This window comes from Aquarana catesbeiana, linkage group LG03, assembly GCF_042186555.1.
Source record: "Aquarana catesbeiana isolate 2022-GZ linkage group LG03, ASM4218655v1, whole genome shotgun sequence".
Taxonomy (NCBI): domain Eukaryota; kingdom Metazoa; phylum Chordata; class Amphibia; order Anura; family Ranidae; genus Aquarana; species Aquarana catesbeiana.
The window spans coordinates 501,100,996-501,389,353 of NC_133326.1; the positions used below are offsets into that span (position 1 = coordinate 501,100,996).

At 43.5% G+C, this 288,358-nt stretch overlaps 1 protein-coding gene across 2 annotated transcripts; it reads right to left on the minus strand.

Annotated features, from left to right (window-relative positions):
- Positions 1-35,946: 35,946 nt before the first annotated feature.
- NDST1 (N-deacetylase and N-sulfotransferase 1) lies at positions 35,947-236,961 on the minus strand. 2 transcript variants are annotated; one of them, XM_073621097.1, is made up of 16 exons: positions 236,808-236,949; positions 235,729-235,831; positions 144,769-145,592; positions 121,147-121,629; positions 120,953-121,040; positions 117,457-117,611; positions 109,979-110,164; positions 100,217-100,345; positions 87,754-87,936; positions 78,199-78,295; positions 64,724-64,847; positions 63,838-64,012; positions 59,372-59,542; positions 39,501-39,610; positions 38,989-39,091; positions 35,947-37,638 (listed from the first exon to the last, which is right to left on the minus strand). In XM_073621097.1, exons 3-16 carry the CDS (start codon positions 145,279-145,281, stop codon positions 37,519-37,521), a joined length of 2,637 nt encoding a protein of 878 aa, XP_073477198.1. In that variant the 5' UTR covers positions 145,282-145,592; positions 235,729-235,831; positions 236,808-236,949; the 3' UTR covers positions 35,947-37,518. The 2 variants fall into 2 exon arrangements, with proteins under 2 accessions (XP_073477198.1, XP_073477197.1); XM_073621096.1 differs by lacking the exon at positions 235,729-235,831 and having other exon boundaries at positions 236,808-236,961.
- Positions 236,962-288,358: the final 51,397 nt, after the last annotated feature.

Sequence of the window (288,358 nt, forward strand, 5' to 3'; positions counted from 1 at the left end):
AGAGGTGTTCTGAGGTAAAATGTCAGAGAGAGGTGTTCTGAGGTAAAAGACTGTCAAACTTAGGGTTAGCCATCTTGTCCTGCTCAGAAGTGTGACGCAGTTACTTTTATTTTATAAAGTACAATTTATCCTATGGGCATCCCATGTCCCTTTTCCCGAACCAAGTTCAATGCCCTAATAAAAATAACAAAAACAAGCAAAAGACTGTTCATTGACTGAAAAGTGTGTCTAATGGAGGTCTGGGAGCAGGGTGAAATGTGTTTGATGCTGTAACACGTAGCAACCCCGCGGGGTCATCGCTACATGTGAATGAGGCCTAAATAATTTCAGTGATTGGACTTGCAATACTGTGAATGGGCCTCTAGCAATTCTGTCACTGGAGAGTTGCTATCAGCCACATAATTGTTAGTATGATATAGCTCTAAGCTATAGGAAAGCTTGGAAGATAACTTAGTAGCTAGTCCCCTTACCAGATGGGAGATGCTGTGCAGCAGGAAGTGGGAGCCGGAGTACAGAGCTGGGCGGGGGCGGAGCTGATCCTGAAGCAGCTTGCACATTGGTAGTTTCTGTGTAATGCACAGCACGTCATTAGGTCCTAGCAACTAATAACTGACAGGAAGAGTAAAGTGGGCGGGGGGGTTGGGGAGAGAAGCAGACGGCGCAAGCATGCCGGAATCCTCAGTGGGCATAGTACGTGTGAGAGAAGACTTTGCATTCACTGAGCATACTCCCACTGAGTGAAGCCCACTGCTGCTCCGGGACTTCAGCCCTGATCCACGGGACCCCGGGAGTTACTTGAAGTTGCGTGATGGTTCCCCGGACTTCGGGACAGTTGGGGGGGTATAGTATATGTGCACAATTTCATCAGGATTTCGACCAGGTCATTTGCTGATAATACCTGTTTGTACATTGGATGTATATACGTTTATTAATCTCTTCTTATATAATGCTTGTATTATTACTATATTGGTGTACATCTACAGTAGGGATAGAAAAGAATCACCCCCTTTAAAATAATCACATTTTGTTGCTTTGCAGCCTGAAATGAAGACAGACACAGTTTTTGTTTTATCCAGCTGTATTCACACTTATAACATCCAAGTGAAAGATATAACATCAGCACGTCAGAAAAAAATAAAAATAAAATAAAAAACAGAATCACTGAGTTGGAAAAGGATCACCCCCTTGTGTCTGTATTTTGTTGAACCACTTTTTGCTTTATTACAGCCTTTAGTCTGTTGGGGTATGTCTCTACTAGTTTTGCACATATAGACTGCAATATTTGCCCAATCTTATTTGCAGAACTGCTGAAGATCAGTTAAATTTGATGATGACTGTTTGTGGGCTGCAGTCTGCAAGGACATTCACCTTTTTCTCCTTCAACCACTGTGTGGTCATTTTTGCTGTGTGCTTTGAGTCGTTGTCATGTTGGAAGGTAAACCTTCTTCCCATTGACAACTTGGGTATTGACAGAGGGCAGCAGATTTTCCTCAAGAATTTGACGGTATTTTGCCCCATCCATCGTCCTTCTATCCTGACAAGTTCTCCAGTCCCTGCTGCAGAGAAGCACCCCATACCAGGATCTTACCACCTCCATGCTTTACTGAAGAACAATGTTATTTGGATGGTGAGCTGTATTGGATTTCCGCCAGACGTATTGTTTGGTGTTGAGGCCAAACAATTCAAATTAGTCTCATATGACCATAACACCTTTCTCCTTCTGGTCTCAGAATCTTCAAGGTGTGTTTTGGCAAAGCTCAGTTGTGACTGCATATGGCCTTTCTGGAGGAGTGGCTTTTTTTCTGCAACCCTCTCATACAAGCCACATTATTGGAGAATTTGTGATATTGTTGTCTCATGCACATGACCACTTTTTGTCATAAAATCCTACAACTGCTCAGGGCTGGACTGGGATAAAAATGTGGCCCTGGACTTCATCCAGACCGGCCCAGGGCACAACACATCAGGGTACAGTGTACATCAGGGCACGGTACAGAGCCCGGCACATCAGGGCACAGAGCACGGCACATCAGGGCACAGTGTACATTAGGGCACGGTACAGAGCCCGGCACATCAGGGCACAGGGCACGGCACATCAGGGCACAGCACATCAGCATACAGGGCACAAGACACTGAGGCACAGCACACCAGGGCACAGGACACAGGGCACATAGCACATCAGGGCATATAGGGGCACATAGCACATCAGGGAATCTTGGGGCACATTAAAGCACATCAGGGCACATCGCACATAAGGGTATAGTGGGGCACATCAGGGCACATTGCACATCAGGGTATAGTGGGGCATATCAGGGCACATTGGGGCACATCAGGGCACATAAGGGTACATTGCACATTAGGGTATAGTGGGGCACATTAAAGCACATTGGGGCACATCAGGGCACATTGCACATCAGGGCACATCAGGGCATTTTGAGGCACATCAGAGCGCATCAGGGCATATCAGGGTACATAGCACATCAGGGTATAGTGGGGCACATCAGGGCACATCGGGGCAATATTGGAGCACATTGGGGCAATATTGGAGCACATTGGGGCACATTAGGGCACTATTGGGGCACATTTTGGCACATCAGGGCAATATTGGAGCACATTGGGGCACATCAGGGCAATATTGGAGCACATTGGGGCACATCAGGGCAATATTGGAGCACATCAGGGCAATATTGGAGCACATCAGGGCAATATTGGAGCACATTGGGGCACATCAGGGCATATTGGAGCACATTGGGGCACTATTGGAGCACATTGGGGCACATTAGGGCACTATTGGGGCACATCAGGGCAATATTGGAGCACATTGGGGCACATCAGGGCAATATTGGAGCACATTGGGGCACATCAGGGCAATATTGGAGCACATCAGGGCAATATTGGAGCACATCAGGGCAATATTGGAGCACATTAGGGCAATATTGGAGCACATTGGGGCACATCAGGGCATATTGGAGCACATTGGGGCACTATTGGAGCACATTGGGGCACATTGGGGCACATTGGGGCACATTAGGGCACTATTGGGGCACATTAGGGCACATTAGGGCACTATTGGGGCACATCAGGGCAATATTGGAGCACATTGGGGCACATCAGGGCAATATTGGAGCACATTGGGGCACATCAGGGCAATATTGGAGCACATTGGGGCACATCAGGGCATATTGGGGCACATCAGGGCACATTAAGGAACATCAGGACACATTTGGGAACATCAGCGCACAGCGTTTACCAGCCAGCATGCAGAGTAGCACAGGAAGCATCTGTAATATGTACTCTCTCATGTCACGCTGCTCCCCGACAGCCCCTCCTCTCTTCTTGTCCATCCCAGATGATGTCATAAGCAAATGGGGATAGACGAGAAGAGAGGAAGGGCAGCCGGGGAGCAGCGGAGAGAGAACTTAGTACACACGCTTCCTGCGCTACTCTGCATGCATCTCGATCTACCCGTCAGGCACCAGCTGTCAGCGATTGACAGGTACAGGCAAATTAGGCGGCCGCTGAAACCGGCTCACTGAGCCATCGGCCCACCGGGAAACTCCCGGTAGTCCCGATGGCCAGTCCATGCCTGCAACTGCTTCAGAGTTGCTGTAGTTTCCTCCTGGCTCTTTCATCCAGTTTGGAGCAACATCTCGATCCAGGGAGGGTCTGTGTTGTACCAAATACAGTGCCTTGAAAAAGTATACCCTTTGAAATTTTCCACATTTTGTCAACCAAAAACGTAAATATATTTTATTGGGATTTTTTGTGATAGACCAACACAAAGTGGCACATAATTGTAACGTGGAAGGAAAATGATAAATGGTTTTCAACATTTTTGCCCTGCCCTGTTTTTGATTTTTTTTCTGACATGTTGGTGTTATCTTTTATTTGGATGTTATAAGCTGCACTGAGTAAATACAGCTGGATAAAACAAAAACTGTGTTTTTTATGCAGGCTGCAAAACAACAAAATGTGATTATTTTAAAGGAGATTATTCTTTTCTATACCACTGTATATGATTATAGTTAATGTTGTGTGCTGGTTTTGCAGTGGCTCTTCTGCTCCCAATTACTTTTTTTAGGTTGGAAAAGAAGGAACAGCTGCACACCCACGAAAATGATCCAATGTGATTTTATTGTTCCAACATGAGTCACACACAACAGCCACCAAGACAAAGACACAGGACCCAGGAGGTGATGCGTTTCACACTGTCATTAGTGCTTCTTCAAACATGACAGTGTGAAACACGTCCCCTCCTGGGTCTTGTGTCTTTGTCTTGGTGGCTGTTGTGTGTGACTCATGTTAGAATAATAAAATCACATTGTATCGTTTTCGTTGGTTTGCAGCCGTTCCTTCTTTTCCAATTGTTTGTGGCGAGCCGTGGCTAGCACCTGGCGCATCCAGATTACACTGATTTGCTCACCTGGAGCGGCGCTCTTTCTTCTTGAACTTTTGTTTAGTTTACTGGGGGGCCTTGTCCTGGGTGGAGGCACTTCCAACTTTAATATCAAACCCATTCTTGCACTTCAGGTTCTGGTTCTTATTTACACACAGGTTTAGCAAAATACCAGTTTGAGGAGGGCCATTTCTCATAACCCCCCTACAGAGCGCTACATTTGGATGAACTACTGAGCTTGAAGTAGGATTGACAGTAGTAAGGAGGAGCAATATAATCCAGAACAGTGTCATCAACATGCCCCTCGATGCATACATACACTTACCATGTACTTTCCTGCCAGTTAATGTAAAAAAAAGAACCCGTATTGCCTAGCTATTCTCACAGAATGAATAATGAACTCCCTAGTGACAATGCAAGTGGTACTTATATGTTTGAAGTAAGAATGGATAATAATCCTTTGACATACAGTATGTCCTGACCACAGCCAAACTGGATGCCACAGGACATTGCTGGCTGGCTGCCCTATCCAATTATCAATTCACTCTAAAGTACAAACCTGGCCCAAAGAACATTGGAGCTGATGCTCTATTCAGATGTCTAGAATTGGCTTCTGTTATTGAAGACAGTGAATGGGAAGATCTCCCTGGTCTCCACATTGGGGCACTGTGTGCTATGGCTGCAATAGTTGAATATCAAGTGGCCTTTTCATAAAATTCAGCTAATAAACTCCATGAAAGGTGGACCAGAAGCTTTGCCAGACATGTTTGCCTACCCTGTGTCACTGGAGTTATTTGAGAACTGCTCTATTTCTCCACAGCAGATGATCAGGAGTCAAACGGATGAGCCCCTAATTGATCCTCTCTATAGGGCCGTGAGTGCCAAAGTGAGAAAGGTTCACCTATCAAGTGTGGTCAGTTCCTAAAAGACTGGGAGGAATTTAAGACAAAAGACTGTTCTATTGTGTGGTGTTGTATCATGATCACCCTGGGAGATAACAACTGGTTCTCTAATATTGTTTTCAAAAAATGGTCTTCTGAAGTCTGCATGATCACAATGATGACCTGGGACCTGAGAAAACTCATAGCCTAATTCAAGGCAGCTGATAAGGCAGTACAGACAAGCCCTCTGATGAGCATTAGGGCCGGCTGCACTGCCTTATTGCTGATACCTGTGACTCTTGTGGATCCCCCTGCAGTGCTGCTGGGTTCTACCCTTCTTTCTCCCTCCGGCTGCGCTGCAGGGGGATCGGTTCTTGGATCTGTGCCCCTTTCCACCTGCTGTCCAGCACCTTCTGTGTGCCCCCCTTCCCTGAAGTGCTGCCAGCTTCCCTCCTCTCCAGTTGGCAGCTCCAGGCACGCAGGGGATTGGTTTCAGTGGGGAGTGTGGAGGGGGCACTTCCCATTCATTCACTGTCCAGTGCAGCTGAGGCTGCAGAGAAAGGACTGATGAACCTGTCCTCCATTTCTCAAATGTGAGACATCAAGGGTCTGTTTAGACCCACATTTCACCAGAGGCTCCCCAAAAGTGCAGTTAAATCTAGAAAAAAATAATAAATAAAATTCTAAAAAAAAAAAAAAAAAAATTCTAAAAAATCATTTGACAGGCAGCGAGGAGGCATATTTCCTCTTCACTGCCTGCTTTAACCCCACACTAGCGCAACCTCATTACAGAGAAGTGCTATTCAGTTAAATGGGTCCTGTTTGATGGAGGTTTAACTTCTGCTATGGCTGAGAAGCATAGCATCGTGGCCATGGTATTTTTAGTGAAAATATATTTTGATATTTTCAGAGGGGGGCCCTGCCAGGTATGCTGTACAGGTCCCCATGATTTCTAACAGCAACCCTGGTCTAGTTCAAAACCATTTCTATTGGTCTAATATGAGAGATACCATGACTAGCATATGTACACATGGCCTCAGCCCTGCCAGTTCAAGCTGCTCCAGTGGGGCACTTACAGAGTTCAGGCCCTATGGAGTCTGTATAGATTTTCTCTGGATTGAAAATACTGGTGTTAACTGACCACTTTGCTCAATACACCCAAGCTTTTCCTACCAAAGATCAAAGGGCAGTTACAGTCACAAGGTTGCTTTGGGAGGAGTATTTCATCTCTTACAGCTGACCCCACAGGTTACACTGAGATCAGGGCAGAGATTTTGAGAGCAAGATAATTAACCGTTTGCCGACCAGCTTACAACGATATATGTCGGCAGAATGGCCCATACGTCAATCTGCAAAAGCAGGATAGTGGGCGTGCCCGCCCGCCATGGGAGTGATGTCCACCGGTGGCCCGCGATTGCAACAAGGAGAGGCAGAACGGGGACAAGAGACTGGTGACGCAGGACGCGGTTGGACGGTGACACGACGGCCATCTTTGTGGTTAGAAGTGCTGGACGCTTCACACTGCTCTGTACCTTCTTACGAAATGTGAGTGGCTTTTACTTTTCATACAATAAATTATCCTTTTTGATGGAATTTGCACAATTAGCGTTTTCTCTTTACTCCCTATATACCACGATTCTTGGGCGCATATACCCACTGGCCTATACCTGGTTCTTTATCCTGTCACAAGGAGGAGACCTAAAGCCTTCCATTTAGTTTAGAGGGAAAGGAATATGTTTATGCTACTCCACTGGAGGATCGTTGGTCTATCCCAGGAAGATTGCCTCTCGCTATCTGTTTTCTGCACACGTGTATAACCCATACACTGATTGTAAGGGTCAGTTTGTTTGGGTGTTGGTGATGGTGTTTACATCTCCCTTCTGAGTGTCCTTTCATTATGGATCCCGCTAAACAGAGTGTCACCACTTCCTTGACTTTGTTCAGCTATTGTTATTTATTTTTACCTTTATGGGGACATTTAGACTTATTTTCTAGCGCTGCACCACTCCTCCTAATAGAATGGCAAAGTGCCTATGTAAACAAGGCATTTCCCTGTTCTGTCTAGTGACATGACAGGGATCTACTGCTCCGTGTCATCAGGAGCAGTGATCTCTGTCATGTCAGTGGTAGCCCATCCCCTAGTTAGAACATATTGAGGGGACACACTTAACCCCTTGATTGCCTCCTAGTGTTTAACCCCTTCCCTTCCAGTGACATTTACAAAGTAATCAGTGGCTATTTTTAGCTCTGATCACTGTATAAATGTCAGTGGTCCCAAAATAGTGTCAAAAGTATCCGATCAATGTCGCAGTCCCACTAAAAATCGCAGATCACCGCCATTACTAATAAAAAAAAAAATTTATAATAAAAATGCCATAAATCTTTCCCCTATTTTGTAGACGCTATAACTTTTGCACAAACCAATCAATATATGCTTATTGTAGAAGAATACATATCGGCCTAAACTGAGGAAGAAATTTGTTTTTTTTATATATTTTCGGGGATATTTATTATAGCAAAAAGTAAAAGATATTGCTTTTTTTTCAAAATTGTAGGTCTTTTTTTGTTTATAGTGCAAAAAATAAAAAGCACAGTGGTGATCAAATACCACCAAAAGAAAGCTCTATTTGTGAGAAAAAAAGGACGTCAATTTTGTATGGTTACAGTGTCGCATGACCGCGCAATTGTCAGTTAAAGGGAAGCAGTGCCGTATCGCAAAAAATGCTCTGGTCGTTAAGGGGGTAAAATCTTCTGGGGCTGAAGTGGTTAAAGAGTTACTTCAGCTGTTGAACATTAGCAAAAATCAAACCACTCCAAATCACCCTGAAGGCAATGCTCTCACTGAAAGATTCAACAGGACCCTGCTTGCTGACAACAAGCTTGGTACCCCACTTACCAACGACAATCATACCTGGAGCCGCAGGGTTGAAGCCATGGTCCATGCTTAGAATAGCACCAGGCATGAGAGTACAGGATTCTTCCCCTACTTCCTGATGTTCTAGATCTAGAAGGAGCCTAGGTTGCCCTGCTAGGAGTCTCCACCAGTGGTATTAGTCATCAAAGTCATAATATGTGGCTTGTCTGAAATATACCATCAAGTCTGTTTATAGTTTAGCTGAAAAAAATGCAGCCAAAATATATGAAGGGATCAAAAGAAGGTTTGATCTCTGTGTAAGATACAGAGATTTCAGAGATTTGAAACCAGGTGACCAAGTTTTTCTGCAGAGCTTGGGAATATCTGGTAAGCATAAACTCACTGACAGATTGCAGAAACAGACTTTTTCAGTGGTGAACAAAATGCCCAGTTTACCACTATGCAAGGTAAAGGGTCCCGTAGGTAGGATCAAGGCCTGGCATAGAACTAATTTGCTGCCTATTCGTTAAGTCAGTAATGACGATAGTTCAAATGACACTTCAGAGTGTGACTCACCTCAGCTTCAGGCCTCTCATGTGATATTCCTGATACCCATGAAGGTGATTGTACTGTAGTTGGAGGCTTCTAGCTCAACACCCTCTCTTCCTAAAGAGCCACTAAACCCTGAATCTCCAGAGTTTGTGACTGAAATAGTGAGCCTGCCTAGTCAGGGACCCAGTCTTCGCAGATCCTCCTAAATATTTATCTTTAATCCAGTCACACCTTCTGGGTCAGTATCGGAGGGATTGGCTAGGGTTGGAAAAACTATTCATAATCCAGTGATTGACTCTCCCTTGCTATCTCTGGAACATTCTTCCAGCAGCAGACTGGAACAATCAACCACCACGTTTAGGGAAAGCCTGAACAAACCTGAAAAATGAATTGCAGTTCAACTGGTTACAGCAAAAACATATACTAAATTTAGCCAGACCAGGACAGGAGCACTGCATATGGATGTAGTGGTGTTGTCAGGGGCTTGCATCCAGGGGTATCCTGTTGTGTGTCCAAGTCCTAAGCCTGTAACAATCAACTACAAAGGACCAGACTGCTAATTATTGAGTCTAGGAAAGTCCAGCAGCAAAGAAAGCCAGGGCCATCTTACTGAGCGGGCACCCCTGGACACTGCCCGGGGGCCCCAGGTTCACCTGGGGCCCCATCAGAGCCAGACAAATAGCACTAGCAGTGGGACACGGGATTGGGCTGAGCGGGCACAGGCAGTCCAGCGGGCGGCGGCATCTTTGGTTCCTTGAGTGACAGTGTCGTTGGCAGCTCCGCCTCCACCTGCTGCCTAGCAGGCCCAATCCTGGGCGGGTGCACTGCGCGATAAGGCGGGGGGGGGGCGCCGAAGCTCAAGTGCCACGGATCCCCCTCCCATTTGCCCTTCCCACCTGCAGGCAAATAATATTAGCACTGACGGTGAGCCGGTCCGAGGAGAAGAAACTGTACTGCCACCCCCCTCTCCCTCCTTCTGTCAGCAGTGGGGAGAGCAGCTGTGTTTCTGTCTGGAGAGAGCAGCTTTGGGCTTTTCTTCCCCCCTCCCTCTCCTCCTCCTGTTGCTGTACTCAGGAGCAGAGCCCTCTTCTTGCCAGGTAAAATAAATAAAAAATGGGCACAAAGGAGGATCATGGGACATGTAGTCCCGGGGACTGGCAAGCCCCAGCAATCCTAATAGAGAAACTGCAGCCCCCAGCATGCCCAGCTGAAGAGGAGGGGGAGAAAACCAGGCTATGGGTGGCAAGTGACACGCTGAATCTGGTGGCAGGGGACCGGTGGAAAGTGACATGATGAATCTGGTGGCAGGGGACCGGTGGCAAGTGACACGCTGAATCTGGTGGCAGGTGACATGCTGAATCTGGTGGCAGGGGACCGGTGGCAAGTGACACGCTGAATCTGGTGGCAGGGGACCGGTGGCAAGTGACACGCTGAATCTGGTGGCAGGGGACCGGTGGCAAGTGACATTCTGAATTTGGTGGCAGGGGACCAGTGGCAAGTGAGATGCTGAATCTGGTGGCAAGGGATGGGTGGCAAGTGACACGCTGAATCTGCTGGCAGGGGACCGGTGGAAAGTGACATGCTGAATCTGGTGGCAGGGGACTGGTGGCAAGTGACACGCTGAATCTGGTGGCAGGGGACCGTGGCAAGTGACACGCTGAATCTGGTGGCAGGGGACCGGTGGGAGGTGACACTCTGAATCTGGTGGCAGGGGACCGGTGGCAAGTGACATGCTGAATTTGGTTGCAGGGGACCTTGGCAAGTGAGATGCTGAATCTGGTGGCAAGGGATGGGTGGCAAGTGACACGCTGAATCTGATGACAAGGGACCAGTAGCAAGTGACACGCTGAATCTGGTGGCAGGAGCCCGGTGGCAAGTGACACGCTGAATCTGGTGGCAGGGAACCAGTGGCAAGTGACACGCTGAATCTGGTGGCAGGGGACCTGTGACCTTTGAGAAAGTCACGTGACATGTGATGATACGCGTGGGGAGAAGGAGTCAGTGACGTCTTCGCATAGTAATCTACAAACACAGCGATAGCTGTATGAGCGGTGAAGCTGTCTGACCATTATAACAAAAGCGATTCAGCTACTACAAATGTGTGAGTGGATTACATTGTTTGCCCAGTCTTGTAGCATTTAAAAACACTGCACAATGATCGTTTTTCTTTTATCTTTATGTGAATCATCATCTTGCAAATGTAATTCATTATGCAACTGTGATCTGTGAGAATTGAAATACAACCAAGTTCATCAAAGGCAATTGATTGGACATTCAGACCTGGATTAACACAAACAGACACTATTTATTGCTGTTTTTTTTTTTTATCTACATATATCTAGGGATGTGAGTTCCCTTATATGTTCTTTGATACATCTATTTGCATTTATTCACTTTATTGATTGCTAGATTTATTTGCACCTATTCACTTTACTGATGGTGATATCAGGGTATATGTTTTTTGATGCATGTTTTTGCATTTATTCACTTTGTTGATTGATTATTTATTTGCACTTATTCACTTTACTGATTATGATATCAGGGTATTTTTATGGTTTAGGATTTTATATATAAGCACCACTCCAACAGATGGGGATAGTTTGATAAGCGCACCAACGTGTTTTATATTGACCCGTGGCAAGTGACACGCTGAATCTGGTGACAAGGGACTGCTGGCAAGTGACACACTGAATCTGGTTACAGGGGACTGGTGGCAAGTGACACGCTGAATCTGGTGACAGGGAACCGGTGGCACGCTGAATCTGGTGACAAGGGACCGGTGGCAAGTAACACACTGAATCTGGAGGCAGGGGACATGGCAAGTGACACGCTGCATCTGGTGGCAGGGGATGGGTGGCAAGTAACATGCTGAATCTGGAGGCAGGGGACGGGTGGCAAGTGACACGCTGCATCTGGTGGCAGGGGATGGGTAGCAAGTGACATGCTGCATCTGGTCACAGGGGACAGGCAGCAAGTAACACGCTGAATCTTGTGGCAGGGGACAGTAGTAGGTGACACGCTGCAAAGTCCTCAGGAAGGATGTACTGGAAATGGAGCGAGTACAAAGAAGGGCAACAAAGTTAATAAAGGGTCTGAAGATATTAGTTATGAGTAGGGTTGTCCCGATACCACTTTTTTAGGACCGAGTACAAGTACCGATACTTTTTTTCAAGTACTCGCCGATACCGATTACCGATACTTTTTTTTTAATGTCACGTGACAGTTTTATTTTTGCTATTTTTTTTTTTTTTGGGGGGGGGGGGGGGTGAACGTTGTATGTGTGTGTGTTTTTTTTGTTTTTTTTTTTACAATTTTTATTTTTTACAATAATATTTTTTTATTCTTTATTGTTTTTTTTTTTTTTTTTTTTTTTTAATCAGCCCTTTTGGGGGGCTTTGGTGAGATATCAGGGGTCTTAACAGACCTCTGATATCTCCCCCTTGAGACAGAGAAAGAGACAGAGGATAGAGATTCCCCAGTCCCTTTCTCTGCAGCGTCAGCTGCACTGAGAATGAATGGAGAGAAGACAGCGGCTTCTCTCCATTCATAAACTGACACATTGTAAATCACAAGAGATTACAATGTTTCAGTTATGTGAATGGACAGAGTCAGCTGACTCTCTCCATACACAAAGGAAGGAGGGGGAGGACGGAGGAACGGAGGGGGAGAACGGAGGGGACAGATAAGGAGAGAAGAACAAAGGGGGAGTACAGAGGGGGACAGATAAGAAGAGAGGAATGCAGAGGACAGCGGAGAGGCACAGAGGAACGGAGGGGGCACGGAGGAGGATGCAGTGACAGTCAGCGGTGACCGATCACCGCTGTATGTCACTAAAGCTGGTGAAAGCCGCTGGGGGAGAAGCTTGTAACTCCCCCACGCGCCGATCACAGCTGACAGTCCAGGTATCGGCGGAAGCATCGGGAGCATTTGCCCGAGTACAAGTACTTGGGCAAATGCTCGGTATCGGTGCCGATACCGATACTAGTATCGGTATCGGGACAACCCTAGTTATGAGGAAAGGTTGCGAGCACTGAGCTTATTCTCTCTGGAGAAGAGACGCTTGAGAGGGGATATGATTTCAATATACAAATACCATACTGGTGACCCCACGATAGGGATAAAACTTTTTTGTGGGAGTTTAACGAGACTCGTGACCACTCATTAAAATTTGTAGAAAAGAGGTTTAACCTTAAACTGCGTAGAGGGTTCTTTACTAAAAGAGGGCAAGGATGTGGAATTCCCTTCCACAGGCGGTGGTCTCAGCAGTGGGGGGGGGGGGGGGGCTGAAGGTTTAAAAAAATTATTAGATAAGCACCTGAATGACCGCAACTTACAGGGATATACAATGTAATATTGACATATAATCACACACATAGGTTGGACTTGATGGACTTGTGTCTTTTTTTCAACCTCACCTACTATGTAACTATGTAGGTGGAAAATATTGTACTTTAATTCTTGAGAGTAAGTGTGTAAATTGGGGCAGGTTTGTAGGGGCCCCATAGCATTACTTTGCCCAGGGTCCCATGATGCTATTAAGATGGCCCTGCAGAAAGCTGTCATATTTTGTGACCCTATATTGTATTTGTGGGCTGTTCAACCTTTATTGTCAGGACAGTACTACTAATTTCGTGCCTTAAACTAAAGGCTTGGAAGCATAAAGAAAAAGTTGGTACTGATAACATATGGCAGTCCTGTCTACTATTACATTTACGTTTTAACATTGCAATTAGAGATGACCTTGGGGATTCTCCAAACTCATCTCTAACCCCAATTCCAAACTCTCACTTTTTAAAATTCCTGTAATGAACACCAACTATAAGCTAGCATACAGAAACAGGCCAAAATTCTCAGGGTGGAGTTGTTGTCCTAGTAAAGAGCAGGGTATGTTTGCATCTGCACCTGCCCTCCCGCCTTCCACGTCTCTGGTTGCTAGGATGCTGTTAGAAGCTGTTATTGGTTGCTAAGATGCTGTCAGTTGCACATCGACTTAGAAACCACTGATTATATGCATTTGACAGAGTCCTGGCGGGCTAGAGGCTGAACATGCACTGAGGATTGAGTGTGATATAAACACTCTGGTTTTTGTACTGCCCACACATGGCTGCTCGTGACAAATTCATGTTCTGACAGATACATAAATCTGTCACTAAGTGCAGCATTTGTTGCACTAACATTTGACATTTTTCTTATGACTGTCTACAACACTCTTTTTTATGAATTCCAGAAAATGTGTCCCCAACTGCAAGTGCCCCCTGGTGCATGCTCTTGTAGACTCCATTTAAGGGGTAATTCTAGTATTAGGAAATGTGAACATGTATTTTTTAAACTTCAGGAGGATCCAATACATTTTTGCGAACATAGTAAAAACCTGATTGATATTTTAGCACTTTGTGAACTGTAAATAGGGGAGGTCCCCAGCTGTGTTTAATTGTGTGTAATGGCTTCTGACTTCTAAAGGGCATACCTATAATAAAAACTTCTGGGTCTGTATTTATTCATTAATATATTGTTGTCTGATATTTTTTGTTTTGCCTGGGGTTCTCATTTCGATGCAAGCAAAGGGGAAAGAAAGTTCAGCCTATATTTAAACAAATACATGGCAGAGCACTGAATCCCAGGAGAATATATTCACTGCAGTTTGCATAGCTTTATAATGACAGTATTGATTTTACCATGGGTATAATGGAAAGCTGATGACAATCTGAGGTTAATGAGATTGCATAGGAAAGACAAATAAAATGACCTTAGATGTTCTGTACTGGTAGATATTGTGCAAAATCCTCCCTTGTGGAAGACTATTATGTACTGATCCATACCTGTTTTCATATTCTACAATGACTCATTTGGGAGTTTTTCTCAGGTATTTTTGTGTCACTTCCAAACTGCTAATTTTCATATTTGTAAGTCAAAATTGCCCCATTGTTCCCAGCTCCATTCCTGGCCACCCTGATGCCTCACATCTTCTTTTAGACTGTATTCACACTACAGCAGTTTGAATCGCGGGCAGATTTTGCGCGGATCTGCCCACAATTTGACAGCGCTGAGGTGTGAATGACAAAACGCGGGACTCACATTCGAGATCCGGATTTGAATGACACCTCAAATTGCGGTGCAGGTCTGCGCGATAAAACATGCTGCAATCACGGGATGCACCAGAGTATCCATATGGGAAGTACTTTTGTTTTATGGTTATTTAAATAAAAGCATTTTTATTCAACATACTACACTATGGAGTGTTATCTCTTCATATGAGGACTCATCTCTGGAGATCCCTTTCCTGGATATGGTGACAGAGGCTGTGATGCACAGATGATCGATCTGGATGTCCTGGGATAGTGGAAGCAGGAGCCATTGCTAAAGGGAGCACAGGGAACCATCTGGAGACTTCCTATGATATTCCATATTGCCTGTCACCCCTGTAGGGGTATAAGGAGCTGGTGAGTGGGGAGCCATAGGGGGAGCACAGAAGTCACCGGTTTATTTCTTGGCAGAAGAGTCACCAGACTGTTTGGAACTTTTTGCAACATATTCTGTTTTGCTAAACCAATTTTTTGGAGTATTGCAGACTTTTTCACTTCTTTTTTGCATAAACGTTTTTTTTATTTTTTTGCACAGACTGCACAATAGCTTAGCACTGCAGATCACATTAGTATACATGCTGGCGTCATGTATTATTTATTGATGGTTCCATTAATCACCCTATTTTTAACTGCTTTATTGTATTTTTATTGTTGATTTTTTCCACTGAATTAGTTTGAACCAGTTATATTTTTATAGGGGGCTATTTATATTATGTGTTTATCATCACAGTAGTATTGGTGTTGTACATTTAGTTCACATACCCCCTTAAAAGGGAGCGCCATTCACCCCATCCTTTATTAATCACGGGATGCACGTCGTCCAAAAATAGTTCAAGAGCTACTTTGGGGAGACATGCAATTCAAAACGCTGTAGTGTGAATGCTGCCTTAAAATACAACCCCTGGCAAAAATGATGGAATCACCAGTCCCTGAGGATGTTCCTTCAGTTGTTTATTGTTGTAGAAAAAAAGCAGATCACATACATGGCCAAAAACTAAAGGCATTTCAAATGGCAACTTTCTGGCTTTAAGAAACACTAAAAGAAATCAAGAAAAATAATTGTGGTGGCCAGTAACAGTTAGATTTATAGAGCAAGCACAGGGAATAAATTATGGAATCACTCAATTCTGAGGAAAAAATTATGGAATCACCCTGTAAATTTTCATTACAAACACTAACACCTGCATCAGATTAAATCTGCTTGTTAGTATGTAGGTAAAGAGGGTAAATCATCACGTAGTGTTTTACAAGATGTTGGTTGTTCACATTCGGCTGTGTCTAAAACATGGACCAAATACAAACAACATGGGAAGGTGGTTAAAGGCAAGCATACTGGTAGACCAAGGAAGACATCAAAGCGTCAGAAAACTTAAAGCAATATACCCTGAAAACAGAAAATGTACAACAAAACAAATGAGGAACAAATGGGAGGAAACTGGAGTCAACATCTGTGACCGAACTGTAAGAAACTGCCTAAAGGAAATGGGATTTACATACAGAAAAGCTAAAAGAAAGCCATCTCTAACACCTAAACACAAAAAAAACAAGGTTACAATGGGCTAAGGAAAGGCAATCGTGGACTGTGGATGATTGGATGAAAGTCATATTCAGTGATGAATCTCAAATCTACACTGGGCAAGGTGATGATGCTGGAACTTTTGTTTGGTGCCGTTCCAATGAGATTTATGCAGACGACTGTCTGAAGAAAACATGCAAATTTCCACATTATGATATGGGGCTGCATGTCAGGTAAAAGCACTGGGGAGATGGCTGTCATTAAATCTTTAATAAATGCACAGGTTTACATTGAAATTTTGGACACTTTTCTTATCCCATCTATTGAAAGGATGTTTGGGGATGATGAAATCATTTATCAAGATGATAATGCATCTTGCCATAGAGCAAAAACTGTGAAAAAATTAGTTGAAGAAAGACACATAAGGTCAATGTCATGGCCTGCAAACAGTCCGGATCTCAATCCAATTGAAAATCGGTGGTGGAAGTTACATAAAATGGTCCATGACAAGGCTCCAACCTGCAAAGATGATTTGGCAACAGCAATCAGAGAAGGCTGGAGCCAGATTGATGAAGAGTATTGTTTATCACTCATTAAGTCAATGCCTCAGAGACTGCAAGCAGTTATAAAAGCCAGAGGTGGTGCAACAAAGTACTAGTGATGTGTTGGAGTGTTATTTTGTTTGTTTGTTTTTCATGATTCCATAATTATTTCCTCAGAATTGAGTGATTCCATAATTTATTCCCTGTGCTTGTTCTATAAATCTAACTGTTACTGGCCACCACAATTATTTTTCTTGATTTCTTTTAGTGTTTCTTAAAGCCAGAAAGTTGCCATTTGAAATGCCTTTAGTTTTTGGCCATGTCTGTGATCTGCTTTTTTTCTACAACAATAAACAACTGAAGGAACATCCTCAGGGACTGGTGATTCCATAATTTTTGCCAGGGGTTGTAGTGGTAGTCTCCATTCTTCTAATGCGTTCTTAAAGAACGCACATCGCCTATTCACACTTGTCAGGTTTCCTGCAGTAAAACACGTGAGTATTTACTACATTCTGCATAGGGAACCTCTCATTGGAGAAGGATTTCTGATATGGCCCTAACTGCTAATATTTAGTTTGCTTGAGCTTTATAAGGCCTCATTCACACGGCTGTAAAAATGTCACTGATGTTATAACACGTGTTTTCTAAGTTCCTGCATAATGATCAGCAAAATAGTTGCATATAAATCCATTTTAACGGGTAAAGACATGTATGTGTACTTTTTTTGTGATCATTTTTTTTCCCCTTTGTTTAGACTTAATTTGTGCACTTACGTGTTTGTATACATATGCATATGTTTATATGCGGAAACACATAAAGCGCATGTTCTTAGACGCACATTTTTGGATTCTGTTACAGATCTAAACGCAGTGCATGGTTATGCACCTGTGGCAATGGCTCCATTGAAAGCAATGCAGCTACTTTCAGATCCATAGTTAACAGCTTGTATATGCTTTTTTATGGCTGTGTGAATGAGGCCTAAATTATAAACAAGATAAAAGTACAAAGTAAATATTGTTAATAAGACATTAGTTTCAACTTTATTTTTTATTATTCTTTTTGCATTTCTGTGTTACTAATCTCTTGCAGCAATGTCATGTGTACAAAGAGCACAGTGATAGCTGCCAGTGTTAATTTAGTTGACGAAAACATGTTGAACTTTTCGGCAGCGGCCTTTTTACAGTGACAAAAAAAATGAAACTAAAAGAACACCACGTTTTTCGTCCACTGACGAAATTCAATTCAGTTTTTGTCAATGAATGTGAGGGAGGGATGGTTACCCATGTGAACTTGCATGCTTAGCAGTTAGCACTGTGCATCATTACAGCCCTCCTCAAATGACCGTCCAGAGCATTACACACCTCCCAACGAGGGTCCTGACTCACGACCATCCAGAGCAGAGCACTGTGTGTGTACATTACAGGCCTCCCCTCAGACCACCATCCAGAGCACTGTGTGTGTACATTACAGGCCTCCCCTCAGACCACCATCCAGAGCACTGTGTGCATTACAGGCCCCCTCAGACCACCGTCCAGAGCACTGTGTGCATTACAGGCCCCCTCAGACCACCGTTCAGAGCTCTGTGTGCATTACAGGCCCCCACAGACCACCGTCCAGAGCACTATGTGCATTACAGGCCTCCTCAGACCACTGTCCAGAGCACTGTGTACATTACAGGCCCCCTCAGACCACCGTCCAGAGCACTGTGTACATTACAGGCCTCCTCAGACCACCATCCAGAGCACTGTGTGCATTACAGGCCTCCTCAGACCACCATCCAGAGCACTGTGTGCATTACAGGCCTCCTCAGACCACCATCCAGAGCACTCTGTGCATTACAGGCCTCCTCAGACCACCATCCAGAGCACTGTGTGCATTACAGGCCTCCTCAGACCACCCTCCAGAGCACTGTACAGCATTACAGGCCTCCTCAAACCATCCAGAATGGGTAAATCTGTATCTGTGAGTTTGTTCAAACCTTAATACCATAAATATTAACATTAGATTTTTTTTTTTTTTTTTTTACTCCAGAAGTATACGAGTTCGGAAAATCTAGAGAAATGTTTAAATAATGCATTACAATTGAACTAAACCAATTAGATTTTAGTTGACTAAAATTTACTGCAGATTTTCGTCAACTAAAACAATTGCAGCTGACTAAAATGGCAGATTAGTCAAAATACTGACTAAAACTAAATCGAAATTTGATGCCAAAATTAACACTGATAGCTGCATGGCTTTTCTTAAACTGCTTTCACACTGAGGCACTTTACAGGCGCTATAGCGCTAAAAATATCGCCTGCATAGCGCCTGTAAAAAGCCTCTCCTCTCACTCCAGTGTGAGAGCCCAAATGCTTTCACACTGGAGCGGTGCGCTGGCAGAACGCCAAAAAAAAGTCCAGCAAGCCGCATCTTTGAGGCGCTGTAGGAGCGGTGAATACACCACTCCTAAAGCACTCCTGCCCATTGAAATCAATGGGCAGTGTTGCCGAACCGCCAGCATAGCACCACTGCAGCGGTGCTTTGCGGATGGTTTTAACCCTTTTTCGGGCACTAGCGGGGGTTAAAAGGGCAGTAAAGCGCCACTAAAAATAGCTACGATCTGGTGCAGCTGTGCATGGTATCCAATCTAACTTCAGCTTGTTTAATTAAGCTTTGACAGAAAACCTGGAAGCGGATTGGTTTCTATGCAAAACTGCACCAGATTTTGCACTCTCCAGTTTTAGTAAATCAACCTCTATGTGACAGAGTGACAACCAAAGGTCATAAGTGTTTTTACCCTCTAAACAAAGCCTTTCTCAACCACCTTTACAACAGAGAGGAACCCTTGAAATAACTTTCTGGTCTCAGGGAACCCCTGCTAAAAATGACTATAGCTACAACTCATGCTACATTAGGGTGATGGTCAGTGGGAAGAATGTCCCTTACACTTGCGGTCATTGGGAAGAATTGACTCCTTACAGATAGCTAAAAAGATCAATGATACCAGCAGTATAAGCAGTGGGAACTTATCAGAGAGGCAGAAATTGCTCCTTGCTCAAGGAACCCCTAGCAAACTTTGGAGGAACCCTGGTTGAGAAACCCTGCTCCAACATCTCAGGATGTTATCTGAGATAGTTAGAGGTAAAATAGTGCCTAGTGAAGGTCTTGAAGGCCATGGCAGAAATGTACATAATGTGTTGCTGTACTGCAGTGCCATTCATTGTAAACGGCACCCCAAAAGCACATGCGGTGCCATGGGGCACAGCACAACTTACATTCTCCTGCAACCAATACGTTCACACATTGAGAACAAATCATAGGAGGAGAGAGTAGATGGATGACTTCATACATATGATGCGCATTGTCCAGTTACAGACTGCGGGAGGTGTAACTAATGTCACTGATCATGTGGGCAAGTACCTTTGTCATGCTTTCAGAGTCCAAGGTTGTACAAGGAGGAGCTTGCAGCTAGAAGAGTAAGATGGAACATGTATATAAGATTTTTGCTTGGGTTATGCTTTGACCTCCATACCTCTTCATAAGTTAATATTTCCATAATATTCATTACATATTCTTAACCGGTACTTTAGCAAGTCTTCTGATGAATGTCTGAAAATGCTCTTTAGCGTACATTCACATGGATGTTTGCAGACACAAGGGAGCTCTAGCATAAACTCCTATCATTTTCTCACACCAGGGAAGCTACATACAGCCGGTCATATAAGTGCATGGCTGTACACACATGTACGCATGTACACAATGATGTTCTTTCTTTATCGTACATCACGGGACACAGAGCACCATAATAATGACTAATTGGGTTATACGCTACCTTTAGGTGATTGGACACTGGCAACCAATAGTAAGACGGTTCCTCCCATATAACCCCCTCCTATACAGGAAATACCTCAGTTTTTTCGCCAGTGTCTTGAAGGGGATGGCCATGGCTGTTGAAGCTCTTCAAAATTCTTCAAATAATGTCCCAGTGAGGATGTTATAATCGGATCCATTCGGATGGCATAAGAAAGCTAAAGTGGATGGTACCCGAGCCTCGGTTCAAGAGCGAGGTTTTGCTTGTAATGTGTCCTATATGGCGCTGGACCCTTGTTAAGTTGATATTCCTGCTCATAACTTGCCCAAAGTAAACCAGAAGGGTGCCTTACAGGTCCAACGGTGTGGCCCCCAAAGAATGGGGGACACGGTCCTTGAAGGTCCTCAGAGGCGCTACCCGCCGTGATGGGGGAAGATTGGGCCTGGTAAAACAGGCCCTGCTGCTTGGGATGGTGAGTACTCCCTTTGGGAATTTTTTATATATATATTCCCTCTGTTCCACTGAAAAACCTTTGCTTATGTCTGGAAAAAACAGATTACAGGTGTGTGCGCCGCCATTGTGCGCGTGCGCATCACAGATGTGCGCATTACAGATGTGCGGCATGCGTCTGGGCACGGCAGATGCGCCGTGCATGCCGCTGGTCGCGCTGGAACGCTCATGCGCTCAGTCCACTGCCAGGTTAGGCTTTATAAGGAGCTGGAGCTCCTGGCGTGTGCTGGGACAACACAGGGCGATACTTGGGCACGTGAGTCTGGAGGTTTTTGGACACAGTTGCAATAGGTTAAACGCTGGTTTCAGCTTGTGGGGAGTACTTTTTCCTCGTATGTAAGCAATGTCTTCCAGAAAACGAGGTACAGGGAGCAGGGCAAGCACAGGGGTAAGAGTACCTTCCTTGAAAACAGGAGACCAGCCCCATGCTGATGCAGCCTCAGTTTCCCCTGAAAGACCTGCGGCATCTGGCCTGGCTGAGCCATTGCATTTGTCAGGCATAGTGGCCACTACCAATATTCCTGCCTCGGCTAATGTTACAAAGGATGATTTGGCATCTGCATTAGCAGGCCTTGAGGGCAAAATAGCTGGCATGATTGCTTCTGTAACACAGGGAGGGAAGAAGCATAATAGATCTCCCTCCCCTGAGCCCGGGCCAAGTGGAGAATCACTAGAGCACCAGGACTCTTATAGCTAGATGGGTCCAGGTGATCTGGAACCAGAGTGGGCAGAGGATTTGGAGCAGGTGGCCATAAAAGACCGGGAAGAAGGAGAGGCTGAAGAATCCTCAGCTGAGGACTCAGGTTCAGAGGAGCCAATTTCAGCCTCCCATTCCCAGAAATTGTTTATCCAATCTCTGACTGAGATGGTACAAGTTGGGTTTAAGTTACCCTCGGTTCAGGAGTCTGGACTCTCCTGTTCTACTTTGGGATCCTTGCGACCTCAGCAAGGTTCCCAAGCGTTCCCTTTGTATCCATTATTGGAGCAGGTGATCTACGCAGACCGGGCTCATTCTGACAGGATATACTTGCCTCCAAAAAGGTTTTCTATCTTATATCCTATGGAGGAATAGTTCAGGAAGAGATGGGGTACACCTTTGGTGGACACCGCCATTTCTTCAGTGAATAAGAGTTTAACCTGCCCAGTGGATAATGCCCAGGTATTAAAGGATCCGGCCGATAAAAAGCTAGAGTCCTTATTAAAAGTCTCCTTTGCGGTGGCTGGTGCAGCAGTCCAGCCAGCAGTTGCAGCTATTGGGATTTGCCAATCCCTAAAAGACCGTTTTAAAAGGTTAATAAAAAACCTGCCTTGTCAGGAGGAACCTCCCGAGGAATTGTCGGAGCTTCCTCATGCTTTATGTTTTGCAGTGGACACATTGAAAGACTCAATCCAGCAGATGTCTCGTTTTGCGTTACTGTCCGTACATACGCGCAGGGTTTTGTGGCTAAAGAACTGGTCTGCTGAGACGCCATGCAAGAGGCTACTTGCAGCTTTTCCATTCCATGGAGAACGCTTGTTTGGCGAAGATCTGGATAAATATATCCAAAAGATCTCTGGAGGAAAGAGTGCCCTCCTACCTACTAAAAGGTGAGGTAAGCAACCCTCTTATAAAATTCCCAATGCTCCAGGACCTAGTGCTTCTTCCCCCAAGTGGTATCGACGGCCTCAGCCGTCTGGTTTTTAAAAAACCTCAGGCTCAGAGGAAGCCCTGGAACCAAAAGCCAGCCAAGTCCAACTCCAAGTCAACCTTGTGAAGGGATGCCCCCGCTCTCATGGGTGGGGGGCAGGCTTCGGCTGTTTTTGAATGCATGGGAAGATCTGGTCCAAGACAGATGGGTTATTTCCACTATAACACAGGGTTACAGAATAGAGTTCCGGGAAATCTCTCCAAACCGTTTTCTGTACTCAAGGGTCCCGTCGGATCCAGAGAAAAAGAAATGCCCATTCCTAGCCTTGCAGCATCTGCTGAAGCAGGGGGTAATTGTCAAGGTTCCGCACGAAGAAAGATTCAAGGGGTTTTACTCAAACCTTTTTACCATTTACCAAATGGGGAAGTAAGGCCCATTTTGGACCTCAAGGCTCTCAACCTCTTTGTAAACGTCCGGTCCTTCTGTATGGAGTCGGTTCGTTCAATAATAAAATCTCTAAGAAAAGAAGATTATTTAGCATCCATAGATATCAAGGATGCATACCTTCATGTACCGATCTTTGGTCCACATCAAAGGTTTCTGCGTTTCGCAGTAGAGGGCTGTCATTTTCAATTCATGGCACTGCCATTCGGTCTAGCCATGGCCCCCAGGGTTTTCACAAAAATTCTGGCCCCAGTATTGGCATCCCTAAGTTCCCAGAAGATCTCTGTGGTAGGTTATCTGGACGATCTTCTCCTGAGGGATTGCTCTTGCCCCATCCTGATCCAAAACGTGTGAAGAACAGTGCGGGTTTTACAACGCCTAGGTTGGATTCTAAATGTGGACAAGTCAACCCTTTGTCCAACCCAAGCCTTGGTATATCTGGGTCTGGTCTTGGACACCGCCCAAGAAAGGGTGTTTTTACCCCCCTTAAAGGTCATTTCCATAGTGGAACTCGTCCAGAAGGTGAAAAAAGAACCAAGGCTTTCTATTCGGCTGTGCATGAGGTTGCTGGGCAAAACGGTGACATCCTTCAACGCAATTCCATATGCACAGTTCCACTCCAGGGTGTTCCAGAACAGCATTCTGGAAGCCTGGGACAGGTCTGCTCGAACCTTAGATCATCCTATGGTTCTATCCCCACAGGAACAATGGAGCCTCTCTTGGTGGTTAAAAACCAGCAATTTGAGAAAAGGAAAACCTTTTCCACCAACAGCCTGGAGAGTAGTAACTACAGACGCCAGTTGTCTCGGCTGGGGAGCAGTCCTGGAGGAGGCGCCTGTCCAGGGAATATGGTCCCAGGCAGAAAGGACCTTGCCCATCAATCTATTAGAGATTCGGGCAGCTCGTCTGGCTCTGCGCTTCTGGACGTCCAGGTTACGGGGTCTCCCTGTCCGAGTCCAGTCCGACAACTCCACGGTAGTGGCATATATCAACCACGAGGGAGGTACCAGGAGTCGGGCAGCCCAAAGAGAAGTAAATTACATATTGACTGGCAGAAAAGCATGTGCCGTTTCTTTCGGCAGTGTTTATACCGGGGGTGGACAATTGGCTGGCAGACTTCCTAAGTCGCCAGAAATTGTTGCCAGGGGAATGGTCCCTGCATCCCGAGGTTTTTCTACAGATCTGTCAACACTGGGGGACCCCAGATGTGGATCTGCTGCCATCCAGATTCAATGCCAAGCTGGACAGGTTTGTATCCAGGACCAAAGATCCGCTTGCTGTCGGGATAGACGCATTAGTAGTTCCTTGGGATCAGTATTCTCGGATATATGCCTTCCCTCCGATCCAAATTCTGCCGCACTTACTACGCAGAATACAGGAGGAACGAAAGCCAGTGACCCTAGTGGCCCCAGCGTGGCCTTGGAGATCCTGGTACTCGGAGATTGTGAAGTTGGCAGTGGGGGACCCATTGGTCCTTCCGTGCCGTCCAGACCTGTTGTCTCAAGGACCGATATTCCATCCTTCTTTACGGTTGCTGAATTTGATGGCATGGCTATTGAGCCCAGAATATTGAAAGACCGTGGTATTATGAGTTCAGTCTTGTCTACTCTGATAAACGCTAGAAAGTCAGTTTCTTGAGCTATCTATTATAGAGTTTGGAAGTCATACATTTCTTGGTGTGAGGAAAGGAAGTGGAACCCTCGTAGGTATACGATTGGAAGAGTTCTGGCCTTTCTTCAAGCAGGCGTAGACTTGAAGCTGGCTTTAGGGACAGTTAAAGGACAGATTTCGGCCTTATCGGTAATTTTCCAAAGACCAATTGCATCCCATTCTTTGGTATGAACCTTTGTCAAGGGAGTAACGCACCTGAGGCCGCCTTTATGTCCCTGGGCCCTAAATTTGGTGCTGTCAGCCTTACAGAGTCAACCGTTTGAACCTATTGGACATATTCCGTTTGTCCGATTAGCCAGGAAATTGTTTTTTTTTGGTGGCTATAACATCGGCTAGAAGGGTGTCAAAATTGGCTGCCCTTTCTTGCAAAGAACCTTTTTGATTCTTCATCAGGACAGAGTGGTCATGCGCCCTCGTCCAGATTTTTTACCAAAGGTAGTTTCCAGATTTCATTTGAATCAGGATATCATTCTACCTTCCTTTTTTCCAAACCCTAAAACTAGGGAGGAAAGGTTGCTTCACTCGCTTGATGTGGTGAGGGCGATCAAAGTTTACTTAAAGATGTCAGCTTCTTTTCAGAAGACTGACTGCCTTTTTGTCCTGCCGGAAGGTCCTAGAAAAGGACAGCCGGCAACAAGTTCAACTATATCTAGGTGGATTCGCCAGACTATTGTCAAGGGGTATGGATTAAGACGCAAGGTTCCACTTTGGGATTTAAAAGCACACTCCACTAGAGGGGTTAGTGCATCAAGTGCAGTACACCAACAGGTGTCTATGGCTCAGGTTTGCAAAGCGGCCGCTTGGTCTTCGGTTCATACGTTCGCCAGGTGGATGTTAGATCTCAAAAAGAGATCTAATATTTTGGCCACAGTGTGTTGCAGGCAGCTTTATAGTCTCTGGCCCGTTTGGGCTTAGGGATATTGTGTTTGCCCGCCCCCCCCTCAGGTGCATTGCTTTAGGACATCCCAATTAGTCATTATTATGGTGCTCTGTGTCCCGTGATGTACGATAAAGAAAAATGGATTTTTAATACAGCTTAGCTGTAAAATCCTTTTCTGGAAGTACATCACGGGACACAGAGGTCCCTCTCCTCTTTTCTTGGATCGTCATTGCTTGCTACAAAACTGAGGTATTTCCTGTGTAGGAGGGGTTATATGGGAGGAACCGTCTTACTATTGGTTGCCAGTGTCCAATCACCTAAAGGTAGCGTATAACCCAATTAGTCATTATTATGGTGCTCTGTGTCCCGTGATGTACTTCAAGAAAAGGATTTTACAGGTAAGCTGTATTATAAATCAAGTTTTTGCATTGGGTTTTACCCATGCATATGTGTATGATAAATTTCCCAAAAGCAGAAGTTTCACATTTTTCTAATACATCATAAAAGTATTGGTGTTTAAAAGTGCATAAACTGTGCATCTCTATGGTTAGCTATACATGGCACCTGCGGCTCTCCAGGCGTAGGAAAACATCAGGAGTTTTACGCTAAAGCTTGCCCGTGCCTGCGTATGTCCATGTATACTTCCAATATACAGTATGTTTTGGTTTCATGCTTGCAACTGAGAATGTCATTTTTCACTGTGTGCAGTGCTTGTTCTATCAGACATATTTATTTTTATGTGCAGTTACTTTAGAACAGTGGTCGCCAACCTTTTGGGCCACTAAACCAATAATTTTGAATCCCACGGAGCACTAACATGAATTTTACATGTCTTATAAACACACACTGCATTAGCCAGTATCCAATGGTGCCTTATACAGATTCATCATTGGATCTCACCTCCTTATCCAGGCATGTGCTCCATTCCATAGTCTGTGATGAACACTACCATTGGAAGTCCCCTCCTTCTTCCCCTCAGCTCTCTGCACTACTCCCAATGCCTCGCTGAGTTAATGGGAGCTGGAACTACAGAGGAAGAATCGGTAGTATCAATGTGCACTGACAGTATTGACAGCATGCATGGAGAACAACACTGGGCAGTATACACCCACCACAATGTTGATTTGCGGCAGGACCACTGGCTGGCGACCACTGCTTGAGAGGATGTTTTTTCACTGTGTGCAGTTTGGTCTACGCATGGGCAGTAAGGGCTGCTACTCATACCACACTTAGGTACTTTTTCGGCCAAGACGTGTAGTGCGGGCAGGGCACAAGTAGTGCCCTCTTGAATCTCTGCTATGCTAAGGGCATGCTCCAACTAGTAGTTTGTGGAAACACGGATTAGAGGTACACAAGAAAAATAAATCATAGTAACCAAAAAAGGTAATAATATACACCTTTTATATAAAAAAAAAAATGCACATATATTTACAGGTAAAAAAATGTGCATGCATTATTTTTTTGCTTAAAGCGGAGTTCCACACAAAAATGGAACTTCCGCTTTTCGGAACCCTCCCCCCCTCCGGTGTCACATTTGGCACCTTTCAGGGGGGAGGGGGGTGCAGATACCTGTCTAAGACAGGTATTTGCACCCACTTCCGGCATAGACTCCCATGGGAGTCTACGCCACTTCCCGTCCCCACCGCGCTGTCTGCTGGGAACACACAGCTCCCAGGAGAGAGCGGGGACCACTTGGGACGCGCAGCGCGACTCGTGCATGCGCAGTAGGGAACCGGGAAGTGAAGCCGCAACGCTTCACTTTCTGATTCCCTCAGCTAGGATGGCGGCGGCAGCTGCCGAGAACCGAGCGGGTTCTCGGCGTCCCCTGCCGACATCGCTGGACCCTGGAACAGGTAAGTGGCCATGTATTAAAAGTCAGCAGCTGCAGTATTTGTAGCTGCTGGCTTTTAATATTTTTTTTTTTTGGCGGTGTGGGTGGACCCCCGCTTTAAGAGTCTGCAAAGCATTGCACCTGTGATCAGTGGATTATGGGTGCAATACCAGGCTTCTGCAGACTCTTCCTCCAGCTTTATGTACGGGCTTCTAGCTGGAGGAAATGTCAAATGACGAGTGCAGGGATTACCACAATTGCATTCCATTGAGAACTACAAATCTGTATGGCAGATGGGACCTTTAGTTCAATTATTCACAGCTGAAGCCCCGCACAGTAGTGCATATTTCAAAAGTGACAATGGCTGTGGTAGTGGTGGTTTGGGGATGAGGAGCCCTGTTTGCACCATGTTACATCCTAAATACAGGTGCAACATGGAGCAAAATATGGAGTTAACCCTTAATGTAAACAGCACTATTGCACCGAGGCCTTAAATCCACCTGGAATTTAAAGCTGACCTCAGGGCAAGTTAGGGATCACAATCTCCGCAGGAGGCCACTCACCTGTCCCACTATCCAGCAGTGTACTCACCCCAGCTGTTTTCTCCGAGTTCTCCCTTGGTGGCACCAGCATCTTTACTATGTGCACCCGGCTGTGACAGCTTGCGGCTTCACAGCCGATCCCCCCTGCGCATACGCGAGCAGCTCTGTGACTGTCCCAAAGTCTTCTGGGACCTGTCATGTGTCCCACAAGACTTTGGGAGGGAGAGGGGAAGGAGAACTTTCACTTCCGATTGCCTTAGTGGGGGCGAGTACCTGTAAAAATCGGGTACCCGCTCCCCCCCTCCTCCCCAAAAGCTCCATTTCACAAAAAGAAGCTGGGGAGGAGGCCTTAAAGCAGAACGTGTTTTAGGTCAGACTTAGAATGTAGAAAAAAATTACAGGGTCAGAATTACAGCCAAATACAATTATTAAAAGAAAAATAAAAAAGCCAAAAAACAAAAAGCTAACATTTAGGATCCTTTTACACGGGTAGTCCACCCGGCAGACTCCGCTTTGCTCAGCGGGGGATCTGATTCCCGCTGAGCAGGCGGATGACAGGTCCGTCTCCGCTCACTGTTCTGAAATGGACCTGTAAAAGCCTCGCTCTTCTCTAGGGGGAGATCGGATGAAAACGGACAGGCGGTCCGTTTTCATCCGCCAGACGGATGGAAAAAAGGGTCACCATCTGTCTGGATTTCATGGACAGGACCGGATAGCAGTGGGTGGCTCTAATCAGGTCCGCCTAAAAAACTAACAGGTGCACCTGATCGGAAAGCCCATGTGAAAGTGGGCTTAGAAATATTCCAAGCAAATATTACAAGTGTAAAAATCAAAGGTCATAAGAAGTACTGCAAGGATAAAAAGGTAACGGCCCAACTCCAGCTCCCCAAAAAATTTTTGTAGTCTTGTATAGAGAAGAGAAGAATAAGGCCTAACTCACCCAGGTGTACTGATGTGTACCATCCGTGTAAAGGGTTGTCTTTGCCCATGGAATGCATAGGTGTTCCGTGTATCTGCATGCAGGCAGTTCATTCATGTCAATTGGGACACAGCGGCTGCAAGGAAACAGCCACTGGTCCCAATTTGAAAGCCTTGCAGGTGCATGTCCCTGAACACGCACTGTCTGAAGGGGGCCACGCATCTGCATGGCTAGCAAATTGAGACCAGTGGCTGTGTCCATGCACCCGCTGCGTCCCAATTCACATGAATGGGAATGCCTGCACACAGATGCACAAACACCTCTGCATCCCCTGCAGGCAAAGATTGCCCTTCACATGAAGTACACCTGTGTGAATGAGTAAGAATCTTTGTGAAGTGTTTTCCGCTGTCTGTGTTCCTGCAGGAGACATTTACTTGTGCTTTTCTGTGTCCATGTGACCAGTCTCAGAGAAGATAGTCATGGGGACAAAGACTGCAACTAAAGCACATTTAATAGATTGGGGATTGGTTAGAACCTCTCTCGGGTTGTGTATTTCTGTGCTGATGACATCTGCACCCTCTGCGTGTGGTTCCCCCATAGATCTCATTGATTCTTCCCGTTATGTTAAAGTGGTTGTTAACTCACTTCTAATAAATTGTCTTATCCCCTCTGTACCATTATAACATGTGTCCCTGTGCCTGTGTAATGTAAAAAATCCGCTGATCTGTACCGATATAAGCTCCACTCCGGCGCTCAGCTGATTCCTCTCTTCAGCTCACAGCTGCAGTGTGCGGGGCCGAGCCCTCCCGCTGACGTCAGTCGGGGAGGAGAGAGAGAGAGAGAGAGCGCACCGACAATCAGCTGAGCGCCCAGAGTGGAGCTTATACAGGTACAGATTGTCAAATATTTTACATCACACAGACACAGGGGCACGTTATAATGGTACAGAGAGGATAAGACAATTTATTAGAGGATATAAGAGCAGCAGGAGTGGGTGGGGCTCGGAGGCAGACGCTGGTATGAGCAGGGAGAGGAGGATAGAGGAGACAGACACGAGAGAGCTGCAGAGAGCAGGCTGCAGATGACGGAATCACGCGAACTGACCATGGTGTCAGGGCTCAGCAGCCATGATTATCATGGTTAGTTTGCAGAGAGGAGGGTATAGCCAGGCAGGATCAGCCAGGTTTTTTAGGGCATACAGAGGGCCAAATGACACATCACAAGCACTGTGCTGTATAACATGCTTTAAGGGAACAGGATCTGTTTTTTTTTTTTTTTTCTTTTGGGGTTCACTTACGCTTTAACCTTACCCCTCTCTCCTGCAGTGACGTGAGTGATGGCGGAAAGAACCAGTAAGATATGTGGGAATCCATGGAGGTCGACATCCCCAAAAACGTTGGGTAACCAGTTCTAGTGCTCAGAGCAGAGTTTGCTAGTGGGAGCTTACTTGTGCAGGTAAGAGGAATTATATTAAAAAATACAAAAAAGGAAAGAAAGCAGGATTACTTAAAAAGTCCTGTTGATACACACATGATTTAGATCATTGAGAATTAGCTGGACAGAGGATGCAGGTGAATACAGAAGCTGCAAACAGATGAGATGACACATGTTACAACAAAAGGCATGCACCAGAAGAACCGTGTCAGCTGTCAGTCCAGGGGTTTAATTGCTTTTAAAAGGTGCAGTTCCACTGAGATGGAGAACAGAAAGACAGGACAAATCACACCAAGGGCAACTGAATTTCATACATTGCAAAGCCATTATTCCCACAAGCATGATTACAGAAACAGGAGGGGTAGAAGTTAAAACATTTCCACCATTTTAAGTTAAAAAGATCGTTATTTACATAGATGAGGCATTATCTGTTGCATTCTTTGACATTCATCATTATACAATCTAAGGCCTTTAAAGTGAAATTTCACCTTTCTAAAAAAAATGAAAAGATAAGGCAGGTTAGTGAAATCATCAGCTTTGTAAATACCTTACCTGTCTTGTTTGGAAAAGCCTGCAAAAACGCTTAGGGGTCTATTTATGAAAAAATTTGCATAGCTATTTGTCCAGCAAATCAGCATGTACATTTATTCAGAACAAATGTTCTGAAGAAAACATTCTAGAGAATGTAAGAGGGAATTAGCAAATAAATTAAACCTATAGTTACACTTATTTGCACATTTTTGTGTGTTCTCAAGAATTGTTACATTGTATCTGTTGTTACAAAGGCGTATCCATTTCCTTTGTTCCTCAGCTCAATCTAGTAGCTATAATGCAGATTTTAAGGCTGTGTTCACACTGCCGTGCGGAGCGGCTCATAGCAGGGGTTCAGTGCGGCTCACAGCAGGGGTCCGGTGCGTTCCTGTTCGCTGTTTTAGGTCCGATTTCGGTCCAAATTTTTGGCTGAATTCGGATCTGAACACGGACCAGAAGACGCACAGGACCCCTGTGCAATCCGCTCTGCAGCCACCACAGAGATGTGTGAGCTGGCTCCACTGAGAGCTGGTCAGTGTCTGCTGATATGCGAACTGGATGCCGAAAAACACACATCCAATTCCCAAGAGTGTGAACCCAGCCTTAAAGCGGTAGTAAAGCCCGCTTTGTCATTTTACCTACAGGTAAGCCTATAATAAGGCTTACCTGTAGGTAAAATGAAAATCTCCTAAACGAGGACCGCTTAGGAGATTCACCCTGAGTGCAGCCAGTGACATCACCGATGCATGTGCTCTGAAGGGACCTTCAGAGCTTTGTGCTGAAACTGAGGGCTCCTGCGCGCATGCCAATCACACAGCCCGAGTGCACGAACCTGGAAGAAAGACAAGGGGAAGAGGTCAGCCCTCTTAGTGGTGACAGCATTGAGCTGGTGGGCTTCGTTCTAAGGTAAGTATTTCATAATGTGCTAGTTAGTGATGCATACTAGCACATTATGCCATTGTCTTACAATTTTTTATTTTTTTTACTGCCTATAATAAAACATTAATTCAGTAGAAAAAATAGCTTAAAGAGCATTTGTTTTTGCCCAAGTTATACAGAATGAACGTACATACAGAGTCGCTGGACAAATGGCTTTGCAAATCTTTTCATTAATAGACCCCTTTATAGTATACATCACGTCCCATGGGAAATGTTTTCAATTTTCAAACTGCCAGAAATTTAGATAAGATTTACTGTATGTGTGGCTGTTTACATTATGTCCAGATGGAAACCACGTTTAAAAAGGGAGGAATTTAACTAGGTGCACTGTTAATTACATGACTATGCACTGTGAAATAAGCTTGGTATTTATTCCTTGCTTCCCTTATCAGCCGTAAATTGGAGGTCCGGGAAAGTTGCACAACAACCATATTACCAAGCCTGCAATATTTATTCAAGTGTATCTAGTCCAGATTACTTACTATAAACCATATATGTTGCTATACAGGTTTCTGTAATATTGGGTAACTTGGCTACAATTCTATTACTTATTTGTAGATCTAAAATCATTTTTATATATTTAAGGAAAAAAAGGGCTATTTGGTATATCTTTTAATAGAAACCCTGCTCTGTTTTGCACTGTGACAAATGCACAAAAATAAAAGTTTTTACTGTTTTAACTTTTTTTAATACTGTAATTGTATCTGACAATTATTAAACAGAGGCATATTACCAACAGTAGGTTAATTTTTGAATAAAGCCTCCAGCCTGCACATGATCACAGCTGACATAGTGATCACATGATTGGGGAAACACTCACCTTTTTTCTTTCAGATCGTTTGTGGGGACGGGAGCTGCAACAGCCCAGTCTGATGGCTATCAGTTGTGCAGAGTGTCAGCTGATACTTATCAAATGGGAGACTTAGTTTAAAGCATAATTTCACCTTTTATATAAACATTTTTTTTTTTTTACACTGGAGCCTGTAAAGCACTGCACCCGTGATCAGCAGATCGCGGATGCAAAGCCAGGATCCTGTACACGATCAGTATCTTGTCTGCCCGTAGCTGCTCTACGGGCAAGGCAGTTACTGAATTGCAAAAATCAATGAACTACAAGAGCGCTCACCAACGCCTTCGCAGTTCATTGACGAGTACAAGCCGTCAGCTGCAGTGGCCGACAGTACTTGTACTGGTGTGAAGCAGAGCCCCTCACACAGTTTTTAAATTTTGTGGACGGGGGGATCCTCTACCTGCACCCGCTGTCAGTCACAGGAAGGGGAGGGGTAGAGGAGGCAGGAGCTGGAATATGCTACATGTTACACCCCACAGTGCCTTGAAAAAGTATTCATACCCCTTGAAATTTTCCACATTTTGTCATGTTACACCCAAAAACGTAAATGTATTTTATGTGATAGACCAACACAAAGTGGCACATAATTGTGACATCGAAGGAAAATGATAAATGGTTTTCCAAATTTTTTTTACAAATATGTGAAAAGTGTGGGGTGCATTTGTATTCAGCCCCCCCTGAATCAATACTTTGTAGAACCACCTTTCACTGCAATTACAGCTGCAAGTCTTTTTGGGGATGTCTCTACCAGCTTTGCACATCTAGAGAGTGACATTTTTGACCTTTCTTCTGCGCAAAACAGCTCAAGCTCTGTCAGATCGGATGGAGAGCATCTGTGAACAGAAGTTTTCAAGTCTTGCCACAGATTCTCAATTGGCTTTAGGTCTGAACTTTGACTGGGCCATTTTAACACATGAATATGCTTTGACCTAAATCATTCCACTGTAGCTCTGGCTGTATGTTTAGGGTCGTGGTCCTACTGGAAGGTGAACCTCTGCCCCAGTCTCAAGCAGATTCTAACAGGTTTTCTTCTAGGATTGACCTGTATTTGGCTCCATCCATCTTACCATCAACTTTGACCAGCTTCCCTGTCCCAGCTGAAAAAAAAACAACCCCACATGATGCTGCCATCACCATCCTTCATGGTGGGGATGGTTTGTTCAGGGTAACGTGAAGTGTTAGTTTTCCACCACACATAGTGTTTTGCTTTTAGCCCAAAAAGTTTTGGTCTCATCTGACCAGAGCACCTTCTTCCCCATGTTTGCTGTGTCCCCCACATGGCTTCTCATAAACTGCAAACTGGGCTTCTTATGGCTTTACTTCAACAATGGCTTTCTTCTGGACACTCTTCCACAAAAGGCCAAATTTGTGGAGTGCACGACTAATAGTTGTCCTGTGGACAGATTCTCCCACCTGAGCTGTGGATCTCTGCAGCTCCTCCAGAGTTACCATGGGCCTCTTGGCTGCTTTTCTGATGAATGCTCTCCTCGCTCAGCCTGTGAGTTTAGGTGGACGGCCATGTCTTGGTAGGAGTTGTGCCATACTCTTTCCATTTTCAGATGGATTGAACAGTGCTCTGTGAGATGTTCAAAGCTTGGGATATTTTTTAATATCCTAACCCTGCTTTAAACGTCTCTACAACTTTATCCCTGACCGGTCTGGTGTGTTCCTTGGCCTTCATTATGAGGTTTGTTCAGTAAGGTTCTCTAACAAACCTCTAAAGGCTTCACAGAACAGCTATATTTATACTGAGATTAAATTACACACAGGTGGACTCCATTTACTAATTAGGTGACTTCTGAAGGTAACTGGTTCCACTAGATTTTAGTTAGGGGTATCAGAGAAAAGGGGGCTGAATACAAATGCACACCACACTTTTCAGATATTTATTTGTAAAAAATTTGTAAAACCATTTATCATTTTCCTTCTACTTCACAATTATGTGCCACTTCGTGTTGGTCTATCACATAAAATACATTTGTGTTTTTGGTTGTAACATGACAAAATGTGGAAAATTTCAAGGAGGTATGAATACTTTTTCAAGGCACTGTAAATATGGGTGGAACATGTAACATGTTCCTAAGGTGAATTTAGCCTTTAACATGCCCTCAGCATGGGGTATTGTGCAGGGGGGAAAGTTAATCTAACGAATTTCAGTCTGGAAAAGGTTTTTTGTTTTTTTTTGTTTTTGATGTCAATTTAGTCCTGATGTTCCTACTAACAAGGTTTATCCATTTCTTTTCCTAGAGTGACACTACTTACTCAAATTGCGGTGTTCTCACCCTTTCCTGCATGCTTCTGGTTTGGACTATAAACAGCCATGCCACACACACACACACACACACACACACACACACACACACACGGGAATTTACTAAAACTAAAGAAGACAAAATATGGACCAGCTGGCAACCAATTAGCCTTTAGCTTAAAGTGGTTGTAAAACCTTACATATAGCCAGTAAAATGACTGGACTTAGATGGTACACAAAGATAAAACAGATCCTCCTAAATAAGTTGAACCTGTTTAGCTGCAGTCTTCTCTTCTTTACACCCAATTAAGTCCAGAATTCATAAAGCTTGTCTGAGTTGTCAGTAAAAAGGGGAGGATAAATCAAATTACACTCATAGCAGAGCTCAGCAAGGTGAGCTCTGAGAGCTAATTGGAAGGGACACCCCCCGCCCCCTTCAAACAGCACACAGGAACAGAGCTGAGGCTGTCAATCTGCAGGAGGTCCTTCCTCGTCAACATTTTTCTTATCAGAAGTGATTCATGCGGATAGAGAAACAAAGCAGCATATAGAAATGACACTTAGTGGTCTTAATTAAGACAAGTACACACTATAGAAGGATATGTTTAGCTCATATTTCATGTCTGAGGTTTACCACCACTTTAACTGAAGAAGCTGAAGTTGGATTCCGATTGGTATGCACAGCTGCTCCAGAATTTGTCTGCCTTAGCTTCAGCAAAGTCCCCCTACAGCGCACTGGCAGCGCTGTAACCACCATAGTAAAACTGACATTTAGAAACCACTGAAGAATGCACACATTGAAAAGAAACTCATACAAGATGTCTACAGCATGTGCACAGTGCAGGAATAGAACGCATGAACAAGGTAATGGGAAAACTATTAAAAAAATTAAAATAAAATAAAAAACAACCCCATTTTATTTACAGTGCTCTTCAAAACAAAATATTTTTTTGTTTTACTTTCACTTGAAGCATGTGGACATACAAGACCTGTTTTCAGTTGGTACAGTGCTGTGTCTGACCACTAGAGGGATTTTAGAAACGTAGCTGCAAGCTAGCTGTAAATTTCCAAGTTTAGAGACAAAACAGTCCATGGCTGCTTCATACTGTCCGTCTGTTAGACACATAAATTACGTATTTTCTCCCATGACAGAAAAATCTGGACATTTCCCACTGGGCGTAATGGATACCCTGAGGACCAATAACAGCAAAAATGGGGTAAAATATGTAATGGGTGCCATTAAAGTCAGGGTAAGAGTGGAGTTTTCCTACAAATTCAGTACATACAGTGACATGGGACTGCACCTTAAAAACATTAGCATGTCTTGTTAGTGTTTGGTTGGTTAAAAGGAATGGCATATGTACAGATAAGCCAATAATACTGGGGTTCACAGGACTCTTACAGGCAGTACTGTACAGCAGGTTTAGGCAAATGTGATCCCTGGCTAGATCAGCATAGCATGCTGGGAATGTTAACACCACAGCTAAGGTCACATGATTACCCTTCCTGTCTTAGCGGTTTGCAAACTCCAATGTAAAGTAACATAGCATCCAAAAATCCCTGAAGGTTTATTGCTACAACATACTCATAGTCAGAATCCCATAAAGGCAAAGTCACAGAATTGTTCGCCTGGCTCTTACGCCTCCCAATAGTAGAGCTAAAAGGGCAAATACTTCCAAATAATCTGTCTTAACCTGTAAAGACCCCAAAAGCTCTTTTTTTTTTTTTTTTTTTTTTTTAAAGGGTGAAAAAAAAAAAAACTAAGAGCTTTCGTACCGGCATCGATACCAGTGCCACAGAAGGCAAATTAATTGGTAAATAATTCAGTACACTGCTAGCACCAAACTGTACACTAAATACACAGATTCTGGGGTTTCCTCCCAGCCAATCATTTGTGTTGTTCATTCTTTATTCTCCGGATTCCAGGACAGAACACTAAGAACATGGAAACTTCTGCAGTCTCTTCTCAGGAAGACCAGGAATTATTTGTGAAATACATGGTATTTCTTAGCATTGTGGCACTTCCGTCTATAGATGGACAGGCTAGGAGATCTATCACCAGTCCACATTGTCAGAGTTTGTTTTGTTCATTGAAGTTGTTTTGGACTTTACTTAACGCCTATTCAAGATTCACAAGTAGCCCATGTTTTCCAATCATTGGGGCTTACTACATAATAAGTGGTTGAGTCCATGTACAACAGTCAAAAGTGGAACCCTTACAAGCAGGGATCCTACACAGAATAAACAAGGCCTCTAAAACAGGCCCTGCGGGATGAGATTCAGTGGCTGTGCAGTGCCTTTAGGAGTCGAGGGCCTTGGATGTTCATCTCAACAGAAGTCTTTCTGTTTTAAAGTGACCGAGCCTCACCCATCAAGTGGACAGACTATAGATCCTGGTCGATGTCTTTGCTTGGCCATCCCTGGAGAAACTTGTAAGACCATACTCTTGTCCCAAAAGCAGCAGGCAACAGCTACCTCGTGTTCTGCAGCTCCTCCCGTAGCCAAGTGGGCAAAGTCTGGCCCATCTTGTAGAGCAGCTTGGACAGCTCGACGTTATGGTCCCTATAATAGTCTGTCAGGAAAGCGTGAGACTGCAAAGAAGGAAGGGGAAAAAAATAAGGTACTTAGAAGTCACTGAAGTTTATTTGCAGCTTGTGCACAGTGGAGACAAATCTTCATAAGAATGCAGCAATCAAGAAAGTTAACGGTAACAATAGTATGGTTTTGGATAGCTTTATTATGATCAGTCTTCGAGGGCAGGAAATGGCTGTGTGATGCTGACTGTCACACAGCCAGAAATTTGAATAAATACTGAGAGCCTAGGGAAAGCTTTATAGGATTGCTGAATCCATTACATGAAGATCTCATCCAAAAATGAGTCACTGAAGTAACTACACCCCGTGCTAGCCTAGCTAGGTATTGAATGTGAAACTGCAGTATAATATAAATATATAAAATATTTAATTTTAATAGTTCTGCTTATATTTAGCCAGCATATGCTGCTCTCAGCTCCTTTCAAAATGGTTTGCAGACTCTACTTAGCACTGTTTTAAAAAGCCTGTGTGCATAGCTCAGTAGCTCAATCTGAAATTCACACAAAATGAGTCACAGCTGTAATTCCTTCCACTTGCTGCTGTATGCAGACAGCTCTATACTAGGTTTTAATAGACACAGATTACCTGACGGCCAACAGCTTGTGCTATGTTATCTCTGGAATTTCCTGAGCATGCGGATGATCCAGCACAGACTTATTGCTATAACTGGGAACGTTCAGACTTTTTTATATATCTGCATGAATCTATGTTTTTTCACTGAGTATGTCACAGATTTGATCAGTCGGATGTACTAGCGCTGCACATAATTTCATGCATAAACAGAAATAAGGTGCTGACAGTTATAGCAGTGCCTGCCTACACTAGCAGCACCTTTCAGTATTTTGCATGAATGCTAGGCTATTCTGATCAGGTGAAGTGTGGAAGCACTTCCTGGTAGTGTAGCTTGCCCCCCAACTTCCTACACATACATATTGATCAGTAAGGTAGCCCATCACAATGACTGGCCAAAAGGAATTCAAGGAGAATGAGAAAGCTCCAACGCTACCATATAGTGACTAAACTTTTCTCCATCTGGCCAGTCTGGTATTCTAGCAGAGTGGGGGCACTAATAGCTTCTGCATGTATGTGCAGTCAGCAATTGTTTTTTGCTGTGAAAGTGACATTTATTTTAACCCACTGACCTCAAGGATTTTGAGTATCTGCTATCTGAACTAAAACTACGGCTTAAAAATTTGCAGTGGAACTAAACAACTAATCAGGTACTAAAGTGGTTGCTCAGTGGTCTATTTACATTAATCTGTGGCTTGCTGCTAATTCGGCAAGTGGAAATATACTGCAAAAGTGTGCAACACTGAAAGACTGCTGCAGTTTTTATAGGAAACTTACATCTGAATCCATATCTGGGTATTTCCTGCCCTTACTCTTCCCCAGGCATTTGGTTTTCCCACCATCCAGAAGTTGGCACCAAAATCCCTTCTTGGAGTCAAACCTGGAAAAAAAAAAAGGACACCAAAGCTAGTATTATGGATTTTACATAATAGTCCTAATGATAGACTTGTCTTGCCAAGTGAAAAACATGCAGATTGGAAAAAGTATGCTGCTCTTTAACATGTATATAAGATCAATTTTAGATTTTATAAGAGCAATAAAACGCAGTTTTACAAGGGGAACTCACAGCTACAGTCTCATATTCTCCACTACTCTTGTTATATGAATGTGATCATTATTTGTGTTTTTACAGGAAAGTACTGTCTGCTTCATATGCAGATCTTCCACAGGACCATGCAAGAGGCGGTAGAGAGAAAAAAAAAATGACTTAATGTACTTGAACTGCAAAAAGACCTGAGATCCTTCTCAGCACCCCAGTAGAAACCAGGTAAGAAAGCATAGGTACTTACGCCAGTGTTTTGTGATAGTCCACAACATTCGTAACTCCTAAGAATTTCTGCACAGATTCCATTACAGAGGCAGGCTCAGTACGTAGCAACTTGCCATCTAAAACCAGTATCTGGAAGATAAGATACAGTAAGGATTCCTATCATTCAATCAACTTTTAGAAAGGCAGTTTAAACGCAGTTCAGACAACTCTACTTCAGCTCCAGTCATTTTAAAATCATCTTTGTACCGTGCCATACTGCCCTGCCCATGGACGCCTTTTCCCTTTTATGCTAGTTTCAAACCGATTGGATCGGCTTCCATTATAAAAATCAAGAACTTCATTACTGTACTCATCACTTCTGAATGCCTCCAATGCCCTAACTCCTTTCTATTGCTCATGCTGGAAGGCAGACTTTGGTTCCCCACAACTCCCTGAAGATTGGTCCAAGATGTGGGAGGCTCTATCATGGAAAGTTGTAGCATTGGAGAACTCGTTTAAGGTCATGTTCAGATGGTATTATACCCCAGTGAGAATTGCAAAAGTACCTCCTTACATATCTAGCTCATTGCTTTCGGGGATGCTCCAACCCAGGTAATATGAAGCATATATGGAGAACATACCCTAAGATTAAATGTTTGTGGATTCGAGTTTATGCCCTGGTCAATACGATTTTGAAATCAAACATATGCAAAGATTCTTGGAAAGTTGTGTTTTTGGACTTTTATCATGCTCAGCTGCATTATCTGCAGACTCCCTAGAGGCGGGGGGGGGGGGGGGGGGGGGTTTGTCCCATCTCTTCAACTTCCTTACCCTCCTCTCCTTCCTCTTGCTTAGATTTCCTTTTCTTCTAATGCCACACTTTACTCCATATCATCAGTTGCCCTCATGCTGGGCCACTAATTGAGCACTGACTTTTACACAGGACGGTTCTCACGATAGCCTAATCGAATCATAGCTTGGCCTTTAGGGATCTATCATATACATGTCCACCCCAGGTGCTGTCTAGATCACTATTTTTGCGGTTTTAAAACTTTTGTTTTTTTTTTTTTGCAATACCTATTTTTGCAATATTTGTTTACAATTGTATCTCTTCTCATTTCCTTAGAAGAGCGTGCTGTTATATCGGCATCTCACTTTTGCTAATGTCGGTTCATTATGGTCTATAATAGGCCCATTTTGTCAGTGCTGTGGACAGCCTAGTCTTATGACCACTGTTAATTCTTATCTTGATGTAGGTTACTTGCTTTCTTTGTATGCACATTTTTTTTTCTTAATAAAATTATTCTGAAAGAAAAATCAGGCAAACGCATTCAGGGAATTTATTTTTTTCATCCCTCATAACTAAAGCATCCACATATAAAGTAGTTTGTTATTTTGGAAAAACCAAATGAATAAATCCCAGGGGTCGAGAGCACAGAAATATCAGATTTCTAGCAGCAAATGGTCAAATCGCCATGGATTACAGTGGGAAATCCGAGGATGCCAAATTCAAAGGAACTTATCGTGGGAGTCAGTCAATATTGCTGGCAGTTTTTAAGTGACCATGTTATTGTTCATATGGTGTTTCACCACTTCAAAGCTAAGAAAGGGAGACTTCCATGCTCTGGCAATAGTAAGCTTGGTTGCTGTCAAAAAGGTGAGCATCGAGTTGTCCAGCAGGAAAGGATGTTTCTTTTTTTGTCATCAATTAAAGGATGTCCAAAGGCAGTCTAACTGAGTGGGCAACACAGCAAACACCATCAGGCTTGAGGAAAAAAAAAAGAACTGAGGACTGCCTTAAAAAATTGCCTAAAGCACCTTACGCCTGACATGAAATGAGGTCACAATGTCCACCTGGTAGAACTTACAGAACATGTAAATCGAAGACCAGGTGACAACCTTGAAAACTGAGAAACAGTTCCTTGATCCTGAAACTCAAAGCACTTAGACACACTTGCACATCTAGCTGAGAGTGCCTTAACAGGAAAGAGTGGATCCTTGAGATTATTAGCTTGAATGATGGTGGAACAAAAAGCCTGTGCACCCTTACAGTGTCAATTCAGGATTGCAAAAAGGGAATTAGTCCTCCTGAAAGAAGACGTTGCTAAGTGATAAAGCCTCACAGTCTAAAGCCCCATACACACTATCAGATTTTCTGCTGATTTTTTCCTTCAGATTTACCAAAACCATATAATAGGAGGTCAAACATTAGGGGTTTCAATTTGTATGCAATCAGGCAGGCCCTTGCACTACATGGTTTTGGTAAATCTGAAGACAAAAATCAGCAGAAAATCTGATAGTGTGTATGGGGCTTTAACCTTACCCAGACAACAGTGAACAATGCAAAACAAGAGGAAGTTCCTTGCAAGACAAGGCTGCCAAGTTCAGACACTCACCTTGTAAAGGTGATGGCTACAAAAAAACACTTTTGTGGCTGGGATAGAGGAATTAATTTCTTTAAGGGGTTTAGGAACTAAAGCAGAGAGAACCAGATTCATATCCACAAAGGAAACACCCGGTATAAAGGTGTTCAAACAGTGAAAAGCCAACGGTATCTGTAAGAGGACAGAAACCTGAAGCCAAACACTGGTCTATACACAGTTGCAGGAAGGAGCGTATTTGCTTCATGGAGTAACTCCTGGAGTAAGCCCGAGACACACATCAAGTGAAGTATCATATCCCATTGGGGAGTTTATTGAATTTTTAAATAATCAATAAATTAAACATTTTTTCTATTTATCCCAAAATTGTATGCTGCGTCACTCATTTGGTCCTCTGGTTGCTCACTGTCTTGGTAGGGACATAACCCCTTCTTTTGATATGTATCAAGTGAAGTATGCCTTTCATGTCTGACGATGGACCTTGTGATCAGTAGACCTTTCTACCCTTTAGCACCTTGGGAGTACAGACTTATATATGCCCCTCTCCCACAGAACCTGGTCTTCAACACTCATGCCGTTAAAACCAGCAACAGGGAAGTGAATGGCAAATCAGTCCTTGGGACAAAAGATCCTGACAATGTGGCAGAGCCCATGGAGCATTTGCAGGAATCTTACCAGGTTGAAGTACCACATCCTTTTGGGCTAGTCTGGAGCAATGAGAATCACTGGAGTGTCCTCGCTCTCGTTTCTGCAAAGCAGATGATGAAGTAGTTTTAAGGGAGGAAAGGCAAAGTTCAGAGGATCCTTGTACCTGGAGACAAAATTGTGCAGTTTGCTGTTAAAACTGGAGGCCAAGAGATCCACATCTGGCCTCTACAACCTGCAACACAGGTCTTAGAACACCTCTGAGTGTAGGAAAACATTCCTCGGTCCAGGCACTGTTGACGCAGGAAGTCTGCCTTCAATTGTGTATGCCTGTAACGTAAATTGCTGACAAGGCTGGAATGTAAAGTTATGCCCAGGAAAGGATCTGATTGACCTCTGGTTCCTTCCCAACGGTTGGTACAACACTGCTGTGACATTATCTGACTAAATCTGAATCAGATGACCCTTTAGTAGGATCCAGTGCTGTAGAGAAAGCCAAACTGCCCAAAGTTCTAAATTGTCGATTGGAAAACAAGACCAAGTCCCGTGAACAAAAAGGGTGCCCAGGACTCCTCCCCATCCCAAAAGGCTGGTGTTCATTGCATGGATCCTCCAAAAGACAGGAAGGAAATACTTCCCTGATTCCTGAGCCACAAGGCCAGGGACAACCTGGTTTTTGTTTGTTTGTTTGACTTACCCCAGGATGACAAAATGTTGTAGTTTTGAAGTTTGGAGTAAAACTGGACAAATGTGATAGCCTTCCTACTATCAGACCCAGGACTCTTATGCAAAGAGTCAAATAGCTTCCGAACTGGAGAGTTCAAATCTGAGACTAGAGTGTCTATAGTTTCTCCTGTGGAAGGAACAATCTGGCCTGAGCTGTGTCCCAGACTAGACCCAGATATTCCAAATGATGAGTCAGTTCCATCGACAATTTCAGATGTTTCTGGATACATCCAAATTGCTGTAACATCTGTATAGTGAACATCGTCCAACAGGGTTGTTTTCCTTAACAAGGGGTATTCTAAGTATGGGGATGCCACAAAAGCACAGCAGGGCTAGAACTGGGGCCAGCAGCTTAATGAATACCCAAGGTGCAGCCAAAAGGCAAGGCCATGAAACAGTGCAGCGGCCCTACAGCAAACTGCAGGAACCGCTGATGCGCTAGAAAAATGGGGACATATAGGCGATGACAGATTTGCTAGACTCCATGCAGAAGCTTTGGACTAGAGAACCCTAGTCCTTTGAGCTAGGGAATGGTGAACAGTTTGCAAAAACACCTGGAACCTTTCTGCCACAGGTACTGGAGATATGATACCATGATCAGGAAGAATTGGGAGAGCTCGACAGGGATTTGCTAATCTGTGTGGAGAAACAGGAAGGCTTTAGGTGAGAAACAGAGGAGGGGCCAGGGAGAAAAATTGATCGAGTTTAAAAAAAAAAAAACTAAGAGGAAAAAAGGTACTGGCAAATTTTTTTAAATAAAAAATGGAGGCATCTCTGTAATGGTCATCTCACTGCTGCTGATCTCCTCCAACCTCTTTCAGCCACTTTCTGTCTACTGGTATCTGCTCCAGTGTTGGCTGACTAAAGTGGACTGTGTCAGCACGGCTGCCTGCAGGCCCCACCAAAGGTGCCTGTAACAGGGTGACAAAATCACTAGCATAAATGGGGTATAGTTATTATCCAATAACTGGAAGTTCCAGCACAAGGACCTCCATATAGGATCATCTGGAAATAATTTATTCAAAGCTATATACAAAAGATGTAAACTTATATAAGATTTTGGTGCTTGGGTTAAGATATACTTTATTAATCCATCAACATGTCAAAGCAAGAGAGTCTACTATGGGGGGCTGTAGGCAAATATGATGAGCTTAGATTGTAAGCTCTGATGTGAATGTTCAATGTATATGTAATGCACTGCGTACATTTACAGCGCTATACAAGTGCCTAAAATAAATAAGCAGTTACATTGCATTGACTGTAAGCAACATCTAGATAACAAGTGAAATCCTTGGGCTTTGCATCCTGCATGAATTTGAAAGTGTTACTAAACCTAGTAAACTGCATTCACTATATCTGGTCTCCCACAGTATACGGAACATGGAAACACAATTATTTTAGTAAATATAAACTGCTAAATATCTTTTCTTACCAGTACAGGTGCATTCAGTAATTCAATTAAAAAACTGAAACTCATATTATATAGATTCATTATACACAGAGTGATAGATTTCAAGCATTTCTCTCTTTTAATTTTGATGATTATGGCTTACAGCTAGTGAAAACCCAAAATTCAGCTTCTCAGAAAATTTGAATATTGTGAAAACTTCAATATTGTAGACTTATGGTGTCACACTCTACTTAGCTAATTAACTCAAAAAACCTGTAAAGGTTTCCTGCACCTTTAAATGGTCTATTAGTCAGGTCCCATGATCATTAAACATGGTGCAGTAAAACCTTGGTTTAAGAGACTTTGCAAGATAAGCAAAATGTTTTGATAACATCTTGACTTGATATACAAGTAGCGTCATGTCACAAATGAGTATAAAAAAGAGACAAGAGGCGCCGTAGCAATAAGGTTACATTTAAGGAAGGTACAACATTTAGCAACTTACATGGTTGATGATTAAAACAGGCATGTCAAAGTATGCCGACATCCGGGGTAAAGCTATCCACATAGACCATCCTCCGCACCACCATCATCCCTTCCACGCTGTGCTACACGAGCGCTTCAAGCCTGGCTTTCAGATAGCTCTACTGCAGGGTAGTCTTCTTGGTCACGATTGCAGACTGATAGTGGTGAGAGCTGGCGGTGTGGCTGATGGTCTATGTGGACAGCTTTAGCCCGGATACCTGCATACTTATATGTGCCTGTTTTAATCATCAACCATGTGAGTTGCTAAATGTTGTACCTTCATTAACCACTTGCCGACCATCGCACGCCGATGTACGTCCAAACTTTTGCGGCGGATATCATTGTTATGGCAGCAGCTAGCCGCCATAACCCCGGTATCCCCGTTTTCGTGCAGTGGTCGGCTTTCAGATAAAAGTGGTCTCTGTGGCGGATTCGCCGCAAGATCACTTATCGGTGGCGGGAGAGGGCCCCCCCCTCCTGCCGCGATCCGGTGCCCTCCGCCGCTTACCGGAGCCGCGGTAGCGGAGGAAGCGAACGCGTCCATCTCCCTTCTGTGCCTGGAGACGAGTGAGGCTAAGATGGCGTCCACTCGTCTCCATGACACTGCTGGGCGGAAGCGACGTCAAAACGTCACTTCCGCCCATACGTCTTAAAGGCACATTTTTTTCAATGTCATTTTTTTAAATGTGTAAGTGTAAATATAATAATAATAATATAATATATAATATAATAATATGAGATCTGAGGTCTTTTTGACCCCAGATCTCATATTTAAGAGGTCCTGTCATGCTTTTTCTATTAGGGATGTTTACATTCCTTGTAATAGGAATAAAAGTGACACCATTTTTTTTTTTTTAAACAGTGTAAAAATAAATAAAATCATGTAAAATAAATAATAATAATAAAAAAAAAAAACCCCTGTCCTGACGAGCTCGCGCGCAGAAGCAAACGCATACGTGAGTAGCGCCCACATATGAAAACGTTGTTCAAACCACACAAGTGAGGTATCGCCGCGACCAGTAGAGCGAGAGCAATAATTCTAGCCCTAGACCTCCTCTGTAACGCAAAACATGCAACCTGTGGAATTTTTTAAACGTCGCCTATGGAGATTTTTGAGGGTAAAAGTTTGACGCCATTCCACGAGCGGGTGCAATTTTGAAGTGTGACATGTTGGGTATCAATAACATAATATTTCACAATATAAAAAAAAATTGTGCTAACTTTACTGTTGACTTATTTTTTTATTCAAAAAAGTGAATTTTTTCCAAAGAAACTGCGCTTATAAGACCGCTGCGCAAATACGGTGCAAAAAAAAGTATTGCATTGACTGCCATTTTATTCTCTAGGGTGTTAGAAAAAAACAATATATAATGTTTGGGGGTCCTAAGTAATTTTCTAGCAAAAAAACCTGTTTAAAACATGTAAACACCTAAAATCCAAACGAGGCTGGTCCTTAAGTGGTTAACCGCTTCAACCCTGGAAGATTTTACCCCCTTCCTGACCAGAGCACTTTTTGCGATTTAGCACTGCGTCGCTTTAACTGACAATTGCGCGGTCGTGCGACGTGGCTCTCAAACAAAATTGACATCCTTTTTTTCCCACAAATAGAGCTTTCTTTTGGTGGTATTTGATCACTTCTGCGATTTTTATTTTTTGTGGTATAAACAAAATAAGAGCGACAATTTTGAAAAAAAACGCATTATTTTTTACATTTTGCTATAATAAATATCCCCCAAAAATATATATATAAAAAAAATCCCTCAGTTTAGGCCGATCGTATTCTTCTACATATTTTTGGTAAAAAAAAAAAAAAAAAATCGCAATAAGCGTTTGATTGGTCTGCGCAAAAGTAATAGCGTTTACAAAATAGGGGATAGTTTTATGGCGTTTTTATTAATCTTTTTTTTTTTTTACTAGTAATGGCGGTGATCAGCGATTTTTATTGTGACTGCGACGTTATGGCGGACATGTCAGACATTTTTGACACATTTTTGGGACCATTGTCATTTATACAGCGATCAGTGCGATTAAAAATGCACTGATTACTGTGTAAATGACACTGGCAGTGAAGGGGTTAACCCCTGATTGTCTGATTGTCATTTAGAGTCAAAATAAATGAATCCAAGGATTCCATGCTACCTCTCCATAGGAGGAGGATGTCGTCTATGTACCTCACCCACAGAACTAACTCTGGGGGGTTTAAAGCATAGACTCTAAGTGACAATCAGGTGGGGATCCATTTGACTCATGAAGCAAGTCGGTCTAAAATCCATTTTTTGGATTTAGAGATTACATCCAATAATGGCTATCTGGATACAAAAACCCATTTTAAAATAACGGACCGTAATGTCTATATTCCGACAGATAGCTGCCATCATGAGGCATGGCTAAAATCTGTCCCCAAGAGTCAACTAGTGAGAATAAGGAGAAACTGCTCCCATCTTTCGGATTACTTCCAACAGGCTGAAATGTTGAAATCACGCTTTTGTGAAAAAGGGTATGACGGTTCTCAAATTACCGAGGAAATTCGACAAGTTGCCCTGATAGATTGTGCTTCTTTGCTGACAGTACAATCTGAAAAAAATAAAAAAACTGCTGACCCTAAACACAAGTGGTCCTTTTTGACGAGTTTCTCTACTCAATACAAACAAATCAAAGATATCATTAGGAAACATTGGAGAATATTAAAAAGTGACTCTGTTTTGGGTCCTTTGCTACCCGAGCAGGCGGCTACTGTCTTTGGGGTGCTCCGCCAATCAAAGGACAGATTGCACCAAATGTAATTGACCCTCCGGGTACAATATCATTTTTCCATAATATGAAGGGTTTTTTTCCCTGTCGAAAATGCAGAGTTTGTAAATGGAATGCCTGTCAAGCACGTAAAATGGAAACATTTAATTCTACGACTACAGGTAAAGAATATAGGATGAAACAATTTGCTACATGTAAAACCAAATATATTGTATATCTCATCACCTGTCCTTGTAAGCAGCAATATATTGGCCGGACAATACGTAATTTCACCACAAGGGTGAAAGAACACATTACAGCAATCAAAAAGGGTCGAACCAACCATAGCGTGTCCAAACACTACGCATTGTATCATGACCGCAACCCAGTGGGCACTACCTTCCAGATTATAGATAGGTTTATACCACACTGGAGAGGGGAATCAAGTATAAGAGGTGTATCTAGACTTGAAACGTGGTGGATACACCAAATAAAATGTTATACGCCCCATGGTTTAAACATCGAGTGGGACATTAATGCGTTTATAAATAAGTCATAGATGTCCTGCTCATACCCCTCTGTATTAAGCTCCTTATAGAGATGCTGCTTTGGGGGGGGGGGGCTTGATCAAGTACTGCTAACCTCCAATACGCATCTCCATCACAACCCCCACTGTATTATTTTTATGGCTTTATTTATATTTTATTCAATACATTTTTTAATATTATTTTGTTCAGTTTTTTCTCATAGTTCCTGATTCACTCGAGATGAATGCCCGAGTTGTTAGATAGGAACGATATGTGCCCCTAGTTTTGGGCAAGGTATAGTCTAGACGGATTTTTGGGTAAGACACAGACTAGAGGGATTTCTACTCTGGGCGTGTCACCTGTTCTTTGTTGTTTTTTGTTTTTATATTTTATTTTTTATATATTTTATATGTATTTTTTATGTCTGCAATCATTTGGATATTTCTCGATTACAAATTTTTGCCAAATAGTTGTAAACATAGGGGAACATGTGTGTCATGATAACCATAGCCCTACATTGAGCGATCAAACACGTCTTCAGTGATTTAATAGTCCGCACATCTATGCCATGTTTGTGTCCCAATGATTGAACTCTCTCTATTAGTGTTTATAGCACTGCTTTGACAACTGATAAATACTCCGATCATGTGATCCTGTCAAATATAGAGAGCAATATGAGTGGCCGGCATGATAGAAGGCGTGCTCTCAGATGATGCGTACTGCATCGTGATGGCCTGACGTGCTGAGAGTTGATGGGTGTCGGATTCACGTCGCTGCGCTTGCGCGATGTGGTACGCCGCCCGTTGGACGGCTTGGATAATGAGAAGGCGTGATCAACTAATTGCGTCATCACGCTTAAACGTGATGACGCATAAACAAGGAAGTATCCGATTAACATGGAGGATTGGTGACGTTGGGATCCGCGTCATCACACCCTGACGCGTTAATCACATGACCATGTTATCTGGGTATCATTGGCAGATTAGGATTACCAGGCTGAGGCTTGGTCCCAGGGGTGGTTCCGCACTGCTGATAGGCCCAATTGATAGTCAGCTGACTAAATCCCGGAAGTCACGCCGCACAGGTGTCCCCGATGGAATTTCTAGCAGTTTTAAATAAATAGCGCAGCAGATGAGAGGTTAGCTTTACCCCAGTCGAAGTCTTGGTAGACGAAACGCGTCGGGTGTGTGACGCTACCACAGCCATCTGATTACTGCGCTAAACTTACCATTTGGTTCATATGAACTTTGCTTTTAAACCCAATTTTTTTATTGGAATTTTTTAATCAATGCAATAAAACTTCCTGGTTACCCGGATTTTATGCTATGTGGAGCCTTTCTTTTCCCTTTATCTCATCTGGATGAGATCAAGAGATCATTGGAAGAGGAACCCATGGTACTGCTCGTGATCGGGGATCCATCCAAGACCCTCCACTACGGACCAAGAGTAGCCGTAACCTTACCGTTAAAACGGTGTAAGCCTATACGACTCACCGCCAACGGCCTGTGAGTCCACCACGTCCGGTAAGGGCATTTTATACTATTTTCTGCCTTGTTGAATATATGAAAAGTCTACTGGGGATACGTTTGGATACCACTGTGAGATTTATATCTATGCTCCAGGATGCATTCGTCTGATTGAACGAACTGGTCAATACTCCAGAGACTCGCTACCCAATTCCACCCCAATTTGCTTGCTTTTGGTGGAAGTTTTGGGATCATTTTACTGTGTATATACAGTCTGTATTAATGTTTATTACATAGTAGGTTATTACAATGTATTTTGTATACCACTAAATTTTTACATATATGGTGATAATATATTATTTTATCATTTTTGCATGATTAGCAGGACCTAATATAGATGTACACACGGGTGTTTTCACACAAAGGTTGTTATAACAAATTTTTTTTTTTTTTTATATATACCACTAGATTTTTATTTATATGGTGTTATTACATTACTTTATTTAATTATTCCTGCAGGACTAGCAGGACCGAGTATAGATGTATACACGGGCGTTTCACACAAAGGTTCACATTGATGTCCACATTAATGTCCATTAGTATAATATAGCGCTACACTTTTTCTTTTTCACATTTACTTACACAATTAGTCTAATTGGTGGTGTTGGCTGCTTGATATATTGTGTGGGCGCAGCAGTTTTTCCCCCATTTTCTGTATTCCTTAACAAATGTAGGTGTAACAGTAAAAGCAACAATATGTTAACAAGAACATTGCAGAAGATATTATCCCCCCCCCCCCCCCCTCTTGCCCCCCCTCCTTTTCCTTAAAAAGAAAAAAGAAAAAAAAGGGGAGGGAATATAACAAGCACACTCAACAAGGCACCCATCCCGGGTGGGGGTATAAGGGGTCTCATTGATTGCCTTTAGTTCATACATTTTAATCCCACATTCTCAAAGAGAGATACAGAAATGTACTGGTGGGGGAGAATTTATATTAGGTACAGTGGGCAGTGGCCCGTAAGCCTCAGTCAATAGTTAGATGTTTTGCCTTCACCCATGCTGCCCAAATCTTCCCAAATTTTTTAGGGCAGACACTTGTCACTAGGCAGAACGGGGAGATGTTGTTTACATCTCCCCGTTCATCCTCTCCTTGAGGCGATCGCGGGAATCCCGGCGGCGATTGAGTCTGTGGGACCCGCGTCCTGACTCACGGAGCTCCCGGCCGGCGTGCATGCGGCGCCGCGTATGCAGTGGCACGGCGGGGAATTCAAATGGACGTACCTGTAAGTCCATTTGCCCAGCCGTGCCATTCTGCCGACGTACATCGGCGTGCGCCAGTCGGGAAGTGGTTAAATGTAACCATATTGCTACACTTAGAGGCGCCTCTCTTCTTTTATACTCTGTAGCTCCTTCTGGATTTTGCTTCTAATCCCTGGCCTATAGTAAGGCTGCCATTTGTGGACGGACATGTTATGGTTACACAACCTATCACATTGCGATAATCTTTTTATATATAAACAAAAAAGTCAGTGCTACTACCCATACATCACATAGAAAGCAGAGATCCCGGGTGCTCGATCCACAGTCACTGGCTGAGTAGGGAAATGAAGAAAAAATTATCCACACTCCGGTGATTGCTCTTAAAAAGTGTAATATTTATTGACAAGCCACAGTGACCAAACGCAAATGAGAACAGTGGATGCATTTCAGCCTATAAGGCCTTAGTCATCTTTTTATATGGACTATAAACGGAAAGTCCCATGAATAAATGGTTGTGGAACGAATCTACTTATATACAAGTGCTTTGAAATACAAGCATGTTTCCTGAATGAATTATCCAAGGTATTTCTGTATTGGTAATTTTGGTAGTGTGGGCGGGTGCCAAGTCCTAGGGGAAAATAAATTAGCATCTCCATAAAGATGGTCAGCAGAGGGAAGCATGAAGTGTTCTAGAATTTCCTGGTAGAGAGCTGCACTGACTTTGGACTTGATAAAACACAGTGGACCAACACAAGCAGACATGGCTCTCCAAATCATAACTGACTGTGGAAACTTCACACTGGACCTCATGCAACTTGGATTCTGTGCTTCTCCACTCTTCCTCCAGACTCTGGGATATTGATTTCCAAATGAAATGCAAAATTTACTTTCATCTGAAAAAAAGGACCACCGAGCAACATTCCAGTCCTTTTTCTCTTTAGCCCAGGTATGATGCTTCTGATGTTGTCTCTGGTTCAGGAGTGGCTTGACACAAAGTATGCAACAGTTGTATCCCATATCCTGGATACGTCTGTGGTGGCTCTTGCAACACCGACACCACCCGTAGTCCACCACTTGTGAACCTACCCCAAATTCTTGAATGGGCCTTTGCTTCACAATCCTTTCAAGGCTGCAGTTACCCCTGTTCTGTTGTGTGCGCACCTTTTTCTATGCTTGGATACAACACTCTGAACAGCCAGCTTTCTTTAGCAATAACCTTTTTGTGACTTACCCTCCTTGTGGAGGGTGTCAATGACTATCTTCTGAACCACTGTCAAGTCAGCAGTCTTCCCCATGATTGTGTAACCTACTGGACCAGACTGAGAGACCATTAATAGGCGCAGGAAACCTTTACAGGTGTTTTGAGTTAATTAGCCAATTAGAATGCGACACCATGAGTCTACAATTTTAAAGTTTTCACAATATTCTAATTTTCCGAGACGCTGAATTTTGGGTTTTCACTAGCTGTAAGCCATAATTATCAAAAATAAGTGAAAATAATGCTTGAAATATATCACTTTGTGTTTAACAAATCTATATAAAATAGGAATTTCACTTTTTGAATTGAATTACTGAAATAAATTCGCTTTTTCACGTTCTAATCTTTTTAGATGCACCTGTATATAGCAGTCGCGTGACTTCCACCAGTGTCCAGCAGAGCACTGGGTAACGCTTGTAGGAAGAGTTTTCATTCTCCCCTGATCGTTCTATGAGGCTGTATGACCCCTGACCCTCTGTCTGGACAGTGCTGATTGTTCCTGTGCTGATCACACGCACACTTCCAAGAAAAAAAAACAACGCTCTAGCAATATGCACCAAACTGAGCATGTGCTGCTTGCCCCCAAGGCTCTGTTCTATGAGCAAATGGGTTGGGGACAGTTAAAGAAGGAGAGGATTAGAGAAGACAGGATCAAACAGCCTTTTTACACAATGTAGAGCAGGGATATGCAATTAGCGGACCTCCAGCTGTTGTAAAACTACATGTCCCATCATGCCTCTGCATCTGGGTGTCATGCTTGTGGCTGTAAGTGTCTTGCTATGCCTCATGGTACTTGTAGTTCTGCAACAGCTGGAGTTCCGCTAATTGCATATCCCTGATGTAGAGGATTAACCCATTAGGCTCCACAGTGCCTATAACAACCATGCTTTACTGCACATACAGTGATTTTACTGTTTTGGTTTTAGAAAATAGGATTTTTATAACATCTTACCTGTAAAATCCTTTTCTTGGAGTACATCATGGGACACAGAGGCTTAAGTAATTACTTAATGGGTTATAAGCTACCTTCAGGTGTTGACACTGGTAAACCCAATCAAGGAAGTTTACTCCCTATATAACCCCTCCTCCTTCCAGGAGCACATCAGTTTTTGTAGCAAAGCAATATACTTAAATCACAAAAAAGAGGGGAGGGACCTCTGTGTCCCATGATGTACTCCAAGAAAAGGATTTTACAGGTAAGCTGCTATAAAAATCCTATTTTCTTTATCGTACATCATGGGACACAGAGCCCTAAGTAATTACTTAATGGGACGTCCCATAGCAATGCTACTTGAGGGGAGGGAGACACAACCCGCAGGGTACCCCCAGACTCGAGGATCTATACTGCCGCCTGCAGCACACTGCGCCCGAAGGCGATATCCTCATACCTCCTTACATCCACCTGATAAAATCTTGTGAATGTATGCACTGAAGACCAAGTTGCGCCTTGCAGATCTGCGTCATGGAGGCCTGGTGACATGCTGCCCAAGAAGCACTAACCGACCTGGTAGAGTGCGCCTTAACTTGAAACGGGGAAATCTTACCCCTTAAATCATAAGTTTGAATTATCCACTTAGCAACAGTGTATTTCGACGATGCCTGTCCCTTCTTAGGACCCTCTGGCAGAATAAATAAGACATCAGTCTTACGAATCTGAGCAGGTGCCTTTAAATAGATTTTCACTGTTCTCACCACATCAAGACAATGTAGTGACTTTTCTTCCCTGGAACATGGTTTTGGAAAAAATGATGGCAGGACAATATCTTTGTTCAGGTGAAAACCTGAGACCACTTTTGGCAAAAAGCCTGGACGAGGGTGTAACACCACTCTGTCCTCATGAAAAATCAAATATGGCTCTTTAGAAGAAAGAATAGCCAATTCCAAAACCCTCCTTGCTGAGGATATAGCAACCAAAAATACCGACTTTCTTGTCAAAAAGGACTAAGGGAATATGTTGTATCGGTTCAAATGACAGTTTTTGTAACACAGACAAAACTAAGTTTAAGTCCCAAGGGTACAAGGGAGGTTTGATGGGCGGATTAAGCCGCGTTACCCCTTGTATAAAACCCCGGACTAAAGAATGAGTAGCAAGTGGTCTTTGAAATAAGACTGATAAAGCTGAGACTTATCCTTTAATAGTACTCGAGGCCAATTTAATTTCTACCCCTAATTGTATATCATAGGCAAGAATTCTGCCTATGATATATCTCCGAGGGTGCCAACCCTTGGATTCACACCAGGGAAAATAAGCCTTCCAGACTCTATAATATATAGTTCTGGAAGCTGGCTTCCTTGCAATAATCAGGGTAGAGATAACTGACCTGGAAAGCGCACGTTTCTTCAGAATGTGGGTTTCAAATGCCAAGCCGTTAAATTTAGAGACCGTAAGGAAGGATGGAATATCGGTCCCTGAGAGAGCAGATCTGGCCATAGTGGGAGGTACCATGGGCCCTCTACTGCCATCTTTAAGATACCATGACATGACCTTCTGGGCCATGCTGGTGCCAACAGAATTACCGGCTTTCTTTCCAGCTTGATCCTGCAAAGAAGATGAGGCAACTGAATAGGGGGGAATGCATAGATCAGTGAGAACTGATCCCATGGGGTCACCAGCGCATCAGTTCCGCAAGTGAGTGGATCCCTTGCTCTGGCCAAAGTTGACTTCATGTTGAACCTGGATGCTAGAAGATTTACGTCCGGAGTCCCCCATCTTTGGCAAACAGCCGAAATATGTCCGGGTGAAGAGACCATTCCCCTGGGAATAACTGCTGGCGACTTAAGTAGTCCGCCTGCCAATCCTCTACTCCCGGGATAAAGACTGCCGAAAGGCATGGAACATTCCTTTCTGCCCAAGTTAGAATATGGTTCACCTCTCTCTGCGCTGAGATACTTTTGGTGCCCCCTTGGTGATTGATATAGGCCACAGCTGTGGCATTGTCGGATTGAATCCTGACAGGACAATCCCGTAACCTGAAAGTCCAGGCCTTTAGAGCCAGACGTACTGCCCGAATCTCTAGGATACTGATGGGCAAGGTTCTTTCGGTTCTTGACCACTGTCCCTGGACAGTTGTCTTTTCTAGTACTGCTCCCTGGCCTGAAAGGCTGGCATCCGTCGTTACCACTTTCCAGATGACTGGTCTGAAGGATCTTCCTTTCAGTAGATTCTGGGTTAGTAACCACCAAGTGAGGCTTTGGGACACTCTTGGGGACAGCAGTATTGGTAAGTCTAAAGCTTGAATTGTTTTGTTCCAAGCCGACAGGATACTGTTTTGCAAAAGTCTTGAATGAAACTGGGTACAGAGAACTACTTTGAATGAAGCTACCATGGTTCCTAGTAACCTCATGCAAAGGCGAATGGAGGGGTTGCCATTTGACCTGACCATCCGCACCAGTTCCTTTATGGAGTTGATCTTTACCTGAGGCAAGAACACCCTTTCCTGGGCTGTGTCTATGATCAGACCCAAGTACTCCAGTCTCCTTAGTGGTATTAAGGAAGATTTCTTGAGAAGCCAACCCAAACTTTTCAGATAGTTGGTTGTGGTGCATAAGCTTTGCTCCAAACGAGCCACCGACTGATCTATTAGCAAGAGATAGTCTAGGTACGCTACGACTGTTATGCCCCGTGCCCTTAACCTGGCTAGAGGTGGGGCCAGCACTTTGGTGAACACCGGGGGTGCTGTGGCTAGCCCGAAGGGCAGGGCTACAAATTGAAAATGCTGCTGTTCTAACTCGAACTGCAGAAACTTTTGATGAGCGGGAAATATAGGGACATGCAGATATGCATTCCTGATGTTGACTTATACCAGAAGTTCTCCTCCTAGAAGGATAGAAACTACTGACCTGATCGTCTCCATGCGAAAGAAGCAGATCTTCAGCAATTGATTTAGATCTCTTAGATCTAGAATGGGTCTGACGTCTCCATTTGGTTTTGGTACCATGAAAAGATTTGAATAAAATCCCAGACCTTGCTCTTTTGTGGGGATCTGTAAAATCACCCTTTGAGATATTAGTTGGTCTAGTGCCTGAAACAGAGATGGTCTCTTTTCTGGATCTTTGGGAATGCTTGACCTCAGGAAACGAGACAGTGGAAAGTCCCAAAATTCCAGCTTGTACCCCAGCGTTACCGTGGAGATAACCCATCTGTCCTGAATCTCCTTTTTCCAGACTTCTGAAAACTGCAGAAGTCTTCCCCCTACCTCGGTGAGGGGGGTTGCCTCTTCATGATAAGGCTTTAAGATTCTGTTTTGCAGGTTTCCGACCCCAGGACTTCTTTTGAGCCTGGGTCTGACCCTGAAGTTTTCCTCTAGAGTCTGACGGCGGAGGTCGTCGCCACTGCCTAGAGGTGGAAGCCCCTGGTGCGGGGGTAAGAGCCTGTTTAAATGAAGGGCGTTTATACTTTCTTTTGACTAGCAAAAGAGTACTTTTCCCACTAGAAATTGTTTGGATATATTTATCCAAGTCTTCTCCAAATAATCGCTCCCCATGAAAGGGGAACCCGGTTAGGCGGTTTTTACATGGTGCTTCAGCTGCCCAATTTTTAACCACAGAATTCTACGCATATGCACAAGCATAAGCGTAAGGCACACCTGGTGAATAGAATCTTTAATGGCATCTATGGCAAAGCATAATGCCTTTGGTAGTTTAGCGAAATCCCAAGCTTGTTGTGCAGGAAGCTCTCTAAGGACCTGTTTAAATTGGCCCTTTAGGGATTGGCAGACGCCTATCACAGCGACTGCAGGCTGAGTAACGGCACCTGCCAAGGAAATGGCAAACTTTAGCAGGGATTCCAACTTTTTATCTGTTGGATCCTTAAGCATCTGTGCATTCTGTGACATCGCAGCGTCAATTGCTGGTACTTAACATCTTTTGGAAAATTTCTCCTCCAGAGGATTGAGGATTGAAAATCTCTTAGGAGGGAGAAAATGCTTATCCGGGTGATCCCTTTCAGCAAAAATAAGATTTCTAGTAACGCATGTGCAGGAAACGCATGCAAAGGATGAGAAGGTTTTAAGGAACTCAAGGAAGAAGCTGAGCTTTCAAGAGACTCTGTTAGGGGTAGCATGAAAGTAGAACGAACCATCTCCATAAGAGTTTGTATCAGCAATTTCTCAGATTGAGGGGCTGAAAAAGGTTCATCTACTGTTGTTTCCTCCACAGAGGAATCATCGGTTTGCTTTTCCACCTGATCGACTGAGGGTAACACCTCATCCTGTGCAAACTGTTCCCCTTGCAAAGGTTCTGAAGTGGGGGAAGGGGATCTAGCACGCTTCCTATTTGAATAGAGGATGCGATTAAAGTAGTTAATCTTCCTTCCAGACCCTGCAAGGAGGAGGAAAGGACATCTTCAGTCATGTATACATGGACTGAGATGTGAGAAGCAGCTGCACCATCAATTTGTTCCAATGGCTCACCCTGGCTTGCCATAACTGGCAATTCAGGCGAGGATGACAGCGTGGAAATGCGACTCGAGATCCTAATGCCTGGGGGTGAAACCTTTAGAATCTTTTTGGTTTTTGTGGTGTCTTTTTTTGGCAGGCATAGTCCTAAGTACAAAAACAGAGGCACTATACAAAATTGCTGAAAATATTCATGACTTTTAAAAACGCTATAAAGTTCAGCCTAGTGCTGGAAAAAGTGTCGTTCTTGTATTAGGAATGCCAGTTTTGCAACCCATACGTGTCCCACAGCTCATGTCCTTGTGTTGCAGGCTGCTTGTCTCTTCCTCATCAGCTGAGGAAAGACTGTCACAGCTGTGGTATTTATCTTTTAGCTTGCCGTGCGTCCTCGTGGACGCTCACGGCACCGTGTTTAAGCCCCGCCCCTCCAAGAAAAAATTCCGTGGCGGCCATCTTAGTGGTTTGAAACGCTGGACTTTTCTACATGCCTGTTTTACCTACATTAAATGTGAGTGGATCCATTTTTATCTTCAATAAATTGGTTTGTATCGATCATTGCGCAATGAGCGTTCCTTTCTATTTCTATATAAATATGTGGATGCTGGAGCTTGCCTGCAATAGGTCTTTTCTGGATGTGGAGTGATTCCCTTATCCTTAATGGTCTTACATTAGGTGGAGCAGCTTTAACCGAATGTGGAGTGGTGTAGGAAGGATCGATGGTGCCGCTATTCAGTATATTTAAAATGTGTGCCCCATACACTGATGGTAAGAGTCAGTACTATTGGGTGATGGTCTATCTTTCCTTCCATATATGAAGACACCTTAAAGGGACTTTATGCTGATTGAGCAAACGTTTTTTGATGAATTTTATTATTGATTTTTGTTTTTAAGCGCTACACTTCCTTTTCCATAGATATTTTTAATACCAATAAATAAAGTTTCTTCCCTTACCTTATCTTTGCTGCAGGATTTTCTGAATTAACAAACAATCCAACCTTCACCCATCACGGCAGGCTGCGTAGCAAACCTTCAGAGACTGGGTCCCTAAAATGGGGTTCCAACTGCCCTGGACCTGTAAAGCGCCCCATCAGGAAGTTTAGGTAATGTAACAAGACCTAAGCCATGGGTTCCTGGGGTCCAGCCCTACAAAGAGAGGCGTTACAGGTAAAACCTTGTGCTTCGGATACGAGGCCCCAGGTACCATCCTTTTAGGCCTCAGTGGCACTTTGGATAGATCTGGTGTATGGAGGCTATTTAAAACCAGCATGGATCCCTCCTAGAGCTCCTCAGAGCACATCTTCACTCGTGACCAACACCTTTAGACACTGGCAAAAAAAACGATGTGCTCCTGGAAGGAGGAGGGGTTATATAGGGAGTAAACTTCCTTGATTGTGTTTACCAGTGTCAACACCTGAAGTTAGCTTATAACCCATTAAGTAATTACTTAAGGCTCTGTGTCCCATGATGTACGATAAAGAAACATTTTTTTAATGATTTTTTTGGCTGGGGTGCACCTTTAATTTTCTAAACAGAGAACATTACTTCTTTTGTGAAATATTGCTTACAAAAAGGACATGTTAACTGTAATGGACAACAGCATTAGTTACCTGGTTAGCATGAAAGTGGTTTAGCCAGCGTTCAATATGAGTGGAGTACCATCCTGGGACCAGGCACCTGTTCTGTAGAGCTCGTAACTTTGAAGGAGTGTCAGGCCCAGCAGTAATGACTTCTTGGAAGGTATATTTGAGGGCCACAGGGTCATCATGGGCTCTCTGGTGCTAAAAAGACAAAACAAACTAAACTTTATTTGGTGATCCCTAAATGATCTTACAAATTTTTTGTGGGAAAAAGTTTTTCTTTGATTAATGACGCATACTAAATAGGCATTAAAAGAACAAAATACTTGTTCAAGCTTGACAATGCCCATATGGTTTTAACAAACCCTGGGCCAGCCAAAGTGAAGGGCTCACAATATCACAGATGGTGTGATGTCGTTTCAACATTACAAATATTGAGAGAAAGCAAGAAGGAAGCGCCACATACCAGAGAAATAACCCACCCCATCACCCAGTCTCCTACTACCACCACCAGTCCACTGCAGCTCTGATCTCCACTACAGCTCCTTTTCTTGGAGCCTGAGAGTCACTGAATGTTTTAACCTTTGGGGTATAGTGTTGCCTATAGGAAGTTTGGACACAGGCAAACAAAAACCGCAGGACAGCCCAGGGGACATGTATTACCAGAATGTTTTGTAGCAAGGCAGTATAGGGAGCATGATCAAGTACAGAGGGAATAGCCTGTATCCCCTAATGAATTCAAAGAAAAGGATTTTACAGCGAGTACAAAAGTCCAATTTTTGTTAGCATTCACGAGGGGCAAAGGAAGACTTTAAGCTTTAGGACATCCAAAAGCAGTTCAATGGAGGGTTGGGTAACACAGCAAACACTTGCCAACAGGCCCAAGAAAAAACAAAACAAAAAAAACAGAACCTCTAGGGACTGACTGCAGCTCAAAAAGCCATCTAAAGAACCTTACGCTCAAAAACTGACATCAAATGGGCCACCTGGTAGATCTTAGAAAGATTAGGTGGCAGCTTTGCAAATCTGGGAAACAGTTGCTTAATGCCAAGAAAGACCAAGAAGCACTTGCAAATCTAGTACAGTGCTCCCTTACAGGAAAGTGTGGACCCTGATCCTTGACACTATAAGCTTGAAAGGAGGACTGCCTGAGCCACCTAGAAATGGTGGAACAAGAAGCGGGGGACTATCTGGCTTTACAAAAAAAGGATCCTGAAAGAAGCAGTGGCTGACTAACATACTTGCACAGCCCAAACCACATCCAGACAATTGAGTGAAATTCCTTTTGGCGAAATAAAGCTGGACAGAAAAACAATGTCCTGGTTGAGGTAAAAGGCAGAAACTTAGGCTTTGTCCCTGTGCAAAACAAGAAAAGGTTCTTTGTAGGGTAAAGCCACCAGTTCAAACACTTGTCTTGTAGAGGTGATGGCTACAAGGAACACCACCTTGTATGTGAATAGAGAGTAATGTCTCTAATGAGTTCAAACAGTGGTTGCTGATGTGCAGAAGAAATCAGACTGTCACTGAGTGACAAGGAAACGTACAGAGAGAGGGGAGCAACATAGGTGACTCCCTGTACAAAGGTCTTAATTAAGAAGTGTGAGGTCCATGGTCTCTGAAAGAACAGAAAGGGCATAAATCTTGGCCTTGATCGTTTTTGAGAGCCAAACGCTGGTCCAGAATCAGCAGCAGGAAACAGAGCATTTCTCCCATAAAGAAATGGTTAGGGTAGAAGCCCTGAAGCTAACATCAAGTGAAGTCTGCCTTCCATGACCGATGATAGACATTATGGTAAATAGTCATCCTTGCTTTTGGCATAGTAGGAAACAAAGACTTAAAGATGTCCCTCTGTATCTCAAAATCTGGGCTTTGACAGCCTTGCCATTAAACCCAGCACCCATGAAGCAGGACAGTAATTCTGTTCCAGACAGAACGATCTGGACAATCTGGAGCCCATGGAGCATGTCAGGAGTCTGTGTACCATATCCGCCTGAACCAGCCGGGAGCAGTAAGGATCAACGGAATGCTTTGATCTTAATCCTGTAAAGCATACGAAGAAAAAGTTTCAGGAAAAGAAAGGCACAGATTAGGGTGTACTGATCCCATGGAGCCACCGGAGCATCCCCTGGCCTATACCTAGACAAACCATTTTTGTGTTTGGAAACTGTAAACCGTTCGTAATAAAAGCCTTGAAACTGTTCTGCCACAAAAGCTGGGGCAATGACACTTGGCTCAGAAGTCCCAAGAAGGCTCCATGGAGATCTGCCTGTGTGGTGACAAAGGAAAGTTCACTTCCTAAACTCAAGCATCTGAGATGCAAGCTGTTGCTTATATCTACCAGTTCTGGAAAGTAGAAGCGCACCTTCCTGCTGATGAAAGCTTGTTTGAGGATTTGACAGACTTAAGATGCCAAGTGAGACTAATGCCGCGTACACACGAGCGGACTTTCCGACATACTTGGTCCGGCGGACCAGAGTCCGCCGAACAATCCGACCGTGTGTAGGCTCCGGCGGACTTTTTCCCAAAAGCCCACCGGACCTAGATTTGAAACATGTTTTAAATCTTTCCGTCGGACTCAGTTTCTGGCGGAAAGTCCGCTCGTCTGTGTGCTGGTCCGACGGAAAGCCGGCTCGTCTGTATGCTGGTCCAACGGACCAGATACGACGCAAGGGCAGGTATTGCATTTCGCGCTCGCTGCAATAGGAAAAAAAATTTTCCTATTGCGGCGAGCGCGGGGCATACCAGCCCCTTAGGTCTTGTATGGATTATAAAGGTAAACCCCTACGCCGAAAAAACGGCGTGGGGGTCCCCCCTAAAATCCATACCAGACCCCGATCCGAGCACGCAGCCTATAAAAGTAATAGTCAAAAAAGTTATAAGAGTTATAAATCAATATTCCTTTATAGCTGGCTCTGTAATTATTTATAACTGGCTCTGTGAGTAATACTTTATAACTGGCTTTGCAGTACTAACAGAGCCAGTTATAAAGGAGTTTTGCTTAATAACTGTTTTTTTGACCATTACTTTTACTAGTGCTTCCAAAGCCTGTGAAATACTTCATCCAGTTAACTTTTCTGGGTAGAATTTTTTTTCCCTTTCATCAATGTCAGCCGACATTCGGCCCATGTGTATAGCAGTTGGTCCGACAGAAGCCAGCCATTCAGCCCAGCTTCTGTCGAAGGCTCGTGACTGAAAAAGGTCCGTGTTCTTAGCCAGTGGCTGAGAGTGCTGACCGGAGTGTTCTGGCAAGGGGCATCCCCTGTCAGAACACAATAGCTCAGCAAGGGAGATCTCTGTACTAACATTGGATAGTTAGTACAGCGGTTCCGACCTGAGCTGTCAGTTTAGTGGTTTGTACAAGGCTTAACGCTTTATAACAGGCTTTACAGTATTCACAAAGCATTACTCGCAGAGCCAGTTATAAAGGAGTTTTGCCTAATGATTGGCTCTGTGAGTACTCCATTGTATCTGGCTTTGCGAGTCGTGCTTTATAACTGGCCGTGTAACCACTACTTTAGATGTTTTAAAAGGGAACTGCACTTTATAACAGGGTTTGTTTTCTAAAGTAGTAGCTCCCAACCCTGTTCTAAGGCTACATTTGCACACGTGTTTAGGCACAATGCAAATGGCAAGGGCACGTATCTGCTGATTCCTACTGCTGTTTTTAACACCTGTGAGTGGCTAGCCGCGTTGCCTTTTGTGAATTCTGAAAGTGCGGAAATTGGGGCTGATCTGAGGTGTGAAGGTGCAAAGCTCAGTTTCTTACTTTTATTCAAGTGGTTCACAGCATTTACTTTATAAAGATTCATTTCCATGTGCAGTTGACAGTTTATTTTCTATTTGTCTATTTGTATCTATTTTTTATGGCACTCAATTTCTTTGAAAACATTTTTCAGCACACTATGCCCTAAAGTTTCCCCCTGCATTAGAGCAACCCATCTTGTGCTGCTTCATACTTTTTTCAGGACTCCACCATCAAAACCGGAGTTAAAGTAATCTAATCCACACATCCTGGAACCCCACATCCCGTCATCTACCCCCCCCCCAGGCTGCTCAGTCTAAAATGCCCAGGCCTATTTTTTTGTCCCAGTCCAGGCCTGCCCGAAGGTCACTTCCAGACTATGCCAACAACATCCAGCCAAACAGGGGCAGGAAGCCAGACTGAGAACATCCATGCGAGTCTTGATTAAGGGAAAAAACAAAAAACAAAACGCGATAGCAAGAAATAGGTTAGTCATTAGCACAGTCCATCCTCATAGGACACTAGAAAATCTGAGACATGCTAGTAGGAGGGATTATCCTGGGCTGGCCTACAGTTGTTTGTTTGCCAGTGTCTAATCCTCTTGTAGGTGGCAGTATAAATTAAAAGTAAAATATTTTCTGTGTCCATCAATGGAGAAAGAAATGTAAATATCAGTTAAAGTGGATATATCAAATATTTATATATATAAAAATACACTAGAAACTTGCATAAGTCATCTAACAAATAGAATTACCTGATACCAGGAGTAAGCGCGGTCTGCAGGATTAATAAGGATGGTGACGAGTTTGGCTTTGGGGAGAAGTGCAGCCACACGCCTGGGAACTACTTCTGAATCAAAGTAGTTGGCGCTCTTCTCAAAGTACAAGTCTGAAGTGGTGTTGGATGGAATGGGAAAAAACTCCATATACCTGGAAAAACAAATATGCAAATTAAGTGCTGTTAGAGTTAGCTTGCCTCATATTATAAGCTAGGAATACACCAGTGACTGCCGGTTGCATACAATCTTTGGACTGATGAGACACAAAGTCGTGCCTAGCCAGGTAACACATTTTTCACATACCCTCCATCAGACTTGGAGAGAAGCACCCCTTTTCAACATAATTCTAAGTATTTAGGGCTCCTTCACAATAGTTTATTACGTGCCTTGTTCACATGACAATGCTGTGTTGAGGCGGGTTGCATTTTTACGCAGCATAACTCACTGCTCTGCATGTCACTAATATGCGCTGTGGTGCATAGACTGAATAGGATGAAGTGTCATTTTGTTCCACTTTAATAAAGTTAAAAAAAAAGATAAACAGTGACTTGCATTGTAACGATACAAAGCACCACCCTTACACAATGGACACCAGTCCACACAAGGTTTAGAGTGTAAGTTGGTGTGAACAAGCCTTTTCGGCAATGAATCTGGCCCCCGTCACCTTGTAACACTCAAAAACACACGTTTCTATGTGATTCACTGTGTATTTTGGCATGCGTTAGTCTGTTTTTCTGCATTTTAACACCCTTGGGAATGCACCAAAGCACAAGTATGTTTTTTGAATGCTTCAATTTAAATGGAGCCTCAGCACACTATTTTACTAACAGCCATCAGCAAGAGAAAAATGGAGGAAGCATACCAGTCAATTCCCTTGTGGTAATTCTGCCCATTGAAGAACTGGATCTCCTCAAACGTCTCCGAACTAGGGTAGTTACTGCTCAGGTCTGGGTGCATTCCTAGGAAGAGGTATAAAGCCGTGGTTCCTGCGAAGGCAGATGATAACAAAATTATTCAATACTGCACTCCCATCAACTTTCTGTGTACATTACTAGAATAACAAATACAAATATTGCAGCATATAAAAAGTTACTTATAATATTTGAAGCGTGGTCTATAGAGTAGATAAAGAGGTGTCATTTGATTACACTTTGGACACCCGTGTCTGTTGGTGGTGTCATAAACAAAATGAACATGCATGTTTTCTCCTATGTAATGAACAGTGGCATTGAAATTATGGTTTTGTCCTGTCTTTGGGAAACAGTGACCAGGTTAACACTTCGTAACTTGTAACATGTTATTTTTTCCAGAGAATTCTTATTGAGCTAGGACTGCAGGTAACCAGACAGACACATATAAAAGAGGGTCTAATATTTGCAGACAGTTGTGCACTTTCGGCTTTCTGTCATTTTCTTTTGAATAGTTTGGTGAAGGCCCATTTCTGTTCCCCTGTTCACAAATCCAACCGCATAAAGCCATAGTTTAATGTATTTAGTGTGGAACTCAAGTGGCTTACATTGAACCCTGACCTCAACTCTATCAAACACTTTTAAGATGAAATGGAGTGGTAACTGCATGCCAGGTTTTCCAGTTCAACATTAATACTTAACCGCCAAAATGCTTTTTGGTTGTGTAAGTTCAAATTCTTACAGACACACTCCAAACTTTGGCGATGCAGCAATGTGCACAAGAGCCTCGGCTCTCCCTCCTTACTGGCTGAGCCATTGGCTCCTGCTGCTGTCAATCACAGTCAGTGTGCCAACGAGGAGAGTGAGCCGTGGCTCTGTGTGTTAACCGCCTGCTGACCGCAGCACACAGATGTACATCGGCAGAATGGCACAGGCAGGCAAATGGGAGTACCTGTACATTCCTTTAAATTTGCCGCCTACCGGGCGCGTGTGTGCCACCGCACGCCACGGGAACTCGATGTTTTCCGGCGGTCCGCGATTGCGGTGTGGAGAGGTAGATGCCTATGTAAACAAGGCATTTCCCCGTTCTGCCTAGTGACATGACAGGGATCTACTGCTCCCTGTCATCGGGAGCAGTGATCACTGTCATGTCAGTGGAAGCCCATCCTCCCCACAATTAGAACACCTCCCTAGGACACACTTATGTCATTTACACTTTTACATTTACACAGTAATCAGTGAATTTTTATAGCACTGATCACTGTATAAATGACAATGGTCCCAAAATGGTGTCAAAAGTGTCCGATGTGTCCGCCATAATGTCGCAGTCTCAATAAAAATCGTAGATCGCCAACAATACTAATAAAAAAAAATTATAATAAAAATGCTATAAATCTATCCCCTATTTTGTAGACGCTATAACTTTTGCGCAAGCCAATCAATATATGCTTATTGCTATTTTTTTACCAAAAATATGTAGAAGAATACATATCGGCCTAAACTGAGAGAAAAAAAATAGTTTTTTTTATATATTTTTTGGGGATAATTATTATAGCAAAAAGTAAAAATATTGCTTTTTTTTCAAAATTGTCGCACTTTTTTGTTTATAGCGCAAAAAAATAAAAACCGCAGAGGTGATCAAATATCACCAAAAGAAAGATCTATTTGTGGGAAAAAAAGGACGTCAATTTTGTTTGGGTGCAATGTCGCACGACCGCGCAATTTTCAGTTAAAGCGATGCAGTGGCGTATCGCAAAAAGTGCTCTGGTCATGAAGGGTGTAAATCCTTCTGAGGCTGAAGTGGTTAAAGGACACGCAGAGCAGCAGCATGGGAGCGAGCCTGCTTGGGTGCCCCCATAGCAAGCTGTTTGATCTGGGGGCACTGGGCAGGAGGGAGGGGCCAGAAGCGCCGGCGGGGGATCCGAGAAGAGGAGGATCGGGACTGCTCTGTCAAAAAACACTGAACAGAGCAGGTAAGTATAACATGTTTTTTTATTTTTAAACTTGCCTTTAACCACTTGACGACCGCCTCACGCCGATGTACGTCGGCAAGGTGGCACGGACAGGCAGAATCACGTACATACACGTGATCTGCCTTCCGCGGGCGGGGGGGGTCCAACCCCCCCCCCCCCCCCCCGGTGCCAGAGGCTGTTGCCATCTCTTCCCGGACAATGAGAGGTGAGGGGGAGACCATCCATTCGTGGCCACCCCCTCCCGATCGCTCCCGGCGAATGAAAATCCTTCCTGTGTCTCTGTAAACAGACGCACAGGAAGTGATGTCATCCCTCCTTGAGCCGGTCTTTTTGATCCGGCGCCGAGGAGAGAAGACATCCAAGTAAGTGCACCAACACTACACTGTCAGTAGAACACGCCAGGCACACTTTTCACCCCCCAGTCACACTGACACCTATAGCAGTTTTTTTTTTTTTGCATTGGTGTCAGTTTGTGACAGTTATAAGTGTTAGGGCAGTTAGGTTAGCCCCCTTTAGGTCTGGGGTACCCCCCTTTAGGTCCAGGGTACCCCCCTAACTCCCCCTAATAAAGGTTAACCCCTTGATCACCCCCCGTCACCAGTGTCGCTAAGCGATCGTTTTTCTGATCGCTGTATTAGTGACACAGGTGACGCTAGTTAGGGAGGTAAGTATATAGGTTCGCTGTCAGTGTTTTATAGCGACAGGGACCCCCATATACTACCTGCTAAAGGTTTTAACCCCCTGATTGCCCCCTAGTTAACCCTTTCACCAGCGATCACCGTATAATTGTTACGGGTGACGCTGGTTAGTTGGTTTGTTTATTATAGTTTTAGGGCACCTGCCGTTTATTACCTTATACAGGTTTAACCCCCTAATTGCCCGGCGGCGATATAAGTTTTTAGGGTCAGATAAGGTCTGCGTCGCCCCAGGCAGCGTCAGTTTAGTGCCAGTACCGCTAACACCCACGCACGCAGCATACACCTCCCTTAGTGCTATAGTATCTGAGCGGATCGATATCTGATCCGATCAGATATATACTCCCCAGCAGTTTAGGGTTCCCATAAACACAGTGTTAGCGGGATCAGCCCAGATACCTGCTAGCACCTGCCTTTTGCCCCTCGGCCCAGCCCAGTCCAGCCCACCCAAGTGCAGTATCGATCGATCACTGACACTTACAAAACACTAAGCACACATAACTGCAGCGCTTGCAGAGTCAGGCCTGATCCCTGCGATTGCTAACAGTTTTTTGGTAGCGTTTTGATACAGTCGCTGACAGTCAGGAGCTTTTTTGCCTGTGAGTCTCACTAGCGTACCCCTAAATTTAGAGCCCAAAATGGCAAATCAAAGGTACAATAGTGAAGAGGCCTACACGTTTCTGAGCATGACAGATAGTGAAGAGGAAGTCACTCATCTGTCAGATTCAGGCTCAGAATACGATCCTGTAGAGGACAGCGGCTCCATGACAGATAGCTCTGACGACGGAGTTGTGGTCCCTGCTAAGGTCAGGCGTACCAGACCCCAATCTTCTTCTGTCCTTGAAGTGCAAGAACCGCAGGGCTCTCGTATGGAGCAGAGAAGTACTAGTGCCGCTATTCCTTCTGGTGAACTGGAAAGCACCAGCGGCCTAGTACACCCTGGTCAACACATGGCCGCTAATCCCCAGTCCTCCCTTGCCAGAGATTGGAGACCAATTACGGTCTCAGAATTTAAGATCTTTCTGGGCCTTTCCCTCAACATGGGCTTGAATAAAATGAGTAAGTTGCGGTCATATTGGTCCACTGACCCAATTTACCATGCGCCCGTGTTCTCTGCTTCCATGGCCAGGGCACGATATGAGCAGATTTTGAGGTTCATGCACTTCAACGACAATGAACTCTGTCGTCCTCGTGGAGACCCTGGATACGATCAGCTCTACAAAATTCGGCCCCTCTTAAACCACTTCAACCAACGTTTTGCAGACTTGTTTACTCCCCATCAAGTTGTCTGCATTGATGAGTCCCTGATTAAATTTTCTGGCCGCTTGTCATTCAAACAGTACCTTCCCAGCAAGCGTGCCAGATACGGGGTCAAGATGTATAAGCTCTGTGACAGGGCCACAGGCTATACATGTAGATTTATGGTTTACGAGGGCAAAGATAGTCACGTAGAGGCGACAAACTGCCCTGACTACATAGGAAGCGCTGGCAAGATAGTGTGGGACTTGGTGTCACCCTTATTCAGAAAGGGGTACCACTTGTACGTGGACAATTATTACACAAGCGTGCCACTTTTTAGTCACTTGTTTGATCAGCAGATTGGAGCATGTGGCACCGTGCGACCTAATCGCCGGAGCTTTCCTCAGCGGCTTGTAGATTCCCCTCTTAGGCTGGGGGGAGAGAGCCTGCTTGAAGTGTAATAATTTGCTCGCTATGAAGTGGAGGGATAAGAAGAATGTTTTCGTTCTCACCTCCCTTCATGCAGACACAACGACCCAAATTACTACGGCGACTGGTGTTGTGGAGAAACCCCTCTGTGTCCACGAATATAACCAAAATATGGGAGGGGTGGACCTCAACGACCAGTTGTTGGCGCCGTACCTAGTTGCCCGTAAGGCCAGACGCTGGTACAAAAAAGTGTCTGTTTATTTATTTCAATTGGCTTTGCTGAACGCTCATGTGCTATACAGAGCTTCAGGACGGACTGGATCCTTCCTTAAATTCCAGGAAGAGATCGTCAGAGCCCTTCTGTATCCAGACGGTGCTCCACCTCACCATCCCCAACCAAATGCAGTAGGCCGGCTGCATGAGAGGCATTTTCCTTATGCCCTCCCGAGTACCCCTACCCAACGAGCCCTCCAAAAAAGATGTCGTGTCTGTAGCAAGCGCGGATTTAGGCGTGACACCCAGTGTTATTGTCCCTCCTGTCCTGGCAATCCTGGTCTTTGCATGGGTGAATGTTTTGAACGCTACCATACACTAGTTGAGTATTAGCGTAGGGTACAGCACTGCACAGACTAGGACACACTTTCACAGGGTCTGCCAAGATGCCATCGCATTTTGGGAGACCCAAACCTGGTACCAGTTACAAAAGTTAAAGTTACTAAAAAAAAAGTGTATAAAAATAAATAAATAAATAAATAAATAAAATAAAAACAAAAAAAATATAAAATAAAAGAAACCAAAAATAGTTGTTGTTTTATTGTTCTCTCTCTCTCTATTCTCTCTCTTGTTCTGCTTGTTTTTACTGTATTCTATTCTGCAATGTTTTATTGTTATTATGTTTTACCATGTTTGCTTTTCAGATATGCAATTTTTTTTATACTTTACTGTTTACTGTGTTTTGTTGGTAACCATTTTATTGTTTTCAGGTACACCATTCAGCTGCAGAGCGGATTTATTTATCTTGACAGCAACAGCGTTTGCTCCCACGATACATAAAGCCGTGACTCCAGCGCTGTCGGAGGTGATTTCACCACCACAGTTACATACTTCAGCATATATGCTGATGCGTGGGGGCAGCAGTGGGTGGAGGAGCGATTTGCTCCTGCCTTTTGCGGGAGGATGCCCCCATGCTTCGGCATATATATTTTAGGCACAGGTTGCGTTAAATGTTTTATTTTTTACTATGTTTTTTTTTGTATTTGCTTTGCAGGTATGGTAAGTCTTAGAGCCCTTGCACACTGGGGCGGTTTGCAGGCGCTATTGCGCTAATAATAGCGCCTGCAAACCGCCCTGAAAGTGCCGCTGCATGTATTCCTGTGTGAAAGCCCCGAGGGCTTGCACACTGGAGCGATGCGCTGGCAGGACGGTAATAAAAGTCCTGCTAGCAGCATCTTCGGAGCGGTGAAGGAGCGGTGTGTATACCGCTCCTTTACCGCTCCTGCCCATTGAAATCAATGGGACGGCGCGGCTATACCGCCGGCAATGCGCCTCTGCAGAGGCGCTTTGCGGTGGTTTTTAACCCTTTCTCGGCCGCTAGCGGGGGGTAAAACCGCCCCGCTAGTGGCCGCATACCGACGGTAAAACGCAGCTATTAATAGCGGCGTTTTACCGCCGACGCCGCCCCCGCCCCAGTGTGCAAGGGCTCTTACTGTTATACTCTAATGTTACTTTGTTTTATTGTTAACCATCATTTGCTTAGCAGGTACGCCATTCAGTTGCAGCACGGATTTATCTATCTTGACAGCAACAGCGTTTGCTCCCACGATATATAAAGCCGTGACTCCAGCGCTGTTGGAGGTGATTTCACCACCACAGTTACATACTTCAGCATATATGCCGAAGCGTGGGGGCAGCAGTGGGTGGAGGAGCGATTTGCTCCTGCCTTTTGTGGGAGGATGCCCCCATGCTTCGGCATATATAAATGGTGCATGTATGCCCATCATTAGAAGTGGGTGGATGAAGGGAGGTATTCTAATGGTGGGCATACCCACCGATCAATATCTTTTTTTCGTTCAGCCCACAGGCTGCATGAAAAAAAAGTTTACAATATATGCCCAACAAGGACCAGCAACGACTTTGAGTGGTTATACCAGAATGATGCCTGCAGGTTTAGGTATCATCTTGGTATCATTCTTTTCAGCCAGCGGTCGGCTTTCATGTAAAAGCAATCCTAGCAGCTAATTAGCCTCTAGACTGCTTTTACAAGCAGTGGGAGGGAATGCCCCCCCCCCCTCCCACCGTCTTCCATGTTTTTCTCTGGCTCTCCTGTCCCAACAGGGAACCTGAAAATGCAGCTGGTGATTCGGCCAGCTGACCATAGAGCTGATCAAAGACCAGAATGGCTCCAAACATCTCTATGGCCTAAGAAACTGGAAGCTACGAGCATTTCATGACTTGGATTTCGCCGGATGTCAACAGCGCCATTGGGAAATTGGGAAAGCATTTTATCACACCGATCTTGGTGTGGTCAGATGCTTTGAGGGCAGAGGAGAGATCTAGGGTCTAATAGACCCCAATTTTTTTTAAAAAAAAAGAGTACCTGTCACTACCTATTGCTATCATAGGGGATAATTACATTCCCTGAGATAACAATAAAAATGATTAAAAACATAAAAATTAAAGGAACAGTTTAAAAATAAGATAAAAAAATAAAAAAAAATAATAAAGAAAAAAAGCACCCCTGTCTCCCCCTGCTCTCGCGCAAAGGCGAACGCAAGCGTCGGTCTGGCGTCAAATGTAAACAGCAATTGCACCATGCATGTGAGGTATCACCGCGAAGGTCAGGTCGAGGGCAGTAATTTTAGCAGTAGACCTCCTCTGTAAATCTAAAGTGGTAACCTTTAAAGGCTTTTAAAAATGTATTTAGTTTGTCGCCACTGCACGTTTGTGCGGAATTTTAAAGCATGTCATGTTTGGTATCCATGTACTCGGCCTAAGATCATCTTTTTTATTTCATCAAACATTTGGGCAATATAGTGTGTTTTAGTGCATTAAAATTTTAAAAAGTGTGTTTTTTCCCCAAAAAATGCGTTTGAAAAATCGCTGCGCAATTACTGTGTGAAAAAAAAAAATGAAACACCCACCATTTTAATCTGTAGGGCATTTGCTTTAAAAAAATATATAATGTTTGGGGGTTCAAAGTAATTTTCTTGCAAAAAAAAAAAAATTTTTTTCATGTAAACAAAAAGTGTCAGAAAGGGCTTTGTCTTCAAGTGGTTAGAAGAGTGGGTGATGTGTGACATAAGCTTCTAAATGTTGTGCATAAAATGCCAGGACAGTTCAAAAACCCCCCCAAATTACTCCATTTTGCAAAGTAGACACCCCAAGCTATTTGCTGAGAGGCATGTCGAGTCCATGGAATATTTTATATTGTGACACAAGTTGCGGGAAAAAGACAAATTTTTTTTTTTTATGCACAAAGTTGTCACTAAATGATATATTGCTCAAACATGCCATGGGAATATGTGAAATTACACCCCAAAATACATTCTGTTGCTTCTCCTGAGTACAGGGATACCACATGTGTGGGACTTTTTGGGAGCCTAGCCGCGTACGGGACCCCGAAAACCAAGTACCGCCTTCAGGCTTTCTAAGGGCGTAAATTTTTGATTTCACTCTTCACTGCCTATCACAGTTTCGGAGGCCATGGAATGCCCAGATGGCACAACCCCCCCCCCCAAATTGACCCCATTTTGGAAAATAGACACCCCAAGCTATTTGCTGAGAGGTATAGTGAGTATTTTGAAGACCTCACTTTTTGTCACAAACTTTTGAAAATTGAAAAAAGGAAAAAAAAATACATTTTTCTTGTCTTTCTTCATTTTCAAAAACAAATGAGAGCTTCAAAATACTCACCATGCCTCTCAGCAAATAGGTTGGGGTGTCTACTTTCCAAAATGGGGTCATTTTGGGGAGTTTTGTGCTATCTTGGCATTTTATGGCCTTCGAAACTGTGATAGGTAGTGAGGAGTGAAATCAAAAATTTACGCCCTTAGAAATCCTGAAGGTGGTGATTGGATTTCGGGGCCCCGTATGCGGCTAGGCTCCCCAAAAGTCCCACACATGTGGTATCCCCATACTCAGGAGAAACAGCTAAATGTATTTTGGGGTGCAATTCCACATAGCCCATGGCCTATGTGAGAAATATATCATTTAGTGACAACTTTGTGCAAAAAAAAAAAAAAATTTGTCACTTTCCCGCAACTTGTGTCAAAAAACATGTGGTATCCCCGTACTCAGGAGAAGCAGCAGAATGTATTTTGGGGTGTAATTCCACACATGCCCATGGCATGTTTGAGCAATATATCATTTAGTGACAACTTTGTGCAAAAAAAAAAAAAAAAAAAAAAAGTGTTACTTTCCCGCAACTTGTGTCAAAAAATAAAATATTCCATGGACTTAACATGCCTCTCAGCAAATAGCGTGGGGTGTCTACTTTCCAAAATGGGGTCATTTGGGGGGGTTTTGTGCCATATGGGCATTTTATGGCCTTCAAAACTGTGATAGGTAGTGAGGAGTGAAATCAAAAATTTATGCCCTTAGAAATCCTGAAGGCAGTGATTGGTTTTCGGGGCCCCGTACGCGGCTAGGCTCCCAAAAAGTCCCACACATGTGGTATCCCCGTACTCAGGAGAAGCAGCTGAATGTATTTTGGGGTGCAATTCCACATAGGCCCATGGCCTGTGTGAGCAATATATCATTTAGTGACAACTTTTTTGTAAATATTTTTTTTTTTTTTTTTTGTGTCATTATTCAATCACTTGGAACAAAAAAAAAAAAATATTCAATGGGTTCAACATGCCTCTCAGCAATTTCCTTGGGGTGTCTACTTTCCAAAATGGGGTCATTGGGGGGGGGGGGGTGTTTGTACTGCCCTGCCATTTTAGCACCTCAAGAAATGACATAGGCAGTCATAAACTAAAAGCTGTGTAAATTCCAGAAAATGTACCCTGGTTTGTAGACGCTATAACTTTTGCGCAAACCAATAAATATATGCTTATTTACCAAAGACATGTGGCCGAATACATTTTGGCCTAAATGTATGACTAAAATTGAGTTTATTGGATTTTTTTTTATAACAAACAGTAGAAAATATCATTTTTTTTCAAAATTTTCGGTCTTTTTCCGTTTATAGCGCAAAAAATAAAAACGGCAGAGGTGATCAAATACCATCAAAAGAAAGCTCTATTTGTGGGAAGAAAAGGACGCAAATTTCGTTTGGGTACAGCATTGCATGACCGCGCAATTAGCAGTTAAAGCGACGCAGTGCCAAATTGGAAAAAGTCCTCTGGTCCTTAGGCAGCATAATGGTCCGGGGCTGAAGTGGTTAATATAACTTTAAGGATTTAGGCAACGTACATAAAAACTTGCTTTTTTACACATACGGATTTCAATCAAACCTTCTACAAATGTCGGACCTAAGAGCACCCTCCTTTAAAACATGAAGAAACAATTCCAAAAGAAGGTAAGAATGAAAAAAATAAATAAAAATCTAAATAACTTGCCTTGTATTCAACAAACAACAATATAACCTTGAAGCTGAAAACATATTAATATTTAACAATAGGGATGGTTTAAAGGAACTAAAAACGGTCTGTGTTGCCCATAACCACCAAACTGGAACTATCACTTTTCAAACCTGTTCAAGGTCACTGTTGGCAACATTACATCTGTCATTTTTACTGAATAAAATATTGAACATTGGACTGCTGTTGGCATCAGTTTGCCATTCACAGATCTTTACATTGTATGGAGTGAGGCAGGTTTCCTCAACCTAGAGGCTGAAATGTAATGCATTCAGCCCCTTTGGTACTTACTGTGACTCCCTCAATAGCTAGTGGTCAGTGTTTTTCCTCCCTAGGTACTTAACCACAGCCAACAAGATTCATTATAATGATTTCTCCTAGCAAAATGGTTCATTGTGTTCAATGACTTTTCTCTTTGCTGCATTTTATTTCTGTGTTCTTCTATAATGGATCTTGCTTAGGGGAATGTGGCACCTGTAACTTTTAGGAGGGCTATAAGGAGCCCAATTGTGGAAGTATTGACGTCAGTGATCTTTAGCAATCTCATGTAACATTCTCAGTAGCCACAGACTCATGGGGCATACAGTGGGGGAAATTATTTGATCCCCTGCAGATTTTGTAAGTTTGCCCACTAACAAGAAAATGGTCTATTCATTTTAATCATAGGTGTAATTTAACCACTTCAGCCCCAGAAGATTTGGCTGCTCAATGACCAAGCCTTTTTTTGCGATACAGCACTGTGTCGCTTTAACTGACAATTGTGTGGTCGTGCGACGTTGTACCCAAACAAAATGGACGTCCTTTTTTTCCCACAAATAGAGCTTTCTTTTGGTGGTATTTGATCATCTCTGCGGTTTTTATTTTTTGCGATATAAACAAAAAAAGAGCGACAATTAAAAAAAACACAATATTTTGTACTTTTTGCTATAATAAATATCCCCAATTTGTTTTTTAAAAAAGCTAAATTTTTTCCTCAGTTTAGGCCGATATGTATTCTTCTACATATTTTTGGTAATAAAAATCATAATAAGCGTATATTGATTGGTTTGCGCAAAAGTTATAGCATTTACAAAATAGGGCAAAGATTTATGGCATTTTTATTATTATTATTTTTTTTTTTTTTTTTTACTAGTAATAGCGGTGATCAACGATTTTTTATAGGGGACTGCGACATTATGGCGGACAGATCGGACACTTTTGGCACATTTTTGGGACCATTGGCATTAATACAGCGATCAGTGCTATAAAAATGCAACGATTACTGTGTAAATGTCACTGGCAGGGAAGGGGTTAACACTAGGGGGCGATCAAGAGGTTAATTGTGTGTCCTAGGGAGTGATTCTAACTGTGGGGGGATGGGACTGCCTGAGTGAGGAGAGCGATCGTTGTTCATACTTGGTATGAACAACAGATCACTCTCCTCACCCCTGATAGCATGGAGATCTGTCTGTTTACATTGACAGATCTCCGTTCTGTGTGGAGCGATCGCGGATGCCCAGCGGTCGCACGTGCATCGGCTCCAGCGGCGCGCATCCTAGTGGCCAAAAGGCGAACCAACATAAGGTAACGTCGTTTTGCCCAGGGGAGCCAACCTGCCACAGTACAACTGCGGCGGCTGGTCAGGAAGGGGTTAAATGAGAGACACATAATATCAACCAAAAATCCAGAAAAAAACACATATAACATTTGTATCAAATTGAGTTGCAGTTTAGTAAAATAAGTATTTGATCCCCAGCCAAAACATGACTTAATACTTGGTGGAGAAACCCTTGTTGGCAAGCACAGAGGGAAGACAATTCTTGTAGTTGTCTACCAAGATTCCACACATTTCAGGAGGGATTTTGGTCCACTCTTCTCTACAGATCTTCTCTAAATCTTTAAGGTTTCTTGGCAACTGGAAGTTTCAGCCCCCTCCATACATTTTCTATAGGATTAAGGTCTGGAGACAGGCTAGACCACTCTATGACCCTAATGTGCGTCTTCTTGAGCCACTCCTTTGTTACCTTGGTGGTATGTTTTGGGTCATTGTCATGCTGGAAGACCAATCCACGAACCATCTTCATTGTTCTGGCTGACAGAAGGTGGTTCTCATCCAAGATTTTACAATACATTGCACCGTTCATTGGCCCCTCAATGGCCAATGCACCTTTAGCAGAGAAACAGCCCCAAAGCATGTTTCCACATCCATGCTTGACTGTAGGGACGCTGTTAGGGTCATAATCAGCATTTTTCTTCCTCCAAATACAGCAAGTCGAGTTAATGCCAAAGAGCTCAATTTTGGTCTCATCTGACCACAGCACTTTCTCCCAATCCTTCTCTGAATTGGTAAACTTCAGATGGGCCTGTACATGTCCCCTTTTGAGGAGGGGGACTTTGTGGGCGCTGCAGGATTTCAATCCATGGCGACATATTGTGTTACCAATGGTTTGTTTGGTGACTGTGGTCCCAACTGCTTTGAGATCATTCACAAGCTCCTCCCGTGTAGTTCTGGGCTGATCCCTCACTTTTCTCTTCCACTTGCAAATAAATCGCTCCAAAAATTGTCTCCTTCTCACCAAGCTTCCTGCTGATGGTCTTGAAGCCCATTCCAGCCTTGTGCAGGTCTACAATCTTGTCCCCGACATCCTTTGACAGGTTTTTGGTCTTGCCCATGACGACTAGGTGTGAATGGAAAAAAGATCTGTGTACCACATGAGCACTTACTGTAAAAAGTCTGTGGGAGCCAAAATTATTGTTGGTTGGTAGGGGATCAAATACTTATTTTACTCACTGAACTGCAATCTTAATTTATAACTTTTGTATCATGTGTTTTTTTTTTTCTAGATTTTGGTTGATATTCTGCCGCTATCATTTAAAATACACCTATGATAAAAATGATAGACCCTTCATTTCTTTGTAAGTGGGCAAACCTACAAAATCTGCAGATCAAATAATTATTTTCCCCACTGTATGATCCAATTACTCCTGCGGTACATCTGCAGTCTTTGACCATCTCCTGTACTATGTTTGCATTTCTGACAGTTTTCTGTAGTATAATATACAATGATTATTACATGTGGCCCTTGGTGATGTCAGGGGCTGCACTCAAGCCAAGTAAGTTCTTCACCTCTGATAAACACTCTTACACATAAACATCCACCACAGCTGCCACACTTCCCAGCAGCTGTGCCAACCAATCAAGTGCTTCATATGCATTCTGGTACATGGTCAGTCTATAACTGACGACTCTTCATTTCCCACATTATTTTCACCCACCTAACATCCTGTACTAATCCTGGCTCCCGCTGTGCACACAGCACATCCTGTATTAATCTCTGTTTCCCCTCTTTTCATACTCTTTATCAAGTAGTAATCCTTCCTCTCAGTCTCTTCTAGAAAGCCCTGACTAATGATCCCCCTTCCCAGGGGATAAATATAACAGTACATGAGAAGGTGTTACAAGCTGTACAAACACACACCATCAGAATTCTATCTCTCTGCTACGCATTGGATTGGCGTATGGAAGAAATACCTGTTTTCTGAGGTCCGATTATAAGTAATTTGGGAAAGCGGTCACACGTCTTCTCCTTCGACCAAATGTCTTTATGCCGTTTATCCTCGCAAGGATCCTGCAGAAAAAGCATAATTCTGTTACTGGACTATAAATTACAGAAACTGATTTCACTTGGGGAAGGGGAAAAGTTGACCAGGCTGATTAATGGAGTCACTGGCCGGCAAATCATTTCCTTACCTTATTCTGTGTTCTATTCTAGTTTACTATGGGAAGCGATGATTGAGGTCTGCAGAGAGTAACCCCTCACCTTCCCTAAGGACTTGCGGATTGCAGCAGGCTTGGCTGCTCTTCAAGTCCCAATCATTGTAAGTGGCCAAGTGGTCAGAGAGAGCAAAATGGATGCACAGATCACGCTGGGATGTACAGGAGGCTATTACCGCCAAGTCACTTCCAATATATAAAGCAGCAGGCAACATAAGGTGAAGTCTGCAAATGTATGGTTCATTTCAAAGATGCAAAAAGAGCAATAAGACATTTTAGCTGGTATATTCTGCAAACACTGGGAGACAGACATGCATCACTTATACACAGGTTTTTTTCTCCCTTCATGTTAGGCCCAAAATATTTTCAACTTTGGTGGAATTTAAAGCTGAACTGCAGGAAAACAACTAAATATCTAGTTAAAATTCATATATAGAAGTTGTCTAGATTGACAAGGATTTGTACATTCTGTAGATTTAAAGTGGTTATAAACTCTCACATATACTAAAATGACTAGCCTCAGGTGATGCAGAGATGAAAGTTTATCTGTTTATCTACAGTTTATCACAATCGTCTTTCCCCTACATCCATTAAAAGTGCAAAATTTACACAGGATCTCTCAGCTCTGAAAAGCAGGGGGTGGAGAGCTGAAGTTAAACTGGTGACGAGAGCTCTGAGAGCTGAAAGGATGGAAGAGACACACCCCCTTCACACAGGAACAGAGCTGAGGCTGTCAATTAGCTGGAGCTTCCTCCTGTGTCACCATTCTTCTCTTGGTGTCAGGAAAACCTGTCAAAAGTGACTTATAGCAGAGGAACGAGTCAGCAGACAGAAATGACACAAACCTTGTACACACGGTACAATTGTTGGCAGGGGATTGTCTGTTGACAGAGGACTGTCTGTTGACAGACTGTTCTAAAATCTTACTGCTAGTACACTTCTTTTGACAATTGTTGTCCAACTTTCGGCCAACAGATGACAGACTAGTAAATTTTCGGCAGACAATGGTTTGATGTCAGATTTTTGTATGGTCAGTAGACAAATCCATCACACAAAACATGCATGTCAATGCTCACCAAATACAAAATTAGCAGAAGGGGCCCAAAGGATTGCGCTCAAGAGCTGAAATTCCTCATAGTACGTCACTACGTTCGTGTTTGTGGCACGACAATTGTGTACCGTGAGTATGCAAGACAAGATCCTGGCACACGCCCTTTTGACAAAAATCAGACACTCGGTTGGCCAACAATCGTACCGTGTGTACAAGGCTTTAGTGCTCTGGATTGAGACAAGTACTCACAATAGAAGGATATGCTTTATTCAGATTTCATGTCTGAGGTTTACAACCACTTTATGATGAATGCACCGTATCTGGGCATATAGCGCATATTCTGGCGCTTTCCTTTGCCAGGGAGTCCACAGATGCTGTGTACAGTAGCCTAAAGAAGACAATGACTGTATGCAACTACACTTGCGTTTGGGCAAATACGTGCATAAAACACATGTATCTATAAGGACATACAACTCTGGACACAGACTGTCCGCACTCAGACTTGCATGCTCATATGCATATACGTGTATAGCAATTTACAGCCAGTGACTTCTATAGGAGGCTGTATGCAGCACCTGTGGGTTCTCTGGCAGAGAAATAATCAAGAACTTGTGCTATATGGCTATATACAGCCACATGCATAAGCCCTTACACGGCCAGATCGATGGTTTGACCTTTCTCTACTGCAGTTAAGCAATACGGCTAGGTCACCTCTCTGTCCCCAGACTGTGACTGGATGAAAATGTATGGGGTTTCTTTTATACCTGCCTGAAGTTCAGTTTTAAAGCTCAACTCCAGCTTTTGATACACTTTTCATACAGTGCTGTGAAAAAGTATTTGCCCCCTTCCTGATTTTTTTTATTTGTTTGCAAATTTCTCCCACTTAAATGATTCAGATCAAACTAATTTTAATATTACACAAAAGATAACCCGTGTAAATCGAAGATGCAGTTTTTAAATTATTATTTCATTCATCAAGGGAAAAAAGCAGTTCAAACCTGCCTGACCCTATGTGAAAAAGTAACTGCCCCCTCCCATGCTGAATCATGAATGAACTGTGATTAACCACAATTTTTTGGAAAGCGGAGTTAAATTTCACTTGCCACACCCAGGCCTGATTACTGCCAGACCTGTTGACTCAAGAAATCACTTGAATAGAAGCTGTCTGACAAAGTGAAGCACGCTAACAGATCACAAAAAGCCACACATCGAGCCACAATCTAAAAAAATTCAAGAACAGATTAGAAACAAAGTAATGTACATGTATCGATCTGGGAAGGATTTTAAAGCCATTTCTAAGGCTTTGGAACTCCAGTGAACCATGGGGAGAGTCATTATCCACAAATGGAGATAACTTGGAACAGTGGTGAACCTTCCCAGGAGTGGCCGGCCTACAAAAATGACTCCAAGAGCATGACGACGACTCATCCAGGAGGTCATAAAAGGACCCAGAACAACATCTAAAGAACTGCAGGCCACATTTGCCTCAGGTAAGATCAGTGTTCATGATTCAACAATAAGAAAGAGACTGAGCTAAAATGGCATCCATGGGAGAGTTCCAAGGCCAAAGCTACTGCTGATCAAAAAGAACACAAAGGCTCATCTCACATTTATTAAAAAACATCTTGATTAGCCCCAAGACTTTTAGGTAAATATTCTGTGGTCCGATGAGACAAAAATGTAACTTTTTGGAAGGTGTGCGTCCCGTTACATCTGGCATAAAACTAATACAGCATTTCATAACAGGATCATATCAACAGACATGGTGGTGGTAGCGTGATGGTCTGGGGCTGCTTTGCAGCTTCAGGACCTGGACGACTTACCATAATTGATGGAACCATGAATTCTGAGCTCTACCAGAAAATCTTAAAGGAGAATGTCAGGCCAGTGACCTCATTCTCAAGTGCACTTGGGTTATGCAGCAGGACAATGATCCAAAACACAGCAAGTCCACCTCCAAATGGTTCAAACAAAGCAAAATTTAGGTTTTGGAGTGGCCTAGTCAAAGCCTGGACTTAAATCCAATTGAGATGCTGACCTTACACAGGCCGTTCATGCTGAAAAAACCCTCCAATGTGGCTGAATTAAAACAATTCTGCAAAGAAGAGTGGGCCAAAATTGCTCCACGCCAATGTGAAAGACTCATTGCCAGTTATTGCAAGCGCTTGATTGCAGTTGTTGTAGCCAAGGGTGGCACAACCAGTTATTACGTTTAGGGGGCAATTACTTTTTCACACAAAGCCAGCTAGGTTTGGACAGCTTTTTTGCCTTAATAAATGAAAACATAATTTAAGAACTGCATTTTGTATTTGCTCAGATTATCTTTGTGTAATAATAAAGTTTGTATGATGATGTATGATGATCAATTTAAGTCATTTAAGTGTGACAAATATGCAAAAAAAAAAAAAAATCAGAAAGGGGGAAAATACTTTTTCACAGCATTGTAGTTTGTTTGGGTCATGTCCCTCATTTATATGTGAGGCCGCTGGATGTGTGGTATAAACTGTATGTAGCTGAGGCTACATATAGCATACCACACTGTGTTCCAGGTTAAAGTCCAGACTTCCTGTCTCATACCCGGAACACAGTAGAGTATCTGATCAGCGCACAGCCAATCAGAGAAAGCAATGCATTCTATCAATGAATACAAAGCTTCCTCTGATTGGCTGAGTCAGAGAGGCAGGCTGATGATGTCACAACCTCAGACTCAGCCAGAGGAAGATTTGTATTCATTGTTAGACTACATCCCTTTCTCTGAATGGCTGACCAATCACGAATAGATGCTAGTGTGTTCCGGGTAGGAGACAGGAAGTCTTGGCTCTAACTTGTAACACAGTGTGGTAAGCTGTATGTAGCCTCAGTGTATCAGTGTATACCGCACATCCAGAGGCACATCCAGCGGCCTTACGTTAGTGAGGGACATAGTTTGTTTGGGCCAGCTTGGCCCAAAAACTATGTAAACTGTATCAAAAGCAGGAGTTCCGCTTTAATGTTCTGGTAAAAACAAATCTTCAAACTGTATTGAATACAAAATAATGAAAATACCGAATATTGATGAGGAATTCCTCCAAATGAGCCTTAGTTGGGGGAGCAGAAAAAAAACATTAAAATCCTTAGCTCCAAACCTGAGAGCGGATCTAAAAGTGTTAGGTATAAGACCCCTTTCACACTGGGGCGGCGGGTCCATTAGCGGTAAAGCGTCGCTAGTTTTAGCAGTGCTATACTGCTGTTATAGCGGCGCTTCGACAGCGCTGCCCATTCATTTCAATGGGCGGAGGAAGAGCTGTGTATACACCAATCCCACAAAGATGCTGCTTGCAGGACTTTTTTCCTGTCCTGCAAGCGCACCGCCCCAGTGTGAAAGCACTCGGGCTTTCACACTGAGGTGGTATGAGAAGCCTTTTATTAGGCGCCATTTTTAGAGCTAAAATGCCTGAAAAGTGCCCCAGTGTGAAAAGTGTCTTAAAGTACAAATAATGCAAAACAATATTACCTTACACCCCAGCTTCCATTTGTTTAATTTGGGCACTGGTGAAGTCACTGGGCCTTACCATGTGATCCAAGAAAGCTTAGGATCCCAAATTGCATTAGAAGATAGTCTAGCAATATGCAGGAAATGCATTTTTGTGGAATTTGGGATACTTTGCATTCCAATGATCCTGTGAGAAGGTCCAGTGATGTCACCCTTGCTATGGCAAGCTTGTCAGAATTTGGGGTGTAAGACAAGTATTTTTACAACTTCTTCCAATTTTTTAATTTTTTTATTTCTTTTTAGTGAGCATTTTTAATTCATGGAATAGGGCTGCAATATAATCATGATATACATTTCATCCAAGCTTTATGCAGTGAAATTAGATTTTCTTGGCGTGAGATTTTGCAATTAGAAGATTGTGGCAAAGGCCATAAGTGATAATAAAACAGAGTTCATTCAATCACACCAACTATAAACCCTTGGGTGGCACTTTCCTTTAAATGTGCATTACTTAGATGCAGGAATCAATATTTCTAAGTGCCCGAGCAATGATGCCGGTCTCAGTGTCCGTGCATATACGGATAAGCCTGAATCATCATCCATAAGAATATATCCTGTCCATTACAGGATGCACTTTATGGATACTACTTTAGCTACATGACTGGCAAAGGATGCAATAATACAGTTGTTTGATTCAAGCTTTTATTCTTCAAGTGTGTTAAAAGTTTCTACACCAACACTATACTGATACTGCCCAGTAAACTTATCTTCCAGATCATAACAGTGTACAGAAAGGAGCCTGCAGCCCAAGTAGAACTAATGTCACAGTAACTACTTCTCTGTAACAGAACACCTATAATGGTCACATTCCACTACAGTCTTACAAATGCCATTCTTTTTGCAAAATGAGTTTGTGGAGATGGATACATCGGCTAACTTCTGCAGTGACGTGTGAATCTAAACCAATGGTCTACAGCAAAGTCATGGCCATTTATCTTGATTTCATCAATGCAAGACATGAATGACACATTTTATGGCTGAGATTTGTATCCACACCGGAAAACAGTCTACAACTTCCCAAGTGACCCATAATGAATTCTTATTCTGAATTTGCAAGACAGACAATATATAATTTATGTATTAAACTACACCTGTAGTTTTTGTAAAAAGAATTATTTGGATTTCCAACTCCCATATATTACTAAAGCCAGCCATTGACGGAGCATTGCAGGAAAGAATCGCTCGATTCCCCCATCAATACAGACAGTGTTGATGGGGGAATCCCTCCTGCACAGCCATTGCGTTCTCTCAGGGGGATAAACCCGTCCCTGCCAGGAGAACATGGTGATTATTGCGATCAGCTACCATAACCGCTACAAATAATTACATAAATTCCAACAAGCTGGTTGTACCCAATTTGATCGACCAATTTGGGTACATTCAGACTGCCCATACATAGTTCTAATCTCGGCTGGTCCCTGCTGAACAGGCCGAGATTCGAACTGTCTATGGCTGGCTTAAGGTGTGAGGGCATTTTAGAAGGTCATTGATAAAGCCCCACTTTGACCCCCACCCCCACCAAAAACATTACAATGTGAAATTACAAGTGGCCATTTCCACACCTCACACAGGCATTGTCCTATGTTGTCACTGTTCAAAAACAATCCCAGAGAAACATCGTGCAGCAACCCCTGCATGCAGATATAAAGTGTCTGCAAAGAGGCGATTAAAAAGTGAAAGTATGCATTTTATTTATTTTTAGTAAATGGCAATGGTTTACACTGTTTTCATAAGCTATTCAGTAAGGGTTTACACCTACTTTAAGTTAAGTATGACAATGGTAGGATGCATTAAGACCTTAATCATACTGGCAATGACATACATGCGTTTATAGGACATTTCTAAATGCATGTAACGATTTTTAATGGTATAATATGCACTTTGTTTTTAGATGCGTTCAGAAAAAATGTAATTCTGTGCACCCAGGGGCAACTTAGAAACTAAAGTTTATATTTTCCATATAATTTCTCCTATGTTTAAATAAACCAATCACAGGAGGCTAGTGTTAAATGTAACCTAAGATGTTCATCATTGGAAAAATCGAATGAAATAGAATGCAGAGATTTTTTTTTTTACAAATTTTTTATGGTCTAGGCTAAAAATTACTTAAAAAAAGGTATTTATTTTATTTCCGTTTATTAACGGCAATATAAAATATTTCATATTAATAATTGGTATACAGAATTTGGTGAAGCTGCATTCTCATTTTTTTCACATTTTCTTCTATATCTGACAGCTGAATTCAGTCTTATGCCCCGCACACACGGTCAGACTTTGTTCGGACATTCCGACAACAAAATCCTAGGATTTTTTCCGACGGATGTTGGCTCAAACTTGTCTTGCATACACACGGTCACACAAAGTTGTCGGAAAATCTGATCGTTTTAAACGCGGTGACGTAAAACATGTACGTCGGGACTATAAACGGGGCAGTGGCCAATAGCTTTCATCTCTTTATCTATTCTGAGCATGCGTGGCACTTTGTCCGTCGGATTTGTGTACACACGATCGGAATTTCCAACAACGGATTTTGTTGTCGGAAAATTTTATCTCCTGCTCTCCAACTTTGTGTGTCGGAAAATCTGATGGAAAATGTCCGATGGAGCCCACACACGGTCGGAATTTCCGACAACACGCTCCGATCGGACATTTTCCATCGGAAAATCCGACCGTGTGTACGGGGCACTAGTCTGATCTAAAGTACCACAGCCTTCCCTTTCGCAATGTCAACACACTGTGGAAAAAAAATTCCTTTCCAATGGCCACACCTGTGCATAAACGCTGGGCTGGAGACGCTTGATGGTCTGATAGAACAGTGTTTCTCAACAAGGGTGCCGTTTGGGTTCCCACGAGGTGCCGCGAGCAAAAGACCTAGTCTTCTCTGGATCAGAAATGGATGAAAGGATGATGGGGGGAGCTTTGTGATGAGGGGAGGCTTTCATGCGATTGGGAGACTCTGAAGTGAATAGACCTGAGACGTGAAAGGAGGACTCGTTTTTTTTACATTTCAAACTGGGATGCCTTAAGATTTTGCATATTTTTAAAAGGTGCCTAAAAAATGGTTGAGAAATGCTGCCACAGAAGTCTACAAGGATCCATTGTGCAGGTGTGGCCAGTGGCAAAGATGTAAACAGTGTGAAACAGTTTGATTCCAGTAAAACTGGCCATGCACACATTGACGTTTTTCCGTTCAGCCTGCAGGCAAGAGATTCCTCCATCCATGCTACGCAGCGCAAATGGACATATTTTCCGCCATGGCCAGGGCCACTGATAAGCCAACTAGCCCTGTTGTACCGGGCCCGGGCAATCTGACTGAAGAATGCATGCAGAATAGAAAAAAAGTTCTCCAACCAGCGCCCCTTCTGCAGTGGCGCACAGGGCCGATCTAAGTGCAGAGTCCTCCCTCCACTCCCTTCCTCCGCTTGTGTAACTAATCACACACAGAGAGAAATGGAAATCTCCCTCTGTGTCATGGAGCTGGGGTCTGAACCATTCGGCGGCCGTCCACTCACTGTAACAAAGCCCCGCCTCCAAGATCGTGATAGACAGAACACTGATCCAATGCGGGGAAATTGAATCAGTGTTCTGTCTATCATGATCTAGGAGGCGGGGCTTTGTTACAGTGGACGGCTGCTAAACAGTTCAGAACCCAGCTCCATGACACAGAGGAAGATTCCTGTGTAATACTCTGTGTAATCAAGGTACTGGTGAGGCTGCATTGATGGGCCCAGCGAGGCTGCATTGATGGGCCCAGCGAGGCTGCATTGATGGGCCCAGCGAGGCTGCATTGATGGGCCCAGCGAGGCTGCATTGATGGGCCCAGCGAGGCTGCATTGATGGGCCCAGCGAGGCTGCATTGATGGGCCCAGCGAGGCTGCATTGATGGGCCCAGCGAGGCTGCATTGATGGGCCCAGCGAGGCTGCATTGATGGGCCCAGCGAGGCTGCATTGATGGGCCCAGCGAGGCTGCATTGATGGGCACTGATAAGGCTGCATTGATAAGGCTGCATTGATGGGCACTGATAAGGCTGCATTGATGGGCACTGATAAGACTGAAATGGGCACAGTGAGGCTGCATTGATGGGCACTGGTGAGGCTGCATTGATGGGCACTGGTGAGGCTGCATTGATCTCTTGCATCATGCCTGCAGCCTCTGACCATCTCTTGTATCATTGCCTGCAGTTTGACCATCTCTTGTATCATTTCTGTAGTCTCTGACCATCTCCTGTAGTATATCTGCAGCCTCTGACCATCTCTTGTGTCATCACAGTATTTCTTTTGGCTAATCAAACTTCTAACTGGCTGGAGAAAGATAAATATCACTTGAAGACAAACCTGCACTTTAATTCAAGACAGGGTCTGGGGAGGGGTGGAGCTGAAGGGGGGCCCCGTCAGGTAGGCTGTACAGGGCCCCGTGATTTCTATCAGCGACCCTGGCCGTGGCTATTGTATTTTAACAACCAACCCTGCCAGCTATCAAAGTATCAGACAGTGCTTGCATCTGACTGGATGCAAGTGCTGTTTGGCTGATGATTTTCCATATGGCTCCTTCCATTTTTTCAATCGGGGGATGTCAAGCAGGAGGGAGCCAATAGGCCACCCATGAAGGGAATTTAGGCTGGTTTGTCATGAACAAGTGACTTTGTAAATTCTAGGACACTGTACAAACACTACTTCAATACTAGTTCTCTATCATATTGAAGTTATGTTATGCAATGTGTTTTCTTACCTGCCACAAGGGGTCCTTCTCCTCTGGGAAGATCTGGAAATACTTGTGAGCAAGCTCTACAGGGGGCAGAGTCTGCAGCTTGAGGTTCGTCCAGGTGTTGAGAAACTGCACCAAATGCTTGAAAGTGTACAGGCCTAGACGGTCATTGCCATAGTTAGATAAGTGGGTCATGAAAATGCTGATCTGAAACAACATTGCGTCAAACAAAGTCAGAAGACAGAGAGAAAATGCAAACCACGCATAAACAAAAACAAAGTTCAGAAATAAAAAGGTGAATAACGAAAGCAGACAAAGTTATATATGAAAATCTATTAAAAGGTTGAGCAAAAAAAAAAAAAAAAATTATATATCTTTTTTTTACAGGGGGTCAGCATTGAAAAACTACACCATTGCTGTCCTTTACTCTAGGTGCTTGACTGTCATACTGATCCAATTGCCTTAAAGCCCAACTCCAGGAAAATGAAAAAAAAAAAAAATCCAACCCTGCTGTCATGGCAAGGGTTAATTGCTCATTATGCCTAGTGGAGAAAAGGCTCCATTACCTACCTTACACCCATTCCAGCCAGCTCCAGCACTCTTCTACACTACCTGAAGCTTTGGCCTTTGGTTAGAGCCTCAACGTCAGCATGTACAATGCAGGAGCGTAAACCCTGTATTGTATGCGGAGAAGGCTGGAGTTTGATTGGAGCCAGACATGGCTTACAGAACAGCTGCGGGTGACCATTTATAGCCCTTAAGGGAGATTTAACAAGCATTTAATCCATGCAGTGCGGGGATGGGTGGGGGGATGGGATTGCAAGAGTGGATTTTTAAATTCTTTACATTTTTTATTTTTCCTGGAGCTGGACTTTAAAGCTTGGTTCACACTAGTGCAACTACTGCGCAATTTTGACTCCAACTTTCATGCAACTTTACACTCTCTGGCACTCAAGTCGCAAGAAAGTTGTATCAAAGTAGTGCAGGAACCTTTTCAAAGTCACATAGATTGGAACTGGTGCCACTGAAATGAATAGACTGCAACTCGTCATGCGACTTTATGTGTACAAAGTCGCACTAATGTGAACGGAGCCTAATACTTTTAGTGTCACAAGCCCAATACAATTATGCAGATCAGAAGTTTGTCTTTGAACTGACTATCGGGCATGCTTGTCACAGGTCTGTGGTTCAAAATATTGAAACCAGAGACAGCAAGGCAACTAGTATTTTCTATAAGAGGTCAGCAATGATAGCCTACATAATTTTCTTTTTATTGGATTCTTTGATATTAGTATTCAAGTGCAGAGTAGACTTTTGTTAGAGACCCCTTTGTGTATCGTCATGGAGGGATTCTCCTTATGCAACAATCCTACTTTGTCAAGGCTGTAGTGTCAGAATTTACCTTTAACACCACCTGCAAGTAAATACTGGTATTGCAACACAACCAGTGAATAATATTAATAAACCACAACTCTCTAACTGGAATAACCACATTTTTGTTTTAAAGCAGCGGTCTCCAAACTGCGGCCCTTTGCTTACCTTTACCTGGCCTTTGAAACACTATTCCTTCCACTGATAAGAAACACTATTCTGCCAACTGATTGGGCAACATTTCTCCCACTGACACCAACAATGGGGTACTATGCCTCCCAATGTTGGGGTACCATTGCCCCCGTAATCCCACAAGTGGGGAGGTTTACTCCCACTGATGCCAGAAAAATGTCCACTCCCACTGGCCACAGCTCAGCACCCTAAAGTCTGAAGGACAATAAAATGGCCCTTTGTTTAGAAAGCTTGGAGACCCCTGTTTTAGAGCAATGAAGAGTATGAACCTCAATTAGATCTTCATTGCTGCCCGTCTCCTCAGAGAGATTTCCTCTCCATTCCTGCCACAGAGACACGACAGGAAGATTTATAATCTCTCTCTAGAAATCAAGGTACATCTTACCTTTGACAGCTGTCACCAAAAACTAGTGTTCCCGCTATTAGATTTTCCCTCACCTCCAGTTTCAATGACAGCTGCCAAATTCTGAAATTCCACTGACTTTTTGTTTATATGACAAAAAGGCTGCACCAGACATTTTATTTTTTAACTTTTTTTTGCTTCAGGCCGGGTTCACACTAGTGCGACAAACGCTCCGACATTGGGAGCTCATGTCGCATGACGTGTGAAAATCAATGTTTCCCTATGGGAGCCGTCCTAACCGGTCCGACTTTGAAAATGCTCCCTGTACTACTTTGGTCCGACTTTGATCCTACTTCAGCCCATTGACTATCATTGAAGTCGGATCGCCGTCTTGCATGATCTGACTTTGGCATGCGACTTGTGCTCAAATGATCTTGAGGGGGAACTCCGTGGCAAATTTTAAATAAATAAATAAAATAAAATAAAGGACTTTCCCCCTCCAAGAGCATACCAGGCCCTTGGGTCTGGTATGGATTTTAAGGGAAACCCCCTATGCCGAAAAAACGTCATGGGGTCCCCCCCAAATCCATACCAGTACGCAGCCCGACTGGTCAGGAAAAGGGGTGGGGACGAGCGAGCGCCCCCACCTCCTGAACCGTACCAGGCCGCATGCCCTCAACATGGGGGGATGTGTGCTTTGGGGCAGGGGGGCAGAGGACAAGGGCCTCTTTCCGACAACCCTTGCCATTGGTTGTCGGGGTCTGTGGGCGGGGGGGCTTATCGGAAACCGGGCCCCCCACCCTATGTGAATGAGTATGGGGTACATCGTTCCCCTACCCATTCACCTAGGAAAAAAAGTGTCAATAAAAAAAACACACCAGACAGGTTTTTAAAGTAATTTATTAGGCAGCTCCGGGGGTCTTCTTCCGCCCGTGGGATGATGGGACGGTGACGTCATAAGGGGCGGTGACCACGCCCCATGCCTATATAAGTCGTTACGCACCGCGCACACTGCATTGCAGCGGGAGAGAGCGGCGTGTCAACATCGGAAGAAGAGAAGAGGGAAGAAGAGGGAAGAAGACGACGGAGAAGACCGGGCCACCGCTAGCAAAAGAGCGGGCAAAAGAGCAGGCAAAAGAGCAGAAGATAGCGGAGGAGCTCGGCAGAAGATACCGGAGAGCGGGAGAAGAACCGGAGAGCGCGGAGAAGAAGGAAGAGACTACCGAAGTCGGAAGAAGATCCCCGGAGCTGCCTAATAAATTACTTTAAAAATCTGCCCTGGGGGGGCCGCAGGGCGCCCTCCTGCCCCAAAGCACCCACCCCCCCATGTTGAGGGCATGCGGCCTGGTACGGTTCAGGAGGGGGGGCGCTCGCTCGTCCCCACCCCCTTTCCTGGCTGGCCGGGCTGCGTGCGCGGATAAGGGTCTGGTATGGATTTTGGGGGGACCCCCACGCCTTTTTTTAGGCGTAGGGGGGTTCCCCTTAAAATCCATACCAGACCGAAGGGCCTGGTATGGTTTTGGAGGGGGAACCCATGCCGGTTTTTTATTTAAAATTTGGCGTGGAGTTCCCCCTCAAGATTCATACCAAACACAGTGCCTGGTATTGGCGGGGATCCAAGTCGGATCCCCGTTCATTGAAAGTCGGACGTATGTCGGTTTCAAGTCGCAGGGCAAAGTTGGATCCAAAGTAGGAGGGCTGTCGTGTCGCACCAGTGTGAACCCGGCCTAAGGCAGCAGGAAGTGATTTCCAGCATAACCATCAGGTGTGTTGCAAGATCACAAGATTAAAAAGGGAATGCTGTGGACTGGTACTGTACAAAGTCTGGAAAGACAAACAAACCTTGCTTCCTGTATCCATCTTAAAATGTAAATTTTCAATCTTGAATATACTGTAACTTTAACACTGTCCCCCTTATGAGGAGCTTACTATAGCAGTGATGCTCTTCTCCATTCCTCAAATGAAAATGTCCACACACTTACTAATTCTGTTGGTAGTTTGTAGCTGTCCACCAGACTTCAAAATCAATGGCCTGCCACCAAATTTCAATTGTTTCCTTTTGAGTTCAATCTCGGTTTATTGGACTTTTCAAGAATATGAATATAATTATGATTAACAGAGGTTTATTGATATGCTTGTAACCTAAATAAGTCATGTCATTCATTTACGGTTATATTGACATAGGCTTTCCCTTCTCTAACCTGCATCATAATTAGTATTGTATATATATTATCTAGATAGGAGATGATCCAAAATCCTGTCATACTATGGAAGAACCAATGAATTTGTATTCTGCTAAAGCTGTTCCAGGTCCATGATCGAATCAAACACCCAAATCTGCTATTGTCCCTGTTAACTCTATGGTAAACATTTAGAATAGATTCCTATAATCTTTAATGGGAGGACATTTTAACTAGATATGGATTACATTTTCAACTGAACCTTGGCAATGCCAACAGACATCAGTTCTGGCCAACCAGATATTCACAATTCAATTGGAAATCAATCAAAATCACTGCATGCTTGTTGAAAGACTATTTGCGGCAAAATGGAAACAATTTACTCAGTGGTATAGATGCCCAGATGTTCTTAACCGGTTTTAAAAACAGTGAACATCTGGGAACATCTATATCGCCAGGAAAATTGTTTCCATTTTACAGCATATTCTTTCAACAAGCACGCAGTAATTTTGATTGATTTCCAATGCAACTGTGAATACTTGGTCACTTAAAACAAAAAAACATGAAAGCGCAGGAGGTGGACTTTTGTATTTTCATTTGTTTTCCAGTTTTGAGTGAACAGACATTCACACTTGCAATGGAAATCAATTAAAATCAATGCATGCCTATTAAAAGGCCAACAGAATTACCAAGTGTATGCGGAACATAGTACTGCATATTTGTCAAATCTATTCCTCTGCCCCAAAGTGAGTCAATACTTGTTTTCATGCAGGTACCAAGTACCGAACCTGGCAATAAGAGAAAACTTGCCGTGGTAAAGTGACCCATGCCATTTCTTTTGCTATTCCATCTAACAGTATCTGTGCATAGAGGCTGTTGTATGCTTGTCATTGCTCTCTCTCTCATGTCACAGCTCTCTAACAATCCCGAAGACAGCAGCTGTGAAAACTCTGTGTAAAAAAACAACTTTATTTTTAGAAGTTTGATGTACAATGCCTGTGTAGAATAAGTCTGCCTGGATACAAAGACATCATCCTTCCTTTCCCAAGTAGCTGGAATTATTTTACTTACTAAGATATGCACAGGTATTGTTAGATGGGATAGTAAACATAATGGCATGGATCACCCCCCTTTCACATTTTTACCTACAGGTAAGCCTAAAATAAAGGCTTACCTGTAGGAAAAATGAATATCTCCTAAACCTGTACGGTTTAGGAGATATTCACCTTGCATGCAGCCGCTGACGTCAGCGGCGCATGCGTTCTTAAGGTCCAGCGGATGCTGCCGGAAAATCAGAGCTCCTTGCTAGAAAGAGGACCGCGCGCATGCGCGGGAGTGATGTCACTGTGGCTCCGGCCACTCACAGCGCCGGAGCTGTGAACCCCAAAGAAACGCAGAGGGAACGTGTCAGCTCCCTCAGCGGCGACGCGCTTCGTTATAAGGCAAGTATTCCATAATGAGCTAGTATGCGGTCCATACTAGTTCATTATGCCTTTGCCGTACAGGTTGTTTTTTTTTTGCGGGCATACAACCGCTTTAAGCTGGCCTTGAGGAACAGAGTGATGGCAGGAACCAGCTGAGATTCAAACCGTGTGTGGGCAGGCTCGGTTCATCAACTTGGGTACAACCAGCTTGCCAGATTCACTTGTGATCATCTCTAGCAGCTGCTATAGCCACTAGAAATATTCACTGTCTTCTCCTGGTGAAGACAGCTTCCCCTGCCCAATTGCTTGGCAGGAGGGATTTCCCTGTCGGCACTGTCAGTGGCGATGGGGGACTCGTGCAAATTTTGTGGTTGCAGGAAAGAAATTTGCACTGTCTATGGCCCGTCTTACTATTGTGTAGAATGAGAGTGTATACCGGACTACACTATGCTGCCGCTGCAGTGCAGTTCCTGGACCTTAATGCCAAAAGTGGCTGGACATAATTACAAATATTTTGCTATGTAATGCAGTTTATGGTTAAACTGTATATTCAATTGTGTATTTAGCTTTATGCTTGGAGTTTCACTTTAATATCCACTTTCACGGTTTCACAATTGGTCCATTTAACAGGAAAGAATATTTTGTGTACACAAAAAGGAACATGAAATCAGTGAATTGTCAAGGCCAGCACAGAAAAGTGCAGACTAATTCCCGAAGTCCTTGTCCCAACTGTCCGATAAACACCTTCCAGGAAATCAAGCTCATGCTCTGCTATCGAAGAGATATAAATCTTAGAATTTTCAAGCAGCTTGAGCATTATGTGTGTACTTCCATATATTTATCTCAGGAAGAACCCTGAGGTACAATTGCTGCTTCATTAAATATTGATTCTGTATTTAATGGCTCTTTTATAGCCTCCAACAACCTGCAGTTTATTGATTTAAGAAACTGGAACAATCTCAAAATTTGCACCCGACGTTCACAGCTGGCAGTCTTAAAGTGGAACTGAATGGAACTGAACTACAATGAATTTTTCAGCTAAATGTCCAGCTTTAGGAACCCAACCCTTTTGTAATATGCACCTGTTTAATTTCACTTGAATAGGCAAAAGAGCTAGGGTTTCACACCAAACTTCCACAATACTGCATCAAATGTGCGTCATTCTTACAGAAATCTTATGTGCATCAAAAAGTTCAGTCTATATCGTACTCTATACTTGAAAAAAGAACCTATTTCGGAGCTTGAAACATTATTTATAACACAGAAAATGTGCATGCTTTGCACTTTAAGCCCCCGTTCACATCGGTGCTACTTGTCATGCGATTTGACAGATCAAAGTCACATGACAAGGTGCACCCAGTTTCTGGCTATGGAACTGTTCATATCAGTGAAACTCCGACTTGCACTGATTTTGAAAAGGTTCCTGCACTATTTTTTGATGATTTAATGTGCAACTTGCATTGACATCTCTGCATGAGGTTGCACAGATATTGGCAAGCCGCACATGAAATCGCACTGACCAGAGCAATTCCAAAGCCCACTTCAGTGTGAACAGGGGCTAATAAAGAGCTAGACAGAACATTTAGAAACAGAAGACCTCTGTGCAGATGACATTTTGATCATTTGATATTAGATATTGGATTTGACAAATTCATGTCTTTAGGTTGTTGTTCTTATGCCTGAGCCGATTTATATACAATGGACTGGAGTGCACTTCACTATATATGATCCAAAATACTGCATTCTTCATCTATGTACGGTCTTAAGTTCTCTTATTAATTTCACTTTCCTTTATATTTTGTTCCATGTTTACAAATTATACTGTACATTTAAAACCCCGTACACTTTAAAGTGCACCTGTGCTTTGCCCATGCAGCTTCTATTTACTCAACCACCACTCTGGCACTTAACAGTGAAGGAAGAAAGCCCTGTATAAGCTCCAAGTTACTACTTGAAGCTTACACAGGGCTGCCTAGACCCCTGCCCCCTTCCCCAATATGTAACTAAACCAAAAATATAGCCACACACTTGTCTTAAGCTGTCCATAAACTAGTATAGGGGTAATTTTCCCAAAGGGCCAAGGGGGGAACTGGGATTCTTGTGAAGGGCCGAACTTAATTCTGCTCAATATTAATTTTGGACTTGGGAAGGCAGTAACTATGTAAACATATAGAAAACAAACACCTGATACTAGGAATAATAGGTACAATTGCTCATGAAATAGATCTTTCAGATGGGCCGTTGGGTTGGTAAAAACAGGGGGCTGAGTCATAATTTTAACACTTCAAGGTTATCTACCTGAACGGTAAAAAAAACAGCTGGCTAGCTCTGTTAACATACCGCAGCCACTGCATTTTTAAAGGAGAAGTTTACCTTTAAAAAAAAAAAAAAAAAAATGCAAATTTTTTTGCAGGTAAATAAATGTGTGTTTACTATTTATTTTTATTTTTTTTTTGAGCCTGGAAAGCATTGCACCAGTGATCAGCAGAGCTCTGATACCATGCAGGTCTCCTTCAGAGTGTCAGTGTGAGCTGTCTGCCTGTACATCGTATGGACAAGCAGTTTCACACTGACAGGAGGAATCAATGAACTACAAAAGCGCTCAACAGCGACGTGGTAGTTCATTGAGAACTGCAAGCTGACAGCTGAAAAAGCTGCCAGTAGTACACTGTGAATGAATGACACAGCCAGGCGGGGGAAGCCCCCACGTGGCCACAGTTTCTTTAAATTGTGGCAGCAAGTGCAGGAGAAGATCCCCCGCTCGCTGCCAAAACAGGAAGTCGGGAAGGGGGTGATTTTTCGGGGGCTGGTACATTTGTAACATGTTACACCAGGAATATGGGTGTAACATGTTTCAAAAAACGTGAACTTATCCTTTAACTTGGGCTGCAGACAAGTGGTGCCACTTGTCAAAAAAGATCATTGAGAGCAACAGGGCAACTGTGAGCAATGCATAGGATTGCAGTGCGGTAGTGTGGTATTATAGGATTAAATCAGGCATGGAGGTGGTGATATAACACCTCCTCACTGCCGGTCAAATGCCCTCTGAAAAGCACTGCGACTGGAGGGAGGAAGACTGAAATGGAGACCGGGGATTTCTGCAGATCCTGTTTTGGGGTGAACAGATGGGCAGCTCCTGGGGTTTGCTGTGTGCAAGCGCTGGCACAGGAGGGACTTGGCCAGCTAGCAGAGTGGTGGGAGAGCGTCAGGACGTCCACTAAAGATGAGCCTCCACACTACTGGTCAGCTTCTCAGACTCTCTCCATCCAGTTTTTGCAGCTCTTCACATGGACATCTGTCAGCGTTCCTCTCCGAGCGTATCAGCTTCCTCAACGGGTCAGCGCTCCTTTCCGAGCGTGTCAGCTTCCTCAATGGGTCAGCGTTCCTCTTCGTGCATGGCAGCTTCCTCAATGAGGAAGCTGAGAGGCTCAAAGAGGCCTTCTGACAGTGGAGGCATCAAGGGTGAGATAGGGACAGCCAAAGAGCCAAATGTGTCCCTGGGGTTGCAGTTTGTCCAGGTCTGCACTAGTAGAATTTTGTTTGGGGTCTTCACCATTGGTTTTTGACCAAGTGGCAAGAAAATTCAAAGTAGTGGGAAGGAAAATCTTTCTCAAATGAACAAATTTCTAACAGCGATATATAGTCTCAAGGTCCTTGCACTGTGTTTTGTGTGTTAAATTTCTAACAGTGAATGTGGTTTTTATTGAAACAAGTCCATTTGTTACAAAATCGAATGTTAAAAGCAAATTAAATTTGGTGTAGTTTTGGACATCAATGTACTGGGAATTTTTGTAGGAATTTTCATACGAATGTTTGTTTGAAAGTCTATTGTATGACTAGGTTTAGGAGCCTTATTGATTCCACAGGAAAGCAACAATCAAGACACTTAGTGAAGGTTTATGCCAGAGTTGGTGACAAAGTAATGGCTCTCAGGTTCTCATCATGTAAATTGCTCAAAATTGGTGAACCCTACCTCTGAGGACATCCCCATCCTGTTTTGTGGAGAGTTGCCAAACCTAAACCATTGGGCTCAAGTAATGACTTTTCTCTAATAACTGAAGTATTGCATGCAGCGAGAGGACAAAAAGTGTAACATCAGAGGAAGGGTAAAAAGTCACAAGATGTCCAGTATCTAATGTAAGTACATTACTGTTACTTTTAGGCCTCAACTTGACATTGCTTCTAAAGCGGTCCATAGATGGTTCGAATCTCAGCTGGTTTAGCAGGGACCGGCCTAGATTTGAACCATCTATGGGCAGGCTGATTGTACCCAAGCTGATCCATCAATCAACTTGGGTACAACCAGCATGTCAGGTTTGTCATAATTCACCTGTGGTTGCAGGAAAGAAAATCGTACCATCTATGGCCAGCTTAACACAGAATGATTGGCTGCACAGAAATGCGATCAACTATCCAAGAGTTGATATTTTTTAAAGACACTAGAACTTTTAGGGTTTCTTTGCACCTTTTTACCCTGTACAAGTGAATAGGAATGCAGAAGAATCTCAGATAATACTAAACGTGTGCTGCATTTGCACATAAGCCCTAACACACACATTTGTAATTGGTATAAGTAGCTCTTTCACATAACGCTGCTTTTTTCATTTAAGGTTTAATTGTCCTTTAAATAGCACAAATGGGAATGTAAACATAATAGGTAATTTTATATAGCACAATTGAAACAGACGTTTTGTTTTCAGAGAACGCATTTACTAAGTGGTGGCTTTTACATTTGAGTTCTGTAAAATCAGAGGTTTAATTAAAAAAAAAAAAAAAAAAAAAACACACAAACTTACTGCTGCAATGCAAGTGCCTTACTGACACTTCAAATAATTTTTGTGAGCCTGAAATAACGTCTGATCCTGAGCATTCGTTGTAATAAAAGTCTTAGGCTTCATTCACACCGGCGATTAGGGCTGGTGCAAACTGTAGTGGCCAGGAATCAGATTCCTGCTCTCAGCAGCAAAGTGCTAATGCCGGCCCCGCTCACTATAATGACAGGTCACCGACGGCTGCAGCAGCTATTCACGGCTCTCTCTACAGCCAGTGATTACCTGTGGTGATCACTGCTGGACACACACACACACTGTGCGTCTGCAGCGATAACCGCAGGTAATCGCTGGCTTTGCAGACAGCCATGAATACGTGCAGCTGTTGGCAACCTGTCCTCATAGTGAACGGGGCTGATGGCTGCACCTTGTCGCTGAGAGCCACGACAGGAATCTGATTCCTGCTGCTACAGTATGCACATACCCTAATCGCCGGTGTGAATTTAGCCTTAAAAGGAGAAGTTTTCCTTTGGGGGCATGTTACACCCATTTTTAGGGTGTAAAATTATAACATGCTCCTATACACCAACCTCCAGCATTCCCTGTCCTGTGAAATAGGGCAGGGGATCCTCTCCCCTCACCCGTTGTCATTTTTTGAAAACAGCATGGCTGTGCAGGGCCCAGCCCACACAGCCACATCATTCAATCACAGTTTCCTGTGCCACGGCAGACAGCTTGTACTTCTAAATGAACTGCAAGGACGCTGGTAAATGCTTTTGTAGTTCAGCGATTCCTCCTGCAGTTTAGTAACTGCCCATATGGGAGATTGCCGATGCAATGCTTTACTGGCTGCAGTATAAAAAAAATAAAAATAAATGCACATTTTTTTTTTTTACCTGCAAAAAAACAAGCATTTTTTAAGGTGAACGTATCCTTTAAAGTGTATACAAACCTCAACAATTAAAAGGAGAAGTCCAGCCTGAGCTCGTTAGGCTGGGCTTCTCCTACGGGTCACAGGAGTGCAATTAGTTTTGCACTCCTGTGACCCGCTTTCAGCAGAGAGCGGACTGGAATCCGCTCTCTGTTGACGTCACTGGCATCAGTCCAGGCACCGCGTAATCCCGACAATGAAGTCTAGATCCGCCAGGTGCCTGGACCGTCTCAGCCTCTCAGCGAGCTGCCGAGATGGCTGCTCCCTGCCCCTCCACAGCTCGACGCTTCAATGAGTGTGGATGAGCAAAGCAGGAGAGTTGCTGATTGACAGTCAGCAGCTCTCAGCTCGGGGAGCCAAGAGAACCGAGCCGAGAGAACTGAGCCATCGGCGATGTTCGATGGTTCAGTTCTCAGTGCAGAGACGCCGGGGGACAGATGCAGCATCAGACCGATGCTTCATCCACCTAGGCAAGTATGATTATGGGAAAAACAGGATTCCCATATCTTGTTTGCTTCCTTTTGGTCTATTGAAAATATCCTAGAAACAGTTTAAGGAGTGCAAAACAATTACCCATCGGTCCACCTCACATTCTGTAGTTTTACCAGCTCTATTCAGTTCACCTCAATGAAAACTGAACACCATCCATTCTATACCATTAAGAAGAGATGGTGGTACCCTGTGGTGCTGCCCTAAGGTGAAAATGCTGCTCCTTCATAGATAATGGTGAGTGAGCTTTGCCATCTTAGGACAGTGTTGCTGGTAGGATGACAGGTAAAAAATAAAGAAAAAAAAAGCCTGAACAAAATGAATGCCGCCACCACCCTTAGGACTGGTAGTCTGCATTATTTTACATTTTTTTTCTCAGGTTTGGATACACTTTATGATCACTCATTGGAGACATTATCCCCCCAACTATCCACTAAGAGCGCTTCAGCTGCCAACAACAGATCTTTCACTGGCTTGCATCCAGTGGAAGGAGTGGAATTCTAAGCTGGAAAAGTTGAGGCCTCCATTATAATGCATAATGCATATCCATGACCCGAGGTCGGCCCAGGTGCACAGGAGATGATTTGGAATTTGTTGCCAGCAGTTAGTATACAAATATAATAAATGCTGACACTTAGCTTTTAAAAGAGCAGGTGGGCAGCTCAGCAGTACTGGATAACATTTCGGATAACTCTTCAAGGCTTACGACAAACACAGTAAATAAAGTCACAAACGGTTATATACGAATGCATTGCCCATCCAGACACAATTTTTTTTTTTGTACTCACAGGATTTAGCAACACTGTAAGGAAAAGTTCTCCACCGTTAATAATCTTGTCCAGTTCCACAGGTCCCCCAGGATATTCATTATAGAATATGGTGTGTGTGAAGAGGCCGCAGGTTTGCCGAGGTAGGACCTGCAGGAGAGATTGTACATTTTGAAAAGGAATCAGGATTTCAATTTAAATCGTGTTAGAACTCATATCTGTGTTCTGTGCTCATTAGAGAGCCTACGGAACTCGTGTTCTATTTACTGTAAATCAGGGGACACATAAGAGTGTTTTTAGCCAGAACCAATTTGGGTGAAACATGACCTGAAAAATCACACCTTAAGATGATGTATCACCCAGGTCTTCTGAATACCTAAAAACCCCTTAACTGAAAGTTCTGATAAGAGATTTGCATACTTTTTTCTGTTGTAGTAATGAATTTGATTTATTTCACAACAAGAGCAAGGAAAAGACTTTCCCTTGGTAGGGCTTGGTTCACCCCTATGCGTTTTTTAGCACAATTGGGCTTTGCAGAAATGCACTACAGTCTATTAAACATGGTTTCCTATGGGACACGTTCACAGCTATGTGTTTTTTCAGCCGCTGCATTTTTGGAAAGGGTCAGAGAATTTCATGGCAATACGGTACGTTTGTGGTTCAAGATGTTAATGGACACGCTGCAGAAATGCATTGTGTGTTTTTTTTCATGCTTTTTTTTTTTTAATGCGCCTAAAAAAAAAAAAAACATCTCCCCTTTAACACCTTATATTGTCTTATTCCAATAGGCCAGGTGGGAGCACTGTTGTTCTGGGACCAAGTGATATGACATCCTCCCAGGATGGGGCCACAAAAGGGAATGTATCAATGAGGTTTTATTTCTTTTTATTGTATTTTGCAGAAAAAGGTACAAAAATAGTGCACCTAAACTGCTCAGCAGAGCTCAGTGCAAAAAAAAAAACAAAAACAAAACAACTTAGGCCTCATGCACACGAGACGCTGGTGCAAACTCTGCTGAACACAGGTTTTTAAAAGCTGAAACCAGTGTTTAGAAATGCCTGTTTTGCCGAGTTTGCATGCCGCGTTTACGTCTAGAAGCGTCTGCAGAACTTCAAATTTGGGGTTCCTAGCACCAAGTGGCCCCGAGATATGGGGCCCCAAAGTCGGGTCGCAAAATGTCAAGCACTTTTCTGCAGCAGAGAATTACATTTTGTGACCCAACTTTGGGGCCCCATATCTTGGGGCCATTTGGTGCTAGGAACCCCAAATTTGAAAAAATATGTTGTAGTGCTAGTTCCAGATATGGGGCCCCAAAGTCGGGTTGTAAAAAACACTTATAAAACGCAAACGCGGCTAAACGCGGTACCGGCGTTTAGCCGCGTTTGGCGTCTCAAACGTGGAAAACTTTTGAGTTTGAACCCATTTTTTTGCTTCTGGAAAAACGAGGTTAAAACGCAACTGCCTAAAAACGCCAAAAAACGAGACTGTGTACATGGACACATAAGATAACATTGAATGGGTTCAGGGGCAGTTGAAAAAAGTGTCCAACTGCCTCTGAACACGAGTTTAACAGCGTCTCGTGTGCATGAGGCCTTAGGCCCCTTTCACATGGCGGATCTGTCCATTTTTCAGGTGGATCCGAGCGGATCACCCATTCACTACTATGGGGAGACAGATGTCAGCGGAGATGTGTCCGCTAAAATCAGACGTATGGCGATACGTTCGCCATCGGTCTGGGCCGATCGGATGAGATCTGATGAAAACGGACATGCTGTCCGGTTTCATCCAATTGCTCCATAGGAATCAGCGGCGTTCTGACAGGCCCCTCCCCACTCAGTGAGCAGAGACGGACCCATCATTGGCCGGCTCAGCGGAGATCAATGAGCGGGGAGGGGCCTGTGAGAGCGTCGCTGATTCCTATGGAGAGATTGGACGAAAACGAACAGCAAGTCAGTTTTCATCCGAGTCGATCCGCCCAGATGGATGGCGAACGTATTGCCATATTAGCGTATCGGATGGCAGATGGGTGTCAGCGGACACATCTCCGCTGACATCCGTCTCCCCATAGGAGTCAATGGGTGGCCCGCGCGGACCTGCCTGAAAAACGGACAGGCGGATGCGCTGTGTGAAAGGGGACTAAAATCCCCCTTCCCAAGCTGCACCTTGCTCAGGGTATACACAATAAAATAATAATACATAAACCATATTCATAGAAAAGGACTTGATACATTCCATATTAGAGGTAAAGAGTTCAATTCACCAAGCAGCTCAACTCCTAAGTAAGAGTGGTCCAGTGCGTGTCCAGTCCAATGCAACATTGGCAATGGGAATGTTTAGATGGGAAGCGTGAGTAGCTAGTGGGATTGGTGGAGGGAGAGGATAGCTAGGGCTGCCAAATTTTGTCAAATTTATAAGGTCATCCTCTGCTCAGATCAGTCGCTTTGTAATATGGTATAATTTTGTTCACCAAGGTCTTCCAAAAGGTCACAGTAGGAATGGGAGGTGCTCTCCCCAAGAATTATGGCCCTGCGTGCATAAAACACAAGGATACGGAGCAGTGTTCTAAGAGCTCTAATAGGCACCACTCTCCACTAAACCCGACACACCAAGGTCATCAGCAGCAGTGACACTACCAAGACATCATTAAGACAACTGGACACTCCCAACCAGAACCCTTGAACCACCGAACAGTGCCAGAAGATGTGAGTAAACTCGGCCAAGGTGTGCGAGCAGTGCCAGCACTCAGCTGAAACGGAAGGGTAAATGGTGGATAATGTAGCCGGTGTGATATAGATGCTGTGCAAAAATTTTAAATGGATGAGTCTGCCCTGACCACCACCAAATGAGCAAAGAGATATTCCCATATATCCTCCCAGTCCTCTCCCCTGCAGATCTAAGACATTGACCCATTTAGCTTGACATTTAACAACTGAGGGTGGGAAAAGATGAAATAGTTCTTTGAAACTGCAGATAATGGCTTCTTCAGGGAATCGTCGCGTAGAAAGTTTTCAGTCAGGAAGGAGCGAGTCTTTGTTCGATGGACACCAAACTGAGATGTGAGGGCCACAGAAGATATCTAAAAAAAAAATAACTATTGGGATGGGCAAACTGCATTTTTAATTAATCAAAGCTCAAAAATCCCCTGCCATAGATAATATCTCCCAGGGTTTTTATTCTTTTAGACGCCCACAGGGCAGGATCTGGGAAAGTTGTGAAGTGGGGTAGACGAGGGTTCAACCCAAGTGGGGAAACGTCATCCCGATGGGAGCCAAGAAGGCAGAGAATATGCTCCCAGGCCCAAGAGTTGCTGTCATAGAGTCAGTGATAGGAAAATTATCTCTAGACCCTCGATACAGCAAAAATGTTAAACTCTCGTATGACTCGATAGCAGAACCGTGGCCCAATCCCAATTGTCTCTCAATAACCAAGGTCTAGCGAGGGCCATCTGCTCTGCCAGATAGTACTTATAGAGGTTAGGGATGGCAAGGCCCCTCTGCCCCCAAGGCTCCAGTAAAGCTTGGGAGTCCAATCCTAGGGGAGGAAAATTCCCAAATAATAGGAGTCTGTGAATTTTCTTGAAAAAGGCACGTGGAACCCATACCGATGCTTTATGGCGGAAATACACAAAGACTGGAAGGATTTTAATCTTAATTAGATTTACTCTCCCTATTAAGGAAAGGGGTAAATTTCTCAATAATTCCATCTTACGTTTTAACCGCTTGACATCTGGCCGTAGCCGAATGACGGCTTCAGCGCGGATGTCAATTCCCGGGAGGCCGTCATATGACGGCCTCCCCTTTCCTCGCTCCCCGTGCGCTCTCACGAGCGCGCAACGGGGAGATTCTGTGTTGGCCGTGTCCCTTGGACACAGCCAATCACAGATCGCTGTAAACGGCCAATCACGGCTGTTTACAGCGCGATCAATGCCTCCAATGAGAGATGATCTGAAATGTAAGCAATTGAGATCATCTCTCATTGCCGGCTCTCTCTCCTCACACAGAGACAGCGTGTGAGGAGAGAGAGAGAGATCTGTGAGTTTACTGTGCCTACAGTGTCCGTCAGTACAGTGCCAATCGGTGCCCACCTGTGCCAATCGGTGCCCACCTGTCTGCCCAGTGGTGATCAGTGTCCAGCTGCACATCTGCACAATCAGTGCCCATCTGTGCCGCCCCATCAGTGCCGGCCCATCAGTGCCGCCCCATCAGTGCCCACCTGTGCCGTCTCATCATTGCCCACCTGTGCCGCCTCATCATTGCCCACTTGTGCCGCCTCATCAGTGCCCACTTGTGCCGCCTCATCAGTGCCCACCAGTGCCACCTCATCAGTGCACATCTGTTCCACCTCATCAGTGCACATCTGTTCCATCTCATCAGTGCACATCTGTTCCATCTCATCAGTGCACATCTGTTCCACCTCATCAGTGCCCACCAGTGCCACCTCATCAGTGCACATCTGCACATCTGTGCCGCCTCATCAGTGCCTACCTGTGCCGCCTCATCAGTGCCCGCCTGTGGCACCTCATCAGTGCCCGCCTGTGCCACCTCATCAGTGCACATCTGCACATCTGTTCCACCTCATTAGTGCACATCTGTTCCACCTCATCAGTGCACATCTGTTCCACCTCAGTGCTCATGTGTGCTCATCAGTGCCGCCTCATCAGTGCCCATCAGTGCAGACTTAGCAACCATGGCCAAAAGAAGCTTTTGCGCCGAGGAGGCATACCAAATACTGTCCCAGGCCGACAAGAGCAACGGGGAGCTCTCTTTTTCGGATTCCCTTTCCGACTCCGATTCTGAGTCGGACATAAATTATGAGCCAGTCCTCAGTAGTGGAACACTGAGTGACTCAGAGGAGGAAGAGATTCGGCCCGCCAAACAAAGGCGTTCTGGTGGGGAGGCAGTGGCATCCACCAGCACGGCAGTCCCATCCACCAGCACCGCAGTCCCATCCACCAGCACCGCAGTGCCATCCACCAGCACCGCAGTGCCATCCACCAGCACCGCAGTGCCTCGGCAAGAAAGGCCAAGGACCCAAGCCAGCCTTCCCTATGCCCTGCAGAACCCCTTGTGGCTTCCTCCTAATTCAGGAGAAGCCAACATTCCCCCTTTCACTGCCCAGCCAGGAGTCCAGGTGAACACGGAGAATTTTTCCCCAATAGATTTTTTTAATTTATTTTTTACAGAGGACATGCTGTCAAGTATTGTGGCCCAGTGCAACCTTTATGCACAGCAATTCATTTCGAATAATCCAACGTCCTACTATGCCCGTCCCTATGAGTGGAGAGACCTAACGGTGGAGGAGTTGAAGGTTTTTTTAGGGCTCACATTTAACATGGGACTCACAAAAAAAAACACTTTGCTGTCCTATTGGTCAACCCACCCCCTCCAAAACATGCCAGTATACTCCAAGGTAATGCCCAGAAACAGATACCTCATGATATTGAGGTTTCTTCATTTCAACGACAATACCCAGTGCCCTCCCCGAAATGACCCAAACTATGACAGACTTTTCAAAATTCGTCCACGTTTAAATTATTTTTCTGCACTATTCCCCCTGCTGTTTAACCCGGACAAAAACATATGTGTGGACGAGTCCCTTGTTAAGTTTAGTGGCAGGCTTAAAATAAAACAATATATTCCCAGTAAAAGGGCCCGCTATGGGGTGAAGGTATACAAATTATGTGACCGAGTCACAGGTAACTTGTATGCCTTCAAAGTGTACGAAGGGAAGGACACCCAGCTGCAACCCCCTAATTGCCCAGACTACTTGGGATCAAGCGGGAAAATTGTTTGGGACCTCACATACCCCCTACTGGAGAAAGGCTACCACCTGTATGTAGATAACTTCTACACATCTCTGCCCCTGTTCCACAACCTTCATCGGAAGAAGACGCCTGCATGTGGTACCGTTAAAAAGAACCGGAAGGGCTTTCCTCAAAGTGTGGTCAATAAAAAATTGAGAAAAGGAGAAACGGCAAGTCTAAGAAACAACGAGATTTTGGCAGTGAAGTGGAGAGACAAAAGAGATGTGTACATGTTATCTTCAATCCACGATGATACCTTCATGGAAATCCCCAGAAGAAATGGCCCCATACAGAAACCTAAATGCATCTTTGATTATAATTTGTTTATGGGGGGAGTCGACTTGAATGACCAGATGCTGGAACCGTACCTTGCTACAATACAGACATACCATTGGTATAAGAAAGTCGCAATTTATTTTTTTCATTTGGCCATCTACAATTCATGTGTCATTTATTGTAACTCCACCCAAAACCCCAAACGCTTCCTTGGTTACCAGGAGGAAGTTTTCACTGCCCTTACATTCCCGAACGGCCCCCCAGAAAGTATCCGATCAGATGTTCTAAGTCGACTCTCCGAACGCCACTTTCCCGATAAGATCCCTCCCAAACCAACAGGCCAACGACGGCAAAAAAAATGTAAGGTGTGTACCAGAGCAGGATTCAGAAGAGACACATCTTATTATTGTGCACAATGTCCTTCTGAACCAGGCCTCTGCGTAGGTGAATGTTTTCGTCGTTACCATACTTCACTAAATTATTAGTGAAGTATGGTAAACGTAAGCCTCCGTTCCTGCAATTTACCCTCACACCCCTTATGCCACTGCCTCCTCCGTAACTGACCCTGGCTTGTTATTTGACCACGCTTCTGCCTAACGATTCTGTACATACCTCTGCCTGATCTGGAACTGACCCTGGACTGTTATTCGACCATGCTTCTGCCTAACGATTCTGCACATACCTGTGCCTGATCTGGAACTGACCCTGGACTGTTATTCGACCATGCTTCTGCCTAACGATTCTGTACATACATCTGCCTGATCTGGAACTGACCTTGGACTGTTCGACCATGATATTTGCCTGCCGCTTGGACTGATCTTGTACCCTGATACTGGACTAGTGGGATTCAACACAGGGGTCTCACATATGTGAGGGGCTCCAGAATTGTTTTTCTGGATGAAGAAAACTATTTTTTTGTTTTCTCAATCCTAGATTAGGGTCTGGAGACTCGGAGGCTTCAAAGAGATTTGGGTGGGAGAAGCCTCTACCCCGTCCCCATTCTGTCCTGAACGAGGCCCTACTTCTGCCTGTAGGACTTACTGCCGTCATGCCTCTGCCTGTCGCACTGACCACACCACATGGTCCTGCCTACTACCAGGACCAATATTTTTGGCACTGCGGACAATATCTCTGCCTGCACTGACCCTGGACTTTATATGGACAGTAACCCTGCCTGCTGCCTGGACAATTGTGTTCGCCGCTGCTGACCAAGTCCCTGCCTGCTGCCTGGACCAGTGCTATCCTCCTGTGTACAACTGCGCTACTACAACCACAGGTAATCTTTTGTTTACGCTTTGCTCAGCATAATGTATTTTGGGGTGTAATTCTTGGTATGTGCATGCTATGTGTCCCTGGAACACCTGATGGTGTTCCTTGCATGTTGGATCTCTGTATGTGGCCAGGCTGTGTATAAGTCTCACACATGTGGTATCGCCATACTCAGGAGGAGTAGCAGAATGTATTTTGGGGTGTCATTTTTGCTATCCAAATGCTATGTGTTGGAAATATCTTATAAACGGACAACTTTGTGTAAAAAAAAAAATGCGTTTTCATTTTTTTTCCCCACATTTTTCAAAAACTTCTGGAAAAAAATGAACCGTTCAAAAGACTCATTATGCCTCATAGATTATACGTTGGGGTATTAGCTTTCCAAAATGGGGTCATTTTGTGGGTGTTTCCATTGTCCCGGTGCTCCAGGGCCTTCAAAAGTGTAATAGGTGGTTGAGAAATGTGATGTGTAATTTATGCTCCTAGAACACCTTATGGTGCTCCATGCATGTTGGGCCCCTGTATGTGGCCAGGCAGTGAAAAGTCCCACACATGTGGTATCGTAATACTCAGGAGTAGCACACTGTATTTTGGGGTGTAATTTTTGTTATCTAAATGCTATGTGTTGGAAATATCTTATAAACTGACAACTTTGTGCAAAAAAAAAATGCATTTTCATTTTTTTCCACATTTTCCAAAAACTTCTGGAAAAAAATAAACCTTTCAAAAGACTCATTATGCCTCATATATTATACATTGGGGTGTTAGCTTTCCAAAATGGGGTCATTTTGTGGGTGTTTCCATTGTCCTGGTGCTCCAGGGCCTTCAAAAGTGTAATAGGTGGTTGAGAAATGTGATGTGTAATTTATGCTCCTAGAACACCTGATGGTGCTCCATGCATGTTGGGCCTCTGTATGTGGCCAGGCAGTGAAAAAGTCACACACATGTGGTATCGTAATACTCAGGAGGAGTAGCAGAATGTATTTTGGGGTGTCATTTGTGGGATACACATGCCATGTGAGAGAAATAAGCTATTACAATGACAATTTTGTGGGGGAAAAAAAAAAATCTCAATTTTGCAAAGAATTGTGGAAAAAAAATACAACTTCAAATAACTCACCATGCCTCTAACTAAATACATTGAAATGTCTACTTTCCAAAAAGGGGTTATTTGGGGGGCATTTGTACTTTCCTGGCTTGTCAGGGTCTCAGGAAATGAGATAGGCCACCAGTACATCAGATGTGATAATTTTTTTATGATTTGCACCATAGCTTGTAGACTCTAAAACTTTCACACAGACCAAATAATTTCCCCAAATTTTTGGTTATTTTTACCAAAGATATGTAGCAGTATAAATTGTGGCCAAAATTTATGAAGAAAAATTACAAATTTGCAAAATTTTATCACAGAAATTAGAAAAAATGCGTTTTTTTTCAAAATTTTCGGTCTTTTTTCATTTATAGCGCAAAAAATAAAAAACCCAGGAGGTGATCAAATACCACCAAAATAAAGCTCTATTTGTATGAAAAAAAGGACAAAAAAAATCATTTGGGTACAGTGTTGCATGACTGAGTAATTGTCATTCAAAGTGTGAGAGCACTGAAAGCTGAAAATTGGTCTGGATAGGAGGGGGGTTTAAGTGCCTAGTAAGCAAGTGGTTAAAAAGGATAACGGCAGGAGGTTGAGAAAGTTACACCCCTAAATAAGTCAATTGCGAGACCCATTGAAGTTGAAGCTGCCTAGTATCGATAATAGTTTAGATTTACATGTAAGGCCCACGTCACATCTGTGATCTATGTCGGCGACAGAATTACTTTCCAGGGCACAGAAATACTCACCTGTTTTCAATTTGACGTTCCTTCGCTGCTCTGATGAGTGATACATTATTACGTGACATCCTGCAGCGTTTCCATCAGCAAGGGACCATACTTTGCTAATCCGGCCAGTGAGGAAGTGACACCATAGGAGCAGGTGAGTATTTTTGCTTTTTTTTGGCAATCCTGTCACTGCTATGTTTTTGCCAATGACAGAATCGCATGTGTGCAGTGGGCTCAATGAATAAACTTGATGTAACAAAACATTACATCAAACATTAGTATGCATTATTTTGTAAAACAAACCTCGTTTCTGTTCATTTGCAAATACATACACACATAAAGGCAGCAAAATTATCACATACACAGGCTCTGCTTCCTAAACTTGTTACGTAGTCTTCTATGGGGCATTCGCCAGACACAAGAGATGCTCAGGAGGTGGCCCCACAGAAATCTATGGCATTTGTTTGAAAGGGCACATACCCTTTAGAGGTGTAAGTATAGAGTACTTTCATTTAAAGCCCAACTGTAGTTTCCACAAAAACGATACAGAACCTGAAGCTCATCTTCTGTCTGCATATTTACAAACATAAAAGTTATGCAACCAATTCAGGACTAACCATGATTCCATTGTGGATGAAGCCCCTCCTAAATCGTGCAGGCTTCAGATGAGGGTACTCTTCTGTGCTGGTCACCTTGATTCCCCAGATCTGTTTCCAAGCCTCATACAGCTGTACATGAATGGGATAGACACCAGAGTGATGAGGCGCTACAGCATAGCCCATATCAGTGGGAATACCATGCTCCTAAAATAAAACCAAGACATTTGATTTTTAATTATTACAGGTACATATATAGCGTCGTCAATATACCCAACGCTTTACACATATATTGCACATTCGCATCAGTCCCTGCCCTCAAGGAGCTTACAATCTAAGGTCCCTAACTCACATTCATACTTACACACACTAATGCCAATATAGAGAGAAGCCAATCAACTTGCCAGCATGTCTTTAGAGTGTGGGAGGAAACCGGAGTACCCAGAGGAAACTCACACAGGCACAGGAAGAACATGCAAATTCCAGGAAGGTAGTGCCGTGGTTGGGATTCGAATCAACGACCCCTAATGCAGCTAGGCAGAAGTACTATCCATTTAGCCACTAAGCTGCCTGGAATGGAAGAATAAAATATTCTTCCTTTGCTGGCACAATGGTTTAAGCCAATCTCCAATAAAGCAGTGTAACCCTTATATGAAAATAAATGTATGAGAAACCATTCACCTGCCAAAAACAATGGCCAGTTTTGTGATCCAGGAAACCCTGCCTGATCCTCAATTTCTACAGCAGCAACACTGCATGGTCAAGAACAGAACCTCTGCCTGCTGACTGTACAGGGAAAGAGCAGCAGAACCATCATTCTACTAACTCTGCTCTTTCTCCTCCTGTTAAAGATTATGTAAACCCAACATTTCTTATTTCGTGATATGTGCCTGCTGCACCATGTACGTGTATGAAAAAGTATCCTGTTCTCTTTGTATTGCTTCATTTGTGTGAAATCCCTGGTGATCCTTCCAGGCCCTCTGGTTTCCTATTAAAAACTGACCATACTAGGCAGGAGAGCAGTAAGTTCTCTAGCTGTACTGGGAACTCAGCCTGCTCTTCTCCAATGATCAGACTTGTCCTGACCCACCCCCTGCACAGTCCATCACTAGGAAGATCGGTTTGCTGCAGCTTCCCCTCCCCCAGCTCTTACGCATCTGAGAACAGAGGGAATGTGATCACTTAAAAATAAAAAAATGGGACGAAAGCTATTTAAAGTGTGTTTTTTTATATCTATATACAAATCTTTGCCTTACATTTCTATTCTAAACTGAATGGGTTGTTTTACAAGGCAATCGTTTACAATCATTTTACGTTCACTGACCACACATGTGCATAGCCTAATCGGTTAGAAGTGCTGGCTCTCTCTTTCTTAGTACTCATTATTGCTTTGCATGGTATTACAGGAGATTAAAAGAGATCATCAAGATACATAATTAGAAAGGACAGCAGAAGGCAAGTGAAATGGGTTAATTAACCTTACCTTTATATTGTCCTAGCCAAAATCCAGAAGTCTGAGAGGTCACCATTTGCAGTGACTAAAAAGTGCACACCCTGGCGGCATTGCCCTAACAGTAGCGCTGTACCACTGTCACAGTTTTTCAAGAGCTGGCTTTTGGAAAGAACAGCACAGATAGAAGTGTACGTAACACATTATACTTGCCCCCTGCTATCTTTTCCAGTTATATTTCCTGGATTTTTAATTTTGCATATAGCTGCATTATATACAATGCATATGTTTTATATGGGTCCTATGATGAACTCAGTACCACATGATACAGTGCCTTGAAAAGGTATTCAACACCCCTTGAAATTTTTCACATTTTTGTCATGTTACAACCAAAAACGTTAGTGTATTTTATTGGGAATTTAAGTGATAGAACACAAAGTGGCACATAATTGTGAAGTGGAAGGAAAATGATAATCAATTTTTTTTTTTACAAATAAATATGTGAAAAGTGTGGCGTACATTTGTATTTAGCCCCCTTTACTCTGATACCCCTAAGTAAAATCCAGTGGAACCAATTGGTTTCAGAAGTCACCTAATTAGTAAATAGAGTCCACCTGTGTGTAATTTATTCTCAGTATAAATACAGCTGTTCTGTGAAGCCCCCAGAGGTTTGTTAGGGGACCTTAGTGAACAAACAGCATCACGAAGGCCAATGAACACACCAGACAGGTCAGGGATAAAGTTGTAGGGAAGATTAATGCAGGGAGAGGTTATAAAAAAATATCCCAAGCTTCAAAGATTTCAACTGGGATATCTTTGTATGAAACAGGGAGAAACAAGGGTGGGACTTTATATGAGACAATGAATGAATAAGGTGGATTTGAGCACCAGTTGCCAAACGTCAACAGCCGTTCAGGCACTGGTGTAGCCTCCCTCATATCACGCAGAGCGACGCTGGTAGTATTCCGCGGCCAGCTGGTGCTACAAATACCACACGCTGATGGAAAACTTGCTCTAATTACCCCAAGACTTTATGCACTTTTTATATGATGTTTGGCTTTTTTCCTTTCAAGTCTAAGGTACTAACTCTGTTTGCTGTTCACTTGCTGGGCATTTACGTGGTATCTTTCTTAATGCTAGCTCTGGTGAGGTAGAGGTTTTCTATCATTCAAGTGCTTTCACCTTGTATTAGGCTCTTCTATCATTATATGTCCTTTGGGCTATAGTGTTTCTCTCTGCCAGTGTTTCAGTCCTACGCATTTACACATCGTTTCTTCCACAGAAATCGCCTGGGAACGTTAAAGTATTCACCAATATTACCACTGCTCATTGGGGGCTCGCATTCATATAGATTTTCTATACACTGTTTGGGCCGTCGTGCAGCCGTGGATTATGCTGCCTTAGCTCCCGGGGATGGTACCCCCATGGTGCCTTCAACTGTCAACACCGCTATTTGTATATTGAATCTACCTGTAGGTAAGAGTGATTGGGAACTGTTTATTTCACCCCTTCCTTTTATCACTCTGTCCCAACCATTAGAGAACTCAGCATTTACTCGTATTTTTTTTTTTTTTTTATAGATACATCTACTTTTAATTGCTCCTGATTGGGCATACCCATCAAACGCGTAGAGCTACTGTTGCATGCTACATCACTGCAAACATAAGTTTGAGATTCATCTGTCTATTATGTCAGTGAGCAACTTATTACCATTATTATTATTTTAATTTGTGTTGGAATATATGTATATACATGCAATATCAAGTTGTCATCTATTGTCATTGGTTATATATAATTTATCATTATATGATTGTTTAGCAGGAATCAATGATTGCATTTTCATCTTTAGTAGTGTGCTTCATTTAAAGTTCCATAATTCCCCCCTTTTCTCTGGGGTATTTTTGTAGACAAAATGCTTCAGTTTTTGATGAGTCCTTTTGATGCCATTGCACCTTTTTGAATTTTATGCTTTTGTGATCACAGAGGAGATTTTTTACTTGATGCAATACATCTTGGAATCTATGTAAAGCCTTTTTATTCCAAATAAATCCGTAACCATATGGTGTTTCACTATGTGAAGGCTTTTGGTTGTTTTTTTTTATGGATGCTGTTAACCATAAACCTACAAAACGGTTCTGTGGTGGGAGTTTTGTTTTTTTTACCATCTGGGACATTGCCATCCTGATCCATGTTCTGACTTGCTGGGTCGAGGTTGCCTAAGGTGGCTCAGCTGGGGAGGAGGAATTGCACCACTCGCTATCCAGAGCTTTGATATCACATGCCTGATTGATGCTACCTTCTGGTAAGTGTATTTAATCTTCTCACCTGGGTGGTGGATGCACACATGGCAGTGACTCCTTTAGTCCTAAACTCCTGGATTCCTTCCCATCAATATATACTATACTTGTTTTAATCACCAATCCAATGGGACTATACTACAAATGTTGATTTACAATTTGCACAGTGCACTTTATTTAGAGACACTGTCAATCAGATGATGTTGTTAAGCCCCATACACACTATCAGTTTTTCTGCTGATTTTTGTCTTCAGATTTACCAAAACCATGTAGTGCAAGGGCCTGCCTGAGTGCATACAAATTGAAACTCCTAAGGTTTGACCTCATATTATATGGTTTTGGTAAATTTGAAGGAAAAAATCAGCATAAAATCTGATAGTGTGTATGGGGCTTTAGAGTTTTTTTGTATATGCTAATCACAATTTGTTTTGTATATCACATTATGTTGACATGTCAATACTCAATATTTGTTTATTAGCGCTGCACTGTTTCCACTTTATTCATTCACATAATTTTTGTTAGGATTGAAGTGCTGGCCTACTATTGTTTATTTATGTGTATAGTGCAGTATTTTTAGATTACTTCCAAATATACACTATACAGTTTTCTTTCAATGTTTTCCTTTAGATTTACCAAAACCATATAATGAGGTCAAATCTCAACACTTTCAATTTGTATGCAATCAGGCAGGCCCTTGCACTACATAGTTGAAGGTAAATCTAACAACAAAAGTTGTATAGTGTGTATCCAGCTTTAGAATCTGCAAAAGACTTGAGACTGGGGCGGAGGATCACCTTCCAGCAGCATGGTTTAAATCAAAGCATATTCATGTGTTAGAATGGCCCAGTCAAAGCCCAGACCTAAATCCAATTGAGAATCGGTGGCAAGACTTGAAAATTGCTGTTCACAGACGCTCCCCATCCAATCTGACAGAGCTTGAGCTATTTTGCAAAGAATGGGCAAAAATGTCACGCTCTAGATGTGCAAAGCTGGTAGAGACATCCCCAAAAAGACTTGCAGCTGTAATTGCAGCGAAAGGTGGTTCTACAAAGTATTGACACGGGGGGCATTAGTAAATTTGGAAAACCATTTATCATTTTCCTTCCACTTTGTGTTGGTCTATCACATAAAATCCCAATAAAATACATTTACATTTTTTGTTGTAACATGACAAAATGTGGAAAATATCAAGGGGTATGAATACATTTTCAAGACACTGTATGCATATGCTTAAAGAGCCCAAAAATCAAGGGGGTCATCATGAGAGTGTAGGGCAAACCACATTGGAGGGAGGTGGGGGAACAAGCTTAGTTGTAGATTTTAACCTTATTCATAAAAGTGTTACTGTGCCCTCATCATGACCACTTAAAAGGATAAGTTCACCCATTTTTAGGGTGAAACATGTAACATGTTCCCGCTCCTGCAGTCTCTCCCCGATCCCCCTTCTAATTGTGACAGCAGGCCACAGACGTTTGCGTTATCCACAGAGTTCTGTGAATGTATGAACTACAAGTACTGACACAGCCTTTGTGGCTGATGGCTTGTAGTTCTCAAACTACCAGGGTGCTGGTGGTGGGTGCTCTAGTAGTTCATTGATTCTTCCTTTCATTCAGTAACTGCCTTCCCGTATGAGGTACGGGCAGAAAGCTACACAGACAGTCTGCAGGAGCCTGAGATTGCACCTGCAATAAAATAAATGTACATTTTTGTTACCTGTAAAAAAATGTGCATTTTTTTTTTTTTGAGGTGAACAAGGAAACCACATTTAGGTTTTTTTTTTCTAAAGCAAAATTTGGGTTTTATTTCAAACAGTGGTGTATTGAACAGAGTTTATTGGGAACAACATATTATATGATGCCATTGTTGTTGGCAATATCAAAGATGGCACAGCTAGGAATTGGGCGATCTAAATGGAAAAAGGAAGAAATAGACATTTATGGGCTGGTGTAGCCGGCAGGCACAACATACTGTAGGATGCCAGTGAGTTCCCCATGGAGGCAGACTGTGGCCAGGTGGCATCATGGCTAGAGAGAATGCATATACGTAGAGCAGCAGCAATAATGACAGGCGTCAACAGGAGGCTAACATATTTTCCTTGTATGGGAGCCCTGCATCCGAGATGGTTCAGTACAAAAAGCCATATAAACAGCAGCTGTTGTTAATGGGGGGTCGGTGGTAAGGGAAACCCCCCTGTGTTACTACATGGAAGGAAGAGAAACTAAAAGGAGATTTTAGAATAATTGGCCATTATTGTTTTTGGCTACCATTTCATACATTTGTGACCAGACTGCTAATAAAGAAAAAAATAACAGGACTTGTAAACAACTTTTAAAAGGCTATGTGACCAACAGAATCCAATAAATATATTAGGACAGAAGATAATTTGCAAAGAATCACATTAAAAAGAATGAACAACCAGGGTAAGGTCACAGAATCTCTTTCTAAACTACTATCCTACCCCGATACACCCTTTTGCTGTACTCCCCCTCTGTCAGTCTGTTGGAGCTGTGCGTCTCATACCGGTGCTGGTTTGTGTCAGACTTTACATAGGGTTAATGACCTACCCCCCCCCCCCACACACACACACACGACAGTGTTGAAGCCTGGAGATTGGCCACTCAGGCATGAGCACTGCATCCTGGAAGTAATGGCATGCTCCCTATTCCCAGAGGTAGAGGATTATGTTGACTGGTTCAAATGAATTAATGGAGCAGTGAGGGATGATAGGGAAGGTGGGGATGATAGGGAAGGTGGGGATGATAGGGAAGGTGGGGATGATAGGGAAGGTGGGGATGATAGGGAAGGTGGGGATGATAGGGAAGGTAGGGATGATAGGGAAGGTAGGGATGATAGGGAAGGTGGGGAGTGGCTAGCAAGAGAATCTTTCACTTTGCCCTGAATAGTTCACAACAGTGTTCAATTAATCATGCACTTTGCTTTTGCCATGAAGATGCTGACCTACCAGCATTGCAATCACATTTAAGTAGAACTGACCAGATCTTAAAACATTTCTGATGTGTCAGGGCTGAAAGTGCAGGCACCTAGTAAAGTCTTCTGATTGATTCCTGTGTCCCTATAGAGTCCCTTGAATCACAGGCTCAGGCTGTACACGGGGCATTAACTTTTGCCATATTGAGATTATTCTCTGCTTCACTAAGCAGCAAAGGGTTAGGGATTTGACAGATGAATGATAGGGGGCAGGGCATAGATCCCGCAGGGGTGGGCTTAATATGAACTTAGGCAGAATGTGAGGATTTGCGTACAGCCAGGCCCTAAGCTCCAAGGGTGCTTCAATGGGTCAGAGATTGATCTGAAGACTAGCACAAGGTCCTGCAAGGACCTGTACTTTTAGCACTGTTACCAGTTTCTATCCAGGTCTAGCTCACTTTAACTTTTAATGCTTCTACCAGCATCCCTTCTGTTCTAATAGGATTGTTTAAAAATTGGATGAATTCATGCAAGTGCTAGATATGCATCTGCATTCAACACCATGTGAACTCAGTCCTAAAGCTGGCCACAGATGGATCGAATCTCAGCCGGCTCAGCAAAAACCAGCCGAGATTTGATCCATCTATGGGCAGACTGATTGTACCCAAGACTTGCATGATGGATTTTTAGTATGTGGCAAATATAATAGCTCCGCAGGAGGGGTCAAGCTATTTTTCTTTCCTGCAACCCATGATTGAAGAAATTTGCATAATCTATGGCTTGCCTAAGAGTCAAGATCACCTTATATAAAAACGGAGACTCACCACAGCAAATTTCCTGTTCAAGGACATCTGCTCAGCCAGTACTGATTGGTTGTGGAAGAGGTGGGGTTGCATGTGACTCCACATATGAGGGAACCACCAGAACTGTTTGACATAAGACAGCAAGAGGTCATCTCCTTCATCTTCTGCATCAGTACCTGTGGCAGCAATCCAAGGAATACATAGAATGAAATATGTGACCATCAACTACCCATGACGCAAAGCAGAACTGATCAAAGAAAATCTTCATTTTTCCAGAGCTTATTGACAGACCAATAATTAAAGTACATATCAGGGCAAAAAAAGGAAAACAAAAAACACGTGCAGTACATTTATTTATTTATTTCAGTTACTTATATAGCGCCGTCAATTTACGCAGCGCTTTCCATATACATTATACATTCACATCAGTCCCTACCCTCAAGGAGCTTACAATCTAAGGTCCCTAACACACATTCATACATACTAGGGACAATTTAGATAGGATCCAATTAACCTACCAGCATGTCTTTGGAGTGTGGGAGGAAACCAAAGTACCCGGAGGAAACCCACGCAGGCACAGGGAGAACATGCAAACTCCAGGCAGGTAGTGTCGTGGTTGGGATTCGAACCAGCGACCCTTCTTACTGCTAGGCGAAAGTGCTATCCACTACACCACTGTGCCGCCCAGTACATCTCTGCAATGCATGCACATTCCCCCATAATTTATCCCTTTAAAAAGGCCCTGCAAGTACAGAAAAATACCTGTTCATTTGCCAGCTCAGGCACTCATTTTCTGTTATGGGTTGACAACACACAGGATGTTTGTGGTCTGAATGGTATCAGTCTTCCCAGTTTTCTTAACCCGGGTACATGTGTACCAAAATGCTGATCTAATGTTCGGCTTCTGTTGAAAGGTCATGCTGGAAAACCAGCATTCAATCAGCTCTTGCAGCCAATGGCTTCAAGCTCTGATCAGTGTATTCTGCCCTGCCAGAATACAATAACTCAGTGTGAGAGATTAATGTATCGCATGCATCTTTGTGTTAATGCAGGTATCTTTCAGTTTTTGTTTTTTTATTCAACCTGTTGGTTGAATGAAAAAAAAAAAAATTGTATGTGTACCCAGCGTTATGCCAAAATACGGACCGCCCCATCTTCACAACATAGGAATGAATTGTCCTGAAGCCCAAGATAAGAACCAGAAGGGCTATTAAGACCCCAGGAAGTGTGCCCAGATAAATGTATGCGTTTGCAATTATACTATAATAAACACTTTCCATGGTTTATTGTTAGGATCTACATATTCTTTAACCACCTCAGGATTTAGAACATAGAAGATAATTCCTAAAGGGCACATCTCTAATATCCAGATCCATCCCACCACCACTATTAATGACAATTACCATCTGTCAAAACGTAGTAGATTCTGCGGTCAGGTGACATTTGCAGGTGTCTTAAGCTGGCCATATATGGTTCCGTTTTTTTTTTTTCAGCCAGCAGGCTGAATGAACAAAACGAAAAAACACTTTGATTGTGTGGCTGGGGGAATCCTCCCAGCTGTGCTATTGAATTCTGACAGCGCGGGGACTACACAGATCTGCACTGCAGACACTGATCAAATGCCTTTTTTCCCTCTAAAAGTCTGTTCAACACAAGTTGATGCGTCAACTTATGTTGAGCGGCAGTGGCCACACATGGAGTGAAAATTAAGGCGGTCCCTAATGGAACTAATCCATCTATGGCCACTTTCAGAGCAAATGACCTTTTATTTGCAACTATCACAAGTTTTTTTTTTTTATTTAATAAAACATATTTCTATTTTACCCCTGGTTAGCCCCTAGTTAACTCTAAATCACCCCCAATTAACTCCTTCCTCTCCTTAGCTATTATTTTTCTACTGATTTTTTAAAAATATACATATATTTAGTTGTTTGGTTACTTTTATTTCAGTGTCACATAGAAAGAGAATGCTCAAAGATTAACAAAAAAAAAAGGGTTTTTGGGACAAATTATAGAATAAAATGTATCGTTTTTATTTACACTAAAACTATCATTGATGGAAAAGAAAATAAAAACCCACAATTTTTTTTACAATTTTGTTTATAGATTCCACGGAAGATAAAATAATTTTTGCAAAACAATATTGCCAAAATAGAACCTAGTTTTTCCCCCAAAAAAAGCGATGTATGAATGACTTGGTTATCTTAAGTATTGACAAAATTATTGCCAAATAAGCAGACCTATAGAAGAAAATGGCAAAATTGCTCTGGTACTATAATTAAGTGGTAACTGGAGTGACTTTTAAAGCTTAAATGAATCTTTCACTTTGCCATTCAGAGAAAAGCGAAAGGTTTGCTTGTTAAGGCACCCCCAGTACTCCACTTCACAGTATCATGCCGTTTGTCTGCAGGAGTGCTGGGAAACACCCGGTAATTCCGGGTATGGGGGTGCACTGAACTTTTCCCCCCAATTTTTGTTGCTTGGCCCTCCAGGCATGGACAAAACATGCGAGGGAGGGCAACAGGTCACTAACCCTGTGTAAGCTCTGACAATGACTAACAAAGCTTACACCATGTCTGGAGTCAGTGCTCCCACACAAAAAAGAGCTATGGGGAAGCACAAAAAAAAAGTAACGGCAGGTTGTGGGGTGCCTCATCAAGTGACATATGCTCTTTGGTAACATCCCAAGCTGTCAGAAGAGAAGGTTACAAGAAAAAGCACCAACCAGGCTCAGATAGGATTCCAAGACTACACAATGGGCGCCTTGACCTTACATGTCCTTAAGTTTTAACAACTTAAAAGATTACAAGAAAGGTCATTTTAGTGCACCTGTAATTTTTGAAAACTGTGCCATACGAAATTCTTAAAGGCCAACCCCCCCCCTTTGGGTAACAATGTTGTAGCTGTAGTGTAGCCACCTTTCTATTATATGAATGTACAGGCTCTTGTGTTACTTGAGCCGCCTTAAAAATGAACTGTTGGAAAAAATATATGTGCTCCTATCTAAACAAGGCAAGACAAGAGGGCAAATCTCTCTAAAACAGAGAAAGACAGCATCGATGGTATTTTTCTCAGTGGAAAGTGAAAAGAGAGAACTTTGGACGTGTTTTTGCTGTTTGCATCGCCACTGAGATTTCCCCACTTCCTGTCTACGTGACAACAGTCAACAGATTGGAATGAAAGGACATAGGCATCAATTAACACTGAACAAACCCTCGCCCACTCTAAACAAAACTAAAAATCAGAGAAAGCAAGAAATAAGAGATGGCGAAGGGGTCTCATTCAGGACTAATTATACCCACTCTACCAGCTATTTGAGACTTGCATAGAGTTCCAGCTTCTTGGTGAAAGTGGTAAACATGATTTATTCTTACGTGAAATATTTTGTATGTACCCAATAAAAAAGAAATAACCCAAATACTATATTTGCTGTAGAAATATCTATCACAAACATGCAGCAAGTATCAATATTAAAAAGAACTAACTTATTAATGCCTAGTATACTTTTCTCACCCACCTGTGTGGAAGAACTTTCCAGAAAAGCCAAGATTGAAGGTGAAATTTGGGATGTGCGCCCTTAACTCATTCTGGGTATCATACAGTGCCTGAAACAAAACGGTTACAGTCACACACAAATGTAATCCAATAATATAGGTCATAGTTATAATAAATGATGAAAGCTTACATGACCACCATATTAACCATGCCTACCTTTACATCTTCTACTTTCATGCGAGTTCCCTCCTTCCCAACAAATATATCATCGATATCAACCAGTACGTAGCGGTTGAGGGGAAGAGACAACCTTTTTCCAGTCAAGAATGACACTGCATCAACAAACACCAGCTTATGAAGCCAGAAGTTCAAGTTGTTACCAAAAAGCACCCTTTGGATACCATCATGCAGTCCCAGGTCCTGAACAACTGTTGTGTGGAGGGCCGCATCTACACTGAGATGAGGTATAGTCTCTGCTGACTTGGTCTTGGCCAGTAGAACTGGTTCATAAGTGGTGTGGTTGGACTGGAACACTGTCCAATCTTCTCCTGGTAGTTCACCTTTTTCCACCTGGTTGGGCTTGGTTATATACAAAAGAGGGGATTTGGGATTGATGCTGCAGTCCTTGAGGCCTAGATTGGAGTGAAGGTACAGGGGAAAGCCTTTCAGCTGGGCGCTAAGCAGACTGTTTTCATTGGCCTGTAGTAAAAACAAATGCAAAAATGGATGTTTAATGTCGACGAAAAACAATGCTCCTATATCAAACAAAGGCTAAAGAAATTCCAGTTAACATTTTTTTTGGATTGACAGACGAAGAGTTAGAACCTTGATGACCACCATCGCCGCTTCTGGAAGTGAGGGGCATCTCAGCATGCGCAAAGCGAGGTTCCTTTTAAAGCTGAAGTTTAGTATTTTTTGGGGATACAGCACCAAACACATTTGTTACATGTAATGGCGTGTATCCCATTACCTGCAGGCTGATGCTTTTTGTAAAAATATTTCCTTCAGTGCCTCCTTCACAGCCCTTAGCCATTGCCTTTGGAGTGTGGGAGTTAAAAGCAGCCACTGCTAGTGTCGAGAGTTGTGCCAGTCACCTATCCCCTTCTGCCCTCTCCACCATTCAGAGAACTTGCATTACTATTCTCTGGCAATTTATTGAAACCTATGATTGGACGGTGGAGATCCTGTAAATTATTGCCCCCTCCTCTATTCGTATAATGCAATGCACTGTCAATTTACAAGAAGCAGCAGCCTTTGGATAATGGGATACCTACCATTGGGATCTGAACACAGGTCAAACAATGATGCTGTCACAAGTCAGCCATCAAGAACACAGAGAGTCTCCATCTGCAGACCGCCCCACCCATATGGACCTAATCAGAGATGGCTGTGGTCAGGGAGATTTAGAAACGTTATACATAATTATGATCCAAATAATTAAAATCCCACCTAGACAATCAAACTGGTAATCATTGCTGGCAAGATGCAGGATGTGTCCAAAGCAATCACTTTCTTACTAGTACCTGTTTACATATCACTTCAGAACCAAAAGAGTGTTAATATGTGAATTCACTCATTTGTTTGGTAACACTCTTTTCAGTGTGTAGGGTTAGCAGTTTGATTGTCTATGTAGGATTTTATTTATATCATTATTATGTTGTATATATACACAGTGCCTTGCAAAAGTGTTCACCCCCTTGGCTTTTTACCTATTTTGTTACATTGCAGCCTTTAGTTCAATGTTTTTTTAATCTGAATTATATGTGATGGATCAGAACACAATAGTCTAAGTTGGTGAAGTAAAATTAGAAAAATATATACATAAAAGTATTTTTCAGAAATAAAAAAACTGATAATTGGCATGTGCGTATGTATTCACACCCTTTGTTATGAAGCCCATAAAAAGCTCCGGTGCAACCAATTACCTTCAGAAGTCACATAATTAGTGAAATTATGTCCACCTGTGTGCAATCTAAGTGTCACATGATCTGTCATTACATATACACACCTTTTTGAAAGGCCCCAGAGGCTGCAACACCTAAGCAAGAGGCACCACTAACCAAACACTGCCATGAAGACCAAAGGAACTCTGCAAACAAGTAAGGGACAATGTTGTTGAGAAGTACAAGTCAGGGTTAGGTTATAAAAAAAATATCCAAATCTTTGATGATCCCTAGGAGTACCATCAAATCTATCATAACCAAATGGAAAGAACCTGGCACAACAGCAAACCTGCCAAGAGACGGCCACACACCAAAACTCACGGACCGGGCAAGGAGGACATTAATCAGAGAGGCAGCACAGAGACCTAAGGCAACCCTGGAGGAGCTGCAGAGTTCCACAGCAGAGACTGGAGTATCTGTACATAGGATTGACAATAAGCCGTACGCTCCATAGAGTTGGGCTTTATGGCAGAGTGGCCAGAAGAAAGCTATTACTTTCAGCAAAAAACAAAATGGCACGTTTTAAGTTTGCGAAAAGGCATGTGGGAGACTCCCAAAATGTATGGAGGAAGGTGCTCTGGTCTGATGAGACTAAAATTGAACTTTTTGGCCATCAAAAAAAACGCTATGTCTGGAGCAAACCCAACACATCACATCACCCAAAGAACACCATCCCCACAGTGAAACATGGTGGTGGCAGCATCATGCTGTGGGGATGTTTTTTTAGCAGTCAGGACTGGAAAACTGGTCAGAGTTGAGGGAAAGATGAATGGTGCTAAATACATGGATATTCTTGAGCAAAACCTGTACCACTCTGTGATTTGAGGCTAGGAGGGAGGTTCACCTTCCAGTAGGACAATAACCCCAAACACACTGCTAAAGCAACACTTGAGTGGTTTAAGGGGAAACATGTAAATGTGCTGGAATGGCCTAGTCAAAGCCCAGACCTCAATCCAATAGAAAATCTGTGGTCAGACTTAAAGATTGCTGTTCACAAGCGCAAACCATCCAACTTGAAGGAGCTGGAGTAGTTTTGCAAGGAGGAATGGGCAAAAATCCCAGTGGTAAGATGTGGCAAGCTCGTTGAGACTTATCCAAAGTGACTTGGTGCTGTGATAGCCGCAAAAGTTGGCTCTACAAAGTATTGACTTTAGGGGGGGTAAATAGTTATGCATATTGACTTTTTCTGTTATTTTGTCCTATTTGTTGTTTGCTTCACAATAAAAAAAAAAAAAAAAACATCTTCAAAGTTGTGGGCATGTTCTGTAAATTAAATGATGCAAATCCTCAAACAATCCATGTTAATTCCAGGTTGTGAGGCAACAAAACACGAAAAATGCCAAGGGGGGTGAATACTTTTGTAAGGCACTACAAGTATACTTTTACCCTGACAGGCCCAATCTCTACGATTAAGCTTGTAAGGGTAAAATGTGTTTGAGTGGGGTGGTCTGCTGGTGGGGCTCTTCATGTGTTTGTGCTGACTGAATAAAGCTTTACAACGGACAGCATCAGTGTGCAACCCTGTGTTCAGATAGTGACCAAGGTGGACCTCTTGTGATTCCCAACTGACATGAATGGATGACTGACACCAAAACTGAGAAGGATTGAGAGGGATTGAGAGGGACCCGGTGCAGTGCACTTACCTAGAATCTCCAAACTATAGGATACATAACTTTGCACATATCTAATGTGTTTGGTGCTGTATCCCCCAACCCCCCCCCAAAAAAAAAAAAAAAAATTTCATCAATTCATGATATCAATTTCAACTATGTGGTTCTATAACAAGAAGCAAAACAGGAAAAGCTGACTGTGCTACTGTACCTAAAGGGAGTAAGAACCAGGAACTGAAAGCCAGCACAAGTGTCACAATTCTAAAACACTAATTCAACATTGAGCCCTGGTTCACACTGACTGCGGGAATGAAATTGTGCGAGTTCATCTGAACTCGCACAATTTCATTCCCGCATTGTCAGTCCCGACTTTGGGGGCGATTTCAGAGACATCTGTGCGGGTTTCTGAAATAGAACCCTGAAATCGCCAAAAGCAGTACAGAAACTACTTTTGGGAATCAGTGTGGCGCCGCAAATGCATGGATGCTGACACTGCCGGCAATTGCCGCCGATTTGGCATGTGATCTGACATGTTAAATCGCATCAATGTGAACCAGGGCTTAAGCAGAGTAAAACATTAAGGATAAAGCAGCAATAAATACTACACATGCTCCAAAAAGAGCCTCATTGTAAATGGGTATGAACTAAAACCACAAATAAACAGCAACCGAAGGTAAAAGAGAGAAGGATAAGGAACCAGCATGTAATAGCAAGTCTATATTCCCATGATACTGCATAATAGATGGGTACTGGGGGTAGAGGAGCTGTGATTTCTATTATACAGGATTTATATAGTGCCAACAGCTTGTGCAGCACTTTACAACATGAGGGCAGACATTACAGTTACAATACAATTCAATACAGGAGGAATCAGAGGGCCCTGCTCGTTAGAGCTTATAACCAGCTGAAGCTGCTGCCTGTTCACCTCCTGGATTTACACAGAGGCACACCTCAAGCTCTGCAGCTCTCATTGGCCCTCTTTTGACTCATCCCCCTCCCTTCCTGGAAAACTCGAGAGTGAGAGAGCTGTGTATGATGTCATAAGCCTAGGCTAAAGACCAGACAAGAAAGAGGAAGTGGGCTGTATAAGATATTTACTGGCAGGAAAAAAAAACTACTATCCAAAGTTAAAACAACAAGAGCAGAACATTTAATAGATGGAAAGTTGAAAAAATGACTGAAGGTCCGCTTTAAGAAACGTTCTAAAAGTCACAACCTGCAATGGGCTCGGCAAGCCCCCCTATATGACCGTCTGACCGCCTGGCAATAGGATTTTTTTTGTCATTTTGGATAGAGTAATGGAGGGTTATAACCCCTATCAGAGTTGTTTTCGTCATCTGTCCCATTACGGAGATTTCCCTTCACTTCCGGTCTCATAGTCAAACAGGAAGTGAGGAAATTATCCCTGCAAATTAGGGACCCTCAGGCCACCAGAGCTTGTGTCCCCATTGGAAAATGTCCCCTCTATTACTTTTCTGGGGACAACCCAAAATTGGAGATTTTCTTTTACTTTCAATGATAATGGTAAACAGAAGAGGATGAATCTCCTTAACGGGGGCACAGACAGTATTAAAAACAGACAAGCGTACTAATCTCTCTCCTCTATCCAAAAAAAATAAATAAAATAAAAAAATGTAGCCTTTAGTTATACTTTAAGTGTGGATCTTCTCTACTCATTCTCTGTGAATATGCATTTTAACCTGCATTCAACTCATGCTGCTATTTTCCCAGCTAATAATTTAGTACCGTTGCACTTTAAGACTGCTATCTTATGACCATGGGGTAAAATGGAGTCAAAATACTGCTAATTATAATCTGGAATTCACCTGAATTTAATTGGGATTTTATATCATTGATCTACATAAAATAGTCTATAATATTGAAGTGTAAAAAATCCAGTTTCCTAAATGATCTACAAATTAAACCTGAAAAGACTTGATTGTAAAGTATTCATCTCTCTTGTGCAGTAAAACCCCTAAATAAGAACGCTTGCCGCTAATTGCCTTCAGAAGTTACATAAAGGGAGCCCACCTGTGTACAATTAACTGTCACGGGATCACAGAGTACATGCACATGTTTCTAGAGGGTCTTACAGTTTAGTTTGTTAGGTAACATATTCAACTAAACAGAGTCACGAAGAATACGCTTGGAACTATCAAAACAAGGTTTAAAATAAAGGTCTTGAAAAGTTGGGATCTGAATTGGGTTCTAAAAAGAAATTTTTGAACATCCCCCAGAGCACCGGTAAATCCACGATGAATGGAAAAACTATGGCACAACCATGACTCTTGGAAATGATATATACCAAAACTCTGGGTGACTGGGTAAGGTGGGCATTACAGAAACAATTAAAAGTGTTACTAAACCCAGGACCCTGCATTCACTATATCTAGTCTCCCACAGTACAAATAAGATGGCAGTGCAATTATTTTATTAAATATAAACTGCTAAATACCTTTTTTCTAATCAGCATTATATAGGAGTCTTGTGACTTCTATCAATGTATTGCTGAGCACTGGTTAAAGCTTATAGGAGGAGCTTTCATTCTCGTCTGACTGTCCTATGTGGCTGCATGACCCCTGCCCTCAGGGTCAGGGCCGGTCTGATCAGCCCTGTGCTGATCACATGCAGCCTCCGGGAAAACAAAAAACTCACTAGCAATACACACCAAACTGAGCATGTACAGAGTGCCTCCTAGGGCTCTGTTCTATCAGCAGATTGGGGACAGTGGAAGAAGGGGAGGATCAGAGAAGTCCGGATAAAACAGCCTTTTTACACAATACGCAGGATTAATCCCTTAGGTTCTACCTGGAGTATAATAAGCACGCTTTACTGCATATACAGACTGATTTTACTGTTGTGGGTTTAATAACACTTTAAAGTGGTTGTAAACCATTACAATCCACTTTTTGGTACAGGTAAGCCTATAATAAGGCTTACCTGTAGCTACCCCGGATATCTCCTAAACCTTTTAGGAGATATCCCCTGTATCTGCATGTGCCGACATCATCGGCACATGCGCACTTAAGCAATGGCACGTACGTGCCATTGCTTCAGCGAGTGTGCTCATGCGCGGGAGTGACGTCATTGTGGCTCCGGCCAATCAGAGCGCCGTAGTCTGCGATACCCGGAAGTAATTCCAGGAGCAACGTCACCGGCCAGTGCTGTGTATGGGCACCGCAGCAAGGGCTTCAATCTCAAGCGGGTATTACATAATGAGCTAGTATGCTATGCATACTAGCTCATTGTGCCTTTGTCTTGCAGGTCTTTTTTTTTTTTTTCCTATGTGGGTTTACAACCACTTTAAGTAGTTGTTCTAAAAACAACTGCAGAGCAATAGAAGAAAAAAAAGCTATAACCCAGATGATTTCCAAAACTGGAATTTAAGGTAAAGCAATGAAACAGCCGTTGCTGGAAAAAACTCATATGAATTCCTGTTTGGACCAAAAAGCATGTAGAACACTCAGTTGACATGTGAAAAATAGAATGTACGAAAGTTCTCTGGAATGATGAGACCAAAACTAAACTTGAGTCGGATAGTCTACAATGCTCATGAGGTTGTCATGTCAATAGTGGTGGTTGCACCATATTATAAAGATGTTTTTTCAACAGTACTAACTGGGAGACAGGTCAGGATTGAAGGCATAACCGACGGAAACGAATGCAGGGCAATTCTATTGAAAATCCTGCCTCAGTGGGCATGAGACCTGAAATAAAGGAGGACATTTACCTTCAAAACAGGACACCGGCCCCAAACAAGTTCACTTTCACACAGGTAATCTGATCAGAGCCACCTGTCAGTTTTTGACAGGCGGACGTTATTGGAAGGTCCATGCATTCCTATAGACCGGCGGGTGTTAACGTGTTTGTGACCGTTTACACCCGCCTACCTCTGAGTCTGATCAGGCCCGCTGAAAAAAAAATATAAAGAAATTGGAGGAGGGCTACGTCCTCTTCCATTTGGGTGGACCGGATCAGAGGCAGCTAATGCTGTGTACTCACGACCGGACTTTATGGCTTACTTGGTCCTGTGGACCGGAGTCTGTCGGACAATTTGATCGTGTGTGGGCTCCAGCGGACTTTTTTTCCCCAAAAGTTCGACGGACCTAGAAATGAAACATGTTTCAAATCATTTCGACGGACTCGAGTCTGGTCGAAAAGTCCACTCGTCTGTATGCTAGTCCGACGGACAAAAACCGACGCTAGGGCAGCTATTGGCTACTGGCTATCAACTTCCTTGTTTTAGTCCGGTCGTACGTCATCACGTACAAATCCGTCGGACTTTGGTGTGATTGTGTGTAGGCAAGTCCGTTCATTCGGAAAGTTTGTTATAAAGTCCGTCGGACAAAGTCTGCCGTAAAGTCCGGTCGTGTGTACGCGGCATCAGGCTGCTTTCCCACTGGGTCGGTAGGGGGCGTCGGCGGTAAAACAGCGCTATTTTTAGCGCCGTTTAACCGCGGTATTCGTCCGCTAGCGGTGCGGTTTTAACCCCCCCCTGGCGGCCGAAAAAGGGTTAAAACCACTCGTATAGCGCGGCTATAGCTGCGGTATTGCCGCGCCGTCCCATTGATTTCAATGGGCAGGAGCGGTTTAGAAGCGGTGAATACAACGCTCCTTCAGCGCTGCAAAGATGCGGCTTGCAGGAGATTTTTTCTCCTGCCAGCGCACTGCTTCAGTGTGAAAGCCCTAGTTCACATCTGTGCATTTTATGGAAAGGAACAGGGAGTTTTTTTCTGGTTTTTGGCTCCATAGATTTCAATGGATCAAAAATGTGTATTGAAAAATGCAAACTGCACCTGCAATATGCAAACTGCAACCTGCATAGGTGTAAATCAGGCCTTACAATTACTGCCAGACAGCTTTTAATCGAAAGTTTTTTAAATTTTCACTTTTGTTGAGCTTTATTTTCACCTGGAGTTCTGCTTTAAATGAATTTCCTGCACTTCGTTTCTATCACCAAACAGATTATGCTCACCTACACAACATTGCTTAGCCAGCACAAGAGAGTTTCACACCTGCTCATTAGTGGAAACAAGCTGCGTACTTGGCTCAGGTGATGAGAAAGAGCTATTTGTTGAATGCCGCCACTTTCTGACACAAAAACAAAATTACAGATTTTTTTTTTTATCACTTTTTCTTGTTAAGTGTTGCACACACCAAGACAGCAAGATAATGTTTTGTCAATAACAGTCTCAGCTTGCATTTCAGCACTAGGTCTCGATCTAAAGATACCATTTCAAATGAAACTTTTGCTATCATCTCATCAGCGAGGGAAGGGCAAATAGCATAGAATGAAAAATACCACACGAAGTTTAAAAAAAAAAAAAAAAAAAAAAAAAAAAAAAAAAGCACGCACAGACATGATCCCTGCTAAAAAATAACGTCCTACTTGCTGGCTTAAAGCAGACCCATAGCGCTCATGCACAAGGCTGCAAAGAAACTCTGAGTTTTTATCAGTACAGCATTTTTGCTTATTTTACAGATTCTAACGCAGGTGTATTGTTTTCTAGTTTAAAAAAAAAAAAAAAAAAATCAAACTCATGCTGTGTTCAGATATATGAATAACTAAAAACAGAAAAATCTGCATCCAAAGTCCTGTTTATGGACCGTATTTTACACTGTACACACGTTAACATTTGTGCTAACGTTTATAGGTGTACAGAGCACATGTACTCTATTGGCCTACTCAACAAAGTGTAATCAGAAAGTGTAATTACACACTGCTGAGTTGACATGTTGTCCCTGATTGGCCACCTGTGTATTAGTAATCAATAGGGTAAGAGGCCCCAGGACGACGTCAGGTGTGACGAAATGCGTAGGGAGGAGCAACGTGCTGACATCACCGCGATACACGCAAGTCCCGGAACCGCGGGTTGCCTTTCGAGAGCCGGCCAGCTCTGTGTCCTATACTGCATGTGATGCTTTTTACAAATGTAACTGCAATACTTTTAAAACTTTAAATGAACTATCCAATGGTTTTACACTATGGAAGCCTTTAATTTGGGAAATATCTAGCAAAACAAACCTGTATGAGTTGCAACTCCTGTGAAGACGCTGGGATCTTGACTGTGTTTAATTAAAGGCCCGGGCTGGGTATCAAGCCACAGGCATAAGTGATCTCCTATAACTAAGAGATCAACAGGAGTCGGTAAGCGGCAGTGTGTGTGGAGATGGAAGGCAGACCTTTTCTCTCATCACCATTCTCAGGTGTATTTTGTGTTACTTTCACAGTGGAGATCAACTAGAAATATAAAATGGACTATTTTATAATTTATAATTTGATCAATTTAGTTTTCTCCCTACAATAAGGTTGAAGTATCTTATTTCTCAGCACGGACTCACTTTATAGCGAGACTTGCTATCGGGAATAGGGTAGATTTGCCATGTACGCATGTAAACATCAGTACCAACGTTGCATTCATAAAGATCTTGCTGTCAGTAATATCCTGCAGGAAATCATAGGGTTGTGTTCATGAACCCATGATGTCTAGCTCCTTCCCCTGTAAAAATCACTTGCAGATACTGTATGTGTAAAATATACCTGTAAAAAAGGAAAAAGGTTTTCCTATTATACCAACTTACCGTCGTCCGCAGCGACTGAGCAAAGGTGACACCACTCTCCTGGGAAGATTCTATGGTATTTAGAGAGCTCATAAGCCGACGTTCTTCCTACGGACTGGGGAGTCTTTTCATGAAATTTGGGGGACTCATCCTTCCAGGTGGATGGTGCATCATACTCAGCAATACAGAAGACCAGGGTTTATTATTTAGGCACAGGTCCTTACCTCACAAGCTGCCTAAGCCCCCACCCCCGAGGAAGTGTTCCCCCGACATGCTCCTCCCCTCCACCATCACCCCCGAGGAAGTGTTTCCCTGACATGCTCCTCCCCTCCACCATCACCACCATTAGCCCTTCCTTGTTTCCTGAACTTTTCTGTCTGTCATTTTGCCTTATGATTGGGCACTCTGGTGTAGTTACTTTCATATCCTCCTATTTTTTTTGTTTTTTCTTTAAGAGATAAAAACTTTGTTGGAACAACCATCTTTATAAAAGGTAAAGAATATTCATATAGCTTGTGCAAACAATAAATTCCTTTTGTTTTCTTTTTACACTGCAAATTAATTCAAATACGCTTTTTTTTTTTTTTTTTTTATTATTATAGTCTGTAAACGGCCAAAATTAGGGTCATGTAAAAAATCTGTGCCAGATCATTGTTTGCCATTATAATTTTCTAATTTATAAATGTATGCAAAAGGCAAAATCTTTTCCTTTGGATTTGGATAGAGTGGCAAGTAGTTAGGGCCCTGTCAGGATCTTATTCCTGCCCGTGTCCCTGTTGAGAAGATTCACCCATTAGTTTGTCTTGGTGACCACCATCGCTGAAACAGAAAAAGATGGGGAATCCAAAATTCTAGAGAACAGGTGGTTAGGACAGAAAGTGAAGGAGAATCTTTCCAGTGGGTAAAAATAAATAAAAAATAACCGGATGGGGTTGTTTACCCTGCCATATGCTACCCTCATCTGTCAGAGCGCAAATTAAATTGTATGTCCAGCTAAAATGTTTTTGTTTAACTTTGGATAGTGTGCGGAAGGATTAGAACCCTTGCTAGAATTTTACTCCTATCCGGACCTATATTATTGACATTTCCCTCGCTTACTGTCCAGGTAGTTTCACCACACAGGAAGATGATTTTTTTTTTTTTTTTAAAAGCAGAGTTCCACCAGGATTTTTATTTTTTTGCTAATCTGTTCTGCTACACTGCATTAAATACTTTAATGCTTGTGGTTAATAAATTTGGATTTTTTATGTACTCACATTTGTTTTCTTCTTTGCAGAGCGCTTCCATCTTCACTGTGGGCATGTGAAGCCCACTAGGAGTCTGTTCCAGGATATGGTGCTGCTGGTTACCCAGCATGCACCTCCCGATCTCGCGATTGCGCAGTATACACTGGTCGTAGGGTAGGATCATTATCTTGTTGCCATAACAACGGGCAGCGATGGAGGAAGTGCCCGCCCCCTTGTTATGGCTACGAAAATAATCTATTTATGCTTGTTATCTCCTGGGATTGATGACACACATCTCCCAGGAGACACTGCCAAGCTGTAAATGACACCGTAAAGGAGGAAGTGAGAATAGAATAAAGGGTTACTAAAGTAAGTGATCCAGAAAAAAAAATGATATGCCAATTTGTAATTACTGCACACATTATGCTGGATAGTGAGGACTTCAAAATGTGGGTGGAACTCTGCTTCAAGTCAAGAAAGTTTCCATATCTTTGGCAAGCCCATCAGACTTAAAATGATCAATTTTTGAATAATAATGACTTTTTACTACCTGAAAGCGGTGTTAAAAGTACATTACACAAAAACTGAAAGTTAGGCATTGAGACAGTCAACCTGTTCAGTCCTTCAGTTGTTCATCCAGGTATCGTTGCAGTATACCAGTCTGCCATAATCCTTTTTTGTTAGTAATTTTGATATCCTGGAGCACACTTAAGCTGGATATACACTTAAAGAATTTCAAACACAACATTTGTACGAAGGTTCTTAGGAAAATTTATACGAAAATTCTCAGAACATTCGAATATCGTTCAAAAATAGTTTAAGACGTCTTTCACTTTTAGTGTTCTGGAATGAATGGCCTTTACCGAACAAAAACTATTTACGCGGTTACAAATTTGTACATTTGCGAAAGCATTTCCAGTCTGCCCCTTTGAATGTTCCTGTCACTGCGGTCAAAAATGAATGCCAGTTTGCCAAAACGAATTATTAGAAATAAGAACAAGTTTTGTATTTGTGAACTTTTTCAATAAAAGACTTCTTTGAAGTTAAAAAAAGAAATAAGAACAAGTGTTCCTTGTGGTGGAACACCTTCAGCATAAACTGTCCCAATTCTGGAAACCATGCTAGTTTGCTTGGCAGATCATACTCCCCTTAACTGGTCTTCCTCAATGCTATCACTGTTTCTGGAGTGAGGCAATGGCAGCCAACTAAGTAGCCCACCATAGTGATGAGCCAGTAGCAAAGGGGTGGGGGAGGACAAGAAAGCTCAGACACCAACTGGTAGTGTCAGAGCTTTGCCTATTTAGTATGGAGAGCATGTATCCACAGCAGAGGAGAATGACAGATGGCGAGATATGTGCAGGCACCTCTTAAGTCACTTAAAACTGCCACCCACCATCTTACCTGGTCCTTCTCAGCCTCTTTGCTAGTGGGGGGATTAGAAGTAGAGGGTAGTGACAACACAAACAGGAAGATGCAGGGTGGCACTGAAATTAACTTTGGCAGTTTGTGCAATACCAAGCACCATGCTATTTGTAGAATGTGGAGTGTCCTCATGTACAGAAACAGAGGTGGTGAAGATCCAACGACTTTTTAGCTAGACATCTAGAATACATGAAGGCAGCAGTCATAGAACTTTATATAGAGCTGCTAGCCTTTTACATCACCTGGACACATATACCAGCTGGGAAAACGCCTTTTACAAGTAAGAATAGCAATGCTGCAATAAATCTATGTACGGCTAAAGTACTGCTTTAAAGAAGAACTCTCGAGCACTAAAAAAAAAAAAAAAAAAGTATAGGTCCATACATTCATGTCTAAAAGTCTGTATTAGGCCCTCTAATAAAATGGTACTGAAATGTGAAATTCTCTGAATGAATGAAGCCCGATTTGTGGGCATTACTAACGTTGAGTTCAGTTACCACCAATCATGTAGAGTTTAGTAAGTGAGCCTGGGGGTTCCCACCCAGTTCCACTCCCTCTATCTTTTCACTGGTTGCTAGGGTGCTGGCAGCTGGGCTGCACAGCATCATGTGTTTCCATAGTGCAGACTGCCTAGCACCATAACAACCAATGATGCAAAGTAGCCTGGACCACAGAATCCCAGCAACCAATTATAAGACAGATATAGGGGGGTGGAACATGGGAATTGAGATGCATCCTCTCCCTGCATACCTAACGACAGCGCTGGTCAATGGGAAGTGCTTTGATCCCTAGACAAGCTCTGTCAATCATAGCGAATTAAACAATCTCCTCCTTGCTAGATCTGTGTTCAGATAGTGGTGGGGGCGCACTGTTAACCATGCTCTCTGCGCGATAACTCAACCCAAAAGACAACACCGAGGCTGGGTTCACACATGTCCGGTGCAAATTATATGTCCTGATGTTCTGAAGGTGAATTCCCAAGGTTCATGACAGTATTTTTGTCACAGCTGCAATTTCAGTGCTGGTGAATACATAGTAGATAAAGGGTGTCAACTCCTGTGGGAGAGCTATCCGTGCTAAAATCCTGAACTTGAAGCGGAGTTCCACCCATTTAAAAGTAAATTTAGGTTTTAATAAATCACTCACCTGTCCCACGATGCGGGCGCAAGAAGCCTCGCTCCTCTTCCTCTCCGCAGCGCCGACATTCTAACTGAGGGTGACTTCACAGCCGGACACACACTGCGCATGTACGAGTCGGGTGCACTGTGAATGGCCGGGCAATCTTCTGGGACATGTCCCAAGAGATTGCGGGGGGGGGGGGGAAGGGGGGGGGGGAGGTGAACTTCCTTTCGGCGCCGCAGCGCCAGGGGAGGAAGTGGGAGCTGGGTGCCTGTAAAAACTGGGTATCGCCCCCCCAAAAAAAAAATGACACGCCAAATGTGCCATGTCAGGGGCTCACCAGCACTTAACTCAGAAGCTCCACTTTTGGGTGGAACTCCGCTTTAATCCTGAACTGAATCCTGAACACATCTGTGATTCAGAAGCATTCCCATAGACCTCGATGAGCCTGTAATTCGCACCTGAACCACACCACACTGCTCACAGGACTTTTTGTAAAGTCGCACTGCGGATGCACCACATATACATCAACAGCTTCAATGAAAATCAATGTTATTTCACATGTCATGCGAATTGAATTGAGCATGCTGGTTCTTCCGATAGAGCGTAATAGAAGACCATCTAAGTATGGAAATACACAAACGCCCTAAAAAGTTTTAAGGGTGCTAGTGCTGCTGCCATCACTTTTTTGAAGATCCAGGGAAAACCTTTCCATTGTGAATTTAGCATTTTGCCTGGAGTTTCTTTCACGGCTTCCTGGAAAACCTACTCACTGGACAATGATCCAAGAGTATGATAATGCCCAATGTGGAAGCTGGAGGCACAGCAGTGACACAGGAAGCTGCAAAGCTGAAACAGAAAGCAGTGGTGTCACCTGCCTTGCTAAACAGCACAGCGAAGGTACTTAAAATCAAAAAAGACTGGCTGCGCAGATTTACACATCCTTTACCAGGTAAAGCACATCACATATATACTTATTTTGTCCTCTGCGTTTCACCCCTTTGCCTGGAGCTCCAATTTAGGCAAGCATTAAGCAGTAAGCCAGAGGAAAGGTAATCCACTGCACGGTAACCGACATCATGTTTGTGGATTTCAGAAATGCTCACAAAAAGTCTATTTATTTTTCCATGGCCGCAGCTGATGGCGCAGGATTACTCATGAAAAGTTAAGTAAACAGGTGGCCCATGCAATTCCAGCCATGGCAGTAAAGATTGGGTTACACAGAAACCTGCTGACACAGACAGACCTCATGTGTTGATTATGGTTACTGTAATTCCTGACATATGGTTACAGTGACAGGCCCCATCTCACGTGCTCAGTGGATCTGCTCTGTGCAATGCAGCTGCATGTGCTAAACTCTGTGTATGCCAAGAATGATCGACTAAAAACCTCAGAGATGGGTGTCCTTAGGCAAAAAAGTTTTGGTGTCCATCAAAATAAAACCATTATTAAATTTGAAGATTCAGTACAAAGAAACAGAAACTCCAGGAAACAAGTTAATTAGATCAGCAAAATTCTGATGCAACCCACTCAGAACACACTGCAGCGGTGTTAAAATCCAAGAATCCTCTCAGTTTTTGTTAAATCGGAGTCTTAAATAATCTTTAGGACAGTCACATGGCAGACAGGTTCCTTATCGAAGAGTTTTCAGTGGAAGGAAGTCTTCAATGATGCTCTATGCATCACTGTATGTGAGATGAGGGCGCTGTGGTGATCCTCTTAACTGGGTGGGCCTATTACACACTGCACTTAATGGATGTTCTCAGTCTTCCAAGTTGAATGATGCTGGGATATCTTGTTTGTGCCTAAAGGAAATTACTGCAGGGACAACCTTGAAACACTTGCTGAGGGACTTTTTTTTTTTTTTTACAACACATAGAATTGGCCTTTAAATGAAGAACAAAAAGTTAGGGAAAATTTCCAGCAAAAAAATAAACTTCCTTGTGAATCAGCTCCGACTGGGATTTAGTCAATTCTTGTCATCAGTCCCCATGTTATTTTTTTTTTTTTAACCATCCACCACTGATCAGGGATACACTACCTTTTGCTTGTCACACAAGCTTTGTTTTTTTCTTTTTATGCTGCATTTCAACTTACAGTATTTTGTTTCCTGCATACATCTCTTATTTGTTATATTAGCAGTGGGACTTTGGGGTAGGTAGTGCAGAGTTTGGTTTTCAAATTATTTGTACAAATAAGTTCTCATTCCATTATTTGCTCACATGTTATTTGTTTTCTACATGGTTGGTGTATTATAGTACATTATACACATTGTGTACATTGTAGGCTGACCCCGGTCAGTGTCACTTAGAACTCTATTTGATTTTGCTGGTAGATGACATTTCTTTACAGGAACTGGTGCATTGATTTTCTAAGGGGGATTATGTTTTTAACCACTTCAATACCAGATACTTAGACACCTTCCCGCCCAGGCCAATTTTCAGCTTTCAGCCCTGTCGCAATTTGAATGACAATTGCGCGGTCATACAACACTGTACCCAAACAATTTTTTTTTATCATTTTGTTCCCACAAATAGAGCTTTCTTTTGGTGGTATTTGATCACCTCTGTGGTTTTTATTTTTTGCGCAACAAATAAAAAAAGACCGAAAATTTTGAAAAAAAAAACAAGTTTTTCTTTGTTTCTGTTAAAATTTTTTTGGAAATAAGTATGTTTTCTTCTTCAATGACGGGCACTGATATGGCTGCACTGACAGGCACCGATACGGCGGCACCGATGAGGTGGCACGGATGATGAGCACTGATAGGCAGCACTGATGGTCACCGATAGGTAGCACTGGTATGTGGCACCGATGGGCACTCTCAGGCGGTACTGATGGGCATTTGTAGGTGGCATTGATGGGTACTTATGGGTGGCACGGATGGGCACTGATGGACACTGATGCCCCTAAAGGTGGCATTGCTGGGCATCAGCGCTATATAATGGTGCCAATCAGTGCCCATTTGTGGGCACTGATTGGCACAGATTGGACATTGACTGGGCACATACCTGGCAATCCACATGTTGCCCCTCTCCCTGGTGGTCCTAGTGGCGATCCCTGGTGGTCCAGTGTGGTGATCTGAGGGGGGACTGCGCTGATAAACAATCAGCGCAGACCCCCCCTGTTAGGGGAACCGCCGATCGGCTCTCCTCTACTCGCGTCTGTCAGACGCGAGTGAGGAAAAGCCGATCAACGGCTCTTCCTATTGACATCGTGATCAGCCGTGATTGAACACGGCTGATCACGTGGTGAAGAGCCTCCGCCGGAGGCTCTTTGCCAAGATCGGTGTAGCGGTGTGTCAGACTGACACACCGATTGTCGCGATGCGCGCCTCCGCGGGCGCGCGGTGGCATGTTATCCTGCTGGACGTCATATGACGCCCACTCAGGATAACTGAACCATCGCCCGGCCGTCATCTGCTATGGGCCGGGCAGGAAGTGGTTAAAGTGTTTTATAGTGGGTCATATTTGTGGGATGTTATGAATTTTTAAGTTATTTACAAAAAGTTTCTTTATATTTACTGCTCTTTTACACTTGTGGTTGGGGAAAAGTGGGGAAAGTGGGGCAGTAAAAAAACAGCCAAGCCAGCTGAGCTGTGTTTTTTACCTACCCCTTCCACCTATAAAGTGTTGCTAAACCCACAACAGTAAAATCAGTCTGTAAATGCAGTAAAGCACGCTTGTTATACTCACTGTGGAACCTAAAGGGGTTATTTATGTCCAGCACTGTCCAGAGGGTCAGGGGTCCTGCAGCCTCACAGGACAGTCAGAGTAGAATGAAAACTCCTCCCACAAGCTTTAACCAGACACTGATAGAAGTCACAAGACTACTGCTGATGAGAAAAGGTATTTAGCAGTTTAGAATCATTAAAATAATTGTATTTCCATGTTCTGTGTACTGTGATCAGATATAGTAAATGCAGGGTCCTGGGTTTAGTAACACTTTAAGCTGTGAAGGCAGCTGTATGGAGTGGTGGCCATCGGTAATTTTTAATTTTTTTGAGGGGGTGGCAAACAGAAACCACAACCTGTCCATTATTCATATAGCGGGCGGGTGGTGTAGATAGAGAGGGCAACACCCGAGCGCCCCCTAATGGGCCGTCACTGGTCTGCCGCATTCGATAGACAGTACCGTTTGACCCATTCAAGTGAATAGAGCTGTGCCACAAACCGCTCTGCAATCGTGTGTAATGAACATAAATTTAAACATGTGGCTATCATTGCCGTATCTTTGAAAGCAATTCTTGGTGGATCACTTTTCAGAGGCACTTGACAGGCATTGAGAAGGCGAAATAACACCTCCTCGCCAAACTGTCTGAACCTTGTAAATGCCGCACAACGGCGCTGTAACTTTGTTTCACAAAACTTTCCTAATACAACAAAATAAGGCTTTATTGCACACTGGACATTATAAAAAAAACAGTAACGTTAGCTGTAGAAAGCTATAGCTATAATGTGAGTTTTTCATCCTTTTAATAGTAGCATTTCTCAGCATTTTTTAGCAAAACTATACTCCCATAAAAGCTCAAAAGCGCTGATAAAACGTAGAATAGCCGCGTTTTTAAGCTATTTTTAGCTTTTTCCAGCGTTTTTTCAGCTGAAAAACTCCTCTCAAAACCAACTAGTTCTTTGGGGCTTTTCCAGCTAGAAAACGCCCCTGCCAAAAACTGCTGATAACAGCCTGTGTGTGCATGGACACATAGGATAACATGCAGAGGAGTTTATTGACTGCAAAAAAAAAAAAAAAAAAAACTAAAGTCAAAAACAGCAGCTGTAAAAACGTCCAGTGTGCATGAGGACTAATAATAGCATAGAGCCCTCCAAACACATATACTGTATTGGAACTATTCTAAGGTATGAAAACGGACAATAGATGATGGAATTGAATTTGATTTTTTTTTTTTTTTTGGTTTATTGTGTTTAGTAACACTTTAAACATTTTTGTGGCGCAGGCATTCATTGTTTAAGGTATACTTTCTTCTAGTGGTTCATATGTCATTTCAGTTTCCCTTGTCTACATACTCAGTGCTGCTGGTTTGAGCAATACCAACCTGGGAGGGGTTCTAAACTTTCCCCACTCTACCAAAGGTCAAACTTCCTTTTAACCGCTTCAGCCCCGGAAAATTTTACCCCCTTCCTGACCAGAGCACTTTTTGGGATTCGGCACTGCGCCGCTTTAACATCCCTTGTAATAGAAATAAGCAGGACAGGGCCTCTTTAACCACTTCAGCCCCATAAGAATTGGCTGCTCAATAACAAGGCCATTTTTTGCGATTCAGCACTGCATCGCTTTAACTGACAATTGCGCGGTCATGCGACGTGGCTCCCAAACAAAATTGATGTCCTTTTTCCCACAAGTTGAGCTTTCTTTTGGTGGTATTTGATCACCTCTGCGGTTTTTATTTTTTGCGCTATAAACAAAAAAAGGGCGACAATTTTGAAAGAAAAAAAAAAAACGCATTATTTTTTTACTTTTTGCTATAATAAAATATCCCCCAAAAATATATAAAAAACACAATTTTTTTCGTCAGTTTAGGCCAATATGCATTCTCCTACATATTTTTGGTAAAAAAAAAAAAAAAAAAAAAAAAAAAAATCGCAATAAGCGTATATTGATTGGTTTGCGCAAAGGTTATAGCGTATACAAAATAGGGGACAGTTTTATGGCATTTTTAATCTTTTTTTATTCGTAAGGGCGACGATCTGATTTTTAATCGGGACTGCAACATTATGACACTATTTTGGGACCATTGTCATTTATACAGAGATTAGTGCTATAAAAATGCACTGCTTACTGTGTAAATGACACGGGCAGTGAAGGGGTTAACCGCTAGGGGGCGATGAAGGTTAAGTGTGTCCTAGGGAGTGATTCTAACTGTGAGGGGGGGTGAGCTTCAAGTCACATGACAGATCACTGCTCCCGATGCGAAAGAGCAGTGATCTGTCACGACAAAAGCCAGAACGGGGAAATGCCTTATTTACATAGGCACTTCCCCGTTCTGAGACTCCGTGACATGATCGCCGGGAGACCGGCGGACATAGAGTCCACCGATCCCGGTCACGCTGGGCGCATGCCTGCTATCTCCGCCTCTTAAGAGGGGATGTACAGGTACGCCCGTTTGCCCACCACTGCCATTGTGCCGATGTATATCGGCGTGCAGCGGTCGGCAAGTGCTTAAATTATGACTGAATATTTTGCACAGTCAAAGCCTGACTGAAAAAAGCCACCAACCCATCAGCAGTCAGCTAGACCTAGTGGACCAAGTGTTGTTCAGACGACTCCCAGGAGGAAGTTGCCATGACGAAATGCATCTGGATGTGACTGTACGCCAACCATTAGTGACGTTGGACGCAATACCGGAACTGACATTCCGTGGGTTTACGATTCCGTGTGGGTGAGATCCCGTTTACACACGCTGGTCAGCTGTTACCATGTCATGCCAATTTCTTGCTGCTGCAGTGGATTTGTTACATGCCTATATTTACTGGATTCCATGCAATATTTAAAGCTTTTTTAACTTGAAAACATTTTTATCAAATCGTTCTGCACTATTGGAGCACTGCTTGTTTATATGTGGATTTTCCATGAGATCTACTTTCACAATTGGATATCGATGGATGATTTAACCTTGTGTGGGTTGTCGCTTATCTGCCGAGCATGAGAGTGCAAGGCAATTTCATCTGGTGAGTGCGCACCTAGAGGGGAGCGGAGTCACCATTTGCACGCGGTGTGGTGGATGATTTTTTAAGCTAATCCTTTCATACAACACAGCGTTAAATCACACTGAGCTTTCACGTTCCTTCAATGGACTGTTCAGTTGTGGACTTTGTTCATTCATTTAAATAATTGCATACAATTTATACATTTCATCTTTATTAATTTATGTTAGTGATTATCATTTGTCACTGGGTGATTTGTTATTCATGATTTAAAGTCACTTTAATTCACAGCGCCACTATTTACTATACTATATTAGTGTACACGGTAAATGCTTATGATTATCTGTTCAATTTAAGTGGCAGCTTTAAACACAATTGTTGTACTTGGCGCAGTGGTGGTACCTATAGTGTGGGTGTACGTAGCTTTTGAACCTTCTGATTTTACTGGTTTGAGTAATACCAACCTGGGAGGGGTTCTAAACTTTCCCCACTCTACCAAAGGCTAACTCGACTCATGACTGAATATTTTGCACAGTCAAAGCCTGATTGAAAAAAGCCACAAACCCATGAGCAGTTAGCTAGACCTAGTAGACCGAGTGTTGTTCAGCCGACTGGGAGGGAAAGAAAGACTCTTATGAATAGAAAAACATCCGCTGAAAGGAGATGTCCACCAAGGCCCTTCGCCAAGAACAATGGCTCATTTACAACTTTGTCAGAGGATTACGGCCACTCCAATGGGCTTAATAGGATGCATCTTGGGGATGCCGCAGAAAGGGAATGCATGAGTCAGCCTTCGCTCAGGAAAATATTTCAGCGCTCTTGGAAAGCAAACCACCAAGGCCTGTGAGGTCCTGGACTACCAGCCTAAGAAAGTCAAAGAACCCAGGAAAAAAATAAATGGAAACACGTTTTGGTCCAATATCAAATTGTCTATTTGTCTATTATGTAAATCAAGTTGCCATAGAATATGTGACAAACCAGATACATTTTTCTTTTACAAAGTGAGACATTTTTAAAGTCATTGTCAAGACAAAATATAAAACATATTCATTATCTAATACATGCCTGTGTTAGCCCTTTTAAAAATGCTGTTAATACAAAAATACTTGTTGATCTGGCAGTGCTCCTAACTTCATATGTGTGAACTAAAAACATGGTGCCTTTCTGCCCTGAAATCATAACCAGTGCTGTCCACCCTTCCTGCTGGACTATAGAATTCTGAATAAGTAAACCCTATGGGTAGCATAGTGACTAAGTGGTTAGCTCTTCCATCAAGCAGCACTAGGGTCGTCGGTTCCAATCTCAACCATGGCACCACCTGCCTGGAGTTTGTATGTTCTCCCTGTGCCTGTGTGGGTTTCCTCCCATGCTCCAAAGACATGCTGGTAGGTTATTTGGATCCTGTCTAAACTGGCCCCAATATGTGTATGTATGTGAGTTAAGGACCTTAGATTGTAAGCTCTTTGAGGACAGGGACTGATGTGAATGTACAATATACATGTAAAGTGCTGTGTAAAATTTACGGCGCTATACAAGTACCTGTAATAATAACAATCCCTATGTCCCATTTAGCACTGATTTTTTTTCATCCCCCAAGAGCCTAGCATATACTGTGTGCCGAGAAAGAGCTCGAGGGTGTAGTTGTGGGATGTGCCCAAGAACTAACCTGGAGCACCATGCCGATTCCTTCTGCCAGCATATGCCCTTGCAGGACTTTTGCAAGCCTGGCAAAGTCACAGATGGTAATAAAAGTTGCTTCACTCTAAAAGAACAAATGTTACGACGTGGAAGGGAGGTTTGGCAGTAAATGTGGGTCATGCTTATACAAATCCTTTAAACAAGAGTTCACCATCCTACTAATGTATTTAAAAGAGCAAATTCACCCAAAAGTCTTGGGAGGAGTTGGCGATCAAGCTGTTTTACTTAAAGCAGAACTTTACCCATAACAACTTGATAAGCAAGGAACATACATTCTTAACGATGCTACCAAGACGAGTGTGTGCTGTAAATTGCCCCCAGCAATGCTCTGATTTCTTCTTGCTGCAGGCTGCCATTTTGCTGAAGCCCAAAGCCCCTAAACAGCAGCAAATCTTTAGGCTGTCAGCAGATTGGCCTCTACAAATTTGGCACAGTGCCTAAAAATAGAGAGCAATTGAGCATGTGCAGAGCAGGGCGAGACAGCTGGATTTTAAACAGTATAGGCACTTATTTTCAATGTTTTACATAGCTATACCTGCAAAAGGGGGCCAGCCTGAAGCAATCTAGCAGGATGTAATTTTCCACATTTCTGCATTTCAGTTCAGTTGATTATGAAGGACATCAGTACACTGATGAGGTCTGCACTCTGCTCTCGTCTCCGGTCAGTAATATCTCACGGATTAACAATGCTAGAACAACACTATGCAATGCACTGGAGAATGGGGTGCTCACTGCCCAACTCCATCTTAGTCCTACAGGCCAACCAGGGGGATTGAAATCCTTTGCAGCTACAGCAACTTGGACATTAGTTTTTCTTTCTTTCAGTGGCTGAACAGAATGGAGAAGGATAGAAGGTAAGGGTGATGTTGGTGACCTAGCTATTAAAATTAAACCTGTTTTGTCCTGAATATGGAAAGCCTTAAAGTAAAATGTCAACCCTTACTAAACGACATTTAGATTGCGGGTAGGAAGGCTTAAAGGGTACCTGTCAGAATAGAATCCACAACAAGTATTCAAAGTCATGAGTTCCAACATCACTTACTGCATATTTATTCTGGGTCTGTAACTCACAAGGTAGTGAAGGAAGGGTGAGGTTGACAGCTCCAGAGCTTGAACTTTCAAAAACAAGAAAGTCACAGTTACCATATTTCCACCATGACAGGTTGAGATGAAGTTGGAACACACATATGTAAGGCTGCATTTGCACTTAACATAGGTTGTGTTGTACAATAGCACATAATATATGCTGACCCTTATGAAATGAAATTGCCTATAAAAAAAAAAAAAAAATACTGTATGCCTTAATAGGTTTTCTACATCTATCTGCATGTTGCTAAATATGTCAAGTTTTGCCGCAGTTCTCAAGGCATGCCTTAACAATCGTTTCCATAGTGCACTTCATTAAATGCCTCAACTGCTCAATATTCTGTGACTGGGAGACTGGTGCTTGTCATCTAAACAGTAGTTGGTTGTCAAGGGAGTACTTGCACCTGTTTAGGTGACGAATTAGCTAGAAGCAAGAAAACAGTACAGTAGTGTATAAAAACTTAAAGGAACATGCTAAGTTTTCAATTCCCTGAAATTTGGCTTTTGCCCTTACCTTGAAAAAACCAATGATCCCCACGCCATACTCCACACAGTATTTGTCCAGTAACTCTCGATTCCATGCATCCAAGTTAACATATTTCAGAATGTTTTCATACACAATTAGTGCAAATCGCCCCCTGTCTTTATCGGTGAGAGTTGGCATATCACCCTTGCCCGGGGCTATCTCGGTCCGATATTTAAAACGACTTGACTCCAATATAGCCACTATCTCCTGGCCAAGCTGGGAATAGAGGCTCTCCACAAACACAAGCACCAGCGGGTCCGTACGTGAAGAATCCACAGATCTCATAGACTTCACAGGCAGAAGACGGGAAGGGCTGATTTTAGGTTCATCGCAGTCCAGGGATTGGGTGTCACCCCCTGAAGGCTCCAGCCCCCTTTTCCAGCCATACAGGTAATAGGCGGAGATGAAAACACTAAGAAGACAAAAGGCAAAAAGAAGGAAGAGAACTAGTTGTGGGCTTAATGGCCTCCCAAACCTGCGTGGCTTCAGGGACAAGCTCATGGTCCTTGCACCTTCCCAGAAGGAGCGGGCACAAGCACTCACAAACACAAGCCCAGACACCTCTGTTACGTTGCAAGTACCCTTAACTCATCCTCTTCATGTCACCATGGCATGTCCATTGAAAGTCCAGTTCCAGGATGAATCGGGTGAATTGGGTGTGCAGACTTATCCTATTGAGAGCTTCTCCGGCAAAAATAAGGGGATGATGCGCCGGAGGGAGGCTGTGGCATAGGTGGCTGAAGTGGTCGTCATGCATCATTTGGGGAATCAGGCCTGTGATGTCGTCGTATAACTTGGAATGACTTTATTAGCTGGAAAAAAGTACAGAAATAAGATTTCAGATAAGATTTCAAATAAGATTTCAACAGTCCTGTGCAATCAACTACATTGAAAATGAGATATGAGATCTAAAACACGTCAACCACCAGACTCACATGAAAAGTTATTATTGCATATTACATATTGGGGAGAATCTCACTTCCTGTACTGGTAGCCACCATTATTAGTGAATGAAGTGAGAAGAACTCTAATCACGTGTTTATGAAGTATCTGCAGAACAATGACCTTCATGGAAGAATCACCAGATATTATCTCAATGAAAGCTGTAACTTTAAGAATATTAAAAGTGTAATTTGAAACTAGATAAACATGTTGTATTTTTATTTTGGAGGTTGGGTTTAAATACACTTTAATACTCTTCTAATAAACATTGATTATTTTTAATCCTCATGCTGCTGGCAATAGTAAAAAGATAGGAAGGTATATAATATTTACTTATTTTAAGCCCCCCCCCAGTTACTTTCTGGTCCTAGGCAAATGATGTCATACATCCCAGAAGTCTTCAGGATGGGAGGAGGAGGAGGGATTTTCTCACCCAAGCACACCTTCCTGCATGCATGCCTAAAATAAGGGCAGATGGATTCCAGGAACTAAATGCTACTAGGGGTGCACCGAATGGAAATTTTGGTGCCGAAACCGAAAATGAAGGATGCACTAGGCCGAAAACCGGAAACCGATACCGAAAATGACATTAAAAAAAAAAAAAATATATATATATATATATATATATATATATATATATATATATATATATATATATATATTTTTTTTTATATACAATTGTATTATATTTGACTTTTTAATTAATATCATCAATTTAAGTTAATATGAATTTATTGTTGGCTGTTATTGGCACCTTTAGTGCAAGAAAAGCTCCAGAAAAATGCAGTCTACAGTCTCTAAGGCCCCTTTCACACTGGGGCAGGGGTGGTGTCGGCGCCGCTACTTTTAGGGGCGTTTTGCCGTCGCATTTGCGGAGGAGAGGTATAGAGGTATACACACCACTCCTTCACCGCTCCAAAGATGCAGCTAGCAGGACTTTTTTTTACCTTCCTGCCAGCGCACCGCTCCAGTGTGAAAGCCCTCGGGCTTGAAGAGACAGGAGCGGCTCTTTCAGGGAGCTTTGCAGGTGCTATTTTTAGCACTGTAGCGCCTGCAAAGCGCCCCAGTATGAAAGGGGTCTTACCATCTCTTGTATCATGTCCCCAGTCTTTAACCATCTGATACAGGCGATAGTCATAGACTGCAGACATGCTACAGGAGACAGTCAAAGACTGCAGACATGCTATAAGAGTTCAATGCAGCCTCACCAGTGCCCATCAGATGCAGCCTGCCAGTGCAGACATATGCTGCCTGTGCCCGACATGCAGCCTGCCTGTGCCCATTAGATGCAGCCTGCCTGTGCCCATTAGATTTAGCCTGCCTGTGCCCGTCATGCAGCATGCCAGTGTCTGTGGATGCAGCCTCACCAGTGCCCGTCATGCAGCATGCCAGTGTCTGTGGATGCAGCCTCACCAGTGCCCGTCATGCAGCCCAACAGTACCCAGATCACAGCGGTGATCTCCGTGAATCACAGAGCTGTGAATTGCCCGGGCCGCAGTAACAATGTCCCGCCTCCTGTGATCACATCACGCTGATTCAATGTCCCACCATTGGATCAGTGTGCCGTCTGTCACAAGAGGCGGGACATTGTTATTGCTGCCCGGGCAATTCAATTCACAGCTCTGTGACTCACTGAGATCGCCGCTCTGTGGAAGGGAGGAGGGAGGAGAGGAGAAGGGAGGACTGGGGGAAGCCAGGATGACACACCCGCAATGGGCGGCACCCACCCAGGCCCCGTACCATTTTCGGCATTGTGTCGAAAACACAATTTTCGGCAGTTTTGTTGTTTTTTTTTTTGGACCGCCGCAATTTTGGTACATCCATAAATTCTACTTAAATCATTTGCTCTTACTGAAGATGGCAACAACCAGAAATGCTAAGGGGTGTTTTTCAAAGTGATTTCTCAGCAAAATAAAGCATGGAGACATGGATGGATGGATGGATGGATGGATGAGTTTGCTTTGAATATTAAAAATGAATTAAATAGTGTTTTTGGTTTGTGGTGCTCAGATGCACTGAAGATCCACTTTAAACACAAATTTAACCTTTTTAGTACAAGAACATTCTTCTATAAAGTAATCTTCAAAACATAGTACACCTTTCTGACAACATTTCATGTTACACCAATATTTAGGGTGTACCATGAAACAAGATTACATTCCACAGCCCCCCAGCCTCAAAACTGCCCTTACCTGAATTGTGGGTGCTTCTCCCTGCAGCATCTTGGGGATATTTTACATTTAGCACTGCTGTGCGTGATTTCATCCACACAGCCGCATCATTCAATTGCAGTGACCTGTGAGTGGAAGGCTACAAGTACTATCTGCCACTGGAGCAGGACTCAGATCTCAATTGGGAAAAATAATGGTCACTGTACTGGTAGTCCATCGTTTAGTCCAGCCCCATAACCAAAGGACCTGGGACTGGGGGAAAATATGCAAGAGCCTGTCTGTGCACTGCAACCGTGATTCACTGAACGCTGTTGCAATGCCGCTTCAGCTCCAATGTAATAATGCATTAAATTAATTAAATGTACATTTTTTTTTAAATTTTATTAATGTGGGTGGTACCTATTAAAGTTTGCAAAAGGTGGACTATGCTTTTAAGCTGATTACATTCACGTATAGCTATAAAAGAAAACTGCCATGGCTTCTCTTTAACATGCACAGCTGTATTCCCCAAGAGTGTATGCTAATAAGATTGATGAGAGTGAGCAGACAGTGCTGGCACTAGCCTTATCTCAGGGCAAACCAATCCAACAACTGGCTGGTGCCTTGTCCCTCAGAAAGCAGAAAAAGGAGGTGGCTGCTGGTATCCATAGATAAAATGATCATTGCCCAATCAAATCAAAGTTGGACATGATAGTCTTATATCCTTAGACACCTTTTGTTCACCTATTCAGAAGTGCCTACATCCAATGGTTAATCATTTTAAGGAAAGATCAAGACACAAAAAACATTGGCATCGGTCGAGAGTATATACTTGTGATGTGGAGAGGGGAAACGGAAGCTAAGCAGACATTCCTTACATTAACCTCTGAAACCAAAAATGATCAGCTGTGTAAATCCTACCCCACCAAAATCAACTTTCCTCCTTCCTGGCAGGGAATGTATTCTGCTGTCAGAAAAGGCCTAAGGACATTTGAACTCCCCTAATATCCCCATGAATTATCAAATCAGGCAAACATACTCTAATGTCCATAGGCATCTTAACCACTTCCAGTCCGGGCCAATTCAGATATTACGCTCATATATGTTAAAATCAGCATTTTTTGTAAGAAAATTACTTAGGACCCCCAAACATTATATATTTTCTGAAAGAAGGAGGCTTTGGAGAATAAAATGGTGGTTGTTGCAATTATTTTTATGTCACACGATATTTACACGGCCCTTTATCAAATGCAAATTTTTAGGAGAATATACACCTTTAGTGAATTTTAGTGCACACACACACAATATAATTCACAATTTGTTTGTGTTAAATCTAAAAAATACTGCTACTTTGAGTAAATAGATACCCAACATGTCACGCTATAAAACTGCACACGCCAGTGGAATGACAAACTATGGTACATTAAGTTATCCATAGGCGATGCTTTAAAACCCTTTACAGGTTACCAGTTTAAAAATTAAAGCAGGAAGTCTGGCACTAGAATTTTTACTCTCACTTGGACATTCGCAGTGATACCTCACGTGTGGTGCGATCGCTATTTACATATGCATGCGGGACCTACGTGTACATTTACATTTGCTTGCGCATGAGCAAATGGGGGCTGCCTTAAAAAAAAAAAAAAAATTACACTGTCTCTCTTTAACCACTTGCCGACTGCCGCACGTCGGCACATGGGCGTACCTGTACGTCCCCTTTAAGAGCCGAGTATAGCCGGCGCGTGCAGCGTGACCGTGCGGGACCGGCGGACTCTATGCCCGCTGGTCTCCCAGCGATCGTGTCACAGAGTCTCAGAACGGGAAAGTGCCTATGTAAACAAGGCTTGTATCATGACAGAGATCAACGCTCCCTGTCATCAGGATCGGTGATCGCTGTCATGTGACTTGAAGCCCATCCCCCACACACACACACACACACACACTTAGAATCACTCCCTAGCACACACTTAACCCCTTCATCGCCCGCTAGTGGTTAACCCTTTCCCTGCCAGTTTCATTTACACAGTAAGCAGTGCATTTTTATAGCACTGATCGATAAAAATCGCAGATCGCCGCCATTACTAATAAAAAATGCCATAAAACTATTCCCTATTTTGTAGACTGTATAACTTTTGCACAAACCAATCAATATGCGCTTATTGCGATTTTTTTTTACCTAAAATATGTAGAATACATATCGGCCTAAACTGAGGAAAACATTTTTTTAAATATATTTGGGGGGATATTTATTATAGCAAAAAGTAAAACAACATCCCTTGTGATAGCATGGGCAGTGACAGGTACTCTTTATGGAGAGATCTGGGGGCTATTAGAACACTGATCTCTCCTCTGCCCTCAAAACATCTGATGAAGCTAAGATCAGTTTGATCAGATGCTTGCCTAGCCGATAACGGCTAGTAAACAACCAAAACCGGAAGTGACGTAAGGCACCTCGCTTCCGGCTTCATTCGTCACAGAGGAGAGGAAGGAATTGGTGATCCTTCCCCTCTGTCTGCATTAAAAGTGATCAGGCACCTATAGAGCCAATGGGAACACTTTTACAGGAAAAATCGCTGGCACTAAAAAATTAGCAACTGCAGCCATGATGCTGATATAACACTTGTTCCCTAGGACACATGGGTATGTCCTAAAGACAGGAAATGGTTAAAGCTGGATGCAAGGCAGACATCAAAGACATAAATAAATGCATTTCTATAATGTAACTCATGGAACACTGGTCATACACATCAGATTCCTTCACTCATGCTACACTGCCCAGATGGACAAAATTTTCCGCTGCAGCTATTGTATATTGATAGTTGACCTCGCCAGCTGTCAAAATACCCAAATGGCAGCTGGTTGGTGGCTGGAATGGCAACTGGTTGATTGCGGGTGTTGTTGGTCCAGGAATGTTCCGTTCTTCGATCGTTCAGTTAGGTGGGAGTCGGACTACAGGACAATCTACCGCTCAAGTTTCTGGTTCATCAGGAGGGGCAGGATTGGGAGGTAATCATGTGCTGTATGCAAATGTGTTGACAAGAAACCTGCTGATAGGAGGAAAGAGCAGAGGGATAGCCAGGTTTTGCCCTTTCACTAAGAAGTTAGCAAGCTAGGGATGGAGAAAGGAAACCTCTGGTTTTTAGTAGTTTTATCCACCAGGTTATGCGGTGTGGCAGGGCTGTGTAAATCTCAGGACTGGACAGACATGAATACAAATCCTCTCACGGGTAAAATAGCTTTGTGTTTAGCTGTCTGGGTGGAATTCAGCTTTAAGACATTTTTAGTAATATAATTGCTTATTGTATGGAGAAGGGCGGGGGAGCTTAAAGTGGTTTGAAAGGCAGAAGGTTTTTCATCTTAACGCATTCTATGTATTAAGATAAAAAAAAAAAAAAATTTGTGTGCAGCAGCAGCCCCTCTCAGCCCCCTTAATACTTACCTGAGCTCCCTCTTGATCCAGCAATGTTGCACTAGAGCCACAAAGTCCGGGGACTCTCCCTCCTTATTGGCTGAGACACAGCAAGGGGCACATTGGCTTCTGATGCTGTCAAAGTCAGTGAGCCAATGAGGAGAGAGAGGGGGCAGGAATGGGCACAATGAGCAGTAGCTCGGCTTGGATGCCCTCCTAGCAAACTGCTTGCGGTGAGGGCAGGAGGAAGGGGCCAGGAGTGCTGGCGGGGGACCAGAGAAGAGGAGGATCGGGCTACTCTGCACAAAACCACTGCACAGAGGAGGGAAGTATAACATGTTTGTTATTTACAAAAAAAAAAAGAAAAAAAGAAAAAAAAAAAGACCACTTTAGTATCACTTTAAGGAGATCTGGTCAGATTGTTAATTTTAACAACAATCTTCACACAAGAATATAAATCTAAAATTATATATATGTGTGTGTGTGTATATACATACACATCCATCTCTCTCTCTCTCTCTATACACACACACACATACATATATACACATACATACATATACACTGTATATAGCTGCATGTCATTTACATGAAAGCCTCTCTTGTGTATACATTCCAAAAGCCTTGAGACTGCAGCTGGTCATGGTTTATCTTGGATTTAATGTCAGGAGCTCCATAAGACTTGCAGCTTTCACCCAAGAGATACTGAATTCTGAGCCCTTTGCTCCTTCCCTGCCAGCTACATAAGGTCAGTCATAGACCGTGCCAATCTCTCCCGGTTCAGCAGGAACTGGCCAAGATTTGAACCGTGTGTGGGCAGGCTGAATGTACCAAATTGATTGATTGACTTCGGTACAACCAGCCTGCCAGAGTCCCTTCCAATTATCACTAGCGGCCAATATAGCCTTTTTTCAATAATCACTGTCTTCTCCTGGCAGGGACAGCTTCCCCTGCCGGGAGCAGAAAATTGCTCGGCAGGAGGAATTCCCCTGTCAGCACTATCTGTGATGATGACAGAATTGAGCAAATATCTTTCCTGGATCCCTGCGGTTGCAGGAAAGAAATTTGCACCGTTTATGGCCGGCCTAAGAGGTTATATAGGGAGTTGAGAGGTGGAGGAGCTGGGCCAGCACAAATCCTAATTAGACACTCCCAGACGAGGAGAGGGCTAGGAGGTGCAAGGATTAACAGGGGCTGTGCTATGGAATTAGTCAATTTTTCTAGCCTGTTCAAAGACACATTGCAAGTGAACAAAAAAATATATAATTTATTATAATTTATGGAAAAAGAAAACATTGCAAGTAAGCATTTAAAATACTTGATTATCTGTGCTTTCACCTGCAGCGTTAGAAACTTGACGGTGTCTCTTTAACCCCTATGGGATGAAGTTAATATCAATCAGCCATAAAAACCCATCAGTGTCAATCTACTCCCAACCTTCAGATAGGGGTTGTTTGGCATTTGAACTCCCCGGATTTCTCTGTAAATGGCCCGAACGGGCAAAACGAATAGCTCTGAGCACAACGAGACATTTGCTTTTCGCATGCGATCTTCCTTAAGCATGTTAATACCCTTGAGATATTTGAATGTTTCCATTTTAATCACCATTGCTCTTATCTGCAAACACCCTTTCAATATCAGTGGAGGTGAGAACATCCTACACAATGCAGCTCTGCTGGAGTTACTAAGCTCTCATTACTGAAGCCTAATTTGCATTCTCAACTCCCAAAACATTTTTTCCTCCCGTCTGCCTCCCAGTGCTCCACATGAATCAAACCTGCCCAGTGACAAGCAGATAGAATGCTGCTATCTAGGTCATACTCCCTCTGGGGAGAAGCCAGCTCCTTGCTATGCCTCAACACCTTGACAGGTGCTCCTCAGTGATCTAATCTTTCCCTGCCAAGTGGTCAGGCTGACTCCGACTTTCCCCAAAGCTCTTCTAAACAGACTACCTTTTCTTCTTCCCAGATCTGCAGGATCCGACACGACTAATGCGCTTTTCCAAGGGCACCCTAATGCTGCCCTGCAGCTTTCAGCTACTCTACTTACAGCATTAGCATTCTGCAAACACGGCTCCCAAACTGCACCCTAATCCCGTCCTACTGTGCCGAGCTACCCTAGTACAATCCCATACATATCCCTGCCAGTGCTCTGAGATGGGTCCGTACGTGGGGGAGGCAGTGCGCAGCAACAGCTTTGACAGTTAAAGGGACAGGAAAAATACATTTCACAGAACTGAAGACATCTGAGACAGGCGCTGATATCAACCCCTACACAGAACAGACTTATGTCTTGTACAATATAGAACAATTATTCATTCATTCATTAAAGCAAACCCATCACCGGGAAATTCCTGCCAAAATAAGTCCCTTGATGCACTGCAGTCCCTTCTGGTCATCTAAATGACCTTAAAGTAGTAGTAAACCGCAGGTGGTTAACACACACACAAAAAAAAAAAAGTCGAGTACTAGCACATTATGAGAGACTTCCCTTAGAACGAAGCCCTCCAGCATCACGATGTCACCGCCGAGAGAGCTGACATCTTTCCCTGGTCTTCCTTTCTGGGTTTGTGGCCTCCAGCTACACGAGTGGTCAGGGGCGCATTGACGTCACTCTTGCGCATGCGCATGGGAGCCGCCATTTATGCCACAGGCTCTGAAGGTCCAGCACTATAAGGCTCCATGCACACTGAAGCTCATAAAACGGTCATTTTTGGGAGTTTGGGCATTTTTTTTTTTTTTTTAACAGCCCATATACTCCCCTCTATGTTATCCTATATGTCCATGCACGCATGGACGTTTTTGGATGTTCATCAGCAGTGGAATTTATGGGCTGTTTTCTGAACGCCGTAAAATCGCATTCAGGAGTCGTTTTTCTGACCCCAAAAAAAGGCCAAACACTGATAAACGCTCAGAAACGTGGCTCACCAGCGTTTAACGTTTCTGATCCATTGAGAAAAAAAAAAAAAAAAAAAAACTAACAAAACGCTATTGCAAAAACGATAAAAAAATTGAAAGACTCACTGAAAAGCTACTGGCGTTTTAAGAACGTTATTTTAACGTCCAGTGTGCATGGAGCCAAAGCCAGACTTTCAAAGCGCATGCGCCGGTGAAATCATCAGCTGCATGCACTCTGAAATTCTCCTAAACTGTGCAAGTGTAGAATGTATTCACAGTACCTACAGGTAAGCCCTATTATAGGCTTACCTCTAGGTACAAGTCTTGTAACAGCGTTTACTACCTCTTTAAAGTGTCACTAAACTCGCATCATAAAAAAAACCAAAAAAAACAACTATCAATAAATGCTATATTACATGCGGATACTACTCAGTCACTATATTTATTTTCTGTATTCTGCAAAAAACCTGGTTGGTCCTGCTGATTTCTATCTCTACCTTCTGTTCAAGTCCCCAATTCAGCTAGGAATTTTGCAGCTGTAGTGACATCTCTGCACGTGCTCAGTTTTTAGTGAGTTTCTGTGCTGGGCCTTCCCCCCCCCCCCCCCCCCGATCACATCTGAGCAGCCCATGTGACTATAGAGCCACATGCAGGCATATCCCTCCCTCCTCCTCTATGCCCACTAACCAGTTAACACAATGAGGGCGGGATATTACATGTAGATTAATGGTGGCTTCACCTCCCTCTTATTCTAAGACACAGACTAGAGGGACTGGACACAGCCAGTGACTGGCAGAAATCTTTCCACACCAAGTTATTTTCACAAAATAATAAAGATTTGATTTCAAATATAAATTTGTATGACAATTTAAATTCGTTTACTGATATTATTTATGTTTACATTGTCTTCCAAAGGCTTTTTTTTTTGTTTTGTTTTTTGAACATGTGACCAGCAGCAGAGGACTAGAAGCTCCTTCTGCTTATGTTTCCCTGCAGACAGGCTGGGAGAGAGCTGGGTCATGTGACAGCTGTATATGGATTTTTTTTTTTAGTAAAACAATTACAGTGCCATCATCAGCATACAGAAATAGAAGGGACAATGTCAATTAAATAATGTCTGTTTAGTATCACTTTAAGTAAATCTAAAGTCACAGCATACACTTTTATTTTATAAAACCAGCACTGTATTCAAGTAAGCATATCAAATGTACCTATTATGTGTATTGCTAATACAGTGCCGATTTCATCAAATAAAAGTGTACCATGCAATCAGATTACAGTGCGCTTCCAAAAGTAGAGCATGCACCACTTTTGCTGCGGTGCGATTTCAGCCCATTCAAAGTGAATAGGCTGAAATTGCACAGCACAACACTGCATGTGAATTGCACAGGAACACGCAGTGCGATTCACAAGCAGTTCCTAGTGCAAATGGGCCCTTACTTTAAGTTTAATAGTGATTACCTCCAGCTTCTCTGGGTTCGGATCTTTCTGCACAAAGCCCTTACATCACTTCCTTCTCCTGCCCAGGACATGTCCCATGAGGCATTACTCCTCATACATTCACTAGTTCTCAGGCACTTACTGACATGTATGAACAGTGTACTGAGCTGTATGTGTGCTGCACTGTGTATACTGACAAATAATGCATTCTGTATGCAGGCCAAAGAATCCGCTGACAACTATTTTTATTATCAATTATTAGGGCGATTCGTTTCAGCCCTAGTTTTGGGACTTTATCAAGGCATCTGCAGTTAAATATGCCTTGATGAAGGATCCCTGCGTGGCTTCGAAATTTAAATCTTTTTGACTTGTGAAAGCTGTGCTGACAACATATATGATATAAGGAGTTCATACCATTCTATCTTGCTCTTATTGTCGCTGCCATTTGCCAGTCCTTTTGCGTCTGATCAAGTTTCAGCTGAATTGCAGTCAACACAATCAGATCAATTATCTGCTGTATACAGAATTAACGTTTTTTGTTCTTTATTTTTTGTGATCTGTGAACATCCTGAAATATCACAGGAATGGGTTGATCATCGACTGGTACTATGCATTTATAATAGCAATAGGCGATTGTCAGGGACTTTAAGGAATCCTTCATACTCTGCAGCAGACAGGAGAGGTAAGTCTGGTAATTAGCCTCTGGGGGCTGTTTTTCCCTGGGCAACACACGAGACAGAAGCAGGTCATGGTACAACGCTCTGCTCATATAGCAAGTATGTCTGCAAACACACCTGTGCTACAGGAATAAATATTTCATATCGGTGTCATCAATTCTGTACTACACTGAGGAAAAGGCATAAAATATTCTGAGGGCCTGTTCTTACCAAGTTGATGCAGTAATGTATGCATTACCACAATGCCTGGCAAAGAATGTTACGCGTGTTGGTGCAACGCGGAGTAATTCATTCTAAATGGCACCCCAGTGCACCTGCCCACAGGAGGTGCGTTGCAGCACAAGAACACACTAATGTGCGCTGTGCTGCCAAAAAATAATGCATGCACTCTTTTCAGCAGCGCACCGAAAGTTAATATGTTCTGTTGCCAAGAACATCTGTTGCAAAGTGCAGCATGAATGGCACCACACTGCACCAAAGCAATTAACATTCATTGGTGTGAACAGGCACAGTGTTGGACAACAAAAGATATGGCAGGACTTCATACTACAGCTGCCGTTTAAAGAGAATGTAGAATATTTATTTTTTACATATATTGTATATTTTTTGTTCTATTAAGAGATACATTTTTTAAAAATTGCAAAAGAATACTCCACTATCCAGCCAGCAGGTGTCACTGTAGGCTCTTGTTCAGGTTTTCAAGGTTGAATAATGCCTTTTTGCAGAGCTCAATAGCTCAAGCTTGAATTTCCAAATGCAACTGAACAAGTCAGAGGAAATTACTTGCCCCCCCCCCCCCCCCTTTGCTCATGTTAGGCAGTATGGTTTAAATCAAGGAGAAAGTCTGAAACTAAACAGCGTCTGCTATGCCATCATAGGAAATTTCCTGAGTTCTAGCTGGTGGTCGGCAGAAAGTGATAAGTTGCCCACAGACATGAGATGGCATGCTGCATATGCATTATCATCTGAATATTGCAAGTCACGATCTTGCCAGAGTGATACAAAAGACTTTATTAACTTGTAAATGCAACTACGTTTTTAAGTATCTCCCATAAGGTGGAGTGAAGTGGAGGGTGAGAGTGACTCAACCTCACTTAAAGTGGTTGTAAACCCTTCCATATACCCAGTGAGGTGACTATCCTCAGGTGATACACCGAGATGAAAAACCAATCCATCTACATACGTTGTACCCATTTATCTGCAGTCTTCTCAACATCTGTTCAAAGTGCAGAGTTTATAAAACTTGTCTGAGCTGTCAGGAAAAAAAGGGGGTAGAGAGTTGAAGTTATACTCTACAGAGCTCAGTGAGGGGAGCTCCGAGAGCTGATTGGAGGGAATGGACACATCCCCTTTCACACAGCTCACAGGAAGAGTGTTAAGGCTGTCAATCTGCTGGAGCCCCCTCCCCTGTCACTTTTTTTTCTCTTGGTGTCAGGAAACCTTGTTAGAAGTGACTTATGCTTATAGCAGAGGAATAAAGCGAAAGACAGAAATGACACTTAGTGCTCTTTATTCAGACAAGTAAACACTATAGAGTGATATGCTTTGTACATATTTCATGTCTGAGGTTAACAAAAACTTCACAAGTGTCTTGTTAAATAGTGAACATTAGATTTTTAAAAACGCAACAAAATGAAAATGCCAAATATAAAGTGGACCGTTTTAGTAACATGCCATGTAAAATAAAATCAGTTGTCAATGCTGCTTTTCCAAGAAACAGAGTAGAACCTGGTGGCAAGTCAACAAAGAAGAGGAATGCAAGAGAATTCAGCCTTGTGAGCGTATACATGTATGCTTCAGTCACATGAATCTTCTTAGGGTGACCATGCCTTCTGTGAGTGGCCTGTGTATACAGCTAGACTTATCAAGTATGTCTCCATTGGCAATACATGTTCAACACTCGCAGATGTGCCTCACGTTTTCAAACATAAATGGGCACCCTTGGGTTCAAAAGTTGGAAGGTTGCCCTGCGTTGCTTCTTCTAAACACTGCACTTTGCGTTTTTTTTATTAACTGCAAAGCTGATGCTTGTGTGTGTGTAATGTACCCATCAATTGCAAAGGTTTTTCAGGGGTGGAAAAAAACATCCAAAGCACTAACTCTTTGATATTATATTTTGAATAGAGTAGAAAAATAAAAAGTTAGATCTTCTGCTGCAAAGATCTCCCCAACTTCCTGGCCTGGTGACACCCAAGAGATTGCTGTGAACTACATTAGGGATCAGGTGACACACAGCGGTTCCTAGAGGATTCTCCAAAGGAAGAGATGTAAAATGCTCTCCAGAGACGGTAAAATGGAATGTTCGTCTCTCACATGATGAAAATGCATTTTTGCCCTTTGCCAAGAGCACCTTCATAGAGGATTTCAAGCTCCCAGCTCTGTCGGAAGGCACCAAGACTTCTCCTGCATCATCTGAAGTATGATAGGGCAGGGCATGTTTATTCTGGTTTCTCTGGCACTTGCTTCATTTACAAATGGCTTTTGGGGGACGTTCACACTAGGTGTGGTGGGGCTGTGTTTGGTAGCTACTCCAGCCTAATCCCACCGCAAGCCAAGGAGAAATGTTTTAGTCCCCCAACAGGCCAATTCACATCATGGTGTTGTGGTGTGTAAGGAAGAAGTATGCATGCAGCAATCTTCCACCACAGTGCGACGCAATCCACTGTACCGCACGGGCAATACAGATTAAAGAATGGCACATAGGAACTACTGTCATCCTATCACACATCAGTGGTTGTGTTCTACTGCAAACTCTGATGTGATGGACTCTTACAGCCATCATGTGCATGGGGTTTGGGGGGGGGGGGGGGTCAGGGACTTGCAAAAATACAGACCTTCTGTTTGGCATGGAAGGTCCACTTTAAAAATAAAGTCGAAACCCTAACAAATAAGTCCTGTTACGAACAGTCTTCATTTAACCTTTTTCTCTTTTGGTTTCACACTTTACTGTGAAAACTATCCCCTAGTCATCACTTTGCAAGATTCATGTAAAGTAATATTTGCCAGACAGATTAACAATACAGGCCATTGTGCGCACTCTCACAATTTATATGTCTGCCTGGTATGAGTATATGAGAGGCAAGAAACGATGTCATTAACTCCTTAATAGTCGCAACTCTAGTATAAAAAAAAAAAAAAAAAAAAAAATTTAAAAAAGGGCTTTGCAAATCATTAGGGTTTCAGAATGGCGCAGTTCTTTCCACAGTAAAATGCTACATGGATGCATTTTGCTGTAGCTCCTTGAACTGCACCTCCTGGCTATGCTGAAGTGTGAGCGGGGCAAGCAGAAACCATGTACCCTCGCAGTGACCTGTGTTGATCCAGTGCAGAAAAATGCAAATCACCACACTATGGCGTTGATTTACTAAAGGCAAATAGACTGTACACTTTGCAACGTGCAGTTGCACTCAGCGAGTGCAGTTGCTCCAGGGCTTAGTAAATGAGGCAACGTTTCACTTTGCAAAAAATAAATATGCAAGGAAAAACAAAACAAAACAAAACAAAAAAAAAAAATGAATTTTTGCTTGAGCATGATTGGATGATGGAAGTCAGTAGAGCTTCTGCTCATTTACTAAGCTCTGGAGCAACTGCTCTTGCCGAGTGCAACTGCACTTTGCAGAGTGCACAGTTTATTTGCCTTTAGTAAATAAACCCCTATGTGTGAAAGAGCACATATCTAATGCTTGGTTGCACTGCAAAGAGATGGTCCTCTACAGTTTGCCTTACATCAGTACAACTCTGTGGGGTTGATTTACTAAAGGAAAATATATTGCAAATTGCACAAAGTACAGTGCTCCAGAGCTTGTTAAATGAGCTGAAGCTCTGCTGACTTCAATCATCCAATCGTGTGCAAGCAAAAATGCTGTTTTTTTATTTGTTTTCCTTGCAAGTGATTGGGTATTCTTTGCAAAGTGAAGCTTTGCCTCATTTACCAAGCTGTGGAGCAATTGTACTTGCAGACTGCAACTGCACTTTGTGAAGTGCACAGCCTATTTGCCTTTAGTAAATCAACCCCTAATGACTTACAGAATACAAAATATTGAATTGCTTTTCCTGTGTGATTTTATCTCAGCAGTTATTTAGTATGGAACCTGACTGCCCATGTTCAGCAAGGATACTGACTGCAGAGTCGGACATATACCAAAAACAAAAATAGAGACTTAAGTCTGTACAATATATTCCATCATAAAATTTTGAACCATAAATGTAAAGTGTGAAGGCCACATTAAAATAATTTTCACCTAAACACTTTTTGATGAAAATACCCCAATATTCATAACGTATTTTATTTTTTTCTGCATGTGGAAAGGCATGGTTTTACTCCATGCCATTTTAGCCTGAAGTATATGAAGGCATTTGCCAGCCTTCGTCTGATTTTATTGCATATTATAACCTCGCTTCCTGAGGCATGCCTGAACTCTGTATACTGCTATAAATGTCACCCTCAATCTTCTTTCCTTAGAAATGAAATGGTCAGAGCAATAGCTGAAAAAAATCTGCAGAAACTACAGTGTCACTCACTCCAGTTATCTTTCATCACTCTTATTTCTGCTGGGAGTGCAGCAACTTCCCCTGTGACAATTAGCACCAGTCGGTGGATGGCTACTGCTGTCCAGGAGACACTTCCACTGTGCTACAAGCAGCAGAGCAAAGAACCTCCTCCTACCATGAGTGGTGTGCAGCATTATGGCTTATTCAAAAGAGCGTAACTATTTCAAAACGTAAAATGCTTAGTTTTTAGCAGCAAAGTTTAGATGCATCCAGTGGTACGCACTATTGGTTCTGCTGCCTAGAGTCCTTGGTTGCTAGAATGCAGGCAGCTCCTGCTGCCTAGAGTCCTTGGTTGCTAGGATGCAGGCAGTTTTTGCCGCCTAGAGTCCTTGGTTGCTAGGATGCAGGCAGCTTCTGCCGCCTAGAGTCCTTGGTTGCTAGGATGCAGGCAGCTTCTGCCGCCTAGAGTCCTTGGTTGCTAGGATGCAGGTAGCTTCTGCCGCCTAGAGTCCTTGGTTGCTAGGATGCAGGCAGCTCCTGCCGCCTAAAGTCCTTGGTTGCTAGGATGCAGGCAGCTCCTGCCGCCTAGAGTCCTTGGTTGCTAGGATGCAGGCAGCTTCTGCCGCCTAGAGTCCTTGGTTGCTAGGATGCAGGCAGCTTCTGCCGCCTACAGTCCTTGGTTGCTAGGATGCAGGCAGCTCCTGCTGCCTACAGTCCTTGGTTGCTAGGATGCAGGCAGCTCCTGCTGCCTACAGTCCTTGGTTGCTAGGATGCAGGCAGCTCCTGCTGCCTACAGTCCTTGGTTGCTAGAATGCAGGCAGCTCCTGCCGCCTAGAGTCCTTGGTTGCTAGGATGCAGGCAGTTTTTGCCACCTAGAGTCCTTGGTTGCTAGGATGCAGGCAGCTCCTGCCGCCTAGTCCTTGGTTGCTAGGATGCAGGCAGCTCCTGCCGCCTAGAGTCCTTGGTTGCTAGCTATTCATTATGTTCTCAGCTACAGCTGTGCGAATGAGCCAAAAGACTTACATGCTGCTGCATATTACAGATATGTACAAAACTATACGCATCTGTACATAGTATTTTAAACGCCCCCTGTGTAGGAACCCTTAGGCTGCTGGGAGACTCTTGTGGGTAGAGTTGAGTTGTGATTTTCTGGCATTTAGAATCAGGGTCAGGGGTTCCTAAACACTAGACTACTCTAAAGGTCCTGGGCACATGCCATTCTGCAGCTTCTAGGGCGAGCAAGACACTTTCATGTATTAAATGATTCATAGACTCCGGTGAGAGACATCAACCTCCCTATACAAAGCATTAACAAGTTCTCATCTGGAATACGCAATTACATTTTGGGCACCAGTTCACATAAAAATGTTGTGGAACAGAAGAGAGTGCAGCAAAAGGAAAGTACAGTAAAATTAATAAGGGTCATGGAGGAGCTCAGCTATGAGCAAAGATTTACTGAATTTAATCTTTTCTCCCTTTAGAAGAGGCAATTTAATACACCTTGTAACAACAGTCCACATAGTTCACTTGTAGGCGTTCATTTTAAGGTAAAACTACAACTAAAAAAAAAAAATTACTCATTAAAAGTTATAATAAAAAAGCAGTAGTTGCTGCAAAACTTTGCCTTTACTATGAAGGGGCCCCAAACAGTACTTATTTCCCACCACAAGATGTCCTCAGTCCTCAAGGGTTGAATGATGGTCAGCATCATTCTACTCACATGCATTGAGCCCAGGTCATCATGGGCCCAGTCTCAACATGTGACACTGACAGCAGTGAGAGAGAAGCAGTGCTGTGATGAGCTCATCTCTCTCTGCTTACTCCTACTATCAGCATGCTCCATAAAACAATTACCAATGTATTTATAAAAACAGAGCTGCATTCATTTGTGTCTGGTATATCTGCCCAGAGTTCAGTCTTAATGGGGCACTCCGTTCACTGGAGGAAAAAAGGGTTTAACCCCCACATACCGAAGGCTTCTTTACTGTAAAAGCAGAGAAAGTTCTTACTAACTCTGTATAACTGCACAAAATATAACTGGCTATTATTTAATATAAGAAATGATATATCTAACTGCCTTTGGGGAGCAGGAAGGATTTTTTTGCCATTGCAGGAAACAGGACCATGCTTCAAGTCTCATGAACACAGACACTTTAGGGCAGGGGTAGGCAACCAGTAACTCTCCAGCTGTTATGGAACTACATTTCCCATGAGGCATTGCAAGGCTGGCAGTTACAATTACTCCCAGAGGCATGACGGGACTTGTAGCTCTGCAACAGCTGGAGGGCCCCAGGTTGCCTACCCCCTGTTTTAGGGCATCTGACGTAAATTACAGGAATACTTACAAAGTTGGAAGACACAGCTTCAACATACAGACGCCCATAGTAATGCAGTAATTAGCACCTGGGGATCTGCGCATGTGCATGAGTTTATGGAAGCGTATAGACATTCATTATTATGGGCGACTATACACCTGCATTTCACATCAGATGCCCAAATGCATCTGTGTGTATGTGCCCTATAAAAGGTTCATTTACTCTAAAGTCACCCTCTGGAGAGTAACCCATGGTGGATCCCCTTTCAGAGGGGTGTGACAGGCAGTAAGGTGGCATTATTTTGCCTTGTCAAAGCCCGTTTTTAACCCCTAAAGACGCGTACTGCAGCAGCATGCATTGCAACAGTTGAATAGGTCACGTTTGGTGGATAGTACTGCCCGTCAAGTGTGACCGTGGGTGGTTGGAGGGTCATATTTGCTGCACCACGATGCAGAAGCAGGGCAGCCGTGGTATGTGAACACCCCATCTGCTGTCTTTGCAACTTAGGTGGGAGGGTTGTGGGGTAGAAAAAGTGCAGCTCGACTGGGTATTTTTGCGGATCCCAACTGCAAGTGTAAAACAAGGGTTTTTGCCTTCCTCTGAATCAACAACGGAATTTGGTTTCTCTTGTTCAAGTATTTTATTAAAGATTATCAGAAAACATTGAATGTAATGAGTAAAGAGGAAAATTTTACATCCTAACATTATACAGGAAAGTATATATCTCTAGTCGCATATGACATCATATAATTGTTTAGTTAAGAATTAAATGAAGACAGATCAACGCAGTAAATTAGGAATTTGGTTTCTAAAGCCTCATACACACTACTAGTTATTTTTCGTTCAACCCTGCCAACAGCTCAGGTCGGAGCTGCTGTACTAACAATCCGATGTTAGTACAGTAATCTCCCTTGCTGTTCTATTGTGCTCTGACTGGGAGACACGCTCCGCCAAAGCCGCCCTCCCCGCACACCAAACTCCCCTCCTGCCAGAACACTCCAGCGAGCAGACCTTTTGTGGTCATGAGCCTTCCACAGAAGCCGGCCCGGCTGCCGTGCACACGGGCCAAATGTCGGCCGGTTTCTATTGAACCACCTGATGCCAGCCAACATTCAGCCCATGTGTACTAGGCTTTAGATCCAAGTTTTTAATTTATAGTTTGTCTTTTGGTTACACTTGATAAAACGTGTCTTTTTTCAATGACCCCTTTCACACTGCTGCAGTAAACGGTTGCGTCTGACTGTGTCCCTTTAACAGAATACATTTTTTTTCCTTCCATACACCTGAAGTTCTCTATTAAAACTTCCATATACTGCAATCCAACAAATGACTTTACCTACGTTTGCTACTTTTACCGCTAGCAAAAGATATTTCGAGAGATTTCCCGCATTTTGAGCCGTCAGATCCAGCAGCGCATCCTAGAGCAATTAGTTCCAGGCTCCGACGGATGGGAGACGGAAGAGTAACAATGCCTAAAGCTGATTATTTTTGTTATCACGCAGCAGGCAACCTGAAGATGAGGTTTTTTTTTCTATCCTCTTTGCATGTCTTATCATAAAGAAGACACACAGCTGGGTGTCTGCAAAGGGAAGCTGCAGAGCTGAGAATTGCGAGGCTGGGATGTAGAGTATATACAGTAGGATCTGTGTTCCCTGTCAATTAAGTCAGCTCCATTAGATGTGTGAACTGTGCGTGAACTTGTGCTTTGGAAAATCGGGGGGAAATGCACATCCCAGCCTATAGAGCCGATATTGTCTGGAAAACATGTAGTGAATTGTATGCAAACAGACTGAAAACCCATGGAGGCCAAAGAAACCACAATAACGACACTCTAGGCTCAATTCACAAAAAAGATGAGGAGCTTTATTATTTTTTAAAAAGTGCCGTTGAGTCCAATGAGATTTGAAAAATAGACACACGCCTAAAATAAAGAACTTTATCATTGTGTAAAGCTATGGAATTTGGCCTTCAGTCATTAAGGAACAAAAAAAAAAAAAAAAAAAACCACACACACATGTATTCTCATCTTTGTTTCGCTCCTCGCATGCAAGAAGCAGAACCCCAGCCGGAAATTCTGCCGCCACTGGCTGGGCACCGCAGAGAAACACCATGGTGCTCTGTTCTCATTCAGTACCACAAAGAGCCGGCTTCAGGCCTGTTCTAAATACCTGAAACTAGTCAGGACAGGCGATGAGCGAAATTGCGTTAAGCCGCTAATTGTGGAATGAATGCATTTATTAAAAATGTTTTCTTGTGAAGAATCAAACTGCGTCCGCCTAGATCCGATTTTCCACAGAACAGAGTGATGTGAATGCAAATATTTAGGCGAATCCCATATTTAAGTGATTATGTGGCTGGTGGTGGCGCCTAGGGTAGTGATTTTGTGAGGTAGCTTCCCCTTTAAGAATGAATGAATGAATACTGAAGTAAAAAGTAAAGGTGTTGGCGCTATAAATCACGTGGTGAATACAACATGGAAAACAATAGTTATAAATCGTAGAATATACGCAAACATATGAAAAGTCCAAATGTGACAATACCAACGCCATAAGAACGATTCTTTCAATTAGAGAATTCTTCAAAGACTTCACCAGGAGTGTTCAAAGGTAGATGACAACTCACCAGAGGTGTTTGACCACTTTTTAAGGTAGGTCAAAATGCGCTTTGTAACCTGTATTCTCCGTCAACCATAGAGGATAAAGAAAACTTTCCCTTATCCTCGGTGGTTGACAGAGGGGGTCCCACAGCGGAGAGACATCTCATTCAGGATCTTGCTGATTTATCTTACAAAGCGCATTTTGACCTACCTTAAAAAATGGTCCAACGGGGGGCAGGAGGCGGAGCCTAGCGGAGCAGACATGCATTGTTAGAGCTCCACACCGCTGAGGAGAGAAGAGAAGGACAAAGCGGAGCCTGCAGGCTCAAAAGGTATCCATTTGAACCTTTTTGCCCCAGGGAACAAACTGTGAAAGTTTGGGCAGGAAATATGGTACTGGGAGGAAACCGTGGCAGAACTAAAAATCACCTCACAAAGAGCTCACAGGCACTCACTGCAGCTGAAGCAGCTCCAGTCACCTCACAAGATACAGCATCAGGGCGCTCTCACAGACAGAAAATGTCACAGCAAGACTCTCCATTTGAGTCAGATACAGAACAAATCCTCTCACAAACTTCTCCACAAACCTCCTCAGTATCCCCAGTAATATTATTACAATTTGAAAAGATGCTTCATAAGGCTTTAAAACAAACCTCAGACCAAATAACAAAAAGCCTAACCAAAGAAATAAGAGAGCTGGGAAACCGCACCGCAGCCTTAGAAATAAAAATGGATGAAATTGAAATTACAACCCAAGAAAATATAACAGAATTGGAACAATTAAAAAAGAGAATTTAATACTTCAAACTAAGCTCGAAGATTACGAAAATAGAGCCAGACGTTCAAACTTGCGCATAAGGGGAATACCTGAAACTGTGACAGACCTGCAATCTACTATTACTGCTCTATTACAAGAACTAAAGCCAGATATCCCTATTGAACGTTTAGAACTGGACAGAGTACACAGAGCCCTCACAGCCAAAAAGAAAGACGGACCCCCACGTGATATAATCACAAAATTTCATTATTACAGAACGAAAGAACAAATACTAATTGCTGCAAGAGAAAAAAAAAGGAACTTAATTTTCAAGGACACAATTATCAAATTTTTGCTGACCTATCCCAACTTACTATAACTAAAAGACGATCCATGAAACCCCAACTAATGGAACTGCAACGCCACAACATTATGTATCAATGGGGCTTCCCCTTTTCAGTCAAATTTAACTACCAAGGTACAATTTACAGAAGCAGATCAGCAGATGAACTACAACAAACCCTTTTAAAATTAAATCTGACAGAACCCACAAGCAGCAACACTCCCACACGCAGAAGAATGGCATCATCTTCACCTTCAGGCAGCACCCAGAAAATTTCAGAACAAAATGGGAATCATCATTCTCACAAAAGAGGCCGTTATGCCACATCATCCATGGACCAAGAAGATTCAATGGACTGACATCCTAATTCCTGATATCTCTTCATTTATTATACTAAGAGATGGTTCTCTATAAAAAACCTGTATTTATAACTGAATGTAACTGCATTCTGATAGTCACACACTGTGTGGGATCATGTTACATTCCAGTTATATTTCTTATTACTTCTGATTCATATAGCCTTAGAATATATAAGTGAAATAAGGAAATTCTTGTTCAGTTATATATTATCAGGTAATAACAATAGATTTATTACTTTTTAGGACAAATATGTTCAATAATCCAGAAGTAATGGAAGCTTTTTCTTTCTTTTCTTAAAACAAATATATTATTACCTAACTAGTTCCTAGAATTATGTTTTTGTTTATTCTAATCTGAAGCAATACAACCTCAATTTTATGAGTTAACATATCTAAACAGTTACATATGAATAAAATATGTAATTGTTTACTCTAAAAGGGTTAAAATCCCAAAATAATTCAAACTATCTTCATCAATACCAAAGTTATTAACAGAACCTTTCTAACTGAATTATTTAGCCTAGGGCAAAACTAACCATATACAACCACCCTGGAATAAATAATTTCAACAAAAACTATATTCTGCACTCCAATTAATGAAACATCATTTTGATGTCTTTTGACATAGCACTTCTCTCCTGTAAGCGGAAGATCCGTGTACCCCCATTAGCCCTCCTCATTCTCCCAACCATATTATGTGGGAGTGTGACGAAGGCACTTATTCCCCTGAGAGAGATATTTATTCTCTTTCACGGGTAAATTGTGATTACTTGCAAAAAATAATTTATACAATGTATCATCTAATGTCATATGTTTTTTGTTTACTCTTTACTCCAGAATTCACTGGTTTCTTTTCTATCTATTCATCTCTTCAGTCCACACAGGTTGATCTGCGCAGTCAGCTCTGCATAACAAAAAGTAAGTCAAAACTATTTGATCTATTGCCATGGCACCACTGAATATACTTTCCCTGAATGTTCAGGGAATAAATGTCCCTCAAAAAAGGACCAAAGCCTTCCGTACTTTCCATAACAAGAAGGCTCACATAGTATGCCTCCAAGAAACACACTTCACCAAAGATTCTACTCCAAAATATATTTCTCCTTTTTATCAACAAATTTACACGGCTTCTGCCTGTACCAAGCAAAGGGGAACTCTAATTGCATTTCACCGATCCACACCATTCACCTTATCATCAGAAATTAAAGACCCAGAAGGTAGATACCTGATACTCATGGGTTATATAATGGATACAGCAATCACGGTGATTTCCTACTACGCTCCTAACAAACAACCTACACCATTCCTCTCACATATATTACAAGTAATTAATACACACAAAATAGGAACAGTGATAATGTGTGGGGATTCGAACCAGGTCCTCCTCCCATTTCTAGATAAATCACCTTTTACACCATCCAAAATAACCTCTAGATTACCTTTTTCTCAACTTCTTTCCAAATACAATCTGGTAGATTCATGGAGAGAAAGTAACCCAATGAAAAAGAAATTCACTTATTTCTCGCACCCTCATCAAACCTTCACCAGAATAGATCATATTTTTCTAACAATAGGAATGATACCAGAAATTATTGCATCAGATATAATTCCGATTCCGTGGTCTGACCATAATGCAGTATACACTACTATAGCCTCAGCCATACCAAAAGCGCATGACCCAACGTGGTACTTACCGGACATAATGCTCAAACACCCACTACATCAGATGGCCATTGAACAAGCTTTAAAGGAATACATATCAATTAATAATACAACAGACATCTCCCCAATAACACTGTGGGAAGCTCATAAGCCTGTCTTGCGTGGTACAATACAAAGACAAATGGCACTATTTAAACGGGAACGCAAAAATCTAGCAAAAAAACTAGAACTCAATTTTAATGCAGCCTACATATCATTTCAAGATAATCCATCTCAGAGTACAAAATCTCATCTGGAAAAATCTAGATTGGAATACGATCTATTTCTCACTGAGTCAGTTGATAAATCCCTCAAACGCTCCAAACACAATTTCTACATGAATACAAACAAACCAGGTACATATTTGGCTCGGGCATTAAATTCAACTAACAAATCTTTCAAACCAATACGTTTGAAATTATCAAAAAATGTTTACACTTGTAATCCAGTTAAAATAGTCCATAAATTTCACTCACATCTCGCAACTTTATACAAGACTAACAATGAATTTAATCCTACAGAGGCTGAATCCTTCTTCTCAAAAATAACCTTACCTGAGTTATCTCAGAATCAAAAAAGCAGTTTGGATGAGCCTATAACTATAGATGAAGTTGCTAACGCCATAAAAGACCTAAAACTTAACAAAAGACCAGGCCCAGACGGCTACTCGGCTTTATACTATAAAACATTCTCAGAAATACTCTCTCCCATTCTCACTGAAACTTTTAACAAACTTCTAGATGGACATTCTTTTCGGCAAGAAACACTAATGGCAATTGTTTGTATGATCCCAAAACCCCTTTCTGATGATACTTCCTGTGTGAATTACCGGCCTATCTCTCTGTTAAACCTCGATATTAAATTATTAGCAAAAATAATAGCAAAACGCCTCAATAGCATTATAGGAAAATTAATACATAGAGATCAAGTAGGCTTCATGCCAAATAGACAGGCAGGCGATAATATACGCAGGGCAGTGTTATTGGCACATATTGCTAAAAAACGGAAAATCCCTTTATGTTTTCTATCTCTCGATATTAAGAGGGCATTTGACACAGTATCCTGGCAATATATGCAATATTCATTACAAAAATGGGGTTTTGGACCCCACTTTTTAACATGGATCAAAGCATTATATAATAAACCCAAAGCCTATATAAAATATGCTGGATACAAATCTGAAGCCTTTAATATCGAAAGAGGTACCCGACAGGGTTGCCCATTATCTCCCTTATTATTTGCCCTTATACTCGAACCCATGGCCCAATACATCAGAACAAACAAAACTATAACTGGCATTGAAGTAGGAGGTATTACACACAAATTATGTATATTTGCAGACGATATATTACTTTTTCTATCATCACCACAGGTCTCTGGTCCTAACTTAATACCAGCTCTTGATGGATTTGCAGCCCTATCCGGCCTTATGATTAATCCTAAGAAATGCCTAGTGCTTAATATTTCACTCACAAACATGGAATTGATCCCGGCTAGGGCTGCACTCCCATTCACATGGGCAGAAAAATCAATCCCATATCTTGGAATTCATTTAACAGCATCTCATTCTGACTTATTCTCAACCAATTATCCTCCTGTATTAAGACAGATCACAAATCTAATAAAACAATGGTCGCAACTTCCTTTATCCTGGATAGGGAAGATTAATGCAATCAAAATGACTATTCTACCCAAATTGCTTTATCTATTCAGAGTCCTCCCTATTCCAATTCCTTCCTATTTTTTGAGAATAGTACAAAAAAGAGCAACTTCGTTTATATGGGGCTCTTCTAAACCACGTATACCTATACACACACTACATCTTCCCAAAAATAAAGGAGGCCTGGGATACCCTAATTTTACTAACTACTACAGAGCAGCACATTTGGCCAGTCTGTCCAAATACCATGCAAAACAGGAAATCCCATTATGGGTATTTATAGAGGCTTCAGAAAATGACCCTCTATTAATATCAAATTTATTATGGCTTGATCCTAAAGACCGCTTTAAAATTCATAATCCCATAACTAAACACTTCTTATCTCTCTGGGATAAACTAAAAACCAAATATCAGTTACAATCTCCACACAATCCTCTCCTTTCTTTTATCAGAAATCCGGCCTTTTATCCGGCATGGATCTACCCAAATTCTTTTAAAGCTTGGACAACATCAGGCATTCAGACACTAAATGACTTCATAGCATCTAAATCATTCCTTTCATTCCCATCGCTTAGAGAAAAATATGATCTACCAAACTCTGAGATATTTAGATATCTCCAAATCAAAAATTTCTATACACCATTCCTAAAGGGGGATACACCATTATCCCAATTATCCATTTTTGAATCAATCTGTACAAAAGATCCATTTGCTAAAGGTACAATTTCATCACTTTATAATCAATTATATGGAGTAGCAAATCTTAATAGACCCTCTTACGTTCAGAGGTGGGAGGAGGACCTGGGACGAACTTTAGAAGACACGGACTGGTCTAACATATGGCTCACATCTAAGTCATCTTCACCCAACATCTTAGCACTGGAGACAAATTATAAAGTCCTAACTCGCTGGTACCTTGTACCCGCCAGAGTGGCAAAATATTCACCTAATACCTCAGCTCTTTGTTTTCGAGGATGCCCAGAAATAGGCACATATTTACACATATGGTGGACGTGCCCAGTAATCCAAACCTTCTGGAAGGAAGTCTCCGTGATTGCATCTAAAATATTTAAAAAAATAATACAACCAGATCCATATTTAACTTTACTTAATCTAAAACCGGAATGGTTAACACTCTCTCAATTCAAACTTATGATCCAACTAATAACGGCTGCAAAACAAACAGTGGCCAAGGCATGGAAATCTCCTACATTGGTACTAGCAGAAACAATTCACAGAATGAATAATACAATGTCCCATGCTAAGATGGTAGCCATCGATCAAAATCAAATTCCAAAATTTGAAAAACTTTGGCATCCTTGGATAAAACAACAGTTCCTGTCAAACTTCAATGACTCTGTCCTGTTGCCATGGTAACAGATTAAATGACTTACAGAGACACCCATTCTAAGGCTTCAAAGAGAACTAAAAAGAATAATAAACTGACGAGCGGGACAACCTTGTGGACCATACCTCTACCTTTCAACCCTTTTTCTTCTTTCTCTTTCCTTTTCTCCACCTTACGATTAAAGCTCATTATCAGAATTTATTTGACCTATATACACTCTACTTGTAAACAATATGTATAGTAGGTATAAATCATTTAAATACCTACAAAAGTAACTAAGGAAATGATATATATCTTTAATTTAGGTTTACGTGAACCCAATGTTTAATATTTGAAATTTCATGATATTTACCTATATAAACCCTACTGTAAAACAATGAGCTTACTTTATAGATCCTTGTAAACTTACTTTATGTATCTTTATAACATTGTATACTCAATAAACTTCTTTTGACAAGGAAAAAATGGTCCAACACCTCTGATGAGTTGCCATCTAGCTTTGAGCACTCCTAGTGAAGTCTTTGAAGAATTCTCTAATTAGAAGAATCCGTTCATTCTTATGGCGTTGGGATTGTCACATTTGGACTTTTCATATGTTTGAGAATATTCTATGATTTATAACTATTGTTTTCCATGTTGTATTCACTGCGTGATTTATAGCACCAACACCTTTACTTTTTGCTTCAGAATCCCATAGTTGACCACTACTGCCCAAGAGAATTCCCTGTGACAGTTTGCTGTGGCTAACCATGCACACGGACATGCATTCATTTCCATGCATCATATAGATTTTTTTATGGATCTGAAGCAGAAGTATGCTATATTATGGGCCCACGTGCACAGCTGTGATGTGCTCTGTAATCTTGCAATTCAGCTGCTTAGAAATAAAAAAAAGTGTGCGTTTGTGGTCAGTGTTTCTGCGCAAAATATTATGTATTGCATATAGGCTGGGATCGAAAATAGAACTACAGGAATGAAAGAAAAACCTTAGACCCCTTTCACACTGAGGCAGTTTTCAGGCATTTCAGCGCTAGAAAAACCGCCTGTAAGGCGCAAAAAACTGCCTCTCATTCATTACAATGGGTGCTTTCACACCCGGGCGGTGCACTTGTGGGACGTTTGGAAAAGTCTTGCAAGCAGCATCTTTAGGGCGGTTTGAAAGTGCTGTATACAGCGCTCCCAAAACGCCCCTGCCCATTGCAATGAATGCGCAGCGCTTCGGAAGCACCACAACACAGGAGTTTTTAACCCCTTTTTTGGGGTTAAAAGCACCCTGCTAGTGGCCGAAAAGCACAGCTTAAACAGCGGTAAAGCGATGCTAAAGTTAGCAGCACTGCTAACAGCCGGTGGTTTCAGTGTGTGAAAGCAGCCTTATGAATGGTTTATAAACATTTATGCATCTAAAACAGAAGCACATGCCCATGTGAACAATAGAACGATGGAAGAAAGGGGGGGCGTTTTAAGCCCCCCTCCCCCTCCGCACTCATGGGATTGCGGCAAAAATGGGCAGTTTCAAACGGAGAAGCAGAGATTTGTGAACACATCCAAAAAATTGCAAAAGCATCAAAATGTACATAACTGTATCATCCCTGACCCTGAATGATGAAAGAAAAAAAAAAAAAAAGATGGTGCTGTACTTCTGGGGAGAAAAGCAGAGAAGGGCATTGTCTGGGGTAGTATGGGGGAGAACCTCTGGGGGGAATCTAGGATGGAAAAGGACCTAGGGGACCTAGCAGATGATAGGCTCAGCAATGACATGCAATACCAAGCTGCTGCTAACAAAGCAAACAGAATATTGGCATGCATTAAAAAGGGGATCAACTCCAGAGATAAAACGATAATTCTCCCGCTCTACAAGACTCTGGTCCGGCCGCACCTAGATTATGCTGTCCAGTTCTGGGCACCAGTCCTCAGGAAGGATGTACTGGAAATGGAGCGAGTACAAAGAAGGGCAACAAAGCTAATAAAGGGTCTGGAGGATATTAGTTATGAGGAAAGGTTGCGAGCGCTGAACTTATTCTCTCTGGAGAAGAGACGCTTGATAGGGGATATGATTTAAATTCATAAATACCGTACCCCACAATAGTTCTTTACTGTAAGGCCCCTTTCATACGATCGGACCGTTCAGGTCCGCCTGTCAGTTTTGACGGCAGACCTGAACGGGCGCTCCATGTTAGCCCATGGAGCAACAAATGTCAGCGGAGACATGTCCGCTGACATCCGACCCAGTCTGATCCGCAAAAAGCAGACGGATGGCCCTACGTCCAGATCCGTCGCTGACGGATCGGATGAGATCTGATGAAAACGGACATGCTGGGGGGGTCGGGGCATCGATGGTTTCAAAAAACTATTAGATAAGCACCTGAACGACCACAACATACAGGGATATACAAAGTAATACTGACATATAATCACACACATAGGTTGGACTTGGACACCTCACCTTGTAGGTGAGCTCTTTTTTCAACTGCACCTACTATGTAACTATGTATGGTGATGCAGGTAATAAACACCTGTTACACCTACATATTACATACACTTAACATGAAAAAAATGTCTGATGTGAGGCCCACGTGATATAAAGCAAATTCTAATAACAATGCACACATGCAACAGTACCATGACACACGTTTCGTTTTTGATTTCTTATTGTGTGGATTGTAATTCTTATAAAATTCCACTTAGTGAAACAAGGAAGATTAGGATAGATCTCAGCCCACACACAAAACATTCTTTATCAAGAGCTGAAGAAAAAAAAAAGAAGCTCTCTCCCTCCTCAGTCGGCGTGCTCACCCCTTACTGTTAATCTGTGGTATATATGTTGTATTTACTGCCTCTTCCGCTGGTCAGTAATGATTGCAGCACTTGGAAGGAGACAGTGATCCCCCCCAGCCGCACAGTGACTGATATTCCCAAACCTTCTGAGCTCATACACACGGGGTGCTGAGGTAATGACAAGCCGCACTGACTCACTTCATCTGCTTTGTGTTCGCTGGAAATGTCTTCACATACTGTATTTGGCTTCAGTCAACCGTAAAAGGAGAGATGGGAAAAGAAAAGCTGGCTGGTTAAGGGTCCATTCACACGTCAACGTGTGTTCAGCGCATATGCGTTGATCTGCATTCTGCACAATGCGTTTAGATGCGTTGTGCTGAAAAAAGTAGAATATGTTTTTTTTTTCAGTACAGGACAGCGCACATCAGCGATATGCACTGTGAGCTGCTCCTATTGAAAAAGGATAATATCTTAACACCGAAGCGCTAAAGGATTCCAAAGAAAACAAATGTCAATGCTCAACCCGGACTGGATCAGGCCGATGCAGCCCTTTTATAACCACTTCAATATCCGGCACTTTCGCCCCTTCCTGCCCAGGCCAATTTTCAGCGTTGTCGCATTTCAAATGACAATTGCGCGGTCATGCAACGCTGTACCCAAACAAAAATTCCTTCCGTTCCACCCTGTGTTCGCTCTTCTCATTTGTTTACATCTGCAATTTTTGAAGGCCAAGTTTGCCTTTTTAGTGAATTTAGCAGTGCAGTCAAGGGGCCACAGTAGGTTAGAAATGATGGTGTCGTGCAGCCCTTTTCAAGCTGGCTGCCTTGAGGTTTCTTCAGGGGTGCCTTGGCAAAATTTTAAAAAACTGCCCAAAAACAGTATACACGCAAGTGGGTGGATTAAGCCTGCATTTAGATACACAAAGCCACAGGTTTTCATTGTGCATCAATACAACCGCCTGCATTCTAACAACCTATGATGTAACTGATTGATAAGGAGATCGTTGGATGCTTGCACAGCATTCCTGTTTGCCCCTCCCCTGCCCCTCTCCGTCAGCACTGGGGTCACATTAACTGAATGAGAGTGAGCAACAGGGGGAGAAGAGAAACATTGGCATACTAGACAGTACAAGTGTGCAAAGGTATATTTGCTTTGGAAGAATAAATCACCTCTAAGGTTGGGTGTCCTATGTGTGGATGATGCAGCATTGCATAAATCTATCCGTTTAATTTTTTATATTTTAGAATGGGGTGCCTCAAATTTTAAAGGGTTCCTTGAGCAAAAATAGGTTGAGAAACGATGTAGTCAGCACTGTTGTGACAGGGTAAGGGAGAACTCACTCTTCAGGACCAAGGAACCCACAGTGTGAATGTGCAGATGAGGGGTGGGGTGCCGGCAACATGGCATCTATCCCAGTTTATATGCAGGACAGCATTGATCACGCTGAATGCTAGGTTTTTTTGGTCAAGCCAAAAAAGAAAAAAAGTGGCAATATTTATTACAGCAAGAAGTACAAAAATAGTGTTTTTTTTCAAAACTGTCGCTCTTTTTTTGTTTATAGTGCAAAAAATAAAAACCGCAGAGACGATCAAATACCACCAAAAGAAAGATCTATTTGTGTAAAGCGATGCAGTGCCGTAGCGCAAAAAATGGCCTGGTCATTGAGCAGCCAATTCTTCTGGGGCTGAAGTGGTTAAAGAGGCCCTGTCCTGCTTATTTCTATTACAGGGGATGCTTACATTCCTTGTAGTAGGTATAACAGTGATCAAAAATTGTAAAAATAAAAAAGTAAAATAAACAAATAATAATAAAAAGAAATGTAAAGCACCCCGTCCCTCCGAGCTTCCGTGCAGAAGCGAACGCATACGCAAGTCACGCCCACATATGTAAATGGTGTTCAAACCACACGTGAGATATTGCCGCGAACGTTAGAGTAAGAGCAATAATTCTAGCACTGGACCTCCTCTGTAACTCTTAACAGGTAACCTGTAAAAAATGTCAAAACGTCGCCTATAAATGTCAGAAACAGGCCTGGTCCTTAAGTGGTTAATAACAGAGTTGGAAAATGAACAAATGATGAGTATATCAGCGTCCTACTATACACACCCAGTTCCCATAAAAAAAAAAAAAAAAGATACATGATTACATCACTTCTCCAAATTGCAACGCCTTCGTCATCTCCCACTAATGATGATAAACAGACTTGGCAAGAAGGCATATAGATAATGGGAACTATGGTTAATGCAAAAGATAACAGATTTGCAAGCACATATTCACAATTTTTGATAGTTTTGCATTTAATTTTCATCAAAAAATATGCTTAAGTTCTGCTTTAAAGTATCTAGGCAAAATGTTTTTTAGGAAAGTCAAAGATTTTATTGTGGTTTTCTTTCTTCATTACCATGATCACTAGGACAGAAATGGCAAAGGAAATCCAACATTTTACAGTTGGAACAGGAGGTGAGGAGGTCATTTTGTATACTTTTGCATGAGAGGATGGAGGGGAAAACAAAGGTGGATGAACTTCAAGATCTCCCCTCCTCCATCCACAGCAAAAATCCCCCCCTAGAGTTCAGCTTCGAACAACGAAAAGCCAGTTTCACAACCACATCCCTCTATGTTATGGAGAAGAGGAATGTGGAGGAGTCCTGTTGTCCTATCTTTTTTCTCTATGGTGGAAGAGTGGTGTCATCCTAGAACTAGAAAATGTGTACTGGCCAGATCACTAGGTGAAAATAAAGGAAGAAAAGCCTTAAAAAAAAAAAAAAATTAACTAACGCAGCCACCACATCTAAGGACTGGGGTAAGCTGCAACATTTTATATTTTTGTTTTTGCGTTTAATTATTGCTTTCCAGTCTCCTGGACCCCAGAACACAAAGCACACAGGTATTAAAGCTCCTCCGTAGCTCAAGGCCAAAGGATTCAGCAGAGGTGTTTCAGGGAAAGCGACTAACTCCCCTAACATTCTATTCCTGGGAGAGAGGTTTCACACAACTCCCACTACATCAAAAGGCGTGAAAACCCTTTTAAGCTACTGTCAAGTTACAGCTACGAACGGTAACATGTCTATTATTAACATTATCCATGCTATTAACCAATCTATGCACTGAACACAAGGCTCTATGAAGGCTGTACAGCCCCTAAAGACAGAACAATTACTTTCAATGGCTTGATGCAGCTCTACTTTAAAGCTGAAGTGCAGTCAGCACAGCAAGGGTTAAATGCTTGTTTGGTCTAGGGCAGGGGTCTCCAAACTTTCTAAAAAAGGGGCCAGTTTACTGTCGTTCAGACTGTAGGGGGGTCACACTGTTGCCAGTGAGAGTAGAAAATGTTCCGGTGTCAGTGGTGTAAACAATGCCAAATCTTTGGTGGGAGGAATAGTGCCCCATATTGGTGTCAGTGGGAGCAATAGTGCCCCTCCTTTGGTGTCAGTGGAAGCAATAGTGCCCCTCCTTTGGTGTCAGTGGAAGCAATAGTGCCCCTCCTTTGGTGTCAATGGGAGCAATAGTGCCCCACCACTGGTGTCACTGGGAGGAATAGTGCCCCACCACTGGTGTCACTGGGAGGAATAGTGCCCCACCACTGGTGTCACTGGGAGGAATAGTGCCCCACCACTGGTGTCACTGGGAGGAATAGTGCCCCACCACTGGTGTCACTGGGAGGAATAGTGCCCTACCAATGGTGTCACTGGGAGGAATAGTGCCCCACCACTGGTGTCACTGGGAGGAATAGTGCCCCACCACTGGTGTCACTGGGAGGAATAGTGCCCCACAACTGGTGTCACTGGGAGGAATAGTGCCCCACCACTGGTGTCACTGGGAGGAATAGTGCCCCACCACTGGTGTCACTGGGAGGAATAGTGCCCTACCACTGGTGTCACTGGGAGGAATAGTGCCCCACCACTGGTGTCACTGGGAGGAATAGTGCCCTACCACTGGTGTCACTGGGAGGAATAGTGCCCCACCACTGGTGTCACTGGGAGGAATAGTGCCCTACCACTGGTGTCACTGGGAGGAATAGTGCCCCACCACTGGTGTCACTGGGAGGAATAGTGCCCCACCACTGGTGTCACTGGGAGGAATAGTGCCCCACCACTGGTATCACTGGGAGGAATAGTGCCCCACCACTGGTGTCACTGGGAGGAATAGTGCCCCACCACTGGTGTCACTGGGAGGAATAGTGCCCCACCACTGGTGTCACTGGGAGGAATAGTGCCCCACCACTGGTGTCACTGGGAGGAATAGTGCTCTACCACTGGTGTCACTGGGAGGAATAGTGCCCCACCACTGGTGTCACTGGGAGGAATAGTGCCCCACCACTGGTGTCACTGGGAGGAATAGTGCCCCACCACTGGTATCACTGGGAGGAATGGTGCCCCACCACTGGTGTCACTGGGAGGAATAGTGCCCCACCACTGGTGTCACTGGGAGGAATAGTGCCCCACCACTGGTGTCACTGGGAGGAATAGTGCCCCACCACTGGTGTCACTGGGAGGAATAGTGCTCTACCACTGGTGTCACTGGGAGGAATAGTGCCCCACCACTGGTGTCACTGGGAGGAATAGTGCCCCACCACTGGTGTCACTGGGAGGAATAGTGCTCTACCACTGGTGTCACTGGGAGGAATAGTGCCCTACCACTGGTGTCACTGGGAGGAATAGTGCCCCACCACTGGTGTCACTGGGAGGAATAGTGCCCCACCACTGGTGTCACTGGGAGGAATAGTGCCCCACCACTGGTGTCACTGGGAGGAATAGTGCCCCACCACTGGTGTCACTGGGAGGAATAGTGCCCCACCACTGGTGTCACTGGGAGGAATAGTGTTCCACCACTGGTGTCACTGGGAGGAATAGTGCCCCACCACTGGTGTCACTGGGAGGAATAGTGCCCCACCACTGGTGTCACTGGGAGGAATAGTGCCCCACCACTGGTGTCACTGGGAGGAATAGTGCCCCACCACTGGTGTCACTGGGAGGAATAGTGCCCCACCACTGGTGTCACTGGGAGGAATAGTGCCCCACCACTGGTGTCACTGGGAGGAATAGTGCCCCACCACTGGTGTTATTGGAGGAATAGAGCCCAATCATTAGTGCAAGTGGGAGGAATGGTGCCCCATCATTGGCGTCAGTGGGAAGAATAAGGCCCCATCATTGACAGAAGTGGGAAGAATAAGGCCCCATCATTGACGGAAGTGGGAAGAATAAGGCCCCATCATTGACGGAAGTGGGAAGAATAAGGCCCCATCATTGACGGAAGTGGGAAGAATAATGCCCCATCATTGAAGGAAGTGGGAAGAATAATGCCCCATCATTGACAGAAGTGGGAAGAATAATGCCCCATCATTGAAGGAAGTGGGAAGAATAATGCCCCATCATTGACGGAAGTGGGAAGAATAATGCCCCATCATTGAAGGAAGTGGGAAGAATAATGCCCCATCATTGACAGAAGTGGGAAGAATAATGCCCCATCATTGACGGAAGTGGGAAGAATAATGCCCCATCATTGACGGAAGTGGGAAGAATAATGCCCCATCATTGAAGGAAGTGGGAAGAATAATGCCCCATCATTGGTTTCAGTGGAATAGTGCTCTGTTTATGTCAGTGACAAGGATTATGCCCCTATTGTTGGGGTCAGTAGGAGGAATAGTGTCCCAAGGGCCGGATAAAGGCAAGCAAAGGGCCGCAGTTTGGAAACCACTGGTTTAGGGGATAATAAATAAGCAGGAACACTTTTTTTTTTCCTGCTTCCACTGGCTTCCTCCCCACCATATGACCTGCCCCACAATACTGATCCTCCGCTCTGGTCACAGCCTCACCCAAGTAATTGTACAATATAGGACCAGCAGTCCAGCATTGTAAGACCCTGTTCACATAGGCGTACTTAAGTGTATGCCCATGTGAGGGTCATGTTGGCCTGCATAAGGATGCACAGTGCTTCGTGCATCCCTGGGTAGGCAGACCCATTCATGTCAGTTGGGAGGCTGCAATAAGGCAGCTGTGTGGGTGTGCATGCCTGAAAGCAGACCGTCAAATTGGGAGAAGGGGTTGTGTCCATGCAGTCACTGCATCCCAACTGACATAAATAGGACTGCCGGTGTTATGTCCATATGGGACGCTCACAAACTGCACATGCGTGTGAGGCAGATAATCTTCCAGTATGCACTTTTGTTCCGTGTTCCAAACGCTTTGCGACAGGTGTTCCATCGATATGAAATGCTCGCTCTCGAATAGCGCATTTAAAGAAAAGCAGCTGCTTTGTCGATACAGGCCGCTCTGCTAATGCACTATTGAGAGCACTCAATATCGACAGAACACCGTCGCAAAGCAAGGGTATGGGACGCATACCGGAATATTGAATGTCTCATGTGCATGCGCAGTTTGCAAGCGCCCCATATTGACATTACATCGGCACAGGGATGCACAGACTCTTGTGCTTCCGTGTGCGGGCAAACACAGCCCTCGTCCTTATGAACAAGGCTTAAGCGAGGACATTGAGGGGCACCTACAAAGAACATGGAAGGGTCATGGCAACTGCAATCACTTACCTGTTTAACACAGGCTTAAGCTTGTATAAGAGCAGTTTTAAAAGCAAGCTTTGACAAAGCATTTGCAAAGCTTCCAGCTAGCTTCATTGACGCATTTAAAGTACCATTCAACTCCAGTTTGTAAATTTTGAACACAGATTCGAATGGGAGTGTTCATTGCCACTTTAAGTAGGCTGCTAGCAGGCTATGAACAAACTTCACGAAGTGCTGAAGCCTACTAGCAGCTGGTTTAAAGCGGCAAATTAGCACTCCCATTAGGATCTGTGCTCAACATTTTCAAACCGAAGCTGAATGGTGCTTTCACCCTGGGTTCACACTAGTGCGATGTGGGAACCAGCGCGATTCCAGCGCCGATTCCCTCATCGCTCATCTCTTGCAGGCAGTTCACACTGCCTTGTGTGAACCGCTGTGGGTGTCATTACCAAGGTTAATGACACCCCCTGTTTAGTTCACAGATCGCAGTGAACTCGCACAGGAATCGGATCGCATAGGTGAGAACACCCATGAGATCCGATTCTAGTGCGGGTAAAAACAAGTCCCTCCACTATTTTCTGTGAGAATCCAATGAGAGTTCAGCCATACAACTGTATGGCAAAACTCGCATTGCTCAGAGATCGCATGGGATCGGCACCTGCGGTGTGGGTGCGAATCACATGCGATATCTGAGATCGCGCTGGTGTGAACCCAGGCTAAAAAAGCTTGCTGAAAGCTCTGCAAATGCTTTGTCAAAGCTTGCTGTTCACACTGCTCTTATACAAGCTAAAGCCTGTGTGAACAGCAAGCTTTGACAAAACATTTGCAGAGCTTTCAGCAAGCTTCTTTGAAGCTTTTAAAGAACCATTGAGCTCCAGTTTGTAAATGTAGAATACGAATCATAATGGGAAACCATGACAGCCCAAAACAATTGTTTGCCTGGTCACTCCTCATCCTTCCTCCATTGCCTTAAATAAGGGAGATCAAGCCAGAAGAGTCTTTTTAGAAAGCAATCTATGGCAAGTGAAGCTGTGAGATTGGTGCATGAACAGGCAGCTGTCCTCCTATACCTCCAACATGTTCAGATCTTGTAACTACAGCACTATCTGCACATGTGATGAATTCAATGTAGGAATCAGAAAGTCGCAGGCATCTGAAAACACAGCACTGTGCAGGCAGCAATGGATCAAATCATACTACAAGCACTGGCAATAAGCAGGCTGCTGTGTAAGGCAGCAGGGGCGTAACAATAGTCATAGCAACCCACGCAGCTGCCATGGGGCCTGGGGTAAGAGGGGAGACCCCATTGGGGAAAACTTGGGATTTTTCTAATATACAATGGCTGAAGTCAGACCATAGGATCAATTCTAATCAAAGAGCCTCCTCTGTGCAGGAAGAAGCATTTGCCTATCTGTCTTTGCAACAAAGATTTAATGCCCTCTGAACTGCTACAGACAATTCACCCATTATACCTAATGAAGTAAAAAAAATCTCAGAGTTTCTCCTCAGCTAAAACCTTGAAAAGGACAGTTGGTTTTTGAATTCTACAAAAAGAATCTGTTTAACCTGTTCCTGCCCTCGCTATAGCCAAAAGACGGCTACAGCGAGGGCGTCCATGGATGTTCTTTCGTGTATTTGGACGGGGCACTCTGATCGCTGTCTCCATAGGACGCAGCAGATCACGGATCAGGATAAAGAACCAATCACAGCAGCCCTTTACCATGTGATTAGCTGTGTCCAATGACAGCTGATTACGAAGTAAACACAAGACAGTTATTGGCACTCCTTTCCTCACGCTGACAGAGTGAGGAGAGCCGATAACCGGCTTGTGTTAAAGGGACATCTACACTGACAATCAGTGCAGCTTCAACCACGCCGACAATCAGTGCTGTTCACCAGTGCAGCCTCAGCGCACCCTCATCAGCGCCCATTAGTGAAGGAGAAAAATGAACGGTTTACAAAAAAACGATGAAAACCTATTTTTTTCTTTTTTTGTAATTTCCTGTTATTTTTCCTTTGTTTAGAAAAAAAAACAAAAAACCCAGAAGGTAATTCAAGAAAGCTCTATTTGTGTGTAAAAGAAAAAAAAAAAAAAAAAAAAAAAAAAAAAAAAAGATAGAAAATTTTCATATGGGTACAGTGTAGCTAGCATGACCACGGAATTGTCAAAGTGCCATAGTGCTGAAAGCTGAAAACTGGCCTGTGCAGAGAGCGGGTAGAAGTGCCCAGTAGGCAAGTGGTTAAAGAAGTAATTGCACGCAAGAGCAATACTAATTTTGTCATAATCTAAAATATCATTACGGTTATTATTGGTACAAAAAAAAAAAAAAAAACACATCTATTTCACAGCTCTGGCCTTATACACGTAAAATTGCTGGTGCTTTCCAGTGCCCGGGGAGCCACAGTTGGCCATACAAACAAATGGCTGTACACAGCTGTAGTCATGTAAAGGCCGATGATACTTCTGTTGCCTCCACCATATGTTAATGCAAAGGGTAAACGGTGATGCACAGAATAATTGGCGGTTATAGATCTACAGGCTGCCATAAAGGCGATTGGCTGTAAGCAGCCGTAGTCATGTAAATGCCGGTACTTCTGTGCCAGATGCCGCTCCCTGGGCACAGGAAAGCGCTGGCAATTTAATGCTAGGCATATATATCTGGGTGTATCACATCTTATGTAGACTGACTATGCCGACAGCTCTCCTGCTGCCTTGTCCTTGATTTAGCATACTCTGTATTAACATTGATGACACATATTGTACCAGTGTACACCCCCAACTGCCAAAAATATACTTTTGGGGCCAATCAGAATTGTGCTGTGGGACCCTCAATTATTCGTAAACCCCCTGGTAGGCAGGTTTCTTTACCTACACAAGCACAAAATACATATATACACACACACATACATATATCTAATTAGTCTAGTCTAAGGTCCCTTTTTTATATTACCTTAACCACTTCCGGAATGCTCACCACACATATACTGCGGCAGGGCGGCCAGGCTGCGCGAAACGACGTACCTGTACGTCGTTTCATGCATGAGATACTGTGGGCGCGCGCAGGTCCCGCAGACTTAATTTCCACCGGCAACCCGCGATTGCTCGACAGAGGTGGAACGAGGATCTGTCTATGTAAACAAGGCAGATCGCCGTTCTGACAGGGGACAACACTGAGATCGGCTGTTCCAAGTAAATAGGAAAAAGCAATCTCTCTCTCTGTTGTCCCAGTGAGCCCATCCCCCACACAGTTAGAACACATCCAGGGAACACAGTTAACTCTTTGATCGCCCCTAGTGTTAACCCCTTCCCTGCCAGTGTAATTTATACAGTGATCAGTGCATTTTTAACACTGATCACTCTATTGGCGTCACTGGTCCCCAAAAAGTGTCACTTAGTATCAGATTTGTTCGCCACAATGTCGCAGTCCTGCTAAAAATCGCAGATTGCCGCATTACCAGTAAAAACAAAAAAGAAAAAATTAAAAGTCCCTAAATCTATCCTCTATTTTGTAGACGCTATTACTTTTGCGCAAACCAATCAATATATGCTTATTGGGATTTTTGTTAGAAAAAAATATGTAGCAGAACACATATTGGCAAAAAATGTATGGATAAATTTGTTTTTTTTATTGGATATGTATTATAGCAGAAAGTTTTCTTTTTTCCTTCAAAAATTGTCGCATTTTTTTTGCTTATAGCGCAAAAAAAAAAAAAAAAAGCAGAGATGATCAAATACCACCAAAAGAAACCTCTATTTGTGGGAAAAAAGGACAATAATTTTGTTTGGTTACAACGACGCACGTCCACGCAATTGTCAGTTAAAGCAACACAGTGCGGTATCGCAAAAAATGCCCTGGTCATTAAGGAGGTAAATCCTTCCAGGGCTGAAGTGGTTAAAATACACTTGAAAGTATTTTGTGCAGTATGGTGCCTCACGGTTTACCATGGTGACTTGTACAACTCTGGTCATTTGGTCTCTCACCATGAGCTCTTAACTGCATAGCAATTACATCTTTATGTGGATTTCCTCCTACAATCTAATCAAAACACACAGGTAGATTATTCAAGTCCCCTGGATAAACTTTTCTATTCAAAGACTTTTTTTTTTTTTTAATAACGAAGTCCAGACTTTCTTAGACTAATCAACGACAGTCCAAGGCCATGAACAGCATTTAGCCTAGGTTCACACGGACGGGGGGAATGAAATGGTGCTAGCTCAGCTGAACTCGCGCCTTTTCATTCCCACATGTCAGTCCCGACTTGGGGGGGGGGGGCGATTTCAGAGACATCTGAGTGGGTTTCTGCACTGATGTCTATTGAAATTGCACCCCGAAGTCACCAAAAGTAGCACAGAAACTACTTTTGGGGATCAGTGCGGCAATAGCCGCCAATTTGGCATGCGACTTGATATGTTAAATTGCATGCCAAATCGCTGCAATGTGATCCAGGGCTTAGAGCACCACAGTGAAAAATAAGCACCTGTCACACTGGAAACCTTCGCTGATGAGGACAGTGGGGGATCTCTCTCCATCTATGGCCAACTGGACATAAAATCACACATTTCCTAAAACGAAATTATGCTTTGCCTATGCAGGGCAAAGCAACAGGTCACTTTATTCCTCACCCCCCAAGCAGTACGTACTTTTATTACACTGTCCGCTAGTCAGCAGCCTGGTGCAAGAGAAGCCATCCTGTGTAAACTACGAGTGCCTCAAGATTTAGCTTACATGAAATTATTGGACTCTCCTACTGCCATCTTATTATGAACATTCAAATACACCTACTAGAAGAGAAACATGTTGAATGCCTTTGGTGGCATCTCTCTTGGTATAGCTACTTTCCTGGCCGTGTCTGGTGTCAATACTTCAGACTTGGAATAAGCTAGAAGGACATAAAAGTCAGATTTCTTTACCTCTACACCAGTTTCAGGTTGAAGCAAAGCTCCACCCAAAAGGGGAAGTTCTGCTAGACTGCCTCCACCCCCCTCTGCTGCCACATTTGGCACCTTTTTCGGGGAGTAGGTACCTGGTTTTGACAGGTACTCGCTCCCAATTCCGGCTGTGGCAAACTCAGCCAAAAGTTCGGCCTGTTCCTCTTTCCCCCACAGCTGGGCCATTCACAAATCGCAGTGCACTTCATGCATGCGCAGTAGGGAACTGGCCGTGGAGCCGCAAGGCTCCACTACCAGTTTCCCTTAGCCGAGATAGCAGCGGCAGCACCCAAGAGCGGATTGAAAAATCGGCTCGGGTGAGGACACCGCTGGTTCCGTGAACAGGCAAGTGCCCTAATATTAAAAAATAAAAAATAAATAAAGTGCGCTAATTATATGAAAATACACACATAGATGTGAATACATGTGGGTGGTAGTAAAAACCACAATCTACTGAGAGCAAGTAAATGACTCCATGAGTGGTAGAAATATATCAGTGCAAAACATAAAAACTCAAATAAAAAGAAGAAACAAAAAATGTGTCCATGTGAAGTACAATGATATTAATAGCGTGAAAATCTGAAAATCAAACAAACTCAGTCCATGGGTTCAAACATAAAAAGTTCATCAGTGAAAAAAAGCTTCCATCCACTATACAGCTCAGCAGCAACTAATCCCCCTATGAGTGGATTGACAAAGGAGAGAGATGTGCAGGATGGTGCAAATCCACTGACGGTGACTCCAATAAGTGAGAAAGTGATAAAGGTGGACTCTTACCCTCCGTGTTGGACCCCCTCCTTGGCAGGGTCTATCAGGCATGCAGATTTTTGCCCTCTGCAGGGACCGTGTAATGAGAAGATCTCCCCAGCAGCTGTCAGAAATGTTGTCTCCGATCCGGGCTGGTCCAAGTGAAACGCCTGGAGAGGGGGGAAGGAAAGCTCTCTTGCTCCCAGTGTGGCAAAGGAAAAAGCAAAAGAGCGGAGCTCCAATAGTGTAAAAAGTTTCGGAATTTATTCAATAAAAGTACAGACCGCAACGGAGAGTGCACGCTCCGTGAGGTAAAAATACAATTAAAAACAAGCCGGCATATAAGAATCGTAATAACCCGTGCATAACATGGGGCAATCGTGACGGCTTACAACGTAGCCAGTAAGTAAAGTAGGGCGTGGCTACGTTGTAAGCCGTCACGATTGCCCCATGTTATGCACGGGTTATTACGATTCTTATATGCCGGCTTGCACATCTCTCTCCTTTGTCAATCCACTCATAGGGGGATTAGTTGCTGCTGAGCTGTATAGTGGATGGAAGCTTTTTTTCACTGATGAACTTTTTATGTTTGAACCCATGGACTGAGTTTGTTTGATTTTCAGATTTTCACGCTATTAATATCATTGTACTTCACATGGACACATTTTTTGTTTCTTCTTTTTATTTGAGTTTTTATGTTTTGCACTGATATATTTCTACCACTCATGGAGTCATTTACTTGCTCTCAGTAGATTGTGGTTTTTACTACCACCCACATGTATTCACATCTCTGTGTGTATTTTCATATAATTAGCGCACTTTATTTATTTTTTATTTTTCATGGTATACACAGATATTGGTGTATTTTGTGTGCAGCTTTTACCTTTGACCTTTTTTGCTCTGCAGCGCAGTTTTTCTTTTTATTTAAGTGCCCTAATATTAAAAAAAGTCAGTAGTTACAGTATTTGTAGCTGCTGACTTAATTTTTTTCTGAAGGAGCCTGGAGTTCCTCTTTAAAGACTCAAAGCATTGAAGCTTCAAAAATAGCATGACACCAATGTAGCTGGTATTTGCAGAAGTAGGGGTCAGCAGTGACTGCCTTTAAAGTGGAACTAACCCCCTACCCCGATAATAAAGTGACACTAAACATACACTGTTTAATTTACATTGTTCCTTCTATTTTTGTATGAGGATGATGGCACTGTAATTATTAAAAAAAAAAAAAAAAAACCCACACACAACTCATCTACAGGGTCACGTCGTGAACACGCATCGCGCATGCGCGATCTCATTTTAAACGGCAGTGGAGTTTCCAACTATTTCCCTGCTAGGATTTTTAATGCTTTTTATGCAGTGTATGCTGTTGCTTTTACTCAATAAATTGGACTTGGTTTCTCTGCACTATTGGAGTTCCTTTTCTTTTAATATGGTCATCTTCGCTGCATTGATTGCTGTATGAGGTATTCCTGGTACTTCATCCTCTGAGACGTTCCTTGTTGTGGCTGACCGGCTGTTCAGGAAGGAGGCTAGTGGGACATCAGCTGAATCCCCTGTAGGAGACCCCCAGTGATCCATACACCTATACATCTCTACTAAGCCTGTTTTGACCCCCCTGAATAAGGGTGGTCACAGGCTTTCCAGTAAGCCTCCATTTCTCTATCACCCGGTGGTGGGCAACACTAGTGGTTGAATATTGACCCAGGATTCTGCATTGAATAGTTCAATTTCTGGACTTTTTTTCATTTTCACTTCACGAATATTTATTACACTTATGAATTTTTGTCTTTATAAGCACTTAATTCTTTCATTAATTTGATGGTATTTTATTGGAAGATAATCACTGTTGTTGATTGTTCATCTATTAATACAATATAATCCACAATCTAGTATATGTCCAGCACTGCACTGTCTATCCTATATTTATGTTTTGTGCCCTCATATCGGGGTTATTGTGTTCAGCAGCAGGACTTCCGTCACGGTTTCCTTTTTCTCACATAAAAACATTATTATTATTATCTTTAACACTCATTGTATATGCACCTAGCGCAATTCTTTTTTATATTTATTTTTAACTCATCTACAGTACCTTTTTCCTAATCGATATATAGGAGTCACGTGATCCAGCTCTTTCTCCCAGCCTGTCTGTAGGGAAGCAGGAGGAACTTCTAGTCCTCTGCTGCTGGTCACACTTTTAAAAAAAAAAAAACAGCCTTTGGAACACAGAGTAAAAAATAAATATCAATAAACTAATTTTAAATTGTCATACAAATATATATTGAAATCATATCTTTTTAATTTTTTTTAGCAATAACCTGGTGTGGGCGGATTTCTACCAGTCACAGGCCCTCCAGCCTGTGTCTTAGATTAAAAGGGAGGTGAAGCCGCCATCAATCTACAATATCCCACCCCAATTGTGTTTAGGTTAGTGGTCATGGAAGAGGAAGGAGGGAGTGGGCTGTCATTTACCACAGTGTATACACCCACATATGTGACTATAGTCACATGGGCTGTTCTTATGTGATAGGGAGGAAACGCTCAGCATAGAAACTCACTGAAAACTGAGCATGTGCAGAGCTGCCAACACTGCTCGGCAAGATCCCTAGCTGAATTTGGAACTTGGACAGAGCCAGTTTCTGTGCAGAATAGAGAAAACTAATCTCATAGTGACCGATTGAGTATGAACAGCATGTAATACAGAATTTATTGATAGTTATTCATGAAGTGGGTTTAGTGACACTTTAATTGCTACGTGGAAAAGCTTTTTTGCAGAGGGGAATTGGTATCTCTCTTCTGCAGAACCCCCCCCCCCCAAAAAAAAACACCCCCTTTTCCCTTTCTCCTAGCGAATGTCTAAGCTGTGCACATTCTCCACCATCTATAAATAGGACCACCAGCCCACCATCTATATGCCACAAAAGTTTTCAGGGGCTTGGACGATGGAACTTAGGCTTGCATAGTTATATCAGTGGCAACTCAATGATCTAAGAAGGAACACACTGGGTCTGGAAAAAGTGGCTGAGAATATGGCAGCACTGATGGGGTTTCTGCAACAGTGAGCACTGGCAGATTGCAAGCACAGAGACAAGTCTATGCTGTATATACCAATACATTACAATAAGAGCTACCAAACCCTTGACAATACTCAAGTTACACTTAAATTAAGAAAAAAAAAAAAAAAAAACCTGCATTACAATCCTAGATTTGAACCTGTCACCACATCATCTGAGAAAACAATCTCTACCAATGACATCCAAACAATCCACAGCGCCCTGATTTATTATCACCTTTCTTGTCAGCACTCGGGTCGTAAAACCTCACATTTAAATGATAAACTGACTTGGCAATATTATACTCCATGATGTTAGTACACAAAGCAATCTGTCAATGTGGTCTTCTCAGCACAAGCTCTGATATTTTGACTCTCACCCTGCAAATCACTGGAGGATATCCTATTTGTGGAGACTGTTTACCAGCATCGGCCCATGTCTCTGGGTACCTGGAAAAATTACCACTCTCCCCAGGGAGGAGGTGTCTGGAAGAGAGCGTGTAGACATTAAAAAGCAAAGGCTTTGCTAATTTCCTACTGAGAGCCTCAGAGAGGTGATGTTCCTATTACCTGCAAAACAAACATCCGCCTCTTACATGTATGACAGACAATGGTACAATCTTAGTCTTTACATAATGAAAGAAATCTGTATCAAGAAAAATACAGAGGCTACTGATGCTGAACTCAGCTGAAAATGCTAGTTGTCGGACTGTCTTTGGTCTCTGTACTTTTGGAGTCTGATCGGAAACCAGCATGTATCTAGAGAAGTCAGAACTCCTAGACTGTATACTTGTTCCTCAGGTCAATTGCAAGGATGCAAAGAAGTGGCTTAGAACAACCCTTTTCAACCAGGGTGTACTGGGTTCTTCAGGGATGCCTTGGCAAAATGCCTAACCTTGGGCACGGTGCGGGCCAGCCACCGGCATTACAACCTCGGGCCCGGTGCGGGCCAGCCACCGGCATTACAACCTCGGGCCCGGTGCGGGCCAGCCACCGGCATTACAACCTCGGGCCCGGTGCGGGCCAGCCACCGGCATTACAACCTCGGGCCCGGTGCGGGCCAGCCACCGGCATTACAACCTCGGGCCCGGTGCGGGCCAGCCACCGGCATTACAACCTTGGGCCCGGTGCGGGCCAGCCACCGGCATTACAACCTTGGGCCCGGTGCGGGCCAGCCACCGGCATTACAACCTTGGGCCCGGTGCGGGCCAGCCACCGGCATTACAACCTTGGGCCCGGTGCGGGCCAGCCACCGGCATTACAACCTTGGGCCCGGTGCGGGCCAGCCACCAGCATCCTAACAACCACTGACGCCTTTGGTTGATAAGGAGGACGTTAGGTGCTTGCATGGTATCGTCAGTTCTCCCCTGCCCCTCTGTCAGCACAGGGTCACATTAGCAGAGAGGGAGAAAAACTGAGGGAGAAGAGGAATGCTACAATACTAGTCAGTACCAGTGTGCAAAGGTGCAGGAATAAAATCACCTGTAATATTGGGTGTCCCGTGTGTGGATATTGCTACAATATGTAAAACGTAAAATGTTTTGGTTTTTTACATTTTAGAATGGGGTGCCTCAAGACTGTGCAGAGCTTTAAAGGGTGTCTTGAGTGAAAAAAATTCGAGGAAACACTGGCTTAGAATATAGAGGAACTTCACCATGATGAAATTCTTCTCCCACCACTCTTCTGCGCCTTCATCTTGAGGGCTTGTTCACACTTGCGTGGAGAGAGGCGTTTCTCTACGTTCGAAAACAAGTGTTTTCACCTGGTAACATTAGCAAGCACGTGGCAGATGCAGAAGATCCTTGGGTGAAATCTATAGAATGTCTGCAGTAGACAGAAATTCATGAAATGCCACATCAATAAAAGTTAAGAAGAAAAAAAAAAAAAAAAAATCCAAAAAAAAAAAAAAAGAAAAAAACTGTGCCCTGGGTTGTAAAACGCAAAGCACCACCCCGAAGCCAGCACAAGCCCACACAGGAAAATTAATAATTTTCTTTTGAGGTAGTGTGGTGCAGAATTTTGCCAGGTATCGAGACCTGTCACAGACCAGATATCCGGGGCCTTGTAGAGACTTGTGTGATGCATGCGTGTAAATCCCCCACTTATGCATGGTCATGGTCTCTGCAAGTTCCTAAATACCTAGAAAAGACCAGCATTGTTGTCTGTGCATGTACAGATCTCACAGAGCATATATATACCGGTAAAACAACACCTCTTGGCATGGGTAATTGGGACATTACAGGAGGCAGTGGGGGTCCCACTAGAATGATGAAACATACTAGCTAAATCTCGTTAGTGGCAGGACACCCCATTTTCCAAATCTAATCTTGTGGTAATAATAGCCAATGAATTTCAGACACAATATGTTGTACCTTTGGTCAGAATGGGGAAGAACCTCATTAAAGTCTATATACATACATATATAGCTGTTTATTGATGCCAATTTTTGCCATCCAAGCATGGATACATTCATAAGCCCAATCAGAAGTCCTTAACTTTACCTTCACATTTTATTTCTCAGTTTGAGTATGGACAATCTTGGTCACTCTAGGGTCAATTAACATTAGCCTTATGTATCCCATTGACAAATGCAGTGTCTAGCAAAATTTTTGGTTAAACGAGAGTTAATAGTATTGGCCTCCTACTCCTGCCCCCTCTCGCTCATCACAGCATATAAAGATTTGTTCTTTGATCAATCTTCTTCCTCTGGTTTGATATAGGGGCCCTCCATTCTGGCTTGAAACATGTAGCTACACCCCTCCACTTCCTGTCTTCACCCAGCCTGGAGAGGTGCCGTTTTGGAGCCGCAGCCATCTTGCCACTTCTGGAAGCTGCTGATGCTTATGTTCCAGCCTGAAGCCTGACAGCTGTACTTCCTTCAACGGGGCAGCACAGCGGTGTAGTGGTTAGCACCTTCATCTAGCAGCAAAAAGTGTCACTGGTTCAAATCCCAACCACTGCCTGGAGTTTTCATGTTCTCCCTGTGCCTGTGTGGGTTTCCTCCAGGTACTCCGGTTTCCTCCCACACTCTAAAGACATGCTGGTAGGTTAATCGGATCCTGTCTAAATTGGCCCAAGTATGAATGTGTTTTAGGGACCTTAAGTTGTAAGCTCCTTTAGGGCAGGGACTATGTGAATGTACAATGCATGTGTAAATTGACAGCGCTAAATAAATAACCAGCGACGTGCCTGCTGAGCTCTGTAGCCTCACGGTGATCCTATGAAGGTCTATACGAGTCTATGACAAGCCTCATCTACTTTTATTATTTAAGCTGCTCTCCTCCTGAGAGCAAATAGGCCAGTAGAAGGAGCTATGAGCCCCGAGTGCGTAGCCTGTACAATCCTTATCCTTTGCCTGGATGCCCGCTGTGCATTGGCGACGTCACTTCCGCTTCCCCGTTCCAGTGTGGTTAGTGTGGAGCTTCCCATCCAGTGGACACCGCTGAACTGCCTGTGACCGGATCTAACACCCCTACAGCCGAAGGAACGTTACCAGAGCCTGCAGTGCAGTACCAGCACACCCTAGGACACCTCTACACCAGTTGGACATCTCCACCCTGTGAACCAGTAAGTGTATGTATGTATATATGTATATATATATATATATATGTATATATATATATATATATATATATATATATATATATATATATATATATTACAGTAACACCCAATTATATCATAGGACCATCACAGTTTGGCGCCTCCACCCCCCTTCTTTCACTTTCCTTGCTCACAGAGGTAATGGACACACTCTGAGGATGGCTGCCTTCTTGTTTTAAATAATACTGACTGATTTAGATGTGCTATTAAAGCTACCATTGCACCATTTACAAAGGCATCACAGCATTCGGATCACCGGAATCCCCTCCTTTTTATAAATATCCTCTGTTACAGCCTATCATATACTGACAAGCTCTTTTATTTGGATCCACGTGAGTGTGTAATTGGCTGCTGCAATAGTTACTAACAATATTGCACTTAGTTGGCGCCCCCTATGTGTCCCTTTCTCCCAGTCACCAGACCCTTCACCGATATTACCAGCTGTCAAAATGACAGCTGGTAAAGCTCTTTGTGTTACACAGCAGGAGAGGTTGTCAAATGTAGCATTATTCTGTAAATTGCTATTGAATAAATACAATGATTGCCTGGATTGTTTCATTGCATCTACTATTTTATTGAAATGTGGTTCAAAGGTACATAATGCTGGCCATACAAGATTCATTATTCTTCATTCAACCAGCGGGTTGAACAAAAATAAATAAATAAATAAAAAGGGGAGAACGGACGATTCTCCCATCCACACATTCCAGGTAGATGGGGGAATCCTTCCCACTGTGCTATTGTATTCTGACAAGCGGGCAGCCTTCCCTGCCATCAGAATACAATGATCGGTGTTGCTGGCTATACCTGGCGGCACAGATCATTTGGGAAAAACCCGACAGGCTGGTTGTACACGGGAAACCTTTAAAAAAAAAAAAAAAAACAACCATTAATGCTGTTTTTTTGTTTTGTTATGTTTTGGGCTATAAGAACAGGTGGTTACGCTGTGGTTTTGTCCCCCCACCCTCCACATTCCATCTGAACAAGGACATGCCAAGACTCAGGGATGGTGCTGTGTCCATGATGCTTCTTGGCAGTGGCAAAAATTAAACCCCTGTAAATTTCAGAGGGAAGTACGTCCATCGAATTTAACACGTTCAAGTTAAGGACAGTGCAATGCATACAGCCTCACAGTCGCCCATTTACTGCCCTCTTAAAAGCAATCCACTGCGGAGTGCGGTTCAGAGGGGTAGCCTGTACAGTGTCTTGAAAAAAGTATTCACATCCTTTGAAACTTCCCACATTTTGGCATGTTACAACCAAAAACGTAAATGTATTTTATTGGGATTTTTTGTTACAGTCCAACACAAAGTGGCACATAACTATGAAGTGGAAGGAAAAAAAATAATGGTTTTCAAATTTTTTTTACAAATAAATATGTGGGGTGCATTTGTATTCAGCCCCCTGAGTCGATACTTTGTAGAACCACCTTTTGCTACAATTACAGCTGCAAGTCCTTTTGGGTATGTCCCTACCAGCTTTGCACATCTAGAGAGTGAAATTTTTGCCCATTCTTCTTTGCAAAATAGCTCAAGTTTTGTCAAATTGGATGGATAGTGTTTCCGAACAGCAATTCTCAAGTCTTGCCACAGATTCTCATTTGGATTTAGGTCTGGACTTTGACTGGGCCATTCTAACACATGAATATGCTTTGATCTAAACAATTCCATTGTACAGTCAGGTCCAAAAATATTGGGACATCGACAATTCTAATCTTTTTGGCTCTATACACCACCACAATGGATTTGAAATGAAACGAAGAAGATGTGCTTTATCTGCAGACTTTCAGCTTTAATTTGAGGGTATTTACATCCAAATTCGGTGAACGGTGTAGGAATTACAACAGTTTGTATATGTGCCTCCCACTTTTTAAGGGACCAAAAGTAATGGGACAATTGGCTGCTCAGCTGTTCCATGGCCAGGTGTGTGTTATTCCCTCATTATCCCATTTACAAGGAGCAGATAAAAGGTCCAGAGTTCATTTCAAGTGTGCTATTTGCATGTGGAATCTGTTACTGTCAACTCTCAATATGAGATCCAAAGAGCTGTCACTATCAGTGAAGCAAGCCATCATTAGGCTGAAAAAACAAAAAACAAACCCATCAGAGAGATAGCAAAAACATTAGGTGTGGCCAAATCAACTGTTTGGAACATCCTTAAAAAGAAATAACGCACAGCTGAGCTCAGCAACACCAAAAGACCCGGAAGACCACGGAAAACAACTGTGGTGGATGACCGAAGAATTCTTTCCCTGGTGAAGAAAACAACCTTCACAACAATTGGCCAGATCAAGAACACACTCCAGGAGGTAGGTGTATGTGTGTCAAAGTCAACAATCAAGAGAAGACTTCACCAGAGTGAATACAGAGGGTTCACCACAAGATGTAAACCATTGGTGAGCCTCAAAAACAGGAAGGCTAGATTAGAGTTTGCCAAACAACATCTAAAAAAGCCTTCACAGTTCTGGAACAACATCCTATGGACAGATGAGACCAAGATCAACTTGTACCAGAGTGATGGGAAGAGAAGAGTATGGAGAAGGAAAGGAACTGCTCATGATCCAAAAGCATGTCACCTCATCAGTGAAGCATGGTGGTGGTAGTGTCATGACGTGAGCATGTATGGCTGCCAATGGAACTGGTTCTCTTGTATTTATTGATGATGTGACTGCTGACAAAAGCAGCAGGATGAATTCTGAAGTGGTTCGGGCATTATCTGCTTATATTCAGCAAAATGCTTCAGAACTCATTGGACAGCTCTTCACAGTGCAGATGGACAATGACCCGAAGCATACTGCGAAAGCAACCAAAGAGTTTTTTTAAAGGGAAAGAAGTGGAATGTTATGCAATGGCCAAGTCAATCACCTGACCTGAATCCGATTGAGCATGCATTTCACTTGCTGAAGACAAAACTGAAGGGAAAATGCCCCAAGAACAAGCAGGAACTCAAGACAGTTGCAGTAGAGGCCTGGCAGAACATCACCAGGGATGAAACCCAGCATCTGGTGATGTCTATGCTTTCCAGACTTCAGGCTGTAATTGACTGCAAAAGATTTGCAACCAAGTATTAAAAAGTGAAAGTTTGATGGATGATTGTTAATCTGTCCCATTACTTTTGGTCCCTTAAAAAGTGGGAGGCACATATACAAACTGTTGTAATTCCTACATCGTTCACCTTATTTGGATGTAAATACCCTCAAATTAAAGCTGAAAGTCTGCAGTTAAAGCACATCTTGTTCGTTACATTTCAAATCCATTGTGTTGGTGTATAGAGCCAAAAAGATTAGAATTGTGTCGATTTATGGACCTGACTATATGTCTAGGGTTGTTTTGCCTGCTGGAATAGGGACTCGCCCCAACCTCAATAGTCTTTTGCAGATTCTAACAGGTTTTCTTCTAAGATTTCCCTGTAATTTGGCTCCATCCATCCTCCCATATGCTTCCTTGTCCCTGCTGAAGAAAAGCATCCCCACAACATGATGCTGCCACCACCATGTTTCACGGTGGGTATGATGTGTTCAGGGTGATGTGCAGTGTTAGTTTTCCACCACACATAGCGTTTTGCTTTTAGACCAAAGTGTTACATTTTGGTCTCATCTGACCAGAGCACCTTCTTCCACATATTTGCTGTGTCACCCACATGGCTTCTCACAAACTGCAAATGGGACTTCTTATGGCTTTCTTTCAACAATGGTTTTCTTCTTGCCACTCTTCCATGAAGGCCAGATTTGTGGACTGTAGGACTAATAGTTGTCCTGTGGACAGATTCTCCCACCTGAGCTGTGGATCTCTGCAGCTCCTCCAGAGTTACCATGGGCCTCTTGGCTGCTTCTCTGATTAATGTTCTCTTTGCCCGGCCTGTCAGTTTAGGTGGACAGCCATGTCTTGGTAGGTTTGCAGTTGTGCCATACCCTTTCCATTTTCGGATGATGGATTGAACAGTGATCCGTGAGATGTTTAAAGCTTGGGATATATTTTTTATAACCTAACGCTTTAAACTTCTTTACAACTTTATCCCTGACCTGTCTGGTGCGTTTCTTGGCCTTCATGATGCGGTTTGTTCTCTAAAGTTCTCCAACAAACCTCTGAGGGCTTCACAGAACAGCTTTATTTATACTGAAATTAATTTACACACAGGTATACTCTATTTACTAATTAGGTGACTTCTGAAGGCAATTGGTTCCACTAGATTTTACAGTCATGGCCAAATGTATTGGCATCCCTGCATTTCTGTCAGATAATGCACCATTTCACCCAAAAAATTGTTGCAATTACAAATGTTTGAGCCTTCTCATGTTTATTTCTTTTGTTTGTATTGGTAGGACACAAAAAAAGTGAGAAACAAAAAGCCAAATCTGACTAATTTCACGCAAAACTCCAAAAATGAACTGGACAAAATTATTGGCACCCTCAATTTAATAGTTGGTAGCACAGGCCCTGGAAAATAAACTGAAATCAATCACTTCCTGTAAACAATCGATGAGTTTCTTATACCTCTTTACTGGAATTTTGGACCACTCATCTTTAACCAACTGCTCCAGGTCTCTCAGATTGGAAGGGTTCCTTCTCCCAACTGCTATTTTGAGATCTCTCCACAGCTGCTCTATGAGATTTAGAACTGGACTCATTGCTGGCCAGTTCATTACTCTCCAGCACTTTGTCTTAAACCATTTCTGGGTGTTTTTTGACGTGTGCTTTGGGTCATTGTCCTGCTGTAAGACTCATGACCTCTGACAGAGACCCAACTTTCTGACACTGGGCTCTACACTGCACCCCAGAATTGTTTGGTAGTCTTCAGATTTCATAATGCCATGCACATGGTCAAGACATTGAGTGCCTGCAGCAGCAAAGCAACCCCAAAACATCAGTGAACCTCTACCATGTTTTACTGTAGGGACTGTATTCTTTTCTTTGAAGGCCTCATTTTTTTCTGAAAACACTAGACTGACAGCTTTACCAAAAAGCTGTAAATTTTGTTTCGTCTGTCCATAGCACATACTCCCTCAGTTAAGTTTTGGTAAACTCTAAATCTGGCTTTTTTATGTTTCTGTGTAGCAGTGGGTCTCCTACCATATTGTCCCTTTTCATTCAGATGGAGACGTATAGTGCTAGCTGACACAGTTGTACCCTATGACTAAAGGTCAGCTTGAATTTGTCTGGAAAGTGGTCAAGGTTTATTATGCACCATTCGAACAATCCTTTGTTGCAATCTTTGATCAATTTTTCTCTTTCGTCCACGTCCAGGGAGATTAGCTACAGTGCCATGTAGGGCTGAAACAACTAATCAACTAATCGATTATGAAATTAATCGATTACTATTTTCATAATCGATTAATCGGCCAGTAACATAATGGGGTTAAAAATAATAAAATTAGCTCTTTATAGTACAAAAAGAGCAAATAATCGCTACTGTAAATATTACTTTGACAGTTCTACAGTTAAAAAATGAACCCCTTACAGTAGCGATTATTTGCTTTTTTTGTACTATAAGGGCTCATTTTAGTTTTTTTTTTAACTCCCTTATGTTACTAAACGTCTTAGACCTGGTTCACATCTTTGTGTTTTTTGGTGCTTTTTGCAGAAACGCACTACAGTTCATTTAACATGGTTTTCTGTGGGACACGTTCACATCTATGCTTTTTTTTCAGCCGCTGCGTATTTGGAAAGGGTCAAGGACTTTTTTTTTTTTTTTAACGCAAAACGGTGCTTTTTTGGTTCAATATACTTCAATGGAGAAGCTGCAGAAAAGCATGTAATGCATTTTTGCAGCAATTTGTATTTTTTAATCTGCCCAACAACAAATTGGCCAAAAAACTGTATTTCTCTTCTAATAGTGTATACAGTGTATCTCCTCTAATAGTATATACAGTATATCTCTTCTGTCTGTTATTCTCAGAGTGGATTCAATATTTTGCTCCCTAACCATATAGTTGGTTGTTTATATTTACCACTGCATAGAGATATTTAAGAATAAATTGCTTTTTTTTAAAAAAACTTTACATATTACCTAAATTATACACCACACTTTTTTTTTAAGGTTATTAACCGATTAATCGAAACAATAATCGACCAACTAATCGATTATGAAAATAATCGTTAGTTGCAGCCCTAGTGCCATGGGCTGTAAACTTTTTCACAATGGTGTGCCCAGTGGACACAGGAACATTAGGATCTCTGGAGATGGACTTTTTACCTTGAGATTGTCCATACTTTTCCACATTTTTTTATCTCAAATCCTCAAGACAATTCTTTTCTGCTCTTTCTCTTCTCCATTCTTCGTTTGGCACACAGAGACACACAAGAGAAAGGTTGAGTGAAATATTCACCATTTTAACTGGTTGCCGGTGTGATTTCTATATTGTCAGCACGTGTTACCGGATACAGGTGACTTTGATTACAAATTACAGGAGCATCACAAATTTGGAATGCAATTAGTTCGTACAACTTTGAGAATGTGCCAATAATTTTGTCCAGTCCATTTTGGAGTTTTGCGTTTCCACTTTTTTGTGTCATACCAATACAAACAAAAGAAATAAACATGAGAATTCCTAAACATTTGTAATTGCAACAATTTTCTGGGCGAAGTGATGCATTATCTGACAGAAATGCAGGGGTGCCAGTATTTTTGGCCATGACTGTAGTTAGGGGTATCAGAGTAAAGGGGGCTGAATACAAAATGCACACCACACTTTTCACAAATTTTTAAAAAAGAAAAAAAATTGAACCATTTATCATTTTCCTTTCACTTCACAATTATGTGCTACTTTGTGTGTTGGTCTATCACATAAAATATATTTACAATTTTGGGTGTAACATGACAAAATGTGGAACATTTCAAGGGGTATGAATACTTTTTCAAGGCACTGTATATTTAGTTTTGGGTGGACTATTAATATTAGATGTACCAACTACCGTGTAACATTTCAGCAGGTAGATAGAGACAACCACTCTACCCCTGAATGAGTTCACCAAAGATATAACAGCCATCAATTCTGCATCACATGGCGTGGCACAAATAAGAATTTAAAACTCTCTCGCCGGTGTACTCCGTGATTTAACAGCAATTTTCACAGACGTCAAGAGCCGATATCTGTAATTTAAAACCATTTCAAAACTACGGTCATTCTCAGCTGTAAGACTGCAATTAATTCTCACCTCCATCCACAGTTGGAGGCTGCAAGACATGCAATCTAGATTAACATTTACAACGTTATTAGCGCTAGCATGATCGAACAGTGAGTGCCACTGACCTGTAACCAAGGGCCGATGACCCACACATGACAATTTCCTCATTCTGAACATGTAAAGGGCAACCAGAAAGGGCTCTAGGACATTCCATGTCGTTTTATCAGCTTGTTTTATTAACTTGAGGGGAAAGTGCAAGATATTTTTAGTAATTTTAGAATCAATACTTTTTTGGATTATTGTAAAAAGTTTAAATCGATACATTTTTAATGTAATTTTTTGCATTTTACTTGCTTGCTTTTCCTTATGATGGCATTTCCTACATAGGGTTTGTAGGTACTTCATTTAGTAGCTGTGGGCTGCATAATACATTTGGCACTTTTGCTGAATCAATGTTGCAACAAAAACTTTTAGCCCTGGTTCAGACCAGTGCGGCTTTGAAATCTTGCTACTTCAGTGTGGTTTCAGAGCCGCAGTTCAGTGCGGTTTGGACCTTCAATTTCATTGCAGCTTGCGGTGTCATTTAACAGAAGTCGATGCAAGTCATAATGAAACTACAAAAAAGTAGTGCAGGCAATGGGGTGTGACTTGTCATGCGATTTTGAACTTTCAAATTGCACTGGGGTGCAAGCCACTAAAGGTTGTATTGTATACACTGAACCCTTGTGACTGAGTTCAATAAAACCTTATACTTTAAAACCTTTAAAGCTGGGTTGATTAGCTGATTTTAATTGTATGTCAGCAAGGGAATTAGCACCTTACTGACAAATACTTTTTACAATGGACGAATCTGAATGAAGACAGTTAATGAACAATCAGGCTGATCTCCTGGCAGCTGCTAAATAAAAATTTCAAATACACATACAGTATACAGTAGGGGTGCGCATCTTCACGATTCGATTCTGCATTGCATCACGATTACTGCACAGGTGCGCATGGTTAAAAACTTTCTATCCAAAAATTCAAGCAGTCAGAAAAACTAAAATTTTTCTCCAGAGGCAGAGGGATGGCCGGGATCAGTGGCAGAGGGATGGCCGGGATCAGTGGCAGAGGGATGGCCGGGATCAGTGGCAGAGGGATGGCCGGGATCAGTGGCAGAGGGATGGCCGGGATCAGAGGCAGAGGGATGGCCGGGATCAGAGGCAGAGGGATGGCCGGGATCAGAGGCAGAGGGATGGCCGGGATCAGAGGCAGAGGGATGGCCGGGATCAGAGGCAGAGGGATGGCCGGGAACAGAGGCCGAGGGATGGCCGGGAACAGAGGCCGAGGGATGGCCGGGAACAGAGGCCGAGGGATGGCCGGGAACAGAGGCCGAGGGATGGCCGGGAACAGAGGCCGAGGGATGGCCGGGAACAGAGGCCGAGGGATGGCCGGGAACAGAGGCAGAGGGATGGCCGGGAACAGAGGCAGAGGGATGGCCGGGAACAGAGGCAGAGGGATGGCCGGGAACAGAGGCAGAGGGATGGCCGGGAACAGAGGCAGAGGGATGGCCGGGAACAGAGGCAGAGGGATGGCCGGGAACAGAGGCAGAGGGATGGCCGGGAACAGAGGCAGAGGGATGGCCGGGAACAGAGGCAGAGGGATGGCCGGGAACAGAGGCAGAGGGATGGCCGGGAACAGAGGCAGAGGGATGGCCGGGAACAGAGGCAGAGGGATGGCCGGGATCAGAGGCAGAGGGATGGCCGGGATCAGAGGCAGAGGGATGGCCGGGATCAGAGGCAGAGGGATGGCCGGGATCAGAGGCAGAGGGATGGCCGGGATCAGAGGCAGAGGGATGGCCGGGATCAGAGGCAGAGGGATGGCCGGGATCAGAGGCAGAGGGATGGCCGGGATCAGAGGCAGAGGGATGGCCGGGATCAGAGGCAGAGGGATGGCCGGGATCAGAGGCAGAGGGATGGCCGGGATCAGAGGCAGAGGGATGGCCGGGATCAGAGGCAGAGGGATGGCCGGGATCAGAGACACTGGCACTCACTAGCTCTCAGTGTTGGTCAATTCCCCTCTCCTTGAGCTCCTACCCCCTGCACTGTACTGGCTGTCAGCAGGGGGCTTTATCCACCATGCAGGCTCTGCCTCTGTGCCGAGCACCCCACGGAGCGACGGGTGACATCACCAGACATCGATTCGGCCAACTTGCACCATCGGCGCAGCATCGTAAACGTCTGAATCGCGATGCACTGACTATATTCAACACCCCTAGTATATAGGGATCATTTAGCCTTCAAATTGATTTGTAAATTCTTTGCAGGCAGTTTTGTGATCCATGCACACCTAACTGACAGCACAGCCAGGATTTTAACCTTCACGACCGATTGGCAATTGAATGAGCAATCGCACACTGATGAAGTCGTCCTTCTGCTCACACAAAGTGCACTACAATAGAGCCTGCTTGGCTTCTAGTGTTATTCTATCTTTCGAGTCCTCCTAGAAGGAGCTACAGGGATTTAATACCAATAAAACATTTGGGTACTTATGTTAGTTGATTTTCAATAATAACATTTTTTCTTTTTTTTTTTTTTTTTTTTTTTTTTTATGAATAAATAGCTCTTTCTTATTTCCTTTTTAGATCTGCCCGAAGCTCATCGTTAAATCTACTGCTAACCAGAAAATAGGCTTTAAATACTTTGGATTATATTAATAGCAGCAAAGTATAAAAGACAATAAAAAAAAAACAGCATGTTTAAGCAATAAAGAACACATTGCCACATGTAACAGTAACCTAACTTGTGTGAGACCAAACCAATGTCATCTCTAATCCTAATTGCATTCTTAACCGCACTAAATTCAGGAGTGACAGTGCAGTAATTAAGTTGCAGTTAACCACTTTTGTGGTCAAATTTCAGGCCTCAACTTCTCTGCAGTGTAAAAATGAGCCTGCTCTTTAAGTGGACCTACACTCATGTTTCCTTAAAAGAAACAATAGGAAGAAACAGTCTGAATGTAAGCAGGCACCCTTTCCACAGTGTCGTTTACCCCAGAAAAACCCTAAATCAGCTGAAAGGGAGAATCCGAAATTCAGATTGGTTGATCATCCCTGCTTCAGCAGAGAGCGCTTGGTCACATGACCAAAAGACTAGGCATTGGTCAAGCCTGGGAACATTATATTCTTTAGAAAGAATATCAAAAGCTGGATTCCAGGTATGGCAATTTTTTTACATATTTACATTAGTCCAGCTTGGACCAATGCAATTATGAATGTGCCATGACCATTGTATCATCCTGGAAGCTGGAAAACACTGCAGTAGGCAGTGGTACAGCTACTACAGTGATCTCCACTAGCTTGTGGGTTCCTTGCTCGGTGACCTCCACTAGCTTGTGGGTTCCATGCTCGGTGGCCTCCACTAGCTTGTGGGTTCCATGCTCGGTGGCCTCCACTAGCTTGTGGGTTCCATGCTCGGTGGCCTCCACTAGCTTGTGGGTTCCATGCTCGGTGGCCTCCACTAGCTTGTGGGTTCCATGCTCGGTGGCCTCCACTAGCTTGTGGGTTCCATGCTCGGTGGCCTCCACTAGCTTGTGGGTTCCATGCTCGGTGGCCTCCACTAGCTTGTGGGTTCCATGCTCGGTGGCCTCCACTAGCTTGTGGGTTCCATGCTCGGTGGCCTCCACTAGCTTGTGGGTTCCATGCTCGGTAGCCTCCACTAGCTTGTGGGTTCCATGCTCGGTGGCCTCCACTAGCTTGTGGGTTCCATGCTCGGTGGCCTCCACTAGCTTGTGGGTTCCATGCTCGGTGGGTTCCATACTCTGTGGCCTCCACTAGCTTGTGGGTTCCATACTCTGTGGCCTCCACTAGCTTGTGGGTTCCATGCTCGGTGGCCTCCACTAGCTTGTGGGTTCCATGCTCGGTGGCCTCCACTAGCTTGTGGGTTCCATGCTCGGTGGCCTCCACTAGCTTGTGGGTTCCATGCTCGGTGGCCTCCACTAGCTTGTGGGTTCCATGCTCGGTGGCCTCCACTAGCTTGTGGGTTCCATGCTCGGTGGCCTCCACTAGCTTGTGGGTTCCATGCTCGGTGGGTTCCATACTCTGTGGCCTCCACTAGCTTGTGGGTTCCATACTCTGTGGCCTCCACTAGCTTGTGGGTTCCATACTCTGTGGCCTCCACTAGCTTGTGGGTTCCATACTCTGTGGCCTCCACTAGCTTGTGGGTTCCATACTCTGTGGCCTCCACTAGCTTGTGGGTTCCATACTCTGTGGCCTCCACTAGCTTGTGGGTTCCATACTCGGTGACCTCCACTAGCTTGTGGGTTCCATACTCGGTGACCTCCACTAGCTTGTGGGTTCCATACTCGGTGACCTCCACTAGCTTGTGGGTTCCATACTCGGTGACCTCCACTAGCTTGTGGGTTCCATACTCGGTGACCTCCACTAGCTTGTGGGTTCCATACTCGGTGACCTCCACTAGCTTGTGGGTTCCATACTCGGTGACCTCCACTAGCTTGTGGGTTCCATACTCGGTGACCTCCACTAGCTTGTGGGTTCCATACTCGGTGACCTCCACTAGCTTGTGGGTTCCATACTCGGTGACCTCCACTAGCTTGTGGGTTCCATACTCGGTGACCTCCACTAGCTTGTGGGTTCCATACTCGGTGACCTCCACTAGCTTGTGGGTTCCATACTCGGTGACCTCCACTAGCTTGTGGGTTCCATACTCGGTGACCTCCACTAGCTTGTGGGTTCCATACTCGGTGACCTCCACTAGCTTGTGGGTTCCATACTCGGTGACCTCCACTAGCTTGTGGGTTCCATACTCGGTGACCTCCACTAGCTTGTGGGTTCCATACTCGGTGACCTCCACTAGCTTGTGGGTTCCATACTCAGCAGCTGCTTGGCTGTTTAGTGAACACAGGAATCCACTCACTCAGCATGGGTGTCATTCACTGAATGCGAAGTGTTCTCTAATCAGTCGAAGAAGAGATTGTGATATTTTCCCCATGTCCAATCAGAGAACGTTTGGATTCACTGAAAGAATGCAAAATGTTTCCTGAAGGGCAGCCGCACTACACAGGACCAGGAAGCTAGCAGTAATCACTGTAGTAGCGTCGCTTCCACCAAGTGAAAAATATTGACACTTTGGCCCAATGTGGACATTTTCACTTGGGGGTGTACTTACCTTTATTGCCAGCGGTTTAGACATTAATGGCTGTGTGTTGAATTATTTTGAGGGGACAGCAAATTTACAGTTATACAAGCTGTACACTCACTACTTTACACTGTAGCAAAGTGTGATTTCTTCAGTGTTGTAACATGAAAAGATAACATAAAATATTTACAAACATGTGATAGGTGAACTTACTGTAATTATGTAAAAATTACCATATTTAAACCCAAAATCAAAAAAATGTAATATATTGCATCTTACGAATTATTAGGTGTGGCGGCTGCATTCGTTTTCTTTTAGGCCTTTTCCCACTGTTTTTGCATGGTGATTTGGCCAGTAACACACCTCCTGTATTAGCGTACCCCCACTGTGGATGAAGGAGCACAGGGGGCACCGTTGGACAGCTGCATTGTCAGTCTGGGTGGAGGTGTTAGATATACTAGCAGATTTAGTTATGCTAACAAATTGAAGCCAAACTCCAGCTCACACTGCAGTTATAGACAAAGTTTTTTTCTTTTTTACATGAATAAAAGTTGACCATTGTAAGCACCCTGTCAATGGTAAATGGTTTGTCTCAACACTCCAGCTGCTATATTTGCTGGAGAACTTGTTCTGTTGAAAAAGAACAGCCTTGCTGGCTTTTGGGTGTGTTTTTTTTTTTTTTTAAATACTTTTTATTGGTTTTCTGAAAAAGTTGTACAATACAATGCCCTTGGGCATTCCCTGGCTCAAACAGCACAAAACAGTCTAAAAGGAAAAGAAAAACAAAACAAAAAAAACACAGCTACAATGAACCCCGCAGGTTGAAACCTGTATAAAAAAAAAAAAAAAAAAAAAAGAGTTCATCCTGTCCGTTACTGCTCGCTCTTACAAATATTGTGTTCTAGCAACGCAATTAATTTTTTCCATAACAAGGACAAGGTGCATTAGGTGTACTGGAAATACATGCATAAAGTCTTAGGCTAGCAGAGCTTTAATAAAAGATAATTATCTAAATGTCCGATTTATAGGAGGTATGAAAGTCACCTCCCACCCAACCACGCATCATTGTACAGCATTTGTGGTTGGATATTCTAGCCATTAGGGGTGCACCAAATGGGTTTTTTGGTGCCGAAACTGATACCGAAAATAAAAAATACACTAGGCCGAAAACCGAAACCGAAAATGTTTTTAAAAAATATTTTTATACAGGAGATGGTCAGAGACTGGGGATATGGTACAGGAGATGGTCAGAGACTGCAGACGTGGTACAGGAGATGGTCAGAGACTGCAGTTCCTATGGATATTAGTAGATAATGGCCGATCGGCCCTCTCACCTGACCCAGCGATACACCCCCCCCCCTCATCCCCCCCCAGAACAAACCATCCCCCCTCCATTAGTACAGACCCCTCCAGGACAAACCACCTGTGACGAACCCCTGTCCTCAAACAGGTCCGCCGTAAACGCTTCCTCTGTCCAGGACCAGCACTATCCAAGACCCTTTAGCCCACCCAGTCACCAGACAACACCAGTTTTGGAGTGGCAAACAACAAACTCATTTATTATCACACATGGAAACAACAGATAAAATAACTCAGAGACTCTTTCCCCCCACCCTTGGAAAACAGGGCGGGTTAGACTGTCCAATGACAATAGAGACACAGGTCAGGTGTGTTCAAACTTCTCCTCAGTAAACAGTCTTAGCAGGTGGCTGCTAGAGAGAAACATCCCATAATATCCAGAGCAGACAGACACAATAGAACACTGGAATACAGCCACACCCTAACCGATCACAGCAAAGAGTCCACAACAAAATGAGACAATATACAATATATACAAGATTGAGTCCGATTAGTACAGATCAGACTGGATTTCTCATTCACCTCGCAAAGAGTATTGTTCCCTTAAAATCCAGGGCCCATAATCGGTCGGCAAGAGGCTTGCATTCAGTCCTCTCCAAAAGCCTCTGTCCTGGCTAGGTCTGTCACACCACCCCCCTCCATTAGTAAAGACCCCCCTCAGGACAAACCCCCCCTCCATTAGTAAAGACCCCCCTCAGGACAAACCCCCCCTCCATTAGTAAAGACCCCCCCTCAGGACAAACCCCCCCCTCCATTAGTAAAGACCCCCCCCAGGACAAACCCCCCCTCCATTAGTACAGACCCCACCAGGACAAATCCCCCCCCCCCCTTATGGTACATAATAACAGATGGTAGAACAGGTGGAGAACAGATTGCAGCAGGCAGGAGTTAAGACAGAGAGGAGGAGGGGGAGAACACGTCACTGCAGGCACAGACCTGCCCCTTATCGTCACTGCGCAGCTAGTCCCTCTCCACACAGAGACAGCTGCTCCGCTCCCTGGCTGCTTCGCTCTCCTCCTCTGACAGAAGGAGGGATGGGGGACGGGCTTGGGAAACACAAGGACGGCGGTGACTGGCGGGGAGAGCCGCCTCTCAACACAGACAAGGAGAGGAGGAGGATGGAGGGGAGCACTCTGGCACTTCAGCGCCCCCACCTCTGTGGCGCCTGGGTGAACTGCACCCCCCTAGGATCGGCCCTGACGACACCCCCGTAATGGGCAGCACCAGGGACGGGCCCCCGCCCAGGCCTCGCCCCATTTTTGGCGCCATTATCGGCATGATCTCTCTTTTGGCAATTTGCCGAAAAGGCCACTTTCGGACGATATGTTTTGGCAGCCGAAATTTCGGTGCATCCCTACTAGCCATATGTTCCAAATTTTGTCAAAATTTACTTGGGCATCCATGGGAAAGGTAAGTTGCTTTGTATAGGAGGTACAGCTGCACTAAGGACTTCCAAAAATTTAAGGAGGGTTCCACAGGTTATTTCCATTTTAAAATAATTGCTTTTCAAGCATAGAATAACCACCCTAGTAGGGTTCTGCTTGCCCTGCGGTGTGCCAAGGGAACCACCAAGCCCAGTAAAACAGACAGAGACTGTTTGCGGGATTGTGATAGATATTAGAGAAGTTATGAACTGAATAACTATACCCCAGAAAGTTTGCAATTTGGGGCAGGACCATAGCATATGACGGAAGTCTGCATCATTGCTGCCACACTTCCAACATTGGCCAGAGGCACCAATATAGATTTTCCTTAATTTAAGGGAAGTTAAAAAAAATGCGATGGAGCAACTTATACTGAATAAGATTATCTTGAACTGCCATTAATTGTAAAAGGCGTACTCCCAGACATCCTACCAGTATTCTGTGTCCAGTGCTGGATAATCTTCCTACCATGCAATGTATAAACTCTCCAGACCAAAATGCACTGATGGAAGAAGGGCCTTATAGATACTGGATAGAGCCTTGTCCAGCTAGTCATCACTTAATAGAGATTCCATGTTAGATTGAAGGATGGTTAGGGGTTGCGAACCAAATCGAGTAGAAAAAGCATGCCTGAGTTGAAGAAATCTAAAAAAAATATCCATTTGATAAATCATGCCTTTGTTTTAAAGGTGTGGAAGGCTAATAAGGTTCCCCCCTCACAGATGTTGGCAATATTTTTAATACTCTTCATCGCCCATATTTCTGAGTCTGGGATCGTTTGAAATTCTGGCAAGCAAGAATTGTGCCATAAGGGAGTGGCAGGGGACAATCTGTTGTGACATCCACAAACTTGCAACTGCCATGCCCGTATCACCGCCTTAATGGAGTGCGTCAAAGGAATCGGGCCCCGAAGACATCGATAAGATGCATGTAGCGGCTACTAGGACAACAGAGGAATTTGTATCGTCTGAAGTGATCCAGTTGTGGGCATGGGAAAGGAGAGTTGCTAAATAGCATTTGTGCAGATCCGGACAAGCTAGACCTCCCTGTGTCCAGGGCCTCCTCAGAATCGCTTTGTTTAACCTGGGGGGGGGGGGGGGGGTGAGCTCTCCACAAGAAAGGGGAGATAATGGCATTGAATTAAAAAAATATATATATATGTTTTAGGTATCCAGATTGGGGCATGGCATAGTATATATAGAAAAACAGGGAGAATTTTCATTTTTAAAAGATTTATTCTGCCAATTACAGAAAGAGGGAGATTGTTCCAAGCTTTCTAAATTGGCTTTTAGCACAGTAAGGAGAGGATGGAGGTTCAATTTATTGTAATCTGAAACTTTGATTGTGAAGGTTTTGCTTTTGGGTTTAATACTGCTTTAAAAGTGGTTCCAAAGCCAAAATGCATTCCAAAGCCAAAACATTTACCCTAATCCAGTCCCTGCATTAAGGCAAAAAATGTTTAGGTAATAATATTGTCCCCTCACCCCCTCCTATAATTACCTAAGCCCTCATTCGATCCAGCGATGTGCCCATCTGTAGCGGCACATTCGGCTCTCACAGACTATCAGTCAAATCCTGTTACTAAGGAGCAGGGGGTGGGGCAAAGCTGCGCTATGTCTATGTGGGGATTGGGCCCGCTGGTGTGCCACCGTAAGAAGTGCCTTCCTATGCTGGCACAACCAGAAGAGGAGGAAGCAGGAGCAACAGCAGGGAGCCCAGAAGGATCGGGGTCACTCAGATAAAGTGTAAATTGTATTTTATTTTTTAAATAACAAATACCTTACAATCACTTTAAAGCGGAGTTCCACCCAAAAGTCAAAGCTCTACAGGTACTCATCACCAACTTCCGGGAGACAGTGCAGCGGCGACTCCCCTCCTCCTTCCCCTGCCACCGGGCCAAATAGAAAGCGCAGCGCGCTTCGCACATTCGCAGTAGGGAACCCCCTACTGATTGTATGGCCGAATTTGCATCACATTCGGATCAAAGTCGTGCAAGATCCATTTTTTGGTCCGCACCAGAATTGGATCGCATGGGTGTAAACAATTTATGTCCAAACTGACAGTTTACACTGTGATATGTGTGTGTCAATAACACTCCCAGAGGTTCCCATATGGCAGTGTGAACTACTGTGCGATTCAGGTGCGATGTGGGAACCCGCACTGGATTTGCAGGGTTCTCACATCGCACCAGGGTGAACCGAGCCTTAAAAGCGTGTGTTCAGCCAGTCTTTTTTATTTTTTCTTTGAAAAAGATTAGGGAGGGGTTAAAATCCACCAGTCTATTTCTTGCAGTCTGTTTCCTGAGAATCCCCTTCACTTTCTAATCTGCAGACACAACAGGAAGGCACAGGAATTCCCTTCTTAGACAGTTGTAACTAGAACAGGTGTCCCTACTAGAAGATTTAAATTGAAGGTCATCCCACTGCTTTATAAATCAGCCGCAGAGATAAAACAATTGAACAAACTCAGCGCAGATCATCTTCTAGTTTGAATGACACAGAGTGTCATCAAGTTGACGTGCTGTGAGCCTAGGGTGTCAGCCTAGATGCTCTCTTCATCTATTAGGAACTGCAGACCACCAGAGAAAAACACCCACAGGTTATGATTTCAGCCAGAATTTGTCAACATATGTATTTTGGTGTGTTTCCATTCACACAGCATACCTAAAATTATTTTTTTATAACTTTTGTTTTACATTTCTCACCTTTCTAGTTGTTTCATTGTGGCAGGTGTATATTGCTGTTATAGTGCAATCAGCAGGCATGGGTTTAATTTTAAGTCCATTAACATACAACATACCGCCCAAGCTTTGAGATCTTTAAGCTTTATTAGGATAGATTGTGTGCCTAGTTTACAGCTGATAATTAAGATCTGCCAAAGGCTAGTTCCACCTTTCTGATCAAGTTTAACCCATATTTGAGCCGTAACATAAAACTTGGTCTCAGCCACATCATCAATTCATAGGGATCTGCGAACAGAAAGTTACAAGTCTCATCTGCCACCATGGTAGTGGGACTTGTGGATGTCAACGGAGCACAAGTGCCTTGAAGTCACCACACTTTTAGTCTATTAATGACTTCCTCTATCTCTTTAACTGCAGGTCAAGCCCCCCATGACGTCAGATGTGACAAAACGAGTAGGGCTGAGCTATCGCTCGACGTCATCACTCTCTCCAAAACCAGGAAGTGGTTCACTTGTCTCTCAGGACTGGCTGTTTGTTCAAGCACTTATTACCTTTTCATTTGTAAAGCAGTCTGTAAACATTTTTATAACAATTATATACGGTTTCATGCTATGTGGTCTTCCCAGGTCTTTGATATGGGGTATCTTTGTTTGCCGATGTGGTACCCATGAGGGTTTGGTGGCAACCCAGGAACCTTTGAGATTCCTATGCCTTTTTGGATCTCTGTGGTTAAACAGTCCTCTAACTTTGGTAAGAGTTTTTATTGTACACAGAGGTGGTGATGCACTCAAGGGAGTTGTGGTGTCCAGAACATTAACTGATTGTGTGCATCAAGATTCCCTTCACGGATTTATTTACTTATCACTTTGGGACAATTCACATCACCAATATTTTTCTGTGGGACTATTTATTTAGTGTACATTAGCATTGGATTTTTTTCATATACATGCCTTATTTTTGGCGTGGCACTTTAGGTTTATAATTCATTTATACCAATTGTGTGAGCTGCTTTTATGCTTTTCAGCACGATTTTGGATTTATATTTATCTTTAACTGCATTGCACCAGCGAATTACTGATAGCTTACAAACACAAAAAGAATAATAAGTGCACATTTTTATTTATTTATTTATTTTAAATATAAGGGCATTTATTATTTTCTTGTGAAAGGTGAAATAAGCTTTTAATTGGGGTAAACGTAACTTAACAGTCCTCTCCCAACATTATATAGAAGAGGAGAGCTTGAGAGCTTGGTGGCATTTTTAAATAAAAAAGGGAAGCAGAAACATTTAAATATTTTTGAAGCTATGCTATGTGATTGGGAACACGTAACAAATATAAAAGTAGGTGTTATCCCAGTTTGGCTGCAAAAGTGGAAATACCCTTTAAGCGGAGTTTCTTCAACTGCTGATGGATTGCTGTTCGTATGTGAGAGACATGTTTAACGACCCCCTTAAGACACCAAAAAAAAAAAAAATACCTGAGAGAATCTACAGCTGCGCTAAACCTGTTCCTGCACATTCCATGCTTTAAATTCAGATGCCCCAGGCAGCAAATAACTGCTGCGAAATATGTTCCATTCTGGCCGGTAAAGGTATGGCTTTGCCTAAACGCCTCACCTCGCGCTTCCATCTGGTCGCTGAGATATCTGTGCTGACAATACATCGATACCTCACCCTCCCGAAGGAAACACAGACCGGCTTGTCTATTATTCTTTATAATGGCCTCTACAATCGACACACACAAGCCGTTAGTCACGTCATTGCTGGGTCGGTAATGCTTTGCAGAGAAAAGGATTTAAAAGCCATAATTGCTTCTGGGTTGCAAAAGCATTAGATTTCATAGAGTGCATTGCTAAACGCTGCTCGATTCTCCGAAGGACTGTACCGAGCAAGCCTGTCACTGGGCATTGTACCGTTTGACTGAGACACAAATTATCATCCTTTATTTAAACAGAGCAAATATATTCAGCGGCACTGTACAATGATGAACAATACACTGGAGACCTGAACAAAGAAGTCTGTATCAGGTTTATTTAAAACAGACTGAAAAGGTGTTGGCTTCGTGTGTGACAGCAAGCAATCTAAAATGTCACTCACATAATCAGCGCAAGTGACAAACCGAGAGAAAGTCATGCGGGATTTGTTTAACTTTGTTCTACCAGCAACGCTGGCTATTGGAGAAGATCTTTCCTCCAGTTCCAACAACCAACACTTAAGTGTTTTTCTAATGCTCAAATACCAGAACAGCTCAAATCCCGATTTGTTTTGTTGGAGCCAAATACGATGAAGTGCTCTACCCCAAACTAGATTCTCATGGTCACCCAATAAGATACAAACCCTCAACCTACACCAGCAAACTGCACAAAGAAAAAAGAAATGGTGAGAAGAGGGACAGGGATATGACCCACCTACTACAATAATAAAATGAAATGTCGATGGGGAGTTGAGGACTAGAGACGGGGATATGACCCACCTACTACAATAATAAAATGAAATGTCGATGGGGAGTTGAGGACTAGAGACGGGGATATGACCCACCTACTACAATAATAAAATGAAATGTCGATGGGGAGTTGAGGACTAGAGACGGGGATATGACCCACCTACTACAATAATAAAATGAAATGTCGATGGGGAGTTGAGGACTAGAGACGGGGATATGACCCACCTACTACAATAAAATGAAATGTCAATGGGGAGTTGAGGAATAGAGACGGGGATATGACCCACCTACTACAATAAAAAAAAATGTAATGGTGATGCTGAGTTGAGGAATAGGGACAGGGATATGACCCACCTACTACAATAATAAAATGAAATGGTGATGGTGAGTTGAGGAATAGGGACGGGGATATGACCCACCTACTACAATAATAAAATGAAATGTCGATGGGGAGTTGAGGAATAGGGACGGGGATATGACCCACCTACTACAATAATAAAATTAAATGGTGATGGCGAGTTGAGGAATAGGGACAGGGATATGACCCACCTACTACAATAATAAAATTAAATGGTGATGGTGAGTTGAGGAATAGGGACGGGGATATGACCCACCTACTACAATAATAAAATGTAATGTCGATGGGGAGTTGAGGAATAGAGACGGGGATATGACCCTTCTACTACAATAATAAAATTAAATGGTGATGAGGAGTTGAGGAATAGACAAGGATATGTGCCCCTTCTAGTACAATAACAAAAATGAAAAGGTGGCAAGTTGAGGAAGGGGGGGGGGGTATGACCCTTCTACTATAATTAAAAAAATAAAAAGGTGATGGTGAGTTGAGGTTGACACTCCTTCCAAGTCTCTGACTGAAGGTCAGAGAACTGGAGAAAGTCTGCAGAAGCCTGGGATTGTACCCACAATCCACGGATCGTAACTGTAATGCCGCGTACACACGACCGGTTTAGCCGTCGGAATAAACTCCAAAGCTTTCTTCCTCCAATCAGCCGTCACACAGTGTATGCCAAGAATCCACTCCTACTGCTGAACGAGAAAGTAAAATTCTAAAACGATGTTAGGATTCTTAAGAATATAGCAAGCTGAAGACAGCAGATATACAAATAAAACTTATGTAGGGAGATTTTTTTCATCTCTGTATCATCTGAGGCTGTTCACTTCACTGCGTATAGGAGAGGGTTTACATCCACTTTAAAGTGGTTGTGAATCTGACACATGAAATATGATCAAAGCACATCCTTCCATACTGTGTACTAGCCTCTATCCAAAGCACCTAGTGTGATTTCTGTCTGATGCCTCCTTTCTCTGTTATCAGCATGAGTCGCTTCTGACAAGTTTTCTGGACACCAAGAGATAAAATAGTGATGGGCAGAAGAGCTCCAGCACACAGCCTGGGATTCATATCCTTAGCTCTGCATTTTCTTGGTGTACTGTGAGGAGGAGGGTCAGGGCGCACAGCGGTCTTTACTAGATCTGCATTGTGAGACTTCAGATCCCTGGCCCCTGCTGCCATAAATGAGAAAAAAAAAAATCCTCTGATCTGTGCGTTTTTAAAAAGATCCACAGAAGAGATGGCTGCAGATAAACAGGTACGATTTATGTAGAAGGACTGGTTGCAGCTCTGTGTATCACCTGAGGCTGGTCACTTCACTGGGTAAAAGTGAGGATTTACAACCACATGCTCATCCACACCAATAAGCACGATAAGAAGGAGGGGAAAAACAAAGGAAGTGCCACTTGAGTGTAGTATTAACGTTTTAATAGTAAGGTATCTTGGGAGTGTACTACATACCTTGCTATTAAAACTTTACTCTAATGCCCCGTACACACGGTCGGATTTTCCGACGGAAAATGTGTGATAGGACCTTGTTGTCGGAAATACCGACCGTGTGTAGGCTCCATCACACATTTTCCATCGGATTTTCCGACACACAAAGTTTGAGAGCAGGATATAAAATTTTCCGACAACAAAATCCGTCGGAAATTCCGATCGTGTGTACACAAATCCGAAGGACAAAGTGCCACGCATGCTCAGAATAAATAAAGAGATGAAAGCTATTGGCCACTGCCCCGTTTATAGTCCCGACGTACGTGTTTTACGTCACCGCGTTTAGAACGATCGGATTTTCCGACAACTTTGTGTGACCGTGTGTATGCAAGACAAGTTTGAGCCAACATCCGTCGGAAAAAATCCTAGGAATTTGTTGTCGGTATGTCCGATCGTATGTACGGGGCATAACACGACACTCAGGTGGCGCTTCCTGTGTTTTTCCCCTCTGTCTTATCCTGTTTACAGAGCTGGCTTTCTCTGAGGATAGCTGCCGCCATTCATTTTAAAGCAGAGTTCCACCCAATTTTGAGAGATGGTCTTAAACAAAAGACCACACCTCGTTTTTGGATAATTAAAATTTTTTTTTTTTTACTTTCTATAGTACCTTTTTTGAAAGTACTAAAAGTACTTCCGATCCAGCCGGGCTGCAGCCGAGGACGTCACATCCTCTTCTGCGGCGAGCCCCCCGTTGTCTTCTAGGACATCTGTGTCCCAGAAGACAAGCTGGCCATTCACAAAGTGGCGTGCGAATCGCACATGCGGAAACCGGCAGTGCAGCCGGCTGCACTGCCGGTTTCCCTTAGTTGGAATGGCGGTGGCGCGACATCGCGGGCTCCCTGGACAGGTAAGTGTCCTTATTAAACGTTAACTGCTACAGTGTTTGGAGCTGCTGACTTTAAAAAAAAAAAAAATTTCGGCTGGAACACCGCTTTAAGAACTTAAACCAATACTCATATTAGCCCATTAGGGGTAACACCCATCCATAGGTTTATAGTTACTCCATCTTTGCGCTTACAGTTTCCCTTTTCTCCATTGACACCAATAAGCACAGCTGCTGGTTTTTTGCTGGGAGGAACTGGGCCAACATGTTGGAATTGCTACCGTTTACTTTTTTTGTTCAAACTTCATTGAAATGTCTCAAGTGATATTTCATTTAGTTCCAACACAGAACAACGTGCTTCGCTGAAGAAAATATAAAATAAATGACTGCACCCAGTATTCTTTTTTTTTGTGCTTTTCAGCGAACTCACTTCATAGCAAACAGGGCAAATGACCTTGCCTTTGCACTGGGACTGTGCTAGGCAATGTTGCTCATTGCAACCCAACACGAATGGTGTGAACAGACCCTAAAGGTAAAATAGGTGCATGTTCCAACGTTAGCAAAGCTTTAGCGTTTCTTGGTCAGCATTAGCAGCTCACTGAATGATTTTGCTTCGTTTTTTTTTTTCTCTTTAAGCATTAAAGACTTCTAGAAGGAGGGAACAGGCTAAGAGAATCCGGACATTCTTCAATGTGATAGACAAAACATGAAGAAGTACTTTTAGAGCTAGCCAGGAATAAGCCAATTCAATCAACGAGCCAAGAGATTCCTTTCAGGGACCAAGGAACATGTTCTTCAATTGACAACAGAAGAAAGAGCTCAGAAAAGTCAAGCACTAGATATCTCTTTTTTCCGCACTTTAGCCATCAGGCTACTGGGATTTGTGCAGCCGTGGCAGACCACACAGTCCAAATACATCCAGGAAAAATACAAACATCAACTCGTACTGCTCAATACATCCTATGGGCTTGTTCACACTAGGTGCATTGACTGGCATATTTCAGCACTGGATAAATCCCAGTCGCCACAAGGTGGTATAGAAAAGAATTGTTAACACTGCAACAGAGCTCCTGGGTGCCGAACGGTGCAATGCAAAAAATGAATTATGTATGCTGAGCTGTGGTGTATAGCGGTAAATGGAATGTCATTTAACAAAAGTTGAAAGAAAAGAGAAAAGGTGCCCACGCGGTAAAATGCTACATTTTACCGCGTGGGCAAGTGTGAATGGGCCTTAAGAATTTGTCTCAGAGGCACCTAGCAGTGATTGCTGGTGTTTTTACACACACTATACCGTGTGTGTGTGTGTTTATATATCTGCAATTTTTCTCCACTCCACAATGCACTGTCACTGTACTAATGACACTGGCTGGGAAGGGGGTTAACATCCAGGGGGGTCAGTTTGTTAGTGCTCAGACCATACGCCGCACACTGCATCAAATTAGTCTCCATGGATGTCGTCCCAGAAGGAAGCCTCTTCTAAAGATGATGCACAAGAAAGCCCGCAGTTTGCTGAAGACAAGCAGACTAAGGACATGGATTACTGGACCCATGTCCTGTGATCTGATGAGACCAAAATAAACTTATTTGGTTCAGATGGTGTCAAGTGTGTGTGGCGGCAACCAGGTGAGGAGTACAAAGACAAATGTGCCTTGCCTATGGTCAAGCATGGTGGTGGAAGTGTCAGGGTCTGGGGCTGCATGAGTGCTACCAGCACTGGGGAGCTACAGTTCATTGAGGGAACCATGAATGCCAACATGTAATGTGACATACTGAAATAGAGCATGAGCCCCTCCCTTCGGAGACTGGGCCGCAGGGCAGTATTCCAACATGATAACAACCCCAAACACACCTCCAAGATGACCACTGCCTTGCTAAGGCTTCATGCACACGAGACACCGGTGCAAACTCTGCTGAACACATGTTTTTAAAAGCTGAAACCGGCGTTTAGAAACGCCAGTTTTGCCGCGTTTTACCGCATTTGCGTCTAGAAGCATTTAGTTACGATAACAAAAGACCCTCTCCAAGCACTTTTCTGCAGTAGAGAATGACATTTTGTAACCCGATTTTGGGGCCCCATATCTCGGGGCCACTTGGTGCTAGGAACTCCAACTTTGGATATGTTGTAGTGCTAGTTCCACTGTGTTTGCACACCATTTGGAGTTCCTAACACCAAGTGGCCCCGAGATATGGGGCCCCAAATTCGGGTCGCAAAATGTCATTCTTTGCTGCAGTTTACCATCATATTTCTGCGTTTTCTGGTCCAAAAAATAGGGTTTTTAAAAACACTTATAAAAACGCAAATGCGGCTAAATGCGATACCGGTGTTTAGCCGCGTTTGGCGTCAGAAACGTGGAAAACTTTTGCGTCTGAACCCATTTTTTTGCTTCTGGAAAAACGAGGGTAAACGCAACTGCCTAAAAAACGCCAAAAAACGAAACTGTGTATATGGACACATAGGATAACATTCAATGAGTTCAGGGGCAGTTGAAAAAAGTGTCCAACTGCCTCTGAACGCGCGTTTAACAGCGTCTCATATGCATGAGGCCTAAAGAAGCTGAGGGTAAAGGTGATGGACTGGCCAAGCATGTCTCCAGACCTAAAACCTATTGAGCATCTGTGGGGCATCTTCAAATGGAAGGTGGAGGAGCGCAAGGTCTTTAACATCCACCATCTCCGTGATTTCATCATGGAGGAGTGGAAGAGGACTTCAGTGGCAACCTGTGAAGCTCTGGTGAACTCCATGCCCAAGAGGGTTAAGGTAGTGCTGGAAAATAATGGTGGCCATACAAAATATTGACACTTTGGGCCCAATTTGGACATTTTCACTTAGGTGTGTACTCACTTTTGTTGCCAGCGGTTTAGATCTTAATGGCTGTGTGTTGAGTTATTTTGAGGGGACAGCAAATTTACACTGTTATACAAGCTGTACACTCACTACTTTACATTGTAGCAAAGTGTCACTTCTTCAGTGTTGTCACATGAAAAGATATAATTAAATATTTACAAAAATGTGAGGGGTGTACTCACTTTTGTGAGATACTGTATACACACACACACACACACCACCACCACTAGAGCTGCACGTTTAATCCTTAAAAAACATGGATCTGGATTCAACCACCCTCACCATCTTAATCCGGCCACGATTCATGTAACAAGTACAGAGCCGTGCCCTGCTCACAGCCATCAAGAAGAAAAAAAAAAAAAAAATGCAGCCAGCAGGGTTTATCAACAACATGCTGAAAGAGAAAAAAAAAAAACAAACATTGTATCGTTGTGTTCTTTTAACGATCAGAGGGATGACCTTCGGTCTGCAAATGAGGGTGTTTCGTTACATTCGGCTACCCAGCACATTTTTGCTACCCGCTGGAGTGCGCATGCGCGACGCCGCCATATGCGTTCCAACACTGTTGGAAGACACCACTTTGCCACAGGGCCGCTCGCCACGCTTCGGGCACGGCATAATTATAATCTATGTCCACTTGGATGGTGGGGCTTGAACCTGGACTGGGGTGTGGCCACAAAATTCTGCGCAAGAGCAGATCGCCACAGTGTTGGAACGCATATGGCGGTGTCGCGCATACGCAGTCCAGCGGGTAGCCAAATGTGATGGGTCGCCATATGTGACGAAACAAGGGCAGTTTAACCACTTAAGGACCGGGCTTCTTTTTTTAGATGTGTTGTTTACAAGTTAAAAACAGGTTTTTTTGCTAAAAAATTACTTAGAACCCTCAAACATTATACATTTTTTTTTCTAACACCCTACAGAATAAAATGGCGGTCGTTGCAATACTCTGTCACACCGTATTTGCACAGCGGTCTTACAAGCGCACTTTTTTGGGAAAAAAAAACACTTTTTTTTTTAATTAAAAAATAAGACAACAGTAAAGTTAGCCCAATTTTTTTTTATATTGTGAAAGATAATATTACGCCGAGTAAATTGATACCCAAAATGTCACGCTTCAAAATTGCACCCGCTCTTGGAATGGCAACAAACTTTTACCCTTAAAAATCTGCATAGACAACAATTAAAAAATTCTACAGGTTGCATGTTTTGAGTTACAGAGGAGGTCTAGGGCTAGAATTATTGTTCTCGCTCTACTGATAGCGGCGATACCTCATGTGTAGTTTGAACACAGTTTTCATATGCGGGCCCTACTCACGTATGCATTTGCTTCTGCATGCGAGCTCGGCAGGACAGGGCGCGGTTAAATTTTTTTTTTCTTATTTTACCTTTTAGTTTTTTATTCTTACACCGTTTTAAAAAAAAAATTGTGTCACTTTTATTCCTATTACAAGGAATGTAAACATCCCTTGTAACAGAAAAAAAAGCATGACAGGACCTCTTAAATATGAGATCTGGGGTCAAAAAGACCTCAGATCTCATATTTTACACTAAAATGCAATAAAAAAAAAAAAAAAAAAAAATTGTCATTTAAAAAAATGATTTTAAATAATGGTCCTTTAAGAGCCTGGGGCGGAAGTGACATTTTGATGTCACTTCCGCCCTGCATGTCATGGAGAAGGGTGGGGGCCATCTTCCCCTCACTCGTCTCCATGCACAGCCACCAAGAGGACCTAATCGCCTCCTCTGACCGCTCCGGTAAGCGGTGGAGGGCACCAGAGTGCGGCAGAAGGGAGGGGCCCCTCCCCCGCCGCCGATAAAAGTGATTTTGCGGCAAATCCGCCGCAGAGACCACTTTTATCTTGTAACCGACCACTAGCCAAACACGAAAATACTGGGGTTAAAACGATATCCGTCCTCAAAGTAAGGATGTAGATCGGCGTTCGGCAAGTGGTTAAAGACTAAGCCTTTTTCTGACACTTGTTGCTTACAAGTTAAAATCAGTATTGTTTGCTAAAAAATTACTTAACCCCCAAACATTTATATATATATATATATATATATATATATATATATATATATATATATATATATATATATATATATATATATATATATATATATATATATATATATATATATATATATATATATATATATTTTTTTTTTTTAGCAGAGACCCTAGAGAATAAAATGGTGGTTGTTGCAATATTTTATGTCACACTGTATTTGTGCAGCGGTCTTTCAAATGGAATTTTTGGGAAAAAATACACTTCAATGAGATAAAAAAAAAAACAGTAAAGTTAGCCCAATTTTTTGGTATAAATGTGAAAGATGATGTTATGCTGAGAATCGTGATCTTTAGTCTAAGCAAAAAAAAAAATTTTGATTCTCATTTTATCCAGAATCATGCAGCTCTAGTCACCACTAACATTGGTCAAGTAGATTGGGTAATTAAAGCGGTTGTAAAGTCACTGATCAGAAATCCTGGAATCTCCTCTGTCTGTTACAGCAAGACCTTCACGTGGCCTCCTGATTATTATTATAATATGCGATTTATATAGTGCCAACAGTTTACGCAGTGCTTTACAATGTATAGGGGGGACAACACAATTACAGTACAATACAAAGGGTACAGGAGGGCCCTGGTGCTCGCCTTCTCTGATGCAAGGACTAGAGAGAGGGGCTGAAATTCCCCTCTGACATCAACCAGGTGGTCACGTGACTGCACAGCGGTGCTGTAAAATAAGGTATTTAGCTGCATCATTTAAACAAAAAAAAAAAAAACAAAACACAGATACTGCACTGTATATTTTGCTGTAAACTGACCACGGTATCATAGATCAGCGTCCATGATTACCGGGGTCAGTTCAAATAGGGGGACACAGGAACAGGCAGGATCAACCAGGTATTTTATAACAGAGAGACAAATTACACTGCAGAAGCAGTATGCCGTTTATCGGGCTTTAAAAGGAACAAGAGCATTTTTCTTTTTTTGTAGGGATACAACTTTTCTAAAGTAGCACTAAATTCCTGCAATAAAAACGGCTCTGCTTCTTCCAGTCTCCTAAAGTCAGGTACACATGGGCCAAATGTCAGGAGACAACAGCCGGTTCAAAAAAAAAAAAACCCCAAAAAACACAAAACATCTGACTTCCGGCTCGTGTGTGTCAGCCTGGCAGTCTTCTGTTGGATGTGCATGCTGGAAAACCAGCATCCGACCGACTCCCGATCAGCGCTCTCAGCCAATGGCAGAGAGCGCTGATCGGAGTGGTCTGGCGGAGGGGCCGGCCCCCTGTCAGAACACAACAGCTCATTGGGGGAAATCGCTGAACTAACCTTGCAGGGTTGGATGAAAAAAAAAAAAAAAGGAATAGTGTGTACCCGACTTAAGGCTAAATGACACATGGGCAATTATTCTGCTAGCGACAAATTGCCAGTGGCTGGATCTCTAAAAAGGACTACCTAGCTGTCCCTATGGAACCGCTCCCTCTATAGCCAGATACAGCAAGATGTCACACTGCAACTGGCCTAAACGCCCCTTAATCTCCATCACTAGCAATGGGAGCAACGTCTTGCTACTTCAGCTACAAAGGGAGCGATTCCACAGGTACAAACAGGAAGCTCCTTAGCGATCCTGCCCCTGGCAGTTTAGACAAATTATCAGCAGGATTGTTAGTGACAGAGTTCCCTGTGTGTCACCAGTCTAGGGGGCTCATGCACGCAGATGTAATAAAATACCTACGCCCGGATCTTGCTGGCAGAAAGCTCCTGGGTAGAAAAATGGTCTGCATGTACATGCGTTTTACATGTGTGAAAATATAAATTTTGAAAAAAAAAAAAAAAATATACTGAACCACGGAGTTCTCCACTTTAACTTTTCAAGCTTGATCCAGCAGAAGATTACTGAGCATAACCTCATAATGATTCAATACTGCTGTATCGAAATCTGTAAAAAAACGATGCATTGTACAGATCTGAAGGCAGCGGTTTTTACACCCACATGCATTAGGCCCAAGGTCTAATTATATTACAGGATCAATGTAGAGGCTTGAGACATAGCATGGGGCAGCTGAAACTCAACTGTTACAGGGAGAATGAAGATTCACATACAACTTCTGCAAGATCTCCAAATATCTTGATGGTTTTATGAGCAGTTTCCCCTCTGATCTTCATGAGCTCGGTTTGAATTACCCAGGTTTCAGTAATATGCAAAGTTGCTCATTAACTACCAAGATAAGGCTGCTATAAAGGGCTATGCTTTATATATATTTCAGGTTTACATTCCAACTTTTTTTGCAGTTTTTTTTTTTTTTTTTTTTTTTTTAATACCCCTAGAATACTCATGCCTTGTGCAATGTAACAAAGGCATGCTGTAAACTATGTCAAGTTTTCTATTTGTGCAGCATTGTTTTCTTACTTTGTGAAGTTTCTGCACAGCGCGGGCATCTCCAGTGTGGACATCTGAAGCCATAGTGTTCTTCTTCCTGGATTTCGTGCATGCTGGATACCCAGCATGCACCTGCCGATCTCGCACATGCGCAGAGCAATCTTGGTCAGCTTGCAATGCCAAGCTGACCAAGATTTTCCATAGACTCCAATGGTAAATGTTACGGGAGCAGTGCCATGCCAAGCTGACCAAGGCCAACAAGAAGCCAATGAAAACCCAGAAATGACGTCCATGGCCACAGCTGCTAAAGGAGGAAGTGAAATTAGATATAGGCATGAATCAGGCAAGTGAACAGAAAAAATAAAAATAAAATTGCCAATTCATTAAGAATGCACATTAGTGCTGCATGGTGAGGAGTGAAAAATGTGGGTGGAACTCCGCTTTAACATATCTCATAAATGTTAAACAGGTTTTATTTACTAACTGATCAATTCTTTTCAGTTGAAGGCCAAATGATGTTCCAGTTTCAGGTGGCCCAAGTGGGATAGGTCACCTGTTAGCTTCTAATACCTCCCAGAACATCACGTTTCACTCCACAAGGCCAAAATGAAGTGTCCTCTCTCATAGCTAGTCACCTCAATTGTTTATATTAAAGAAGACCTCCACCCAATAACAAGATACAAATATACAGTATATCTAGTCAAAAGTGATTATTCTATCATTTTTATCACTCCTCACCATGCAGCACTAATGTGCATTCTTAAAATGAATTGGCAATTTTATTTTTATTTTTTCTGTTCACTTGCCTGATTCATGCCTATATCTACTTTCACTTCCTCCTTTAGCAGATGTGGCCACGGACGTCATTTCCGGTTTTCATTGGCTCCTTGTTGACCTTGGTCAGCTTGGCATGGCACTGCTCCCGTAACATTTAACATTGGAGTCTATGGAAAATCTTGGTCAGCCTCATGCTATGTAACCAAGCTCCATTTCATGCTGAATAAACAAAATTATTAATGAATGTTAAATAGAAAACTATCTTTAGATTTAGATTTTTACTCCAAAAGCATTTTATTAAAATAAATGTGATAAAAATAAAAAATAAATCAGATTTAAAATGGTTAATTTTTTTCCACCCCGATTGTCGCTGTTGCACAGGTGTGCACAATTTTAAAGCATGACATGTTTGGGATCAATTTACTCGGTGTAACATCTCATGTTTTACCAAAATATTGCATTAATGTATTGTGTTTTTTTGCATTTCCCCAAAAAATTTTTTGAAAAACCACCATTTTTATATTTATATATTTGGGGTTCTAAGAAATTTTCAAGCAAAAAATACTGATACGTGTAAACAAAAAGCACCAGAAAAGGCCTGGTCTTCAAGTGAGTAAGCAGAACAGTAGGGACATCTCCAAACGTTACTCTAGATATTCTGACACTAGCAGTAACAAGCATCAGTGCCTTAGATCTCACACTGCAGAAATACAGCTATGAGGCTGTAGGTAAAGGAATGCCTAGGCACCATCACATACCAGGAAGTGCAGTAACAGTAAGGTTATTGTAACATGTGTTATAGCAATGCCTGGTACACACAATAAGATCATCAGGACGAATGAACACCTGTTTTTTTTTTCTGCATGCTAGTCTCATATCAAAAACGAAGAGTTTACTAAAAGTTATGAAAATTTTCTTACAACAGAATAAAAATTCAGAAGTGATATCATGTGTTGTAGTGTATTTGTATTGTCTTTTTGAACGAGAATTGTACTGATTAAACTAAAATCGTACAATCTGGTATCGTACGAGAAACGTTTTCATGTTTGTCCCATCGGATAATTTAGCATGAACTGTCATGATCAGCGCTCGAAAAATGTGTAATAACGATCAGATTATCATACAATTGCTTTGAAAGCGGTATTTTTCCTACGATTTTCTGATTGTGTGTACAGGCCAAAACACCACATTCCATTGTGGTATGAATGGGCCATCAATGACTAGCTCAATCCTGCCAACTTCACTCAATAGGGCAAAAGACTGGGGTGTCTATGGGTATCCCCAGAGACTTTAGTAGGCACTGTGGCTGGTTTTGCGTCTGGATTATATTAACAATAAAACATTGGTAACCTATAATAGAGCAGATCAGGATGCATCACTGTTTTTTTTACTTGGTAATGAAGTCAGATCAGCAGTTTAAGATTATGGCTGCTTGCGGATTTTTTCTTATTGATCATGCTGGACAATCAATTTATGACATCGCTGTTTCCGCTGTTGCTTCAACCATCCCCAGCTCCAACGTTTTTCTCCCTCTAAGTGCATATGCCGTTTCCAGAGCAAGTGGTCATTATCCGGAGAGGATCGCGTAAATGCTATACTTCCCGGCGGACGGAAAAATACCACCACTGACTTATCTTTAGACAATGGCTGTTATGACTGATTGGAGGCCATAAACCTGCTGTATCTTCTAATGTTCTCCTAGTGTCTATGGACTCCAGGGAGAGCCGTTCTTCTTCATTATTATACAACTGGGATCAGCTTAAACCCTTTACCTGACTCGGCTGGATAACACATCTGGCAGATGTACAATAGACCTTATCCTTTAACAAAAATAAATAATTGGAGACCGAATGTGCAGAAATCTTCCAGTATGTTGGAAATGTTTTAACTGCACAGGACGCATTCTTGGATGTGCTTACTATCACTCGATTCCTAAAAGGTATCTGCCTTTTGCAAAAATTTTATAAACGCCCACATTGGTTAAATACAAAATATACATTTATAATATTTTTGCAGAGCATTGCAACAGTGATCAGTACATTTGTGGTGCAAAGATCAGTTCCCTGCATTGTTTACATCCCAGACCCAGGTCCAAATGGGGGTACAGACCCAGCAGGCTGGAGGAAGTATACCAACTACAAGTGCAGTGAATTCACCAGTACAGTCTAGGAGACCCTATGCCCCCCCCCCGTATTTCAAAATACAAAAACGTATTCTATAATCAGGGATCGCCACTTTTTTTTTTTTTTTATTAAAGTGTACTTTTAATTTAAAAAAATAGCATTTAAAAGACCGCTGCGTAAATACACTGTGACATAAAATATTGCAACAACCGCCAAAATTATATATATATATATATATATATATATATATATATATTCTAAGTAATTTTCAAGCAAAAAAGTACAGGATTTTTAGTGTCAGAAAAAGGTTTAGTCTTTAAACACTTATGGACACCGCCCGCCCATAGCTCTTTAAGAGACTTTTTTTTTTTTCCCTTCTTCAAATTACATTTTTTTTTTTTTTTTTTTAATAATTGCATTTTAGTGTAAATATGAGATCTGAGGTCTTTTTGACCCCAGATCTCATATTTAAGAGGTCCTGTTGTGCTTTTTTTTTTCTATTACAAGGAATGTTTACATTCCTTGTAATAGGAATAAAAGTGACATTTTTTATTTTTACACTGTTCTTTAAAAAAAAAAAAAAAAAAAAGGTAAAATAAATAAGAAAAAAAAAAATATATATATTTTTTTTAAACGTGCCCCGTCCCGACGAGCTAGCATGCAGAAGCATATGAAAAACGGTGTTCAAACCACACATGCGAGTTATCGCCACGATCGCTAGAGCGAGAGCAATCATTCTAGTCCTAGACCTCCTCTGTAACTCAAAACATGCAACCTATAGAATTTTTTTAAATCGCAGTCTCGCAATAAGTCGCTGATCGCCCCTATTACTAGTAGAAAAAAAAAAAAATTCCATAAATATATACCATAGTTTGTTTGGGTAAACCAATCAATACACGCTTGAGATTTTTTTTACCAAAAATACGTTCCAGAATACATATTGACATTGATATTAAGTTTATGAAGAAATTAATAGATATGTTTTATAGCAGAAAGTAAAAAATATATTCTTTTTTCAAAATTTGCAGTATTTTTAGTTTATAGCGCAAAAAAAAAAAAAAAAAAAAAAAATGCAGTGCTGATCAATAACCACCAAAACAATGCTCTATTTGTGGCATCATTTTATTTGGGTACAGCGTTGTATGTTCGCGCAATTATCAGTTAAAATAATGCAGTGCCGTAGTGCAAAAAATGTTTTCAAATAGAAGAAGTTTCTTGTTAGGATTTATATATATTTTAACTTCTCCCAGCAATCTTTGAATTCTACTTCCCAACAATGCTGGTCACATGGCCAAATGCCAGCATTTGATCACATGATCTCAGCAAAGTGGCTTAAAGGAATGTCATTCAGGCAGAACTTCCCAGTCAGACTCAGCCTGAAATGAGATCACCTCCTTCCAATGAGGTTACAAAACTACAAACTATTATTTGGTCACATGACCAGCACTTGGAAAAAGACAAATTCAACAATTCCAAATAAAAACCTTTTTTTCAGAGCCACCTGTATGTACCTTTTCGACTTTATTCCAAAAGTGGTTTTACTAACCATCTCTCTAATGTGCGCTGGTAGCTGCATCGCTAATTTGTCCTTGTCTCTCTCCCTACTCCTCCCTCCAGCAACTAGTGTGTTCATGCTGTGGATCCTCCAGCCGCTATATCACTAAAAAGTCCCTGCTGTGGCTCCCCCTAGCCCGACAAATCACCGGGGCTCCCCCTAGCCCTTCACATCACATCACCGGGGCTCCCCCTAGCCCTTCACATCACATCACCGGGGCTCCCCCTAGCCCTTCACATCACATCACCGGGGCTCCCCCTAGCCCTTCACATCACATCACCGGGGCTCCCCCTAGCCCTTCACATCACATCACCGGGGCTCCCCCTAGCCCTTCACATCACATCACCGGGGCTCCCCCTAGCCCTTCACATCACATCACCGGGGCTCCCCCTAGCCCTTCACATCACATCACCGGGGCTCCCCCTAGCCCTTCACATCACATCACCGGGGCTCCCCCTAGCCCTTCACATCACATCACCGGGGCTCCCCCTAGCCCTTCACATCACATCACCGGGGCTCCCCCTAGCCCTTCACATCACATCACCGGGGCTCCCCCTAGCCCTTCACATCACATCACCGGGGCTCCCCCTAGCCCTTCACATCACATAACCGGGGCTCCCCCTAGCCCTTCACATCACATAACCGGGGCTCCCCCTAGCCCTTCACATCACATCACCGGGGCTCCCCCTAGCCCGTCACATCACATCACATCACCGGGGCTCCCCCTAGCCCGTCACATCACATCACCGGGGCTCCCCCTAGCCCGTCACATCACATCACCGGGGCTCCCCCTAGCCCGTCACATCACCGGGGCTCCCCCTAGCCCGTCACATCACCGGGGCTCCCCCTAGCCCGTCACATCACCGGGGCTCCCCCTAGCCCGTCACATCACCGGGGCTCCCCCTAGCCCGTCACATCACCGGGGCTCCCCCTAGCCCGTCACATCACATCACATCACCGGGGCTCCCCCTAGCCCGTCACATCACATCACCGGGGCTCCCCCTAGCCCGTCACATCACATCACCGGGGCCCCCCCTAGCCCGTCACATCACCGGGGCCCCCCCTAGCCCGTCACATCACATCACCGAGGCTTCCCCTAGCCCGTCACATCACCAGGGCTCCCCCTAGCCCGTCACATCACATCACCAGGGCCCCCCCTAGCCCGTCACATCACCGGGGCTCCCCCTAGCCCGTCACATCACATCACCGAGGCTTCCCCTAGCCCGTCACATCACCAGGGCTCCCCCTAGCCCGTCACATCACATCACCGGGACTCTCCCTAGCCCGTCACATCACCGGGGCTCCCCCTAGCCCGTCACATCACCGGGGCTCCCCCTAGCCCGTCACATCACCGGGGCTCCCCCTAGCCCGTCACATCACCGGGGCTCCCCCTAGCCCGTCACATCACCGGGGCTCCCCCTAGCCCGTCACATCACATCACCGGGGCTTCCCCTAGCCCATCACATCACCGGGGCTTCCCCTAGCCCATCACATCACCGGGGCTCCCCCTAGCCCGTCACATCACATCACGGGGCTCCCCCTAGCCCGTCACATCACATCACCGGGGCTCCCCCTAGCCCGTCACATCACGGGGCTCCCCCTAGCCCGTCACATCACGGGGCTCCCCCTAGCCCGTCACATCACGGGGCTCCCCCTAGCCCGTCACATCACATCACCGGGGCTCCCCCTAGCCCGTCACATCACATCACCGGGGCTCCCCCTAGCCCGTCACATCACATCACCGGGGCTCCCCCTAGCCCGTCACATCACATCACCGGGGCTCCCCCTAGCCCGTCACATCACATCACCGGGGCTCCCCCTAGCCCGTCACATCACATCACCGGGGCTCCCCCTAGCTCGTCACATCACCAGGGCTCCCCCTAGCCCGTCACATCACTGAGGCTTCCCCTAGCCCGTCACATCACCGAGGCTCCCCCTAGCCCATCACATCACATGGACTCCCCCCTAGCCCGCCACATCACATCACCGGGGCTGCCCCTAGCCCGTCACATCACATCACCAGGGCTCCCCCTAGCCCGTCACATCACATCACGGGGCTCCCCCTAGCCCGTCACATCACATCACATCACGGGGCTCCCCCTAGCCCGTCACATCACGGGGCTCCCCCTAGCCCGTCACATCACGGGGCTCCCCCTAGCCCGTCACATCACGGGGCTCCCCCTAGCCCGTCACATCACGGGGCTCCCCCTAGCCCGTCACATCACGGGGCTCCCCCTAGCCCGTCACATCACGGGGCTCCCCCTAGCCCGTCACATCACATCACGGGGCTCCCCCTAGCCCGTCACATCACGGGGCTCCCCCTAGCCCGTCACATCACGGGGCTCCCCCTAGCCCGTCACATCACGGGGCTCCCCCTAGCCCGTCACATCACATCACGGGGCTCCCCCTAGCCCGTCACATCACATCACGGGGCTCCCCCTAGCCCGTCACATCACATCACGGGGCTCCCCCTAGCCCGTCACATCACATCACGGGGCTCCCCCTAGCCCGTCACATCACATCACGGGGCTCCCCCTAGCCCGTCACATCACATCACCGGGGCTTCCCCTAGCCCGTCACATCACATCACCGGGGCTTCCCCTAGCCCATCACATCACATCACCGGGGCTTCCCCTAGCCCATCACATCACATCACCGGGGCTTCCCTAGCCCATCACATCGCATCACCGGGGCTTCCCCTAGCCCATCACATCGCATCACCGGGGCTTCCCCTAGCCCATCACATCACCGGGGTTCCCCCTAGCCCGTCACATCACATCACCGGGGCTTCCCCTAGCCCGCCACATCACATCACCGGGGCTTCCCCTAGCCCGCCACATCACATCACCGGGGCTCCCCCTAGCCCGCCACATCACCGGGGCTCCCCCTAGCCCGTTACTTTAGAGCCCATTAACCTATAGATGAGAATGGGCCCTCATTAGAGCCCATTACCTAGAGATGAGAATGGGCCCTCATTAGAGCCCATTAACCTAGAGATGTGAATGGGCCCTCATTAGAGCCCATTAACCTAGAGATGTGAATGGGCCCTCATTAGAGCCCATTAACCTAGAGATGTGAATGGGGCCTCATTAGAGCCCATTACCTAGAGATGAGAATGGGCCCTCATTAGAGCCCATTAACCTAGAGATGTGAATGGGCCCTCATTAGAGCCCATTAACCTAGAGATGTGAATGGGGCCTCATTAGAGCTAATTCACCTATAGATAAGAATGGGCCCTCAGAGCTAATTCACCCATAGAAGTGAATGGGCCCTCATTAGAGCTAATTCACCCATAGAAGTGAATGGGCCCTCATTAGAGCTAATTCACCTATAGATGAGAATGGGCCCTCATTAGAGCCCATTAACCTAGAAATGAGAATGGGCCCTCATTAGAGCCCATTAAACTAGAGATGTGAATGGGCCCTCATTAGAGCTAATTCACCTATAGAAGTGAATTGGCCCTCATTAGAGCTAATTCACCTATAGAAGTGAAGGGGCCCTCATTAGAGCCCATTAACCTAGAAATGAGAATGGGCCCTCATTAGAGCCCATTAAACTAGAGATGTGAATGGGCCCTCATTAGAGCTAATTCACCTATAGAAGTGAAGGGGCCCTCATTAGAGCTAATTCACCTATAGAAGCGAAGGGGCCCTCAGAGCTAAATTCACCTATAGATGTGAATGGGCCTTCTTAGTCAATGTCAACACTAAGGGATGTTTTACCATCATCTAAAAACTCTGAATTCGGGCACAAGTACTACACAGACATAAGACGATTTCAATACAAGACAGGGCAACAACCAAATTCAAACAGCACACACAATTGGGATCGCTTATTTTAAAGAACCAAAGTCCATCCATGACATGCCCAGATCAGAGGCAATCGCTAAGCACATACACAAATAAATGTGTATATCTATATATATATATATATCTATATATATCTATATATATATATATATATATATATATATATATATATATATATATATATATATATATATATATATATATATATATACACACACACACACACACACATATACACTCGACAATGAGCAAACGTTAGTCAACAGCTGCCTGCGAACGTTATAAAATCTTCAGTCGGCTTTTGATTCCAGACCCACAGGCTGCTTACCATAGATAGAACATACAAAGCAGACACAAGCATTGATGATTTAACTGCCTTTTGTGTTGTGAAATAAACACAGAACTTCCCTCACATCATATTTGTTGAGCTGCAGGCTCAGCATAGTAGGGGCACCTAGTACACAAGTGTCTTCTATGTGCTCTTTTCATATTGGACAGGTGTGTTGAGGTGTGCTGCATAGCATTTTTACACAGTGCAAAGTTTAGCACCGCATATTGTCATTTTGCGACACTTCAATTAAGCAAAAAGGGAAGAGAAACAGGGAAACAACATAATGCATTGTACCAAAACAGTGCACTGCGCCTACACAACACACACACTCTTAAAAAAAGACCCCTTTGTCTTCTCTGTTAAAAACCCTTCTCCTTGCCTGTCAGTGTTCGTGTACATGGAGCCACGCATGCGCAGCTTAGCGTGCATTTACAGCATGGCCATTCCTGATGACTGGGAGAAGATGGAAGCTCCTTTAAAAGCAAGAGCACCAACATTGCAGCCTGGCAAGGTAGGTCTTCCATAATCTGCTAATATGTTGTGCATTCTAGTACATTATGGCATAATAGTCCTGGGGGGCTTGCTTTTAAACATTCGATTTTGGAACGAACGGACTTACACACACACACCTAGAAATTCTTTCATTCAAGGAAAAAAAATTAACAAAAAAACATAAAAAACCTTCCATCCTGTTACCAGAAATGTTCTTGTCACTGCGGTCAAAAACAACCAATTTAATTCACCCCACTAACATTTAGAAAATCAAATGAACGTTCCTGAAACAAATGTTTTCTAAGAAAATTCTTCTAGTGCCTGGTCAGCATTAGGTAAATCTTGGCAGGCCGAACCACCTACAACAGTGGTTGTCAACTTATAAAATGTGAAAGCCTAATACACATGGGTCGAATGTCGGGTGGCAAAGTGCAGTTTAATAGAAACCGTCTGACATTTAGCCTGTGTGTACTGCAGCTGGTCCAACAGAAGCGGGCCATTCGGCTTCTGTCGAAGGGGCTTGACCAAAAAAAGGTCTGCCGATTGGGTCCCAACCGGAGTGTTCTGGCGGGCTGGCTGGCGGGCTGGCGGGGGGGGGGGGGGGGGGGGGAAGAGAGAGAACATTGAATAGTTAGTACAGCGGCTCCTCCTGAGCCACAACAATTTTTTTGTTCAGCCCTGCTAGTAGTGTTCACCAGGCTTAAGGAGCCTCAAATGTGGCCCCTGAGGTCATCAAAGGGCGCCATATAGTACTTATTGTATGTAATGCTACAGAAGACTGCCATAGACTGAAGACCATAAGAAACGAAGGTTTATTATGGCCTCAGGGACTGAATGAGAGAAATCTATTGATTCCCCATCCACGCTGAAAACACCAAAGGGCTGCATGAGGCCCTCAGGCCACAGTTTGGGCACCAGAAACTGACAGTCTTCTCATATTTCCCAGGGACTGTAGTGGTGAGGTGTCAGCACCTGAGGTCTCAGGTCCTCCCACCTGCTAGGTCTTTTCTAAACATTAACCAAAGTACATAGAAAGTGATGGAAGGAGAAATGAGATGTTAGGGTCCTGTTTGGACAAGAGTCTCCAGCAGGCAAATGTTAGAGCTGCACTCCTTGAAAGATGACCAGACATTGTGTGATCCAGAACAGCAACATCCACCCACAACTGGTCATCAGAGCAGGCCAACTCAGCCCAACAGCATCTCCTCATAACCGAATATCGAGAAAGCAGACCCAGCCAACCTCAATACAATTCCATTGTGCCACACAGCAGAAGGACATTCTCGCTCTAACTTCACTGGTGTGAAGTGGACTGTGCTGAGCTATTTTACTCCCGATTCCCACCTTTCTGTACACGTTTTTATGAACGCTAGCAGCCTGTGTTTGTAAAAAACTGATGCAGAGCATTCCATTGAGACTAATAGGCCTTTTTGTGCTTTGAGGCATCAAAAAAAAAAAAAAACTAAAAATTTTCATCCAACACACAGATATGAACTAGCAGAATTTCAAAGCTGAAGTCTAGGGGTAGAGGAGTGCGCTGTATGGGCTTCTTCACACAGGTGGCAAAGGCAGGCTTTTGAGCCATGGGATTTGGCTGCCCAGCTCCCCCTCCCTCCCCCCGAGCACCCACCTAAACAGAGAAATGCAGCAGCTGTACACATACCGTGACACCTTGCTATTATGTGGCATTTTGGATGTCAAAAGACGAGGCTGTGCCACTCCTGCCCTGCAACTGCATGCAATGCACATGGTTGCGGCACAACGGGTCATTTTGAGGAGTAAACATCTTGCCTCCTCTACGCCTGTCAAACTCCCGCTGAAAAGCATTCCACCGCAGATTGCTTTTCAGCGGGGGGCACCAATAATAGCCACAATTGTAAACAAACCCTAATACTTACCTTATTCCTCACTCCAGCATGCTCCTGCCAAACCGTGTGAGCGATTCCCTGACGCTTCGCAGACATCAAGTACAATGCAGGGCCACCTGCTGCCTACCGACCTGCACCCCAAACCAAGAACGGTCAGCTTGGTCTTTGTGCTGACAGCACAAAAACCATCAGCTGTCCAGTGACGCATATGTGTGGCATGTGGGCATTAAAGTCCACTCTTTTCCCACCGCACATATGTGTTGGGCAGTTGTAAAGGGGTTGAACACTCTGTACATGCATTAAAGGATAAGCTCACCTTTTCTAAAATAAATAAATCTTTTTGTAGGTCAAAAAAATGGCCATTTTTAAAAATTTTTTTTTTTTTTTACACAGGAGCCTGCAAACAGCAGATCACGGGTGCAATGCCAGTACGCTGCAGACTCAGTACAGTCTGCCCTTACCTCAGACACTGGCAGGCAGTTCCTAAAAGGCCAGAAGCCACTGGCATGATCCAGCTCACTGGTGCCCTTGCAGTTCATTGAGAGCTACAAGGCGCCCACTGTGGTGGCTGGCAGTATTTGTAGCTCATTCACAAAACTCTGTGAATGAATGGCGTGGCTCTGTGGGTGGAGAAGCGCATGGCTAGGCTGTTTTTAAATTGCGACAGCGAGTGCGGGGATAAGATCCCCCACCCGCTGTCACAGGGAGTGGGGGTTCTGGAGGAAAGGAGGCAGGAGCTGGAACATGTTACATGTTCCACCCTTAATATAGGTGGAACATGTAAGATGTTCCTAAAGGTGAACTTAGCCTTTAAGCTTGAGTTCACACTTCTGCAAACACAGACATTGCATGCGATTCGCACCGCATTGCTGTGCAGATCACATACGTTGTCTGTGCGATGCAGATTCAGCCACACAATTTATATGGCTGAACTCGCATTGCATTTGCACAAAAATGCTACAGGAACCTTTTTTTCCCACGCTGGAATCGGATCGCATGGGTGTAAACAATTGTGATCCAATTCCTGTCCGAATTCACAGTTTGCACTGCGATCCGATCTGGGGGTGTAATTAACATTGTATTGACACCTGCAACGCTTCGCAGAAAGCAGTGTGAACTGCCTGCGAGGGAGATGCGATGCGGGATCTGGCACTGGAATCGCACTGGTTCCCACATCGCAATAGCGTGAACCCAGACTAAAGCAGAACTATATTCACCTTCAGTCCAGCTATGCGGCATCCTGGAGCTCCCCGCCAGCCGCTGACATCTTTGGGCGCCCAGCTTCCGGGTATCGATCGCTGGCTGCTTTCATTGGTGGGGCTGAAATGACATGACACGCATGTGCAGGCGTTCAGTCAGCTCGGCAATGCCGAATTTGAACAATGAGGTGCGAGCGCACTCACGCAAGCTCACTGTACATGGGCGGGCAGGCAAAGAACTTTAAATGCAGAAAGAACATAGCATGTCTCTTCTGCATTAAAAATCCTGCCTGTTCACCCATTTTTAATTTATGCCATAAAGTTCCACTATAAATTTGTTGGCATGATGTGGTGCCCCCAACGCCCTGCAGTGTTCAGTACACCACAACGTATGGCAGACCACTACTGTACATTGCAGTGCGTCACTTTACCAAACAAAATAGCGCATGTACTTTCGTGTGTTAGGCATCCCATTTAAAGGAGTGGTTGTCCTGATGCAACAAAAGTAATGCGGCCCTTAAAGCGGGGGCTGAAACCTGAGAGCTGCCATTGTTGGTTCAGTGTGCGGCTCCTGTTACTAACCTGAGTTCAGACTTCACTGGTTGCATGCTTGTTCCAAATCTAGGTAGAAGATCACGGCTCAGCGTGGCAGATCCTGCACCTTTAAATCCAAGTCAGCAATGGCAGCTCCCATGTTTCTCCCCTGGCAGGATCACTTTAAGTGCCCCATACATGATCCTTCTACCTCCAGGCCTGCTGCCCTGTCTGCTCCAGTCTAAGCAATGCCCCCCCCCCCCCATCCATCCATCCATCCCGGATCATCAGACATAACTTTATACCCCAATGGCCCAGGGCCCCCCCTGACACCTCCCTAGGGGTGCTGACACACGTGGACCCCCTGACATTGCTATGTAGACACACATAATTACAGAGTCACAACACTGCATGCATGACACCGATCTGCTCCATGCCATGTCTGTGATGTGCACACCATGATGTCTATGTGTGATCCCAGCACTGGACAATCCGGGGTGTACAGGCGATCACACACACACCCCCAGATCTGCTCTGATCGCCGATCCCCCCCCTTCTCTTACCTGTATCAGTCATGGTCCTCGGGGTGTGGGCCCCCGATCCCCGGCCTGTCTGTGCTCCCTCTGCCTCCCCAGCCCGGTCCCTATGCAGGGAGAGAGCTGTTCTCAGGCTGGGAAGGGGGGGGAGGGAGGGAGGGAGAGAGGGGGAGGAGGAGGAGGAGAGAGAAGAGGAGGAGGAGTGAGGGGGGAGGTTAGCAAACCCTTCACAAAGGCTGATTCACATTAACTCGTGCTCTGCCAAAGGCCTGCTGCTGCCCCCCCCCCCCGCAGCCTGGTACTGAACGGGTTAATGCGAGGCCTAGTGGGGTGACCTCCCAGCTGTCACTCTACCTGTCACCTACAGCCTGCCTATTTATAGCCAGGGAGGATATGGTTACCTGTCCCCCTGTGTGGCCATGTCACCGGCTTGACCTTATTTTTGTGCCCGTCTGTGACTTCCCCCGCCAAGTTTAAAAAAAAAGAAATCATTTGCAGGGCCTGTTTGTTGCTATTCAGGGTGTTCGGCGATGGGAGGTCGGAATACGTATTCAGCGGCTGCGCCTTGGCTTATGGCGCGTTTGCCACTTTTATTCTTGTGGGTTACTTTAGAATTCCAGGGGGGGATTTTGAGGCTGGGGGTGCCCGGGGCTCATTCAGAAGAACTCCGCATCAGGGTGCGGCAGCACCCGCTGTCCCTGGGTTCAAACTGTCTGCATTCAGAGTGTATAATGCCCTGGTGCCCAACCTGTGGCTTTTTGGTGTTTGAGGTGCGGCCCTTGGGACCCTGCAGTCAGTAGAAGGAGCACTGATTTCTAAAGGGTCCCATACTACTTACCTACTGGGCACTTTAACACCCTTCCCGCCCAGGCCAATTTTTAGCTTTCAGCGCTGTCGCACTTTGAATGACAATTGCACGGACATGCAGCACTCTACCCACACAAATAGAGCTTTTATTTTGGTTGTATTTAATCAGCACTGAGTTTTTTCATTTTTTGCTAAATAAACAAATAAAACCGAAAATTTTGAAAAAAAATAACTTTTTCATAGTTTGTTATAAAATTTTGCAAACAGGTAATTTTTCTCCTTCACTGATGGGCACTGATGAGGCGGTACTGATGAGCATTAACGGACACTGATAGTCTGCACTGATGAGGCGGCACTGGTGGGCACTGATAAGGATGAAGGCATTGATGAGGCTACACTGATAGGTGGCACTGATGGGCACTGGTAGGTGGCACCGATAGGCAGCACTGATGGACATTGATAGGTGGCACAGATTGGCAGCACTGATGGGCACTGATAGGTGGTGCTGATGGGCGGCACAGGTAGGCGACACTGATAGGTGACACTGATGAGGAGCCACTCATGGGCACTGATTGGCAGCACTGGTGGGTACTGTTGGGACTGCACTGATAATCATATTATTAGTGTACATGTCCCTTTTTGACCTCTTTCACACTAAGGCAGTTTAGCAATAGAAATAGTACCTGTAAAGCACCTGAAAACTGCCTCCCATTCTCTGCAATGAGTGCTTTCACACGCGGGCGTAGTGCTTGCGGGACGTTGGAAAAAGTCCTGCAAGCAGCATCTTTGGGGCGGTTTGGGGGTGCTGTATACATCGCTCCCAAAACACCCCTGCCCATTGCAATGAATAGGCAGCGCTTTCGAAGCGCCTGAAAAGCCTTCTTTGCGGTTAAAAGTGCCCCCCCCTAGCGATCGAAAAGCAGCACTTTACTGCTAAAGGCCAGCGCTTTCAGTGTGAAAGCAAGCTGGGTTAACACTATTGCGAATTGGATGTGGGTTCTCAGCATCCAATTCGCAATAGCAGGAGATTTTGACCGGCTCTCTATGGAGCCGGTTCACATATCTCTGCTGCGGCTCCGGTGCAAATTTGCACCGGAGCCCTGTGTGCCTTTTGGTCCGTTTCAAGTCCGAATTCAGCCAAAAATTCAGGCTGAAATCAGACCTGAAACGGTGAACCAGGATGCACCGGAACCCTGCTGAGAGCCGCATGCGGTGATGGTGTGAACCCAGCCTTAGAGAAGCCGGTTATCGGCTCTCTTCTCCTCTCCTCATGCTGTCAGCGTGAGGAATGGAGTACTGATAACCAACTTCTGTTTACATTCATGATCGACTGTGATTGGACACAGCTGATCACGTGGTAAAGAGCCGCTGATTGGCTCTTTACCTCAATCTGTGATCAGCACTGTCCTCCGGACACTACGATCACAGAACGCACCGCCCGCAGCGTTTTCACAGGAAGCCATCATATGAAGGCATCCCAGAACAAGCCAGCCGTGCTGTAGCCATCATTCGGCTATAACTTGGTCAGCAAGTGGTTAAATTATAACTAAAGGCAAAACTTTTTTTTTTCGTTTTGGATAGAGTGGAGAGGGATTAGAACACATGTCAGTTTTTATTGCTGTCTGTGCCCCCATTAGGGAGATTCCCCCTCTCTATTTGTGCTGTTTACCATTATCATTGAAATGTCATCAATCTGTGAGAATTTTCCGTAGAATTATAAGTAATCAATTTTTATATGCTGCCCTTTGGAGACATTAGGGGCCACATTTGAGGGCCTCTTTCCCTTACAAGTTGACAACCACCAGTCTAATGAAATGCAGCCACTCAGATGAACAGTCACATGTGAACAGCGGCAGCCATTGATTTGTATAGGGCACCGATCTTGCGGCACTGCTGCTTGCCAGCTTTTGGCACACAGAGTGGGCAGTTCTCACTGGTAGCCACCCTTGTAGCCATAAAATCACGGTGGCTGGGGATAATTTTAATAGACCCTTCAGATCTAGTATGAATTTTAAGAGGGACCCATTCAAAAAAATAGTATGGGGTCACCCCAAGCTCTGTAAAAGGCCATTAGAGTCCAGTATGAGGTTTAAAGGGGAACCCAACATAGAAATCAAGGGTCCCGCCCCCAAAATCTAAACCAGATCCCTACCTGAGCTAAGCATACAGCTTGGGAGGCCAGGAAAGGAAGGGAGCAAACTTGACCCCCCCTCCCCTTTCCCTGAACCATACCAGACCATGCCCTCAACATGGGGGGTGCCTATGTTGATAGGGACAAGGGTCTCCTCCTCATAACCCTAACCCAGTGGTTGCGGGGGTCTGCTGGCAGGGGGCTTATTGGAATCTGGAAGCCACCTTTAACAATATGGGGGCACCCACCTAATGTAATTGAATAAGTGAAAGGTATACATAAAAACACACCATTTTTGACAAGTGCATTTTTCTTCTTTATAAATGTCACTGTTGTTGCAGTAGGTTGTATACCATCATACAAGTACTTCACTTCACAGGCAGGTTTGGGGAATCCCCCAGGCAAGTTATTTACTGTAAATTAAGTTTGCATTTTTTTATGTTTCTCTTTAAGCATTAATAAAATGACTTGTCCCTGCCAAATGGATTTTTTTTTCGGTTTACTACATGTTCCCCTACGGCAGTGCCCAGCCCCCCATGCCATTTGTTTGACAATCCCTAGCATATTAGCTAAGAAAATGGCCATTACTATTATTTTTGCCCCTTTCTCCATGAACTAACCTACTACCCCTACAAATGCATGCTTATGGACTCTTTATACCCTGACTTCTATGAGGCTATCTCCTACCATCTCCCTTCCTCTCTGGCCCTGAGACATATGCAGGTGCAGCCAGGACAGTAAGGCCTTGATCACATGGGCGCTGAGGCCCCTAAAACGTGAATTAAACATTTTTTTAGAGCCCATTAGGGTGCAGCAGCTGCACAGATACACCACTCACCCTAATGTGATAGGCATGCGGTGAGCGGCCCCAAACGCAGACGGTGTATATGAGGCCCATGTGATTGAGGCCAGAGACTTGTGGAAGTGGATTTAATGGCCATTTCATGGCCATCAGATCCAGGTAAGTATGCATCTGTGAAGGGAGAGGGTATAGTAGTTTAGGTTAGGAAAGTAATCGGGCAGGGGTTGTGGGGTGGTAGTCACATCACAAGTCACTCTATGCCTTGTTGTGCGCCAAGCAAGGGTCACATGAGAGGCCATCCCCAGGGTGGGTTCTTCTGGGCTACGTTAGGCTCTTTGGTTAGGGTCACTGCTATACACATGGGGTACATTTACTCTAGTGAACTCTCTCAATGTAATTATAAATCAACATGGTCACTGATGCATTTAGGAGGGACACACAGAGCCCTTATCCTCTCCGCCTGTCCAGCATATCTCTGCTACCTCACTCTCAGTAACAGGGAGTTTCTTAGCACTTCACTTAACTCTTCCTCTTCTGTACCTGTGCTCAGGCTGAGGACCTCTGCAGTGCTGGTCTGCTCCCATTGCTATGGGAGACGCACCTGCTCACGGAGAGAGTATATGTATGTAAATCAAACCACCCGCGCCAAAGAACCAATTAAACCATACAAATATTATAATAGCAGCTGCCGTTCAAATTTTTTGAAGACGTGCACAAACCTATTGTGCAAACAGTGCTTGCCAATCCCCCAAAATATTTTATTATTAATAGATGTAAATAATGTGTATTAAAATTGATGATGATCATAAATATAAATATAAACCATGTGACCAAGAAAAATTAATACTGTGGATGGTAACTCCAAAAAAAAAACTATAAACCGTGACAAACATATAATTGTGAAAGGTCCAAATATAAAAAATAATGACGCCACGTTAGATGACAAAATGCGTAGGACTGGAACGGAGGTTGTGTTACTTCACGTCCTAGTGGAAAGCACGCTGACTCTGCTATGGGTTTTGCGGCTTCCATCGCCTCCGTCTGTCTATTGAGGTGGTTCACAAAGGAGAATACATTGTTTTATTGTTTTACTTGCAATTTGTAGCCATTGAGGCTTTTAATAAAAGACCTTACGGTATCACACTACGAGGTGGCCATCCTCTCTTATTTCTCTCCTGCACCGCTGGTGATATCCCGTTTAAAGCCACGTCCTACCCTGAGGAGGAGGACATTGGAGGATTCATTTAAAGATCCTTGGAGGTCGGGGAGACCCCACAAGCACTTATGATACTTTCTGTCATATGGTAGTAGAATCTACAACATCTGGTGAGTGGATATCTACAGATTACTTGGTTGCACAATCCATCTAGGAAGATTTTTCTTATGGATCATCCAGGACCTTGATTGGAACTGCTAAAGAAACCTTTGTTACCCTTGTTAACCACCTGTGTCTTCACACTGTATTAACTCTTACACTGATGTCTTCATACCCCAATGTGCTTAGTTGACCCGGACTGTAGATTATATATGCCGGTTACTTGCATTACACCCCTTGAGTAACTTCAGACCAGGCAAAAGAAAAGTTTCAAAAGCTTTACTTGAATAACTTGGTATGACAGTCTTTCCCCTAAATTTCAATCCTAACCTAACTCAGGCTTGTGGCTGCCCCAGCATACTGTACCTGCACAAGAAAGAATCCATAACAGTCCATGATGGTAGTATCCAGAGTTGGCATTTTCAGTGCGGACTGCATGTCCAAGCAATCCTCCTAAGCTGTAGAAGGATCCTAAGGCTGGATTCACACCTTTTGCATTTTGCACTAAAGTCCATTTAATAAGATTTCCGATGGAACACATTCTGTAGTGCAAATCAGCAAAATGTAAAAAGCACTAAAAATGCATAGGTGTGAATCAGGCCTAAGGCCAGATGTTCCTTAGTTGGCTCTCTCTGGTCTCGGCATATCAACAGGCTAGCAGGTCAGACTCTGGCAACGGTGACAGCAGCAACCACATACTTTCAGTAACCTCTTTGCGTGCTTGAGTCCGCACCCCTGTCCCTTTAATAATACACAGAACCAGTGGGTTGGACCCAACAAAGCCCACAAAAAAAAAGTGGTAGCCATACACGCTTCGATTTTATTATCAATGTGCGTTTCGATCGAAACTATCAACTCAGCAAACAATCAAATAGATATAACTTTCTTTCTGATCAGTTTGGACTTGGTTTAGATCAGATCAAACCGTTTTGCATTAATTAAAGGCATCAATCGAAATACACTTCCCTGTGTGTGGCATATTAATTGACTATAGAATGGGATCATTCCTATCGGGTGAGATAATTCAGAAAATAAATTGAACATATATCAGAATGTGTATGGCCACCATATGGGCCATGCCAGACTTAATCACTGCTACAAATTGCTAATGCCAGAGATTAACAGTGATTTGAAGCTACCAACATAGCTGGCGATTTGTTGCTAACATGTGATTTATCACAACTACAGGTGCTACATCATTATGTTAGCGCTCAGTGCTAATGCTGTCCTTCAGCTATTTGTAGCCAAGCCATGAAAAGTAAATGCAGAACAATTGTTGCTGACATGGAACACAGCACAAACTTAATTGTTGAGAGCTTGAGATACAAATCACGGCAAAATTACTGTTAGCGATTCTATAGAAAATCATTTTCTTGGTGAGAAATTGCTTGTAAAAAACAAAAAAGAGGATCACTGTGAAAAAACAGCCACTGTGACATGGCCATAACAATCCCTGATCACAGGGATATCTATACCATATCACAGCATCAGAACCCACCGTTCTGCATCCAGTGGGGACACCCAACTGTAAAAGCAGGCTGGTGCATTTAGGAAATTAGGCCTAATTTTTCAATGTGCATGCTGGCCAGAAACGTGAGCAATTTTATTGCCATTTTAACCACATTTGAGTCCTGCAAATTGTCAAAGCAAACTACTATTAACAGTGGTACTGAAACCGTAAACCAGTCAAAATTGTTAAAGTGTAACTAAAGGCTAAACTTTATTTTTTTATTGTGGATAGAGTAAGGGAGGGTTATAACCCCTTTCAGTTTTTTTTTTTTTTGCCAACTGTGTCCCATAGCCAAGACAGAAAGTGAGAGAAAATCCCTCCAAAGTGAGGGAATCCCAGGGTGTCACCAGGGTCATCAGAACTAGTGTCCCCATTGAAGATTTCCCCTCTATTACTGTTCAGGTGTCAACCCAAAATTTGGGATTTTCTTTTACTTTAACCACTTCAGCCCCGGAAGGATTTATCCTCTTAATGACCAGGCCATTTAATGCGATACGGCACTGCATCGCTTTAACTGACTATTACGCAGTCGTGCAATGCTGTACCCAAACAAAATTGATGTCCTAAAATTCCCAGAAATAGAGCTTTCTTTTGGTGGCATTTGATCACCTTTGAGATTTTTATTTTTTGCGCTATAAACAAAAAAAAGACTGACAATTTTGAAAAAATAATATTTTTTACTTTCTGCTATAATGCATATCCAAAAAAAATATATATAAAAAATGAATTTATTAATCAGTTTAGGCCAATATGTATTCTTCTACATATTTTTGATAAAAAAAAAAAAAAATCACGTAATAAGCGTATATTGCTTGGTTTGCGCAAAAGTTATCGCTTCTACAAAAAAGGGGAAAGATTTAGGGACTTTTTATTGTTTTTACTAGAATTGGCAGCGATTTTTAGAAGTACTGCGACATTGCGGCGGACAAATCTGACCCTAAGTGACACTTTTTGGTGACCAGTGACACCAATACAGTGATCAATGCTATAAAAATACGCTGATCAATGTATAAATAGCACTGGCAGTGAAGAGGTTAACACTAGGGGGCGATCAAGGGGTTAAGTGTTCCCTAAGGAGGTGTTTCTAAAGCCCCGTACACACGATCAGAAAATCATACGAAAAATACAGATTTCGTACGATTTTCGTTTAATCAGTAGAGTTGTCATTCGAAAATGCAATACACTACAACACATTACACCACTTCCAAATTTTTAGTCTGTCGTACAAGAATTTTCATGACTATAGTAAACTCTTCAGGTTCGATCTGAGATTAGCATGCAAAGAAATAAAATGGACGATCATTCGTCCGATAATCTCATCGTGTGTACAAGGCATAACTGTCAGGGGGACGGACTGATTGGGAGTAGAGAGAGATCCCTGTTCCTGATCACTAGGAACAGCTGATCTCTCTCGCCTCCCCTGTCAGAATGGGGTATCCATCTTGTTTACATAGACAGATCCCCGTTCTGCCTCTCTTCACCGCGATCCCGGGTGGTGGGCAGACATCAAGTCCTCCGGACCCGCGGGCTCCCGCAGTACCACATTGACAGGCCGACATACAGGTACTTCGGTTTGCGCAGCCGAGCCGCTTTGCCACAGTATATATGCGGAAGGTGGTTGGCAAGTGGTTAAAGGCTAAGTTCACTTTTTCTCTTTTCTAAATTCCAGCTCCCCTATGCACCATTATACCATTAATGTACCTCTGTTGCAGAAAAATAAAAGCTTTCTTTGATTTTTAGAGCAAGGCCCTACCTTAGCTCCTAGTGTGTTTCATAGAAAACGTAATTACTTCTGAATATGTAAATTTGGGATGTGAAAACCAGTAAGACACAGGAAGAAGTTTACAAGCGGACCTCATTAGCACATACACCCTGCACCCTTCAACTATGTTTGCACGGCATCCCCAGGTTCCCTCCAAGCGTGCATTTGCCTGGCCTGTCAATGTAGGCTGCCACAGCTGCTATGTTTGCACGGCATCCCCAGCGTCTCTACAGATGGGCCTAGGCCACATGCTAAACTTTCTGGGGACGCATGTGGAAATTGTACAAAGATTTTACAATCACACTTTATAGTGTATAGCCACCTTTATACACCTAAAATGAACTAGTAGTGCTTTCAGTGCCATTAATTGTTAATGATGGCACCCCAAACACGGAGGCAAACACACATTTTTGCCGTGTGAAAAACGAGTGTCAAACACAGCAAAACGTACAGTAAAAAATGTGCAAACTGCAACCCGCCAAAATGTCCCATGCGCTACTTTTCTGGATGTAGGGCAGCCTATTGAAATCAATGGGCTGCGCTATGCATGTCGCAGGAAAAATTATCCAAAAAACATACAGTTCCACTATGTTAGGTGTGATTGGGGCCTGAAAGGGAAATTGCTGTGTTTACACAAGTACAATGAGATTCCATTCACATCTGCACATTTCTGGACAAAAAAATATGCACTTTGCCATGCGTTTTGTAAATGCACTGCAAATGCACATGGGGCCATAGACAACACTAAAAACCCAACAGGTGTTCTAATCTCTCGCCACTCTATCCAAAACTATCCTGAAAAATAAATGACAGAGAAAATTGAGTACTGTCCGTGATACTTTTTTTATTTGCACTAACATACAATTTTTCAGGACAAGCTTTCGGGGTATGTCCCCTTCTTCAAGGTCCAAGCAGTACTGATTCACAAATTTTTTAAAATTTTAAAAATGTTAAAAAATTTGTGAATCAGTACTGCTTGGACCTTGAAGAAGGGGACATACCCCGAAAGCTTGTCCTGAAAAATTGTATGTTAGTGCAAATAAAAAAAGTATCACGGACAGTACTCAATTTTCTCTGTCACAATTGCACTAATACGGCTACAATTACATCAACTAAAAATAAATAAAAGTTTTGCCTTTAGTTAAACTTTAAGCTTTTCTTGTTTAAAGCAGAACTTCAATCATTTTTTTCAACTTTCTATCTATTAAATCTTCTGCCCTTGTTGTTTTAACTTTGGATAGTAAAATCTTTTTTTTCTGCAAGGTAATACCTTATACAGCCCACTTCCTGTTTTTTGTCTGGTCATTAGCCTGGCTTATGAGCTTATGACATCATGCACAGCTCTCTCCTTCACTCTGGTGAGATTTTGCCAGGAAGGGGGGGGGGGGGGGGGGGGTGAGTCATAAGAGGGCCAATGAGAGCTGCAAAGCTGGAGGTGTGCCTCTGTGTGTCCGTGTAAATCCAGGAAGTGAACAGGCAGCAGCTTCAGCTGCCCACATTTAAAATGGTTGCAGCCAGACTCAGTGGAGGGAGATTTCTGCAGCATATTTGGCAAGTACAGAATCACAGTATATATAAAATAATATGCAAAGTGGTTGGAGGGAAGCTTCAGAATGGCAAAATATATTTTTATTACAAATTATGTGAGCAGACTGCAGTTCCTCTTTAAGGGCCCATTCACACTAATATAACCCATTGAGGTGCATTCATGTACAGGAATTAACAAGTGTTAATGTGCGTGCGTTAAGACAGCTCACTCATTATAACACACAACTACGGATTAAAAAGTGTGAAAAACTCAGTGCACCACAACACACACTAAGGCTGCTTTCACACTGGGGTGGTAGGGGGCGTCGGCGGTAAAACGGCGCTATTTTTAGCGCTGTTTTACCGCGGTATTCGGCCGCTAGCGGTGCGGTTTTAACCCCCCGCTGGCGGCCGAAAAAGGGTTAAAACCACTCGTATAGCGCGGCTATAGCCACGGTATTGTCGCGGTATAGCTGCGCTGTCCCATTGATTTCAATGGGCAGGAGCGGTTTAGGAGCGGTGAATACACTGCTCCTTCACCGCTCCAAAGATGCGGCTTGCAGGAGATTTTTTCTTCTCCTGCCAGCGCACCGCTTCAGTGTGAAAGCCCTCGGGCTTTCACACTGAACAAACAGCGGAGGCTGTTTTGGGGCGGTTTGCAGGCGGTATTTTTAGCGCAATAACGCCTGCAAACCGCCCCAGTGTGAAAGGGGTCTAAGTGTGTGCCTTGTGCATTGCACTCTGCTGTACAGTGCATTGGAGAGCCATGATTAAGCACCAGTGAGGGTGTGAAACGCGTTAGCAAAAGCTGTTGCTTGTGTTTCCTATGCTGTATGGACTGTCTTTTATACCAATAAAGGTGATTGTATTAAATCCCTTTCACACTGGGGCAGTTTTCAGGTGCTTTAGTGCTGGAAATAGCCCCTGCTAAGCTCCTGAAAACTGCCTCCCATTCATTCAAGTGTGACTTTTTACACCCGGGCGGTGCACTTGCGGAACGTTCCGAAAAGTCCTGCAAGCAGCATCTTTGGGGTAGGTTGGGAGCACTGTATTTAACACTCCCAAAACGCCCTGCCCATTGGAATGAATGGGCAGCGCTTTCAAAGACTCTGAAAAGCGATTCAGAAGCGCCAAAACATGGGAGTTTTTAACCTCTTCTTTGGGGTTAAAAGAACCCCGCTAGCGGCCGAAAAAGCGCAGTTTAAACAGCGGTAAATCTCCGCTAAAACGAGTGGAGCTTTACCGTGAATGCGGCCATGGCCCCAGTGTGAAAGGGGTTTTAGAGTGCGGCTATCTGGAATTTCTTTACTACATGATCATTGCATGCGGAGACAGCACCCTTTCCACGCCCGGGGGGGTCAGTAATGGGATTGCCATCTGGAGCAGTATATTATATCTGTGCATTGGGGTGCTGTTTACAATAATTAGTACTGCAATGCACCATACAAAGAGCAAGTGTGTTGCCCATACCCCCCAACATTTTGAGATGGGAATGAGGGACACCGATCAGCAAACATATGTAGGCATAGGACACGCCCCCTGCCACACCCCCTTAAAGGAGAATTAATCCAAGAAAAAGGTTAATTAAATCCACAAGGGCTTTTTTTACCACTACTATTCCTTTATATTGGCTTTTAAAATGTACAAATGCAGCAATTTTAGAATTTGGATGAAAGGTTTAGCACTGGGAAACACTTTTTGAAAGATAAAACGTGCATTTTATATACAAATATATGGATCAGAAAAAAATGAGGGAGAAATGAGGAGGAAAGAGGGACGGAGGGACATTGCTTCAAATCAGGCACAGTCCCTCGAAATCAGGGACAATTGGGAGCTATGGTGTTGCCAAGTGCTGCAACGTGCATTTTAGAGTACATTGGTACAACCCACAAGTGTGAATGGATTCTCAATGGCAAAGCAATAAAAGAAAAAAATGTCGTTTTGACTGATCACAAGTGAACAGAATAAAAATGACCCGTTCGAATCTGGTGGAAAAATCTGATCGCTTTGAAAGATACTCCCATAATTGTGATATTTTAATTAACTGTTTTGAAGCTGTCAATTTATTGCCCAGTTTGGTTTTCTCTAATGACCGTGTTCTGGTGGTCAGTGTGTGTGGTAAATTGTTTCGTTGACTGAATTGTTAGATGTATGGCCAGCTTTAGGAGTCTTGATCTAGTCAATGATCAGTGTGCTAGCATACATTCTGTAAACTTTCCATCAGCTTTCATTCAAAATAAAGAACTATCCGCGTATTTTTAATTATTTACTAGTTATAAGTGACCGTACAATTGCCAAGGAAATCAATTGTAAATGCCTTTTAACTGGGTTCAATCAATTTCCACTTCTACTTCCACTCTGAGGCCTTGTTTACACATTGTGTTTGAAGAGAGCGTAAAAACATGTGGTTGAGGCACATTTCTTCCTCCCCAACTGAAGCTGCAAAGGCAGCAGGTAAAAATTATACCACCCGCTGGACAAGACCCATTCAACTGAATGCAGGTTGTGGTGTTGTACAGTAATGCGGGCATTTAAGGGTTAAAACAAGGGGTAACAAGGCCACATAATGCCTTTTCATACCTGTCAAACAGCGATTCACCACAGATCACCCTTCAGAGGGCTAACACACATGTACAGTAAATGAGAACATATTTACACCTGTGGGTGGCAGGCTACTTTGGATTGTTCAGTTCCATACAAACTTTATTTTTATCTGAAATGTTTCCAGAAAAGTCACACAATAGCCGTGTAATACTGGTTTTCTACAGGACAATATTTTAGTTATTTAAACCAGTTTTCGAAGGTCAAAAACATTTGATTGGATCAAAGTAACAAACCAGCAGACCTGCCATACATATAAATATATAAAGTGTTCCTGCCTTGCTCCATTTTTTTCTGTGCTCAGAATCTGATTGAAAGCACTTCCCTGAAAATCACCATGAGCATGGCTGGTATACCTGTAAGGGCTCATATATTAGCATGTCAATTTACTAAGCTCTTAAAAAAAGGTCCCTAGAAAAGCACACGTAGAGCAAGCTGAATGCTAGGCAGATGTAAAAGACAAAAATAAATTCAGCTCTGCATTCTTTAAAGAGAAGTGTTGCCAAAGCTTTCCTGCCCATACTTCTCTTCTCTGTAAGCTTATAGCAGGCTAAAGCCCGCTGTCAGCTGATGTCACAGAGCCGCTTCAGGCTCTGGAAGGATCCCGACCATATTGTCGGGATCCACCCAGCTGCCAACTTGACAGCTGGCCCTGACTCTCAGCATGTGACTGAGACCCGAAACCAGCTGCGCCAACCCCCTCAGCAGCCCAGTGAGCACTAGAGGGGCAGAACACAGTCCCTGCTCTCCGCTTTGAGGAGACTGAGTGCTGAGTGCTTAGCGGTCCTGTGATCGCTCAGTTCTCAAGCTATAAGCCAGTGGGGGATAGCGGCAACATCAGACCAATGCTGCAGCATAAAGGTGAGTATGGATCTTGTTTTTTATTAACCCCATATATCTCCTTTAATACATCATCAAATATATACATTTTTTTTAATGCAAGCTTTGTAAGGCTGGGGTTTGTCAATGAGAGCCTAAACTCAGAAGAAGTGGATTGTATGATGCTGAGGGGTTGATTTACTAAAGGCAAAAAGACTGTGCACTTTGGAAAGTGCAGTTGCACACGGCAAGAGCAGTTGCTCCAGAATTTAGTAAATGAGCAGAAGCTCTGCTGACTTTCATCAACCAATCATGTGCAAGCAAAAATGCTGTTTTTTTAATTTTCCTTGCATGTGATTGGGTATTCATTGCAAATTGTAGCTTTACCTCATTTACTAAGCTCTGGAGCAACTGCACTAGCAGAGTGCAATTGCACTTTCCAAGGTGCACAGTCTATTGGCCTTCAACCCCTGACTGTCATTCAACCCAAAAGACTGGGGCAGTGGCAGTTCGTCCATAGAAGGAGCATGGGTGCCACCTCCCCTATCCATGCGTCCGACCCCCTGATCTACATATCAATGGCGCCGGATCATAGATTCCAATGCAGGGTGGGTGTTTTTTTGATAAAAGAAGGCTTCCAGAGTCTGCTTCACTCTCAAGGGAGCTGCCATCAGTGCCATTGAAAAGTGGGCTCAGCTAAGGAGCCCACAACATGGGATTGTTCCCACCACGTTTGTTTACAAAGTTTTAAAATTTAAAAAGAAAAAAAAAAAGAGCGGGCTTGTCACGAGGCAGCTAGGCGGGAAACACATTTTTTCCACAGGTTGGGGGTCTATATAAACCCCTGTGCTGACAGACCCGCTCACAGTTGTCCTGAAGAGGCTTAGCTGAGCTCCCCTTCCCTCCCACCCTTGTCGCTGGCACCATTATGTGGTTTTGTCACCCTTGGATCAAGGGGGGACATTGGTTTTTTATGAATTGATTCATTTATAGCTCGAGTTCTATGACTGAGCAAGTTTAGAGTTTGTTTTTAAATTTTGAAAATAATTTATTTACTTATTTATTGATTGTTATTTGAATAAAGTTATCAGATTTTAATACCAAATTGGTTGTAACGTGTTTTTGTTAAAATTCTTAGAAGTGTGCGACCTACAATCCCATGTTTTATTGTTTTATGGACTTCTTATTTTATACTGGGACTTTGCTCTTTTTAAGCTGATTCACTTTATTACAGATTGAAAATATTAAAGGATATTACAATATTACAAATATTACAATATTACAATATTACAAAGCTTACAATCAGAACATATAATACAAGAACATCAAGGATTCTTATCACAAGGCTCTCCGCGAGGCTTTGTTTCTTCCAGCTATGCTCAGATGACCAAGAAAGGGCCAGAGCCATGAGGCTTAGGCCCAAACCATGATCCAAAGGGAAAAAGGATCTCAAGATGGCAGAGCCACCAGGCTCGGGCAAAGACCTGCAGCGAAAGAGAGAGCTCTCTTTTTGAAACAGCCCTTTTTACAATCACACCTCATCCAAACCCCCTCCCTTTGCCAGCCCAACTCGATTTTGGACGAATCAGAGTATCCCTGGGGCGTTCCTCCTCAACAGGTTATATTACTGACCATCCTGGGGTATTGTCCATCAGGGGGCAGCGTTTGTCCATAAATCACCACTGTCCGACCTGAGTCAAATCTTCATAGATATCTGGGTCTTTGATCTTCTGTATCTCAACTCATGAATTCTCTGCCAGTCATCTTTGAAGCTCGCTTGCAGAGCAGTTAATCAGGAATTCTCATAGACAGATCGGAGTCAGTGTTGTCATGCACAGTTAGAGGCTTAATTGGCTACATTCCAACTTGGGTTGGGGGGCATCCTTTCCTCCAGAGAGTGAGAATATCTTCATCCTTTCAAAAACCATGGAAGCCAGGCTGATTTTGGGAATAAAAACAGATATGTAGAAAATCCGGAAATATGACATTGGACTATGTCTACTACACATTGCCAATGACCGTGCAATGGCAAAGTTCCTTCACAGCTCTCCCTGGGCTTCCTCCTGCAATCGGCGCACCCCCCCCCCCCGCTGCTGTCTAGTATTCCATCCTCCACTTCACTCAGCCGATAACTCCCCCCCAGTGGCATGTTACCTCAGCTTATATAGGAGGCCCGCCCCCTGCCAATAATACCAGTTGGGGATTGGTCAGGGCTCCCACATGAGCTGCCTGCCACTCCAGTCCCAGGCCCTGCCCCTCTTCCAGAACATTCTCCCTGGAAGCAGGGGAGGCGCCTCAGAACTAGAGCACAGGTGGTCACACCCACTGCAACACTAACCACTCCCAGCCCCCAGATCAAAACAGACAAGCCTAGCTTACAGCATAGGCCTGCCTAAATTTGCCTGTGCTGACAGTCTCCTAGTAAAAATCCTATTACTAGCACCTACCTATTGGTAGAGGGTGCTACATGTTTTTTTTTGAAGCACCTAATTAGAGCCAGAGGCTCTAATAGGCTTCAAAAAAGGGTGGCCTCGGAGCGCAGAGCATTGCACTCTGAGGCCACCCAGTTGTGTGACCATAGCTAATGAATTTTCGCTATTTTAACACTAAAGTTCCTCCCTACCAATCAGGAGACAGGTCTGTGAGGCCTGTTTCCCGACTGGCCAAAGCATCAGGCGAGCCTAGCACTTTGGCGGAAGAGGAGACACATGGTGGAGGAAGCTGGACGAGCGGACACTGGAAAGGAGAGAACACCACAGCCTCGCAAGTAAGTGCCAGACCGCCTGGGGGGGGGGTTGCTGTTTCAGTGCCATGCCACACTCCCCCGAAAGAAGAACCCACCACTGGACTGGGGTAATCTAGTGGTGGAAAAAAAGTGTGGGACAGCTCATTGTAGGTGAGTATTGCAGCAAATGCTGTTTTGTATTTTATTTTTAATAGACTTTCATTTTTTATTTTTTTCACTGGAGTTCTGCTTCCCCCCAGGATCCGGACACTCACAAAACTGCAGCTTCCCCAAGCTCTATACTGCCCAATACACTCTTTCAGGTACCATGCTCTCCACATGGGTCCTGGGTGCACCGTGTCCCCTGTGTCAGATGGTGGACAGGGGATCAGCACACTCCTGTGGCAGACAATAGAAAGTTTTTCTGATTCCCCATTACTAAGGGCCAGGCTCTCACTGAAGATCCTCGTTGTCCTCCTTCTTTCTCTGCGCTTGTTCCCTGGCAGGGAAGGATAAAGGAGTAGTGCAGCTGGAGGTGTGATATTCTGCTAGGTGGCTTAAAGGGACCCGACCAGAGCTGGATTAAGTATCAAAGCTCCTTTATTGCAGGGACCTGCATTCTGACAGGGTCACTTTAAGAGTAAAAACTGCATACTGATGAAGGTTGCAGGTGCCTAAAGCCAGCCATAAATAGTTAGAATCTTGGCCCGTTCAGCAGGGACAAGCTGAGATTCGAACCATCTATGGGCAGGCTGATTGTACCCAGGTCGATCCATCGATCAACTTTGGTACAACTAGCCTGTTGGATATTCCAAATGCGTTTTTTGCCAGCGGCTATAGCTGCTAGCAATAATCACTGCGTTCTTCCGACAGGGACAGCTCCCTGTGTCCAACCCTCCCCCCCACAAGAAAGAACAATAGTTATGCGGGAAGGAGTCCCCCATCAACACTGACTGTGTTGATGGGGGAATCAAGCAATCAGGCAGGCAATCAGGTAGATTATTGTGATTTTCTTTCCTGCAACCACGGGTTGCAGGAAAGAAAATCACAATAATCTACCTGATTGCCTGCCTTGGGGGTTGCATAAATGGGCAAATGCAGTTTGCTTTCAGTTACATTCAGCTTGCATCTGAGACACTTCAGAGATCATTCTGCTTTTGATCTCCTTCTGCTTTAACCTTCTTAGTTTTTATTTTTCTTTATCATAAAGAAATATTATAAATTTGCAAAATATGCTGTATTCATTACAGTATTGGGTTCCTGATTTATAACAGAACATCAAATTTAGAATAAATAGAAGGGAGGAGAGAACAAAGGAGAGAAAAGTACAAATGAATTCTGTAATATTACATGGAAATGCATACAAAAATAAATATAAATGGCAACAAAATACAGCATGTTGAATCATGCCTATACTGTTCTGTATTTGGCCTTCCTCTAAGCTGCGTGAAGCTAATTTTGCATTCCCAAAGATTTCTATGAGGATAAAAAGCCATTCCGATGTCAACAAAAGCCAGAGTACAAAAGCCCTTATTTTGACACCTGTGTGTTTGAGGCCTGAACTACTATTACCTACGGTAATATTTCAAAAATACACAGTAACTGAGTTTCCATTACAGCTTATTGTGCAAACTTGGGGATAATTCATATAACCACAAATTCAAATTGCTGTGCCGTATACTGTGAAAAACGAGCGTACCATAGTGCCCAGAAGTGAGAGTGGTCATCTATTCCTGTATAGAAATAGATGCTTGGATGTGCAGTTACAAGCACTCAGCAGCAGCCTGTCATTGATTTGGACAGGTGGCTGTAAACAAACACCTGTCACTTTAGGGTGCAGAGATAGGCTCGTTTTTAACAGCGTAGGAATCTCTGGGCCTGTGTGAATGAGCCCTGAATGTAAAATATTTGTATTTACATATTTTTACTATATCACCTTAAAGAGAATTTGTTACCTTCTAACCAGAGAGATAATGCCGTGACAATATTGACCAAATATGATTCTACCCCTTTGTTTACATTCAGGGACCAGGAGCTGTCATTCACGGTGAGCAGGTTCTGGTGGAACGCGCCGGAACGCCGTACCGGCATCTCTGCCGGAGCACTCCCTGTGACCTAATCAGTGTAGGTCACTGTGTGCTTGCCTGTAAAAAAGCGCTGGCAGCCGCAGAGGGATCAAACGCGGAGGTACCTCCACCAGGGCACTCCCCCCCCCCCGTATTCTGTAGTGTAATAGCATTAATTATGTAGCCTGCTGCTCACTGCCTTTGACAAACACTGGCAGCTGCAGCTTGTGAGAGCGGAAGGCGGAGTGATCTGTACTCTGCCCCGCCTCTCAGTGCAGACCGACCGGAAGCTTGTTTTGGCGCTAGTTAACTCGCTGTGTGAGAACGAGGTGCGGTGCGGCCACGCAGATGATCGTAGATGGTGTGGGTGTTTTTTGCTGGAGACTGTGGAAACAAGTAACAAAATAACTGCTGCTGAATGGGGCTGTGCTGTGTCTCTTTGCTGGACTGGACTGGGCTGTCTCTTTGATTAACTTGGCTGTGGCTGTCTCTTTGCTGAACTGGGCTGTCTCTTTGATGTACTGGGCTGTGGCTGTCTCTTGACCGGTCTGTCTCTTTGATGTGCTGGGCTGTGGCTATCTCTTTGCTGGACTGGAATGGGCTGTCTCTTTGATGTACTAGGCTGTGGCTGTGTCTTTGCTGGACTGGACTGTCTCTTTGATATACAGGTGTCATGGTTATGCAATAGAGTTTGTCTGTCAGCTTACCTCCCACCATGTGTTCATCTCTAGAGACCAGCCACTCTCACCTGACTGCTTTTATAATCTCTCCTCTAAGCATGTCTCCACCCCAGCTCTTATCAGAGAACGCTATATTAACCTGTGCACTGCAGGCGAGCCCTGCTTATCATCATTGTGTGTTTGGCTTCCTGTTTCCTGCTTGCCGTGTGCTCTACATTTGTCTCTGTTACCGACCTTGGCGTGTTCTCGACTATTCCTGTCTGCTCGTGACCCTGATCTTTTGGCATGTCCCCGGCTATCCCTGTTTGCCTGTGACCCTGAACCTTTGGCGTGTACACTGTTGTCCTTGTCATAGTGGCCCCGACCTTGGCTTATTCCCTTACTATCCCTATCATCCCGTTGCCTACTGTGGGCGTGAGCTAGGGGACTCTGGGGGTCGCAACCTGGAGCCAGTTGCAGCCCAGTCCGTCCTCACCACTAGAGGCTCTGGTGAAAACACCTGCTGGCTCTTAGACTCCACGCCCTTGGGAATCTTACGCTCTAACCTCAGTGGGATACGTGTTGGTGTTCCAGCGTCCCTGCCTTCCTTTACCACCCTGACTCCTGTTCGCAGCGGTCACCCGTAGGGTCCACTACCTTGCGGTGCACTCCTGATCCATACGATGTGCATCTGTCACCTGGCCTCAGGTGGCCTGACAACAGGCCTGTGGCTGTCTCTTTGCTGGACTGGGCTGTGGCTGTCTCTTTGATGCACTGGGTGGTCTTTTTGCTGGATATGGGCCTGTCTCTTTGCTAGATGGGGCTGTCTCTTTCTAGATATGGGCCTGTCTCTTTGCTGGATATGGACCTGTCTCTTTCTAGATATGGGCCTGTCTCTTTGCTGGATATGGGCCTGTCTCTTTCTAGATATGGGCCTGTCTCTTTGCTAGATATGGGACTGTCTCTTTCTGGATATGGACATGTCTCTTTGCTGGATATGGGCCTGTCTTTATGCTGGATATTGGCCTGTTGAAATCTTCTGGAAGTGCCTCTGAGCTTACTTAGTAATTGCTGGATATTTCTAATGTTTTGTGCATTTTACTACATTGCTTTTTACTAACAAATTCCATACAAATTACTTGTATAGCCCCCCAAATTATACTTGGTTACCTGTTCTCTAAAGGCTAGGAGGTGTGTAAGGGGTGAAGAAAAGGGGTGGTTGTAGGGTGGATAGGGGTGGAGACAGCCGTTGCCTAAGGGAGTTCCTGCACCTTTTCGCTGAGAAAAAAAGGACTGTGTGTCCTTATTTATTATTTACATTTTTTTGATAACAAATAGAGGTATTATATACCCCTTACACATTCACATAGGGGAGGGCCTGGTATCTGGTAGTCCTCTTATTTTTAAAGGGAGCTTCCAGTTTCCGATATTCCAAAATCCCACAGACTCCCTCAACCAGGGTTGTGGGGAACAGGATCTTGTCTTCATCAACACGGTGACAAGGTGCTCTGCCAGGTTCTACATGGCAAGGTTCCCTCCCCTTGTTAAGGATATGTGGCCTGGTATGGTTTTGTGGGGCTGGTGCACACTCATTCCTCCTATTCCTGGCTAGCCAAGCTACATGCTCAGATAAAGTTCTGGTGAGGACCCTATGCTTTTTTTTTTTGCTTTTTCGTGTGGGGTTCCCCCTTAGAATTTGGAGGGAACCCATGCCATTTTTTTTGCATGGGGTCCCCCTTGACATCTATACCAGATCCTTGTCAGGGATAAAGGTCTAGTGTGTATTTTTAGGGGGAGCCCCACAACATTTTTTTTTATAATTTAGTATAAGGGTCTGGTATAGATGAAGGGAATCTATCTATTCATACGCTGCAGCACAAGACTGTACAATTTATTTAACCACTGCTGGGTTGAACAAAAAAAAAATACTAGTGTGTACTAGGCTTAAGGATCGATTCGAGTTAGGTGTGGTGGGACTGTGTTGGGCGCTATTCCAGCGTGCTCTCACTGCACTTTCACAGCAAGACAAGGCAAAATGCCTTGTTTATAGTGTGATGGATTCACACCACTGTTCTCTAGTTTACCCTCGGTTCTCCGTGACATGTACACCTTCTCTGTAATATGCATTTAGGAGGAATATGCTGAGCTCTGTCCATATACACCTCTCGAGCGTTTTCAACTACTACTTCCCCTCGGTTCCCCATGACAATGTACACCTTCTCTGTAATATGCATTTTGGAGGACTATACTGAACTCTGTCCATATACACCTCTCCAGCGTTTTCAACTACTACTCCCCAGTGTACTTCGCGTGGGCTCCACAGGTGCACTTAATTTGACTCTTGAACTTATGTACCTCTGTACAGGATGGGAACCTTTGCTCCTGTTGCTGTGGGGGACAGACTGGCGAAAAGGAGTGTCGACAACATCTCCCTCACTGCTAAAGCTTGTTCCACCTATAACAGGTATACCATCGACAGGCTGCTGTAAAATTTCCGTTATGCTAGGCAACCCCTTGTGTCTTCACACTACTCCACTCCACACCAATGTCTTTATACCCCAATGTGTTAAGACCCATTCTGTGACTATGTGCGTGTTGGTTACATACATTACACCCCTTTAAGTAGCTTCAGACCAGGCAAGGACAAAGTTTCAAAATGCTTTACTTAAGAAAGGTGCAAGTAGACATTTCACTGTCCAACAGACAAGGCATTAATATTTGCTATTTCCTAGCTCTAAATACAGGCTTGAGTGCTGCCCCGGCATAACTGCAAAGGTGTAGTCCAGCAATTATAAGTCCTTCAGAGACATTCTCATGCAGATGCAAGTCCTTCAGAGGCATACTCCAGTGATGGCGAACCCCAAGTTCCAATAGTTCTACAACTGGATGGCGATGGATGGCATCCTTCTACTCCTTCTCAATTCTTAATATCTACTGGGGAACTCTTTGTATCAGGCCACTGTCCCAATTTATATGCCACAGAAATAGTGGGCCGGACCCAGAGAAGTACCTGCCAAAAAACCAGAGAACCGGGAAAGGCATTAACTCCCGGCCAGGACAGCACCTACTGTAACTATCTGTTACAACCTGCTTACATGCTAGCTACTATAAGGCTTGGTTCACACTGGAACCGGCTGCGGATCGCACAGGAACGCTGTGCCTCCCCATTCTTTGGTGCAGGGATGAATCAGGGCTGAATCTCTGCCTGAATTCGGCCCTGAAACAGAGCTAAAGACTTTTCTTGGCAGTGCGCTACGCAGCTGCCTGAACACAGCCTAATGCCCCATACACACGATCGGAAATGCCGCCAGCAAAACTCAGATGAGAGCTTTTGGTCGGAAATTGCGACCGTGTGTATGCTCCATCGGACTTTTGCTGGCGGAATTCCCGGCAGCAAAAGATTGAGAGCAGGTTCTCTATTTTTCGGCCGGAAAAAGTTCCTATGCAAAAAGGCGTCTGTCTGTATGCAATTCTGTCGCCCAAAAAAACACGCATGCTCGGAAACAATTTGACGCATGCTCGGAAGCATTGAACTTTTGAACAATTTCCTCAGCTCGTCGTAGTGTTTTACGTCACCGCTTTCTTGATGGTCGAAAGTTCAGAGAACTTTTGTGTGACCGTGTATATGCAAGGCAAGCTTGAGCGGAATTCCGTCAGAAAAACCATCCAAGATTTTTCTGACGGAAATTCCGCTCGTGTGTACGGAGCATTACTCTTTGAAATGTCACTGTGTAACAGTTCAATACAGTTTGTTTACAAAAAGGAAACAGTGTGATGCACTGGTATTGATGCATCAACACTGTGCTGGTCTGGCCGGACCACATTGCACACCAGCAACTGCGTTGCAATGCAGCGGCTGGTGTGTATAAGCCCTAAATAAGCTGACCCCTTCCCTCCTGCTGCGTCTGATCCAATATGTCCGCTTTATAGCTGCAGCTTGTCTTGGCTGTGAACACTTTTGCGAGACAAGCAGCAGCAAGAGGAAAATAGAGGGAAACATGTCATCCTCTGCATTTCTCTCGCCATTGCTCTCGGAAAAGTATTTACAGCCAAGACAAGCTGTTGCTATGAATTGGACGTCTCCTTCATAGCTGTTGTTGGATTGGCTGCTGCAGGAGGGGAGGGATCCAGGTCAATAGTCATAACTAAGGTAAGAAAGTTCTTGGAAGCGTGGGACAAAATACTTCATTTATTTTGTTTCCCATAGGACAAAATTGATTTTTCTATTGATTTTCTCTATCTATCTATCTATTGCTATCTATCTATCTATCTATCTATCTATCTATCTATCTATCTATCTATCTATCTATCTATCTATCTATCTATCTATCTATCTATCTATCTATCTATTTCCTAGTGCTCCTATTTCTGCATACATTTTGTTTGCCAAAGGCCGAAGTTATAAATATACCTGGGAGCAGTGACAGTTTTACACATACTTCATTAGTGTTTTTGTGGCTGTGAGCAGGTACAACAGTTTATGATCCTCATCAGCCTGCAAGGCGGAAGGGTGTCTTTGGTGCTCAAACTTAACTGAATGCTTTACAAGGCAATAAGTCATTGTGAGGTTGGAATGGAATTGTGTTTTTAATTAAAAGGACACTAACAGGCAAAAGAAGAGAGTTGTTTTGAGCTGTTAAAGACAGACCTGCATAGATTGCAATGATAACACAGACTGATTGATGTTGACAGGCACAGACAGACACTGTTAAACGAATGCAGATAGACTTGACCAACATGCCTGTGCCCAGAAAGTTCATGGGCTATCCTGCTCATAGGCAAAGCACGATGGTCAGCTAAGCAGACACGATCACCAGGAACTTCTGACAGCTGGCACTGCTGTAAACATCAAGGCCAGGTTGACATACTTGCTAACTGATCCGAATCGATGTTAAAGCGGGGTTCCACCCAAATTTTGAACAATATCTGTATGTATTCTCTTCCTGGCCTAGATGCTGACATGCTGTTTAAAAAAATTTAAATCGCTGTAATTACCTTTTATTTTTCTATTCTTCTTTGCACTTCCTGGTTCTCCTCCCGTGGGAGTAGGCGTGTCTCTAGCCTCTCCCAGACTCCTGGGAGCTAGTCTCAGGCTTCCCAGGATGCCACTGAGCATGTGCGGGAACGAGCGGTGAATGCTGGGAGCACAGCATTCACCACATCCAGGAAATAAATGCTTGTGGGCTTCAAATGCCCACAATGAAGATTGAAACCGCCTGCAGTGAATAATATAAGTTATTCTTTCCGACGAAATCTGACACAGGCGGACATATTACACACAATATGTGAGTATGTAATGCTGAGAAGAAAAGTTTGTGAATGAACTCAAAAAAAAAAAAACGATAGATAGGTGGACCCCCTCTTTAAAAGCGTTCTTCATCTGTCAGGAGCACAGAGGAGGCTGCAGTACCTGTGTGTGAGAGCTGATTGGAGGAAAGGAACACACCCCCATCCACACAGCATAAGAACTGTGTCCTGAATAGACCAGCTCCGTTCTGAGCTCTCCCCCCCCTCCCTCCCAACACAAATGTATCTCATGTGTCGGGAAAACTTCTCAGAAGTGACTCATGCTGATACCAGAGGATTGAAGCACCAGAGAGAAACAACACTTAGAGCTTTGCAGAGAGATAAGTAAACACTACAGATATATGTGCTTTGCTCAGATTCCATGACTGAGGTTTACAACCACTTTAAAGCGGACCTTCAGTAATTTTTTCAACTTTCCAGTTATTAAATCTTCTGCCCTTGTTGTTTTAACTTTGGATAGTAAAACATTTTTTTTTTCTGCCAGTAAATACCTTATACAGCCTACTTCCTATTTCTTGTCTGGTAGAAAGCCTAGGCCTATGACTCTCTCTTTCACCGCCGTGCATCCCCCTCCACCTCCTCCTAGGCGTCCAATAGGATGTGCTGTGGCACACATGCACCTTATCACCAGATACCGATTCTGCAGATACCGATTCTGCCGTTTGCTGATGGAGAACGCCCTGGGAAGCCCTGAATAGCACACAACCTGGATCCTGACCGAACAGGGACACAAGCTCGATGGAGGAACAAACTGGCCGGTATAGCTACTAAGGAGGAAGGCCATCTAAAGCCACCCACTCTATGCCTATCACCCCTGCAGGGGTAACTACGTCCGGTGAGTGGGGACCCATAGGGGGATCACTACAGTCACATTACCTGCTGAGCACAGAAGTCACTGTATATATGGAACACTGAACATCTTGGCACTATTTATATTACATAATCATTTTTTTTTTATATTATATTTTTTAGGTTTTTTCACATTTTTTGCTTCTTTGAGTTTGATTAAGCTTTGGGCTATCAAATTGGACACTTAACTTATTCATGCCTAATTGTGGACTTATTGCACTGTATTAAGAGGGGTATGCTCACATGCTTAGCGTTTGTATGATAGGGTGTGGACACCCCTGGACACCTTTGCACGTTTGTGTCCTATATTTATAATTTTTTCTTTTTTAATTTATTTATATATATTTTCATCTTTAATATCTGGTTGAATCACAGTTAATCGAAGTTAGCATGCACTTAATCCTTTAACACGCACTCACTTTTTAGATTGGAGATATATATACGCTTTCTATATACTGTCTATTTAAGGACTGACACTCTCTCACTATTCATTTACCATACTCCCCTGTGGGAGCATGCTCACTGGTGATCTGGTGTAAGGAGTCCAGTACAATAATCTTGTACTGCCTCTTGATACACCTCCTAACACTATATAGGGTAGCGCCAATCACCCCATTTTTTATACATACCTTTGTAAGTTCCCTCGGGAACCCAAAAAGGGTGGGCAGCAACCCATACTATCCTAAGCGCGGAATCTATTTTTAAAGTTGTTTGCTTTTAGTCTTTGACTGAAATGGAATGAATGGGCTTTACTGAATGAAAACCACATACACTGTTAGAAATTTGTTTGTTCAATAAAATGTTTCCATCTCGCTCCTTCAAATTTTCTCATCACTGCGGTCAAAAATTTATGTCCATTTGACCCCACTAATAAGTAGAAAAACATACAAACTTTCTTAGAACATTCTTTTCCTATGAATTTTCATTTGAAATAAATGGGCAGCTTAAAACCTTGATCATGTTCTTTATTGCTGTCTGTGCCATCACTTCCTGTCCTCAGGATGCAACAGGAAATGAGAGAAAATCTCTCTAAAGTGACAGAAAATCTCCCCAAACTGAGAGAATTTTTTTCATCTTAGACAGTTGTCACTGGAATGTTTTATTGGTTTACACTCACCTCTTGCTTTGTTGACAACTCCAAAATTACAGATGTAATTTTCTGTCTTGTGGACAATGGTCAAAAGAAACAAGCATAAGGGTGTATCTTTCACAGGGTCAAAGACAGCAACAAATGGCCCCTTTCCGAATCTATCATTTTCTTTTTTAAAAAATAAGTTATACCTTTACATATGCATTGAAGGCTTGCTTTCACTGCAGTCCTTCCTGTCAGTTTTTGGCTATGGGTTCCTTCCTTGTTGTGACCTCTATCAAGTGACTTGCAAATCCTGTAGGTAAAAATATGCATTCAACTGAGCTTCCACACTTTGCTTATGGAAGGGTGCGCATTACAGCATGCTGGTCAATTGATATTTGCAGCATTGCAAAAATTTCTCCTATGGTTTCACCCGTGCTCTCACCACCACCAGGGGAACAGACAAGAGTATCTGGTAAAAACACATTGGAGTTGATTGATTTACTAAACTTAGAGACTGCAAAATCTGGTGCAGCTCTGCATAGAAACCAAACAGTTTTCAGGTTTTTTTGTCAAAGCTTAACCTCTACACGACCGTGCTATAGCTGGATGACGGCTACAGCGTGGTCGCACATTGGCGAGAGGGCGTCATATGATGTCCTCCTGTGATCACGCTTCTTGCGCGCCCCCTGTAGCGTGCATCTGCAAGCATCTGTGATCGCTTTGTCCTTGGGATACAGCTGATCACAGATTGTGGTAAAGAGTTGCTGTGATTGTCCAATCACAGCTGATCACAGTGTGAACAGGATTTGCTGGTTATAGGCATTCCTCTCCTCACGCTGACAGCGCATGAGGAGAGGAAAGCCGATAACCAGAAAATCCACATAGGGGACATCTACACTGAAAATCAGGGCCCTGATGATCAGTGCAGCCCCACCAGTGCCCACCGGTGCTGCCAACCAGGGCCAACCAGTACTGCCAACCCTAATCAGTGCTGCCAATCAGTGCCCATCAGTGCCTATCAATGATTCATATCATTGCTGCCAATCAGTGCCCATCAGTGCCGCCTATCAGTGCCGATCAGTGCCGCCTATCAGTGCCACCTATCAGTGCCCATCAGTGCCGCCTATCAGTGCCCATCAGTACCGTCTATTAGTGCCCATCAGTGCAGGCTCATCAGTGCCTCCTCATCAGTGCCGCCTCATCAGCGCACATCAGTGAAGGAGAGAAATTACTTATTTACAAAAGAAAACATTTTTTTTTTTCAAAATTTTTAGTCTTTTTTGTTTGCTTAGCGAAAAATGAAAAACCCAGTGGCAATTAAATACCACCAAAAGAAAGCTCTATCTGTCTCAAAAAAATGATACAAATGTCATATGAGTACAGTGTTGCATGACCACACAATTGTCATTCAAAGTGTGACAGCACTGAAAGCTAAAATATGGCCTAGGCAGGAAGGGGGTAAAAGTGTGTATTAGGCAAGTGGTTAAATGGAGCTCCACCCAAAAGGGGAAGGAGACATTTCCAGCCCCTCCTCCTTCCCCCTGCTGCTTTCTGGGACGCACACAGGTCCTAGAAGACAGCGAGATCATTCTGACAGTGCAGCCTGACTTGTGCATGCACAGTAGGAATGGTCATGTCGTGGATTGTCACTGTGCATGAAAAGAGCAGGCATGGGGTGCTCTGATACACAGTCATTTTTTTCACATATTTATTGAAGATTTAATTTTGTTTGTTTTTTCATCTATTCACAATATTTTCACCAGTTTTGGGTGTGTTTTGGTATACACAACTTTATGGGACTTTTTGGACTGTTTATATATTAAGTTTATTGCTGCGCTACACTCATTTATTTTGTTATTTATTATAGGTGTTTTGGAATCAGTTTTACAGTGTTTGGCTTTAGCAGCACTTTTATATTAATTGATGCTTATATTTATTGATGCTTTTATTTTCATTTTAGTTTCATTCTATTTTCGTTTCTTTTGAAGTATCAATTGCGCTGATTGTATTCACTACATTTAATAGATACATGGAGTATGTAATAAATCAGTCCTCCTGTCGCTAGAAGTTGTTCAGGATATTGAAGACCAAAATTTAATGTAGATTATCTGCTATACATTAAAATAAAAAATACAGACAATTGCAAGTGGCCATTCTCATCAATTACTATTTTTTATTTTACTTTGTTTTTATGCAACCAAAATTTTATTCAGTTAGGCATGACATCTACTGGGAGGGATCCTATGTCATTAGCAAATCACTCAAATTTAGATTCTAGTGATCGCTTATGGTTCACAAATTGATTTATTTCCCTCTATTTTTAATATTGCCTTGCAATGAATTTCCATGACATCCAAACAGAAACTAACTGGATTGCCTTGTGGAAAAGAAAATAAAAAGATTATCCCACAGACAATGATTTTCCTGTTTACCTTGGCAGTGCATACACACAGCAATAAAAAATAATACAACAGCAGCTTGGACAAAGCAAATACATTAATATAAGTCTAATAGATATACAGACTCAGTCTCAGTTCCTGTTTTCATATTAGATTATCTCAGTAGTACTGTGTTCCACATGTTTGCGCCTAATTTGCTTATAATAATCACATGTATAGGTACAAGCAGCTCCTCTGCCTGATCAGTTGCTTGCCTACTGATGCTGGCATTTTGATGTAAACAGCTTTGATCACTGTTCAATAAGCTGATCCGTGGAGGGTCCAACAGGGGATACCAAGCAAGATGAACATGGTCTTTCTAGCTGGGATACTGTTTATGGAACAATTATTTCTGAATAATAAATAAATAAAATAAAATGAATATTATTCTGTATAATGTAAAAACCTAAAAACCTTAGTGTAAACTTTCAAAACTTGGATATCACTAGGCTTTAGTGGGAGATTAAAATGGAAGATATATGTTAGGAAAGAATAACACGTTATCCTGAGAGGAGCTACATTAGCATGATAGGATCTGAAATATAAAATTTAGAAGATATAGTCATAAATTTAGTGATCATATAGAAGCTGCATTGGGTTTGTACAAAGATCTCCCAATCCACACTCCAAAGACATGCTGGTAGGTTATGGGCCCCTGAAGCCCAATGGTGACCTCCAGAGTTAAGGACAGATGACATCCTTCAGTGTAGAGTGGGTTTCAAGGCATGGTGGGTGTAATGTAAGGTGAACAGGTGGGCGCCAGGCACTTTTTGAATGCAAAGAAATGTATTGTCTCTTAAACAGAACTGTGGGAGAGAGGATTAGGGCCAGGATACCCTTAAGTAGATGCAATGATAATTAACAGACTCCAAGACTTCTATTGAAAGACAGCTATATAGGTGAAGGCCTCCAGCCGGACACCACTTCTGTATAGGTAGGACCGCTTTCTCCTATGGCAACAATCTTGTAGCTGTTACTAATGATAAAGCTATTCAACTATCTGCAATACGAACAGTTCTCTTTACCCCACGCTCACTCACTGTGGGTCTTCACTCAACAAGCTCCTAGTCTCTCTCACTAGACTTCAGATCCACTAGCCACTGGATCCCCTGAGCTCTTTCACTGTAGCACTTAGTATCTTCCTCAAGCGTCACCCCTGCTTCACTGCTGGATCCCTGGCTTGGCACTCACAGATACTCTTCAAGCTTCACCCCTGCTGACACGTTAGGTCCCTGGCTTGGCACTCCACAATCGTCACCTCTGCTGTCCCGCTGGGTCCCTGACTTGGCACTTGCTGATGCTTTCCCACTTCTTCACCGTCCTTGGCTGGCAAGAAGTCTGCTCTGGTACTGGCCTCAGCTCACTCACTGTGGTCTCTGGTAGCATGGTGGATGGTCCTACTGTGGCGACAGCTTCCCCTGGTTCCCCAGCCAGCGGAACCGTTACTTCTGGTTGGACTACAAGCCCGCAGTCCCAACCCTGCACTACTTCTGGATAAGCTCTCAGATAGCCTAGCAGCCAGATGTCCCCAGGATAGGCCTTAGGTTTCTGGCCTAACAGCCCGGGGCAATACGACACACGTCCACCCAGACAGCCATCCAGGTGGCACAGAACCCCTGATCCCCTGAAGCCACCCAAATAAATAGGTTCTCCCAGCAGGCCAGGGGACCCAAGAAAATCACTGCCCATTGGCTGAGACACCCCATTCAATCCTAATCTGTCCTTGCAATGCTCTTATCTAATGTCACCAGATACCCGGCCATCTAGTGACAGAAGAGAGAAGTGCAGCAATTCCAGAATTAGGGCAAAATCAATTGACCTCCTAACAATTGGCCAAGGCAGCTATCACTTGGCAAATAAATTTAACATCAACCCTGCCTAAACATCAGGGTGCTACAATTGGAATACATGGAAAACACTGTGTATGCATTTAGTGCAGAAAAAAGCACACAGAACTGCATCTGGTGTGAACTAGCACTAAAAGTGTTGTTGCAGTTGTAAACTATTTATAGAACAAGCTGGGTGCAATCTATAGAACAAGCAGGTCCAATCTATTTATAGAACAAGCAGATCCAATCTATTTACAGCACAAGCAAGGTTAAATCTATTGCTAGAACAAGCAGGTGCAATCTATGTGAAGAACAAGCTGGGTGCAATCTATTTATAGAGCAAGAAAGTGCAATCTGGTTAAAGAACAAGCTGGGTGCAATCTTTTTATAGAGATGGCATCATCCTGCCCTGCCTTGTTGCTAGGACTTTTCTAAGACACTCCCAGCCAACTTAACCACTTACGGACCGCCCGCCGCAGTTTTACGTCGGCTGTTTGAAGGAGGATATCGTTGTTATGGCAGCAGCTAGCTAGGTTCTACGTAATTTTCTAGCAAAAAAACTGTTTTTAACTTGTAAACAACAAATCTCAGAAAAAGGCTTGATCCTTAAGTAGTTAAACCCCCTTGCATGAGCATTCCCTCCCCTACCCCAGTAGCTCTGGAGTCAGCGAATGCAGAGACAAGGAAGATAGTGGACCACACATGTGCTGGGGTTTGAGAGCTCTCTCCTGTAATGATGGGGGTGAGCACTAATGGCTGGGAGTGTCTTGGCATGTCCTATTAACAAGGCAGAATGAGATAATGCCATCTCTAGGAGTTTTTCACTCAGACCTCCAGAGGTACATAAAAAACCTACATCTATAGCAAGGATATTATCCAACTTTAGTCTAAGATGTACAGTTTGGTTTTATCTACAAGCATCCTTTACCTGGATAGCCAGTTTTTGGTAAAAGTAAACTAACCCTTCAAATGGGAACATGCATCGTGGTATTTTTCCATTATTACTGTGCAGTTCTAGGACTTTTTCTATGGAAGAATAAAAAAAGATCTACCTGATTTTTTACTGTACAAGCCAACTTATAATACAGTACTTGGCAGCTAAAGTGATCCTGTTTCTGAAAACACTGAAATAAACATGCTACTGTAAAAGAAGGCACTTCATACTTACTTGTCCCCATGGCCATTGTGGAATCTTTGCATTATTGATCTAAGGATCTTCACAGCTTCTCACTTCCAGGTGTGTCGAGTACCTCCTTTCCTGCCCATTCTGTGGACCTCCCTACCTGCCCCTATGTCACTACTATGTCCTGTAGTAACGTAGTGGTCTTTAGAAGGAACCACTAAATGTGGCAGGGGATGCAGACATCTAACATACCCTAAAGCAGGGCCCTTCCTGAATCCTGGGGTTTCTCCAAAGGTTGCCATGGGTTCCTTGAGGGGAAGAAGTAGCAGATTGATGATCTGCTTATACTAGCCATAAAATTAAAGGGACTTCCGCAATGACCACCAATGTAGCGGGTTCACTTCTACAATGACCACCAATATAAGGAGTCACACCGTTATAAACATTTTTATTGGTTTTAAGATGGGATAACAACAGTCATGCCCTTGCAGGGGCTAAAAAACCTGATTGAAGAATTTGGTGATTCTTTCTGCTGGAATCCGTCATATGCAGATATTCACCTGTTTGAAGGAGCCTCAAATGTAATAAACTAAAGTACCTTAAGGTGACTCCAAATGATATCCTCATTCTCCAAAAATAAACCGTCCACAGCCAATATTTAATGGTCCTATAATCTTTTTCTCACAAAATAATTTCTTCCTTTATGCAAATTACAAATCCCATAGGCTATAGTCCTAGTCAATATTGGGAGCAAGCAAGAGAGGGTGGCTACATTCCTACATGCAGTGGGATCATGGAGAATGAACATAGCCATCCTCTAACAGGGAGTCAGATCACATCAGAAAAAACAGGGAATCTGGAGATTTGGAGGAATGGAGCAATAGGAGGTACTTTTATGAGTTAAGAATACAAGCCTGAAAAGATTTAAAAAAAAAAAAGCAAGTTTAGTGTTACTTTAACCACTTCCCGCCAGTTGTATGCAGAATGACGGCCGGAAAGTGGTTCAGTTATCTCGACTGGGCGTCATATGACGACGGGTAACAAGCTAACACGCGCCTGCAGTGGCATGCAGCATGGTGATCGGTTGTGTGGTGTGTCAGTCTGACACACCGCATCTCTGATCTTGATAAAGAGCCTCTAATCACAGCTGATCACAGTGTAAATAGGAAGAAACGTTTATCAGCTTTTCCTCCACATTCACTGACAGGCGCTGACAGGGGGTGTCTGCGCTGACTGATTATCAGTGCAGCCCCCACCCCGAGGATGCCCACCCAGAACCATCAGGGATGCCCACCCAGGACCACCAGGGATGCCCACCCAGGACCATCAGACATGCCAATCAATGCCCAATAGGGATGGCATCAGTGATGCCTGCCAGTGCCGTCTGATCAGTACTGCCTAACAGTGCCGCCTATCAGTGCCGCCCATCGGTGCTACCTATCAGTGCCACCTATCAGTGCCCAGTGCCATCTATCAGTGCCCATCAGTGCCACCTATTAGTACTGCAAATAAGTGTCTCATCATCAGTTCCCATCAGTGCCACCTCATCAGTACTGCCTCATCAGTGCCCATCTGCGAAGGAGAAAACGTAGTTATTTACAAAGTTTTGTAACAGAAACAAGGAAAAGCGTTTGTTTTTTTTTTCAAAATTTTCAATAATTTTTTATTTGTAGAGCAAAAAATAAATACCCCAGTGGTGATCAAATACCACCAAAAAAAAGTTCTATTTGTGGGAAAAAAATGATAAAAATTTTGTTTGGGTACAGTGTTGCATGACCGCGCAATTGTCATTCAAAATGCAACAGCGCTGAAAGCTGAAAATTGGTCTGGACAGGAAGGGGGGAAGTGCCCTGTATTGAAGTGTTTAAATACACCCTAAAAACACTCTTAATAAAAAATATATATATATTTTTTTTCTCAATAAAATGTAAACTAAGCAGATCAATGAGAGTAAACAAGAGTTTCCCTTATTGAGAGTAAAATTAGATTTACTGACGTTCCTTTGCTCATCCCTAATCACTATAAGGAGCATTTTATGGAAAAACAGAATTTATTCAAGGCTGCATATCTCTTTAAAAATAAGTCCTGGATATCCAAAGTAAGGATAATTACAAACTCATACCACATACAATATCCCACTGCAAACATTGATTTTGCCCATTTAATCTGTAATAAAATTAAATCTTACTGTGGATATAGAATAAGGACATTTTGCCTGTGGCCATTACATTTCAGCTGCTGATATGTTTTTCTTCTTGTTTCCAATTACACTCCCATTCCTAATTTATTTTCAATTCCCAAATCTCATCAACCCCCCACCCACCACCCCAAACAAAATTCTCATATTTCATTCTTATACTTCTCATAAAGACAATGAATACATTCTGCTTCCTCTTATGTACAAACTGCACCCTGTTTCTGGAATGTACAGCGGTACACCCCAAGGCTTTTGCTTTTTAGAGTCTTACAGTGAATGAATAAATAAATTAGTGTAGTTTTCAGTTTACACTACAGCTGTATGAAATGCTGATAGCAGCACCAGTGAAGTTCTCAACTCCTGTTATTTTTATCTGCTGATTTGCAAAATATATGTGACCCATTGGGTTTTTGTGTTAATATTGACTGTAACCAGCCTGATTTTAATTGCAAGTTTTAAATTATGAACATGAAATGAGAAGATGATTATACCGCCGAGTTGATGGCACAAAACAAATGCACCCAAAACTGGCATTCACTGGAAAACATTTTAACAACAGCCTAATCGGAAATTGGGGCAACCTTTACACATCTAAGTAAACTAATAATGATGACCCTTTGCAATCTTCAGTAGATTTTGAAAACCCCAAATGTGAAAATACTTGCAAATAAGCACAGGTAGTGGGAGATGAGCAGTCTATTTTAAGATGAGTGGCGTAGCCCACAACAGGAAGCACAGTGAAAAAACAGGCCCAAAAGGCCCTAAATGAGCAGCATTGTAAACCCCCCCCAATTTCTCACCCAAGTCCACAGCCCTGATTTTGCTAAGTTGGTTGCTTCATCTGCCTTTTTGAAGCAATGTGCAGCAGTCCACGTTACCCATTTAAAATAAACATAAATACTCACCTATGTGACTGCAGCATCACTCTGATGCTGCAGCTGTCCCCCTGTCAACTCTAAGACCAAGAACTGAGCAATCACATTACCATTGATTGCTCACTTCTTGGTCTTCAGTGAGCAAATTGTCAGTCACTGTCTCTTTGCTCTGCCTCTCCAGCGCTCACTGGAGCTCTGGGGTGTGTCGGGGGCGGAAGCGCCTGTCTCGCTGAGAGTCAACTGCCAGTCACGCATCTGAGCAGATCATGACATTATTATCAGGAGCTTGGGCTGGCTCTATGACATCAGCCAGCAGCAGGCTTTAGCCTGCTATCGGCTGAATCTGGTTCACAGGAGTGCAGAAATAAGTGTACTCCTGTTAAGAGAATCTTGACCAAAAGAGCTGGTGGCTGGAATTGTTTTGTTTTTTCAGGCGTTTTTACTTTTATTGTCACCTGGTAAATTTGGTAATAAACACATTTCCAGTGCATGAAGAAAAAAATAATAAAAAATAAATAAAATGATGTGGTCCATGGCACCATCAGTAATTGGTCTCTATTCCAAATTTGGACAGAAAGAAATGGGAATTTTGGTCAGGGGGACTTTGAATGAGGCCAATTACCAAATAGAGTAAGCACAAAGGATATAAAGCACAGTATTACTTGTATGGGATTATTACATAATATCCAACAAAAAGGGTTTTTTTTGGACTTTAAGTGAGAGATCTATACCAAAAAGCAGTCACTGCAAAGAACATTTTACTGTACCTTATGAGATCATATACAGCATGCTCAATGACAAAAACTGCATACACAAAATCGCAAAAACGCAAGGCATGCTAAAAACCACATATACATATTGATGCCATGGTACTTTGGCATATCATGGGATTAAGACAAGTCCTACACAACATAGGCCACTAGAAGGGCTGGATGATATTTAAAAGTCTTGAGTAGAACAATGTAAAAGACATATAAAAATCATCTGTATGGACATCATGCTTCTATGTAGGCCCGAAGCGTTTCGTTGGGGGTATACTTCAGTACACATGAAGTGACAAAGACACTGCATTTATGGCAAGATCAACATACTAATTTGTAAGAGTTTTTTAACTACTCAGAGGCTATGGAGCAGTTAATTACTGTATGTGACATATAAATTGATAGCAGATCTGCAGTAATCTTGAGAAACAACTCTCTACATGGAGCTGTGCAAATCAAAACTCTCTATCTAGGGCCTACTGGGAGCCTGATCACACCTACTCAGTATACAAGGGTGTACCAACTTGTTTGTGGAAGGCATTTTCACTCAGCGACATTTTACCTTGTACATCATTTTGGGCACCATAACCTGCCTGTGGACCAAGATACATCACACCCTTTCTTTAACAGAGCATTCCTAACACAGCAGATAAAAGAAGGAGAAGGGACAGACAGCACCACTGCTCTGGTGTAGTATGTTAATGTACGTCTTTATTAAAGCAATGTAAAATGGTCCTACTTACAAAGGTAGATGTATCAGGAGCAATTAAGAGCAAAACTGTGCGCCACTATCAGTGCACTGTCCCAAGCTGCACAGTGGATCAATCCATAACCCAGTGGTTGGATCGCTGAGAATGTGCTGGCTCTTCCTAGGTGCTGAGCTGCTACCTACTGTCCCAGTGCAAAAAAGGTCCACCACGCCGATGACACCACCAGTGGATCCAGGTTGTAACAGGACGAGTATCAAGGAAATCATCTTCTTTTTCAGCTGTGCTAATGCAGCAGATGACTAAGCTGAGTTTCTTGCAGACACTGAATTCCAAGCTTCTTTTCTATTCCCACCTTCAGGTCAAGCCCCAAAGCCATTGAGGCCAGCATGCCCAATATAGCTGCCCATGGTGTCGGTGACATAAGCCTCTATAGGAGTTTTGTAGCTTCCTTAGAAAAATATGTTATTTCCAGGTATGGATATTTTTACAAAGTTACATTAGTCCAGCTAATACCATACCTGAGGGACCCCTGTACAATCTTGAAATCACTGTAGTAGACACCCCTATTAATCTGATCCTACTAGCTTCTGGGTGTTCTCTGGGATCACAGGAGGTTGGCATGGGCACCATTCAGAGATTGCTTTGCATTGCCTCAATGAATGCAAAGCATGATTGAACGAGGTGGTGAGGTTGCACAATGACAACCACACCTGGAATTCTTTTTAAAGGAGAAGTGCAGTCTGAGCTGGTTTGGCTGGGCTTCTCCGATGGGTCACAGGAGTGCAATTCATTTTGCACTTCTGTGACCTGTTTTCAGCAGAGAGTGGTCTGAAGTCCGCTCTCTTCTGACGTCACACAGATCAGTCCAGGCACAGTGTCATCCCGACTCTGGGAGGCTGGATCCGCCAGGTGTCTGGACTGATGGCCTCTCAGTGAGCCGCTGAGACGGCACTCCCCACCCCTCCGCAGCTCAGTGGTCCAGTGAGCGTGACGGAGCAGAGAGGAGAGCTGCTGACTGACAGACGGTGTTCGATCGCTTGGTTCTCAGTGCAGAGGCACCGGGGGACCGATGCTGCCTCCACCTAAGTAAGTATGATTATGGGGAAAAAAAAATCCCACACTTCTCTTTTAAAGCTGAACACTAGGTAGATATAAAAAACATGCACAGTGGTGTTGCTATGGGGGGCGCGCAGGAGGGGGGCGGGCTGCACCCAGGTGACATTTGCCAGAGGAGTAACACCAGAGCTTTTTCCACACCACCGGCGCTGGCAGCACTCCAGTCCGGGCCGCTGCACTGAACCCTCCCCAGCGCAGCAGCTGTATTAACGCTGGGCTTGTATGGTGCATCGATTCTTGGCACTCGGCCGCAGCATCTCTCCCCCCGCCTGTCACATAAAGCCGGGGAAGCTTTTGCAAGGCTCCTCCTCGGCTCTGATGTATCTTATGGCAGGTCACAAGGAGGAGCCTGGGAGGAGAGGCATCTCCCACATTGCAATGAGCTGTGCTGTTTCTGAGGTCTGTGTTTGGAGGGGAGATATGTGGGAGGTATTAAAAGCATTTAGTGTGCCAGTTGTACAGAAAGGGGGATGGGGATCTGTGCTAGGAGGGGGAAGACTTTGAGGGTGGAACTCTGCACCCTGCACCTAACACCCACCTGAGCTCTGCACTCTGCACCCACCTGAGCTCTGCACCCTGCACCCACCTGGACTCTGCACCCTGCACCCACCTGAACGCTGCACCCACCTGAACTCTGCACCCACCTGAACGCTGCACCCACCTGAGCTCTGCACCCACCTGAGCTCTGCACCCACCTGAGCTCTGCACCCTGCACCCACCTGAGCTCTGCAGCCATCTGAATTCTGCACCCACCTAAACTCTGCATCCACCTAAACTCTGCACCAACCTGGACTCTGCACCCACCTGGACTCTGCACTCTGCACCCACCTGAACGCTGCACCCACCTTAACTCTGTACCCACCTTAAAGCGGAGGTCCGCTGAAAAAAAAAATTAAAAGCCAGCAGCTACAAATACTGCAGCTGCTGACTTTTAATATATGGACACTTACCTGTCCAGAGAGCCCGCGATGACGGCAGCCAAAGCCGATCCGTCCTTCAGCTCTCGGCTGCTGCCGCCGCTATCCTCGGTAAGGGAATAAGGAAGTGAAGCCGTGCCGTGCAAATACCTGTATTAGACAGATATCTGCTCCCTCCTCCCCCCTGAAAGGTGCCAAATGTGACACCGGAGGGGGGGAGGAATCCAAAAAGTGGAAGTTCCATTTTTGGGTGGAACTCCACTTTAACTCTGCACCCTGCACCCACCTGAACTCTGCACCCATCTGGACTCTGCACCCTGCACCCACCTGAGCTCTGCACCTACCTGTCTCTGCACTAGGGATGAGCTTCGAGTTCGAGTCGAACTCATGTTCTACTCGAACATTGGCTGTTCGCAAGTTCGCCGAACAGCGAACAATTTGGGGTGTTCGCGGCAAATTCGAATGCCGCGGAACACCCTTTAAAAGTCTATGGGAGAAATCAAAAGTGCTAATTTTAAAGGCTTATATGCAAGTTATTGTCATAAAAAGTGTTTGGGGACCTGGGTCCTGCCCCAGGGGACATGGATCAATGCAAAAAAAAGTTTTAAAAACGGACGTTTTTTCAGGAGCAGTGATTTTATTAATGCTTAAAGTCAAACAATAAAAGTGTAATATCCCTTTAAATTTCGTACCTGGGGGGTGTCTATAGTATGCCTGTAAAGGGGCGCATGTTTCCTGTGTTTAGAACAGTCTGACAGCAAAATGACATTTGGAAGGAAAAAACTCATTTAAAACTACCCGCGGCTATTGCATTGCCGACAATACACATAGAAGTTCATTGATAAAAACGGCATGGGAATTCCCCACAGGGCAACCCCGAACCAAAATAAAAAAAAAAAAATGATGTGGGGGTCCCCCTAAATTCCATACAAGGCCCTTCGGGTCTGGTATGGATATTAAGGGGAACCCCAGCCAAAATTTTAAAAAAAAATTGACGTGGGGTTCCCCCTAAATTCCATACCAGACCCTTCAGGTCTGGTATGGATTTTAAGGGGAACCCCGCGCCAAAAAAAAAAAAAAAAAACGGCGTGGGGTCCCCCTAAAAATCCATACCAGACCCTTATCCGAGCACGCAACCTGGCAGGCCGCAGGAAAAGAGGGGGGGACGAGAGTGTGCCCCCCCCCCCCTCCTGAACCGTACCAGGCCACATGCCCTCAACATTGGGAGGGTGCTTTGGGGTAGCCCCCCAAAGCACCTTGTCCCCATGTTGATGAAGACAAGGGCCTCATCCCCACAACCGTGGCCGGTGGTTGTGGGGGTCTGCGGGCGGGGGGCTTATCGGAATCTGGAAGCCCCCTTTACCAAGGGGACCCCCAGATCCCGGCCCCCCCCCTGTGTGAAATGGTAAGGGGTTACTTACCCCTACCATTTCACTAAAAAACTGTCAAAAATGTTAAAAATGACAAGAGACAGTTTTTGACAATTCCTTTATTTAAATGCTTCTTCTTTCTTCCTTCATCTTCTTCTTCTTCTGGTTCTTCTGGCTCTTCTGGTTCTTCCTCCGGCGTTCTCGTCCAGCATCTCCTCCGCGGCGTCTTCTATCTTCTTCTCCTCGGGCCGCTCCGCACCCATGGCATGAGGGGGGAGGCTCCCGCTCTTCTCTTCTTCTTCTTCTTCATCTTCATCTTCTTCTTCATCTTCTTCTTCTTCTTCTTCTTCTCTTCTTCATCTCTTCTTCCTTCTTCATTTCTTCTGCGGGCCGCTCCGCATCCATGCATGGAGGGAGGCTCCCGCTGTGTGACGGCGTCTCTTCGTCTGACGGTTCTTAAATAACGGGGGGCGGGGCCACCCGGTGACCCCGCCCCCCTCTGACGCACGGGACATGACGGGACTTCCCTGTGGCATTCCCCGTGACGTCACAGGGAAGTCCCGTCAATTCACCGTGCGTCAGAGGGGGGCGGGGTCACCGGATGGCCCCGCCCCCCGTTATTTAAGAACCGTCAGACGAAGAGACGCCGTCACACAGCGGGAGCCTCCCTCCATGCATGGATGCGGAGCGGCCCGCAGAAGAAATGAAGAAGGAAGAAGAGATGAAGAAGAGAAGAAGAAGAAGAAGAAGAAGATGAAGAAGAAGATGAAGATGAAGAAGAAGATGAAGAGAAGAGCGGGAGCCTCCCCCCTCATGCCATGGGTGCGGAGCGGCCCGAGGAGAAGAAGATAGAAGACGCCGCGGAGGAGATGCTGGACGAGAACGCCGGAGGAAGAACCAGAAGAGCCAGAAGAACCAGAAGAAGAAGAAGATGAAGGAAGAAAGAAGAAGCATTTAAATAAAGGAATTGTCAAAAACTGTCTCTTGTCATTTTTAACATTTTTGACAGTTTTTTAGTGAAATGGTAGGGGTAAGTAACCCCTTACCATTTCACACAGGGGGGGGGCCGGGATCTGGGGGTCCCCTTGGTAAAGGGGGCTTCCAGATTCCGATAAGCCCCCCGCCCGCAGACCCCCACAACCACCGGCCACGGTTGTGGGGATGAGGCCCTTGTCTTCATCAACATGGGGACAAGGTGTTTTGGGGGGCTACCCCAAAGCACCCTCCCAATGTTGAGGGCATGTGGCCTGGTACGGTTCAGGAGGGGGGGGGGCCACACTCTCGTCCCCCCCTCTTTTCCTGCGGCCTGCCAGGTTGCGTGCTCGGATAAGGGTCTGGTATGGATTTTTAGGGGGACCCCACGCCGTTTTTTTTTTTTTTTTTGGCGCGGGGTTCCCCTTAAAATCCATACCAGACCTGAAGGGTCTGGTATGGAATTTAGGGGGAACCCCACGTCAATTTTTTTTTTAAATTTTGGCTGGGGTTCCCCTTAATATCCATACCAGACCCGAAGGGCCTTGTATGGAATTTAGGGGGACTCCCACATCATTTTTTTTTTTTAATTTTGGTTCGGGGTTGCCCTGTGGGGAATTCCCATGCCGTTTTTATCAATGAACTTCTATGTGTATTGTCGGCAATGCAATAGCCGCGGTAGTTTTAAATGAGTTTTTTCCTTCAAAATGTCATTTTGCTGTCAGACTGTTCTAAACACGGGAAACATGCGCCCCTTTACAGGCATACTATAGACACCCCCCAGGTATGAAATTTAAAGGGATATTACACTTTTATTGTTTGACTTTAAGCATTATTAAAATCACTGCTCCTGAAAAAACGGCCGTTTTTAAAACTTTTTTTTGCATTGATCCATGTCCCCTGGGGCAGGACCCAGGTCCCCAAACACTTTTATTGACAATAACTTGCATATTAGCCTTTAAAATTAGCACTTTTGATTATTCATGTTCGTGTCCCATAGACTTTAACGGTGTTCGCGTGTTCGAACGAATTTTTTTCCTGTTCGCATGTTCTGGTGCGAACCGAACAGGGGGGTGTTCGGCTCATCCCTACTCTGCACCCACCTAAACAGGTTGCAGGTATACAAGGAAATGCTTTAAACAGCACTGAAGCATAGCATAAGCTCAGCTTAAACTGCCTGATTGGCGCCAGCGCAAGAAGAACCATCTTGTCTGCTGGCACCCCCTTCCTGAAGAGAAGTATCTTACTTTGACTTTGTATCATCCTCTTGCAGTCCCTGTATAACAGAGCTCAGAATGGAGAAAGGAGAAGCAGCACAAGCAGCCAATGAGTAGTGTTGCAGTGCTCATGCGCTAACAAGAAACACGGATAGGAGGAGAAACAGAGACATGAGCTCATTCGTTTTGTGCTTCTCTTTTCACTGTCCAGTCAAAGGATGGGGGAAGGACAAGACCTCTAAGTGTTATCTACTTATGGCAGCGCAAAATCGAGTCTCTTGTACTGCAAGACAGAGTTATGCTATGTGGCTGATGTAAATCTCAGAATTGTACAGATAGTACATACAATTTATCCTTTGTATGTATTTCATGTGTGTATTCAGCTGTTACCTGGAGTTCAGTTTTAAGGAAGGCTTCCTTCTCAGAAATTGAGACCCCCATCACAACTGTGACCATGGCCTAACATTCTGCAATAATGAGAGCAGGACCACATACAATAACTGCACATAACAGCAAATATTTTCATTCACTGAGTTTATAATTTTTTCTCATATTTAGAAGACTAAGAACAATAAGACATTGTACTCAGATAGTAAAATTGCAAGCAGGAATCAACTTGGATACTCCCATCATGTATGTGTTGAGAAAACTGCAACACTCTTGCATTTTCTCCCTTTAGTGGAAAATATTTTATTGCCTAAAATGAATACTGTAGATCTGCCTTTTCCAGTTTGAATTCTTCCATATGTTGACCCTACTAGAAAGGACAAGAAGAAAATACTATGGCATGCATTGAATTAGGAATTGTTTGGGTGTGCAGGCCAGCCAACTGTGAGTGACGCTGGAGACACTGGTCACTGGACTGTATGAGAAACTAAATATTTTTTTTATCTTCCCTAAATTCCATTGTGTTCTTTAGGGATTTCTGAAACTCTGCAGCTCAGACAAGGCACCACTTCCCCGTTAGATATTTTTATTCATTATTACCAACATTTACTAAGAGGGATCTGTAGAAATGTGTATTTTCAGTGTAGACAGTCTGTAGAAAGTGATACACTTAAAATATATTTAAACCCAATTGAAAACACCTCATATTAATTTAAAATGGTAACTTAATTTCAAAATGAATGTAGAAAGTGGCACAAGTTCCAGCAGCAGTATGTGTCCACCATTTGGGAGAAGCCTTGTATTTTTATCAATTTATACAAGGCTTCTTCTGATTGGCTACGGTGGAAAGTCAGGCAGATTATGTCATGGTCTCCACCTCGACCATTCAGAGGAAGCCTGTTATCAATTGATAAAAATACAAAGCTTATTCTGAGTGGTGAAGAAGCACTAACAAACGTTACTCCCTTTAAAATATCTCTTATCACAGTGCTAAAGAAATACCAGTATCAAAGAGCAGCTGCACACAAAAAAGAGCTAAATAATAAAGAAATAGTGAAGAGCTCTAATAAGTGTACTAAGCACAAAATAACATCTAGTGCATATAGCAGAAACACATGCGTTGACATATAATACATGCAGTATAAGCAGTTACACTCACAAAACCTAAATGAGAATATTTTAAATCTATATGTGTTCAAACATCCCTAGGATATAAACGACCAGTCCACAAGTGATACAATAAATCATCCTGTGTTCAGTAAAATTAGATATTCACCATGCCTCAAATTTTCTCATTACTTTTAATAAGTGCCTCAATACCACCACCATGCTCTAATGTTTGTATCCTCACTTTCCAAGTTGGACCCCAATATTGAAAAACAGTGCTTGTTTGAAACAAATTTGCTTATCCATCCAAGATGGATTCAGATCAGAACCTTTGAGAAAGTCCGGTATGGATGCAATGCGTCAGCTGGGTGGAGCAGTGTGACGTCATCACGTTGGGTAGAGCCAGGGCACCATCTTGGATTCCTTTTGCTAGTTATTGCTTGTGGCTTGATGTATAATTGATAACATCTCTTAATCTTGAAAGTGCATGGTTATTTTTTAATGGAACAGAGATTTGCCATTGGAAAACTGGTAAATAGTGGCTCTGAGAGGAGTACCTGGAGAACAAATTAGTTATAGCCAAGTTTTGTCTGACCTCTTGCAAACAGCGGGGTCCAGCTTGGAAGGGGAGGGTACAGAGGCGTAACTTGAAGCTTGTAGATCCCGATGCAAAAGTTGACCTGGCCCCCCACTACCACCCACCACTTCCAATGTGTGTGCAGATACACTCACCGCATGCCAAAATACTCAAAGTGGCTTAAGAGTTTTGAGTTCCCAGAGTTCCTCTTTACATCAGAGCACAGGGACTACCTCTGGAGAATCAGACACACACAGTCTGTCAGTCTTCACAGGGTGTATCTGGCTTTTATGTTGCAGTTTTGACCTATGAAAGTCTCTGGTTGGAACAGCAGTGTAGTTGCAGTAGGCAGATACACCCTGTGCAGATCATGGTTGACTGGCTATGTTGTAAAGGAATGTGATTTCAGCCCTGCGGAGGAGGAGCAGTATAGAATGCTGTAATGGGAAAGGAGCTCAACAGCCGGGCATAGCTTCCAGGGCGGGGGGGGGTGGTCAGGGGGCTTTGAGGGGGGTACAACTTAGCTCTGGGGGGGGCAAAGCCATGTGACACAAAGTCTGGAGCCTTAAGCCCCTCGGGAGCCCCTCAGGAGGTGTTAGGGGATTTGTTTTAGCATTTTCTGAAGTTTTCTCTGTCAGTGTTGGCAGGTGTTGGTGGAAGGTCACCTCCCAGAGTGTCTTTTCCCCAGTTGTCAGGGAAGTGGGGTAAGCGGACATCCCCGGGTGGGGGTGGGGGGGTACAGAGAATCCCAGCTGGTGACTAGGAGACACTGAGCAGTGTCTTACCTCACCAGTGATATCAGTCCCATTGTGGCTAAAGGACGGCACTCTCCTCCTCTTGCCTCGCTGAGCTCGGTTACCATTCCATGTTGCCAGCACACAGCACAGACACTTCCCCATCCTGGGCTGTTCTCACCTCGTGCTCCTCTCCATTCAGGAAATGGCTCACAGCTTCTCCCCAACCAATGAGAACAGAGGGGTGTGGACTGTGGAAGGCAAAGTGGAAGCCTAGTACTGGAGCGCGGCTGTAGGGCCCTAGGGTAGATCGGAGCTGGACTTTGTGGAGGATATGATAATATGACAGGGAGGCTGCAGGGGCCCCCTGGAGCTAGGGGCGGGGTTGCGACTGTGACCCCTGCAACCCCTTATGCTACGCCCATGGGAGGGTACATCAATTGGAGCACAGTGGTGGTATTAAAGCACTTCTTAAGTGTAATGAGAAATTTTGAAGCACAGTGAAAATCTCACTTTACTGAACACAGGATGATTTATTGTATCACTTTTGGACTGGTCAGTGCCGGATTTATAAGGGGGCAAAAGGGGAAATAGCCCTGAGCCCCTCGGCCAGAGGAGGCCCCAAACTTACTTTATAAAAAAAATTATACTTAATTTCCTTCAAGACTTCAGTAGTGTGCCCATTGAGGAAATTGTCCAGTTGCAGCCTTTGCCAAGCATTGTTCATGTCTCACTCCATCTCCATCAGGCAGGTTTATTACATGATGAAGGGCTTGCTGATGATGGTCACTAGTTGTTCAGGAAAAAGGTTGTTCAGCAAACTGGCACTGATAAAAAATGATCTGAGAATCATGATGACCTATGTAAGACTAAGTGCTCTGTGCCTACTGATTGTCGAAAAGCAGTGTCCTCAAGGAGATATAGTTCGATGAGTTAGTTAAAGAGGAGGTCCAGCCCCCGCACAAAAATTAAAAGTCAGCAACTAAAATACTGCAGCTGCTGACTTTTAATATACGTTGTCAAAAACAGGTACTTGTTTCCCCCTCCCCGAAATGTGCCAAATGGGAGACGGATAAGTGGAGGTTCCACTTTTGAGTGGAACTCAGCTTTAAAGATTTTGTAGATGCTAAATGCAGGATGAAAGACTTTTTGAAAATATTATAGTGTGATGCATGACTTGCCAGTTCCAATTACCTGTGTAATGTGTATTCTTACAGTCAATAAAATTGAAAAAAATATTAGATAAGTGTCTTCTTTTGAACCTAATATCTGTATTTTTTTTTAGGACAAATGCGGCTTATCATTCATTTCAGTTCACTTTTTTATTTGTCATATAACTAAATTTCTATGCTAAGGGGCCACCCGAATATAAAGTGCCCCAGGTCCCCCAAGATCTAAAGCCGGCACTGGGACTGGTCACTTAAAATCTTAAGGAAGTTTGGACAACTATATATATTTAAAATATTCTCATTTAGGTTACATGTGTGAAACTGCTTATACTGCATATATTATATATAAACACGTATGTGTCTGCTATATGCACTAGATGTTTTCTGTGTTTAGCACGCTTATTAGAGCACTTCACTATTTTTTTCTTAAGAAGAAGCACTAATCCCAACTCTGTTTCTATCCAGCAGTAGATAGGAAGTTGCCTGTACTGCACCCGTAACTCAACGCCGCTTACTCTATCTAGCGAATGACCACAGTCCATTACAGCACACCCATTGTTCTGTCATGGAAACAGTTTGTTTGGGCCAGATTGGCCCAAACAATAGGACAGAAATGTTTTATTAAAAAATGTAATTAGCTTGTTGATGAGAAGGGAAAGGATGAAAGCAAAATATAACCGGAATAAACTTTATTTAACCACTTGCTGCCTGCCCTATAGCAGTTTTACTGCTACAGGGTGGCAGCTGTGCGCAGGATCACGTATATATACATGATTCTGCATTTCCGTCTGCAGGGGGTGCACTGGTGGGCTGCTTCAGATATCATTCTTTACAGCAGAGGAGAATCTGCGGGTGCTGGGCGCTCAATGTCCTCTGGCACCTGCCGATCCTCAGCAATACACAGAGAACTGAGATATGTAAACAAGGCATATCTCAGTTCTGACAGGGGGGAAGGGATCGATCTGCTGTCTCTGCAAAGCAGGGTCTAGAATCCATCTCTTCCCCTAGTGAAAGAAGCACACTGTGTACACAAAAACACTGGCTAGGCACACGATTAAGCCTTTGATCGCCCTAGATGTTTAACTCCTTCACAGCCAGTGTCATAGTACAGTGACAGTGCATATTTTTAGCACTGATCACTGTATTAGTGCCACTGGTTCCTGCAAAGTGTCAAAAGTGTCAGTTAGTGTCCGAATGTCCACTGCAATATTGCAAGTCGCTGATCACCGCTTTTATTGGTATAAAAATAAAGATTTCCTTAAATATATACCTTAGTTTGTAGACACTATAACATTTGCGTTCCAATCAATATACACTTATTGGGATTTTTTTTACAAAAAACATGTAGCAGAATACATATTGGCGTAAATTTATGAAGAAATTAGATTTAAAAAAAAAAAAAAATTGGATATGTTTTATAGCAGAAAGTAAAAAATATTGTTTTTTTTTTTTTTTTTTTATCAAAATTGTCGGTCTTTTTTCCTTTATAGCGCAAAAATTTAAAAACAAACTGGTGATCAAATACCACCAAAAGAAATTACATAAATTTTATTTGGGTACAGCAGCGCACAACCACGCAATTGTCAGTTAAAATAACGCAGTGCCGTATCGCAAAATGTGGCCTGGTCATGAAGGGGGGTAAATCTTCTGGAGGTCAAGTGGTTAAAGATGTTCCCAGAGAGGGGATGTAGACTTTTTATCTTGTATTTACAAAACAAAAGAAGTTAGCCCATGGGACTTTAAATGAGTTGGTCATAGAGGTCATGACAAATAGTATAAAGATTTATTGAAATTCCAAAAACATGATTATAAATGAGCATAAAAACATCATAAGGCATGGTTTGACCATTGACATGTTGGTTGCTCGCTTCCTCAGGAGTTGGTGTATATGCAGGATATATTATGGTCAATTGGTCCATAGGACTGGTCTACAAAGGCAGCAGCGGAGAGTATTCCAACCGGGAGCTGAAGGGGCTTAGCCCGCAGCAACCGAACAGGGGCCTGGCAGAAGGCGGACATGGCGAAGAAAGAGGAAGAGAAAGTGGTGTATCCTGGAATGCCTCAATGGCCACATATGTCATGATAACCCTGTGTAGGACCTCTCAGATGTGAGAGGACAATCCAAGTGAGGAAAGAAAGGAATATTTTGTATTTTGAGTATTATCTTGTTACATAGTTACATAGTTACATAGTAGGTGAGGTTGAAAAAAGACACAAGTCCATCAAGTCCAACCTATGTGTGTGATTATGTATTTTGTATTTTACTGTAAATCTGGCTTGAATAAACTTTTTTTTTTTAGATGTTTTAGTGATGAGTAGGCACAACGTGGAAGTCAAGTAAAATTCATATACAGTAAAACCTTGGTTTGAGACTAACTTGGTTTGAGAGCGTTTTGCAAGACAAGCAAAATTTTTGCTATACAAGCGATGTCTTGATATACAAGTAGTATCATGTCACAACTGAGTAAAAAACAGGACAGAGGCGCCTCTAAGTGTAGCAATATAGCTACATTTAATGAAGGTACAACATTTAGCAACTCACGTGGTTGATAATTAAAACAGGCACATCTATGTATGCAGGCATCCGGGGTAAAGATGTCCACGTAGACCATCCTCCTCATCGCCATTGACCTTCCGCACTGCGCTCCATGACCACTTCAAGATTGCTCTACTGCAAGGGCGCCGCCCCCTCTCTCCAGCCACCCCCTCTATGACCAATGAATAGATTCATGCATTACATGAATCTATGCATGGCTGCCGCCCCCTATTCAGGCACCCGCCCTCTTTTCGTCTGCCAGGCGCCTGAATTACAGCAGCGGGGGTGTTTTTGGAGCACCAGACGGCGAGCGGATGGGGGGGGGTCACAGTGGCAGCATTGGATGGCACAGTGGCAGCATTCGATGGGCAGAGTGGCAGCATTTGTTGGCACAGTGGCAGCGCTTGATGGGCACAGTGGCAGCGTTAGATGGCACAGTGGCAGCTTTTGATAGGTACAGTGGCAGCGTTTGATGGCACAGTAGCAACGTTTGATGGCACAGTGGCAGCATTTGATGGCACAGTGGCAGCGTTTGATGGGCACAGTGGCAGCATTTGATGGCACAGTGGCAACGTTTGATGGCACAGTGGCAGCATTTGATGGCACAGTGGCAGCGTTTGATGGGCACAGTGGCTGAGTTTGATGGACACAGTGGCTGTGTTTGATGGGCACAGTTGCTGCATTTGATGGGCACAGTGGCAGCATTTGATGGCACAGTGGCAGCATTTGATGGCACAGTGGCAGTGTTTGATGGCACAGTGGCAGCATTTGATGGCACAGTGGCAGTGTTTGATGGCACAGTGGCAGCCTTTCATATGCACAGTGGCGGCATTTGATGGGCAAAGTTACTACATTTGACGGCACAGTGGCTGCTTTTGATGGCACAGTGGTTGCGTTTGATGACGCAGTGGCTGCGTTTGATGGGCACAGTGGCTGCAATTGATGGGTTTTTTTTTAGCACCAGCCGCTACTGTTCCCGGTCATGATTACAGACTGACAGCGTTGAGAGCCGGAGGTGCGGGGGATGGTGTATGTGGACAGCTTTACCCCAGGTGCCTGCATACTTAGATGTGTCTCTTTTAATCATCAACCATGTGAGTTGCTAAATGTTGTACCTTCATTAAATGTAACCATATTGCTACACTTAGAGGCGACTCTCTTCTCTTTTATGCTCTGTAGCTCCTGCTGGATTTTGCTTTTAATCCCCTTGTGGAGGCTGCAATTTGTGGATGGACATTTTATGGTTAAACAACCTATCACATTGCTATAATCTTTTTGTATGGGCTATAAACTGAAGGACTTATGAATAAATGGTTGTGGAACGAATCATCTGAGTTTCCATTATTTCCTATGGGGAAATTTGCTTTGATATACTAGTGCTTTGGATTACAAGCATGTTTCCAGAACAAATTATGCTTGCAATCCAAGGTTTTACTGTGATGGCATGAGTAATAAGACTACACAAAAAGGAGGTCACACTTTAGGGTAAAATAGAATGAGACAGCGCCTCCTCATTTCACATACAGTATGGAATGAGATCCCGTCTAGTAGGTGTCAGATTCATGCAGAAGATGCTGCTTCTGCTTCTAATCATATTCTTTGACATTAGAGATGTAATGTTCAAAGACCAGACAGTTCTGGAAGTCTTTCAGATGGATCACTGATAGTTTTGCTCGGGGTACATCCAAGAAGTTAGTTGCCAGTTCTACAAAGACACTATACTTCAGATTCCAAGCTAAAGCTTTCACCGCCAACTAATTTTATTGAATCTTCTTACTCTACAGATGTTATTCAGCGGGGAGTCTGCAAGATGCAGTATTCCTTTTTTATTTTTTTATATATTTTTCAATCTATGGCCTCATATTACCTGTTCTGTACGTGTATTCCAAAAAAAAAAAAAAAAAAAAGGCTTTTTTTCCTTAAAAATGTTCATTTCTAGCAATCTTTTAACTGTCATCACCTGATCAGAGTGACCCACAATCCAGTGTCATTCACAGCTCATTAAAAAGAAAACTTCAGGCAACGTGCTAAATCAAAATGCTACAGCTATCCAGGAAACATTATCTTGGGTCAACATGTCTACCCAGGATTCTAGGTGAGGTTTGTGTAATCAACTGCACCCTGACTCTTCAAGCTTCTCACGTGTGATTCTAAGTGGGATCTGTCATACTTTTCTCATACAATTCTGCGCTGTGCCATTTCAATCTGAGAGACAGCACGTCTCCAATGGGCAAACTCAGCTTGCACATTCTTAAAATGTTTACAGAACACCAAATTACTCGATTACATCAATGTCATTTTAATCGCTGCTGTGTCTGGAAGAAAAAAAAAGCCCTGGCTAAAGGAAACCTGTCATATAAGCAAACGTAATGTATTGGAAAATAGTAGTCACACACAGACACACTCATGTTGAACTGGATGGACTGGTGTCTTTATTTAACCTTACCAACTGTATGCATGCTGCCTTTAGTGGCCTTGAACATTAACCACTTCCCATTCAGGCATATACTGGCACTCCTCTCCTACATGTAAAAATCATATTTTATTACTAGAAAATTACTCAGAAACCCCAAACATTATATATTTTTCTTTTAGCAGAGACCCTAGGGAATAAAATGGCGGTCGTTGCAACTTTTTATGTCACAAGGTATTTGCGCAGAAATTTTTCAAACGTGTTTAAAAAAAAAAAAAAAAACTGTTTCATGAATTTAAATAAAAAAAAAAAAAAAAACACTAAAGTTAGCCCAATTTTCTGTATAATGTAAAAAATGATGTTATGCCAAGTAAATAGAAACCTTACATGTCAAGCTTTTTTTTATTGTTTATTTTATTTTAATTTTTACACTATTTTATTTTTACACTTTTCCTTTCATTTTTTTAATTTTTATCGCTTTTATTCCTATTACAAGGAATGTAAACATCCCTTGTAATAGGATTAGTGCATGACAGGTCATCTTTATGGAGAGATCTGGGGTCAATAAGACCCCACACCTCTCCACCAGGCTGGAAATATAACCCCTGTCAGATCTTTTTTTACCATCTATGTCCCATTGTGGACATTTCCCTACACTTTCTGTCCCATAGCCAAACAGGAGGTGAGAGGAAATCCCTGCAAATTAAGGGAATTTCTTGGGACCCCCCTAGGTCACCAGAACTAGTGTTCTAATTGGAAGATTTCCCCTCTAATGCCCCGTACACACGGTCGGATTTTCCGATGGACAATGTCCGATCGGAGCTTGTTGTCGGAAATTCCGACCGTGTGTGGGCGCCATCGGACATTTTCCATCGGATTTTCCGACATACAAAGTTGGACAGCAGGAGATAAAATTTTCCGACAACAAAATCCGATCGCGTCAATTCCGACCGTGTGTGGCCTGTTCCGACGCACAAAGTGCCACGCATGCTCAGAAGAAATTCCGACACGGGACAGCTCGTTCTGGTAAACTTAGCGTTCGCAATGGATACAGCACTTTCGTCACGCTGCAATGTTCAAAATGGTTTAATACAGCGCACTCTCTTCTTCTTTATAATGTGACAAGAATTAAGTAGTTTTGATGCTCATATTCACACACACTTCTCACAAACTTC

Coding starts and splice junctions, on each gene's coding strand:
- NDST1 (XM_073621096.1), bottom strand. CDS start 145,281: ATGAGCTTGTCCCTGAAGCCACGCAGGTTTGGGAGGCCATTAAGCCCA. Junction 121,630..144,768: donor GGATCATTGGTTTTTTCAAG/GTAAGGGCAAAA, acceptor TTTTTACTACAG/GCCAATGAAAACAGTCTGCT. Junction 87,937..100,216: donor TTACAGTGTTGCTAAATCCT/GTGAGTACAAAA, acceptor ATGTTGTTTCAG/ATCAGCATTTTCATGACCCA.